This window comes from Prinia subflava, chromosome 18 (assembly GCF_021018805.1).
Source record: "Prinia subflava isolate CZ2003 ecotype Zambia chromosome 18, Cam_Psub_1.2, whole genome shotgun sequence".
NCBI classification, from domain to species: domain Eukaryota; kingdom Metazoa; phylum Chordata; class Aves; order Passeriformes; family Cisticolidae; genus Prinia; species Prinia subflava.
Window position 1 is genome coordinate 3,057,979 of NC_086264.1, and position 242,058 is coordinate 3,300,036.

General features: G+C 44.0%; 6 protein-coding genes and 1 long non-coding RNA gene across 17 annotated transcripts; 2 read left to right on the forward strand and 5 right to left on the reverse strand.

Annotated features, from left to right (window-relative positions):
- Positions 1 to 795: 795 nt before the first annotated feature.
- LOC134559961 (cytochrome c oxidase assembly protein COX18, mitochondrial) lies at positions 796 to 4,978 on the reverse strand. 3 transcript variants are annotated; one of them, XM_063415334.1, is made up of 6 exons: positions 4,562 to 4,978; positions 3,454 to 3,554; positions 3,085 to 3,248; positions 2,193 to 2,305; positions 1,762 to 1,872; positions 796 to 1,084 (listed from the first exon to the last, which is right to left on the reverse strand). In XM_063415334.1, exons 1-6 carry the CDS (start codon positions 4,961 to 4,963, stop codon positions 902 to 904), a joined length of 1,074 nt encoding a protein of 357 aa, XP_063271404.1. In that variant the 5' UTR covers positions 4,964 to 4,978; the 3' UTR covers positions 796 to 901. The 3 variants fall into 3 exon arrangements, with proteins under 3 accessions (XP_063271404.1, XP_063271406.1, XP_063271405.1); XM_063415336.1 differs by having other exon boundaries at positions 3,454 to 3,558; positions 4,734 to 4,868; XM_063415335.1 differs by having other exon boundaries at positions 3,454 to 3,558; positions 4,562 to 4,702.
- A 1,664-nt stretch (positions 4,979 to 6,642) lies between these two features.
- ANKRD17 (ankyrin repeat domain 17) lies at positions 6,643 to 76,894 on the reverse strand. 5 transcript variants are annotated; one of them, XM_063415330.1, is made up of 34 exons: positions 76,248 to 76,894; positions 42,010 to 42,163; positions 41,285 to 41,441; positions 39,982 to 40,129; positions 38,904 to 39,051; positions 37,584 to 37,817; positions 36,631 to 36,725; positions 33,142 to 33,379; positions 32,773 to 32,964; positions 32,257 to 32,366; positions 31,462 to 31,549; positions 30,800 to 30,927; positions 30,225 to 30,368; positions 29,563 to 29,665; positions 27,248 to 28,003; positions 21,887 to 22,032; positions 20,649 to 20,760; positions 20,358 to 20,503; positions 19,193 to 19,335; positions 18,550 to 18,763; positions 18,027 to 18,202; positions 17,620 to 17,782; positions 16,774 to 16,869; positions 16,460 to 16,576; positions 15,795 to 15,966; positions 15,116 to 15,563; positions 14,874 to 15,029; positions 14,512 to 14,661; positions 12,374 to 14,022; positions 11,175 to 11,372; positions 10,334 to 10,582; positions 8,425 to 8,600; positions 8,152 to 8,316; positions 6,643 to 7,260 (listed from the first exon to the last, which is right to left on the reverse strand). In XM_063415330.1, exons 1-34 carry the CDS (start codon positions 76,617 to 76,619, stop codon positions 7,201 to 7,203), a joined length of 7,803 nt encoding a protein of 2,600 aa, XP_063271400.1. In that variant the 5' UTR covers positions 76,620 to 76,894; the 3' UTR covers positions 6,643 to 7,200. The 5 variants fall into 5 exon arrangements, with proteins under 5 accessions (XP_063271400.1, XP_063271399.1, XP_063271401.1 ...); XM_063415329.1 differs by having other exon boundaries at positions 21,887 to 22,035; XM_063415331.1 differs by lacking the exon at positions 76,248 to 76,894 and adding an exon at positions 60,305 to 60,401 and having other exon boundaries at positions 21,887 to 22,035.
- Positions 76,895 to 93,427: 16,533 nt separating this feature from the next.
- On the forward strand, positions 93,428 to 103,828 carry ALB (albumin). The gene is made up of 15 exons (XM_063415337.1): positions 93,428 to 93,563; positions 94,269 to 94,329; positions 95,148 to 95,280; positions 96,175 to 96,389; positions 96,977 to 97,109; positions 97,275 to 97,372; positions 98,148 to 98,277; positions 99,135 to 99,349; positions 99,475 to 99,607; positions 100,405 to 100,502; positions 100,659 to 100,797; positions 101,451 to 101,674; positions 102,190 to 102,322; positions 103,384 to 103,440; positions 103,666 to 103,828. Exons 1-14 carry the CDS (start codon positions 93,479 to 93,481, stop codon positions 103,432 to 103,434), a joined length of 1,848 nt encoding a protein of 615 aa, XP_063271407.1. The 5' UTR covers positions 93,428 to 93,478; the 3' UTR covers positions 103,435 to 103,440; positions 103,666 to 103,828.
- Positions 103,829 to 111,014: 7,186 nt separating this feature from the next.
- G3BP2 (G3BP stress granule assembly factor 2) lies at positions 111,015 to 132,066 on the reverse strand. 2 transcript variants are annotated; one of them, XM_063415035.1, is made up of 12 exons: positions 131,907 to 132,066; positions 125,104 to 125,222; positions 122,851 to 122,932; positions 121,651 to 121,824; positions 120,693 to 120,783; positions 119,682 to 119,784; positions 117,944 to 118,124; positions 116,892 to 116,990; positions 112,976 to 113,078; positions 112,602 to 112,730; positions 112,299 to 112,417; positions 111,015 to 111,538 (listed from the first exon to the last, which is right to left on the reverse strand). In XM_063415035.1, exons 2-12 carry the CDS (start codon positions 125,196 to 125,198, stop codon positions 111,269 to 111,271), a joined length of 1,446 nt encoding a protein of 481 aa, XP_063271105.1. In that variant the 5' UTR covers positions 125,199 to 125,222; positions 131,907 to 132,066; the 3' UTR covers positions 111,015 to 111,268. The 2 variants fall into 2 exon arrangements, with proteins under 2 accessions (XP_063271105.1, XP_063271106.1); XM_063415036.1 differs by lacking the exon at positions 116,892 to 116,990.
- A 2,478-nt stretch (positions 132,067 to 134,544) lies between these two features.
- Positions 134,545 to 159,658, forward strand: USO1 (USO1 vesicle transport factor). 4 transcript variants are annotated; one of them, XM_063415039.1, is made up of 25 exons: positions 134,545 to 134,708; positions 134,971 to 135,057; positions 135,178 to 135,242; positions 139,442 to 139,521; positions 142,693 to 142,793; positions 143,721 to 143,823; positions 143,982 to 144,037; positions 144,284 to 144,404; positions 145,681 to 145,859; positions 146,300 to 146,440; positions 147,241 to 147,329; positions 147,860 to 148,014; positions 148,261 to 148,472; positions 149,410 to 149,430; positions 151,055 to 151,165; positions 151,803 to 151,921; positions 152,126 to 152,307; positions 153,162 to 153,283; positions 154,212 to 154,350; positions 155,091 to 155,254; positions 155,797 to 155,886; positions 156,653 to 156,739; positions 158,057 to 158,155; positions 158,620 to 158,835; positions 159,216 to 159,658. In XM_063415039.1, the coding sequence occupies exons 1-25, from the start codon at positions 134,643 to 134,645 to the stop codon at positions 159,291 to 159,293; spliced, it is 2,883 nt and encodes a 960-aa protein (XP_063271109.1). In that variant the 5' UTR covers positions 134,545 to 134,642; the 3' UTR covers positions 159,294 to 159,658. The 4 variants fall into 4 exon arrangements, with proteins under 4 accessions (XP_063271109.1, XP_063271110.1, XP_063271111.1 ...); XM_063415040.1 differs by having other exon boundaries at positions 148,267 to 148,472; XM_063415041.1 differs by lacking the exon at positions 149,410 to 149,430.
- Positions 144,045 to 147,883, reverse strand: LOC134559824 (uncharacterized). The gene is made up of 3 exons (XR_010082593.1): positions 147,754 to 147,883; positions 144,728 to 144,859; positions 144,045 to 144,275 (listed from the first exon to the last, which is right to left on the reverse strand). It is a non-coding gene; the product is annotated as an uncharacterized LOC134559824 (long non-coding RNA).
- A 61,896-nt stretch (positions 159,659 to 221,554) lies between the features above and the next one.
- AREG (amphiregulin) lies at positions 221,555 to 229,413 on the reverse strand. Its single transcript, XM_063415267.1, has 6 exons — positions 229,136 to 229,413; positions 228,663 to 228,839; positions 225,905 to 226,085; positions 225,296 to 225,454; positions 223,688 to 223,790; positions 221,555 to 222,765 (listed from the first exon to the last, which is right to left on the reverse strand). The coding sequence occupies exons 1-5, from the start codon at positions 229,269 to 229,271 to the stop codon at positions 223,703 to 223,705; spliced, it is 741 nt and encodes a 246-aa protein (XP_063271337.1). The 5' UTR covers positions 229,272 to 229,413; the 3' UTR covers positions 221,555 to 222,765; positions 223,688 to 223,702.
- Positions 229,414 to 242,058: the final 12,645 nt, after the last annotated feature.

Below are 242,058 nucleotides of genomic sequence, written 5' to 3' on the forward strand. Positions count from 1 at the left end.
GTCTTCCTCCAACACCTTCAGATGAGGCAAAATGACAGTATTAATCCAGAGAAGTCTGTAAGACCTAAACATTTAAAAATCTAGAACAATATCCTACCTGTAATGCACAACTGAAAGGGCTTTATCACATACCTTCTGATCTCCTTACCTACGGATTTTGAATTGTTAAGACACCATTAGATGAGATGCTTTTGGCTGATTTACCTTCAGTTTCACACCTATTTTGGGTTGGGTTTTTTTGGTATAAGAATATTCTGGCAGCATCCAGATATAACTCTATCACTGATGTTCTGAGACTCCTACCAGTGAAAACAGTGAAAGACATCAGTGAAACATCCCCACAGGTGAAGTGCAGCATTATTAGTATAATGACATCTGAACTTTTTCTTCTAAACTGCTGATTTTAGTCAGAAAGTGTATCTCAGCCCTATCTGTAAAGTCCCACTAGGCTATCACAACAATTCAAATAAATGATTCCAAGTCTGCATTAAAAATTCTGCTTCTGTGAATTTTTTCTTAGTTCACGTCACAGTTGTAACCTGGAATCTTTCAAAAAGTTAAGGTAAATAATTAATTCCTGATAATTTTAACATAAATCCCCAAACCTCTTTACCTTCAGGACTTCCAGTAAAAAAGAGGCATTGTATTGGAGTCACAGTTTTATTTCACTCTCACATGCCCTATTTCTTATGATAATTCAGGAGACAAACCTGGATTTTTGGACTATTGCAACTGCAAAACGACCACCCTTGAAACAAAGCTTCCCAGTAAAGACACATTTTTGCTGACCAATCCTTCTTTACAGCCAGCCAGTATTTTATTTAGAAAATAAATATACAGCGTATAAGTACATCTCACTAAAACAGCACCACTTCATTCCTGAAACAGCTCTTCCTGGAGTTCAGTGGTGCTGTCTCTTAAAGCTGTATTTGGTAGCCAAGGCAGCCATCATGTCCCTGTAAGGAGTATCCGAGTCGGATTTGGTCCTTGGAATGCAGCACAGCCGGCGGAAGGTGGGAGAGCGCAGCAGGAGGTTGTGGGAGAGTCCCACGAGGCTTGAGGACAGCCAGTACAGTGCCATGGACTGCAACAAGATAAGCACAGGTCAGCTCCCTGGAGGGCAAGGAAAACACATTTTAGACAACTCCTCCCGAACCACAGCTGTGGGTTACTCCCAGGTATTGATAAAAATGACTCACCTAAAACACTGCTCCTCTCACTTGCAATAATGGCTTTCATATGAAATGTAACTGTCTCTGAACTCTTCTGGGGTGAAGTGCCATCTACACTGAGACTCGACAGTTCTTAAATTAATTAATATTCGACTTGCTTCGACTTCTGTATTTGAAACTATAATTGAGTCAAACAACCAGACACTATGTTTTTGCTAAGAATACTCTGCAGTAGAAAACCTGGTAAAAATGAGAAGTGTTTGAAGAAAGATGTAGAAATTTTCCTAGTTTAAGAACTACACTGGTTTCCAGTTAACAAACATCTGCCTATGTGACTTTACATAAAGCTTTCCTCTCCTTTTGCAGACTGCATGAAGGACATTAACCCCTTTCAACTTTGTAAAGTCTTCCTCCTTGAACAAAATTATTCCAAAGGCAACAAGATTTAAACGTACACATAGACAGAACACCTGATTTTTTTAACCACGCAGCAGTAGAAATATGAATCACATGAGGCCTTCAGGCAGCCCGTTAAGCCCCAGAACAGACCAGCCACAGGTGACACCCCGGAGGTCACCTCGGTGCTTACAGAGGGCACTGCGGCAGCGATAGGGATCATCACCACAGACGTCACGCGGAAGAAGTTCGTAACAAGCTTCTGGAAACGGGAAACTGGCATTTTCTTTTGGGAAGCAAAAATCTGAAAGAGGAGAAACGCAGTTATAAACACGCTCTTTTCAAAACGGCCATATTGAGGATTAACACCCAGAAATCTCATTAGAACAGCATTCTAAAAGAAACTGTAGTCAAGACTAAATATTACTGACGCTCAAGCAGATGTGACACATGTTACATCCAACCTGGAGGTCTCTGAACAGAAGACACCTACATTAGAATACACAGAGCAAACAGACTGTATTTCACTTATGCCCAGTGCCATTTAAAGCAGTGATAATCTGCAGCCACCTTTATGTGTTAGCCCTTTGCAGTCACCGCTGCTGGTTTATTCCACCAACATACCTCCACCACCAGTAAATTCACCAGCCCCAGGGAAACTGGCAAAATCCACGTGGAATCAGGTGCTGTGAGGTCTGTAAACCACAGTGCTCCTCCTGAGGAAAACTGTTCTTGTACTACAGGAAAAATTTGAGGAAAACACAGAATTCAGTATAATTTGCTGTCTCAAGAGAGCCAGAACCATACCACGTGTTCAATCATAGACCCAAGTTTCTAACTATGTTTTATCCATGTGGTAAGTATGATTAAAACAGAAATCCTTGGTTTAATGCTCTGCTACAATGTAAGTACGAAAAGTGAGAGATATAAGCTGAGACCCAGCTTAGACCATGACAGCCACAGACAGGTAAGTCTGCAACAAAAAAATACTTCCACCTCAAATATTTTACAAGTCAATGAGGAAAATAAGAATGCAGTAACCTACAGTGTTTATTTCCTGATTTTGAAAAAATTATGTTTTTCTTTAAGTGTATAACTAACTACATTTTTTCTTAAAAGAACAAACTATAAACTCTTGTCTAAAAAACAAGTATATAATTTTTTTTAATTTAAAAGACTCTCACACATTCACCTTGTCTACAGTATTTCACATGGAAGAAAAAAAAATAAAGATTAAAAGTGCTGTGGCATGTGTAATATTACTTGCTAAAAGAGAACTACCAGACTACATTAAATTTAAAACTCATTTCAAATTATATTAGTTATCTACTATTTAGAATTAGTTAATTAATTAGATCAAGTTCAAACTATATGCAGTTTAAAACCTTAGTAGCTAACTGTTTTATATCAGCTTGTACATCAAGCTCAGAACATTGCATTCTTTATCACAGGTGTCTGTGACAGCAGTAGGTAAATGAAAAGCGGCAGTGAGAGAAGATGTGTCCAGATGCAGCACCTGCTGAGCCCAGGGCACCCACGCTGCAGTTGCGCAGAGCCAGGGACACGCACACCCACATGGGGATCTGCACCCACAGCAGCAGGGTGGCCTTGAAGGGGTGGCAGTTGTCCCGCACGTACAGCTCTGTAACAATCCTCCGCATATTCTTTGTGAAGTGGAACCTGTCAGAGAGAAAAACAAAAGTTCAGAGCTTTGAAATGGGTAACATCTGAAAGGGAATAAATAAATAAATCATAGGTGGGGAAAGAAAATCTAAGCTCTGGGCAATGGCAGAATCTTGCTGCAAAAGTGTTATTTGTGGGATCATCCTTCCTGCCACGCCTCATTCCGGAATGGATTCAGGAGGTGTGTACAATCCCCTCATACCTGGCCACCTTTTCAGACCAGCCCAGCTGCTTTCCACGCACTGAAACTTCATAGCGAAGGTGCTTGGCAAGTTCCTTAATCTCAGGCTGCAGGTTTTCCAGCTAGCTAAAGAAAAGGAGAGCTGTTTGGGCACAGTGGCAGGTAACAACTGCTTCCTCTCCTGACCTCTGTTATTAATTATCCCTGGTAATTCAATACCTGAACAAGTATTAAGCTTATTAATTATCACTGTAAAATTTAATATCTGTACAAGAATTAAACATCCACATTGCCACAAAATAATTTAATATCTCTATGGGTATTACATAAATTAATTACACTTCCATGAGTTAATACCAGCACAGGCATCAAACATTAACTGCCACTGTAATTTAACACCTGTACAGGTAGGAAATGCCTGTGAGGGACATCTTGTCAATGCTTTGTTCAACATCAGTGAGCCCCTTTCATCTTTAAACAAAATAACTGTGAAGGTAACAGTGACAAGACTAACTGTGACAAGTAAATACAGCAACAATCGAAGATACTCTCTTACTACTGCATGAAATGAAGACAGAATTTCACTCTTTTTAGATTTTATACTTTTTAAGAAGAAAATTATTTCTATCACAGCTGAAATCAGGGCAATTCTTAAGTATCTTTTTGCCTGCATTCAGGAGTAATCAGCTACTTCACTTAAAAAGACACAACTTTACATCACTTCAATGATAAAAAGAAATAAATGACAATATTAAAAACTATTAATAGACAATGTATATTATAGAATGTATTATTTACAATATACTGTATGTAATATATACAGTGTTAAACATCACAGAAATATATAAATAATAATATATATAGAAATAAAGAGTAATAAAATAAAAGCCACGAGGACACAACTTGGCAGTGAAGTCACTACGTACAGCATGAGACACTCCATTACGCGCGAGCGCAACAGACGCTCACTTTTGCAAGCAAAAAAAGCACAAAATGTAATGAAATTCCTTCACAAAACCCCACACACCCCCAATCCCGCTGCAATAAAAGAATCGTGATGCTTATTCCGCGGTCCCCTCAGTCCCTCCCTCAGTCCTTCTCTCCCTCTCCCGCCCCTCAGCGCTCCCACCTTAGCCAGCAGCCGGCCCTGCTGCGCGGCTAGCGGCAGGGTGACGGCGGTGCGCAGCACGGCGGCCCCACCAGCGATGGCGGCCCAGCAGGGCAGCCCGGTGGCCTCCTGCAGCGCGGCCAGCCCGCCCTCGGCCCAGTGCACGGGCGCGGACCGCGCCGCCCACTCGTACCAGCCCTCGAGGCCGCCGCCGCTGCCCGGCCCCGCTCCCGCCGCCGCCGCCAGGGCCGCCGGGGCCCGCGCGCCCGCCCGCGCGAGCCGCCACATGCCGCCGGCTCCGTCCCCTGCGGCGCATGCGCGGCCCGCGCGCCGCCGCAGCGCACCGCCCCGCGGCCGCCATGGCGGCTGAGGGCACGGGAAGGGCAAGGGGGGCAGGAGAGCACCGCATTCCGTTACCTGCATTGTATTGTAACCGGACCGGTGCGGGCCTGGAGTGGAGCTTGGAACAGCCACAGCGCCCTCCTGCCGTGGGCAGGGACACCTCCCCCACGTCACAGAACGTGCTGAGTTGGAAAGGAATCGCAAGGATCAGGGATCCCCAAGGATCTCACCACAGGCCTTCACCCTGCGTGAAGGTTCAAGGTCTTATCCAAACTGGCTTTGAGCCCTGCCAGGGTTGGGCCAGCGTCTCACCCCTCTTCCAGTAAATATTTCTTCCCAATAGCTAGCCTCATTTTCCCCTTTTTCCATTTGTACCCGTTACTTCTTGTCCTATCACTACAGCCTCTGACAAGGAGTCCCTCTCGGGCTTGCTTGCAGACCATTTCAGATACTGGAAGGCTGCTATGAGGAACCCCCACAACCACCTCTTCCGCAGGCTGAACGGCCCCAACTCTCTCAGCTTGAAAATTATATTCAAGACTAATTAATCACTAACAAGCACTTCATCATTCCACATTAGCAGTTGTTCTCCTGCCCAGCCAGGTTCTGAACTGTCTCCTTACCCCTTCTGTGGCACAGAGAGGTCAAAATACCCCTTAGACCATATACACTATGCATCGTGTTCTCTTCCCCTCCACATTTGTCCTAACCCTGGTTCTGTTCCCTTTTCCCAAATAAGCAGCACCTGCCTGCTCCCAAAAGAGTACGTTCCTTGGTCTATTGGACGAATAAAAAGCATTACATTGTGGGGGAAAAAAAAAGGATCTAGGCATAAAAATGGTCCATTTCCCCCACCCAGGATCTCCTGTGCCCAGCCCAATGCCACACCATCAGGCCTGCTACTGCCCCAGGCATGGATTAAACTGTCAGGTCAACAAAATACTCTGGAATTCATGGCTGTAATAAACACTGAGCACTATTTCTCAGTGGGATTAATAATTAATAACCTTGAAAAGCACTAAAGCCTGCAGCAAATTATTGTAGCAGTGGGGAAGGGCACTCACCCACACCACGGTAAGGTGTGATATGGAGTTTCAAACCTTTTCCTGAGTAGTTTCTCACTTTGGGATCCATTTTGCTACCACCAGATCTTCACAGGATGTATTTCAGGAGACCAGACAGCTGGAAAAAGGAACTTGCTTTTATTCAGAGCAGCACCTAAGGGCAGGTATATGGCCTTGGGTATGCAAAAGATTTGTGGACACCTCAACTATCACAATAGTTAAAAGGCAGTAGCTTCTGTGGCCAGCTGAGGTGTTTTCTTGGTTTTCAAAGGAGAAACTATAATAAAACCAAATAATACTTCTTAAATCTGAGTTGCAGATCTCCTTTAAATGCTCTGTAAGGGAACTGCACAGGGATCCTGACTATATCTGTGTCACTGCTTACCCAGCCCCGGCCTCACAGGACCTACCCTCCTTCATCTCCTGCTACTGCTGTCCACAGGTGACAGCTCCTAAAAATGTATACAGGAATTCCCACTTGGGGAATTAAACCTTGGCCAAATAAACCTTCATGGGCCTTATTCTGAAACAGACCTGCCTTTGGAGCCTTCAGCAGGGAAGCTCTCCTCAAATGTCAAATAGAGAATGTATGTATTCTCAAAGAAATTCAACACACATTTGGAAAACGCCCTCTGATAATGCCTGAGGTGTTTCTTTTTATAACTTACTTAAATTACACAAGTAGAAAAGTTATGCTTATTAATAGTTTAATGTATGAAGGAAACATCCAGATTTCTGAATATGAAGGTACATATCTCACATTAATTTAAGTCTACATAAAGTAGAGCCTCTATAACTGACATATTGAAATTTACTTTCTGCTTAGCCATTTGTTATGTAAACAATTGTACATTTATTTGCCATTCTAAAACTTCAGGATCAAGTTTACATAATTTTGCTAAATTTCTGTGTTTGCTCAGAAGCAGTTTACAGTACTAAAACCAACCAGCCAAAGAACAGCTTCAACAGAAAGTTATGTCAAAAAAAAAAAAAAAGAAAAAAGAAGAAAAAAAAAAGAAAAAGAAGAGGAAGAAAGGAAAGAAGAAAGTCTAACTAAGTTGAAACATATGATGGTGGGGAATGGGCGGTCACAATGTTCACAGAAAAAGGTCAGTTAGTAAGTTCTTCTGCAAAAAGCCTACACACTTCAGTCAAGCACATCAGTAGAATGATCTGGGAGCACATAAACTGTTTCTGCCAATTGTGGTTTCCTCTGCAAAAAAAGGAATCTCAAGGCCAGCACGTTGATCCCACTCAGCCCAGTTGGTTCATATGCACACTGTTCATGTGAGGTGTCCAAGTTCCAGTCCACACCTGCAAGAGAAACTTGTGTTAACACCATGCTTTGGGCTGCTCCTAGCAGGGCACAGCTCACAGGGCTGTGCCCTGCAGGGCTCACAGGTTTTCCTGTCCAGGACAATTAATAGGGCTCTGGGTGTGCAGCAAATGATTTGCAAGCCCAGTTCCCGAATCTCTTCACTCCCAGAGCAAGGGACTTTTGACCTTAAGTTCAGACAAACAAGAATTTGATTTCTGCCACCTCACTTAACACCCCTTCAGTTCTGGGGAATCCCAAGTCTAATCAAGTGAAGCTTTCTTTGGGGAACAAAGTTTCCTCATTAAACCAGAAATCACCTTGCAGAGATGAGAAGCCATGTCAGAACAATACCTGAACTGTGGCCAAACCCCCACTCCCTCACACCTATGGTCTACCAGAGCTGGGAGCTGCTTCCCACAGCTTGGATCATTCCCAAGCAAATTAAGCACAGAAACATCTTTATTTAGTAACAGTATAACAGGAATCACTGTCTAATTAAACATAATCACAGGATATAATCTAACCAGAGCTACTGATGTTCCATTATAGTATTAGTTCCTGAGTATGAACAAGAGGTTTAGGGGAATTAATCCCTCTGCCTAAATTATATTTAGTGGACAAGCCAGGCAAGATCAGACCAGCAAACAGCTGCTTTATGCCCTTCCTCCGTGTGCTCCTAACACAGACACAACATCCTAAACAACAGAGCATAGAAGCAGTCTGTTGCTGTATTCCCTGCTTGGGAAGGGAAAGCTTAACTAACAGCACATAAATTGGCTTTTTAAAGTTTTGCCCCAAGATTTCTTTTCCCAAATGCACAAGTGCACAGTTAGGAATCGTGATACATTTCAAGTAAAATACAGAGTGCAAAAAACCGGAACAATTACCGTCTGAGGCCCATTGTTTTCTGTGGAATTTGAAACCATCTTTATCAGCGAGTTCCAAGATGGGTCAGCAGCATGAGGCCCGTTAAAGATGGGACCTCCAGTACCATCTGTGATGGGTGCTACAGGAGGAATTATGGCATTCCCATACACAGAAAAAGGCATTCCCTAAGGGGAAGGAAAAGCAACAGTCAGAATGCTTTCACAAATGCTCCTACACAGACAGAGGGACAGAAGGGGATTCATTCTGCATGTCAGGGCCAAGGAGATCATTACCCCAACTTTTGGGAAGTCCATGTATCCCGCAGGGACAGGCTGATGGAATGTACCAGAAGGCGTTACAATTCCTGTGCTGTCTCTCTCCATAGCTTGGTGCGAGAACACGCCTGGATCAGACATGGGCCTGTGGATCATGTGGCTCCCCATTCCGCTGTGACACCAGTCCACTTTATCTGACAGCACAGAGACACAGCGTTATCCACAACATCCCTCACCACCCGCTTTCCAGCCTCCAAGTTCACCAACCTGCAGCTCTCAGGCTTCCAACTGCACCAGAGCTCAGGAGCATACGGAATGGAAAATACCAGGAATGGCACCTGCAGCCCCCCTAGGCCAAGAACCCTGTGCCACTGCCAGGAGTTTGGGACAGTTACCTGCAACCAGAGTGTTGCCTCTGCAATTTTCCTCCTTTTCAACAGCAAAGCTGGAATTTGGGCTAACTCTTCCTCCTCCAAAAACCTCATATCCTCCAATAATCTCAATTCCTTGTGCCTTTGGTGCTGTGGAAAGGGTATGTACACTATGAAGACTATTTGCCCTACTTCACTACCATTCTTCCATGAATTGTTTAATATTCTAAGGGACACTGTGCAAACCAAAACCAGAAAATGACCAACTGCAGACATGTGCTCATGTCCTAATTCTGTGAATTCATCAGAGGCAGCTTGGTATTGGTGCTAGAGTTCAAACTCCAGAGATCCAAAAACCCAATCCTCAAAATAAAACACAAGAAAATTGTATTTGGAGAGAGTGTAGAGAAATATTTCTGAGGCATCCTAATACTCAAGTACAGAAGAGCCAATCCCATTGTGAAAAGAAAATCAAAATGCTTAAGTAATTGACCAAAGCAGAAAGAAAGCAGCATCCAAAAAACCAAGACAGGCACAAAGGACAACTTTTACAGTCACACAATGCAAATAGTGAATTTCTAAAGCTTTATCTGGGAAAAGACCACTAGTGAAGTAAAAAAAGGGGGTGTATTTGGGGAAAAATTCCAGCACAGTCAATCAACTAAAACCTTCAGCTTTCTGGACTCAGTCAAGGAGCAGAACAGATTGCTCCGACAGGTGGCGCAGTTCCAATCCTTGCAGGTTTTCCAGAGCAGACTGGATAAAGCCCTGAGCAATACAGGCAGAACTCGTAGCAAACCTCATTTTGTGCAGGAAGCGGACAGGGCATCCAGAGGTCCAGTCCAACAGTTTCAATATTCATATCCCTCCTCCCAAGCAAAAAATCCTAGAGAAACTAAAAATCAACTCCCCACAAAAAACCCAACCAATATGAAAAAAGTTTATCAGTCTCCCAGAAATTGCGTCCAACACTCCTGACAAGAAAAGCTGTAACATCACTAACTGAAATTATTAATAAATTCTGAAATACTAAATTTTATGTGACTTCAGGAGAGCCAAGAGCCTTGTTCTAGTAGAAGGCAAATGGTTGAAAAGAGCAAAGGAAACCCAAATGTGTAATATTATCATTTTATAAAAGCACCATACTCAGCACAAAAAGTTCTACCTTAGCTACAAATTAAATATTAACTCCTACTGTACAAGCAACCTCTTTATCAACAAAAACCACCAAACAGCTATCTTGTGCCACCTAATTTCCCTTCTTCCTAAATTCAATGATCCTCACTGTGTTCATCCATAGAAATCCTGTTTCAATTTTTCCTGCTCTTACTTGGAGTACCAAATCGTCACATCCAGGACGTTTCAGAACCCCTGAGGGTTTCAGAAACCTTGTTAAAACAATTAAGTGGACAGGAAGGCTAAGAGAAGTCCTAGCTCCAAATCCTTTCGAAAGAACATTTCTGTGTTTTCAGGCACTCCTGCATACTCCTGAGCTGAAGACAAGTTTGGCAAACACACCACTGCGATCAATTCGTGCATCTATGAACAACACATACCTTGACTGCCACCTATACCTTCGAAGGACCAGATCCCACTGTGACCCACTGGGGCAGCCAAGTTGCTCCCAATTACAGAAGGAGTAGACGTTCCAGTTTGTCTAATACGTGCAGACCGTTCAGTCCCAATAGGAACAGGAACTTTTCTGTCCTGAGAAACGTTATTGGGTTTTTCTGATCCCAAGGACACTGCTGAAGGGGTGGGAGAAGGTGCTCGTACTCCAGAGGACACAGACTGAGCAGGAGATTCTGCAAGGAGAGCAACAGGAACATTTAGTGATGGCAGCCAGATCCCACAAACCCATCCTTCAATGTCCAACAACTGACAACAGGGAGCTGGTTAATGCCAGATTCATCCACCCCAGAATAATTTTATTTCCAGATCAGAGATATTCACCACTGATTTATCCCTTATATAAAATGCTTATCACGCCTTGGCAGCTCAGCCACTGGAGGACACACACCACAAAATCTTAACTAAGCATCACTGTCTATCAGCAACAGAGGATTTGAGGATTATATCCTAAACCAGAGCTGAAATAAGTCCACATAAACCCATGTTTTTGTTGGGTTTGTTTTTCCTTCTTCTTTTTGATTTGTTCCCTGAGGGTTTTTTTGTCATTGTTTTTGCCAAAAAAAAAGACAAACACATTCCCTAAAAAAAGCCAGCAATCAACAGTTTATTTGTTTTCTGTCCAAAAAACTCCTAACTGCAGGGGCCAAAGGTAGAGGAAATAGAACCTGCCCTCGGGATTTTCTCCTGGAATTCCTTACGCAGTTCTGCGAGACAATTTTATTTATACAACAGCTTCTCAACAGCTTCCTGCTGATCAGAACTCACCATTTGATGCTGATGAACATGGAGGCAATAAACTAAGAGGGGAAAAATGCTGTCTGTTAAAATTAGCAGCTGCAGGCGCTCCACCCAGCGGTGTCCCAGGCGCGTAGATCTGCCCTCCTGACAGGTTTGAGGCAAAGGTCCCCAGGTGTGTAGAAGAAGGTGTTACAGAAGCATAGGGAGAGTCCATACTGACAATACCTACAAGGGAAAATGGGAACAAGTGACTCCCAGAACTCCATCAAGAGGTCGCCCATACCATGGAAATAAAAAGGAAAAAAGGAAAAAACTTTTATCCAGTCCATCTTTGGAGGTGTGTGTTACAATTTTTCAAAGGAAACTGGAATACTAAGCTTCACACTCTGCAAGTCTATTCAGTATGTGGCAGTTGTGCCGTATACCTAAATCAAGAATGGTTCTTACTTCATTAACATCAAATGTCACCAATTAGTCACGGTAATCAAAAAACAAGAATTACTGCTCCCTTCATGTCCTCTTCAACGAAGAACGGGAAAAACAAAATCTTAGTGATCTAAGACTTAGGCATTTGTCTATCTTAGGGGCATACAGGGCCATAGTGAAAATGCTGACTAGTGTATCAAGATGAAAAAATTCAACACCATCATATTCACAAAACAGGAAAAAAAGGTGCTGTTGTGGCTCTCAATCCATTAACACCTGAGTGGTCCTACAAAAACAGAGAGAGATGGTCCAAACCTTTTATGTACCTTCCGGAAGGTACGTAACAGGTTCTGTGAAAACCCCTTGGCCTCTGTTTTGGGCAGAAAGCTCAACATCTCACTAAAAGATTCAGGCATTCAAGGAAATGACATTTTTTGGATCAAATTTAGTAATTAAGAGAACATACCTCTTGTAATTTACAGGTTCATATCAAAACACCACTTTTTTTTTAACCATCCTAACCCTTGGAAGATGCTGCATATTTTTCTGCAGCCTCAGGCCAAGGTAGCACAAATGAGAACAGTCACTACCTGGTAGGGAAGGGAGATGGAAACAAGAGTGTTTTATTATCTCAACTACTGGAGAGGAACAGACTGTAATGGCAAAAATCCTATTTTATCAAACCCATCAGCTGGCAAACAGTTACTAAATTTGACAGGGCACTTAAAATGAACTCAACTTGGCTTAAAAAACACAAGAATAAACTGTTATTATGGTATGGACACAAGCCAGAGACTTACCTGAGGGACTTGGAGCTGGCCTCTGTAACGGTGGCCTAAAACCTGGGGCTTTGGAAGTATCAGACTGATGTAATGGATCTGAATTTGGCAAAAATGAGGACTTTGCTGATAGCATGGATTCTGGTGTTGTCTGAGAGGAAACGACAGACCCACCCCAGAACGCATGAGCAGACGTGGGGCTGTTCTCAAACAACGTACTGAAGGGCCCAAAAGGCAGAGTAGCACTGAAGTTGTTCCCCATGGGCTTGTTCGCCGGGTGGGCTGAATTCTGAGAAGCACTTTGTGTACTTAAGGTAGAAGGAAGCTGCACTGATGAAGGAACGCTGTGGGGCCTTTTAATGTGGTTAACGTTGAGGACTGCAACAGAGGAGTTTTGCACAGGAGCTGGATTCTTGGGGACGCTGCCGGTTCCATGGACCGGTGGTCTGATGGCTGGGCTTTCCATCTTGGCTGTGGGCTGAGCAGACCCCATCGATGTCTGGGACACGGGGTAGGTCATCAGAGCATTGCTCGAACCTACCGCGGGAGCAGATGAGCTTGTCACTGCTAAATTTGGAGGCACAACCATGCGAGGATCTGGTGCAGGAACCTGAGGTTGCTGGAGAGGGGGCCTGGCCTCTGGCAGAGGAGCTCCTGGGGGTTGCTGATGAGCAGGATGCACAGAGGAGCTGCTGGTCCCAGGATTGGGCTGCCTGCTGCTGGTTGAGCTGCCTGCATCCGCCGTGGGCGGGCTCCCTGCTTCCGGCTCAGACGGAGGTGCACCTTTATTGGGAGAGGCTGCCGCGCAGTCGGGAGGACTGCTCCTGGAGACGCCTGCCGGCTGCACAGGAGGAGAAGGAGATGAGGGGGAAGATGCAGGGTAGTGTTCTTTGGCAGTAGGAGTTGGATACGTGGTGTTCGTGGGCGCTGTGCTCGTGTTGCTCGCCGTGGTTGTCACGGTGGTGGTGGTGGCATTGGACGTCTTCACCACTGTGACAAACAGCTGCCTCCTGACCGAAGGAGAGCTCGGGTTGCCGCTCGCGGAAGATCCAGGCACAGTAGAAGCCACTGAAGTTGTTGTTGCTGTGGGACTCGTCGTCAAAGAACTTGCTGAATTCACCTGAGAGCCGCTGCTGTTCTGGCTGCTATGGCGAGGCACCATGTGAGGTTTCGGCGAGTTTGTAGCTCTCGCAGGGCTCAGCGGCCTCACGGGAAACGGACCCCACGTGGACTGAGCTGGTGGGAAGGTACCTCCGAAGTGCGTCATGGGCAGCCGAGGCGGACGGATCTGCTGGAAAGTCTGAGCAGCGAGGAGCGCGTGTGCAAACTGCGGAGGAGGATAGGCCAACGGAAGAGAAACTTGGAAACCAGGCCGCACGTTGTTCACGGGGTTCTTAATGCTTTTGTGAGTGGATGCTGAGGAGATTGCAGGCACGGTGAGCGCGGAGGCGGTCTGAGATGTCGACGAAGCAGCTACGGTGGTCACTTTGATGCCCACGAGAGAACTGTTAGCAGCTGTAGTGGTGGCAGGTGTTGAGGACCCTATTTTGGAATTTACAGTTGAACTTTTCAAACGGTTCTTTGGAATAAGTTCATCGATTTCCTTATCTGGATCCTTAATCAGAGCATTGATCAGCTGTGTGGCCTGTCTGGTTGATTCTGTGCCACCCCTACACAAAAGGAAGGACAGGGAAAGTGCATCTAAAGCATTTACACATGTTATAGCCAAAGATTTTCCACACTTGATCCAGCCTATCTTCTATCGCCCTAAAACAAACAGGAAAATAACACTCTATCCAAAAACTGAGCTTGGCACAGTCCTGCAGCAGACAATTACTCAAGAAGTTCAAGTCGAATACTCCAAATCCCAAAAAACTTCCATGGATAAAATATTTCCTTCCCTAAATATTCCTTCATATTTCACCATGTATTAATAAGCCCAAACGCAGAATCCCAACATTTGTGTTTCACCTCATCTCACAAGCTGTCTTTTGTACCTGCTGGTGGTTGTACTCTGTTTCCTCACCCCATTCATCTCCTCTGCTTTCAAGGTATCTTCCAAGCAACAACCAGACCAAGCCTTTAATTTTCCTATGCAGACAAACATTCTACAAGGAGAAAATAGCCACAGGACAGAGCCAATGCAGGATCCTGCTCACCTTATTGTGATTATTCGGTCTCCAGTTTTATCCTTCTGTTTGTCAATGTCTATATGTGCTCCCGTGCACTCCCTGATCGCGTTGATGTTACATCCTCCTCTGCCAATAACTCTGGAAATCACAGTTGATGGGACAGAAACCTTCTTGGACCTACATAAAAACGAAACAATTTTAAGTAGGAAGCACTTCCATGGCAAGAAGCTGTGGGTAGGCTGGTTAAAAGAACACTGTACTTTTTGATTCAACCTATGCAGCAACAACTTTGTGAGATCTCAAACCCACTAAGAAGGTTATTCAGTAACTCCAAGGAAGGCTACACAAAGGCGAGCATCAAAGGGAATTAGGGGAATTATTCTGTTTACCTTCTCACAACTTCCTTCCAACCTTCTTCCCTTTTCTGACCACGTTTAGGACTAGCAATGGTTAGCTTTCCATTTGGAGAAGAAAGGGGAGAAGGAGCAGATTTTGTGCAAGTAGACAAGGAATTACTCGTCACTTCATTAATGACTTCAGACAACCTGCAAAAGGAATTAAACACTGTCATTACGATGGGGGAAAACAAAAGGATGACTTGCACTTCGCATACACGGTCACAGGAACTTACTTGATGGATGACTTGCCAGGGACTGCCTTCCTCTCATCCTTTGGACAAGTGACAAGCACTGATGGCTGCTTTTTGTTGCTCTGTGTGTTAGTGACAGCTGTAGAAGAATGATTGTCACTTTTGTGGCTGCTGTTGCTATTGCTGCTCTCATCGCTACAGCTGGAGATCCTCATATTGTCACTGTCACCACTCTCACTAGTGCTGCTGCTCTTGGATTCCCCATTCACCTTCTCAGGTTGGCTATAGGAAATTGGAAGCTGATCATCAAATATAATCTGAACATTATCAGGGGTTACTTTGTTTTTCCTGTTTTTCCTCTTGGAGCTTGTTGTGGTGATAGTGTTATTCCTCTTCCCATGAGAACCTGCTAATGTTGTCCAGGTTGCAGATATACCTATGGTGGTAGTGGTGGTAGCACTGGGAGGCTCCATTGGGACCTCAGGATCATCTGATAGAAGAGCAAAAAAAACCAGGAGTAATTTAGCTGGTTTGAGGAAACCTGAGTATTTCGCTTTCCAAATCACACCTGTCCTATCAAACAACTTTAGTACCAACTTTTTTACAAAGCTCCAAGAAACACACAAACCCCGGCACTAAGGGACATCTGACAATCTATTACAGATGTCACACCAACGCATATTGAATTTCATTCTTTTCTGGGAGTAATTGCAGTAATCACCTTCAGCTTTTAACTTCTCTTTCTCCTGAGCAGCTTGAAGTTCAAAATTCTCTTTATTTTTTGCTTCTATTTCTTCTAGTTTTCGCCTTTGTTCTTCTTTTTTCTTCCTCCTTTTCTCTTTTCTCTTCTCTCTTTTGGCAGCCAGAGCCAGTCTCCTGCTTTCTTCCCTTAGCTACGAGTCAAGCACATGGAAAAACATTACAAGATGTGCCATGCATTTAAAGAAATCCAAAGGCTTTTTATTTCCTTGGACTTTTCTGTTTTATTTCTACTGCAGTACAATGATTTTTAGTAATTTTTTTTTTAATATTTAAGGACACAGAATAGGGTTTAGACCTAAGATCCACATGAGTATGACTAGAAAATGCCCCACTCATTTTTTTGATAATTCATATTCAGGAATCCTTCTTTTGGTACCGTAGTGGAAAATCCTTCTTTCAGTACAGAGGAAATAGTTATATCGGCATTTCCTGATCCAATGTCTCTGAATAAAAGCAAAATTCAAAGATTACCTGAAGAACAAGATGCTCAGCTCTAGCCACTCCAATTGACTACACACACTCCTATAGACCAATAACTACTTTTACTGACTTGATCATCTTGAAAGAATGCAAAATTGAAATTTTAGGAGAAAAAAATTCCCAGCTGCAACTCTTTCCACTTGCCTTCTCCAAGTCCAGTTCCTCTAGCAGAATGCTTGCATTTTTGTTGGCTTCTGCAGCCTGTCTATCTTTGGCTTGAACAATTGACTCCATACACAGGTGGCACTTCTTCAGCATTTCCTGAAATGACAAAGTACATCGAGTACAAAGTGCCACGTGTTCTCATTTCCTGCTGTTTTTCCGCAAAAATTCCAATGGGACTCGTGCTCTGGCTGAAAGCTGGTGGCCAATGAGCTAAAGAGAATTCATAACACTGTCTCTGAAGCTGAGACAAAACACTGTTCCTTCTCAAGTATTTCCTTCCCTCCTAATCTTACCTTATCAGTAATAGTTGCTATGTATCTCATGCACTCTGAGTCGGACGGGAACTGGTTTACCTCTTTCACCAGGTAACGCACCACCTTCACATGACCCTGCAAAACAAATTTCAAGGACAACACTTTCTATCAGACCAGCTGCCTCTGGCTTACTGAGAAACACTTCAGTCCCAGCACTCCTTGCAAAATATTTATTTGTAATTCCTCAGCACATGAAGCTCTCAACATTTTTTTTCAGATCTTTCTCACCTTCTGAACTAGTGAGGCACATTTCTGACACCAGAGAAGGCAAGGAATTATCTCTCCTCAGGTTGCCCTTACTCCAGAAGTACTTGCACAAACTTGTGCCCTTGTGGGGACAGTTTTCAGACGCTCATCTCTGACAGCTTTAAAAGCTACAGACTTCTACAGTTGTCTGCAATGTTCCCAGTACTGCAATAGCTCAACCACACTCCCTTACTAACAGAAATCATCTGTAGACTAAAGTCAGACTAAAGTCAGGCTAAACTGCATTTTTTTGATCAAAATCCTCATTCTCTTCTGCATAGGGAGCCAATCCTATTTTTCCCCAATTCTATCCACAGACACACACTGCAATTTTCACTCCTCATATACACCAGAACCAGCCTCACTACATTGCCTGTAAAGCAAACTGTAATTAGAACTGAACACAGGTATTACACAGGTGACACACATATCTGTTTCTGAAGATTCAATGCCAAGTATTTAAATTAACTGACATATTATAAAATATGTAGCTCCTGTCAGTATGTTCTACTTCTAACACCTTCGCAGGGATGAGCAAGACAATCCTAACTAAGAGCCAAGCTGAGTTTCACATTCTACCTTTCGGAAGGCTGCCATGAGAGGAGTTATTTTCCTGTTATCAGCTGCATCCACATCAGCTCCAGCCTGGACCAGCAGTTGGACAACATCAAGATGCCCCCCATTTGCTGCCAGCCACAGCGGGGTATTCCCCTTCTTATTCCGCACATCGATGTGAGCTCCCCTACAAAACCAAACACATTCCATCAAAACCCTGCATTTAGGCAAAAGGAGGCACTCTGACCCCAAGAACTTCATATGAGTACTTGGGAAAAATTAAATTATGTACTAAAAGTCAACAGACACACAGAACCTTTCCCATTTCCTACTCCTTTACTGGATATTTGGAAATATTATTGTGTATTGGGAAAATGAAGCCTAAATACAGTCATATTTTTCTTTAAGCTGCTCACTTCCAAACACCGTACCTGCTAATGAGGAGCTCACAGAACTTGTAGTGCCCTTTGTCTGCCGCAATGGTTAAAGCTGTATCTCTGGATGAAGGTACTGGGGGAGCGTTGACATCTGCACCTTTGTCCAGCAGGACCCTGCCCACTTCTGCATATCCCCCAGAAGCTGCTTCCATTAACGGTGTGAGACCAGTCTGGGACAAGCAAGCAGGAGAAGGAAGCCATTAATGAGGGGGTGAGTGGCTTGCCTGAGACAGTTTTTATTTAACTTACAAACATAATGGATTACTATCCTTATGCTTGTAAGTGCCTGAAGATGAATCAACACCTTTTTGAAGAAAGACATTTTTTGATGAACTTTGCAACCACCAAAATCTTAGCCCTTAAATGCAGCCATTTTTTTCTATACAATATCTGGTTCAGTTCAGTTAACTGGACTAGAGAAGATGACTTGCAGAAAGGCAAGAAAATCAGGTAACAACAGACACAATGACTTACAAACACCTCTCTCTGGAGCCCCCTCCAGCTGTTTGCTCTTTACCTTGGCTCTATGCTCCACATTAGCTTTTCTATCAAGCAGCAGGCTGACCACCTCTGTTCTTCCTTGGAAACAGGCCAGAGTCAGAGCTGTATTCCTGTTGGTCTCGATCTGGGCATTTATATCAGAGCCCATGTCCAGTAACAGCTTGACAGCAGCAGTGTGCCCATTCATGGCTGCCAGCATCAAGGGAGAAATACCCAATTTGCTACCAGTTCTGAAAGAGAAGAAAGAACCAAAACTCTTTTAAAGGTCATTTCAGAAATGTGATTATAATAAACTAATGAAGGCAGGAAAGACTGAAAAATCAGCTGCATACCAAGACCTACTGAAGCTACAAAAGCTTCTCTACAGCAGCATCGTTTAGAACAACTGTTTCTACTAAGAGACACCATGCATGTTACTTTCTGACTGCTTCAAATTGAAGGGCATCTCTTATGAGGTGTGGTAACAACTTATAACCTGTGCTTGGCCATTTCCTTGTACCTCAGTGGCTCAGACCTGAGCTGTTTTCTACCTCCCAATGGGTGCAAAACCATGGCATAAATGCACATGCACAGGGAAAACTATGCAGGGAAAACACACACACTTTCCTCACATAACTCACAACCAAGCACATGAGATAAGGGCTGTAAAGGGAACTTGCCTGGAATTGATTTCTGCCCCAGCATTCAGCAGAATCTTGATAATGTTCACGTAGCCACCTGAGGCGGCGAGGCTCAAAGGTGTGTAATCAGACACATTCCTGTGCTCCTTGTTTGCCCCTCGAGCTAGCAGCAACTCCACCACCTGCAGTGTTTCAACAAATAACATCTGGTTTTCTCCAAAACTTGTGAATCTATCCAAGACAAATGCTTTAGACCTAAATATTCTGTTGGAAGATGTCAGTGGTAAGAAAGCCACTTTAATCAGTTCCTTCGCTATACCCCTTGCCTTCATGACCAGATGAGGCCATACCTGTGTTCCCAAAGCCACTGCAAAACTTCTTTGAAAAAAAATCGATTATGACTGCTCTTGAGTATACCAAATTCAACAGCAGTGTAAGAAAAAGCAGATCTCCTCATGATTTTTTCAGCCATCTTTAAAGCCTGCCAGACCCAGACATTCAGTTTCAGTATGGTGTACAAAGTACTCCTGCTTTTTGTTCTCTCCTGCAGGAGACTTGACAAGAAACGCAACTGTCTAGCAACTTAAAATCCCAGTGTACACTGAGGTGAAAATCCATGGTGTTACTTCCAGTGCAATATTAAATCTGCTTCACTTTCAGGTTTTAAGCATTAAAAAAGTTTAGGTTAGACCTGCACAATTCTCAGTCAGAATGTTTTCCCATGAAATCACAGAACAAATATACTGTCAAACCCAAAAATTTGGGCAGGAGGGTGTTCTGACATTATCTCTGCTGGCCAAAGCCCAGCTTTTTCCTTCCCAACCCCACCCATCCCTCAAAGACCTACAATAAGGCTCATATATGGAACCCATTTGTCCATTTGTGTATACCTCCTGATTCTCAGCAAGAACACTCATGACATTCATTTTCATATCTACATCTAATTATGCTGGTAAAAGTCCCACAATGGGGCACTAATGACTGCATTCACAAGGACCACTTGCACAGCACCAGTCCAGTTATTAAGAGAGAAAAAGCAATCTGTATGAGACACGTTGTGATGTCTAAATTGGAAAATGTGAAGTTCTTTACATCTTTTTTAAACACACATTCCACGTGACTATTTTTTCTGGAAGATTCTTGTACTGTACTGACACAATATGTCATTCACATACTGCTTCTGAAGATTTAAGGTTTACTTCACCTCTTGCCTCCCTCCTGAACAAGCCAAAGACAAGGGAGTGTCCTTGGTTCTCTCAGACTGGGCTTCAATATCAGCTCCATTATCCAGTAAGATTTCCACAACACCCACGTGGCCAGCTGTAGCAGCCAAAATAAGAGGAGTAAACCCTGAAATAGAAAATATGACATGACTTAAAGCACCAGAAAAGCAAGCCTAAAGGTTTCACATGAAATCTAGGCTTATTGGGGATTTATTTAGTGGGACACACTGCCAAAGCAGACAAGGTTCACACTGCCATGGTGAGATACCCACCTTTCTTGTCCCTGTGTTCAATGTTAGCTCCTCTCTCCAGCAGAGTTTGTACCAGTTCTTCATGGCCACCAGCACAAGCCAGTGTCAAGGCTGTGTCATGGTTACTTTCAGTCTAAACCAAACAGACATACACACAAGATAAATACTTGCTTTTTCAAGTACAGCCCCTGTTATAGTGCACATTAGCCAAAGTGTAACTATACCCATACCAAAACAAAAAGCTTCTATAAGCTAAGGGCATGTTTATGGATGTCCCCCCTGGCAGCTACCGTCTGTGTGCAAGTTCATGACAGGATTTCACCTCTCAAGGCAGCTCTGCTGGGAGATTTAAGAAGAAATCCTGACAAGAACTGTGATTCTTCAAGAACTGAGCTCTCATCTGTGCTCTGCTAACCAGATTAACTTCTTTACCACTGCTTGACTGTGACCTTTAGATGGTATACTGAACGTATGAATTCTGTCTTTAACTCTTAGCACTCTGGTTCAGCCAAAGGCTTCATCACAGCAGAATCCAAGCCAAGTGACACAAGCAAGTAGCAAGGGCTGATTTTTCAGAGGTTTCTCTCCTTTTCTCCACAATCATCTCATGTCTTTCCTCTACCCCGTGCTGCCCCAATCTTAGTCATGGTATGTAGATCCCAGAGCTATGCATAGATATATGCCAGTTAGTATGTTTATACTTTTAGCTGATGGCCAGCTAGCTAGAAGTCAGCATAAAGTTGCCCTTTTAACAATTGTTTTCAATATAAAAAAACCTTTCCCTTAGTGGAAATGAGAGCTTGAATTATCTTCTCTTGCTAAAAAAATCCCACAGCATTTATTTATTTATTGTATGAAAGTTTCAAGACCTTCATACATCAGTGATCTCTGGCCAACAACTTGGAAGCACAACCGAAAACTCAGGGTGCAATGCTTTAAGGTTTATTTTTGTCTTAAGATATGAGGCCAGAAAACATTTAATTTCTGTCACTAGACAACTCTACTGTTCCTCATAATCACACTGACAACAAAGGAATAAGAAATACAAGTGTTTACTCATTCAGAGACCTTTTTTTGTTCGGCAAGTGCACAGAGGAAAGTGGGTTGCGACTCTCGGGCGTGTTGTTCTGGCTTTCTAAAGGCAGCAAATTCAGTCCCCAGACCCCAATCCATTATACAACAGAGCTGTTTGCCACCACTGCATTATTCAGGATGCAGGAAGAAACAGCTTTGTGCCTCTGTGAGAGTGGCAGGCTCACCTGGGCATCGATGTCTATAGCAGGGTAGATGGGCAGCATGGCTGAAGGAGAAATGATGGGACTCGGAGTGGGCGTCTGAGGTTGGGACACTGAGGTTGCAATGCTGTGGGTAGGAGTGTTTGACATTGCAGATGCTCTTCCACTCACTGCTGTTGGACAGAAGAACCACACTTAGTCAAAGCAAAACACTTTCCAAGTGTAATTTGACAGTAAAGGGACAGTGGCATGAACTCCCAGAGACAGATGGAACTCCTTAAAAACCTGTTGTTTTCCACAGATATACGTATTCCAGACATGGAGCCCAACCTTTGAATCTTTAACTCTTAGAATTTGAACTATGAAAAAGATTTACTGTATTCAATCAAAGAAGGAGTACCAGATTGACATGTTTTTTAAAAGCCCACCACAAGTTTTGGGAGGTTGTTTTTTGGGGTTTTTTGTTTTGTTTTTTAAACCTAAAGATCTTTGCTACAACAAATCAGCTATTATTTGGACCTAGAGTTCCATACCTCTGGAAGCAGGGCTGCAGAACAAGTCCAACCAAGGGATATCTATGCAATTTTTCTTAGAACAATTTAAATGTTTTCATGTGGAAATCTGTCCAGCCTTCACCCCCCGCCCCATAAATGCAACAAAAAAGCAACAGGGCAGGATGCTCACATGGCAGAATTTGCTGAAACCAGAGAAGTGGAACAGCAGGTTGCAGAGAGTTTGGTCAAAGTGTTAGGTAAGAAAAGGTAACCACTTAAAGTGAACAGTGTATGGACATGACACAGATAGCACCAACTGCCACACTCCCTGAACTTCATTCTATACATGGGTTGTTTAGAAGTACAGAGCAAACTTGAGTCTAAAGCAGCCTTTGGGTAAAAAAACATTTTCCTACTTTTCCTCAGAAGAACTCAATGTTTTTTTTTCCCTGTCACTTCTCCAGTGTTTCTCCAGCTGTTTCTCAGGTGTAACAGCAAAGGAGAAAGTGAAGCACCACACATTTCTGTCCAGTTGACAGAAGCACTTTAAACTGCAAAATTAAACAGTTTCCCAGTTGATGCCATAAAACCTGTATCCTAACAAGCCCAGCTGTGTGCTCCCACCTCTGCAAAGCAGCTATATTTCACACCCATAACTAATTTAATTTCTGGATCTCCTACACAAAATCCCAGCAAAGAAGCTAAAAAATGGTACCAGGAGAAGAACCCGCAGCTTCTAAAACAGAAAATGTCATTAACCTTATATTTAAAAGTCAGACTTCCAAATTCAAACTCCCTTGATCTATACCTTTGAGTGCCTTTTGAAAATTTATCTCACAAATTACACTAGGTGTGGATTAAAATTAACATACTGAGAATATGCCAAAATGTTTTGACATAAGGTCAAAAAAATCACCTATGTTTTAAACAGTTTCTGACAATTTCTTGCTCAGGTCCCAAAATGGGGACTGGGAAGCATCCTCTCTATTACAGGAGGCATTAGTACATTTTCAGTTAAGTTAATTAAGTTAGTTAATTAAGTTAGTTAAGAAAGTCTCAGTTCAGGTGAAGTGTACTTTTTACATTTGCAGTGAGGGGAGAAAAAACCAAACAAATAAAACCCCAATCACCCCTCTCCCCAAATACTAAAAAACCAAACAAACCCAAACAAGAAAAACGTGTGCTTCAGCAATAATTCACAAATTTAGTTCATATACCTACAGCACAATTCACTAAGACACAATATTCATTTTTATGAGTAATTACTTTGATTGTATTTCAACATCACCTGTCTGGAGTTCAAATTTGTAATAAACATGTCAAGGGTGATGAACAGAATTTTTACAGCGCCCGAACTAAAATATTCCAAGTTTTCAATAACCCAAAAGGTTTTCACAGCAGTCTTGAGCACTGAGAAGAGTAACCAACTAGGTTGATTCTACACACTAAACATACTGACAGTCAAGTATTTATCTTTGCACTCTGCTCCTTGTCCGACTCTAATGGACTAGTGGCAAAGTGAACTAAAGTCTGTACTTCACCATGGAAACATCATTATTTCATGCCTAGGACACCAAGTCTTCAAAGTTAGGTCACCCCTGGAATATTTTAGTATATACATGACTTGCTACAGGACCACCTATATCTAAATCAAGAGTCTCAGTTGGAAGACATCGCCAAGCACCATTTGAGTACTTCAGTTCAGGTCTCGGACATTTGCTGGGGTATCAGACAATCAGTTTTGTGCTTACTGATATCTTGAACAGCACTGCTCATTACCTTGATTTTCTTCTGGCTATACCTCAACTCTCTCTGAGCTTAAATGAAGAGAAGACACCCTCAGAGCAGCTACCTCCTCCCCATGCCTGCCCACTGGCCTCACCAGCACTACATGCCCTTGGCTTTCACCCTTGCAATCCCACTTCTCTTCACGTGGGTGTCACATGTCTCACAAGTGCCATCCTGCTGTGGGCACAGCATTGGTCTTATGCACGGATTTCTTGTGCCCTGTAATGTCAACAGCAGACAGATAAAAACTGTTCCACATTACAGTACTTTACAAGAAGTGTATGAGACATCTCAGCTTTTTCCAACTAGTTTCAAGCCAACTCTACAGGCTTGTTCCACATCAGTTCTTTCTCTGCCCCAAATTTCTCTGTAGTATCCTCAGTTATTACAAGCCATGTTCCTGCCACACAGGATTAAATCACTATACAGCACCTGAGATGCAGAACATGCCTCGGACTGTAACAGCCCAAGTTATGTTGTGAATTCCAACACAAACACAGGGTTGCTGCTGTGCAAGAAGGGCTCCATGGATAAGCCTGAGAACAGTTCCACACCTGCAGTCTCAGTGGTTATTAGTTAAGAGTGTGCAAGGCCGCCTTAAGGCAGGTCAGTCCCCCATGAAACCAGCTCCTGCTCAGGTCCCCAGTGGGACACAACCTGATTTTCCTGGATGCTGGCACTCTACGTTATTTTTTTCAGTATTGAGGCTCTGTGAAAAGCTTACAGCCAAGGCAGACTCCTTCTCACATATTAATTCAGACAGCTGCATTTCGAACTGACTCAACCCACTAGGTAGCTTCCAGGAATGCATGTTATCAAGTGCTTCAAGATTCTTGAAGTTCTTTGAGAAGCTCTGTGACTGGACATAATCCTTGGAATAGTTTCTACTTTATGAAAAGCTTGCTATAAAAATCAAGATGGTTTTTCTCTTGAGATCTTTAACACACCACTTACTAGATGCAATGTTTTCATACAAGATTGACATAGCTAACCCTAAGAAATACTTGTTTTTATGAGCCTCACTTGCCCAACATCTAAAGCTCAATAGCAAGCCTTTCACATGTCCTCAATTCCAGCAGGACCATAAAGGAGCACAAAGGTAAAAAAATGAAGTATTATTACAATGAATATTTATTCATTGTCATCAAATAATTAAGTACAGGGATGCACTTTAAATCAAGTTTGCACATTCAAGGTGAAGCTTTGTTTCTGTAACTGGTGTTGTAAACACAGCTCTGCAATGGAACTAAACTCAAGGCATCTCAGAAACATGAATTTAAATCCATAAGAATCCTCTAGAAGCCTCTCTTAAAGCAGTACATGGAGTTACTTATCAAATATTTAGCTGCTACTTAAATGTTCTGTGTTACACTGAGCCCATTTCAGCTCCACATTAAACTGTGATTTGTGGACTCATTACAGGCTGGCACTGAAGTTCTATACTCAGGCCTGTGTCTGTTCTTGCTTAAAACCCTATAATCAGGCATTTGACCATAAATGAATTCAGACTTCCTTCTCAACAGCATGTGTGCACTCACGTACTAACAACTGGGGCTGAGCAGAACCAAAACACTCACTTAAATTCACACTGGAAATAGCTGACTGCCCAAAAAGGCACGCATAGGCATTTGAGTATGTGGAAGGTGACCTGAAATGGCACCTTCTCAAGATGTGACATGCAGCTAAGCACATGTCCCAAATATCCTAACTCCAGGTTTAACTTATATTTAAACACAACTCAAGTGCATTGCACAGATTCTTTATAAGTTACCAAGAACTACAATCATCCCAGCATTTAAATTCATGTTGTCCTGTGCCCCAGCAGTTCCACAAGAGGAATCTTTACTGTTAGTGCATGATATGTGTTGTTTTATCTACTTGTTCATGCATACATTTGTATTTTTATCCACTTCCAATCTTTACGTCTATACTTCAATTCTAATACAAGATTTCCAGCAAAAAAATTTCATCATCTTTAACGAAGCTTTGCCCGGACACAAGGTCACTCATCAGGCGTCTCATTTCAAGAGTGGTGTTCCAAATACTTGACCAAATCACCACCTGGTAGTTTTAATCTTTTACCATTCCTTCCACTGACTCGCTACTACTACTGTACTCCAACTCATGCAGTGCATGCAGGACCACTCCAGGCTAACACCTTCTTGGAGACCTGCCTTCCCTCTGGCACACATCTCTCATCCTAACAGCTTCACGAAGCTGTTCAGATAGACAGCATTTCTACAAATGACAGTGCATCAGCTTAACCAAGAACATCTTGGTACTTTTTCATCAAGTGACATTTTTTAAAGACTATATCCTACCAGTTCATCTGTGTTCAGCCAAGGAGTATTTCAATGTGACTGTTTTAGCATGGAAAATGAGTGAGGTGTAAACTAAAACAGTGGCAACTCACACTTAAAACCTGCTTCATTCTTCTATTTTACTGCTTAAGGCCTCAGAGCATTCATGTCACTGGGTAAAGAATTCTCCGAAGCGATGACAAGAATTTGGTAAGGCTAAACATGTTTTCTGCTGGCAGCCATTTTCATGAGTAGATGTTTCAAAGTCATAGGATTACTGCCTTTTTTTCCCCAAACAGAAGTAAAAGCTCCAAATAAGTAGACTACAGGAGGCCAACTGGAGCAGCTCTTATTCCGAAGATAAACTCACAGCTCCCTCACACTTTACAGGCTAGTTATGGTGCTGCAGTTGCTCAGCCTACTGCAAGTCAGCTCTCAGCTAGTCCAAAGTACTACCCAGTATCATCATGGTGCTATTCTTGAGCTAAGATCAGGCCAAAACAGAACTACCACATGAACTATAATACATCCCTCCCCAAACTATGATGAGTTAAAAGCGTCACTCCACCATACCAACCTGACCAACAGGCACTGGTTAGCTCACCCTGCGAATTGAAAAGTTAAAAGCTAGTTTTCCCAACTCCTCAAGACAGGGATCAGAGGGTGAGTGGTGCTTGCTGTAGAGCTCGTGGGAATACACAAACACACACACACACACACACACATACATATATAAAAAGAAGTGGACATACCCTCAACTGGTGAAGCAAATATTATACCTGCTCATAACAATGTAAACCCACCTGCCATGATGTCATCCAGCGTGTCATTGAGCGTCTGAGCAGGGCTGGCTACCATTAACCCTTGCTGTGTTTCTGTCAGTATTCCTTGCCCCAGCCCTGCTAGTTGTGCTTGGCCCAGCACTGGCTGTCCAACTATAACACCTTGCAGTTCTGTAAGATTTGCGATGGACCCTGGAGGTAAGGAACCTGCTGCCAGAGGCAAAGCTTGTGGCATGGCCAGAGGCTGAATTGGTGCAAAACCCGTCTGCGCAGCAGCTTGCTGAGGATCATCTTTAAGCAAGATGGGGTCCACTTGCTGCAATCGTGCATAGTCTCCCTCTGAGAGTTGTTCTCCTACCCCAACAGGAGTCAGTAGTCCCAGATGCTGGCAAGACTGTTGCTGCTGCTGCTGCTGGAGCTGAATTCTTTGCGCTTTTACTTCTAGATATTGCTTTTTTAGCTGCTGCTGAGTTTTCAGCTGTAACTCTCGCTCCACTTTCTGCAGTTCCTCCAAAATCTTTTGTTTCTTCTGAATTTGTTCCTCTCTCGTTTTGTTCAGCTCCTCAATCTTCTCTTTGGTGAGCTGGTCAGCGTGTGCCAATTCCAGGGACTGCAGCTGAGCGTTCTTCTCTATGGCTTCTTTTATCCTCTGCTCCAGCTCTGTCAACTTGCCCTGAGCCTCTTCTACAATGCTCTCTGGAGACTGATTGGTGATGTAACCCTGTACATCCTGGTTGTTTGTTGGCAAATGACTGCTGGACTTTTGTTTAGAAGCAGCTGTGTGAAAAAGAAACCCCCTCAGAACCAATGGAAGTGCATACGAATGGCATCCTCATTACAGAGCTACTGCTGGGCTGCTGCATGGCCGGCTACGCACCAGGGCACAGCACCCACGGAAGGTCAGCGTGTCCCGAAGGCCCTCCAAGAACACCTGCCAATTTGTACCCAGCAGTCGGATTGCAATTTAACAGGACACACTACTGCACATGCATCCCACATATTCCTGTGCTATGGTGACAGGTCTACTCCAGCAATCGTTATGCTTTTGCCAAAGGAAGTGATTATCTCGAGCCACTGGTTACCGAGTGCTGCTACAAGAAAACTGGGAACAAAAAGCAAGGATATGCTGTCTCTTTACTCGGCGTTTTGCATCTGGAATGGTGTTGGGACATAAACATATGCTTACAGCCCTGAAAGTGCAGCCCAAGGGATACAAAAACATCTTTAGCACTGGGACTAGGCCACTGCTTTTGGAACAGACTTTTAAGTACATTTTAAGTAGTGCTGGTACATTTTAAGAAGTGCTACGCTTTCTAGAACTAGGCATCCTTTTGCTCCAGGTATCCAGCTTTGCTCAGGTGACAAAGAGTGCCAGAACCCAGGATAGTCATTTAGATTTAGCAGGATCTAACAGGGTGTCTTTGGCCACTACGTTTTATCCATAGTAGACATGATTTTGCCTGTGTCAAAACTCAGCTCTCTGCCCAGGCAAGGCAAGTATTTCAGCCTTCCTGTAAGAACAAGCGATGGACTAATCCAACTGGTCTTTTACGCAGAAGTCCCCAGTAACACAGCTGACATGCTCTGCCATACCAGGTGGAGAAGCAACAATCGGTTAATTTTGAAGGGCGAAAGGCAAATCAAAACTCAGGATCTGGGGCAGTGGAGGTGCCCAGTTTCTTCCAGCCATCCTCGCTGTATCTCCAGAACAATACAAGTGTACACACAGGATTAATTTTAGGACATGCACGCCTGTATTTGCTACTTCTGATGCTTGATAAAAATTGTTTTTTGAAGAGAATTCTGAAGTACAGAAAGCATTAGGCATCAAAATGGCAAGAGCAAAATAGATGCAAATTTAGTCCTAGGAGAACCTGAGCCACATCAGACTAAAGATTTTACTGCACAAGAAATTCCGCCTTCAATCCAATTAGTCAAACCCACTCCCAGACTATTACCCTAGGGAAACACCACAAGTTATCAAATCAACTATGATGTGGAGATTAACATGGGTTCTGCAACTTCCATTTTCCAGTATCTATAGACTTCTGGGTAACATTTTGCATTAGTTCAGTGTGTCAGACTAGAGATTTTAACACATTTACTTAGGCAGATTTCTTGACGTTTTATGATTACAGTTTTAGATGACTGATACTTGTTGGATAAGCAAATCCTTAAAAAAATAAAAATTTAAAAAAAAATTTAAAAAAAATATTGCCGTTTCCTTGACTGAATCCATAAACACTCTTCATAGGAACTACTCTGCTGCAAGTGCCAGCCTCTATCTTCTACCTAGGAAGGATATTTAGAAAATAAGCTCCAGAACTACGACTGACCTTTATTTCTGATGGGAAGGGTTGTGGCGACATTAGCAGGGGGTTTGTCAGGCTCCTGGGGTGGGACGACCATGGGCAGCGCCTGCACTGGTACTCGAGGAGCCTAAAACGTCGGATACTAACAGATTACTTTTCTCATACTCTGTGCTAGTTATAATTCAACAGAAGGTAAACAAAATCTGTTAGAAAAGTAGACTTTAATGGTGACTAAGAACATTTAAATATGGTTTTTAATATGCTGAGTTTAGCAATTAACACCTGGAGATCATGTGATCGCCACATACTTAGCATTTTTAACCTAAAGATTACTTGTTGAACTATACTCGGCATGGTACAGTGCTGTACTGTAGTACAGCAAATACAAGCCACAATGGACTATAAATTCAATTCTAAAGAGTCTCATTTAAGCAGACCTTTGCACTTGCTGGTTTCTTCCGCCCTTGTTTTTTTTTTCCCAGTAATAATTAGAAAAAAGTAAGAATGATGAAAGCACTACATCACAATGTTCAAAAGTCTTCCCCATTTCCATTACAACTCTAAGTAATTTTCAGTGTGCTCACCTACACTTTATGATATGCCATGACTGACTCTTCTCTCACCTTTAAACTCTCAAGTTAGAAAGTGCAGAAAAGCCCTGCAGATCACGAACCCTGAAATCTTACCCTGTTTAGATCATGGGATGGTGGGGTCAGCTGAGTGGCATCAGGCGGAGGAGCAGAAAGCAAGTTGTTTGGGTAATCTAGAAGGTAACAAACCACGCTGGTGTGACCACCCTTGGCTGCCTCGATTAGCATAGTCGAGCCATCCTGCAGAGGAAAGATCAGAGTTAGAAAAGAGCATCATCAAAACAACACTGCAGCATTTTGGGAGACACAACACTGTACCTATGTGACTGCTTTGTGCTTTAGTAAATACTCAAGCTCCTCAAGTTCAAAATCATACTTAAAGACTTGATGAAGTATTTAAAAAAAAAACAACAAAAAAACAAAAAAACAAGTACTTTAAAATTCCTTCCTCTTCCACAAAGAGCACTTTACAACTGGAGGGCAGCCTTTTTACTCATATTGATCAAGAGACCTGCACTAACTTCAGCAATACATACATGAGCAGAACATCTGCTTGTGGAAACTTCCATTTAAATCATCACAGGCTGGGTGAGTTGTAGAGAATACAAGAGGAGAAAATTCAGTTGGGTATCCTTAGTTTTAGAGGAAAAGGAGGCAGCTGAGGAACAAACCTTGAGCCTGTGTGTGGGATCAGCACCATGAGCGAGCAGTAACTCCACCACTGCCAAGTGACCTCCAGCACAGGCCAGTGACAACACTGTGTGATCGTTGTTCGCTGTGGTCCTGTTCACATTTGCTCCTGCAAAAACAGAGGGGGAAACATCAACTAAAACAGACTTCAACAGGTTCACTTCTATCAAATAGAACAGAATTGACTACTTTGCAATCTACACAGGGAAAATTCCATCCCGCCAGATGTCCTACTCCATGCAAGGTAGGGATAAGAAAAATTCCTGAGAATCAGCCAGAGAGAGAGACAATGGAAGTTCCAGGTTTGTATCGAGACATCAAGCAAGGTATAGCCAAAGTTTGGAAAACAACAGGCACTTCTAGTTCAACTCCAAGAGACAGTGCTTCAAAGCCGTACCGGGGGCATGGAGACCCTACTACTGCTGCTTTTACAAGGAATTAAAGATGAAATATACTATTTTTACAGTTCCACTAATCTCAGCAGAAACCACAGCTAATCATTACAAGCCTAGCTGGCAAATCAATTGCCTACTTGAGTTAGGACTTTTAAAATACATCCAAGGAAGTTAAGATTAGTTCTGACATGTTCTTAACTTGAAGTATTTCTAACGCCAGGAAAACCCAAACCATTCCACACTCTTACCTTTGCTAATCAAGAACTGAACAGTGCAAACATGACCTGCCCTGGCAGCTTTCATGAGAGGAGTTCTTCCACCTTCTGATTCATGCTCCTAGAGTAGATAAAGAAAGGCTTCAAAATCCAAAGTAGCATGTGAAAGGAGGCAAGCCAGCCTTCTGGCTTTTTCAATGGAAAGGTACTAGACATGGAACATCCTTCTTTAGTGTTTTACAAACTTGGACATAAATATTTAGCTAACATTCGAATCGAGGGTATCTTGAAGGCAGATGAACCATTCACCACCTGTCACAGGTGTGACTCCTGGACAAAAAGCATTCAAGGCACATGCAGAGGATATTAGTTAAACAGGACACCTTCTGACATGCTTAACATCACTTTTTGAAAACACGCTGGTGTACAAGCCTACTGAAAAGTAAAAATTAGTTTACTTTCATTATCTTAATTCCATTACAGTACACCAAGCTACAGTACACCAGACTATCAACTATCTGATGCATAAGGAATAGAAAATATTTGCAGGTACAAGGACTAACCCAGAATCAGCTGAATAATTCGGAGTTAAATACCATGTCAAAAGAATGAAATCCCCTATTTTCCTGCCCAGGCAACCTTGAATGGCTTGGAAATGCTTTAGACGTCAATCACCAGAGGACTGTAACTGACCTCAGCACTTTAGGGCAATTTAACAGCCCAAAATACATTAAAGGACATGTAAGTTTTCAGCAATGAACACAGAAACAAATGGATGTTGGTAATTTTATATCCTACTAAGATTTTCAAAGAAGGCAAATGACTTACCAGATCTGCACCTGCCTGAAGTAAGACATCTGCTACATCGGTGTGGCCGTTTTCACAGGCGTACGTCAGTGCCGTGTCACCTGTTGCTGTTGTTGCGTGCACGTTAGCCCCTGAAACAGAAAGGACAAAACCTTGTAAGCTTTATGATACAGAAAATATACAAGCCTCCACAATCTTTACAGGATCAAACAGCAAGTTTAACTTCCCCCTTTCACTCCAGCATCTACTGAACTGATAACTTGATCATACTCTAGAAGAATAAAAACATAAACTGCTTTTATTCCTCTAGAGTACGAACAAGTACTCTAAAATAAACTGCAAGTTAGTTCCAAACGAGTTTACATCAACTCAATCTTCAAAAGCTAAATTAGAGTCCAACCAGTAAATTACTTTGGGCTCCAAAGACCTTCAGAGTCAACCTTAAGAAGCTGCTAAAGAAAATGTAATGAATATCGAAAAAAGTGGTTTTCTCTTCAATTAAGCCTTTACAAAAGTATTAACAAAATGACTCCATACCTGCAGCTAATAAATATTTAACCAGCTCCAAATGCCCCTCTTGAGCAGCTTCCATCAAAGGTGTGGAACAGCCGAGTTCTATGTCAGCTCCTGCTTTAATGAGAAAATCGGCCACCTCCAAAAACCCTCCACAGCAAGCCAGAGTTAGTGCGGTTTCTTGCGTCTCCTCTGTCTGAGCATTGATGTTTGCTCCTTCAAACAACACAAAGCACCAGTTACAGAAGGCAGGATCAGCAGACAAACCACTTCCATATGCACAAGGCATCTTATTACCAAAGAAAACGAAAATCACAGCAACTTAGAGCTTTTTCCCCTACATATGCAGCTGCCTACTGATTTCCAGCCCGCAGAAGGCACTGCAGCAGTTACCTTGCCCAAGTAACAGTGCCACCATCTCCTCGTGGCCTTCTCGAGCTGCCTCCATCAGTGGTGTGTATCCTTCATCATTGACCTCTTCCAGGTTAGCCCCACGTTCAATTAACAAAGCCGCCAGCTCGACGTGCCCGCCACAGGCTGCCAGAGTCAATGGAGACTCAAAGGAGTCCGCAGGCATGTTCACCTGAGCTCCACTGTCCAGAAGTAATCTTGCCACTTCCACATGACCATCCTGGAAATGCAAAAAAACAAGATCAAAAGGTTGACCAAATGGAAAAATTGCTTTTCTCCACAGCTTTGTCACAGACTCAAATAGCAATGAGGAAGTAAAATGAGTCCAAAAATACAATGAAGCTTCCTGGACAGTTTCTCTGAATATTTTCCCTAAGTATTTGGATAAAGCATAAGATCTCCTATTGAACAGGCACCTGTAGAAATGCTGAACATGTTTTACTGAATACGTGCCATGAACCTCGTATCAGACCTCTTTGTCAGTGGTGTAAGCAACAAGCTGGACAACTTTGTATCAGACTCAAGTTCAGCTGTTTGCGATCGACTTACTTGGGGTGGGGGGGACCTCCAAAATAAAGCCCAGAAAGTCAAGAGGGAGCTCACCACTATTTTAGAAGCTTGTCTCCTCCACAAGAACAATAGTGAGATCCTTTTGCTTCCTCCCTTTCCTAAGAAGCAGCCATGCACACTGACCTGGATTGCCTCATGGCTCCTGCAAAACTATTTCACTGCTCAGTTTAACAGCAAAGTCAAGACTTACTTTCTCCTTCCAAGAGAAAGGCCAAAATGAGATGACTTGTCAGGGGTTCCTTACACATCCTAGGAGCCACCTACCTGAGCAACAGCTTTCCCTTGGCAGTGTTTTCCAGATATCGTGATTGTGCTCTCAAACCCGTTCTACCAAAAAGTAGCTCCTAAGCTTGCTTTCTTCCTTTAAAAATACTTGAGCATATGATCTCCATATTTTCAGTATGCCATAATTCAGGAACTATTTGAAGTGGCTTTTCAGCTCCATGTTTACACTGGAGGCCTGACAGTGACACATCCAACTGCCATTCCATTCTGCTTTGTTCAGATGAAGCAGAGACTGGCTTGGTCGCTGCACTCCAACAACAGCATAAACTCTCCAAGCTGGTTTTCTCTATGAGGAGATCACCTTCATTTAAACTTGGAGGAACCATAATCTGACAAACAAAAACACTGGAGGGCTGCAGCTAATAAACAGCCACTCACCAGGAACACAAGGCTTTCCCAAGATTGTCACTGAATTAGCCAAGTACACCTTGATCTCAGATTAATTCCTAAGAGGCGGCAAGTCACAGCCCCAGCCGTCCTCGCCAAGCTGGAAACCACAGCTTCAAAAAGCTCTTCTCCAGACAAAACACCAAACTGCATCTGACATTTTTCCGCTTCATTTTCTCAAGTGTTTCATACCTTATTCTGATATCCAGGGAGCAAAACAGTTTCCTCTCGGAAAAATATCTAGGACATTAACTAGGACATATTCACCTTTTACATGAAATGACAGTACTATTTTAGGGAAAAACTCCAAGACTCCATAAAGAATCTTTCCTCAGGGAAATGCAGAGACAGTGTCTCATCCATCAGGCTCTGGCAACACAGCTAACTGCTCACCCCTGATCCACGATGAGGATGGCACGACAAAGCACCAAGGTTTTCTTCAAAGCTTCCTATGTGGGCCAAGCAGCCTGGAGGAGAACTGCTGGTGCTTCACCACACAAGGGAATTGGATCCATGTTTTAATAAACCTTGCAGTGGGATGGGGCTGTTAAGCTCTCCTACAACAGCCAGGAAAAGCTTTCCAACTGGCAATATATTAGAAAAAGTCACCTGAACAACCTTGACAAGAGCACCAGCTTCATTTTAAATACGGAGCTCTGTGAGCATTAGTCCTTCAGTGAGAGGAAACACCAACCTGCTTTTTGCTCCCACAAGGCAAGTGCCATTGTCCAACACCTCATTCGCATTAAATCAATATTAACTGGTGTAAAAAAGACTCTCGGGCCGAAGTCTTCCTGCCTTAAATCTGCACTGGCTATATAATAGATAGAGAGTTCTGCTAGCACATATTCAAGCTCAATGCTGTTCCAGAGAAGGAAGTTTTCTTCTGCCACTAAAGAGCAGTAACTGTTTCAGCACAACGAACATGCTGAGAGGGAAGTCATTGCTCTGCTTCATTTCACACTGCAAGGTTTTTAAATACTGGTAGAGAAAGTCGCTCCTTCTCTTGTCAGCAGAGCTGAAGGTATGAGACTCTCAGCTATCTGCCAGCTCTGAGCACCAGAGTGGAACTGCCTCTCTAGGAACAGCTTCCTGCAGAAATAAGGGAGAAGAATTTTTTCCAATTGCTCAGTATTTTTTAACAAAAATTAGGTCTTAACATCTCTGTGGGTCTGATTGAATTTCGTTAATCTATTAGAGGAGTTAAAAGGGCAAAAGAGAATGGTAAGGAAAGGAAGGCTTGATCCATTGCTCCACCACAAAAATATCCTGATGAGAAGGCAACTGCAACATCAAACCAGGTAATTTTACATCAAATCCCTGGAACGGGCTGCAAGGCCATCGCCAAGGATAATTATGTGGCTGCCGTAGTAAGATTTCAGGGTGAGATTAAAGGACAGCTCCAGTTCCGTTTATCTACGTGACTTTCTTTGCAACAACTTTCAAGAAGTATAATGGTTTCTGTTAATCATTCCCCTATCTGAAACCATTAACTTCCTTGAATAGACATAACTAGCTGATTTTAGAATGATTACAGTTGTTTCAGGGAAGGGCAGACTAAACAGGGATTTACTGCCCTTTTCTACAGCCAGAAGTACACAATGTGACATTACAGAGGACTAATGCCATGAGAATCCCAACACACGAAAGAATGTATTTGGAGAGAAGGATAAAAAGGAAATTTAAGAAATGAATTCTCTGTCAGTTTAACAATAAAGTTCCATATTCAGATGAACACAACCACCTCAGATGGATAAAGCAGCAACATCAAAGCACTCTCACTAGTAAGAATTAATGATTTCCCCTTTCATTTCCTAGTTGCTTCCCAAACAGCTTCCAATCTTGTGTTTTCAAGGAGTATGTGGTTATATGAACTATACTGAAACATGTTTACACACATGACCACCTGCTTACAAACTACTTTAACATAATTGAGGTGTGTTAAATGCCTCCAAAAGCCAGGTTATGACCATATTCACTGCCTATGTTTAGCACATTAGAAATGTTAAAAGCATTTCAACAACTACTGAGAATCTTTCCACTAGAAGTTATTTAATTTCTAAATTCCTATATTAAGTATTTTCCCATCACTAACTTCAAGTAGACAAGAGAAACAAAACATCACAGTTAGATTCTGTACCAGCAGGAGACTAGAAGGAATCACTTTCTCCACCTTTGGGTAGAAAAGAGAGCACAGAGACCTCACTTCTCAAGCCTTACATCTCTTACCATGCACGCCTCCATGAGAGCAGTGTGCATCTCATCTGTCTTGTGCTCCTGGTCTGCACCAGCTTCCAGCAGAAACCTCACCATTTCCAGATGGCCTGTGTGGAGAAAACAGTTAACAGAGAGAAACTCCTTAAGAAAGTACACTTCAACACTCATGGAAAGGATCTAAAGTACATAAGGAAGGTCATGGATGTCCATGTTACAACATAAAAAATCCACTCCAGAAAGGTGTGTTTGTATCTTTGCCATCTACGTGAACAGCATCTTACCACTGTAGTTGGTAAAAAATATAAATGAAAGACTAAGTTCAACTTACACAAGTACCTGTACTACCAACATCAACTACTCCATGATGGCAAGGGCCTAGTAAAACATGTCCTGTGTGACTATAACAGCAGCTACTGTGCTGTGGGAACCTATCTTGCCTCTTAATTAAACATCTACATCCCTTTCTGGGGTGCTGCAAGTTTGCTGCCTAATGCTTTAAGGGAGGAAAGAAAGGCCTGTTGTCCTCAGCACTGGCACCTAAAAGGTAAGGTCCTAAACTTTCCATGATTTGCAAGTGCCAAGTCCTTTAAAATGAAATATTTTCTGTATTCAAGCAGAGGTACCTGGCATAATACAGCTGTAATACAGAAAGTTTAGCTTACTTATCCTGTAATATAATACATTACTTCCTTGTCTCTTGATTTGTTTAAGAGAGCATCTTCTAAATAATCGTAACTCAGACCCAAGGTTTAGATCTTGATTCTCAGACTCTGCACACAGATATAATTTTAATATGCGGCACATGTGTGCTGTGTGGTATCACAGCCAGGACAAGAGCACCACGGTGTCTATTGACACCCTTTTAATTCCCCTGGTCGTGGGCAGCAAGGCTGAACGAATCCATGTTCAAAGCAACTCTTTGCCCCCTTTTTTTTTTTGACACTTTCCCACACTTGTTTCTGTACCTTTGTAGCAAGCCAGCGTCAGCGCGCTCTCCTTGAACTCATTGGAATGCGTGTTGATGCCCGCTCCGTTTTCCAGCAGCACCCTGGCCACTTCCACATGGCCAGCACTCCCGGCTTCCATCAGCGGCGTGTGACCGTTCTCATTGTGGTCCTCAATGCTCGCGCCCGACTCCAGCAGCACCTTCACAACATCCACATAGCCCCCAGCACAGGCGTACGTCAGGGCTGTGTTGCCTAAAGCCAGAGAGAACAAGGGTTAGAAACAGAACGTGATGGCGTTTCTTCACCCACAACTTGACCTGATGCTCCATTCCATCCCTTTTACCTCGACACCTGACGGAACAAGGTTTTTCAGGCTACAGATGAAGAACTACAGGGAGGGGGAAATAAGTAATGGCATCAAGAAGCTCGGTGCTGACAGACTGAGGATCTCCATGTGCCTGTACTGATGCACCCCTCTTTCCATTTCCACACAAAGTCCCATCCGTTTTCTGCTTAATCAGCAGGGGCACATGATGCTGTAAGGATGAAAGCTCAAAACCAGGAACTGATGAACTGCTGCTTCTAAATAAAGTCTTGAACACCGGCAAGGGGCTGGTTCTTTAGTGAATGTCCATAGTCTTTACGAGGACAGGAAAACAACTTCAGTGGAAAAAAATACAAAAACATGGATCTGCACACAACACTCGAAGAATCTGCCTTTGCAAAGGACACCTTGAAAAAAGTTAAATGCAAGGCCACATTGACACCAAGAAAACCACTGAAAACAATACTAAAAAAAAAATAAGGTGTTTTCTGGGATCCCCCTCTCCCCCTCACTCAGGGTCAGCTCTCCATTCCTCAGTTACTGCTGACTGCAAACCGGCTCTCCATCTCCATTTCCAGGCTAAAAAAACTTAGATTTCCCAATGTGGCAACTTCAACTCAAATGGCTGGCAAATTACCATGGGATGAGGGGGTGAGGGGCCTATCTTCTCACATTTCCTGTTTTCCCCTTGAGTTTCCCAACCTGCTATCAAATAACTTTTCCATGTACACGCAAACTTACCAAACTGTGTTTAAAATGTGACAACAAATCCTATGGACTCAAACCTCTTCCAGTTACTAACTGACTTTATCCACCTTTGTATGTCTCCATAATATTTTATTTGCATCCAACTATATTTCAGAGTTTCACTTAAAAAGGAGACTTTAAATGGCAAAAGCACAAGAAAGCATTCCGCCTTGCTGGGCTGAGAGCCATTGCTCCCAAACTTCCATGCCAAGTTCCCTGCACACTGCAAATCCCAGCTCTCTAGCCGTTCTCAACACCCTTTATACCTGTGGATGACTGTGCGTTCACATCAGCACCGTGAGCTAGCAGCAGCTTGACAATTTTGACATGCCCACCATTGGCAGCAGCCATTAGAGGTGTGATGTCTCCTTTGATTCCCCGGTCCTCCACATTGGCATGCATTGCCAGGAGAACCTGCAAAGAGACAATGATCAACAACAATGGAGTCACAAACTGTGCCTCTGCACTGCAAACCCCCACCTCCACCACAGCGCTGCATGAGCAACCCTTGCAGAAAATAGGCACCAAGAATGCATTAGCAACATTCAGTGTATGTGCGAGACTCATTTGGCAGTGAACTGCCATTTCTCACTTCCTTAACACTCCCTTCCAGGTGCACAAAATGGTAATATATTGATGTGGGAAATATGGTTATTTAATTCATGTTTTATAAATAATTATAGATTGGGAACTGTGATATATATTGTATGAATTTCTGTAAAGCACCTCCCTGATCTTCCGGGTTCCAAAAATGGAAGGTGAGAACGACTTGCCCCTGCCTACGTGCAGCTCAACTCATTGGGACTCGCAACAGGTCAAACGCTACGTGCCAGCAAAGACGTGCCAGCGAGGACTTACACCGGTCATCACACACCTCTACGACAGTTACTCAAAGCAAGGACTAACTCTGGACATTAGCATTTGAATGTGCCCGGGGACCCTTTCGGGAATTAATGTAAATAAAGTTAATGGTCGATGATTAGAGAAACAATGGGAGGAAAGTTGCCGAGGGGGAAACTAAGTGTATTTAAGTTGGGTCTTTAGGTGGGCAAGTTTGTGAACCCAGCTAGAGACAAGGCTGCCAGGTCCTGTGTCTCTGGGGTCACCCTTGGCTCTACTTTTCCCGGGAGAACTTCGGTCAAGTAAGTTTGCTGTTCGTGGGGTTCGTATTGTTTTGTTTTTATTGTTTGAAATTGTTATAATTTGATTCTAAATTTTGTGATTTGGATGTTAATAAACCAAACTATTGAATTTGGCAATAAATTTGTCCTGGCGTTTATAACATTGATTTAACTTTTCTTTTTTTCAACACACGCACACAGTACAAGCAGCCAGGAAACCAACCTGTGCAAGCTCATAATATCCTGCCGAGCAGGCCAAACAAAGGAGGCTTTCCCCTTCTTCTGTGTGCTCGTTCACACTCCGGCCTTCAATGAGCAACTTCCGCACAGCATTCACATCTCCTTCAGAACAAGCCTCGGCCAAGCTGCGGCTAACAAGGGAGAAAGCATTGAAAGTGGAAATGGACTATGCTTCAACTCCAGTGTGCCATGAGGACGCAGTCAGCAAAGAAGGAAACACGAGCTAAAAACGTGCCAACTGCTAATTAAAGAAGTGCCAGTTTTACACTTGAGGTTTCCCAGCTAACTTGGCTGAAAATTAAGTTGTGTCCATATCCACTCCTGCTATTAATTTTTAACAGAAGTTTACATGAGAAATACATGTAGGATATCCCAGCACCAGAGGACAGGAAAATCACCTGTCAATCTTGAGAAAACTTTATTTGTTCAGCACTGTAATTGTTAATTAGACTAAAACAAATCACCCACATCAGTCTTCTCCTGTAAGAAACTTAACCACTTCCCTTCTCTCCTGTGCTGAAAATACCAGGATCTTGTAACCAGACACAACTTTAATACATGGAGAATCAGTTCTGAAATACGTCTCTTCACTACTTGTTGACATCTTTCTTCGGAGTTATTCCATATAGAAGGAACAAACTTCTGACTAGCACAGTAGCACTTGACTGTCCCTACTAACACTGTTTACACTGCACTGAAGCCTAATGATAGCCTGGAAGGAAACCTCCTCCTTCTTTCCTTTGTGAATACCCCAGTAAGACAAAATTGCACGTATAAGGCCATGAAATCCAGTACAAAGGCAGCAAGTCCCTGGCTGAGGCTCTATCCAGGGCTTTGTGCGACACTGACCACTACGGAGCTGCAGCCCCTCAAGGCCGTGTCCCTTCCTCGATTAAAAAGGCACTCTGAAATTCCCTAAAAGATTTCTTTTGATCCGAAATCTTGTTTCATGCTATCTCTGAATGACCCATTTTGGGATTTGCAACTGTTTGGAACAGTTCTAAGGCCCATACTATTGAAGAGCTTTGAAATGTTTCTACAGTTGCTCACGATAAACTCCTTGGAGTGTCATTCCGTAATTCTAAGTAGCATTAAGTTACTTCACTCTCTACTGCAAGACCTGCCAGTTCACAAATATTTAAGCAGGAGAAGCAAAGGTGATAACTTGGCACCAATTCCACCTGAGTAAGAGTTTCATCATCCCATATGCACAAGTGAGAGAACAGGAAAAACTGCTTCTAGAAGTAGCAAAGGGCTGGAAAACTCCAGGACAAAAGCTGGCTTACTTGTCCGTCTGCCCTGCATTCGCTGTGCTCTCCGCTCTCATCCGGGTCAGTGCAGCAGCAGCCTCATCCAACGCGCAGCTGACCGAGGAGGTCAGCCTGCGGAGCACCTCGGGATCTGCGAACGCTTTCCCATCTGCTGTCGACAGCTTCCCTATTCCTGCCATTCCAATTCACAACCAGCGGGGATGCGTGCCAGGAAAGGAGAGAACAGATGAGTTGAAATTGAGCCTATGAGATCTGTCTGCAGAAACATTCCAAGCACAACCAACTACAGTTCCCAAAACAATGGGTTTAACTGTTTACAACTCATTAAAAGCTGCACATGACTGAAAACCTCCAATCCACAAAAGGAATCAGTTTTCCGCTACTGAAACTACTTAATATAAGCAACTATTAAAACTTTCATACAGCAACTACTACAAAATAAAATCTATTTAGCAACTTGGGGTTTGACATAAGGGCAGGTGTCAATTTTGACTCAGGCTTTTAGAATGTCAACATTGGAGAAATCTGATTTGAAGCATATTCACATGCAATTCTGATTTTCCAAACCTTGGAATACTCTAAAAAACTTTTTTCTCTTCTGTGATACCCTTGCCAAATCCACCCCGCCGTACATTTTGCAGTTGTATCGTGCTCCTATGGATTAGCCTTACGCAAGCGATTCCAGTATGGACTCTTGTAAGGGCTTTGGGGTTAAACCTGTACGGGACACGAGGACTTACCCGCAGCTTCAAGTAAAGCTTCTAATCTTGCCTGGGTTTCAGGATCTACTGTTCTCAGGTCAGCACCATCAGCAGTACTTGACAGCAGCAATTTAGAAGCTGTTTCCAACATAGGGTTTTCGAGATCATCCTGATCCAAGATAAATGATTCCACCTGAAAAGTAACAGACCTCGTTTAAGATGATGTAAATGACCAATATAGACTTAAAATACAAAAACCCTACAGCTGCAGTTATTATTTCAGCATTTTACTTTTAAGTACTTTGTTGGCTTCAGGTATCTCACTTCAGGTCTGATGTCTCCTAATCCAACATCCAAAGGAAACAACCAAAAGGACAAACAACACCTTCCACATAATATCAACACCACTACAAAATGACTTCACAGCATCTTTCTCAAGAAAACATTTTCTTAAACTCCATCTATAGAATATGCAACTGTATATCTGCCTTTTTTAGAAAACAGATACTGAGTTGTCCAAATTCTTCCGTAGACCCTACTTTCCTGTGCTGTTCATTTGTTTTTGCTGTGAAATATGTAGAAATTAATAACAAGATGACTGTTTTAGAGAAGAAAGCCCTAAAACTCATGTGTGTTATCCTGCCTGCTAGAGGACAACTGGGGCAAGCAGTTTAGAGAAGATACTTCTCTGAGAGTTCCATGAACTCTCTGCACAGCCTGTGAATTATCACCAAAACAATCATAAAATTATAAAGACCAAGCTAAACATCCCACTACAAAGCTGAACAGCTTCCAAAATTCCCAGTTTCAAAATCCAAAACCCAATCCCAATCCAAAATCAGAATCAATTTAAATGCCAGTCTGCCCTACAGAGAAATCATGTGTGCCAGCCACCCTTACAACAATTAAAAACTGCAGTCACCTCTGGATAAAAGCAGCCACTGTTTGTATGTCTCCACATGGAATATATCTCATTGAGATAGAAAATTATTTTATTCTTAAGCTTCATTTGTATCTCCAAAGTTTCAAAGCAGTCCCATGAGCATCACAAGTTCAGATTCCTGCAGATAAATTCCCCAAGAATCCATCTATGTGGGCAGATAAAACAGAAGAGCAAGCAGTTCATCCAAGGACTCCTGGAAGGTCCCTCTCCAGACTCCCATCTATTCTCTTGTCATAAGTGGGGAGCTCATACAACTTTTGCCTTCTGCTGTCTGTCTTCCACTCAACACTTTTAGGACACACTCAGCTTCAGCCCAAATGCCTTCTTTGCTAAGGAAGGCAGGCTGCGAACTACTTCCCAATTTTCTTCATTTTATCCCTTCAACACCACCATTGAAAAACAAAGCCTCTGGTCAGCTCTTGGCAATACACTAACACACATCTCAAGGGCACCTCTAAAGCATCCCTCTGGTTTTTTTGCAGCCTCTCTGCCCTCCTCCTCCAAATCTGGGAACATCAGATGAAAGGGAGGACTTCCAATTTCAGATCAAAGTGGCTCTGGTGCCAAGAGCGGACAGTCCAGCAGCACTGCCTGTCGCTCCTCAGCAGTGTTTTTTTCAAATGATACTCACACAGGCTGCTCTCTCCAGTATGGCAAACTGGTGAAGGCAACTCCTAGTTTCCTCCCCAGTTCTAAGGAACCCTGCCTTGCCAGCAGCCTTTGCCCATCACTGCTCTCTGCACCTACAACACTATTTTAGGCCTGTTTTGGTTCATCTGAGGACTTGCCATTTGTCTTCTTCCAGAGGACAGCCTGCTGCAGCAAGACAGAGGAACTGCTGCGCTGTTCAGGAGCCAAGTGACAGATTTCACCCCTGGAAAGGCAAACTCCGGAGCTGTCAGAAGGATTCTTGGCTCACCCAACTTATGCAAAATCCCAAGTGCTCAGACTAACTGAAAATATCTCCTCCAAGTGAAATAATGAACAGCTGGTCGTGGTTCTTCCTAACACTATGAAATATTTGCTAAGAAAAAAGTCAAAATAGGAAAACTACTCTCCCCCACACATATCCTCTCCCCAAAATTAGGTCTTTCATGCAATTTAAGTTTCAAATGGAAAAATCCTCTCATCTTCCTTCCAGCTAAGAATAAGTGCATGGTGTAATTAAATAAAAACCCAAGGAGAACAGGGAGAAGCAGAAATCCACCAACAAACAATACAGCACCAAGACACCCATGAGAGACCAGGAGAAAACATTCTCACAATAAAGTCTGGAGAATGTTTATATTATGTCCTGTCACTGAAAACATTTCAGAACAATACCAAGAAATTAACTTTTTGGAAAAACATTTTACACTATTTTTTAATATTAAATACAGAGTAAAAATCTTTCCTACTGTAAGGTAGAAGAGATCCACCTTCAGCCTGCAGCTTGCAGAACTTCTCATCTCCTCCACAGTTTCAAAATTGTTATTTAGCTTCAGAGTTTCATTAGAGTTAGTCTCATCTTTTCAGTTTTTCTACAGGACACCAAGTACCATACAAGGATAGTGACAAAGACATAGTGTATCAAAGTACGGAATAAACCCCTATTTTGGTAGAAGGGAAAACTCTACTTCTGTTTCTCAAGAAAATCCTGCCTTCTCCACAGAAGCTACAAATGAAGACAAAGCATTTCCATGAACCAGGTCAAGTAAACAGACATATCTGTTAAAGGGCTTCGGATGTATTTTCTTTCCCTTGACTAAAAAAAAGTGTGCAATAACATACAAATGCTTCACCTTACCTACCAGAACAGTTCATCTGTATGCCCCGTCAGCATTTCTCCAATCCAACATTATTCTGACAGAACCCAATTGTTCAGACAGACCCAAACATAAGTCCTTTTACAAGATTTCTCCTACTCTCTCATCCTGCAATGATAATCTCATGTTCTGTCCTTGCCTAGGTTTACTTTGCTCAAAACATTTTTTAGTATATTGGACGCTTCTACTATCGAAAAGATGCCAGGAGAACAAAATTCCTAAGTTCTGGCTGCTCTCAAACAGGACTCATGTCTGTACACTCTGAAGACTGTCCTGTAAGATGCCATTAAGTTTGTTTTGACTGACAAACACCAAACACTGCACATGCCTTTGAACAAATGCCAGGTTAGGACAGCCAGACGAAGCACATCTGAGTCGCCCTAACTGGTGTGGCTCTTCCCACCACATAATGCTGAATCAGAGACAGAATTCAGCTCTTGATGCTAACTCTGACTTCATCCATCTCTCTCCATCAAGCCATCCACACATAAAACTGCCATCAGCACAGATCCCACTGTGAACCCAAGCCTCCACATCATCTCATGATGTAAACTAAGGTCAAAGAATCAACTTCATCTCAGTTTCCCTCACAGTAAGAAGACACAACAAAACCCCAAGTAATTACACACACATAAAAAAAACCCCAAACAAACAAAAAAAACCAACTCTCATGCATTAAGGACTTGAAGAAAAGCTTTGCATTATCTACTGATTTAAAATTTACTGCTTTTAAGGCAAAACACGGATTAGCATCTTCATAATTTTACACCAGGCCAGGGAGAGAGGGAGAAGGGAAAATATATCCCACCTACAAACAACTGTCTCTTCACATCATCGTCTCCTAGGACAGAGAAATGCAGTATGCAATACCAAGGAGCTCCTCTTAGAACCACACCATCAACTACAGTATCAAGCTAGTCAAATCTCTTAAGTACCAAAATGAGTACACAATGCCTAAATTAACATCACAAGCTTAAAATGACAGCAACTCTAATGTTACTCCCAGCAGAAGAACCTGCCACCAGTTCCATTACCTGAGAGCTTTAAAATGGGCTGAACTCTATCGGAACAAAATCAACTCTTGAACACTCACTTTATGAACAAGGCAGAAAAGACTTGGTTTCCAGCACCCACCACCCTCACTGCCAATGCCACAAGCTCATTATTTATCCAGTGCATGGCTCTGCTCATTTACAGAGCATCTATAGCATTTGGTTATCGCCGAGTTACAGTTTTTCTAAATGACATCTCTGCTACAAGGACAACCCAGAAGCATTAAGAAACAGATGTAAAAAGTAATTTTCTCCTTCCCATCTTGGGCTCCCTGTCTGATTCCAAGAGCCCATTTTGCTCATCCCATCCCCTGGTCCTTCTCCTTCAGGCCATCCTGCATGCACCCAGTGTTGATGTGCTCCTGCCTTCCAACACTTAGCCAGAGCAAGCACTCTGTCTAAACTATAACAACTAAAACCAGGTCTGTAAGATGCCATGTGGAGGCAATGAGTCACCCAAATGGTACACTTGGGAACTCAGTGTCAGGACCCAGCCCAAACACTTGCTCAGAAGAAGTGTTGCCTGAATGGTACTTTTGGGCAAACATCTCCCAGGAAGCAATGCGAGTTCCGAGCTGCATTTTAGCCATTTATAGGACAGCAGACAGCATGACATCTCTGTCTCTCGATGACATGCTCAAAGCATTAGTGCAGAGTTCTTTAAAGCAGTACCCAAGGAAGCGGTGCACTGCAATGAAGTGTCTGGCAGCCAGGCTGCACACAACAGCTCTACATGGCTGTGAAACAGCAAGTTGGGCTCATTAACCTAACAAGATTTATTATATAAGCTTCAGTGTTTTTAAGCACCATAACGTAAAACGACAGCATCTGAAACCGGATTTGGATGAACCACACTAGCTTGGACAAGTATTAAAAGCCAAAAAGTCCCACCCTTTCATGAAAAAATATTTTCACTGCAGGATTTTTGCTTATTTTTGGGGCTGGCCCCTATTTTCCTGTCTTAAAATCCAACACAACTTTGTGTCTCAGCTTTTCTCAGATGAGTCTCATGACTTTTGCCTTATATTAGGCATGGAACACAATTTAGAATTTGCTATATTTTTAACTTGGCATTTAGGTCTTTGGTGTTTGACACCCAGAGTGTGCCAAACAGATCCTACAAGGACCAGAGCAAAGCCCTTCCAAAGAACCTTAAGGACAAGGAACAGCCAGTGGCCATCACCAGGTAGTAAACTGCACCCCCTAAAACAAACCTTACCAGACACTCCTTTTGGATCAGTTTTTTGTGAGGCACTTACTGCCAATTAGCAAGCACATTAACAGTTGATTTTTCCCAGCTCCAAAATTTTTGGAGAGCAGCAAAAGGTTTTTAAAGACAACATTAAATTTAGTAAAAATTTTCAACTCTGTTTGGTGTTGCAAAGCCACCTTCAGATCAAAACAGCAACTATGACCAGGTCAGTTAATAACCTTTAGTCCTACTTTGCTGACTTCAGCCCCACTTCCCTGCTTGAAGAGCAAGGAAGTTTCAGATTCTTTCCTTACTCAGCTAAAAATGACTCCCTTACAGTGAGCAGTTTTAATCCTTATTTACATGAGGAACTCCTCATGCCTGACCTACAGCCACACTGCTTTCCCTGGTGCTCCAGCAACTCCCATCCAAGATAATCACAGCTTTCTTTCCAGAACTATTTTAGCTCTCATACCTCCAAGACACACCAAAACCAATTCATCTATCTATCCATCCATCCATCCATCCATCCATCCATCCATCCATCCATCCATCCATCCATCCATCCATCCATCCATCCATCCATCCATCCATCCATCCATCCATGTCTGTCTATCCATCCATCCCTGAGCATTTCTTGACAGCACATTTTCCACTGTTCTCTTCAGGAATACACTTGAAGACTGTTTCACACAGAAATAGCAATGTTTATACTATTACCTTGCAAGTGGAACACACAAGAGGAAATAAACCCCCTTTCCCATTGCAAGAACAAAGTCCAGCTCTGACTAATAACTAGCTAAGTTCACTTTGCAAGACACTGCTAGGGCTTTTTCATGCCTTATATCTAACCATTTGATGCCCATCAAGAGATTCGTGAGGCAGGAGTGAATCAAAACAAAGCAAGGATCATTTGAAATATTGCAAACTGGGCCAAGTATTTCAAGCACCAATTTTTCACTTTTGGATCCAAACCACAACATTTAAATAGGCAACCCAAAATCTCTGCAGATTACAAGGTATAATACCCTACACTACAGCAAGAAGCTCATGTTTGCTCTCCCTCGCCCTGCAACCTTTTATCCTTCAGAATATCACCTATGATGCTTTCAAAATACATGAGCCCATCTCAGTTTCAGGACAGCTTACTGGATAAAACAGTCTGATTTGAAACATTAAGACAGAGAAATTAACTTACACATCTTCAAATACAACAGTGAGAATGGATTTTGACTTTTACCAACTAATTATTGAGGCAAAGTATAAGGTTCTGCCTTTCCACCTACATGTTTTCAGGTGAAACTACCACTCAGTGACACAGGTTTCAAGGCACTTTAAGATGTAGATCCTCATAGCATCAATAATGCATGACAGAAAAAAATCCATTCGAGGCTTTACTGAAGCCAAGGCTCTGGCAGTGCCTGGCATTTCTATAGGTCAAACCCTCACCACCACCCCATTTGGATGATATACCCCTGAAGTACATGTGAAGGTTTCCTGGCTTCTTATACAAGACACCATTTTCTTTAGATAAAGATCAGCTCCCTGGTCACTGCAAGGGAAAGCAGACATAGAAGCCATAGAAGCCAAGTGCAGCAAATGATCAAGTGCCTACTTCATCCCAGCTTTGCAAATTTTGTGTGTTTTCTTCAAATCTATTTTCTAAGAGAAACAAGCTGTGTGATTCTCACTTGCCCTACTCTGCTACTACAGCAGCACTGTCACCACAGACACCGTCTGACAGCACCACCTCTTCCCTGCACAGTGAGGATTGCTCCCACTTATCTGGGATACACAATGAGATCTGTTGTCTTCTCAACATGCACTGACCCTCCCCAAACCAAAATGCCTTGTTCACCACAAATCTGAGGTCTGGCAGCTGGAACACCTCAACAGTATCTTCTTTCATTTTATTCCTTTAACTGTACACTCCATTTCTCTCACTGCTGCTACAAAAATTAAAAGCGGGGAGAGGAGGATGGAGGTGAGAGGAGTAGCATGCTGCTGAAATGGCATAACACAGTCCCCACGACTGGCACCAACCGAGTCTCTGCTGCAGGGACACCTGCATTAAGACTGCAGTGTGCTTCTGATGACGAGACAGGTGCTGAGGTATTCACAGGAAAATTCCCTCCTCTCCTCCGCACGCTGCATTCCCAGCAGCATACACAGCAATAAAAACAGAGGGGCAGGCACACTGAAAGCTGTTGCTATGAGAAGGTTGTGAAACTACAAGGAATAATATTCTTTTCTCACTTCAAATCCTCATTCCAAACACCTGGCATACTTCCACATGAAGCAAATTCGTGCATTAACTGGTATTCAGCTGCAGCCGTTCATGCAAGAAAAATTTCATGCCAGTGTAAAAATAGCAACACCTTGTCTCACTATCATTTTAACTTCCCTGCCCGAATTTCACGTTTATGTGGAGGGGAAAGAATACACATTTTAGTCTCTGACATGAATAACAAAATATAATCACAATAAAAAACCGACTGAAACACATACTCACGCCTGTGAAAGCTGAGCTTCAGACAATGCTATTACATCAACAATATAAAGCTGCCACATTTTCATTCCAAGCCCTTAACACAAGTTTGCACTTTCACTCTCCTCTGAACCCTCCCTCAACCCGAACTTCTGATAGAAACCCCTTCTTTTGGAGAAGCTTTGAAAGAAGTGACCACAGAAGCACAGCTTTGCCGGTGTTATGAATAACTCACATATATCACCAGAGATATGGTGGTCTACACCAGAGCCACAGACAAACAGCAGCATCTGTAACAAAGGTTCTTCCCACGCTGTTGCAGAACCAAAATGGAAACCAACCCCTGCAAAATACCCAACAACTGAGGGATACCAAAGGGACAGCTTAAGCCTATGCATGCAGGCAGGTTTTGCCACCCTTAGCAAGTGACCTGTCAAGTATTTCTCACTGTTTTATCTATTTAGCAGAGACAAAGTAAAGGCATCACATAACCATGAAGAATGAGACGATGCCACTGGGCTTCCTAGAGTCAACCTCTTCCCTTATTGACAAAATCCCCAAATATCACACCTAAACAAGTGAAGCCCCCTAAGACTCTCCCTCAAGTACCTGCGGTAAGCATCACCTAAGCTACTTAACACATTACTTATAGGGCCACTCAAACCAGAGCCGCCTCACCACAGCCTGAAAAGCTTACACGGGTTACATTCCCCCCAGACTGTTCCACGGGCTCAGTAACAAGAGCTACAGAAATAGCATTTTGGAGTTTTCCTGAAGATCAGCTCAAGGACTCTAAACTTTCTTGGATAAGCACTTTCTTGGATCCTGAGGACCATCACGACAGACTCAAAAAGATCCTTAAACATGACATGGCCAACTTTGGTGGATTCAGTAGTGAAAGCTAAGGAATGCAAAGAACACAAGCAGTACAGAACAATGTCGTTCTGCAGTAGTTGGTAATATGAAGCTGTTTAGACTTAGTCAATTCAGTAATTAAAAACTGGGAAGTACATTAAGCATGACTCTGCTCCAAACAGAAGATTTCAGCCATCTTCCTGAAACACACTTCACTTGCAGCAACACCAGCATCTCCACACAATGTGTGTACTGCTGAGAAACGACTCTGGAGCCCTGCTGTGCACTGTTACATCCTATTCCTCACTGCCCTACTTCAAGGGACTAATTATTGTCTTAAGCCTTGTTTAAGGAAGGTGAGCTCCCAAGAAAGAGAAAATCCTTCTCTAACAGTTAATCGTGTTCCTTTTCCACCAGACTCACCTTTTGCCTTGACTGCCCAAGGATAGATCTGACTAATTCTCAATACAAGACACTTCAAAGCATGCAGTGAAGCACCTTGCTACACTGACAGATCCACGGTGACTGACTTGGATCCTTGATGCATCTTCCTTTAAGCTTTTCCTTTAAGGAAAAGCTGAAGACATAAAAGAAACCCCAAACCCCTAGGCTGTTAAAAACACAAATGCATTGTTTCAGTGCTATCTCTACAAGAGTCAAGGTTGAAATCCCAATGATAATTTATTATTATGTGGGGGCTTTTCTACGTTTGCCTGCAGAGTCTTCAAGGGCAAGTATCTTGAGCTTTCCTCTCACAGCTCAGCAAACAGTCATTTCCATGTAACACTCAGACTTTGCTGCAACAGACCATGACCCTTCACTAATCCTTTGAAAAGGGAGTTTAGAGTAGCTTTGCACAACTAAAGTTGGAACAGTGTCTCACAAATACTTTTGCTGGAATATTTTTCCCCTATTCCATTTGCCCAGCCTCATGCTCTGTGTCCAAGTTTCAGCTCAGAACTGTGCACACCCATCCATTTCCAGCTGAAACAAGTTGTTTTTCTAAGGATTGTAGCTCAGCACAGCTGAACAATGGAAACACGACATCCGAACTTTTAAGTGGACAAAGCCAGCAGCAATGAAGCTCTGGGCAGACTGAGCTGTGGGGCCTTGCCTTCACCCAGGTTTCCTAACAGCAGAGCATGTGTCCATGCAGGAGCAGCTCTCTCCCATCTGAGCACATGATCCTTTCTTGCAGTGCAGCCAGCCCTCGGATCAAAGCAGCTCCTCTGGAGCCCATGCCAAGCAAGCTGCTGAACTTAGCAACCATGCAGACCCAGAAGAAAAAGAGAAGAGGCATTTATAGCTCATCATGTCAGTCATAGGCAAGACCACCCTCCTACCCCTCAATCGGAATCATCTATATCCATCCAAAATAAATTTCTGGAAAAGAAGCCTCTGCATGGTGCATTGTTTTCCCTGACAGAGAATGTTCCATTTTTAAGGTTAAGAAGAGACAAACCACGGACTTTTCCAGTCTTCAACAATAAATGCTCTAATTTTTTACACTGAATGTGCCAGAAAGGATTTCTCAGCCAGCACAGACTTTCATCAAGCAGCCTAGTCAGCCTGGCTGCATTCCTCCTGCATCCGCAAGTGACTACAGCAGTAGTACAGCAGCTACAATTCCCATAAGAAGCTTACTCTGGTTCCTAGCTGTAGTCAGATGACTTATTTCTGTCTGTTTCCCAATTCTGATCCAAAGTCAAACTCATTGTCAAAACAGAGGACAGCTCACATGCTCATTTACACCACAAAGCTTCTAAACAGAAGACAGACCTCCATTCCATGGGGGAATCTGACATGCAGACAAGCTATCATGTCAATAGTATTTCACTTCAACACTATAGTATCAGAAGGCAAGTAAGTAATCCATGTTTGTCCATGTATTTTCATCCCCACACATAGATATTGAGATAAACAGACCGGTCAGATCACAGGACAAGAGAAACAATGGGAGCAGAAATAACACATCCGTTATCCGAATCAGATAAAGTTATTCTGATTCCTAATGCCCTCTCTTATGGACTCAAACATCGCATCTTCTCATCTCTAAAAAACTCCTTGCCTTCCCCAAACCTTCCAAGGTAATAGATCTGTTTTCTCCTGGGACGAGGCCTTCCTGATAGTGCTTGGAGAAACCCACTACCAGAACCCACTGGCACCCACCCATGCAGGACCAGCCGTCCTTGGCTCTGCAGCGATGACAAATGCCAAGCATTCCTGTTGTGGGAAAAAGAGCCCATAACATCATGGTTCCATGAAGACATGACGAACCTTTGTGAATCCAACACACTTTAAAGATGCTGCATCACACCAGTTTACTACTCAAACTGGATCTGGGGTGCACACAAACCTGATGCTTCAGAGAATTCCCCTTCCCAACCTCAAAACCATTCAGTTACCAGCAAAACTAAGAAAAAACAACTTCCCTGCCTCATGGACAAGTAGATTTTACTTCTGTAATAGCACTTCCAACATTTTCTCATGCCCAAAAACCACCTGGAGAGCTTTCTTTAGAGCAGCTGGGGCTGTCACCCAACACCATGGTGTCTCTGCTTTAACACCCTCATGAGATGTACAACATCACATGAACATCAACCACGAAGCAAAGACACACCCTTTTTTTTTTAGCCACTGAAAGGATGATATACCAACCCCAGGGCAACAAAATGGCATTCTGTAGTGCACAGTGGGATGATGAAGTGTGGGAAATGAACTGTGGTAAAAAATACTGTCACACAACATACACCCAAGCCTTCTCTGTCCTCTCCACGGCAGCAGACTGTCTCCTTGCCTGTGCTCAGGAAAACAAAGATCTACTGGGGAGGAAAAGACATGTCAGTGGCAGACATCCATCTCTCCCAGCATGGCAAGGAAGAAAAGCTGTTCTCCTCCCACTCCAGTCTGCTTGCTTTGCCCACTATGTATAACCCACACTCCCCGTAGAACTGTATTTCCCTCCCACAAGGCAACATGGGGGATCAAAAGTCTTCAAAAAAAACCCTTAAAGCACACCTAAACAGCAGAGCAAGGAGCAGTTTCTTCCTCCTTTTTCCTGTGGAAAGGAAATCCTCTCAGACTCTCAATTCTGATCACTTTTGCACACACTCTGCCACATGCATTTCAGGCAGCAGGTCCACAGTCACCCGTAGCAAACATAAATTTATTCAATCATTCACTGTGGCCACTGAGCATAAAACACAGTGAGCAAGTGGCCTGAACTGCACAGCTCAGTTGGGTTTCAAACAGAAATAGTTTTAAGCTGCCCACATGTTTTCTTACACGAATTTGGCAGGCAATCTTTCCCTTTGGTAAGTGGTTTTGGTCAGCTGCTCTTCACAACAGCGAGCGAGTGCTCTGCTCTGAAGGATGAGGCAGCAGAAGGGAAGGAGGACATGTGGAGGAGAGACAGGATGAACATACAAACAGCTACTCTGTTCCAGTCCAGCTCAGAATTCCCTTTGGCATGAATGGAAGATTAGCATGTGCATGGGCTTCTTAACAGCAACACAGCACCTACTGGTGAGCAGATACATAAAAAATCACAACAAAACAAACAAAAACCAAAAACACATCAAAAAAACCCCACCAAGCCATCCCCCCTTCCCACCATCACCCCCCAAAAAAACCCCCCCACTAGAACACAGGAATAGGAGAACCAATTTTTTCACCAAGCAATGCCACATGCAGCTTGGCTTAGTCAGAGCTCTCCCATCCCATCATCAAAGCAATTAAGAGCACCAGTTCAATTAAAGGACATCCTACAAGAGGACTCTATCCCTCTCTTCACAGTCCTAATGCAAAACACAATTCCAACGTCTGAAAAAGCCAAAGAAATGTGGTTTCTTTGCCGCACAACTCATCTTTCTTGACACCAGGTGGTAGCTCCTTGTCTCAAGTCATGCTATGCTAAGTGACTGATGGACAGGACATATGGACACTAATGTACATTAGAAACAAGAAATACAATACAACATGGCAGAAATTAGAATACTACTGGAAGGACAGAATTTTCTAATACTTGTCTAATAATAAAAAAAGATGTTGCAGACATGTGCATTTTGATTCCAGCCTCCCCAAAGTTTAAGTGAAACTGTGAAACCTTTCAGTATATGAAGATTTAGCTACCATTACCCTCACTTTTACTTCCCAAGCCAGGAAACAGCAAAGACACCAGTAAAAAGCTGCTACTGCCTGAAATTCACCATCATAGCAGAACCTGGAGACTCAAGATTGGCTCCTTAAAAGAGTATGTTCTAATTGAGTATCAGGGAAACAGGTTCATCCCAAGAAATCAAAGCCTACATAAGATTCAGTTTATAGCAAACTATAGAAATCCTTTTTTCTTCCTGTGTAGAGAACTTTTATCAGAACTTGCTTTTATCCTGCCTCCAGAAGTTCTGCAGCCCACATCCATTTAACCTAGCAGGATCAGGGAGGGGATAGTAGAAACCAGAGGTCCTTAGAGGATATCTACATTTCTTCATGTAATTATCTTGCTGAAATAATTATTGATATTAAAAATTGCTGATATCCCTCATCATGCAGCATAACCAAGTCCATGTATTAAGTAGAGACATTAATAATGTTAACCAAAAATAGTATTGGAAGATATAACTAGTTAGGTCAAGAGCTTTGAAATTACTTTGAGTTTTCTAGTTTAATTCATTTGTATTTATTCCTGTCCTATGAAGTTAAATGATGACATATCTGTGCCGCTGTCCCAAACCAGCAACCATGCTTACACACAGAAAAACTGAGCCCAGCAAAGGAGTGAAATGAACCAGCTGAATCCTAATGCAGACTTCCTTTCCTTTTTTGGCATTTACAATGCAAGTTTTTTTTTCAATGAAGGAACCAGTATGACCTAGCTCACTAATCTTCTCTTACGATGAGAAGTGAAAGGATAGAGTTACAACAGGAGACAGTTGAATTCAGTATCTGATTAGAATTCCTATTGTTACTGCCTGGGGAACTAAGCACAAAAGGAATTATTTCTAATAATTTCAACTCATTTGGTTAAAATTCTGACAAGCTTGACAGTCCCTGAATTCTTCCTTCAATACAAACTTCTGTTAGGCATATCTAATAAATGAGTTGCAAATTTTTTTGCTCTATTTGGCACACCCATCTGAAAGCTGCAGCATATTGAAAGGATTTGAACAGTTTGTAACATAAGGTAAATGAACAGACTTGTGAAGGTAGTTAAAGTAAGACACAAGTATGACTAAATCCAAATATATCTATTTTTCCCATCTTATCAAAAAGATATTCTATTTTAAAAAAGTAAATCAATGTTTAAGGGCAAAGACAGTAAGTTTAAGTGGAGTCTTTGCATTTCAGTGTTTGCGTCCCATGTTAGATATAAACACCATGTGCCAATTTCCTTCCAGTGACCACCACAATTTTCATTTCTACTCTCCTTAATGCTTCCGATCACATCTGTTCCATGAAGATATTTAATCTTATTTATGAATTATTTGTATTTATCATGGCCATTAAGTGACAGGGAAACACTATTTATACCAGCCAGTTCCCTGAATTTCCTTCTTGCAGGATTCTGATGCCAAGGCAGTGCAACAGGTTGTCTGGAGTGTGGGTTTCAGCTTTAGAGCATGTGACTTCCTATCAGTCAACACAGCCACCAAATTCCAGCAAGGCAAAGATCTGAAAAGATTTCAAGCACATGCAGAAAAAAGTAATATATTCATCTTCTGGGGCTGGGACTAGATGTGGCCCAGACTTAGTAACAGTGCCTCAACAAAAGGGTACTACAGCATGGCTCCAAATTACTTGAAAATAATGCATAGAGAGGCTATCCTGACAACCTGTGAACAACTACAACAACTCAGCTGGATTTCAAGCTGGACTTCAGTGGGGAGCAAGACTTCCATGGAGCCCTGTGAGTCTCTATGATTGAAATCACTAGGAAATACTGGCACACATAGTAGCCAACATCAACTTCATATGGGCACACTCTTTTTAAAGACAGGAAAACAGGTAAAAAGTAAACCAGACAAGATTACTAAGACAAACTGTGAGAAAGAAATCAGGGAAAGGATTAGCCTGTTTAAGAGCTGGAACGTGGGAAAGTTGCTAATGCCCAAACACTGCAACATAATGCCGATTTTAATCTTCAGACCAAGAGACTACAATGTTTTTAAATATTAAAAGACTTGGCCTGTTAAAGAAAAGAAAAATTGCATTGCAGAGGCCTCCCTGGTCTCTGAATGTGAACTGTAGATATGACTCTGCTACTCAATGTTTGCTCTCCCTTCCACCAGTGTTTCACGGAGCACCTGTGTGCTCACACAGGGCAGTCTCTGCTCTGTGTAAATCTTGTGGTCACCACCTAAACGATGCTCGACTGTCCTCACTGTGGTTCAGCCAGACAATCGAGGACGTAACACCTGATCCTTTCATATTACCTCACCTCTTACCTACACCATCGGTAGCTACATAAAAAGCAGAATCTTGGGCATTGTTAAATTATCCCCATGACTCCAGTACGAAATCAAATTAAAAAACCTTCTGCAGTCAGGAAATACTCTCAATACCACAATAACAAACGGAGTTTTTCTCCCAGTGATTTTGAGCTTCAGTTCAAAGTAGATGGAAGACATCTATCTTAAGCTAGAAAGCTGAAGGACATAAAAGCACTTAGTAAGGACATAAAGTTAGTGCCATGTGTGGGCCTGCACTACACCCTGGTCTGTCTCCCTAAAGCCAAGCACAAATGAGCTTTCAAAGAACCTGAAGGTCAGGCCACATGGCTGCTCCTCTTGAAAAGTCTCATATCAACACAGTGAACATAAATCTACCCCTCCACGGTCATAAGCTTCCCAAGTGGATTTCTGAGCTATAAGCCCGAGTTCAGCGCACAACACAGACCACATCCTCATCTTTGAGGACTGAACCCCTATTCTCCCACTCAACAGAGTGCTTATCTTGCCTAATTCAAGCATCAAAAACACAACTACAGGTTTACACCATACTAAGGTCTCATGTAATGCAATTACTCTCTCACTGGCACACATGAGCCAAAACCTAACAGCCTAAACCAACAAAAAAAGCCTTATGTCAGTAAAGTCACACACACATCAACAAACATACGTGGTCAAGATACAGGAGCAAAAGAACCAAGTGAACAGAAGCTAACTGCAGGTCAACCACGCAGTGCTGAAATTTCATTCACCTGCATTCTCACACAAAACCTGCCATATTCAAGTGACAGAGCCAAAACAACACTCATGTTCAGCTGAAAGTAGCAAAACCAGCTCCAATTCTGCACCAAGTGCACCTTCTTTGAAGGTGGCCTAAGCACAGCGCAGCCAGGACGCTGTGTGAAATCCTCTGGGCTGACAGCCATGTCTGCCTCCAGCTGCATTAAATTTGCTGAAGACTTATTTTTGTTTTATCATTGAAAAGTGATTTTGGCCCCAGAAGCACCCCTTGCAGTAAGGATTTCTAACACCATCTGAACCTTGGTCTCTTTGGGAACCAGATGTAACTAGTAGACTACAGAAAACACCTTTTTTTCTAGTTTTAAATTATAACCAGCTTAGAGAGAAAACTTTCTTGAAGATTTTATGAAGAGGCAAGGTCTGATGAGCACTCCAAATTTAACCAAATATTAAGCAGTACCAATCATTTTCAAAACAATAAAGACTGACAGATCCTGCTGCCCAAGCAAGAGCAGTTCTCTCCATCTCCACACTGCTGTCTTTGAATGTGCACCAGAAACTGCTCCATGGGAGAAAAAAAAAAAACAAACCCTGAAATGGGAAAATAAGACACTGTAAATAGACTGTTTGAAGTCACAACAGAAACAAGTTTGGAGGGAACTACAGATTGTACCTCTGGACATATCCGGGAATGCAAGACCATTACATGGCTTCTAGTGATGTGCTAAGAAATCATAAATAGATTGCACTGCTACCAGAGTACCTGAGAGATTCATGAACTGACTCAGCCATACTTCACACACATCTAAAGCCTAACAAGCCATGCTTGATTCCTGAGGATGTTTTTTTACCTGTTTTTTACCTGTTTTTTTATCCAGCTGGTGTTGAGAACAGGAAGTGAATGTGTGACAAAATTAACACAAGAAAAGCCACTGCATCCCACTAAGAAGCAAGATGTAATTCTTCAGTTCCCACAACAAGTCCGAGTTCTGTTATACTGACAAAATTAACTTCCCAACTGCCCTTCCAAACTGGACTATTGATAAGCACCACGTACCTTATTAATTTGACATAATATGAACCTGCATATGGCAACTGTGGTTAAAATAAAGAACAAAAAAAAGAAAAAGCTTTCAGTATGCAATGAGGCAAGTGAAGTACTGAAATATTTATTTGATGGCACAAAGCCCAGTTCACTACTGCTCTTTCTATTTCCCCACACAAACCCAGCCACACACAGATATTGGTGAAAATGTCTTGCTCATATGCCTGTGCCAGTTTATTCAGCACAAAGTGAACAGCTAAGTTAATATTCTGGGTGTGGTTATGTTAAACAGTTCCGAAGTCCACACAGAAGTTAATACCAAGTATTCCTATTGATCAAAAATTTTATGGCAACTTAAGTGTGGCTACCATGGGAAAAAGCCTACAAGACAAACACTGGTGGAAGAACCGTTTTGTCAGAATTCTGACAGCAACTAATAAGGCTGCAGCTTCTTGTTACAATAAAGAATGCATGCAAATATTTTGACAAGTCATCTGGCAACAAAATCATGTTTTTTCTTGCAAAACCTGAAAAACCACAGGAACAAGAAAAAGGTATTTCATAAAATGGTTTGGAAGCTCATCTCTTTCCAGTCCCCTGCCATGTGCAGGGACACCTTCCACTATCCCAGGTTGCTCCAGGCCCCCTTCAACTTGGCCTTGGACACTTTCAGGGATGGGGCAGCCACTGCTTCTCAGGCAACCTGTGTCAGGGAACATTTCCTTGAACTATTACAGTCAATATAACCTGTAATAGAGACCTGTTTCACTGTATGATTTCTTGGCTGGCCTCTTCATTTTGCTGAAAGGTTACTTCCAGCTTAACCTCAAAGGAAGGGATAATGTCATTCATTTCATAATAAATTACTGCTGCAGAGAGAGATCTGCTTCTGTAGAGGAAGCAAGAACAAGCTACATTTAGACAACTGGAAATGCAGTAAGAGACATTACATACTGCATCAAACGTGGCTCTCTACTCTGCTGAGACCCCACCTCAATCCTGCCTCCAGCTTTTTCGTCCCCAGCACAGGAAGGACATGGAGCTGCTGAAGAGAGTCCAGAGGAGGCCACCAAGGTGATCAGAGGGATGGAGCCCCTTTGCTATGAAGAAAGGCTGAGAGAATTAGAATTGTTCACCTTGGAAGCAAAAATGCTTCAGGGTGACCCAACTGTGGCCTTCTAGCACCTGAAGGGAACTTGCAGGAAAAATAAGGTGACACCACTTACAAAGTGTGTAGTGACAGGACAAGGAAAAATGGGTTCAAATTAATTTAGAGTAGATTTAGATATTAGGAAGAAATCCTTCCCTGTGAGAGTGGTGAGGCCCTGGCACAGATTGCCTATAGAAGCTGTGGCTGCCCCATCCCTGGAAGTGTCCAAGGCGAGGCTGGAAGAGGCTTGGAGCAACCTGGGATAGTGGAAGGTGTCTCTGACCATAGCACAGGGCTGGAATAAGGTGATCTTCAGGGTCCCTTCCAACCCAAGCCATTCTGTGATTCCATGATTCTATGAAAAGGAAACACTGGCAACAAAGATTAAAGGAGAGAGAGTTATGGCAGGCAGTGGCTGAAATTCCCGGTAATGTGTCCGCAATGTCACCCGCAGGGGTGCGTGTCCCCCACCCCTCCCGCCGCGGGCGCAGCACCGGTGCCTGGCCCCGTTCGCCCGGGCCCCAACGAGCGCCGCAGCCTCAACGGCCGGGGCCGGGGGTCCCGCCCCGAGGCCCCCCGCGATCCCCTGGGCCCCTTTGTTCGTGCCCCGGCCGTACCTCCAGGATGTCCTCCAGCACGTACGCCTCCATCGCAGCCGCCCGCGCCCCGCCTCACCGCGCCGCCGCCATGCCCCGCCGCCCCCTCCCTCACGGCCGGGCCCCCCCGCCGGCGGCACGGGAACAGGAAATGGACCGTTCCACCCCGTGCGCGCCCGGCGCCTACCACCCGCGTGCGGAGGGGGGCTGCGCGCCGCGCCGCTCCCCAACGCCCATCCCGCGCCCCTCCGCCAGCACCTCAGGGCTACAAAAATAGAATAATTAAACGAAAAAAGCCCGAGCAGAACCAGCTCATTTTGACATGTCCCACAGATAATTTCACCTCCTTCCCCGCCATGAATTCGCAGAAACCCCAGGTTTAGATTAGGCAGACCCGTGCCATGCCATGTTTGTTTCTGTGCTATGACCTGTCTTCCCATTACACCAAAACCTCCTGAACCTCTTTCAAATGCTGCTCCATCAACTGTCGTGTTTCCAAATGGACTCATCCCTTCCTCCTCCACCCAGCTCCTGGGTGGCAGGAATTCCAGAAACAGGCTAGGACACCAATAGAAAAAGGTACTGACCGCATGGAGCAAGGTCTCCACAATGTAGCTTTGAGAAATAATCATCATCTACCCACCAAGATGAGTTACCACTTCTCACCTACACGTTTCTCTGCCTAACCCAAAACATCAAATGGACCAAAAGATTATATCTTATATATATATATTCCATAACCCTAGGTGACAGTGATACCAATTCTGTACACAGCAGGTCAAAATCAGCGAGTAATCATATCTGCAGCTCTCAAAAGAACTCATTTTCCAGTTCAAAACATGCAGCATAATAAATCTTGTCAACCCTACAAAAATCTCCTCTCTCATGATGTCATTTTAGCAGAGCACAAAGGAGTCTAAAGGCCAAAGGAATTAAATTCACGTTTTTACTTGAAGAAACACTCATAGTAAGAAGCACTTAGTTAATCAATGCTATATTTTCCTCCAAAATACTAATTGTTAAAAACACTTAACAGCAAGAATATTCTTACCTCGATTTAGAAAGCTGGCCAGACTGGCTAGTAACATCACAAAGAGAAATTCCAGATGATCATTATGAATTTTAGGCATACCTACATTCTTCCATTTAAAAATGTTATTTAACCACCAAAGATGGGAATTACATCCTACTCACCTATTACCAAGCCCCTCATTTTACAAAAATTCGACATCTGCCCAGGCTGTCCATACTATTTTTCCACTTAAGGGAACACTCCAGATTTTACACTGTTTTACAAGAATTAATTCAAGGAAGAACCACAGAACAATATTCCATGCTCCTCTGGAGTCATGCTTTTAGCGTGGCATCCCCAGCAGCCCATTGCAACTGTTCCCACGTACATGAAAGCCAGCAGTAATGCACAAACACTAGTCCAAGTATAATGCTGTCCCTGACAGTTTGAAGGATTTCTTTGTATATATATTAAAAAAAGGAAAAAACCAGCCACCACTTCCCACATAACACTCATGTCTCAAAAGACAAGTTATTCAGTCTTCTGAGCCTCAGAAAGAATTAACAGATACCTTTTATCTCACACACACACACACAAAAGCAGCAGATTAAAACACACAACTTAGCACTGAGCTAGAGATACTTCACACATGACACCACTGAAAACATTTTCAAATGCAAAGACAGCATTAAACAGGAACAAAAGCAGCTGTCGGCTCCACACAGGGCAAATTGAACAGCATCATCTCCTCCAGCTCTACAAAACAAACACCAGATTTTCAGAAGTAGGAACACAATCACCTTCAGAGCTGAACCATTTCCTATTCTGCTTGGGAAACGACAGAGCCCTGTCTGCAATAGTATCACATCAATTACAAAACCCTAACCCAAAGAATAATTCAGAGCTTCCCGTACACCACGAGAGGCACGAGGACTCAGGTTCTACGTGTGAGCCATGAGGGCAGTGAAAAGCCTTCCTGGCACTGAAAACAAGTCACCCTCAACATTTATTGCAGACAGCAAACAAAACATTCCAAATTTCACACTCAACCTCAATACCCAATCCTGCCTCCTCTCCCCTGGCCCACCTGAATCTGCAGCTCTCTGGTGCTGGCTTAGAAAGAATCACTCGTTTGCAAAATGAGATCTCATACGTTCTTTCACATTTCAAAAATATTTACAGTATGGAATACCAAATTCTAAAAAGCCCATCTCCAACTCTTTATGTTTTACTGAAAATCTCATAATGGTGTAAAGGCTTTAACACATGCTTCCATTGCGTTCCTGAAAAATATAGAAATAAAAAAAACAAATAACTTTCTATTGAAAAACAAAACAAAACAAAAATTTAGACCCTTGTGATTAATTTCTTTTGTATTTCTACAGTGTGATTTTGGGTTTTACACATAGGTCAGGAAATACATCTTCAATTCTCCACAGGTAAACACAAACCCATTTGTTCCTCACTTTCAAGTCTAGTGCCCTCATTTATTACCATCCACTCCTAAAAATCAGCCTTTTCTTCTGATCAAGAGGTACACTAAAACCACACAGCTGTCTGAGCTGTGTCTATCCATCATACCCCTTACACCCTGCGAGCCTAAAACACACAAAACCCTTCTGTTCCCCAAACAAAAGGTGGGAGAGAACATGTGAAGTGCAGCTTGAGGATACAGTCTTAAAAACAGGGAACAAAGTCCTGTTTCAAGCCACATGAAGTCAAGAGGAATCCTGGGAGTGTTCTGAGAAAAGCAAAGCTATGCATGGGTACAAATCAAGGCTGGTTTACTCTGCACTGTGTTCCCCACATAGCACTGGTAACTATGAGGAAATGAACAAGGGGAAAATAAAAACCTCTGTAAGACCAGAGTTGTTTGTGCAGAGCAGAGCTGTACACACTCAAGAGCTTGCAGACAGTTTTCAGGAAGATCTTTCATTCCAACCTTCCAGTCCCACGCAAGCCACCACGAATTTTGAACTGGCGTCATGTCATCCTGAAGCACAAGCATTTCAACCATTGATCCGAGACAGATTCTGGCACCCAGAAATGTGAGCATTGAACAATTGATCAGACAATTCCCACTCTTATATCACAAAAGCACATTGTTATCTATTTACAGCTGATCAAGCAGTACTGGTCACCAACTGTCCCAAAGCACATAAACACACTCTTTTTTGTGTATTATCAGCGCCACAGAGCACAGTGTCAAGGTTGGGCTGTTTAAACCCCATCCCATGGAGCTACTATCACCTTATTCAGCAAAATTATGAGGTGCATTAATTACTCAAACCCCCTAACCGTTCTGAGGAGAAAAAAGGAGAGTTGAAGACAGGCCCTCAATACAGAACCAATTATCAGTTGTATCCTTTAGCAGGCATTCCCAAGTATTTCCCTTTCAAGAAGCAGGTACGCAGTCAGACAGAATCCAGAAGTTCCTGAGACAGTTAAGACCAAAAACCATAGTGGCTTTCCAGCTGAAATATTGTGACATTCTGATTATTTGCTAGAGTGCCAAGAGACCAAACCCCACCACTGCCACACGGAATACCTTGAAAACTGAGGTACCTATGACAATGAAAAATCCAAACAGCTTACATTTACACACAAGATGAGCATTCCACATTAATTAGAAATACCTTTGAAATCAGAAAACTCAGTTAATTCACCAAGGGAAAAATTCCATCATTACAACCTTCAAATGATCAAATTTGCTCTTCTAGCATGAAACAAAAACCATGAGAAGATACAGGAGCAGTTGTTGATAGACAAGAAAAATACTTGGTGCAAAGAATATCCACATAGATTTTTCAAAGGCTGCTTCCAACTTGTGTTGGGCCCAATTCTTCCATTTTTAGAGTGATGATACATCCACCTACGTTCATTTTGCTGGACTGAACCCAGTTCTTCATTATCTGCTCCTAGAATAAAAACAATTTTTTCAAACCCCTTTACAACTAAACCAGAACAGAATGTTTCCCCAAACAGATACCGCTAAGGGTACTCACTGCTCCAGATAAATACATTAGGATTTATCAACCTTCATTAGGAACTACAGCCTATAACTTGCAGCTCTCCATCATATCAGTATAACCACCAAGACAGTAAAAACGTTCTTCTCTGCTACTTCTTGTATCCTCTTTTCTAAATACAAAAATCCTGTTATACCCCAGAAGTATCATCTCTGCTTTGTAGCAGTTTGCATCAGTCACCACTTGATGCAGTCTTTAAGGTCCTTTAGTTCTATGACAATACAAAATAAAATGAGTTTTAAACCTACTATTTCAGGCTCTCCCTCCAGAGAGATTCATCCAACTCCTACTTCTAGATGCTCAGTGGTTACATAAAAACAAGTCAGTTTGAACCCAAACCTCAGGCACCGCCTGAAGTCATGACCCCCATCTGTTTTTTCTATTTTCACATTGTATATTGGCTTCTTTTACTTCACTTCTTGCAGCAATCAGAGCTCTGCAGTTTTCAGCCTAAATTTGCAATATCCTTCAGGCAGGTGCTTAATGAATTTCAAATAAAAGAAACCTACATTCTTCCATTCATTTTCATTATTGGGGTGGGGGTGTACAGGGATGATGGGTTCTAAAGTGATAAATACTGAAGACATACTTTTATTCTGTTTTTTTATTCCCTTAGCCTTATAATTCAATGTCTCTCTCTGACCATTTTGGACTTTCCTGCCAAAAGCTGCAGGGGAGCTTTCACATGAGTTTTAAAGTCACAAGATGATCCTTGCTGCCCATTCTCATTATCACACCCTCATTGATTCAGCTCTGTTATCTCCCACAGACAAGGAAACTTTGATAACAAAGACTCATATTTTTCTTCTCTAACAACCATGTAACAACTTTTTTTCACCATCCAAGATGATTTCCCACTCAAACCCTAATTTTTCTGCCAAGACAGATCTTTCATTTCTCTCCAGTCTATTCTTCCCTTGGCCTAGGGCAACAGCAAGGCATTCCAGACCCTTCTGACACATTCAGTGTTTTCTGTTCAGTTAGTGTTACTCATTTTGATAAAGAGACAAAGCTGGAAAGGATGGAATTTTATTCCTTATGGTATCTTGAGATCTAGGTTTTTCACAACTCTGGGGAAACTAGAATCTGGAAAAGGTGTCTGACTTAAATACCTTTGAAAGCACCACAATTAACATGTCCCGAGGTTTTTTATGTCCATTTAGAAGACTGCATAACACTAAAAATGTTTCAAGACTGCGTGTTGAGAGACTAGGACACTTACGACCTGTCTGATGGAGTAACTTCCCCAATTCCCTTCATAAAACCCTCCTTCAATCCATTCTCCCTAAACAGAAGCACTACACTGCGGAAGCTGACTTGGCAGCTTGCATGAACCATCAGGATGTGGTGGGATCATGGAATATAAGGATTCCATGCCCAGAGAAGCCTTCTCAAAGAGATGGAGACCTCCTCCCAGTAATTGCCGGGGAACTAGGAATTTCAGCATTCCAGCAGCATTATCATCTCATACATGATTTCTAAAACAAGGGTCAATAAAAAAAGCTGATTAATTCCACAACTGAATTAAGAGTTAGCACCATCACACCAGGAAGTTAAGAGAAATATAAAGATTCACCAACAGATCATACAAACTCAGCCAAAAAGCACTCAGTTTATAGCACTTTTCCCAGAAACCTGAAGACAGGGAATGTCAAAAGCAAGTTCGATCTGGAAGGAGACTGCAACACTCCAGTCAACAGTTGTGAGTTAATCATCTTCACTTTATCAGCAGCCTCTTACTGTTACACCATCCCTCTTGAGGCAGAAGCTAGAGGCACAATATAAAAGCATTTTTTCTCAATTAAGTCTTTATTTATCTCTGCCTAAATGCATCTGACACCTGAGCAGAGTTTTATAGCCCAGCAAGCAACCTGCAGCCTGGCACAGAGAAAGACAAACCCTGCTCATCAGCCAGGAGCCTTCCACCCTGGTCAGTGCTTACATCAGCCCTATTCTTTTGGATTTCAACTCCCTGAGGCAAACCTAAGCATGGAAAAAGGAGGAAAGAAAGTATCTTTACTCATCCACAGCAGTGCCCTGAAGATGAACTGAACTACAACATCACTAAAAAACAACCATGTGAAGATAGCTCCTCTGATTTTGCTATGGAGGAACTGCCCAATGCAAATCCAAATGTACCTGACAAAAGGTGAAAGAGGGAGACAAAATTACATGAGCATTTTGAAAGGTTTTTCTGGCAGAAGTCTAAGATTACTGGTGGGCATTTTTGTCTAAGGGGAGCTTTCTATAAGAGATCTTCCTTTAGGTTGTCCATATCCGGTCAGTTTTCACTGTGAAAAACAATGCTCCAAGGCCCTAGGGCAAGGACTTTGAAACACACTAAGGAACCCTGGTTTTGGGAAAAACACAAGTGAAATGACGGACATGTTCAGAAAGCACAACTTGGGACATGGAAGATCCTTCTTCAAATGAATGAACTTCTATTCCTTTCTCATTCCACCGGTGAAATACTGGTGACAGAAAAGCTGTGTGTAACAAAGCAGCACATACAGTCCAACAACGTTCATACTAACACCTCTCAAATCCTAACGCTGGTAATAATCCAAGATATCTCCACATTAGAACATGATAATTCAAGTGCAAGTTCTTAAAAGTTTTTAAGTGCAGACACATTCCCTGCCAAGAATTAGGAAACCTTAAACCAGGAAAAGCCACTATTTAGGACAATCTCCTATTCCTTTTTAAGTGGCCTCATCCAGCATTTACTTCTACATATAAATTCTAATTGAGTGAGTATTATATAAAGTATTTTCACGTCAAATTCTAATCCAGGACCTGCTGGATCAGGATGTCCCTGTCTTCCTTTTCCTGCCTGTGAACCAGACGGTTGTTTCAAAGCTATATATTCAAGCTGTTCGTAATGAATTCAGACTTGGTTAATACCAGATTTTGAAACCTATTCCAAAAGCAGGAACCATAACAATGTACTTGATGTTTCTTTCTTTTACAAAACTCTCAATAATCACCGTTACTCAACTGGCATCTTCAAATTCACAGACTAAAATGGCTGGAAAATCTACTCTATTCATTGACAGCAATATCAAGCCTGGAATTTAACAGAACAAACTGTTGGACAAGGCTGAAGAAGGAAAAACACATAAACTGAATAGAAAATGAGATACTAATGGGACCTCTATTTTCATTTAATACAGTTGTTCATTTCCTTTTTCATCCAAGGTTACCTGGAAGATCAAGACAGACTGGGGACCACACAGCACAACTCCCAGCATTTACTGCCAGTATAGGTGGACCAGCTGCCAGATGGAAACACTTCTAGCTGAACACTGGAGTTCAATACCTCCTGTTCCCATCTCTTCTTTGCTGGGCCTTCAGAAATAAAATCACAGGTTCAGTTTATCTCAGATTACAAGACGATACAACATTTAACTCACAAACACTTGCCCTCAATTCAAGATGTGCTCGCAGAAAGAGCCTGATTTTAGCCCAAGACTAACCCTAAAGACATCCAAGAGTCCAAATGAAAAAAAAACTTAAACCCTCCTCAACAGCATGGCTAAAGCCCTGCAGGGGTTTAACTAAACCCCTAGCAGGCAAGCTGAGGTGCCCTGACAACCCAACACCCCTCCCACAGAAGAATTTCTTACCCTCCACCACATTTAAATTACATCACACACACAGAGCCTGACAGAATTATTTTACTATGACCAAGTCTAATAAATGCTGTGGAAGTTGACAAAAAGTTTTTTAGAAAACTAAGTATGTTCTGGACTGGGTGGACAATACTTTTGTTGTGAAATCAATTGCTTGAGTTATTTCTATTAACAAGTATTCCAATGGTTTTTTGAAAGGCTGTGTATTCTGTAACAGACAATTCTGAATTACAATGAAAGCCACCATTGAAGACATCTGCCTTTCTTGAAAACATTTTGGCAATTTTTAATATTTTTTTTAACAAAGTTCATTGACAGTTCTACTGGTAACCTTCAAGTTTAATTCGCTCAAGGAAGTGTCTACTGGGTGTCACTACTTCATACACTTCTTCAAAACCAGCAAATCATTATTATTGTAAGATTTTTCTAGGCCTAACCAAGGTTTTGGCCATCCTCTGATATAACTAAACAGTGCTGGGACACAACTGCTCCAAAGCACAGGAGGAATTAGCATCCATATCAACTTTCATAACAAACACGGCCCCTGGCACAGCTGTTCCACCAGTGCTCAGCTACAGAAGGCAGAGAGAGAGAGATTCCCTGCCCTTGGCAGAGGTGAGCTTTTAATCAACCCATCACACTGTGCCATTCTCTAACCTAAGTATTTTTGCAGAACCCAGCTGTGGTGCAGGTACTAGCATGTTTCTAAAACCCACCTCAACTTAAAGACATTAGTTAATTTTTTCAACTTGAAGACACGTGCATTTAGAGAGTGATTTTACACAGAACCGTGCACATTTCCCCCTTCATGCAAGCTACAGAAAAGTCCTTTTCTGAAGTTTGGCACAGAAAGTTGGTCACTATATTTGTCTCTGAGGAGTTCCTTGATCAAGCTGATTCTCCACAAAAATACCAGCATGCTGTTATGCCAACTTTCACTTCTGTTAGTGAGGGAGACGGACAGAAGGCATGTGTTCATCCATGGAGCAGACTGTAACATTCAAAGTACTTTTTTTCTTTAAGCTAGCTTGGGTTTTTGTGTTATGGTTACGATCACAATTGTGACATTTTTAGTCAGTCTCCAAAGTGACTCCTTTGCTACACTGCACTAAATGACGCAAAAGTGATGGTGATAAACCAAAAGGCTGCAGTACTTTACTAAAATCCTGCGTAATTCCTCTCTTTCTCCCTATCCTTTATATGCTACTTTCAAGAACTTGAACAAATACTAGAGACAAAAGTCAGTGCTGATTTTATCTGAAGCAGGTTTAAGTTTTTAAGCTACACGCAAAAAATCCCAAAAGAATGCTGTGTGATTTATCTGTTCCAGTCACTTCCAAACAGAATGATCCAGAGGAAGTGTCAAGACAACTAGTTTGCCCTTAAACACAAAAATTCTCGCTGCTCTGTACCATTCGTAACGACTGAAGTCCTCAGAAACAATGCAAATGTTTTCTATGACAAGGATTTAAATGAATTATCCCACCGAAAGAGGCGGTGCTCATCCTCCCCCCTGCCTGAGTTCCTGCTCTTCGCTGTGTCAGCACAAGCTCTTGTGTCTGACAAACTGGATCCAGGAACTGATCAACTGGAAATGTGTTTTTTCTCTTACTGAGGTTTTTTTTTCAACTACATCATTTCCCAAGTGGCTGGGAGGAGCACTGAATCCCTGTTTTTTTTTTTCCTTCCTCCAAGCCCAACTCCCCCAACTTCAGTGGAATTAGTACCCACGCTGATGCAGGGGCTGAACAGCACTGAGCACTTGAGGAAAAAACTAAGTCACACCATGACTTGAAAATTTCAACTTCATTAAAGCATTGTTCCCCATTCTGTGGAGGAGAACAATTTGCATCTGCAGAAGAGTATCAAGAGGAAAATTCCACTGGCAAAGCATTTCAGGACAAGACTGAACAAAAGGCAAGAACACCTGAAGTTGGAAATGGGAAGGCTCCAGGACAGGAAAACACGTGAGTCACCTGCCAGACACAGATGCACAAGGGAGCTCCAGCTTCTCCTTCAAGTGTTTAGGTTTTTTGTGTGTGGGAAGAACTGGGAGGTGCAGCTGGGAGGATAAGAGCGGCCTTCCTCCTCTCATCCCTGCCTGAGAGGGGGGATTTCAGATACTCCCCTTCTGCTGGGATTGTAGTTCCCAGAACTGTTCCTGCACAGCTGGACAGATGTACAGACTCAGAAAGAACCATCCCTTGTACATAAACGCAAGGGAAAGCAAACCTGAGACTAAATATGAGGCAGCTTGCTTAGCAGAAGATTGAACTTGTATTACTGTGCGTAAGATTTCTTCACTTTTTTCAACTAAAAAAATCAGGAATCTAGACACTTTTTCATTGTTTCAAGTTGAACTTGAGGAGAATGGAAGCCAAAACCCCAAACTAATATTCTAAATAGCAATATTTCATTGTATTTCTTAATGTTCCAACACCTTTCTAGCTCTGAGCAGCTGCTTATTTGGACACATTATCCACTCTTGATGATTAATACTACATAAGATATGGGGCGGGGCAGGGAAAAACATAAAATCAAGGTTTACTTCAGCTCATTTCCTAGAATATACCATTATGCTCTAGGAATTTGAGGATGCAGGTAAAATACAGAAGAGGAATGACTCCTGTGCATCAAACACCTGTAATTTGAATTTGTCAAAAACTGCTTTGGGTAATGCCAACAAAATCATCCTAATGACAACATCCAACCTAAATGAAAATACTGCAAGCACAAACAAGGAAGTATTAAAAACATGCTTGGCTTTGTGGCTGATTTTTAGCCTGGTGTAGGACTATTATCCCATGTGAAAATCAGGTGACACAACAGTTAAGTAATACCTCCATGTGGCTTTAGCTCTTTGCACAGTCATGAGCTTAGGAAGGTGTATGGGGGATAACCTGTCTGAAAAACACCTGGAATACTGAGATAACCTCTCCCAGTACTGATTAACACAAAGCACTGCTAAGTGGAAAAAGAGAGGAAATGCTGCCCTTCATTGGTCAATAATGGATTTTTTTTCTCCAGAATTCCTGTGGACAGTGCACAATGACTGGGTGGAAGTCACCAGAATTCTCACACTAACACCAAGACATACTGACATTCACTGGTAACTTCACCTTTAAGAAGACTTTTCCCCTAAGTACACGTTAACTAAATGACCTTACCCAAATAATTTGCCAGCATTAGTTCTTCCTCACCAATGGTTTTCTTACTCGACAGATCAAAAGTTATGGACATGACAAAAGAAGTCCCACAGAGATGCAAAAGCCTACAGACACAGCATATCTTCAGGATGTCATTTCAGTTGAGTCACCTACAAAGCCACACCATCAAGAAACCAGAAGCACAGCATTTCAGAAAACAAACCACACAAGGTCTACTGAGGCAACCATGGATTCTGCTCAGATGGCCTGAAGACACTAATAGCAAATTTAGGCAATTTTTATTTAACACCAGATTAAGAGGGCTTGTTCCCTTGACCTCCAAAAAAAGGCTTCTTACTTATCTTGGATCTCCAGCATTGATTTTTAAATTCCTAAATCCAATTGCAAATCAGCTATATCCTAAATAAGCACCAACAGTTTTGGTTTAAAACACAGATAGAGGGGAAAAAATAAACACATATAATCCCATTTGCCTTCAACCTTGACAGATGAGGAAATTCTCTCAGCTAAATCTCTTCTAGAGAAACCATTCTTTTTACAGAACTGAATTACTGGCTTAAAATGTAAGGTGTTTGGCTCCAGCCTGCACATGGGAATCATGTTTATAAAAACATTTCCTGAAAAAATATCTGAGGAAGTAAACAAATTCACATGGTGCTGCCAATATTGAACTCCACCTTCTGTGGTGGTCACTTTATGCTGGGGGGTTTCTTTTGCAAACCAGGTATTCACTGATTACTTGAAATAAATAAAGCATACAAAAGTATAGTAATATTTAAGAATTAAAAAGAATCCCAAAATATTAGGTCTAACCAAAGCCATTTTCCTGGAACCTAATCCAGGAACAGTAAGGAAGGGACGTTAAACAGTTTTGGCTAATGCTTCCTGGGGTCAACTACAGCAGATTTCACTAGTGTGAAACCTGGCTGTGGGATTCCCCCACCAACAGCCCTGGGATCAGCCCTGAGATTTCAGGGATTTTTGGGAACCATTTCTCTCTTATTTCCTCTTTTGAATGGAAGAAACGAAGTGGTACAGGCAAAACACAGCTGAAACAGACACACACACAAAAAAAAGACAATGCAGCAGAAGCTGAGACTGAACTGCACCTTGGGATGTCACACACTCACAAGGACAGGGCCAGTTAGTTGCATGTTCAGTCCTGTCTGTGAGGACCCACGGGCAGGAAAGTAATGGCCATGCAGGGAACGTGTCACACAGTGGTCAAGCCAGACATGGTGGCCCTGCAGAATCCATAGGCCTTATTCCAGGATTATGATGAAGACTGTTAGGGTTAAAAAAAGGAAACAGATTTCTAAAACAAAACCTGTGTTTCAAATCAGCTCAATTGAATATTTAAGCTCTTCAAGTATTTCCCAGTTTAAATATTACAGCCATGTGCCTGTGATGCTCTTGAAACCACACCAGGACGCCTAAGTTTTCAGATTAACTTTGCCTTAAATCTGAATCCAAGGAATTCAGAGCAGTTTCTGTGTGAAGAAATTTTAGAGGACTGGTGGTGTTTTGTTGTTCTACTTACTTCATCTTACTAGCTCAGTTCAATTACTATTTCAATTGCAGCTGAAAAAACAAAAATGAACTTTTACTTACAGGAGGCCCAAGTGAACCAAGAATACTTAAAAAACAGCCAAAAGACCTCAAAAAGCATCCTTTGCATAGGGCAGCGCTTTCAGGTATAGTTAACTGAGGATTATATTCTGGAAGGCTAATTGGCACAGAATCCAGTAACAGAAAAGGTAAAAAATACCTACACAAATCCAAGACGGATCTACACCGTGGATCATCACAAGATTCATGGACAAAACATAATTTACAAACTCTTAAAATGGATATAAAGGGCAATTATAAATTTCACTGCCAGCAGCAAACATCATCCAAGTTCAAAGACTTGAAATAAACTTGCAAACAATTTTTATTACACAACTAAACCTTTCAGTATTAAATAAGAGAAGCCCTAATGCACTCTGGACACCAGGTTTCTAAGCAGCAACTTGCTACGAGGACCTGCTCATTTTTTACACTATTTCACTATGAACTGAAATGTTGAACAAAATTTGTAGGTACAAGAACACTTTGAAGGAACCTGCAAGCTGACCTCACCTCCTATGTAACTCCTACTGTCATTCTTCTCACACCTTAAGATTCCTCATCCTGTATATAGAAAAGTCGCCATTTTTTAACAACTGTATTTTAGGGAAAAGGCAATTTACCTTTTACAAACAATACCAGACCGCACTACCTAAAATCTTGGGAGTTTTGCAGTAACTTAAAAAAATCAGTCTTGGAGGTTGCCATGAACAGTGTCGCAGGAGCTCATTACGTTGTTGGTATAAAATTTTTATTAAACTTCTCCCAAATCTCTCCACAGTGCCTGTGTTTCTACTCTGAGATCTGATGGCATTTAGACATAGAGATGAAAACAGCAGATTATAATTCTTTATTCCATTCCATCAGCTCAGCAACAGCTAAGCCAAACAGTGTCTTTCTGCTCCTGGGGTTTCTGTGACTCAGGATGCACCAGATTTCCCTTTAGAACTCATTGGACTTGTTGCTACTGTACTCCTGATTTTTAGAAGCAGTCTCATTAGCAGTCAAATCTAGAAGCACTTTGCTTCAGAGATTAGAGAAGTCTTAATGTATTAACCATGGGAAGGGCAAAAAATAGCCTAAGACTAACTGTCTTAAGTTTACAGAGATAATGAAGGGAATGGTTGGGAGGGAACACCAGCTTCTGTAGCATTCCCACAGTAGTTTGCATTTACAGCAAAACCAGCACTTACATTTCTTTGTGTTTTTCACTTTATGTGCCCTCCAGACTGCCCATGGTCAGAAGACCATAATCCAACTGCAGAACTGGGCACAACTCAAGAAAATGGGAAATAAAAAAAAAATTAACCCCCAAACAACTAAAAAGCCCTTCATTTCTACAGTGGGATTTTTTTTTTAACTTCTAAAAGCCAAACCTAACCATCAGATTCCTTTTAGACAAGGAAACCTCCCTTTCACTGAGAACACTCAAAACACATTTCCTCCCCAGGAGCTGCTGGGAACAACGTTCAAGTTGGATGCTCTGCTCCAATAATCAGGCCATCCTCATGTTCACTTGCAAAAACAGTAACTTCAGCCGTGCATATTCTCCACAAGCTGCATCGTTTTATCCTGAAGTCACTAGGAGAAAGACTAGAACAGATTTTTGCAAGCAACCTGCATGATCAAGAACAATTATCAATTAAATATGCGGCATATATTTTGTTGTGAATCCTGAATTTCATCATTTCAGTACTATTCACTTGCTTACTTAGCCCTGCTTAATATTTAATCCCAGACCACCCAGCCTGGGAAAGCCTTCACTTTGTATAAGATGAAACTACCAGGGAAGCTTCTAGATGCCCAAACTGCCTTCACAAACTGCCTGTATCAGCATCTATGGCACGTGTTGCTCTGTCAAGAAAAAAAAGTGAAGTATTTTGCTGCCTTATGATATTTAATGATCACCGGCATTTTTTCCTCTCTGCAGGTCTCAAAGAATGTGAAATAGGTGCCTATGCCTCTGAAGGCAGAGCAGGCAGGCAAAGGCTCACCTCATCCACTACCTGTACTCCTCAGGTGTCTCTGCCTTTCTCATCCTGCTGCACACATGATTCCACATGAAAGATCCCAGAATAAGGAGCCATTGGGAAGAAGGGCTGTGGATAAAACCTGCCTGTGAGCTCAGCAGTAGGTCTCGCTTGACACAAATTCTGTTGAATGTTTCCATCAAACACAACTGATCCCAGGGCTTATCAACCGATAGATACATTGAAGTCTCTCCAAGGCTCCATCGTTCACCACATACCAGGGCAACAAATCCCAAAGCCTTTGCTCATAAGAGTTCTCCAAGCACCTGTAGGACTGCTGGACAACATAGCTCAGCAGCAACCCAGTTATCCTACAAGTCCTACACCATAAAAGCATCTACCTACAAAATAATACTGACTTTCCTAAAGTAAACAACCACAGAAACAAGCTTACCACCTTGTTCGAGACATGTTCACTGCGTGCAATTTATCTCAAACACCTGGATAAAATGCTTTTTATTTCAGCTTCAGCAGGAATAAAATGCAGAGCGCTGCTTAATCGTGGAAAAACCTATCACCATCCTAGCCCAGCCCTTCCTTGAACCTATCAGACTCTTCCTTCCTGCCCAATTTCTAACAGAACTGTAGATATACCACTTGAAAGCCAAACCACTTAGAAATCAAGTCCAAAGAAGAGCTAAAAAACTTCAAGTAGACTTTTTTGCAGACACTACTCAAAAAAAAAAACCACAAAGCAGAAGTGAATGTTCAGCTGGGGAGGTTATAGAATTAAAACCATTCAGCAAAGCAACCCTATGTGACTACATATGCAAATAAGGGGCTCTCAGCATTACCAGCCTTTTCCAAAGATACCTACTTGAAAATCCTAACACCAGACAAAATCGAGTAATTAATGCTTTCCTGGGCTTGTTTCTGCATTGCACGGAATCAGGGTGGCTTTCAGGTTCGGAGAAAACATCACTCAACAGTTAACACCCTGGGCTCTCTAGAAGCCTTCTCCCGGCTGCACCTTCACCTGCTTTACCTGCTCATTCTCTCCAAGACGACCTATTCCCACCACTGGGCGCGCCAACACCTTTCCAGCCACGCAGCCAGGGCTCCGGCCTATCTCCGGAGCCTCATCCCGGGCTTGCCAGGAGCATTCCCACCGGCTCCCACACCCATCGCGATATAGCATATGGCACATAGCACAGCGGCAGAGAGCACCTGCAGCAGCTCTGGGCTTTTCCCTTCGGGATAAAGCCACACCACGGAAGAAGGCGGCCGTTGGCTGCGACTCCAGGGAGCCTCCGACCCCTGGGGAAAACCGGGGGGCCCTGGCCCCGCATCCCGGCGAGCAGAGGGGACCGGCGGCTGCTCCCCGAGGCGGGGGTGAATTGAGGCCGGGATTGGCCGTGCCCCGCCACGAGGTGCTGCCCCTTCCCGGCTCTGCCGCAGGGCCCGAGGGCGGGGGGGAGCCGGGAGCGAGCTGGAATTATGAAACCGGATCAGCAGGGAAACCCCCGGGGCCTCCCCCGCGCCGTACCTCGGAGACCTCCTCTTCTTCCTCCTCCTCCTCCTCCTCGTCGTCTTCCTCCTCCTCCTCCTCTTCCTCGTCGTCGCTGCCGTTGTTGCTGCTCTCGCTGCCGCCGCCGCCGCTTTCGCTGCTGCTGGCCGGCCGGGCCGCCCGCCCGCCGCGCTTCGCCTTGCCCGGCACCGCCTTCTTCTTCAGCAGGAGGTCGCACACCCGCACCAGCCCGGCCGCCCCAGGCCCGCACGGCGATGGGGGCGCGGCGGGGCCGCTCGGCCCCTCCGGGGGACCGGGCCCTGCTGTGGCGCTGCCGGCCTCGCCGCCGCCGCCCTCACCGCCTCCCTCCTCCGCCGTCACCGCTACCGCCGCGCCGACCGCCTTCTCCATGGCCAGAGAGGAAGGAAAAGGAGGAGAAGAAGGAGGAGGAGGAGGAAAAAGAGGAGGAGGCGCCCGCGGCCGCCGCTGCCTCGGTCACCTCTAGCGCCGGCGCCGCCGCGCCAAGTCTCGCGATACTTCCTGTGGCCGCCGCTCGCGCCGCTCTCTCCCCTCGCGCGGCGCGCGCTCTCGCTCTCCCCTCACGCCGCCCGCTCCCCCTCCCCTCGCGTCCCTTCCCCGTTCCCGGCAACGAGATCGCGGCGGCGGCGGCGGCGAGACACCCTTCCCCCGCCTCTTTCCCTTCCTTCCGCCCGCGCCGCCGCCTCGGTCACCGCCCCGGCGCCGGAACCGCCGCTTGCGTCATCACCCTCAGCCTTCAGCCCGCTCCGCCTCGGTAAGGGCAACGGGCAGGTCGGCCTGGCCTCCGCCGGGAACGTCCTCCCCGAGCCCACCGTGGGCACAGAGGGGCCCGGCGGGCTCCCGCGGAATGTGGGGGCAGCGCTGCCCCCAGAGCGTGAGCGAGCGCGCCTAGGGCGGGAAACCCCCGTGAGGGAAGGCCCGTGTTGAAACCCCACAGCACTCAGAATTCCAATTAAGTGACAGTGTCTCATACAGTGCGGACAATACGCATTAAAAAGCAATCTCCAAATGCCTTTTATAATAAAAATTGGTGGGGCGTCGCTAAAAGGGTCAGAAAATAAATTGGTAGATTATAACTGAAAGTGGTGGTCACTGAAACCGCAGAGCACAGAATTCCAGTTAAAAGCGATGTCCAAGGAACAACTGGACATGGCCGTCAGTGCTCTGGTCAAGTTGACAAGGTGATCTGTCAAAGTCCGTGGTCTTTGTTATAGATGACCGGGGATAATTCATGGTTTTTTTATTATATGTTGTTGACAATATAGGTATAAGATACAGCTAACTTATAAGCAAGAGTTTTGCCCTGAAACGAGCAAGCCCAGGCTTGTAAAAGTTGCTTTTCACTTCTAAGCAAGGGTTTTGCCCTGGAAAAGTAACTTGTAAAGTTACTTTTCAGAAAGGACAAAGGTGTAGCTGGGTGGAGGGATGACACTAATCACCGCCATTAAGGAAGGAGCCACCTCTTTGTCTGGCGACAAGGACTGCTGAGGGTTCAGTCATTGGATGCTTATACGAACCTCAGACACCACATCGGAGGAAGACACATCGCCCAGACAACGTATCGAAGGAATATATAAGGGGACTTGAAGCGGGCGGGACTTTGTGAACGGAGGGGGGTCACACTGAGACTGTGACAGGTGTTCACCCATTGCTGATCCCGGGTCTATCAGCATTGTCCTTTTTGATTGCTGGTATGTTTAAAATTTTATTCTATATTTTCTTAAATTAATAAAAATTATTTTATTAATTTGAAAATTGGCTGGCGTTTATAACAAACAGTAACCTCCAAATCCCCATTTTACAATTTTCTTACAATTTCACTAAAAATGGCAAACATTAATGCCCATGTCAATTCGACCATATTTCTTTAATGAAACCCTTTGAATATGTCATGGAATATCATGCCCTGATTCAGCCCTCAGGCCCCCTACCCCAGATTTTCATCCCCAAAGTGTACTTGGGATATTATTACTGTTGCCTCCATTAGGGCAGACCAAGTCCTGCAGTAACCAAAGTTAAATGTACATTAAATATAAGTATAAATCTAAGTTAAATATGTTAAATATTTAAATTCTGAGTTCTTTATTGGAGAAATGGTTTTTTCCCATTTTACTTTTTAGACCAATTGAAAACAAAAATGATTTTAACCACAGAAACACAAGTGTAAAGATCAGTAATGGCTCTATGCACTGGTACACTATGGATGTTTTGGAACTGGTGTTTCAAACAAACAATGCCTGTTCCAGTTACATTTTACAGAAATGAAGAGAGATTGTTGTTATTTGACTTCTTAGGTGTTGTTTCTCTTATTTGATGTTGGAGAGCACCGGTCAGGTCTGCAGCTCCTGACATCAAACGTAACTTTTTAAATAAGTCCTCAACTGGCACTCATCAGGGAGTCTGCACAGTTCCCCCCAAATCTTCATGTTGCTGAAATCCCACTAAAATATCCTGATACATGCCTCTGTATGTTCTTAATAAAAGGACTGCCTTGGCTGTAAAAGCTCCACTGTTAAATTACATTATTTTCAAGTCAGCTGGAAATAACTGACACAGACTCTTAACCTTCTAATTCAGAAGATTAACCTCTAATCTTCAGATACAAGGTCTAAACTGAACAGTACCTTTATAAATATGTCTGCAGATGATAGTTTGATGTGAACCAGGAGGAATAATACAGGGGGCTGTATACTCTAGCCACCTACCTCCTGGTGTGACTGCGCAGAAATCTCAAACCACACCAGCATGAAATGTTTGATGGCAGATCAGGGACAATAATACTTTTGTACTCTTGTAAATTTTTTTATTAAAATTAATGCAAATGCATTGATTTTGACTGGTTTCTATCAGATTAAACATTTGTTATTTGTTCCAATTATATATAACATGTATGTTACTTAACAGTTATGTTTGTTGTCATCACAAGAGGCAGAAAAGGGAACTGTAAGTGAATATAGGGAATCTCAGCCCTATAACCTGTGATTTGTGGTATGTGACAAGGATGTCACTTTTCCAATGGATAAGCCTGGAAAAGTGACCTGATGGTCATCATTTGATCCAAGAAGTGACAATCTTTAAACAAAACACATCTGAGATTGCTCTGGGTGTACAAGCAGCCAGACAGGTCATCCAAATGCACCACATTCACCCACCTGGGTCTGGGAAGGGCGGTTGCAGAGCTGGATTTTATCGTTTGAGATGTCAGCTGCCCTCTCTCTGTCCCTTCCCAGGATGGTGTATGGGAATGGTCTGGAACAGTTCTGCTGTAGAGCTTGGGCTGTGGTTACTCTCACTGCATTGTATCACACATCTGCCTCTGATACTGGGTGCACTTGCACCGTATTCCGAGTTCAGGTTGTTAGACTTGGAAAGAGTCCAGTTTTTTGCTAATGAAAGCAGCCATAGTATTTTATCTCTCTGTGTTGTACTCCCAAGCCCGGGATCAGATGGAGCAGCTACCAGCACCACTTGTGTTGGCACAGGCAGAGTGGCCTGTCGGAGACTGTTTGTTCCGTTTCTTTTATGGTGGTGACCTCTGTTCTGATCAAAGAGTGGCGCCTCCTCATTCTGCACTGCAGAGAAAGTCCTTTTCCTCCATTTCATTGCACTCAGTTTATCCCTGCTCTCCCTGCCACCCTAGCTTTTGTTCTAGAGCCCTTCCAGGGGAAGAAGGGCAATGGACCTGGGGAAGGGCCTAGAGCATAAATCATGAGCAGTGGCTGAGTGGAGGGGTCAGCCTGGAGAAAAGGAGGCTCAGGAAACATTCTCGCTCTCTAGAGCTCCCTCTAGACAGGAGGGTGCAGCCAAGTAGAGGTCGGGCTCTGCTCCCAATTAACAAGCAATAGAACAAGAAGAAACAAGCCTCAAGTTGCGCTAGGGGAGGTTCAGGTTGGAAATGAGAAAGAATTTCTTCACAGAAAGGGTTGTCAAGCTTTGGGACTGCTCAGGGATGTGGTGGAGTTGCCACCGCTGGAGGCAACTCTCTGTTCAAGAGACAGCTGGACAGAACACTCAGTGCTCTGGTCTGGTTGACAAGTTGCAGATTGGTTACAGGTTGGATTCGATGGTCTTGGAGGTCTTTTCCAGCTGAAATGACTCTGAGATCCTGTGAGTTCAACAGCAATCAGAGCACTTGAGTTCTTTAGAGAAACTCAGTTTTAGAACCATGGAGCTTAAAAGATTTGATTTTGTTGTGGGCAAAAGCTGCTAACACAAGTCTGCTCCTAATCTTGGGATGGTTTGAATGTCTTAGGAAGGTGTGACACTTCTCCAGCACTTTATACTTTAGAAACCCAAACTAAAACATTCTTGTAAATACTATGATAATCATCAAGACATAATGAAGGTGTAAACAATCAAGGTTCTTTTTTTAATTAGGGTTTTTTTTTTGTGTTCCAGTTTCCACAAGGGTGTATGACCCATAGCTGAATTTCTTGTTCACTGGGCTCTTAGGGAATGGATTGCATATCACTGAAAAGTCAGTGTAGGCTCTAATTAGGGAAGTAATACATAAAAAACACATTTCCTTCCCTTGGTGACTCTGTGAAGTTGGTTAACTTTGGACACTTGGGTTTATTGCTAAAATAAAGCTGCAGGAAATCATGGAATCACAGAATCACAGAATGGTTTGGGTTGGAAGGAATGTTGAAGATCACCCAGTTCCAGCCCCCTGCCATGGGCAAAGATACCTTTCACTAGCCCAGGTTCCTCCAAGCCCTCTCCAACCTGGCCTTGGACACTTCCAGGCATGGGGCAGCCACAGTTTCTCTGGGCAATCTGTGCCAGGGCTTCACCATCCTCTTAAATCTTGAGAAAAATTATAATCCTTTGTTATCTCTTTCATCTGTGACTTCTGCCTCTGTATTTATTCACTTTCCTCCAGGTTATTGATCATGGCACTGAGCACTCCATAGGAGTAGTGGGGAAGCTTGGGGTCTGGATTCAGTGAATACTTTCAGGAACTGTCTCCTGTGTGCCAGATTCCTTAAAAAGTTCTACAAGACAAACAATGTGTTGAAACCTCTGCTATGGTATAATTATCCTCATGGATCTGCTTTCAGTTTCATTTATAGCTGCTGGAAGCAGTGTCACTGTCAAGGTCAGGAAGCAGGGAGTGAGGGAGCATGAGTTTTGTTTGCAATTAACACAGGGACTGAAAAAAGCTTCTAACTTCTTGAATTTTTAACCCGAACTCAGGAGTGCTACAAATTCCACAAGGCTACCAAGCTGATCATCCGAATAAACTTTAAAATTAATCCAAACCCCAAATTCTCACTGGTGAATGCTTTGGTTGTCTTTGATATGTACAGTTTTGCCATTGTTGCAGCTTTTATATGTGCTGGAATGTTTTTATTTGTGTCATTCAGGGAACTGTGAGCCCCAGATTGTATTTGTGTTTCAACACACATACCAAAGGGACTGGCTCATGGGACCTCCTTGGTGCACAGCATGGAAGATCCATCTGAAATGGGAGGCAAGATAAACTAAAATTAGACCACCACAACTTATTTTAAACAGAAGTAATAGAATTGAAGTTGTTCAGCAAGTATGTAATGACTGCTGTCCAAGGCAAAGGGAGAAAGAAGGGAAAGAACACAAATGGTTGTACATTCAGAGAAGTGCAGTTTTCTGTGATACACTTTCTGTGATACATTTTTAGCCTTGTCTAAACCACTCAGTTTTAATCCCAGGAAACTGCACATGGAAAAGAATGATTTAAAACATATTTTATGTAGCCATAGCATTTGCTTTAACTTACATTTTTAAACTATCTCTATTTCTTCAATACAGCAAGTTTCCTGTGGGTATCTCAAGTGGTGTGGCCTTGTGATCAAAGAAAATAAAGACAATCCAGACAGATCAAGAATTTAAGAGGAGCAGCACTAGCCCAGGAGAAGTGCAGAGTTACAGCAGAAGGTAAATTTACATAACTGTTAACACTCAAACCCTTCCAGTCTGAAAACCCCTATGGTATCAACATCTGCCTGTCTGGTGCAGTAAGTCAGGAAATTTTGCCCTTGGCTGTCATTATCCATGGTCAATGTCATTAAAAATACACATACATATCCCACTCAAGTGTCTTGCAAATCATTTGTGTTCCATCTCAGATACTGATGTTGCATTTTCTATCAGTTGTTCTTAAAACATCATGCCAGCTTTGACCACTTCCTCACATGGAGAACTGTGAGAGGAAAAACAAGTCCAGAAGGCAAAACCTTTTAACAATTGATTCAACGAAGAAATCTGCAAATGCTCAGTTAAAAAAAACAAAACATTTGTTCTGTATTTAGTACTTTGAGAGTCTTAGTTAAGAAATTGCTTAAGCACTTGAAATTCTAAAATGCATTAGTACTCTGTGAGCCTTACATTTTAACATGGATAAATGATTCCAAAGGTGTGTTTAGGTGCTCCTAATTTGCTTGATAAGCTTTCAAAATTATTATCATTTGTGAGTACAAAACTGAAAAACACTATGGCAAATAGAGGCAAATGGCATCTAGACAAGATTTTGGATTCCTTCTCATTCTCTTCAAGTGTGGTCAAGGGTAAAAAAAAAGACAAGGCAAATCATAAGATAAAGTGATTTTTTTGGCATGTATTTCATGTATAATGGATCTGTAATCCAAAATTGTAAATGAGACCTCTCAAGCCAAAGCCTATATTTGAATATTAAAGTTTACATATCAAATTAATGTTTTGCTGGTGGTTGGGCTTTTTTGTTTTTGTTTTTAATTACTGACATTTAAGGCAGCATCAGCTGTGGGCTGCACAGGAATCAGCTAGAAGGTTAAACATTTCTTACACTTTGTGTTTCGCCTGGGTTCAGCCAATCCATAATGATAGTTTCTATAGTAACCACTTTTTAAGTAAACAATTGATTAGTTCTGAAATAAGTCCTTGAAAAGACTTCTCCTGGAGCAGCTTGGATGATCTAAATGCAAGCAGCCTTCTGCTGGCATGCAGAACAACAAGGCTCAGGCTGTTTTTTCTATTCTCATATAGAGTGTGCCTTGAAAATATTTATCCTCCCAGGATAGTTTTATCTCTGGATAAGGAAGGGAGTGGGAATCTCTATATAAAAGTCGGTAAGACCTTGGATTCAGTGAAGGCAGTGTAATAAATGCCTTTGATATCTCAGAAAGGCACTTAAAGTGGAAGAAGAACATTTTTACAGAGTTCAAATTAGAACTAGAAAAACTGTCTACAGGTTTTTAATGGTCTAAAATTCCCTAACCCCAAGATCCCATGAAGCTTCTGTTTTCAAACAGAACCTGCTCTCACTTGTTCACTGTGTGCAAATTCATTTATTTGCTACATATTTTGGGTTCCTGCTCTGTTTTGGGGTCCCTTGGAACAGGTTTTTTTTAAAAACAGAGAGCTCAATTTCAGTTTCTGTTATTTCAGTTGGACTCAGTAGGTGGAGCTAAAAGCCAGCAACACACCTGCAGCTGAAACTAGTCTGAATTTAATTCTTTCCAATGCTTTTAAAATGAATTTTTACTAAAGAATTTGATTCTTAAATGTGTATGTCCTGAATTTTTTTTAATTCAACAGTAAATATGAAGCGATTTTTTTGTGTGTAATTTATTTCCAGCAGGCTAAACAAGCATTTCTGTCCATGTGTGGCAGTTACAATGCCATTGACTTTATTGCTAGCTAGTTACAAAGTTAGGAGCTGCCTTGAATAGCTTTGTGTTCCTGAATTAGTGACCTTTTCAATAAGGAGAAAAAGTGATGGTGGGGTGAGTTTTCTTTTTGTCACTTGTCGTTTTCTTCTTTATGACACTGAGTTCATTTATATTTTTTAAATGAGAAAATATCTCAAATGTCAAACTTATAACTGTCTGGTGAGTGAGCCTATGCGTGTCTTGAAAGGTAAATCTGGATCTTTTATTCTCATTCATGAATTTTGATGCACAGCCTCAGCTCAGTTTTCTCAAGTGTGTAATTTTCAATTATAGACAATATATTAATTTCCAATACTTAACATTGTATTCCAGAACTCAGTTTAAATACAAATTCTCAAGCTTACCTGCAGACATCACTACAGTAGTGATGTTCACCCACATTCTTAAATGTTTCTTAATTTCAGTGAGTTTTAAACTTGGATTCAGCAAAGCACTTTACATGTAACATTAATGTCCCTAATTCCAAATCCCGCGCATCACTTTGTTAGATAGGTGACTGTTACGAGCCAGAAAAGCTCTCCAGAATTTTTGGAGTGCTTTTCAGCATTACCTCATATCTTAAGAAACTTTTCACATTCTATATTTCTGATGTTTTTCTTTAATTGAAAAAGACTTGCGTAAGGACAATGCAAACATTCTTCAAGGAAAGTGCCTTCATAAGCATTACACAAATAATTTGCAATAAGAGCACCAAATAAATCACACATCATCACTCATCAACAAGCCGAGTTTTCTCTCCATTATTAATCCAACCCCTGTGAGGGCTGATGTCTTTTTTAGGCACATCATTGTGGCAATTTGCTACAATTGTCACTTTCTTTGCCCACAGGAACATTAAATTTTTCTCAGTTTTAAGGTCCACGGCCTCTGTGCAAATAGTTTTGTTAACAGTAGGTGGCAGATTTCTCCCACCTGAGAGCTTGGAAAATGCTTCATCGGGCTAGTTCTTATGGAATGCTGATACCTGTTTATTCAGGACATACCGTAGCTTTCCCCATCAAAGCTCTCTTTTAGGAAAAGACAAGGCTTGAACATCAGTTTTAGAGTAATCTCGGTATTACCTGAGCTAAACCTTCTTTATTGCAGGTACATTTCTTTCCTCTTCCACTAACCAATCTAAAAACATTTCTGTGATTTGTGTGACATAACTTCCTTAAAATATTGTAGGGAGGGTTGAAAGTCTGCATGGAAAGATCCAAAATACAATCTCCCTTTTATTTATTGAGCTCGCTTTCCAGCAAAGTCAGGCAAGTTTTGTTACTGACTTCAACGTGACCAGAATTAGGCCAATGCTGAATATATTTCAAAATCCTGCATAGAGGACCTGGTAACCTTAGTGAGTTGCCAAAAAGCTCCTTAAGCAATATCAGTGCCCAAGAGACACGAGTCTGTGTCTCTGCTTTGTCTGGCTTTAAATCAGTCCTTTCTCAGCCTAAAGTAAATTGTATACTAAATGCAGGAAGGGAAAACTTGATTTTCCTTTCAGAAGTGAAGCAGGTAGGTTGCCTAGCTGATAGAAAGGATCAAATAAAATAATCTCGCTTTTCTTTGAAAACTAACTAACTAAATAATACACAGAAGTTCCTTCGGTTCCTTCCCTTCTAGGAACAGAAGTTCCTAGTCTCAGTTTCAAGTCCTCCACACAATAATTTTTAATTCCAATGTTATGTTGTTCTGGATTGAATTTTATGACCAGCTTGAGTGTGAAGTTTTCTTCTTGTGGGTGGACAGGTGAAATAACCTAAGCCCATGTCAGTGGAGTTTCTGTTTTGTGATAGTGTGTCAGAGTCTAGAACATTCCTCTGGCTGCCCTGGAGGGTTTGGAGACCGGACAGGGGGGCCTGGGACCTGTACAAGGGGCTCAGCCAGCCTCACACAGAGCCCAGGAGGACACTGCCTCTGATCCCTGGCCATGGGAGTGAATGCCCGCATTGTATGAAGAATCACAAGCTGAGAAAATTCAAAATAAGTAGTAGTTAGTTTATCATAGAATGTAAATGTAGAATCTAGGATTTTTAGTATATGGGTTTGAAGAGGCAAGATGGAGGAGTTGGGGAGTGGTCCTGTCCTCCTTGTTCTTGTTCTCATCCCCCATTTTCTGCTGAGTTGTATCACAAGGATTGGTTTAGAGTAGAAAAGACATGTTAACATAGGTAGTAAATATTGGTAGGATTTTGTAAATAAAAAGTACATTGTGGACAGTGGTTGGACCAGGGAAATGGTACAAAAGGTCTGGGACCCTCTGATCCGGTCATTCTGCCGCGTGTCCTGCTCTGCTGGGGTTGCCCTGCAGAGCTGGGAAAGAACTGAGAGATAATGAAAGAATAAAGAACCTTGGAAACACAGACTGGCAGACTCAGTTTGTCTTCTCTGGCTCTGGTGCAGGACCTTTCGGGCAAAAAAAGCTCGAAAACCCTATATACCTCGGGGAACAGCAACCTCGAGGAGAATCTCAGGGTAAAGCAACCCTGAGAACAGTGGGATTGTGGGAATGGCATGGAACACTACAGCCATGAGTCTCTGATGGCACGCATCCCAGGGTCCTGGGGGAACTGGCTCATGTGGTCTCCAAGCCACGCGCCATCATCTTGGAACAGTCACAGGCACCAGAAGTCCCCAGTGACTGGGAAAAGGGAAACTTTTTATAAGAGGGGTAGAAAGGAAGACCAATGGAACTACAGACTAAGGTGAGCCTTACGTCTGTGCCAGGGAAGACCTCGGAGCAGATCTTAATGGAAGCAATGTTGGGACACATGCAAGACAGAGAAGTGATCCAGGACACCCATCACAGCTTCACTAAGGGCACAATGTGCCTGGCCAGACTGATCCCTTTATGATCATCAAATCTAACCAATAACCCAGCACTGGCGAGTGCACCAATAAAGCATGTAAATTAACTGAACCTAAAATGTTTCACTGGAAACATCAGAGTACTGATAAACTTCCATAAAATCCACAGTTATATTTCCATATTGGCTCTGACAAACGTGCAGGGAGGGCAGCCTCTGTACTTGAGTGATTTCTGTCAAGTGATGCAAGAACATTGTATTCTGAGATGTCAAAGGATCCACTCCAAAATTCCTACTTGCTGACAGCAAAGAGGCTGCAGTGCCCAACAGTGCAGCAGGACCTCAGAAACCATGAGACTTGTGTTCATGTCAGGCTCTCAGCATTTTCAGGCTTCCTGGGCTCACCACAAAGAGCGTCCTCAGTCTTGACTTAGCACTAGGCTGTCCTCTCTGCCAGTTGGAACTGGGATAAATTGGGTTCAACACATAATTTGCCCAGCTTCCAATTTCCCAGTCCAGGGAGCCAGGAATCTGTCTAAAATCTTCACTGATTTTAAGGGAAGCCTTAAGCCTCTTTGTGCAGGGAACAGCTCCAGTGCCTAGACACCCACTCTGTGTTTCTAGCACTCAGAGTCAAGGAGGAAAGTCAGAAACCCAAGTTCACACTCAACTGAAGGTGCCAGATAAGGGCACTGCTACATTAATTGTTATAACTGAATTTCCTGAGTTATTGCTGAGACCTGCAGATAGGCTGTGGACATGCCTGACTGGCAATACTGAAGCACTGTTGGTACAAGCAGAAAAGGCCTTTGGGCAGAAAGCAAATGTCAAGGACTGTCAGCATGGGGTTGGAGGGCACCACAGAGGAATGGCCTTGCGAGTGTAGCCTCTGTTTAATTGATCCAAAAGACAACACCAAAAGCTTCATGTGCAAAGAGTTTGTTAATATTTCTTTGCATGACTTAAGAAGGATTCTCAGTTTAGTGTTCAAATTTAAAAAAAACCAAACCAAACATCACAGCTATTCGGGCTTTGCATAGCCACAGATCTGCCTGTTAGATCTCTAGTTCCTCTGATATATGGACCAATCTTTTGATGACTTATTTAAGAGAACCACAAGAACCATACAGATCTTTGCTAAGGTAAATCGCAGTTTCTGGTCTCTGGTGAAATTTTTCTGATTCTGGGAATATACTGAGGAACCTTTCTTCTAAAATCATGTCTTCCTGAAAGCCCTCAAATTCAGAAAGATTGAATTTCAAACCCCAATTATTCATTCCTTCGTAAATCAGAGTTTTTAAGCACTACTCTAGACAAATAAATCAAGCAACATTTCTTCAGGTTTGTATTTTTAGTCACTTCCTTAACTCTGGGAATCCCAGGTTTCCAGTATTACATGTCATAGTGTAACAAATCCAGGTAAAGGAGAACATGGGAAGGAAAACAGCAACTTGAAGAAAGACAAGGTTTTGTTGCTGCAGCTGAAAATCCAGTTCTCTTCTAAGAGATCATTACATCCTGGTAATATCATTGGGAATCTGATTCACATTGAAGGAAGTACTGAACCTGGAACTACAAGCCAGAGCTCACCTAATAAATGTGGTCTGGTTGAATGCTGCTTGAAAAACAATTGATTTTTACAACAGAAAATACAGGTACTTGGATTGACTAACTGAGCTTTGCTTCACACGCTAAGGTAGAAATGTGGAAATATTTCACTGTGCCTTTGGATTTCACTTGTGGGCACAAGATGCTTCACGTTTCATTCGTGGCGCCTCAGAATTTGTAACTGCAGCATAATATACAGAAGTGGATTATCTTTTCACATCAGCAAGCAAATGTCATTGCCAAATTTTGAAATGTCTTGTCCCGCCTGCTCTAGTAACAAGGACCTGAAAATGGCTCTGCAATCTTTTCTTCTCCTGCTGAGGCACCACCTGAGGCCCTGACTCTCAGCTAAAGAAATTCCAAAGACAGTAGGGGATATTTGAGGTGCAAAATGCTATTCTTGCTTCAGGACTTCATTTAAAATTACTACATTTTCATTTTTCAAAGTTGTGAGGGCTTCACCTTAAGAAATTGTTCACTCAGGAATAGAGGAAAGGCTGAGAAAATAATCAGTCCCTTTATCTCCTTAACACTTGAACATTTACAAGCTGTTTTAAACAGAAGAACTAGGATCTTCCCAAGAAATAAACCAACAAAAAACCCCCAAGGCCCTAACAGAAAAAACAGCACAAGAGAACAATTATAGCAGTAACACAGATTCTGTTTCTATGGAGATGGACATGAAAGAGAAAATATTTATCAGCTTGGCAGTTTTTAGGCCAGACTGGGAAAACCATAAGTTTACAATGAAACTAAATGAAACACAAGGCAAGTGTCAGCACTGCCAGGTGATGCAGTAATATTGGGGGAGGCAGCTGCAGAACAGCAGAAATTTTCCACAAGTCCTACAGCACTCCAGATATACAGGATTTTTTTCAACTCCTAAAGTGTTTCCAGTTGAGAGCAAACTCAGTGGCTCCCAGAATCATTAGTTCATTTTACACATGCTTTGTTTCTGATTTTAGCAAATACACGTGCTTACACTTACAAAAAATGTTTGTAGCCATATTTTTTATAAAAATTATGGATCAATGGCCTAAAGAAATTCTAAATAAAAAGACGCACCAAACATTTCCTGCTGTTCCTCAAAAGTTTTCAATATTTCTTTGATTTTAGCTAAAGCTAAAGTACATCAAACTTAGGGAAGGAATATTAACAATCTCTTGCCAAACAAAAGATTTCAGCTTTGGCTCTTGACTGTACCACATTAAATGGCTCTTCTCTCCTGCCAAAGGCCATCAGGTAGCATAGCAGAGCAGCACAGAAATTGGAAACCGAGTGCCAAAATGTTTCTAGGGCACAAGTGAATGCACTGGATTCCAAAGGCCTCTGGGACTTATGTAAGAGGAAGAAGAAAGATCTCTACTGACAGTCCTATCATGAGCCAAACATCAATCACATCACCGCAATGATTTCAGGCCCAGAGACAATTATCAAAGGCATTAGAAGAAACACTAAAGAAAAAATCTTCCTGAATAGAGCAATGCTGCACCTCGGGTATTTCTTTCCCACATCTATTTTGTATTTAGATACAAAACGTAGATACACCCATACCAAGATGTAAAACTGATTTTTTTGAGGGACCGTAGAAATGGCTAATAGATTAAACCAATACTCAGCTATTTGGTGAATTACCTACTTGAACTGGCAGAGAACAAAGTCATATGGACACGGAAAATAGTGACAAGTTCTGAGAAGTCTCAGAATTGATAGCCTTAAAAAGCACTGAACGCTGTATATTTGGAATATTCAAGCAATTGAATGCTTAATAGGCAAAGCAAAGCTGTTCTTGTACCTGCTGCCAAAAAATGATGTTGGCAAATGGTAATTAATAAGGAAAACAGCTATATCACTACATTGTGGACTTGTGAGGCAAAGGGGTAGGGACAGCAGAAAGCCCTAAGGATCAAATGTACAGGATCAGCACGAATAGTCATTCTTGTAGATTCAAAAACCCTTATTTGAATGATCAAGAACTCACTAACACTGCAGGTGAGTGGCTGATGGCTGAAGATGAACAGTTGAGTATCAGAACTCATTGATGATATGCCCAGGAGATACACCTGACATGCAATGCTGTTAGCTATACCTGAGCAGGTATCTGCCTGTTCTGCTGCAGTGATCAAACCCCTTCTGTCTTTATGTTTGCTTGTTTTATATCGGTGAGTCCATCTCTGTTCAAACAAAAGCCACATATGTGAGATGTTTGACTTGTTCTGAACAGGAGCCAAATATCAGTCAGAAGAATGGCAAACATCATGCACCAGAGCAGGAGAAAAAAGTAATGCCTGATACCTGTCCATGTGTCCAGACCTACAGACATCTAGAGCTACAGACATTTATTTAGAAATATACTGATCATTACAGTTATTAAAAACAGCTACTCACTGTGGCTACTAGCAAAGGAATGTCTGTCTCTAGGTTTGGTGTGTCTCATGGTCCAGTTCCACAAATGGAACTGTATGTCTTCAAAAAAGGAAGAAACAACAGTAAATAAAATTGAGGGCCACAAAAGTAAAGGGTTTCTTGATGTTCTTTGGGTTTTGAGATATTACTTTGAAAAGTACCTACTTCCGAAAAGGGCTCTGACAGTTGTTCTTATGATACATCACCTTTGTTTCTCAAGAGCCTCATGCCATATTAGTACATCTCAGTCCACTTTATTTCTACTTTTCCACTTTGTACAGGCTGGTACGATGAAATATTTAAAATCCTTTTTATTTGCAGCCTTTTTATTTCCAGGTCAATTAATCTTAGAATTATTGACCTTTGGTTCCCCATTCCTGGAATAAAACTCGTTATCACCTGTAACTTTAGACATAAATGAGTGTGAAAATGGATCATCCTAAAATGCCATTGATAAATTCCTTTTTCTAAGGACAACTTGAGGACAACTTTGTTGGAGTAAATTCAATGCAGTATGAAAGCACTAAGCAACAGGAAACTCAGTAAAATATTTAATATAGTTAAACAAACATGAGCATTGGAGTTCAGCTCTCAGCAGTTATATGAACCATTGGCATGAAGTACAGGACAGACAACAGAAGATATCTAGAAATAAACATGGACCCTGTATTCCAAATTTACATATTAACTCCAGGGGACCGGTGTTCTTGCTAACACTGCACAATGCTGAAAGGGAAAATTCCAGAGAGGTTTCAAGATTCAACATGGTACTCGTGCTGAATTTCAGCTTTGCCCTCCCAGCCCTTAGCTGTAGTTTTCTGGAGACTTCTTTGCCTGAGAGCATCTCAAGAGCTGTTCTAAGAAATCATTCACCAATATCACAGTTTTTTACCACCTTATAGTTATTCAAAAAATACCTAAATGTGTGTTTCTGTCCCACTGAATGCTCTCTTTAAGATTTGAAAGGAGATGGGTCTTCTCTGACAGAGGGATATGGTCAGTAAAATAATTACAGACTGAATTAACAAGCTCTTTCCTCAGGTTTTGTTAGGCTAAAGCAGCACAGATCTGAAAGGTACAGATTGTTCATCAATTCCTATCACCCTCCAGAAATGCGGGATTTTGCTACAACCACCTGAAAACAGTCTCTATGTCTAGCATTATGACATTTCTAACACTACTCTTCTGCCAACCCGGCTTTCCTGCAGCATTCCTCATGTAAGAGTTATCCAAATAAGCTTTTAATTCCCAAAACAGAGCCTTGTTCATTTAAATCACTAACAGAATGCTTTTACCTACAAAAATGTCAGGAGCAGACAAAAATTTTTTGCAACAGCAGCAGCCTGTAGAAATTTCATTGTATCAAACTATTCTGTGAACTCATGTCAGTTTATATGGTTATTCCTGGAGTAAAGAACAGCCTTTCTGGAATGCAGGATGCATTGTCTTAGTATTTTCCTGAATGAAAACTGCCTGCAAATATTTTGAGTTTAAACATGTCATTTGCTTTATTTCAAATGTCTTTAAAAGCTCCCACTCAGAAACAAAAGGAAGTATTATGCATGTACTTAGTTAAATTTCAGAAAACTGATCATTGAATAGTTCTTACTATTCCCATTAGAAATAATATGGAGTTACGGCAAAACTGCCCACCTGAGGAAGAAAAACAGAGTAGAAAAGGGAACCTTAAAGACTAAGGAAGTGTTTGGAGACTACATGTTTGGCTCTACCATGTGGATGCTCACAAAGCAAAGAGCTTCAAGGCAGCACACAACCTCCAGTTGTGTGGGTTTATATCCACACATTGGAGACATAAATTCATTAAAATAAATCCTAGTATCTCCCACTGGGAAGCAACATCACTTTGTACCCAGCAAGGATCCAACCTTGTACTTGTTCAGGATTTTTTGAAGCATCTCACTGGGTGTCCTAGAAAAGTAATTTCAATTTTATTCCATGTCGCAGGGCTCTGTGCAAACTGCACATTTCTTCCTGTGTCTGATCTCCTAAGTTACTGACCAATCAATGAGAAATTTTTCAGAGAGGAGAGCAATGTTTAATTAAGAGATTACTCTTGGGAGGATGTCAGTACAAATGAGAAATTGCAAAAATTCTGAAATGACAGCTCTTGCACATGTTTACCCATGTGTTTGGCTGTCTTCTGGATACTGGTGAAGAGCAGTACCCACAGAAAACCAGAGCAGGACCTATCAAATTCAAGTGCTCAAATTAGCCACAGATACCTAGATTAGCAATCTCTTCTTAATAAAGTGATTTAAAATTAAAATTCTCTAATTTCAAGTGGACCGAATCCTCTCTGGGTGAGTTGTTGCTATACGACACCAACATGCTTTGCTTTTGAACAAATACTAGCGAAAAAAAAAAGTCTATAGGATTAGCCCTGATGACTTTTTTGTCTGATGCCTTGAACTTCTTGTTTGTCATTTGATAAGGAAATTTACGCAAAACTTTATCTTTTTTGGGTGCTGGGAGGTTCAACCTCTTCAGGACGGAAAGGCCCAGAGTAACAACACAGAATAAATAACTAGTATCAAAATAATTTTTGGCAAGGGCAGCTGAAGTTTTGTAATCTTCTTCAGGCCAAATGGAAATCTACAAATGCCAGCTCGAGGGTTAATATTTTACAAGCATGGGTAGTGAAGGGTATATAAGCAAATGCTCTTCCTTCAATCTTCCTAGCATTTTTGAGCAATTTTTGCTCACATCATAATCTGAAACCATGAAGTGGTTAACATTAATTTCACTTGTTTTTCTCCTAAGTTCTGCCAGATCCAGGAATCTGCAAAGAACTGCACGGGATGCAGGTAAGAAAGGACTATTCAGTTCTCTTGGAATTCTTTGTTCTAACAATTTAATGTCTTTAATACAGTTTCATAAACAATTCTTGGGAGGCTGATCCATATTTACCAGACAAATATGACTGACTTGATAAGAAACTAAATTAAGAGACAGTGAGGAAGTTGGGTAGGACACTCAGGACAACTAAACTAGTCGAGTAAGCGTGGTACCATCCCTCTGCAACATCTGTGTGGTGCATGAATGACTCAGGATCTGTTCCTTTCCAGCATGGAAAAAGCAGGTGCACTGTGCTTTTGGAAGTTCTGTCCTTTGACAAGTTAAGAACTTAGGGTTCAGAAGAAGAACGTTTGCTCTAATCAAACTTCAGCTGCATTGCTTTATTTGCAGTGCTTGTTGGTGATGGTTACACAAAGGACACGTTTGCTAACCCTAAATAGTAAGTCCCAACCGTCATTTTGAATATCTGAATTAAGTAGGTGCTTACAGAGGTAAATATTCTGTTAGAGTCATAAAAATCATATGCTTGGGTTCCCCCAGAAAGACAAGCAAACCCCTAAGAGTTCAAGTTCTTATGCTCTTAAGTATAAAAATCACATGAATGCTGAACACTTGTGAAAATCTGGCCCTTGGTGCCCAGAATGTATTTTCGGGATCCAGCACAGACAGTGTGACAGTGAGCATCACCGTTCCCCCTTTGTTTTTCTTTCTAGACCACAAGAGTCCAATTGCCCATCGCTTCGAAGACTTGAAGGAAGAGACATTTAAGGCAGTGTAAGTGAATGTTCAGCTTCCATCTTCTGATTGGTTTTTGTGTCTCTCTTGCTATTGTACCAGAAAGGCAAAGTAAGATACACTGTCTGAGCTCTCAAGGAGTGTGTATGTCTCACTGAAACACTGAGTTCACCCCTTATGCAAAACCTAGAAATATTTTAAAACCTGCAAATGTCACAATGACTTTCTTGCTCTCTGGGAAAAGAACTCCTTGCAAACCTTGTGAAAAAGCCTCTGTTCCTTCTCTGAAAATAAAATAAGCATGAGGAATACAGGTTTGATATCCTTAGAATGAAGAGAAATTACGCTGCATTGAGATACTGCCAATGCAAACAAACCAACAACCAACCTCAAAAAACAAATCTATGACAGGTTTTCTGAGACAATTCAGTGATTTTTATTTGAAACCGGTTTTGGGGAAGACAGAGGGCCCTGATAGATACATAAGTACTGAGAGAAGGCAGCCTGAAGATCATAATTTGTAACAGTGGCCAAATCCAGCTTAGGTCATGGCCTTTATGAGTTTGCTGGTAAAAGCGACAGAAAACTCCAATCACATTCTTTTCTGGTTTGTTTCTAGTTTATTATTCAAGACTTCTTTTATTGGGAAGGTAAAAAGGTTATTGGGAAGGTTAAAAACATGTTCAGAGAGGAGGTGAGAACAAGACAATTGTGAGATCTGGCATTGTGCTCTGCATGGTATTCTGGTTAACCTTTGTGCATGCCATTTGAACAACTAAGTTTAATTCAGAGGCACCTTTGAAAATATTGACTAATGTTTCTCATTTTCATATGCCAAATTGTGCTTTGTGTTTCAGTGCCATGATAACATTTGCCCAGTACCTCCAGAGATGTTCCTACGACGGACTGTCTAAGATGGTGAAGGATGTTGTTGATTTGGCACATAAGTGTGTGGCCAACGAGGATGCTCCCGAGTGCACAAAATCACTGGTAGGCAGTGAATCCTTCAATACTGTATTTCTCCTTGCTCTGTGCAGCTGCCAGGATGACCCTCCTTGAGGACTTATACCCAAACCTTTCAGGTGTGGCTGCTGTCATGGGCCAATGCTCAGATTTCAATGCTTAAAGAAAGAACTTGGTTTTGTCAGGTTCTAAAACTCTGCCTTTAAGAAGTGCCTAAATGATCCATGGAGCCATATGTTGGAGACCAAATACCACGCTTTGGCACATAAAGCTTAGCATTGCCTGAAAGTAAATGTTAGCATTTTGTACAAAACCCCAGTTGTGAAGTACAGACCTACTTCTAGGTATTAAAAGTATTAGGTACTAAAGTACCTAGGTATTAAAGTACCTAGGGCCTAGGTACTTCTAGGCCCAAGTGTGTGGATTTTCACACTGGGGTGACTTGAAAAGGTGTGTGTGCTAATTTAAAGCACTTAGTTTATGAGGGTTTAGAAAAATTCCTCTAAAATCAGGTAACAAAAGAAGTTTGCAGGTATTTAGGATCCCTGGACATCTAACAGTTTCAGCTACATATTAGTTCTCCCTAAAGGTTTCCATCAAATCCTGCTTCAATTAATTTGAAAATTCAGTTTAGTCAGATTGTAAGTAATCTGAGATCACTGTCTTGCTCAGAGTATTTTAAATTACAATTAACTTTTTTCAGTCAAGCATTGGAACCATTTCAATATCGGACTACATAAGATAAAACTTTATAAAATTAGGTGAAAACCAGTAGATTATTTTGATTTGTGGTCTAAATCTTATTCAGTAAAAATGAATTTACTATTCAGCCTGGCTTTTCTTTTGCTGATAAACAGACAATACAATCCACTGTCTATATATATAAAAACTAATTCTGACCCTCTGCATGTACCTTTACAGCCCTCTGTTTTCCTGGATGAAATCTGCCAAGTTGAAAAGCTCCGTGACTCGTATGGTGACATGGCTGACTGCTGTGGTAAAGCCGATCCTGAAAGAAATCAGTGCTTCCTGTCCTTCAAAGTTCACCAACCAGACTTCATTGCACCATACCAGAGACCAGCTGCTGATGTGATATGCAATGAGTACAAGGACCAACGGGTGCAACTCCTGGGAAAGTAAGGAAAATGGCCACTTCTGCTTTCTTATCCCAATCACATTTTCCCATTTCACACAAGACCAGTTTTTTGCATTCGAAACAGGGGAAAAGGATCACGTTTTATAAATCCTGGATGACCTTTCTTCCCCAAACCTGCTGAAAATTCACAGTGTTTCCAATACTGATTTAATAACTAACTTGCTCCAGCTTCCCACTACTCTTGGTAATTGCAAGAATGAAGAGAGATAACAGTGAAAATAATAAAAATTGGCAATAAAATCTTGCTGAAAGGACTGTAGATGATTTTTCACACTGAAATCAGAATTTTCAAATATTTCTAAACACGTTTTAAAAACGCAGATGTACATCAAACCAGATGTCTGACAACATCAAGAGTTCACCCTTCACTTAGTTACTGAGTCCTGCTGCCTTGGGAAGAGAGTGAGAGTTAGCACAGCATTTCCCATTGGCAGGCATTATGTCTCAAAAGTAGTTTACTAAACTAGATTTCAAAACTAGGAAAAAAGTTAGAGAAGCTGCAAGAGGTTTAAGGCCATTTGCTGTTGTCACTGGAACATGGAACTTAGGCTTTCCTTTTCCTTCTAGTTTCGTCTATACTGTTGCAAGAAGAAACCCCTTCCTGCATGCCCCAGCGATCCTGGGTCTGGCTGCTGAGTATGAAAATGCACTTAAAACCTGTTGCCCAGAGAGCGATGTTGGTGCTTGCTTGGATGCAAAGGTACGCCAAATTTGTTGATGTGGATAAACACTAAGCAACTGAGTGAGAAACAGGCAGAATTTTCCTGTTCATGCAAATCTTTGCATGAAGAACTTGCAGAGACAGGCCAGGATTAATGGTATCCATTGGATGTTTAATGTGAAAATGCATGTTCTGTTACCACAGGCAGCTGTCATCAAGGAAAGAGCCAAGCATATCGGCGCGAAGCAGCAGCACGGATGTCGAATCCTTGAAAAGTATGGTGAGAGGACTTTCCAAGCAAGGCAAGTTCCAATCACTTTTTTTGATAAAATGCAAGCTTGTCAGCCTGTGAGTGAGACCTAGGAAAAGCTCAGCTGTGAGAGTTGCAGAGCAGTTAAACCATCTCTGAAACCAGTCCAGAAGATGGAGGATTATCTGTTGGGAGTGTCACGTAGAACTGGAGATTACAGTTTTGCCATATCCACACTTTTGCCAGAGCTGTACCCTGTGCCAGTTCTTACAGCTTTCAGTGATGGGCACATCACTAATCAGCAAAGTAAGGTGCTAGTTTGAACCTTAAGCTAACCAAAAAGTTAGACTTGGCAGAATCACAGTTGTTAAAACATGTTTGTAAGATATACAAATTTTTTTACAATTAATAAGTGGATCACCCGTCCAGGCACAGAGAGGTGCTTTCATTCTGTGGCCAGTCTGATACACTGACATTGACTAGGATTATTTTACAGACATAGTCAGCTTTCATTTAAAGGTATAATCAGGACTAGATCCATCTGTGCCAAGTAATCTGAAGCGCCTTCCAGTTGCTCAAGAGTGATGGGGAATACAAGGGTGTGATTCTTACAATTCAGGCAGAACAGAAGAACCACAGATTTGTTCCTTTCTGGCTTTACTGGTGCAGATGTTGATACCCGTTTTTTTTAGCCACCAGAAATTAGATGAGAACAATGAGTACTTACTTGCAACAATCCTGACCTACCTCATCATGTGTTAGTGACTTGCAGGGTTTCTGTTCCCTTACAATGCTTTAAAACAAGTGTCCTTTTCTCTTTTCCGCAGTAAACTTACTCGTATGAGCCAGAAATATCCCAAGGCTCCATTTGCAGAACTTGTTAAGATGGTCCATGACGTGAAGGATGTCTACAAAGAGTGCTGTGAAGGGGACATGATAGAATGTGTGGATGACTGGGTGAGCTCATTATTTTACAACAATGTTTACATATTTGAAAAATGTTTCCAAAGATAGCAATTTGTGCAGCTATGCATTCACAGTCGAGGGCACTGCTAGAAGGTTCCTCAAGCACTGAAACGCTCAGGACAGTTGACTCTTAATGAATGTAGGTTTCAGCCCAGCTCCAGATCTAGCCCTGTCTGATGATGAGGACAAGAAGCCATTACTTGCAGTCTATCCAATGTGTTTGGCCAAAATCAAAACATTTATCAGGGAAGTTGTTTGATGGTATTTATTCACTTCAACTTGACCATAAATAAAGGAAGAGAAAGCAGAGGCAAAAAGGCTGCAATTTTTTTCTCCTGTCTTGTCAAGCATACTGCCATTAATCCAGATTTCCTGTAGTACCAATGAATGCTAGAGAACAGATTAACAAACCTCTGCAATAGTGAGATGATTTGAATATTGCCTGGCTGACTGAAACTTGGACACACTTGTTGAATCAGCTTGTTCCAGTGCTCTGGGGTTATATCATGTTTTGTCCTCTATCAGAGCTGGGCTTCTTGCCAGGACTGACAAGACTCATCAGGTACCCTTGTGACAGAGCACTCAGTGACGTGCCCTGGCTTTCCAGAGTTTGTGTTCTCAGAGTGTCTAGGATCAGGAAGGGAACCACTCACCCTGCACATCATGTTCAGGGTATGCTCATGCCCCAGTTATTTCTTTTTGTGTAAAGATGGCATTTTTTAAAGAAAGTGCTAAGTAAATAGGTGACCTGAGTGAAAAGGGAAGAGTCTGAAGCAGAGAGAGATAAATTAATCTGTCTTTAAATTATTATTTCATAGCTTGTCTGATACTACATATTAATTTTACAGTCAGAGCTTATGGCCTCCTTGTGCTCTAAACAAGATGTTTTCTCAAGTAAAATCAAGCCCTGCTGCATGCTGCCAGCTGTGGAACAGACTAAGTGCATTGTGGAGGCAGAATTTGATGACAAACCTGACAATCTTCCTTCACTAGTTGAAAAATACATTGAAGATAAGGAAGTGTGTAAAAGCTATGAGCCAAACCATGATGCATTCCTGTCAGAGTAAGTAGTGCCAACAGCATTTCAAGCTCATTGTCCACCTGAGGAAACATCTTTGTTATTACTGCACTGTGCTTGATGAAAGCAGCACGTTATTCAGGAGCTCTGTCTGCTCCTGTGCCTTTCAGGTTTGTTTATGAATATTCACGAAGACACCCCGAGTTCTCCACAGAGCTGATTATGAGGATTACTAAGGGATACGAAACACTCCTGAATAAGTGCTGCAAGACAGACAACCCTGCTGAGTGCTACGGAAACGCTGTACGTGCAAAGCTTTGTTTGCAGATGATTAGAATGCTTGGTTGGTACCTGTCATAGGAGAATTGTGTTGAGAAGCTCCTACAGAAGAGCAGACAGAAAGCTTTTGGAGAGATTAATTCCAGGGGAAGTTAGTGTCCTGGTGGGAGATGAAGCAGTCCCTGGCCCATGGCAAGGATACAGGGTTATCTCAGATCACAGCCATTTCATTTGTCACATTACAGTATTTCAGACTAGTCTCACTCAACTGTCTGATGCCTCTGTATCTCAAATGTGATTCTGCTTGTACTGAGGCTGACAGTTAATAGTTCAATTATTCTCTGAGCTCCATGGTCTACACAGAGTATGGCTGCTCATGGACTGTGGTGGGAATGTGCATGACTAGCACATAGAGACACCTCAACTTAGGTCTGATCTGCAACTCAGTCACACAGAAGACACAGCTTAAGTTGAGTTCCTGAAAGCTTTGGCCAAGAGATGTTCCCCTCATGGTTGATAATAATTTGAAATATTTACTTGATTTAAACAATAAACACTCGCTGTTTAGAAAATAAGTCCAACAGGTAATTAAATTAAATTTTAAAAATGTGACTGCCTTTTTCAAGGAAATTTCTGTTAGAACTTAAGATCCACTCAGGAGTCAAATCCTCCCTATACCATCCTGGCTATACAGAAGTGATCAACCTTGCAAAATGAGTATTTTGTAGTTAAGGTTTAGAAGAGGTCAGAAGTTACATTTGTACAACTGTTACCATCAAGTCCTGCTCTAATATTACTAATAAATTTATACTTGTGTGCAGCAAGAGGAAGTGAACAAGGCTATCAAGGAAACTGAGGAAGTAGTGAAGACAAACTGTGAGCTGTTCAATACCCATGGCGAGGCAGACTTCCTTAAAGGGTGAGCAATTCCTGATAAATACTCTGGAGGGTGAATTACATGGGCTGTTTTGGGCAGACTGATTTGGTCTTCACTTCTATTTTCTCTTCAGTGGGCTAGATGTGCTCATATTTGAAGAATGCTCTACTAACAGTCATTTTGATTTGACTTTGTCAGAATTCTGATCCGCTACACTAAGAAAATGCCTCAGGTATCAACTGACACCTTGCTTGAAATGGGGAAGAAAATGACAGCCGTTGGCAGCAAGTGCTGCAATCTTCCTGAGCAGAAACGCATGTCTTGTTCTGAGCACTATGTGAGTACATGGATTTATTCTTTTCCCTTCTTCTCTTGAAGATTTTTCCTGTTTGCAAAAATACTGACTCCTGGTGAGATAGCAAACACAGTGATTTTTCATAAATACCACGCTAAGCACCTACCTAACAGAATTCCAAGTTTGTTCATTTTTTAATGGATGTGAGAGCCTAAATTGCTATCTGATGGTAGCTTGTGAGAATTTTAGTTAAACTTTGCTTTCCCTCAGAAAGCAAAAGTAAGTTCATAGAACCATAGAATTGGGAATCACAGAACCATAGAATGGCCTGGGTTGGAAGGAACCTTAAAGATCATCCAGTTCCAACATCCTGCCAAAAGCAGGGACACCTTCCTCTGGACCAGGCTGCCCAGAGCTCCATGATTGAGACTGTTGGCAGATTGCATTTGGAAAAGGTAATAGTGTCCCAAACCCCTCAAATCTACTGATTGCAGCCCAATGCCCAGACTGTTTCCAGATGAAGAAATGCCTTACTCCAGGAATACCTACATATCTTAAATTTCAAACACATGCCATTTCCCAGCTGGTATTACATTCAATAGCTTCCACTTCTAGCTATGCTATTGTGCTACAAACATCACCTAGTAGCTGTGTTTTTGGGAAGGTGTAACTTATCTTTGCCCTTTTCCTTTCAGCTGAGCATGATCATTGAAGAAATGTGCAGGAGACAGCAGACCACCCCTATAAATGACCAGGTTACACAGTGCTGCAATGAACTCTACTCTCACAGGAGACCATGTTTCACTGCCATGGGCGTAGATACCAAATATGTGCCTCCACCGTTTGACCCCATGATGTTCAATTTTGATGAGAAAATGTGCACTGCTCCTGAAGCTGAGCGTGAAGCAGGGCAGCTGAAGTAAGTTCCAAGAAACACCTTGTAGGGAAGCTTTTGAAGTGTAGAACTTAGGGTGTAGCTTCCTTCTGCACTCTCTTGAGTGCAGTTTTGTCATCTGACAAAAGTGGCTTCACTAGTGACAGAGAAAATCCAATGGAACTGTGTGTTTGCACTGACCTGGTCAGCATATAACATTACATAGTTTGGAAGAGTCAAAATAGAATTTTTCACTTAAAATCACTCTCTTAACTGACCAGTTTGATGTAGGTCCACTGCCAGTGCAAATCTTGAGGTGTACTTAATTAAGACAACATACAGATCATTTCCCTATGTTTTTCCCCACCTGTAACTAAGTTATCACAAAACAAACAGATGGTTATGTTAGACGGGGCATTTGGAGTCACAAACAGGCACAGACTCATCTAGGCATGACAAAAAACCCCTCATGAATGAGCTGTGCCTGGGGGGAATGGGTGTCTTGTAAAATGGGGAATCTGACTACAGCAAGCAAGATTGTCTTGTGGCTTTGTTTTCAGACTGCTCATCAACCTCATCAAACGCAAGCCCCAGATGACGGAAGAACAAATAAAGACAATTGCTGAGGGTTTCAGCGCCATGATGGACAAGTGCTGCAAGCAGTCAGATGTTGACTCATGCCTTGGGGAAGAGGTACTTTATATCTCCTTTTTAAAAAACAAAACAAAACAACCACACATACATGCACCCCCCCCCCCCCCCCAAAAAAAACCAAACCAAAACCACCAAAACAACCAACCAAAAAACCCAAAAACCCCGCAAACAACAAACAGCATTCAAACCACATATACAGGAACCTGCAAACTGTGATAGTTGGGCAAACTGCTGTGGTCACTTGTCCATGTGCCCTTAAAATAATTGGGCAGAGCTTAATGTGTATCTTGGCTGCACAGACTATAGTCACTGAATAATTTCACATGGAAAGGTCAAACCACCTGCTCAACGCACATCTAAATCCCAGATTAGATTAAGTTTTCTCAGGCCTGTCAGAAGAGCTAAATATCTGCAAGCCACAGCTGAAAAACACCCATGTGTAAAATTTAACTTTAGAATACATAAACTTCCTTTTGCGCTACAGATCCTTACAAAATTCTGGGATTACCAGTGAAAAGTGCATTAGGATCAATTCTCAGAACTGCCTAACAAATACAGATATATTGGGAGTTCAGCTGATTATGTCACAGAAAAAGTTTATCTGGAGCTATATTGCACTGCCAGGAAGTATAAATGACAGTTTGCAGTAGCAACTTCATTATAATGTAGGGCACAGAACTATTATTAATATCTTAAACTGCTTATAAATTGAATTATTTTTTATTTACATCCAAAGTATTACATACTTATATTACAAGTATTATATTATATATTATACTTATATTATAAGTATTATAATATAAGTATTATTATATATTATAAGTATATATTATACTTATATTATAAGTATTACATACTTATATATGTATTGGGAGGACTCAGGAAAGAATTATGTTGTCTCTAATTAGTTCCAGAAGTTTTTCTACTTTAGCAAAATTGGAAGATACACAACATCCAGGGGCACATGAGTTCTAGGGTCAGGAAGTACCATTAGAATTATTCTTTGCACCATAAGTCAGACACAATTTTAAGTTTCTAACAATTCCTTCTCAAGCACAATCTACTTTTCTCCTATCTCACAACTGTGTTCCTTTTCCTAGGGTGCTGCCCTAATAGTCCAGAGCAGAGCCACATTAGGAATTGGTGCTTAACCAAAGGTAGGTAACAGCAGTAATGCACAAATACCTTTGTCTGTCAATCTCTCTGCCCTTTCCTGTCCACCCTTCCATCCACTTAACTTCTTTATCCCCAAAAAGCATCCAGCTTCCCTTTAACCACCACCTGTGTTTTAACACCTGCCACTGCACAGGGCTCAAAAATTTGAAGTACTTAGCAGTATGCAGACATTTTACAAAATACTCCCTTTTGTCTCTCCAATCTAGGTTGCCAGAGGGAAAAACATGAAGAAAAAACTTTCTGTGTAACTTCTCCCACCCCTTATCCTTTCTCCTTTGGTACTGAATGGATATTTCATGAATCTTCTGTGTTTTGTCACGTTATGCGCTTTTCAATTCTGTCACTTAAAAATAATAAAGACTTCATAAAACTGCACCTGTCCTTGTCTGCTGGTGACTACTATAAGGCAAAGCTCTGCAGTGCTGCCTACACCAAATGGCTGTTCTACGTAGAACATATCAGCAGAGAGTCTATATTTCAGATTTTTTCCTGTTTATAGCTCTTAGAAGGTTTTTATGAAAAAATATAAAAGGTGGTAAGACATTTAGCTAGACTTTAATACCCTGATTCAACTGCACGTTGCTTTTTAGGCTTTACTTCAGCCATTATAATTACATATTAAGAGAAGTTCCAACGGTACTGTTCAATCTAAAAATGATTAGCAAGGAGCTCTTCTAAAAAAAAGTATTTTTACACTAGCCATAAATCAAACATCTCTTCATTTGCAAAGAGTTGCAAATAGCCCTCCTTTAAAACACTTTTCACGTCTTAACTCGTTTCTTAAAAAGAGTTTTAAATTTTTTCCTGAAAAGCTCACCACCTAAATCATGCCCTTCACTGCAGAAAACTCCCCGGAGAGACGTTTCCTGGTCCTATGCCAATAAAACCGTGTGATTTGCTAGGACAGATTTCATTTCACCGGCCCGGGGAGGCTCGGGCCGTGGACTCCCCCCGCCCCAACTCCGCCAAGGCTCTCGCCTCCCGGTCCCGGCGAGGCTCCCTGCCCCGCCACCCCGCACCTGCCCCGCCACCCCTCACCTGCCCCGCCTTATCGCTGCCGCTCCCTCAGCGCGGAACTGGAAAAACGGGGCTTTTTGTGCCGCTGCTGCTTTTGTGGCCCCGCGCAGGCCCCGGCCCCGCCTCGCTGCCAGTCCCGCCCCGGAGGCCCCCAACACCTGTGCGGCCATCCCGGCTTCACTGTCCGGGCTCTGTACCAGCGTGCGAGCCCGGTGCTGGCGTGGGCCTCGCTCCCGCCGCTCTCCCTCCCGACGCCCTGAACGCGGCGGCGGCTGCCCGTGCGGGGAGCCCGGTGTTTAATGTGCGGGGGCCGCCGCTTTCCCGCACAGCGCCTCGACCAGGCGCGCTCGCTGGCTTCGGCCGAGCTCGGCTCGGCTCCCTGAAGGCCGAGGCGCTGCGCGGGAAAGTGGCGGCCCGCTCACGTTAAACACCGGGCTCCCCTCACGGCTGCGAGCCCCCACCCTTTCCTCTGGGCTCCCCGGCTGCCGGACGAAGGGATCGCCGGGGCCTTGGGCTGTCAGCTTTCCCGAGGAGGGTCCGGCAGCGAGGAGGCAGCCGAGCTGCATTTCACACGAGCCCAGTTTGTGGTCCGAAGCTGAAGCGAATCGAGCCTACTCAGCCGAATCTTACGAGCCGGCCAAACCGAACCGAGTTCAGCCGAACCGAACTGAGCTCAGCCGAACCCAGCATCCTGCTCTCATGACCATTAATTAGCCCGAATGCAGTAACAGCCTAATGAGCTCCTGTCCGACCCCACGCTCCCGTTCATGTCCGTGCGATGGCCGGGCCGCCCGTGGGATGCAGCAGCAGGGAACACCGAGCGCTGCGTGTTTAACAGGAGGCGGCCCCGCTTTCCTGCGCAGCGCCTCAGCCCGGCCCGCGCTGCCCTTAGCGAGCCGAACCGAGCGGAGCTGAACTGAGCCGAACGCACCGAGCGGCTCTGCAGAACCGAGCCGAGTTCGGCCGAACAGGAGAACCTTACGAACTCAAGCAAATCGAACCGAGCTCAGCCGAACGCAGTCTCCTGCTCTCGTGACCATAAATGAGCGCGTGTGAGGGGCTTTTAGATCAAAGCATTTTCCCTGTTTATCTTCCTGCCTCTGTTTTCCTCCTGCCTTCCCTGTGCTGTTTCAGCCCGATGAACTTCACACCTCCAAACTGCTTTGACTCCTCTTTACCCTCCAGTAAATCTGCTTTTCCCTGCTTCTCCCATGTCCCTCTCTTTACTGTATTCCTTAACTTTAACAAACCATCCCTGACCCGTAAGCTTTATTTTCAGGTAGATTCGGCTCGGTTCGGTGCCGCGCCTACAGCGCATCCTGCCAAAGCCAAGCCGGGACTGTGGAAGGGGCCCCTACAGCAGCCCTACCCTACAGCAGCTCTGCCGAACTGCAGCCGCTGCTGCGGGCCTCGCAGTGGCGCTTTCTGAGTTAAAGCGGTGCTGAAGTCGGTCTGGCAGTCGCTGCAGTTCAAAAGCCGGACACAGCAGGGCCTGCAGCCCGCTGCTGAGGGAAGGCCGCTGCCACATCCCTCGCTACCCGTGGTACCTCCGTGAAGAGGCCGAACACGCCGGCAGAGTGAAACAGCTCCACCCACCCCCAGCCCTGTGTCCCTGTAGGGCCCTACCCACTCCCTTGTCACCCCAAGAACATCCTTGTCACCCCACAGTGGCACCCAGGTTTGGTCTCTGATCATTCTCGGTGAGAAACGATCCCACCTCTTTCCTGTTCCCAAAGGGTCGCTGCTGTCAGAGAGGCCCGGGTTGGAGATGGGGTAGTCGAGTCGCATTTCATACGAGAGCATTCCTGTCTGAAACTGCCCTCCGTGGGCCTGCAGCCCAGGAGCAACACATGGGTCTCACAGACTGCAGCCCCCTGGGATGAAGAGGCTAATTTCTGCAGCATGTTTTATTACAGAGGAACACAAACCTTGGTCGACACTCTTGTACATCCAGAGTCTTTTTCTTTATTCTTTCTTGTAAGCAGTTTGATGGAGTCAGAGGCCTGCTACAGCATGGAGGGAGCTGGGCCAGCTTTGCACAGACCACCCTTCCTCTGCCTGCTGCACAGCAATGCCTGTGTGCAGACTGCAGGAGCTGAGCAGCAGAGGCTGACATGCCAGGGAAAAGCCAAGTGCTCCTTCTCAGGGAAACAGCTTTTGCTGCCCCTGCGATGTTCTAGGAGAGGCTTTGGCAGAGCTGCTGTGCTCTGCACCTGCCCTGACAGGCTCGTGTTTCTTCTCTTTGCTGAGGAGGGGGCCTGAGCCACTGAGGGTCTTGGTCCTGATCATGCAAACGATGACCCACACAGACAACCCTTCGTGTGTGCTCCAGGCAGAGCACATGCACTCCTTACTGGCTTCTGGCAGGGCACAGTGGCCAAGAGGTCATATAACAGCCAAATCTTAGTCCTTGGTCCCTTCAGATAAATGTGGTGACCACATGTTTCCCAGAGCAGCCGTTGTGCACTTTGGGACTTGCTGGCAGTGAGAATTGCAGGGCCCAATGGGCTTCTGTGGGCAGGGAAACTTCCAGGTCCTTGGTGCCCCGTTGTACCACTTCTGGTTTAACTACTGAATATCACCTCTCAGGGCACTCAGGGACTCCGAAGTTAGGAACAGGCATGTGATGAAGCCTGCAGTGCAACAAGGCAGCCAACAGGAACATCGTGTCAGCATCCGCAGAAGCTGCTCTCAGCTTTGATTCCTACACACAGACACTGCACTTCCCACTGTTCCCACCCTTCCGAGGGAACACCAAGTGCTGCAGCACCATTACCAAGATGTCTCCTTTCAGCTCACACCCAGGGAACACAAGGCAGAGCACAAGCCAAAGGGACAATGATTTCCTAAGCTGCTTTTCTTCCCCTTACAAGAAGCCAAGCTTGAACCAGACACCAATGGTTTTCCCAAGGATTATCAGGCAGCCTGCTATCTTCTTCAACCGTGTCCAATACATCATGGTTCCAAGCTGTATTTCTCCACATGACATGCAAAACCCCAGCAATCACTGTACTGCAAAGGCTTCTGTGGTTTTACAGGACTTCGTAAAGGTACCAGATCGCGGGCACTGCCAGGGGAACCGGTGAGGCCTCTGCAGCACGGAGCACGTCGCTGCTTCGTGACATCCCTCAGCTGTCCTGGCATTTCTTGGACCTCCACTACAAGGCATCATGTCACCTCCGAAGCTGATAGAAGGTGCTCTTGAACAATTAGAAATATGCAAGACTTCATGGCACAAGTAAAATCATGCTCTGGCTGACCCTATGGAGTTTCAGATACAGTTATCTCCTGCTGTTCCCCTCAGCCCCAGATAACATGAACCAGCACAATTTACCTCACAACTCAAGGCACCAAGGTCCTAACGCTGCAGGCCCCCTGATGGCAGAGGGAGATCTTTGTCAATCAGCAGATCTTGAAGCTGTGGAGGTGCTCCCCTGAGGAGTTTTTGACGACTCTGGCTTTAGGCCTTCTAGAGGATCCAGTTTTTTCATTCCAGTATTCCAACTCACACAACCGTATTACTTTTCAGTCACTTCCTAACTGCCTTTTAAATAAGGAAATATTACAGCTAAGACATGACCTCAACATGATACAGCCAACAGCAGCTAACAGGAACTTCAGCGATTCCATGATTCAGCCACACCTTATCTATGAGCAGAGCAAGAAAAACCCTTGTGCCAACTTTTTCGGTTAACTGCCAACAAACACAAGTAGAAAAATGGGAAATCAGGGCCAATCACTTCTGCACTATCAAGACTCAATGGCACTAAAATGAAGAGCAAGCAACTCCAGTCATTTTTTTAAGGACAGCTCAGCTCGCATTCCTCCCAGCACCACTGCATTAACCATCTAAGCTGTATCCTGCAACCAGATACTGCAGCGTGGCAGGGTGTGAAGGAATCCCAGCTGGGACATGTCTGAGAGGAGCTCACATCCTCCCTGGGCCACACACACCCCAAGGTGAGAGAAGCCACAGAAGTCAAACACTTCAAAGCACATGATGCTGTGCTGCTGCAGCTTGCTACTGTCCCTGGCCAGGTCAGCAACGATGTTCTTACAATCTTTTCTGTGAGCGAGGGGTGCCAGGGCTCTACAGCCACCTGCATGCAAGAGAATTAGGGACATGGATAAATGCTGCAGACATCAGTAGTTTATTGGTATGTTTAGTCAAAACACATTCAGAATGGAAACTTAAAAGTAAAAATACTTTCCACCTGCAACAATTAAACTAGAATCTACTAGCATATAATGCTTGACAAGTTACAGCAATAAAGATGGTAATCCACTGTCTCGAATACCTACTAAAGTCAAGATGGTCAGCCAAGTTTGTTGAAGTAGAACCATAATGACAAAATACTCCCACCATTCACAAATCAGCGACTAACAGTAATGGTCAGTGAATCCTTTCCTTTGCTCTAAGAGGTACATTTACTATTAAGAGGGTCAAGAACACGTAAGAGTCCACAGTACAGCAGGTGAGCTATCACCATGTAAACGTCTCTGGATGATGTTCCAAGGGTTCGTGTCACTTAAACAAGAAGCAAGCCAAAAAGCAGAATGGCTCAGGAGCTCTTTTTACTACTCCATTTTTGTGGTCAATTATTTCCAGTGCCATTTGCCATACAAAAGAATTACGTGGCAGCAAAACACCACAGCACTACAGAAGGAAAAAAAAAACCAAACCCAGGCTACACAAACCACACTGGTGGCAAATTGCTAATTGATGACAGCAATTTGTCCAAGGTCTTCAAGCCTAAGGAATGGAGTTGTGTGGCAAGCAGTTCAAGTACTACAGATTTCCAGGTAACAGCTGAAATTGCAAGACCTTCAATAAAAAAAACTGAAATATGAAAATGCCAGTTGGTAGAAATGTGTCCCAGAAAAAAAAATGTATGAAAATAGTGCAAGACTTACCATGGAACACAGAAGACCTCAAGTCTGGGAGAGAACAGACAGATGCCACTTCCCCTTGCCTAACGTATCAGAAAAGATGTGCAAAATCTTCCACGTTACTGGAAACCAACAAATGATTGCATAATCCAGAGACAGACTGCCAGGATGCCCTCCCTGCTTGTGCTTGAAATTGCCCTTCTTTAATTTGAAGTCTTCCATGTTCAGAAGCAGCTGTAGGTGGTCACACTTTTGCACGGATGCACGCACAAACACCCCCTTTGCTCCTGAGCCAGCATTCGTTGCAAAGCCCGGCCCCAGGCCTGCCCGTACTGCCTGCTGCAGCAGCGGTTTATGGGAATGTGCTCCGGGACATCATCCAGAAACACACCTCTCCACGGAAAACCCACCAGTCAAACTGCAGAAGAGGATGCCTCCTTTCTATCCGTCGGGCCAGAGCCACATCAGTGTCAAATTCAGCTGAGAGTTATGTGCAAAATGAGTACAAGTTTTTAAAAAAGTGCAACTGGAAAATGCAAGAACGTAAGAGCTGCTGTTTAGTTCTCTGAAAATTGCAGTATCCCCATTTGATAAGCTCACGTTCACAAAGGATGCTTAGGTGTACCCATTAAGAGCTGGCCAGAAACGTACATCATTCTGGACTGACTCCTGAAATTCAGGTCCAAGAGAGATTAGAACTCCACTTTCTTTAACTCTGACACTAATTAAAGAAGAGAGACAACCTGGAGACTACTTGGATGCCTTCATCCTCCCTTCCCCCCCACTGCAAAAAAAACAGGCGAACTTGTTAATTGAAGAGCAAGGTGGATGATCATTTTAGCAACATTTACTCATTGAAAGATACTGCAATTTTTTAAATACAATTTTCCGATTATTTCCTTTAAATGCTTTGCAGCTGCTTGGCTTTGCAGCACAGTACTTCATACACTATACTGTACAAAATCACCAGCAAGACTGGAATGATGTATTCATAGAAGGCACCATCATGCTTATTACATTACCAGAGAACTCAAATACAGTCAAGACAAGTTTCACTGTACAATGCTTCTTGAAGGGGGAAGGGAAGGAGGAGTGTGTTGAGCAGCCATCCCTGCACTGAAGAGGGGCAGATAGAAAAATCTGACATGAGCTATCACACTTGTTGCGTACTCCGGCCTATGACTTGGAAACTCTGGGTTCTGGTTACAGCTAACTGGATTCCTTCTGGAACAAAGGTGTAGTCTTATTAAGGTTTGTGTGTGTACAGAGGTTGGTCACAGCAAGCAGAGCAGATGCCCGCATCGTTCCCCAAGCTATTCTGTTTGAGTAAGAGGATGAGGTTTTCCCTCCAATGCCTCCTGTAGCTGTCAGTATAAATGAGTTCAGAGGACCCATTAGTGCATTTTGATGAGTGCGTAAACACGAGTTTGTTTGGAGCTGAGTGTTCTAAGAAGGAAAAAAAAAAAGCAAGCTTCTCCAATTGCACAAATTGCACTATTTGTGTTTCCAACAGTAGTAGGCAGAAACGGTAACACTTACACAAAATGTGCAGCAGAGGGTTTTTGACTGAAAGGACCTGAATTCTACTGGGCATGTCCTTCAGTTCCACTTCTCTTGTAGATAGTTAACTGGTCTTTTACTTTGTTTCTTTTTCTTTTTTCTTTATTTTTAGTCCTCAATTCTCCAAGCATACATTTATAAATTAAGAGTGTGACTCCTGTTGTGAAACTGGGGAAAAAATGTCCACCTCAATTTAAACTGGAAACCAAAGGATGTTTTCACATCAAAGAAATGATCAGAAGGGCTGTGTCACATTCCAAAGCTAAAAAAAAAAAATTAACAAGAATGCAAACACGATGGATAATGTACCACTGCCAAGACTGTCTGCCCACAGTGGAGATTTCAGCGACGCTGTCCAGTGAAACGGCCTTCCATCTGCCCGGATCCTCGTCCAGAGCCAAGTTTTTGTGCCATGCCACCTCGTGGAGGAGGTCCTCTTCCGTCACGGTCCCGCATCATGCCACCACCCACTATTCCACGGGGCCCCCCGGGGCCTCTCTCATTGCGGCGAATATCCCTGCGCTCGTCGCCGCCGCGCGTCTCTCGCTCACGAGCAGCTCTGGTCTTCTTCTCTTCCACGTTCAGGCGCACCTCACCACGGAACATTATGGGCTTATGGGGAGAAGTGGTCAAGGCACACGTTAGTCACAAGGGCACAAAGTCCGCTCCGTACAAGGCACATAAAAACTCTGCACTGGCTGTGGGCCCCAGCCTTCCTTCATGTACATGCCTAAGACAAATGTGACCTGTTAAAGGTCCCCTGCAGCATGCAACCTCAGCCCTGCAGAACACCATTTTTACATTCACTTGGGCATGCAAGAAATTCAAGTGTTTGTCTCAAGCAAAAGCAGCATTGTCTTTAGCTTCTTCAATGCCAGCTTTAATCTCTTCACTTCAGGATTTAAATTTCTGAAGAATTGCTCTACTAGGTCTCACTCCCACATCATGGAAATGAAAACTGCTGCTTTCTCCCCTCCAGTTCCTCAAAGCAAAACTGCAAAAACCCCTGCTCCCTCCTCTCGATCCCAGGGTGCGGAATTAAGAGATCCATGTGATGGATCTTTGAAAGGTTACCTGTTCCACTTCCAGCTAAAGGATCTCTGAAAGTAAGTTCTGAGCTCTGTGTGGAGTATTTGTGAAGAGGTAAAAACCCCAAATTCCACATTATGCAGTTTGAGGAACGCTGGCACAACTTTTGAAGCTACTCAGTACTCCTGACAGAATGGGTATGCCAAAACTGTTTTTCTTCCAGCTGTTGTTTGAATGCCAGAGCCAATGGCAATGCAAACTAGAATGGCCCACAATACTTGTGGTTTAGGGCTTTTGGTTCATCCCTGTAAGGGGATACTCAGTACCCAAAGCCAATACTTACTTTTGCAACTAAAATTCGCTGGACCGGCTCAGAATCATCAAATACCACGAAACCAAAATTAGGCAGTTTTCCTCCCACTCCCTTAGTATTTATGCGAAGTTCTACCACGTTTCCAAAGCCTGGAGAAACACAAGGGAAGAGACACTTTATCGAAACCCACAGTGCCAGCTCTACCCTCTGCTCATTCCCGACATCTGTAGTGTGGCACTATGTAAAAGCTTACCCCTGTAGTCCAAACCAATGTTACATGACTTTTTTACACAGTTCTCCATCTAAGTCCCTGCAGCTGGAATCACTACTTACTCATGAAGAACTCCTTCAGTTCACTCTCATCAATATCATGTGGTAAGTTCCCAACAAAAAGCTGGTGGCTGTCTGGATAGCGAATTATCCGACGATTATCCGACTCATTCTGCTCCATGTCTCCCCTTCCTACCACAAACACAAAGAGGAAGGTAGAACCACTGAGGTTAAATGACGTGTGTAAATCTAGATGAACACATCTAGGGGAAGTAGCAAGCATATCCACTCCAGCCGGCTTGGACTCCAAATCATATTCCCTCATTTCTAGTTGAAGGCAGCAGGCAGAGGCAAGCATGACACAGGCACAGAGAAGGCCTCAGCAGACACCTCTCACTAACCCATCCCAAGCAGACACACAAGATCATCCATGTTACCTGGCCGAGGTCCTCGTGGTGGAAAACCTGGTCTTTCCCTGGGACGCTGCTCACGAACACGAGGAGGTTGAGACTGAGCTTCAGGTTTAGTTTCCACTCTTGGCTAAAAGAGGAGAACATGCATTATTTAACACTGGCTCAGTAAAAAAAACCCCAAACCCCCAAACTCACCAAAACAAAAACCCCCCACAAGACAAGACATGGGTAAGTGGCATGCACAAAACAAACTCCAGAAGATAGACATCGATGTCAATGTGTTTGGGAGTGGTTTTTTCACCTGTCTAAATTCCTCTGTACCAATCCAGGACTGCAGTGTTCATTTATCACTGTTAAAAGGTGCAAAGCAAACATCTCTCAATCAGAGTATCTCCCCAAAACATGGCTGAAGTGAATTTTCCATGTTTGACCAGGCATTGAGACCCCAACGTTCTGTTATTCACAAATCTCTCAGCCTGACTTAAATTGTAGAGGGCATAAAGCTTCCTCAAGCCAAGCTCAAACTTCATGGATTAAGAGACAGTCCAAAATGAACACAAAGAGATGGGCAAATCACATGTTCTGTCCAAGTCTCCAAGCAATTATTTTCCCTGAGTGCAGAACAACTATGCAAAAACTAACAAAAAGAAAGAGGAGAACAAAAGCCCTCGGAAGCGTAGTAAGTATTTCCTGAAATGGGTTTCTACAGACTACCTCTTAGCATATGCTTCAACTTTTCTGATGTCAAGACCATGATCCTCAAAGTACAACCTTTGTATTCAGGTACTAGAACACCCATCCAATTTCTGGCAAGCAAAAAATTTTGCATTATGAGAAACAGAACAATAAAAATGTTTCTATGCAGACTGCTGGTCACTGAAGCAATTCCCAATATTTTTTAAATTGCATTTTCTGTACAACAGTTAAGCAGCTGCTGGTGTGCTGGGTTCTTATCTTAGAAAAGCAAAATCATCCTTAGGAGCACAAGAATACACAAGTAGCCTGCAAGTAAGATTGAACACAAGGTAAACAGCTATAGGCCCAGACTGCTGTAGAGAAGTAGTTTATATTAAACATCTCCCTTTTTTTCCTTTAAGGACTCGTGACAACTAGCGGTTCCAGACAGAGTATTTCCCAGGGAAAAAAGACTGGATTTTACATGCAACATGCAAGTGTTACACACCAAACAAATGTCTTAGCCCTCCCATCACTTGTGCTCTACGGAGCTAGGCATTAGTCTGTCCCTACAACACTTCTAGGATCACTTTTTCAGTTCCAAGAACAAACTCACAGAATCAGCCTTCCTGTTAAATCTTATTCCATTGTATTTCATGAGTCACTGGAGTTCCTCTGCCATCTTTCACTCACACATCTTGAGCACATCATAAATTACACCTCAAAAGAAAAACCTGACACCTTCAGACCCCCATTTCTTGGATACTCATGGCTATCAGGCTTAAACTCTCTCCTTCTGTCAGCCCTAGCCAAGACCTGCTAAGTCACTGATGCCCTGCTGTTAAATCCCAAGTTCCAGTGACCTTGTACCTGCTTGCTTTGTGTTTCGCTGAACTTGTCACTTGGCACGCAAACAGCAGATCTCTCTGGTTGTTTTCTAAGGAGTACCATTCTTTTTTATAGAAAAAGGCTGCCTCATGGCCTCAAGAGGGAAGCCCTTGTACAGGAGGACAAAACACTATCACAACTGGCAGCACCACAAGACTCCAGATCAGAGCTGCCATTTACAGCCCAAGCAAGAGCTCACTGCAACTCACATCTGCCAGCATGTCCCAGCAAGCACAGAGTGGATGGAAGGACACTGAGTAAGGAGTTCAAGAGACTCAAATTACCACAGGAGCCAAGTAAGCCACAAATCTCATCCTGGCAGAGCTTTGACAACCATTAAGGAAAAGGTGGCATTGTCTCAGGAGCTCACATGGGGAGGGAAAGGGACTCACCCCAAAAGACAGGAATCAGGCCCTGCCTACTCCTGCCCCTGTGCCACCCCATGACAAACAATGCAGTAATAAAAATGGGAGATAAAAATATCTGAAAATGCTGTAAGGAAAAGTCCCAGTTTATCAATGTAGACAGGTTGATTTCTAATCATCTACTATTAGAAAAAGAGCATGAAAAGCTGACCTGTTTGACTCCACAGCTGAAAGGAAACAGCCCTGAACTGGTTTATATCCACAACAGTAGGCATGCAGCCCTTTGAGGAGCTAACACTACAGGGACTGTATTTTAACTTGATAGAAGAGATGGGAGGGAATCTGGAGTGATGCAGAGAAAGGAATGAGCAGGGCAGTTTTTTGTAAGATCACTGAAACCAGCTAGAACAACAGCATCCCAAAGGACCCAGCCACCCATCCACCAGGGCATCTTCTGTCCTCATTTCCATGATGGTGTCTGGCGCTAATGGATCCATGAGAACAGGGAAAAGCTACTACTGACTTGCAGCTCCTTGTTCAGGTGCCTTTTCTACCAGATTTCTACACGCTGTGTCTAAAATATGTTCAAGAAAAGGAGCTCAGAACTGACTAATTCTGGCTACAGAAGAACTGTGAGTTGAAACTCCTGCCATGTCAGTATTGTTCAGGAACTTCAACACACCGTTACTTAAAACAAAGTCAAAGCAAAAGAAATTAAAAGGCACAAAGCATGACAAGCAACAGAGAAAACACAGGAGTTTAAGAGGACATCTATAAGCTATCTCCTGCTCTCTTGGGCAGATCATTTGAAATTATTTTTGCAGCCACATTACAACCATCCACCCTCTCTGTGGCAAATAAATTAAAACCAATTTTGGTTTTGCATAAGGAAATATCTATCCTGTAGTAGAAAACTCACAGCTTTTACAGGTTAAATACCACCTAAGTGTTCAAAGCCCTGTTTAGGCTGATGAAGACAGACAGACTTCCTAACTCATTACATAGCCTTTATTTGATGTCCATGATAATCCCAGCAGACCAGAAGCAACACCATTCATAAGGTGCTGGGGTTTGTTTGGTTAGTTTTCTTTCATTTTGTCTTTTTCTTTCCTGTTTGTTTTTTAACATGCATTTGGCTGAAGGCTAGTACTAGATTGGGATCTCCCTGTTACTACAAAATTGAGAAGAAACCAGTGCAAGAACAACAGCTGCATCAACCCAGCTATTCTACTGAAAATTGCAGCCTTTCAAAAAGGTTGGACAGGAGCAACTCAAGATGCAGCGCTCTGGCACACCCTATCAATGCACAGGGGTAAATGGCACATTTTCTGGTTTGAGCACTCTTATACAGATGGAGGAAGCTGAATTGAGAGTCTCAGAATGTCTCACACCACCTTGGTATAAGCAGGACATGAGCTGTCATCAGGTCAAACTTGCCCTTCTCTTTTCCCTCCTCACACAGTCAACCTAGGAATGGGAAGATAGCATTGTCCTGGCAAGGAAATGTAAATCCTTCCATTCCTCACACAGTCATAAGTTGGTACAGGGTTCTGTGACAAGCTAATTGTCCATGGATAATGAAAACAAGCATAGTAAGCATAGTCCTGTGGATGTTAGCCTTACAAGGCAATCTTGCACCTCAGAAATGGTGCACTCTCTTTTTACGGCTGGGCCACTTCCACTAATGTCCTTTTCAAACACACTTCAGGAGAGTAACATTTTGTGGAGAATTGGTGTTTCCCCTTTAAACCAAACCATATGCCATTAAGTCAGGTAAAAAAAAAAACCAAGGAGTGATTTCCTGTTTCAACAAGAACAGATTTTAACATTACCATCACCCAAAGTTACATCTGTTACGTTTGTGCCTTTACTTGCAACAAGGTGAGTGCATTAACATTTAAGACACAATTAATTTGTGCAATTTAAGTCAAACAAGTTGATCTGTTAATTTAAAAAACTGAAGCAGTTTGCAGAAGTAATGAGACAATCCAAGGTGTTCACAGATGGGTTACCTGTGAGACTGGTGCTTTAACATGGGGTGGAATTCCAGAGGAAGAAACAGTACCACTAGGAGGCAGGTTTTTACTGGTCACTGAAGCCCAAGAGAAAGCCTGCAGGAAATGCAACAAACCTAGGCTACTAATCATGGCAAACCACTGACATTCCTACAGGGAAACTCGTCTGCTAAAAATACACTTTGGGTTCATATCTGACTATTAAATAATGGTTGTGCAAGTATTACAATGGAGGCTTTGCAGTTCTGTCTGTCTGTGGATTCCAATGGCATGGAACAAGCATGTACCGTGCCCACTACTGCTACTCAAGTGAGCCCAGGGCCCTCAGCATTCCCAGATCACTGCTTTCCATGATGTAACCAAACCTAGGACTGAGAACCCTGTAGTGTTAAGTGTCTTTTGCACAAAGAAAGGAAGCGGATGCCTGATGTTACAATCAAAAATGGAGAAGAGAAAAAGGATTGGAAAAAAATACAGGAGACACACTGGAGCTAGAAAATGACTTTGCTCCAGCTCTCCCTGGCTGCTCCCAGCACTTTGCAAGCCCGCAGGTGTAACCACACCAGAGGACACATGGTGTGCACTCTGGCTTTTAAGATTAGGCATTCTGCCTCTAAGGAGACAGTCAATGCGCCCAGATTTATTTTGAACCTATGCTGCAGCAATTTTGCAGGCGTCAGTCTGTTCCATTTCTTTTCAAGAAAAGAGCAGCAGTTTCCATTGTATGAGATTTTTGGTGGTGTCAGCTACAGGTGTTTTCTTAACATGTTATCTGCACATTCGAAAATGTCTACACATGCCTATACCCACACACACACTTTACCAGAAGAGCTTAAAATCTACAATAGGTAATGAGCAGCACTTAAAAATAACTTTTTTTCCTTTTTCAGTGAAACTTTGCATTTTTACAAGTTCAAAGGTCGAGCCTAGTTGTTCATACAGCATGACACTAAAGAGAGGTACCAGTTCAGCCACCCAAAAAGGCAAAGTTTAAAGGCCAATCCAGTTTCCACCTGCACTTAGAAGCACAGGTATAACTTGTAACTAACCTTTGGTGGTTCTTGCGGTAGCGAAACAGGTTCTACAGGAGGTGGAGATGGAGATTTCTCTTCTAGCTCCTCAAGGGTCTTTTCTTCTACGTCAGCTTTCAGTTCCTCAGCTTTTGTTTCAGATTCCAATTCTGGCTCAGGTTCATGAGAAGATTCTTCCAGTGCCTCCTCTATTCCATTGCTACAATAGTCAAATGCATTTTATGAGCTTATCCATTGCTTTGCATTTTATCACATTTTGTAAGCTGTGCTATGGCAACAGCTCTGCTATGAAAAAGATTGTTGTGTCTCCATTTGCTACAACATGGTTTGTACGTATACAAAGCAGTGAGAAATCAAGCTGTACTCCCGTACGGGGTACAAAACCAGATTTTAATTCTGCTGAAGCAAATACATGTTCTACAGTTCTCTGCAGAGAATCACACCGCCTTTTAACCCTGAAGAAGAGGTGCTCAACTTAAGAACTCAAGTGCTCAAGTACAAACACAGAGAGGACCAACAGATGATTAAGCCACACAAATAAACAAAGCCAATTCTGGAATGAAACCTATTGTTTCTTTACCAAAATTCTACACAGCTTTTGTACCAAAGCAGCTGTGAGTCCCATTTACAGAAAAGCACGTCCAACTTTTTCTCTGCTCTGTGTGGTTGAAAGGTAGGGGATCTGAATATCTTCTCTCTTCAGCCACCCCAAAATCCTACCTTACCTCCAGTCACCTCTGTCCATACAGCTCCTGCCACAGGTCACCACATGCTCAAGTGACTCTATGATGAGCAATGCCTTTACAGCCTCTTTCCAAATGACACAGTAACCCCAAAACAAGACCTGACTTCATGCTTTTAGGCATCCAAAACTTTCTGCATTCTCTTGAGCAAGTCACTGCCAGAATTCCAGCAGATTACACTTTTCCATCTGATTTCTCATGAAAAGCATTAAGTGACTTATTATTAGTTTAGTATTCTCACTGATGTGCTCAGCAGGTATTGGCTAGTGATGTCATACATGGTTTTTTTAACAAGGGAACCAGTAAGTCGGTTCTGGCCCTCATTATTTTTTGAAACCCCTATATTTCAAAAAATGCACAGGATTTGGTGTTGTTTGTTTCTTTGTGTTTGTGCATTTTATTTGGTTGCTTTTTGTATTCTTACAGAATCATAAATCTTTTTTATTTATTCTTGCTTACACTTGCAGACACTCAGGTCAAAGACCTAGTCTTTCAATACAGCCGTACAGCAGCTTCTCAAAAACTACGTCTTTCTCTCAGTTCCAAGTGATATCCAGATTTGAGTAACATATCAAGATGTCGCTGCTCAGTGCAGGAGGTTGGACTAGACGACCTTTAAAAGTTCTCTTCTAACTCAAACTATTCTGTGACAAACCACGCTTTTGTTAATCCACCTGTGATATTAAGTCACATCCTATCAAACATACTGTTCGAAGTCTGAATTACAAAGATTCCATTAAATGTGTACATACATGTGGTTGCTCCCTTTTCATCATCACTTTTGAGACCAGAAGTGAAAATAACTAGCAAACATAAAAAATACCCCATTTCTCTCTTCAATAAAGAAGCAATGTCTTAAAATAATGTAATGATAACTTAACACAGACCCCTATCAAGCTAAGTGAATTCTCCTAAACTATCTGTTAAATCACATCCAGAAACTAAAGCCAAAGCAATTCTGTCTGTTGTTTTTACTAAAAAAGCAACTTCATATAATAAAAAGGACTTCTTACGCTACAGGATGGTTTTCATAATAAGTACTGCTTGCATTCTCTTGCACAGGTTCAGGTGATGGTTGTCTTTCCTCCTGCTCTTCTTCTACCTCTTCCTCAGACTCTGACACAAAAAAGAAACTTGTTATCTCTTATAGATCTCCACAGGTGTACACAAGCCACAGTTAAAATAAAAGCATGTTAACTTAGTAGCAATCAAAATAAAGCTTCACCAACAAAACATGGTAAAATTAGCTGCAAAAAAAGATGGAAGAGCCTGCCTCTTAGTCAAGACGCTTGGCTGTTTATGATTTTCGCAAAAGAGACATATTACTGCTAGGAAGTTCTGGGAGGAGGTTTTGAGGATCTTTTAAAGCAGCAGGTGCTTTTCATATAGTGGCAATGAAAGAGAAAGATTGCACCATCACCTCATAAATCTCAGTGCCTCAGACTAAGAACGTGAACCTCAAATACAAGGATGATTGCCTAAAATGCTCTGTTCCACAGAATCGAGATGAACAAATTTCAGAAGCCACCCAGTGAACACACATACATACATTCTGGCTACACTCTGATTTGCCTCATTGAACAGAGGGGAAAAAACCCAACTCAGGTCCAATTCAGCCCTCAAGTAGCAATGAATTACTGAGTATGATGATGATGTGAAAGTGAACTATGCATCATATTTGAAAACCAGTTAGACCTTTTCTTCAAATCGTGCACAAATTTGACTGATCACAGAACACAAGCATGCCTGCTGCAGCTAGGCAGAAGTCCTGTTGCAGTCTGTCAAGCCTCACCCTCTGTGAGCCAGTTCAGCTCTTCAAGGAACACGGCACTAATACAGAACCTTCATTTTCCAGAATGTTTTGAACCAGCAGAGCTTCAGTAACAAACAGCTCTGTGCCCCACAAGAAGGCAACCCAGTTTGCATCCCAACGAGATGCATTTCCACGAGACACTTCTGGCAGGTCTGCACACAGGAGAGAGGAACAAGAATGACACAAACCCTCTGCATGCAGTCCTTCTCACCTTCATCAAGTTCTCCTTCTGAATCCCCAAATACTTCATCTTCATATCTGAAGATATCATTATGGACATAGAACTTGTTTGGAACAGATCCCTGTAAAAGAGAGCATGCAGTGTTTAGCATATATGGAGTATCAGGAGGCAATAAAAGGATGGACTACAAAGTTTCAGTGTATACACTGACATTTTGCAATAGGACTATGTCACTAAGGATATTTTCTGAGTTATTTTCCTCTTTGCTAAACAAACAATTGAATAGTAGCTCCTGCCCAACTGAAAAAGGAAGTTCCAAGCAGAATAAAATCCCCTAATTTTGCTAAGCCACCACAACAATAAGTTTTAACGAAGCATACAGGCCCTCAGTTTCATTGAGGATTTTTAATTTTCCCTATTACAAAAACTTCACAATAAAAACCCAAACTTTCATGGGGTGGCCATAAGCTTATAGAACTGTGCAGGGAAACAATGAAGAAATTCAACACAAACCTAAGCCATTAATCCCCAACCACCCAATAGTTTGTGATGCCGTTGGGGGGAAAGAACAGCTTTGCTCACACCAAGAGTTAAATTTGAGCAGTAACTCTAATGGCAAATGTGAGCATACTCACATTTGCCATTAGACTTGAAACTACACAACTGCAGCAGAGATTTGATCTACAGAGCTGAATCCTACTTTTTAAAAAAATCATTTGTGCCAATTGCAGCTCTCAAATGCAAGCTTCAATATTCTTTTTATTACTGCTCCAACACTTCATGTCCAAGGAAATAAAACAGCTCAGGATGAGTCCAATACACTCGTTTCTCTACACTCATATACTGTGACACATTTACTGATACCCTCCAGACCAAGTTTTAAAGCCAGATCCTATTTTTTGTCCCAATATGACAAATTGTAGCTACAGGTGAGGTCATTTTTTTCCCATCATTATTTGAATTTTGACACGATCTTGCATATACTTACTTCTGGAGCAAGCACAAAAGTCTGCATGAACTTCCTCATTGGCTGCCCATTGTTTGACAGCTCTCCCATGACCTGCACGACCACCCCATCGCTCAGAGTGGCATGAGCATCCACATGACGGATCTTGGTATGGCACTCACTGAACTGCAGTGACATCACCTTCTTGTGTATCTCCTGCAAAGAGACACACACATTTTAGCTGCAGTGACTTCTGTACAGAGCTTTACACTTTTTAACCTTCCTGAGTCTCAGCTAACCCCAAGAGCACTCCCCTGAGGCTCAAAAGATAAATACAGGAACCAAGATGTGTCTTTCACTGAGAACAGTCTTCCTGAGTCCACTTAACTTTTAATCAAAAGTTTTCCAATGGGATTCAAGTATTTCTCAGAGTAGTCAAACAGCATACAACTTGCTAAGTTTTCCAGTTGTTTTAAAATCTCTGACCTATTTAAGGCTTTAATGTTTTTAAGGGCCTGTGAAAGGGACAGGATTTAGCTTGTGTTACAAAGAAAACCTCCAAAAATATCCAACAACAACAAAAAAAACCAGCCCCAGAACAAAACAAAACAAACCCCAAACCAACCCTTTATACATCATCAAAGTACCAAACATCACAGGACTGGGGAACATCTGCACTGCCAAGATTTTTGTGCTGCAAATGAGATCCTGCTGGTGAAGGGAGAAGAAACCAAGTCAAAAAAGTCACACTGCTCAAAGATGTGGCTGCCACAGAGATGTCCTAGGTGACAGACAATTCTCATAATGTGGTACAACCAAAGCAATCTTCAATTCACTTTGTTAATTTCCTCAGATAGTTATGTTCCACTTTAACAAAACTCCATTCACACAAGAATTCCATGAAACTCATAAAGATCAATCCTTTCCTGAGGAATTACTTCTAACTGAAACAAGATACATTTATAGCCCAAATCTATCAGGTCCTCTCAATTTTGTTTCCCATCCTAAAGGTATTTTCTGCAGCCCACATACAAAGCTGAAGAATCAAACACAACTACCAATGAAAGCAGAAATAAACAAACAAAAACTCTCAAGCCAACATTCCCATCTGTCTCCAAACAGGAAGCAGTATCACAATCCATTACTCACCAGGTAAGAAAGTCAAAGTCACAGGCAAAGAAAAAAAAATCTTAATTTATTCTGAACATTTACAAGGATTAGAGGACAAATTTTAATACTCACAGCTTGACCATACACTGCTTCTTGTGGTTTCCCACTGGCATCCAGTCCTCCATGAACATAAGAAGAATTCCTACCATAAAACCTGCAAGCAAAGAGATGTAAATGTCACAGAAGTGAAAAATAGAACCAAATCAAAAAAGTATTTTAGCCAACAGCTGTAGAGCTCAATGTTTCACAAATTTCACCAGATTCAAGAGGTTCCAAGAATACAGGAACAAACAAACTTAACATTCAGCAGTGCAGTTTGCCCAAGGTGGCACAGCAAACTCCTAAATCAACCTCAACCTTTCACTTGCTTCCTTTAAGGAAGGTGGTCATTTTGGCTGGCAGGTTCGTCACCCTCAGAGTCCCCTGCCTCTAACAGAGGCATCAGCCCAGGCAGGTACAGCCCTTCTGCACTCCTCTGAACCGTGTTCTCATCACAGCCTTGGCCAGCACTGAGCTCATGGTTTCGATATTTAAATACGTACACTCGCTGCCAATATTTTTCTTACATTTCAGAGATCCTTTGGCACTTTCATTCCATTTCCACATTTTGAGCCTAAAATAGTCTGATTTGATTTGGATTGTTACTGTCAGCTTATAAAGCATGTGATAAATGCTTTACTTTGTATTCCCAGTACATTTACATTAATAGAAAAAACATCATAGCTTTTATTTAGGAGCATGTTTTGACTTGAGGGTGATTGCCATGAGCTCCAGATGCTAACACATACCTTTATTATCCACCCTTGTACAGTATACATGAAATAAAATTCTCATGAAGTACTTTTATGAACTCAGTGCCACAGAGAGTGGCAAGAATACTGAATATTCCTCTCTACTTGAACAAGCCAGTGCAGAGGGTCAGTGTGAAGAATTAAACCCTGGAACTTCCACATTTGCCATTTCTTGGTTTATTCTACTAAACCTAGAAACTCCTTTTAGTTCTACATTTGTGAAAATACAAGCCCAACACTTTTAGTCCCTTAGTCCCATAGTCTGGACTACGCCCAGAAAAAAGCATGGGGGATATTAGATTGTTTTCTTTGGTACCAGACAGATAATCATAATTTTGAGCATGGTCCAGCACTTCCTAACAGCAAGGAAATACAGAAACTTAGCTGAAGCAGTGCACAAGCAGATAGGAAAACATCTTTTCTCTAAAACATTTCTCTCTAAATTCCAAAGCAATCTCTCTGAACATCAGCAGTTTTTACTAAGGGCCTTCACAGGGGACCTAGAGTTTTAACGTGCTTTTAAGGAACTGCTCAAAGTCTCTGCGTGGTAGAGTCCCCAATTAAATGGAATTAAAGACTTTTGGTTAAGGGACCAGAAAAGCCTTACAAACCCAACTGAAATGCAACAGGCATTCAGCAACACTGAGAAACTGCTGTTTAGAGGGTAAAGTGATCTCTGCAGCTTCCAAGGCAAGCTTTGGATAATGACTAGCGACAGGATCCTCTGTGCTCTTCTCCAGCTTTTAGTAGGATGAAACAGTAACACTTGCTGTCCTAACTCCCTCACTGCTGCAAATAGCACAGCAAGCACCAGGAAACCCGCATCTTTCTGTGGCAGAGAGCAAGCTGCTGTTCAGACTAACAGCAAGATAAAGAAGGAGGATAAGATGCCCTCCCTGGAGAACATCACTTAGAAGAAAGGTGCAGCCAAAGAACACAAAGGCAAATGGCCTCTGTATCTGAGCCTGACCAGAAGAAAGGGGCAGTGGTGGCTAGAAAACATTTCATTTCATTGACTGCAAGTGGCTAGAAAACATTTCATACGAGCAGCTCCAGAACTGGGTAACATTAAACCAAACCAGATCAAAATCTCTTGGACTCTTCTCTGCAGAGATAGTTAAGAGAAATTCCACAGGTGCTGTTGTTAGTGACACTTGTGCCACCTTTCAAGAGGACAGAGAGTGTTTCTGAGCGCAGAGTAACACGTGCACCAGGGGGGTTTGCTCATGAGTATCTATCCAGTCTCCCCAACCTCAGCAGGTATTTCTGGAATCTGTCCACATTACCATTTTACTGCCTTAGAAGCAGTACACTTTTCCACAGAAGAAATATCTTGATAACATGCCATGCATGCAGATAATCTGACTTGGTTCTAAAGCCTAGGGAGTTTGCAGTAAGACGAAACAGCTTTTCCAACAGCCCAGAAGTTAGCCAGGTCCATTTTCTCCCATACTCCGAAACGAATGTCTGATTTATAACAAACAGGACACACTTTCATTCAAAAACATTATCACTTGGTGAGTGCAAGTGTTACCTGTGCAAGAAGTCAGGAGCTTTGTTCAGCAGAGTGTAGTACTGTCTCACAAACTCCCGCCCTACGAGCAGGGGACTTGGCTTCTCCATCACCATTTCTTTGGTACTCAGTGTCAAATGCTGTAATTGAAAATATTCATGTTAGTTTGAAGGCACCCCTACGTATCACAACTTCTCCATAAAAGGATTAACATTGTGATACTAGAATTGAAACAATTATGCACACAGGGCCTTAATTCACTAGAAAATACCCAGCCAATTCAGGACACCCTCTCCCACATCTTTTGAATAAATAAGAAAATTTCAGTTGATTCATGCATTACTTTGATGAAAAGGGAACAGTGGATACAAAGCCCCTTACAGAACAGGTGCTTTGAAACACATAAAAAACCACCCGTAAACGAATGAACATAAACTCTGCTAAAAATCTCTTGTACCATTTATTTCTCCCTTTGGCTGATGAATACTTAAAAAACTCAGTTTAGCAGCCCTGCAAGCAAACAGGTAAATACTATCTTAAGATAGCTGGTACCTCTGCTTCACATGGTTACTGTCACATCTGGAAAATGAAGATGGGAGCTCCAGTATGAAGTAACCATATGGGCTGGATTCACACTCCATGAAGACAGGGAAGGGAAACCTTAGTGCCTCAGAGATGACCAAAGTCTTAGGTAGCAGGTGTCCAACCTAACTGCATTCTACTTTTTTCACAGAATCATCTAAGTTGGAAAGGACAGGGGTCACCTGCTTCAAGCTGCTATGCTCCTACCAATCCATACATGATCCTGCAGATCATCCATGTCATAAAATAATACTCAGTACTCTAAAATACTTTTTGATAGCTTGCCAGCACCCAACATGTTGGTTTTGCCAGCTCACTTAAGACTACCACTGTCGGCAATCATGAAATTCCCTCCAGTTCTCACAGATATACTTCATCTACTTTCTTTCTCAAAAAATGAATGTCTATGCAAGGGAACAGGTGAAGAAGACCAAGTCAAAATTCCAGGTTTCCAACTTGGGAGTCAATCCTAGAGTAAGATTTTCGGTTTTTTACCAAAATAAACTTGACCCATCAATCTAAACCAAGGGCCAAACAAAAGCCTGTTTGCAATTACAGCCAGACAGCACATAAAGCATATGAAGTGAAACTGGGAGATTAACCTCAGCTTAAGAAGGGCCTCTAATAAAGGTAGAACACACACAGGAACAATGCCACAAATATGTGAGATCCTGCACTGTAATGGAACTCCGAAGAAAAAAGCCCACATACTTGGCTCAAATAGTTTACACTTCACAGACAACCAAAATTATCTCAAGCCAGCAATCCAAGCCACAAGACAATATCAAGAAATCCTCCCAGATGCACTTAGTCAGGAATCACACCTGAAACAAGAGTCTCAAAAACGTGCAGGTAAGGCAGAAGGCCAAGCCTGACACACAGGTCTTGAACCCGGAGATAAGAAATCAGCAAACTTACGACAGGGTTATCCAAAACCCTATTGTAATATAGGGTTTTTAAGTAAATCCTTTGATATAACTCAGCAAGACTCTGGAACACAGTACTAGTTTTGCCTCACAGGAAGCCCCAGAGGAAGTAATTATGCTAATGAGACACAAAACTAAATGTCAAAATACTGAGGGACATCAAAATTTGAGCCCTGTGCATGCTCAAAGCAGGAGCAAAGGAAAGAAAACAAAATATGAGCAATTTGAGGATCTTCCCAACACAACTCATACTACAGCAATGGCATGCACTAGGCAATTTTACTTAGAAACCAGCCTTAAAAGAAGGATATCTCCATTTCTACAGGTGAGGTTATCCTCTTTTTCTTGTTCCCCTGCCTCACAAGCAGATGATGAACACAAAATTGGTGACAAGATCTTCACCATGAACACTTGAGAATACACAAAGATGAAGCCTCACCAGGATTTTTTAAAGAACCTGTTAAAAAGCAGGTGACAGCCACCACATGTTCTTATTAATATAGCAATAAACAAAGTATACTTGCTAACAAATTGCTGGCATACCTCAATGAACACTGAAAATGTTTCTAGGTACAAAGCATAATAATCTGTGACAAATCATTACACTACAGGAGATACGTATCACACTACATCTTTTCTTCATTGGAAACGGTCCTATTTCCTCACCGTGCACCTCTTCCATATTTCAAGTGACAGCATCATTGATTTATGTGACACCATCACATAATTTGAGAGGATGTCTCAGTACAATTCTTCACCTGTCTCAGTATTATTTCCTTTCACTATTTCTTCAAAGATCTCAATAGGGATAGCAGAGCCTTCATGAACTATTCAGGTCTCCCAGGTCATTAAAAGGCAGTAAATTAAATCAGAGGTACTCCTTGCTAGCAACATGGGTGCCATGAAACCAGGTTTTCAAAAGATTGTCTCTCAATTAGCACCTCCCTAAAGTCAAGGACCCAAGCCTTAGCTGGCCCAAGGGGTTTTGGAGGTAAAGACACCAGTGAAATTTAAGCAAAAAGTCAGGGCATGAGCATCAACAATTTAAACAGCCAAATTTACAAAGAACAGTATATCCATGGCTTACCAGGCAACACAGGAAGCCCCATCAATGTCAATACTCTATAAAAGCTCTATTTCCAGTTTCCATCAGTACACACTCAAGAATAACAAACTAAGAAAGAAGACTCTGAGTGCTCTTCTCAGCTGTGTGTAATGAGACACACTCTTAGATCAGCCTGAGCAGCCATCGAGAAATGAGAAGGCTTGAGGCACTCATGTTCACACTAGCCAGAAACAAAATACTGCTGTTAGCCTGAGATCCCAGCACTGAGGTGGCAATCACCAGAAATCAAGTACTCTCATGTGCTGGCTTCTTTATGGTGCAACTGTACTGTTAAAACAATCCCTTCAGCATGCACAATGGCCAAAAACCATAGGCCACATGGACAGGGTAACAGAAACATCAATGCAGCTGCTGCTCATCCACAGGCACTCCTATCCATATCTAGCTGACATAACAACTCATCGACAAAACCTAATTTCCACCTTATCCATTGCTTCCAGTTCTGCTAAGGATAAGGTACAACCCACATGGAGACAATTGTGCTGAAGTACATGAGAATCAACTACAATCATTTCTCATATCCACACTCAAGTAAGAGCATGCAAAATCATTCAACCTGTAATCATCTTTATACACAAAACTTTATTAAGCTGTGTTTGTCCCTTCTTTAGCTGAATGAAAAAAAACCAATAAGAAACCAAACCCCAAATCATCATCCATCAGTTTGCACAAGAGGGCAGCAGCAATTTATTCCTGAACAAGTAGTGAAGACTGTTATGTGTTGAGTAGTGAAATGTTCCCTGGCATGCATTTTGCTCAATAAGCAGCTCTGACATTAGCAAAGCCTTTTCCGCCCTATAATATACAGAAGCATACTCATATACTATTAGTATTATTATTATTATTTCCCTTGCCCCGTAGAAAGCAGAAATATGACTCGTCATCTGTGGCAAAGCACTATTACCCGAGGCCATGACTGAGCTACAGAATGGTGCCTACATGCTCAAATTTAGGTATCCAGAGAATAAACTTTGGCACAAAGTCTTCGGTTGTACCCCAAGAGGTATTCCAAAGCCACGTTTATCCTATTTCAAGACAAACTAACAATAGTGAAGTTGCCTGGACATTTCATCAATTCTACTTGCAGGGGAAAGAAAAAAAGAAACCAAAACCAACAAAATAAATACACACAAAAATCCCCCAGAAAAAACAGAAAAAAAAAGCTGAACCAAATTTGAACTGAATTCTGACACTAGCTGAAGAAAGTGTCACCTGAACTTGAACACAACCTCCACGAAGAGAAACTTCTAAGCTTTGCAAGGGAGCTGTGGGCCTCACCAGTTGTTTTAATAAAAAACTACAAGCAAATAAAATTTTGTTTTATTGACACGCAAATTTCATCCTCTGAACAAGTCATCCATAGAACAATTTGTCCATAACTACAGACACACAGACATCAAGCTATCATTTTATATAAATCTGCAACGGTATGGCCTGTTTGTACATCCACAAGTTTGCAACTCTTGTCCAAGTTGCTAATCAGATTTGAACACCACTTAAAATGAAAATAGATTTGAGAAAAATGTTCTTTCAAATGAGGAAGATGTTCCCCACACAGTGCACTAAGCTAAGCCACAAGGGACACAGTGCCACTTCGCACACCACTGGAGATGAAAGAAAACAGAAGGGAAGGGGAGAGCAGCTTTCACAATCTTGGACTCATTTCTCCTGAGCCCAGATTATCACTTTTAAACTGTGTTTCTAACTGTAGAGAAGCAAAAAATAATGCCTTACAGGGCACGCTTGCTCCTGCAATCCATAAGCATGACTCTGAGATGCCATCACTGCCACACATGGTGTGAGCAGTCACACATCAAATAAAGCTAAAATCCAAACTGATAGCCCAGCAGGCCCAAGGCAGGGCATTCAGCACACAGCCCTGCAGAGGTTGGTGGGTATCCCATGGAAAGTCAATGTAGCACAAACTGCAAAGAAAAAAATCCCAGACAACACTCCAGTATTGACAGTACAATTTCTCTGTCATGCTCTGCAAGGTCAGCACTCTGAACATCCTCCATCTGCCTCAAGGACCAGCAACTGTGTGTAATCTACCAGAATCCCTTTACTTTATGATCTCCTTTACCTATGTGCTACCTTCTGAACCAGCTGAGCCCAAAGGCATAGCAAGCAGTTCTTTCAAATCAAGCTCTCCTGAGAGGATAGTTTAATTTTGGTTTGTGGTTGGATTTTTGGGGAGGAGTTTAACAGCACCCTGCATCTTAGGCACACAGCTGCCATAGGGGAACATCCTCTGGACAATTAAGCTGTGCAGTCCAAAAGTCCACCCAAAGAGGAATAAGAACAATGATCTGCTCTGGGGGAGGCATTCCACCTCCGTGTCATTACCCAAGACCAGGTTCAAGGCCTAGCTACATCTATTAGTCTGACATATTCATCTTTTCATGTTATTTGAGTTGCAATACAGTTCTTTATTTATTAAATGCTCTCAAAGGCAGTGACATACAGCACCATAAGTACCGCAACAGAAGACTCAAATCCAACACTGTGCTTAAAGGTACAGTGGTTCCTCACTCTATTTTCAGTGCTGTGAAATTATCTTAAGTGTGACAATAGATGCTTATTTTGAATCCTCAGTTCCATAAAGGAAAACATTCATATGGACATCAGCAGCTACGTGGATGATGGACATTTGGTTTTCTCTTCAGTTTAAGCTGGCTTTCACAGAAAAGATTTTACACTCCTAATGAAAAAATCATTATGATCAGCTACAGATCATAATTTCACACAGCAAGGCCACATCTGCCAAGCAGACTATTCTAAGAAAACTTCTAATGGCAAACCAAGATGATGTTTCTGACATCCAAGCAACCAGGGTTCACAAGAAGAAGGAATCCTTAAGAATGACAGGCTTTCCTAGGGGAGGTACGGCCCTGTACCCACATCCAGAATCACAATGGTCACAAGAATGCCTCCTGAACGATAAATTAACACCAGAAGTAAAGCAACACCAGTTTGTCAGCAACCACTTCTCAGCTCAGAATCCAGGCTGACAAATCCTATACTCACTTGCAGTGCTACACTAACAGAGCCACATTACACTCAGAAACTTGGGTATGGTCTGATATAACTTCCCCTACTTCTCAACCATTCAAAAGTACCTTGGGCATCTTTACACTTTTTCCTGCAGGAAAGCAGATCTTTTGCACACTGAACTGAAGAACATATAGAGGGCTTGGGAGTTGCCAAACCAGCTCAGAAGGCTACAATATCTACATGACTGACTATGACTTTCTGGTTGAAATTAAACAATAATCTCATATTGTCTCATTCTCTCCTGTGATAGTCCTTTTATGCAGTGGTAACTGGCATCAAGCTCAAGATCCAGGCTCACCCAGCTACCCAAGAGATTTAAAACACATCTTGTACAGATACTCCTGGGCATCCACACTGGAACTGCAATAACCTCCGAGGTGAAGGGAGGCAGAAGCTTGCGACCCAATGAGCTCAACTCAGGTGACAAACGACAGCAGCCTCAGAAAAGATCTGCTCAAGGCATTCAGCTCTGCAGAATAAAAGGTGCTCACAGCAACTTCTACGATATCACTCTGCGTGCAAACAGAGCAGTCCAGGTTATGATGAGGAAAGGGGAAGCGCAGAAAGGTGAGGTCCGCAGAGTCAGGGCAGCCCTTACAGCCAGGTTGCCACGGCTGTACTAACTTGTAGGAGAGCAGACGGGCCCGCTGAGCCGAGGATGGGGAGCTAAGGGAGCTTCAGCAGCACGACCGAGGCCGGCGCAGCAGCACCCTGCCCATGCCGAAGCCCGCTCCGGAGGCCCGTGCACAGGGATCGATCCATGAAGTGAGAGGGGAAGCGGCGACCGCAGGGCCCAACACCACAGCCAGCACCGAGTAATGCGGGGCTTGGGGGCGCATTTCCCCGGCCTCCCCGCCCCGCCCGGGGCGAGGCGGAAGAGCCGCCAAGGTGACGGCGAACAAAAGCCGCCCCCCCCCCACTCCGAGCCGAGCCGGGAGCCAGCGGCCAGGGCGGGCAGCGAAGGGCAAAGCCAGGACCCAGGGCGCTGCCCCGCTCAGCGCCGTTCCCGCCCCTGCCCTCAGCCCCGCGGGCGCCGTTCCCGCCGCTGCCCTCAGCGACCGTTGAGCAGCCGCCCCCCGCACACAAACAGAGCCCGCACCGGGGCCTACCCTGCCTCCTGCCCCCCTCCCGCTCACCTAAGGGACAAAAGTCTCAGTGCGCGGGGCCGGGGCGCCTTTTCGCCCACGCCGCCAGGAGCTGCGCGGAGCCGGGCGCGGCGAGTGTGTGCCTCGGGCGGCGCGTCCCGCGGCGCGGGCAGCACAAGGCGAACGGGGCGCGGCGGCGGTGTCACAGCCGGGCGGGCGGGGGAGGGCGGGCAACCGCGGCTCCCGTGCGTGCCTGCGTGCGCGCGCGCGCCTGCGCAGAACGGAGGAAAGGTGGGCAGCAAGGGGAAGTGCGGGGCGTGCCTGGGCGCTCTCCGCCAATCACCACCGGGCTGGCTCGGTGACGTCAGGCGCGAGTGGTTATTTAGCACCAGTGGGGCCGCGGGGGCGGTACGGAGGGGGTACAGTGCCGGCGGCGGGAGCGGTGTGGGAGGTAGAGCGGGCTGCGCTCTTCGCTCCTGTCTCAACTATTCCCATCCTTCTCTAGGTATGCCTGAGTGTCCGGCCCTTACTATAGCGTCAGGGCACTGGTGTCCATCGTGGCGCGGGCCGGGCGAGGTTGTTTCCTGACCCCCTTGGTACTGCCCAACGGAGGTGTTTCGCTTCGACGGAGGTCTCTAGCCTCTAGAGCCACGCTGTGGTCCGTGTTGGGATACAACAGGGGTTCTGGGAATACACAAGACAGAGAGTCAAACAGAGTTGACTAGCATAGCTAGTTTGATAACCAAGATGCCATGGCAGGAACAAACAGAACCGTGAAAATTACAGGAGATGGGATTACACCTGCTTAAGGGAAGAGAGAAGATTTAATCAACTTCTGCAAGCAAAGAATTGTTGTAAAATGAATGAATTTTCTGTGTGATTTTTAACCTGATTATTGTAGTAGAAATGATTAACCTGTTTGAAATAGTATATAAGCTTTTGGGAAACCTGAGTAAAATCGAATTCTGATCACCGAATCAGTCTTCCCGTCTCTCATCAATCACCAATAATGGGTCCACGGAGAGCTGTGTCCCTGTCCTTGGCTAAGTTAGAAGTTTATGGCTTCTCACTGAAATAGAAACATTTTTGGGTTATGCTGAAGTAAAAAACTATGCATGATTGCAGGTCAAATACCAGCTAACTCCTTTACAGTGTGGCAGAATTTGCCCCTTGGAGTATATTTTGTCTCTAAGAGGACAGCTGGCGTATGTCAGACATCTCTTTTGGAAGCAGCTCACTTTCTTTCTTGGGGTTGTGTATGTGAGGATGGAAATATTGAAATAAAATCTGGTTTGTGGAAGAACTTGGTGTTGGTTGTTCCTGTTTTCTTACTAAGGACTAGGATCTCTTTATGCCAACTTCAACATGTCAGGTGAGTTCTGGTTTGTATTTGCACTGGCCCAGAATGGGCCTTGAATCATCACTATTGGGAAGGGGGGAATCCTTTCCTAACCTTTAAATATCTAAACACTTTTGGTTTAGAAGAAGGGTTTTTTCTTTTTTCAGACATGTGGGCAATGAGGTGTAAGAGGATCTGGCCATTTACAAACTAGGGGCGTTGTGAATGAGCTCCAGCTCAGTTATGTAGCACCAGCATCCTGTTGGGTAGGCTGAGGGGAGAAGCAGAGTCAGGGATGCACAGCTCTGGTATGCATGACTGTGCTCAGCAAAGCTGGGGGTATGTGGTGTCTACATGCTAGAGTTGCCCTCCTGTGCATCAGGAAACTGCTGACATGGCTATGGTTGCTATACCCACCTCATTATTTGGTGGCCAAACCTCACAGAAGGGTTATTTTTTGCCTAACAAGGTAAAAACCTCTGGGCCACGTGCTGAGTGGTAAATTTCATTCTTTAGTTGAAAAGGAAAATGAAATCCCCAAAGCTCTTGATTTAAATTGTGATGTGAGAGGGATTGTCTCCCTGGAATTAAATTAACTAGATGTTGGAACCGATAATCTTGGCACTTTCTGTGCCCATTTGCTGTGGTTACAATTATAATTGCTTTAATTGGATATATAGAATAAGCCAAACACTTCCAAACCCTACCAGTAGCCATCAGGAAGGCAGCATCAGGCTGGGAGCTGGTGTGTTGGTGCAGTGACTGAAGAGTTTGAAGTTCTGGTTCTTGGCTGTTGCTCCTCAGCAGGAATCCAAAATATGTTGCAGTAGCATCCAGTGGTGGCATTCAGCATCTGAAAGTATTTTAAATACTTTGTGGTGCTTCCCTCTTGGACTTGAACCATCGGTCTTATCTAGGTAAGCTGAGACACTGAGGTGTCTTAGTTCTAAAAGTATTCGGATATTTTCTACTTGTAGTTAAGAGTAGCTATTACCTTGCTGTTTTTCATTAGAAGTGAATGCAATTTCTGAATTCCAAGCCTGAGTGTTTGCCTAGGGATTGTTGCAGATGCAGAGACCCCGAGACGTTAGGGGTAAGTGTGTTACAGGGGTGTGCTTTTTAACTTCTCAGGCAGGTTAATGCCCTTCAGCCCCTGCGTATCTGCTGTTCACCGTGGCAAACGCGCAGCAAAACTCTCTGCGAGCTGCCCCGCCGCGCAGCCCTGCTCGGGGGCGGTCCTCCTCATGAGGAAGGCAGGCCGCGCTCTGGGACCGAGCGCTGTCGGGCAGAGCGCTCCAGGCTGGCCGCAGCTCGGGCGCACTCCCGGGCCGGGTCGGCCCCGGCGCCCCGCCCGCGCCGCGGCCGTGCCACGTGGCAGCGCAGGCGCGGCGGCCGCTTCCGCGGGGGGAGCGGGAACGCCGGGCCGGGCCGAGCCGAGCCGAGCCGCCATGAACTTCTTGCGGGGCGTCATGGGCGGCCCCAGCGCCGGCCCGCAGCCCTCGGGAGCGGACACGGTGAGCGGGGGACGCGGGCGGGATGGGGCAGGGCCGGGGGATCGGGACAGCCCCGGCTGGGGCTGCCCTGTCGCCACCGGCTGCGCCGCTGCCTCTGACAGGCCCGGGTGGTGCCCGGTCCTGCTCGGAGCCGCGAGCTGCTGACTAGAACGGGGAAGGAGCAGCTCTCCCGTGCGGTTCCTGGCCTTAGGCTGTGTGTCGGGAGTCTCCCCTGCTGGCCCCCCGTGCTGGCTTATCCCATGGATTGTACGTACCCTTCCAGATCCAGAAGCTGTGTGACCGAGTAGCCTCGTCCACGTTACTGGATGACCGGAGGGATGCTGTACGTGCTCTCAAGTCGTTATCCAAGGTAAGTAGCCAACCTCCTGAGTAGCGGCGTGAATTTCAAGTACCTGTGTCAGGTACTGTTAAAAAGGCTTTGTTTGGTGTTTGGGGTCGATTATTGTCCATTTGTCTCTTCTCTGAACAGAAATACCGGTTGGAGGTCGGCATACAAGCCATGGAGCACCTCATCCACGTCCTCCAGACAGACCGGTAAGCGTCCTGCAGCTGCTTTGGGCTGCTGACCTGACCCTTTTCTGCTGCTGACAATAGATGCAGACCTGGTGCCCTGTACTGACATAGCTGGGAGGGCAGCTGAGTTTCTGGGAACTCCTCTGCCACCCGGACTTTTTATGCTGGTAAATGTCCTCAGAGCCTATTTGGAGGTAAAAAGAACAGAATTCCAGGAATCAGAATGAGGGACAGAAGGACAAGCTCTAGAATGAAGATACTACCAAAGTATGTCTTAAGGCTTCTCAGGGCTATCTTTCCACTACTGTAGAGAGTCCAAACGGATCATGTTAACTAAGTACACTGTTTGGAATAACCCAGATCAGGCTGTTATTGGACAAAAGGTGAGCTAGACAGAATTAAGAGGAAAATCATGAAGTCAGCAGGTGTGTGTTTTTGCTCATGTGTGTTAAAAAACAAGTTGGATTCAGTAAACAGGAGAGCAGGACTCTGAAGCTGTTGCTAAGACATACAGCACGAGTCTGAGTGCTCTGTGTGGACTAGAATGTAGTGTTTGGAATGTCTTTGTTATCCATCCTTGGAATCACCACTGTACCTGATAGTGCCTACATGTTGTGCTGTGGAACCTGTTTACAGTCCTTGTCCAAATACTGCACATACTTGGTAATTAGGTGGGCAAGTGTATGGGGATAGTCATTCAATCTGGATTTGAATGTCAAGCTGGTAAATTTATATGAGACAGTCATAAGGCTGTGGAATACCTAGATGTGCGTACACTGGAAGGAGGAGCATGTCCTTTGATTCCAGTACTGAAGAGAATTAGGAAAGCCACAGTATCTGGAAGGAGGCTTCCTGCTCCAGTTATGGATATAGGACATGAAACTCTTCAGTGTTCAGCTGAAGGCTGCTGATTGAGGCCTTTCTTGCCTGGCCAGTTACGCTAGCTGGGAAGAAGGTGTGACGCTGTTGTCTAGGCAAGTCCATGTTATTCCTATTCTCTGGGCCTGGGTAGTTAAAATTGAATGTCTGACCTGGTGCAAACAGTGAAAGGGAAGGTTATAGGAGTAACTGTCACAGATGTGAAGGGGAAGCTCTTTAAAAAACCAGGTTAAGGAACCTACTTTCATCCACTTATCTGCTCTGAGCACAGATTTGAACTTTGAGAAGGGAGGCGGGGCTCTCCTGATCCAGTTGAGAAGGCAACCTGAACCCTGTAGGGCAGGGAAATGAGGCTTTTCAGTGCTTTTTGGGCTCCAGCTGATCCTTTGGATTTTGTGTGTGCTGGGGTTCTGTGCATATGTCTTGTGTGACTCAAGGTGCAGTTGAAAAAAATAGCTACATGGAGTTTTTTTGGGTTTTCAGCTGAAGAAATGCTGGTTTTGACAAGATGTTGCTAAGGTCATTTGCTATTGCATGTTTGGTGGGCCAGCATGTCATCTGGGCCAAGTGTTGGGTGCAGTGATTTTTTGGAGAGAGAGTTGCAGTCTCTGTGTGTGATCAGTGCAGGTGTTACATCTTGGAGTTCGTGTTACTGTTTGGTATCAGTAATGACAGAAGTGAGGTTTCTGGACTCTTTCAGTGCAAATCAAAACCAGCTGAACTGATTAGGTGGTTGATAAAGGAATCAGAGGCTCAGCTGTCCCCAAAGCTTAGTGTGTGGGTATATTGATCTGGGACACTGCAAAGGCTGCATGCACAGGTCTGATCTTTGGACCTCTCCATGTCCACTTGAAGTGCCCTGAAGCTTTCTGCAGAAGTGGAAAATGCTCTTTTCCACCTGTTTAATTTTTTTTGGAATTGCAGCTGCTTAAGAAGAGAGGTCAATGACTGACTGAAGTTGTCTTCTCACATGTCACTGTATTCATGTAAATCATGCATGCTGCTGGCTTGTGGCCCATTGGCTGTGTTTCTGTGAAGTTTAAGATGACAGCAGGTTTAATTTGATTAGAAAAATGTAAGTGTTGCCTATGTCCAGTTCTCAGTTCCTTGGATCCTGGGATCTTCCTTTGAATTAGTTACAGCCTTTACCCTGCAACAGCAACATACCACTTCTGAAGTGAAAGACATAATTTCACTTGTTAAACATATTACTTATAGGTTGCCTGAAGCTCTGTCTCCTTTGCAAGTGCTTAAAACTTATTCTATAGAAAACTGATTTCTTCAAGTTTTCCAATTCTGTCAACTGGGCATCCTGGAGCCTGAGTCAGCTTTTACATGTTCCAGGCTTACATACACTAGAATTCTTATACCACGTGCTTATTTTGTAATATGAAGTAGTGATCTAATAGATGATTTCTACTGGCTTGTTGAGATGTTGCTACATCCCACCAGGGATTATTTGGAAGAAAAAAGTCATTTGAATGTAGAACAGGGCAATACCACTCAACTGTTGGTGTGAGAGAAGGCACTGGAGTGAGAAGTCAACTTAATCCTTAACTGCTTTGTTTCTACATACATTAGAAGGTTTTTGAATTTCAGTGTGACAATTGAAAGAGTCAAAAGAATGTGGAGCTTAATATGTGGTCCTAAGAGATGGCCTGTATTTTTTTGCTAAGGCACAAACCTCAGTTATCCATGCAGGACAATCAATGCACAGGTGCCTTCGCTCCCACATGATTCTGCTCTACTGTTGTTTGTAAACTTGAGGGGCCCTACATCTTGTTTGAATGCTGTGGAAAGTCACCACTAGCGTAGGCAGGTTGGCCAAGGTGGCTTGTTGCCTTGCACAAAGGGCTGCCTCTTATCAATGCCTGAGAAGTCTTGTTTCTTGACTGGTTTTTACTATAGAGTAAAAGCTGGACAGCTTCAGCATGAACAGAATAATCAATGAGATGTGGGATGTGCTGAACAGCAGATGGTGGCAAGGCAGTGAACAGCAGAGATGGGATGCTACTGTCCTCATTTTGTAGTCTCATATCTTTCAACCAGAGAAACAAGGCCTGCTTTAATGTACACAAGTCGTGCACATTAAATGTGCTTATTCTTTTGGAGCTGCTGTAATTTCCCTAATGAGGGATGTTAAAAAACCCATCAAGCTGCAGCCTTACTTTTCAAGTTTCTCAGAAAGAATTTCTATGTGCTTTTAGATGTGGATCTATTTCATTTCTATGAAAAGGAAAGCATAGACTCTGTGCTAGTGTGTTGAAGAACTAAAATGACAGTAAAGGGAAAGCATAAGTAGGCTGGAGGTGTGATCATACCTGCTAGATGAGATTGTATCCATGGACTAAAAGGTTAGGTGGTTGTTCAGGCCTCTGCTCTGAACCAGCCTAGCAGCCTCATGAAATGCAAATTTATCTTTGGTATGGAGGCCTTACTTGGAATGCCTTGAAGATCAGTGAGAGTAAATACTTAGAAGCTGGAATAAGAGATTTTTTTTTTTGTCATCTTCTTTTCAAATGCTTGATAGTCATGAATATGCTCTTCTGTGTGTTCTTCTGTACTTAGATACACCTTCTTCTGTGGTTTTAGGTTTTAGTTTCCCTTTTTTTTTTGCCAACTGCTTTCAATCTCTTTTGGTTTACGAGCAACAAAGCAAGTAGCAGAAATGGTTGTATTCTGCCCCGTAAACTCTTGTGCTGAATCTTGGTTGTAGCATACGGTTTACAGATGATTCAGCCTTGGTAATGCAGAAGAGACAGGTCTTTCCTGAGAAGAGTCTGGGTGTGAACAGGTGAACTAATACCCTGCAGCTTCCTGAGTATGCTGCAGTTCAAAACTCTGTAATAATTAGGTTTAGTGGGTTTGGTGACATGGAGTCCGCCTGTTTGTGAGAATCCACAGCTGCTGCTGCCTTCCCCTGGAGTCCGAGGTTTGGCTCTGGTTCTGTCTGACAGTGTAGCAGGGAGGGTCTCAACTGGAAATGCTGAAGCTTGTCTGCAGCTTCATTGGGTGATCTTCTGGCAAGGCCGAAGCATTCCTAGGGATTTCTGCTGGTTTAGGAGCAAGTTGGAGAGAATGACTCAGAAAATTAAAGACATACCTGCAGTGAAGAGTCCTGTTGTCATCTGGATTCACCAGACTACCTGAGGGAATGGAACTGGGAAAAGGAGCTTGACTCTGTTCAGGGAGCAGATAGCTCATGGTTATGTGGCACTGCAACAAGTCTGTGCTTCTTACTTGGCCTAAGTTCTGCAAAGGGAACTACCTGGGCAGAAGAGCAATGTTGCAAGAGTAGTTGGAAATAAGTCATTAAAGAAAAGTGATTCTTTCATTTGCAGTTCAGATTCTGAAATAATTGGCTATGCTTTGGACACACTCTACAATGTTATATCGAATGACCTAGAAGAGGAGGAACAAGGTAAGCACTTGGTAGTAATAGTTGTATTAACTGTGGCATTGCTTTCCTTGGTGCTTTGTTCAAGTTATCAGCTGTAATACTGTGATTTACTAATGCTTACCTAGACCTGCTTTGTTATTGTGTATAGCTCTTAGGATAATGGTAAAGATCTTGTGTGCAGCTTGCATGAAAGTAACACTGGATCTCTTGCTTAGTAATTTAAAAGACTGTTCTCTGAACAGGAGCCAGGTTGGAATGGGATTAACTTTTTTCTAGTTTTTAAGTCAAGAATCAAGTCCTTCTTTGCTGTTGGGAAAGGATAGTTCTGGCTGTTACTATCAAATGAGACATTACTATCTCATGATTTAACAAGGATGTTGAGATGTAAAATCTCAAGTACCTGTGATAAGGTGCCACGTATAAGTGTGAAAACCTTTTTCAACTGCTGTGGCAGTGGAGAGAGATTTAGGAAGATTCTGCTTGTACAGATGGGCTGCAAAAATCCATGCCACTCCTACCTGTTTCATTTTTGAAGGCCATTAAACCAATCTCAAAGGCCAATGAATGTTATTCTAAACCATGTTCAAATTGTGCTTGGCTTACTTGGCTTTCTTTTCCATTTTCCTCCAGTTACCCATCTTGATTAAAAAGGCTTAGAACAAGATCAGAGTTTCATAGTGCTGATGAATTCATGTTTGTGGTAGAGGCCTTGATTAGGGACTAGACAAAAGTGTTGGCAAGTTTTTCCAAAGAGCAAAGAATTGTCCAGCTGGAGTTGTGTGTGAGATGACCAGGGCTGTAAGGGTTATTGGGTGCTTCAGTTTGACTCCTTCCATAAGAACTTCCCACAGGAGTCCAGCTGCTGTAGGAAGCTGGGATGACTGCTTTAGAAACCTACGTTTGTGCTGTAATTGGTTGTGCTGTGTGGAAAACTGTTCAACTGGTAAACCTGTCTTTCTTTTTATTTTATCTGCACTGACAGATGACTCTGAAGGTAAAAGAACCTTTACTTATATAAATATGGCACTTTATTTTAGCCTGGTGGCTACTCCTGCTGGTAACTCTTGCTGCCATTTAAAAAGGACACTGTAAAAACTTGCACTGGAGTTCAGGGGAAGGTGTTTTGCCTTCTGCTCTATCGTTACTCTTTGGAGTTCAAGCGCGTTTCCAATTTGACTTCTCCTGTGACTTGGCATGTTGAATGCCAGCAGATCCCCAGAGACTGCAGTAATGGTAAATTCTTGATAAGGATGTCAAGGTGTGCAGCCTCAAACTTGTAGGATTTTAAGGGACTGAAGTTTGTGAACAGAGTTTCTGTTTGCAAGAAGCCCTGAAGCTGGCCACCAGTGCATGAGCCGCATGTGAGCATCCTTCATTCACAGTGTCTCTTTTAAGCTATGCATGTTAAGATACAGTATTTACTTCTACCCTAGGTTACCACTAATGCTTTGCATGTTCTCTTTTTGAAACTGATTTTATTTTTTAAAACTAAGTTCTAATCTGCAGTGCTGCTTGGTAGTGAACTGATAAGCGCTGATTTTACTAGATAGAAGCTGTCTTGATTTGAGATAGCCCTGGGAATGTGTAGATTTAAGGAACAATTATGGGTAGAAGGCAGGTTGCAGGATCTCTGGTCTAAGTGGAAAAGACAGTTTCCCTTTGCCTGTTTGGTTTTTTTATTAAATGTAGTAGAAGAAATAATTGAGAAGAAAAAATGTCATTTGGCCCTTTCATAGCTGAATACTGAGCTAGAGTAAGAAAAACCAACTGCAGCCTGAGAGAGGCTGTGCCAGTTGTGTATGCTGCTCAGGTTTTGCCTTAGCACCTGGAGCTTGTGCAAGGGCAGCAGTTGGCATCAAGAGTTCAAACACTTGCTATTTGCAGCTGAGGGTGGGACAAGGACAAGATGTTCAGTCATAGCTCATGGAAAAGTCAAAGTGAAGTATTTTGACTTGATTTTGAAAGTAAAATGCTTAGGTTTTCTGGGCTCTCACTCCTTGACCTGCAGTCAACCAACAGGATGTGCAATCCATTTGTGATTGATTCCCACTTGAGTTGCCCCTTATTCTACAGCAGCAAGTGCAGAAGCTAACTTGTGTGGAGTTTTTTGGTTTTGTTTTTGTAAATAAATATATGTCAGCTCAGGAATGGCCTAGACTTGATAAGGCCTTCAACTTCAGAGAGGTCACAATAGGTCTTATGTCCTGCTAGGTGCTGTGTGCCTGGGCTAGAGCTATTTTTGCACATAAACTGTCTTCCCTTTTAATATTTTTTGTAATATATCATAATTTCTCCAGCTAGATATTCAGAGCAGAGTGTTTTTTAGAGGAGAAAATCCTTTTGGAAAAGGCTTTTGGATTTGGTCAGCAATTCACTTCTTTACTGTTTATTTTCTGTTTATTAAAACAAACACTTTGCCTTTGAATTAGAATTGCTCTTGCTCAGTTTTGCAGTTGACATTCCTTAATTATGTCAACCAGGAGTACCTACAAGCTGCTGCTTTGTGGAACAGTTATGTAAATTATCACTCAGCCTAGAAAAATAGCAGTGGTGCAGAGATGTTGCCTGCATGGGGTTTGGTCATTTTGTGGGATAGTTTGCACTTGTTTTTTGTTCATGCAACACTGATGCATGAAATAATTATGTAAGACAGTTAATGTGCTAGCCCAATTCTGTGTAACTGTAGAGTGAAGAATGGAATAGCACTCAATTCTGGCACATTGAAATCAATTCAGATTCCAAGACTGAGGGGTTTTGATGCTTATCTGTATGATTCTTCATTTCCCTTCCTGATGCTTAGGTCTTTTTCTATTGCTAAACCCAATAGAATAATTAAGATATTTGGGGCAATTTGCTTTAGATGATTTATATTCCTTACACTTCAAGGCTCTTGGTGTGAAATGTACTTTGCTTTTGCCCATCAATGTAGGGTACTCAGGAGGGGCTGCTCTCTTGGATTAGTGGAGCTATATGGGGATGTAACTGCTGAGATTCAAAAGTTACATTTAGAATAATGTAGGGTTTTTGCTTTGTGCAAAGCTTGTTTTGGTGTTTGTTTTGAAAACAATTAACATTTATAACAGTGACTCAAAATCTTAGGGTCACCCATGGCCTTATTTTAGTAAGAATAAAAATCACAGCTGCTGAAGCTGTTCCAGTTGTGTTGTAATATTTTGGTTTTTGCTGTTACAGAAGAAAATTCAGCAAAACAAGTTGATGATTTGGGAAGTCAGTTCACAGAAATTTTCATTAAACAGCCAGAAAATGTCACTCTGCTGTTGACTCTGGTGGAGGTGAGTAACTGTGTAATGTTTAGGCTACTGAGAGATGAGTGGTGCTTTACCTAGTGGAGGGAGCCATGGTTTTGTCCTAGTGAAGTTGGTGTCAGGGATGAGGTGTGCCAGGATCCAGTGAAGGTGGGGCTGGAGGTGACTCAGGACTGACCTGGGTGAACACCACTGGTGCAGCTTTTAAAGCAGGAGAACATGAAAGAGAATCACAGAACCATTTAGGTTGGAAAATGCCTCCAGGATCATAGAGTCCAGCTGTTAACCCAGCACCACCATGTTCACTGCTAACTTGAGCACTTTGTGTCCCAAAGTGCCACATCCACGTTTCCTGAACACTTCTAGAGATGACTCTACTGCTGCCCTGGGCAGTCTTTTGAATGCCCAACCATCTTTTCATTGAAGAAATTTCCCTGAATAGCTGATCTGAACTTCCCCTGGTGCACCTTGTGGCCATTTTCTCTCATTCTGTTACTTGAAAAAGGGGTTTAGTTACTTAATTAGAAACAATAAAAATTATTGCTCCCCAAACAGCAGTGGTTGTCCCTTGTGCAAGGATTATTTTTCAGGTGATCATTAAATCATCAGGAGACAGTTATGTCTGAGATGCAGTTCAAGTGGAAAGGATGACTGCTTTTCAGCAGCATATTTAACTCATTTACCAATGGTTTTGTCTTCATGGACTGCCTTTTTACTTCGAGCTGTTAAAATTTTTGTTCCCAAACTAAAAATTATTGTGCTTGAGAAAGAGAACAATACAACACTCTCCTTTTTTCCTTTCCTTTGTAATCCAACTTTAGTAAAAAACATGATATTCTGCTTTTCCCATACAGAACCTATGTCATGCTTTGAGCAGTATGAAGGAACTGTCAGTGTATCTGAGTCAAATACTGAAGAATTTGTTACTTAGCATGCTCCTCTCCATCCTTTCAGGAATTTGATTTCCATGTTCGTTGGCCTGGAGTGAAGCTGCTGACATCTCTCTTGAAGCAGCAAGGACCTCAAGTGCAGCAGATCATACTGGTCAGCCCCATGGGTGAGTACTTGAATCTATTGCTGATACACTTAGAGCTTGATGCTCAGCAGACATGGCAGAGGCCTAGAGGCATCTTGAGCAAGATGTTTTAAAGACCTGCAGCATGAAAAAGCTGCACCTTTAAGTGTTTTGGGGTTTTATTAAACTGTTTCTTGCAGGTGTTTCCCGCCTCATGGATTTGCTAGCAGACTCCAGGGAGGTTATCCGCAATGATGTGAGTACAGAGGTTCTGCGTGGCCCCTCGGCATCCTCTGTATCAGTGTAGTGAGGCCCAAGGAACCAGCCTGCTGTCCCATGGGGAGGGCAGATGTGCTGAGTTGCAGGGCATGAGGGTGTGCCTGGGATCTTGGCTGAGGATTATGCTGCTGATTCGGCATCCTCCCAAGGGCTGTGACTTGTGAAAAACAGTGGAGTTCTCTTAAAGCCCAGGTTTGACTTCTTTTCTCTTCCACCTGTCAAGGGAGTCCTGTTGTTACAGCAATTGACCAAAAGTAATGCAGCCATACAGAAGATTGTTGCCTTTGAAAATGCCTTTGAAAGACTTCTGGATATCATAACAGAGGAAGGAAACAGTGATGGAGGTACAGTGGAGTCTAAGACTTAGCTTTGTGCTTCTGCAGCTATGAGCTGATGTTTCCAGGCTTGCCCTAGTGGGTGTTTGGAGCTTGGTCAGTGAGTAAAACGATCAGAATTTGTAGACTGGTTGTAAGAAAATAAGCAAAACCAGATTGACCAGGTAGCTGTGTTTCAGTGTCTTTTGAAAAATTGGTGTACTTAGTTAAAACACCAGATCAGTCCTCTGAGCATGTGTGCAGGAGTTAGTGTGTTCTTGCTTGACCTAGGCCTCTGTGTGTATCTGCTTGGAATGGCAGTGTCAGATGTGTGTGCTGCTTTTGTCACTCACCGAGTTAAGCATCTGCATTCTTCTCACAAGATCCTTGGATGCTTGGAGTGGCTGGAAGTGACAGCTTGCTGAGTTCTTTCAGCTGCATCAGCAACTCCAGTTTTCTGGTCAGCTTTTTCACAAGTCAGTCACCTGTTCGAGCAGAAATGCATTTTAAAAAGGAGCAAAAAACAATGCAGTACTTGAGGGCTTGTTTTTTTTCTAGCAATATGTGATGCATTTACTACAGTCTATTTCAGTAGCATGACAGGTTGCTGTTCCATGATCTTTCTGTGGGTTGCAGGAGCAGTTATTGCTTCTCTCCCAGCTATATTATTCCAGGTATGTTGGCATGGAAATATTAAGCAAACCTTTGATTTAAAGCTGCTGGTTTTAGGCAGTTAATATTTTTAGGAGACTTGTTGTGTAAATTCTTATGTGCTAAGACTTCTCTACTTTTCCCCCCTACTACTTATCTGTTCCTCTGATAGGAAGAGCTGTTATCTGAGTGTAATTGGAAAACTAAAAAGTAGCTTTGAAATAAGTTGAAGATGGTAGCCAGTAATTGTAGAGAATGAATATGTGAGCCAGGAAGGGCTGCTGCTTCAGAATCATGATGCAGTTCAGGAGGAACTTCATTTGAGTGCACTTGATAGGGATGGTGTAGTCTGATTCTGGAACAGGTGAACTTTGAGACACAAAGTGATGGTGAGGTTTTTTGGCAGTTTTTCCCATTTACCCGCTTAACTTACATGAGCTACACATGCTTTGGAAATTTGCTTTGGACTTGTGGAAGATAAACAGCTGTGGTTTCACAAGGTTCCTAGTTATTGATCCAAGCCTAATGTGTGTTAAGAATGAAGAGCTCAGAAATGTGTGCCCTACTCCATCTAGAACATCTTGAGTTTATGGACAAGCTAATTTGTTTCCATGTGGCATATTTTGATTCACTGTGTGATACTTTGTCTCATCAGGCATAGTGGTAGAAGACTGTCTCCTCCTGTTGCAAAACTTGTTGAAGAACAATAATTCCAATCAGAATTTCTTCAAGGAAGGTTCATACATTCAGCGTATGAAGCCTTGGTTTGAAGTTGGAGATGACAACTGTGGGTGGTCTGCACAGAAAGTAACTAATCTTCACCTGATGCTGCAGGTACTGTACTATTACAACTATTAATTGCTGATGCCAGCTCTCTATCAACTCTCGTGCAGGGAAAAGTGTCTTGTCACAACTGTGAAATCCAGTTCTTCAGCTCCGAATTAGCTACCAGTGCTCATGAGCTGTGCTGCTTTCAGCACAAACCCTGTCAGAGATCAATCTGTGATGGCTGGCATATCACATAGCTTGTCACCTGAGATGTAATAGAGATTTAAACTAAAATCATAATTAGGGATGTTCTGTGTGAAGAATCCCCCGGTATAAAACTGAAAATCAAGCAGCCATACATAGCAATGAGATAAACATTCTGTTCATTGTCTCCAGGCTCTCTTTTAAGAAGCAATTCTGTTTTATTGTGAAACCGCAAATGAGTTTGGTGTTGCGTTCAGAATGTCCCAGGCTCTGTTCACATGGCAGTGTTCCCTTCTCTGTAGCTTGTGCGGGTCCTGGTGTCCCCCACAAACCCTCCTGGTGCCACCAGCAGCTGTCAGAAGGCCATGTTCCACTGTGGGCTCTTGCAGCAACTCTGCACTATCCTCATGGCAACCGGGGTTCCTGCTGATATCCTCACGGAAGTAAGAGGGGCGATGGATGGAGGGGTGGGAGCGACCAGACGGGTGATGAGGGCAGTCCACAGGGATAACCAGCTGCTGCAGAGACTAACTGAATACTTGCTAAGCAACTATTTCAGATGCCAGAGATGTCAGCCTCCTGTGTGGGCAGCATAAACAGAAGAGTCATTTGCACTGGTAAATTTCTGGTCTTCTGCAACCAGAAAGGATTTGGATTTGCCTATTTTTTTTTCCATTTGATTTCAGCATATCCCAGAGCAGCTGAATTTATTAATGACTCTTACTGGTTTAGGGGTGGGTTTATTTCTGTTTTTATTTTTTGGGAGCATCTACAGATATTCTAATTTTATAGCTTCCAGTGGTGAGGGATTTTGGATTCTAGAAAACCGTGCCAGCAATGTAGGATCAGAGATTTTTCCCTTGATAAAACCATGTGCTTGGATTGAGTGTGGACTCCTCTATTCCAGTTCTTAATTTCTTAAAATGTTTCACCTTTTCACTTTTTAGAAATGTCCAATTTAGCTGTTATTTTGCTGTCACAGAAAAACTGATCTGGCATACCAAATGAAGCTGAAGGTGACTGAGCTTTGTGTCCTTTAACCTTTGCTCAGCATCTTTCACAGCTGTTAAATGCCTTGATTTCATGCACACTGGTTTTACTTAAGTCTCTGAGCTGAGACTATGTATGTGCTTTTTAGTACTGAACTGTCAGGGTAGACTGGAATAGCTTTGTAAGATCTAGATGGTAGACCATGGCTTATATTTAAACATGGATTTAACTGTCTTCTCTGCTCTTTCCCTAGACCATTAATACTGTATCAGAGGTCATCCGAGGATGCCAGATAAATCAAGACTACTTTGCCTCTGTAAATGCACCTTCTAATCCACCAAGGTAGAGGAAGAAAAGTGTTTTTTCTCTGCTAGGTGATAAGATATTGGTATGGGCAATCCAAAGGATTTTTTTTGAATTCCACACTTGGAATTATGATCTGGAATAACAGCTTCAAGTTCATGTAGGGTGTATTAGATACAGCATTGAGGCGTCAAGTGTGTTTTCAGAGAGATGAGGCCTAGAACTGGTATTATGTGGCACCTGAAAAACAAATGAGCAATGACCAAGAAATTCCTCAGTCGAGATGAGCTGCTGTTGCTGTCAGTCAGAGGACTATCCAAAAAGGATTTAGAGGCAAGGGAGATGGGTAATCAATCTCTTTTTCTGTGTATAAAAAACTGAAAAACTTTTAACACCTTGGGTTTTAAGACCCTTGTTTAAAATAGTAATAGATGCAGTGGTAGGCCACAGTGTCTTTCCTTACCTGTGGAATACATCCATATTATGTACCCGCAGCTGATTTCATGCACAATTTAGTTCTCAACTTTCCCTTGTGTTTAGTTCTCTGCTTTTTCTTGCTCTCCCAACAGGCCTGCAATTGTAGTGCTGCTCATGTCCATGGTGAATGAGAGGCAGCCATTCGTGCTACGCTGTGCTGTTCTCTACTGTTTCCAGTGCTTTCTGTACAAAAACCAAAAAGGACAAGGAGAAATTGTCTCAACGCTCCTGCCATCCACTATTGACGGTAGGCCAGGGCACTGTCTCTGCAGTGAATTCTGAATTAGTACCTGTTCAGTGCACCATCCGATGTCTTGTGAAAAATTATGTACCTGCTGTTTAGTGACTGCTCTGGGCAGGGTGATTTGGCTTAGATTTATCTAAAATCTCATTAGTTCTTTTTTTTTCTGTGTTTTAACTGTGTTGTCTTAAATATTTTGCAAGTTACGTGGCTTGTTTTAATCTCTCTCATACCTCTTGGCTGCTCTGGTAGCTACAGGTAACTCTGTCTCGGCGGGTCAGCTGCTCTGCGGAGGCCTCTTCTCCACGGACTCTCTGTCCAACTGGTGTGCAGCTGTGGCCCTGGCCCACGCCCTGCAGGAGAACGCCACACTCAAGGAGCAACTGCTGCGCGTCCAGCTGGCCACCAGCATCGGCAACCCGCCCGTGTCGCTGCTGCAGCAGTGCACCAACATCCTCTCGCAGGTAGGGCACCACCTGCCCCGCTACCGCTCCAGGGCCATCGGGGGGACACGGCTCCGGGCGTCCGGGGCCATCGGGGGGACACGGCTCCGGGCGTCCGGGGCCATCGGGGGGACACGGCTCCGGGCGTCCGGGGCCATCGGGGGACACGGCTCCGGGCATCCAGGGCCTACGTTCCTCCTCGGCAGCGGTGTTGTGGGGATGTACATGAGTGTTGGCTTGATGAGGAGGAGGATTCTCTTCTGCAGGCTGTTTTTTAAGTTTTGTTTAAAGCTCCTTTGATAGCAGCAAATCCTGCTTTTCCATCAGATTGCTGCCTGATGCTGTCTGTTCTCAGTTGGCCCCAAAGCATCCAGGCCTTAAACTTGGTTTAAGTAACAAGGCCAACTGGCAGAATCCCCATTCATGTTGGGTTTTTTCACTGAGCAGTGCCTGTTTGCGTATTTACCCTGAACCTGCTAACTGGAAATGTCATGAAAAAAACCAGGCTGTCATGTATTGAGGGTTGGCTGTGCTATGCAAAGAGAACTTTTTTGAGCTTGTTTGACATGTTAATACCTGGCTTGGCAAATGTCAGGTGAGTGAATTTCACCTCCTGGCCTATGCCTCCTTGTGACGTTAACCTGTTTTAGAACCATTTAGGGAAAAAGCCTGTGTAGTAGTAGGAAGTTGATTAACTCTGGTGGTGATTAGATTTTGCTGCAAGTGAAAATAATGGCTGGGATTTTGAATTTGTTCCTATGACTTTTCTCCTGGTTTAGCTAGAAATCCCAGTATTCATTTTTATCCTATTCCTGGCATTTCTGTGTAAGGTAAATTTTAGTCAGTAAAAATGCTCGTGATTCTTCAGCTCTACATGGTAAAAGGGATTCAGATATGGGGGGATATTTCTGAAATGTTCCGCTTGAAGGTTCTCAAGTAATATGTGTGTAACTTGCAGGGTGATAAGATCGACAGACGGGTATGTATCATTTGGCACAGCTTGTGCATTTTCCTGCCAAAAGCAGGCCTTTCCCTCTTGTCTGGGGTCTGCTGGGGAGGATTTCTTTAACTGCTTTTTGATGTGTTTCCACTTACAGCTTTGTGTTGCAGTGGTTTGGGTTTTCCCTGGTATAACAAACTCTTGGTGCCTCCAGGGGAATCTCTGAGGGTGTTCCCCAAAACTATGGGATATGTATCTTGTGCAGCACGGGTGCTTTCTTTCTTGGGGGGCAGACTAATGGACCATCTGTTCACATAATACATGGGATTTCTTATAAGGAAAACTAAAACTGTTAGAAATATTGTTTTCTGAATGGCCTGTAGCAAATAGCTGGTACCATCAGAAGTGGGGATATGCTGCTAGTGTCCTGACTGCTAGAGGTAAAATGGTTCAGCCTGTCTGCCTAGTTGTGAATAGCAGGGATCTTGTTACGAGCAGATGACTCCTGAAGTGTTGTTTTCCAGGCTGTTACTTAAAACACAGCTGAGTTAGTTATTGGTGGCACAAAAACAAGTATTTCTGCTGTGGAATTGTTTTACCCTGTTGATCACAGCTCAGGGTTGTTACCAGCTCTGAACTGTGGAACAGAAGCCACGGGGAGCTGTCATTTGTCAGAATAGGTGTTATTATCATGATATGTCTGAAAACAGCTATTTTTTAGAGAGGACATTTTGGGCTGTGTGAAAATCCTTATGCAGAACACCAATGCAGAATATCAATTTGACCTCTGAAGAGCAAGCAGTGCTTGAGAATAAATGTAGTTTGCAGCTGCTTCCAGCATATGGGTGTGCTGAAATGTTGGGCTGCACAAGCAGAAGCAACTCTGTTTCTCAGGAGGGAAGGACTACTGGTACCAAGGCTGGAGAAGGTTGGGGTATGGCCACGTGCTGTAGGGCCACTGCTAGTTAGAGGGGTTATTCCCAGTGTGCATAGGCTGGCAAATCCTGCTGGGACAATCAGAGCCGGTGTTTGTAAATGGGGGAGGGAACACTTTCTGTGGTTGCTATCTGAATGTTGACTGTTGGAAGAGATGGATGCCTGTCTTAGCTCAGCTACACCCTATTACCTGCAGCAGAGGCACAGCTGATAAGAGTCAGTTTGGAGATGAAAACTTATTTTGTCTGTCTAACAAAAATACTGCAGTTAGTATTTGCCTTGCTGGCTTAATGTGCATATTGTCCAAACCAAAGGCCACTACAGGATTATTCTTTTACTCAGAAAATAATACTAGGAACACTTGGCAGTTTTAAGTCAGCAGGGTAGGTCTTCGTGATGCATCTTTTCCAGGGAATCCTTATATGACTAAATGTACACCTTGTTCCTTCTTTTAAAGGGGTTTTGTGTATGTTCCTTTATGTCACCCTTGTATTAAAAATGCAGAACTAACATGTTATGATTTTACATTGGTGCTGATTGGCATTGAGTAATATTTCACATCTGTGTTGCTTGCTGGTTTGTTCTGAAAACAGTGTTTGGAAAGACATAACTTGTAGTTTGTAAAACAATAAGGTGGAAGTAGGTGAGTTCTGATCCAATACAGCTTGGGCTTGTGTTTTAGTCCTCTCTGTGGAAAGTTAATGATGGGTTTGTTTACTCTTTACAGGGCAGCAAAGTACAGACCAGGGTTGGACTACTGATGTTGCTTTGTACTTGGCTGAGCAACTGCTCCATTGCTGTCACCCACTTCCTTCACAATCCAGCCAATGTGCCTTTTGTATCCTTGACCTGCTTGCAGAGTGGAACCCCTTGCCTTAGACATGACCTGGGTTGTTCATGTTCCAGTTAAATGTTTGTCTAGATCAGTTTACAGGGGTTCTGCAAAACAGAAAATGCACTGGGCCAAGAGACAAAATCAGCCTTTTGTTGTCAGTGCTCTGTGTACACTGACTTTTGTGTAAGTTGCACATACCAAAGTGCTGTGGAAAACTGTCTCAGTCTGCCAGCCAAGTGAGTTTTTAGTCCAACAAGCTTGTTGGTGTTTTTAATGTGAATTAAACTCAAGAGGCAAGAGGAATGTTTTGTACTTCTGTTAATTTCTGTGCTTGCTTTTCAGGAAAAAAAATAGTCAAGTACATGATCACATAAAGCTAAACTGGGACCTTTATCTATACTGCAGGTGTGCTTTGGAACAAGTAAATCTCTCAGGTTAGACAGCTACTGAGAAATTTATGGGAAACCACAGATCACTCAAGTCCTTCAAAATGGGAGTTACCTTTGCAAGGGTTTTGTCAGCTCTTTTCCTAACAAAGCTTGAGTGTAAATAAATGGGATTTATGGGAATGTGTACAGGAAGAAGTGTTAAATGTGTTGTGATAACAAAATATCTCCAGTATCCTTATCAAGAGTTCTAGCTTACAGGGCAGATAGCTGAAAACCTTGGAGAAGAGGAGCAGCTTGTCCAAGGCCTGTGTGCACTTTTGCTTGGCATTTCCATCTACTACAATGACAATTCCCTTGAGAATTACAGGAAGTAAGTATGGTGGAGAAATAGCAGGACTGTAGGGAAAGGTTCTGTGAAAGGTAGATGGTGACTCAAGAAGCTTCTAAGTGGGACAGCAGTAGGATTAAGACTTGAGACAGATAAGAGTTGTATCTGCAGAACCCACCTCAAGGGAATGATGGGTTCACTTCTTGTCCAGTTGTTGCACTGTCACTGTTTGTCTCTTCCTTGCAGAGAGAAACTGAAGCAGCTGATTGAGAAGAGGATTGGCAGGGAGAACTTCATTGAGAAGCTTGGCTTCATTAGCAAACATGAACTTTATTCCAGAGCTGCTCAGAAACCACAGCCCAGTTTCTCTAGCCCAGACCACATGATGTTTGACCATGAATTTACAAAGCTGGTAAAGGAATTGGAAGGTGAGATTTTACACTCATTTCTCTAGTTTTTGTCATAAGTTGATGGATGAGCTATCAAACATGTTGTGTTACTCTTGAAAGTAGTGTGATGAAACTAAAGGTTATGGTAATAGCTGTAAGTAATCATATACCAAATTCGCAGTTTAAATGTTAAGTAAAAATACTCTAACTGGATTACCTGATATTCATAAGTGAAATGATGATCAATAGGTTCTGTGAGTTACCACCCTGGCCAAGAGGTGTTTACTTGTGCTCACACAGAAACTCAAGTATTGAGCATGTGCAATGGTCATAGAAACTTCATTTGTTGAAGTACATAATCCAGATATTTGCTGTTTCTAATTGATAAATTAAAAAAGGTGAATGCTGAAATTCTTGGCTTGTTAGGAAATAGACACTTGCTTTAGTCTGTGCTTCATGGATTGTCATCAATCTAACATCTGACTGGTGTCCTGTTTATTAATATTGCTCTAAACTGAAATCAGTCTAGAGAAAGAAAAAAACCTTAAAGCAGCAAGGGTAAAGATGGATTTGCCCAAGCAGTTTTGTCTGCATGTTGCCCTTGAAGTCCTAAGTCTTTCACTTATTTGGAAAATTATTTGAGCTGCAGCTGTAGTGCAAGTAGAACACAGCTTTTTTGATAGGAAGTACTCAAATCACCCATTTACTTGTCTGAAACAGAGAAAATAGTAAATGTGCAAACTGCAATAAAGTCACCATTTCTGTTAAACTTTGTGACAATCCCTTTTTTAACGTGCTGGTTGAGTTTGTAATGCAATGAGCTCAAACTGTGAGACTTTTTTGAAGACAAAGATGTGAACTGGGCTCTAGTTGACAGAAAATGTTTTTGACAGGTGTCATAAGTAAAGCAATTTACAAGTCCAGTGAGGAAGATAAAAAGGAAGAGGAGGTCAAGAAGACATTGGAACAGCATGACAACATTGTGACTCACTACAAAAAAGTCATTAGAGAGCAGGTAAGAAGGAGCTGGACCATACATGTGCCTCTAAAAGCTGTCATTTTTGTCTTTTGGAGGTAGTGCGGTGCACTTCGAGACCCCTTGTTCTAAAGCAAGTAACAAGGAATCTAGCAATGCAGAAATGCTTCTAACAACACTCATGCCAAGGTTCAACTGAAATGTCAGTGTTTGGAACACTGGTTAAGTTTTCTTTGGGCTGCATGCTCTTAACTGTGTTGGAGTGTTTAATTTCAAATGAGGAACCAGAGAACTTGCAACCCTTCAGAGATAGAATTCTTAGTCTGTTGCTCTCAGTTTGATGACAGATGAAATGGGGCTGAATGAAGAAATAGTTTATTGGTGAAGTTTGGCTATACCTGCTGGGACTGGACTTGCAAAACCTTTTTCCAGGGGTAGTTAACTAGTGTGGTTGCTGCAGCTTAGATGGAGAAGTAGAGGAACAAAGCAAATTAATTTAAACTGCTAGTGGGAAACTGAAGCAGGTGTTTGGTGTTCTGGGATCAAAACATGGGGTACATGAGGCATTAGGAACGCTTTGGAACTACCAGAGGCTTTATTGAGCATGTGGTGCTTGTAATTACCATGATTCCTTTAAAGACACCTGAAGTAGCAGACTAAACAAATGCAGGCTCTAATGTGCTAGATAAAAATTACAATCAGCAAATTTCCTACCTTTCCCTTTCTCCTCCTGTTGCTGGTGTGATTGGTTGCTGCTGTCTTCCCCAGGTGTTTTTTATAGGCATAGTTTTGCAGGGGCTTTCCTGCTCATCTGTCCTGGGTAGGACCGAGTGGTGGAGCTCAGGTTTTGCTGCTTTCCTTCACCTTCCTGACAGAATTGTATTCAAGAGTTTCTAGTATAACTATATATGTATATATATCTATGACTATTGTATATATAGTATGGTGCCTTTTTTTTCTTTCACAGGACCAGGAGCTTGAAGAACTAAAACAACGAGTCAACACTTTAACATCTCAAAATGAACAGCTCCAGGCTACAGTCACACAGCAAGTGTCTCAGATCCAACAGCATAAGGACCAATATAATCTCCTGAAAGTACAGCTTGGTAGGCTTCATAAGTGACAATATAAAATCATCTTCCTTGTGCAAAGCTGTTGTGATTTCTGGCAAGCTGCAGAAGATACAGCCTTGTAGGTGTAAGAGCTCACACTTGCTGTGGGAACTGCTGGCTTCCAGGGAGCTGCTGGGAGAGGCTGCCTCTGCCTTGGGTCAAGTCAATCCAAACCAGTTGCTGCCTGTCTAGGGTCAGAACATGACCAGATGGGCCCTGGAGTGCGCTCAAGTTTGGGTCTGGAATGGAAGTGTGAACTAGGGGAAGATGGTATGGCAGATGTGCAAGATGAAGCCTGTTACTGTCACTAGAGAAATCACTAATTTAGTGTGTAAATCAGGGCAGTATGTTCTCCTTATCCCAAGGTCAAAAGGCCTGATAATGTGTACATGACGATTAAAAATACCCAAACTGCCTTCATGATTACTTATGATTAAAAACATGTAAGGAATCAATTACCTTCAGAACTTCTCCATACCATTATTTTGGATAAATAGAATGTCTGAAGCAGCAGGCAGCATATATACCTGCAGGAATGGCAAATGAGAACCCTTCACTGTTGATTCTATCTTATATGTAGAGAATTCTTAAGTACTTTGTTTTGCTCCTTTAGTTAGAACAAGAAGGGCTTGTGGGGCAGGAGCAGGATGGGTAACAAGTACTTTGATTAGTGTGCTGGAAACTAAGTTACAGAACTGCTTGTTTGACCTTGGTTGTAAACTCTTGCTGTTTAGGAAAGGACATGCAGCATCATAATTCCCATGGTGACACATTTCAGATGAATGGCATTCAGACAGAAGAAGTGAGCAAATTGAAAGAGGAATTGGAAGAGTGGAAGAACAAGCATGATCTGCTGCTAGGGCAGTTAAAGGAAAAGGAATCTGTGATAGAAAAATTGGTAAGTGCTGTCTCAGCAGACCTTGATCCAGCTGCCAATTCCTGGTTTCGACTGTAACTTGCCTCAAGCTGTGCATGTCCTCATTGTGGTGACAGCCGAGCCATTCTGACTGAGTGCATGCTGCAAGTAGGGAATCTGGTGGGAGATGGCTTGCACAGAGCCTTGTCTGCCTCACAGTGTTGCCAAGAGGAATCAGTGCAGCTGTAGAATCAGTGTTTTTTAGCCTGTTTTCAAAGTGTGGGAAAAAAAAAGGTAGAGATCTGCTAGGAGCTCAGTGCACGGTTGCAGTGCAGGGTGCTGTGTGCTGTGTTTATCTGGTGCACGTCTCCTGCGTTTGCACTGGTGAAGGGTCCTTCCTTCCACGCCCACCTCAGAGGACACGACCAGCTGCTCTCATCAGAGCTTTCATGTGCGTTGCTTAGCCTGTTTGCAGCTTCTCTGCTGGGCATTTGATAGTGCAAGAACAGCTAGGGGTTTTTTGACGACATGACTACATTTAGAATTCTAGTACTAAAGCTGATTTTTTCCTGTTTTTCTTACAGAATTCTTCCCAGTTAGAAATGGGAACTACAGAGCAGTCTTCACAGACCAGCAAATTTGGTGGCTTGGAGCATAATAATGAGCTACAGAAGGTGAACTTGGGGTATTTCAGCACGGCTGGGGTGAACAGGGGTAACTTGGGATGGGGAAGGGAGTTTTACTCTTCAGGGAGGAGTGTTGATTCCTGGATGTGTTGCTGTTTTTCATCAGGTATCTTTGCGATGATGGTTCTATCTTGGAGCATCAAGATTATATGTCTAAAAATGAATCAGTTGTTTTCACTAAGCAGGGTTGAGGCAGTAGAAGACACTTGAACTGACTTGCAAAATGTGTTTTTCCAGTGCAAAATGTATATTTAAATGTTGATTATGAAAGTTTTCAGGTATTAAATGTATAGCACAGAATAAATACCTGGAGAGTCAGTTCTTTAAGGTAGCTGTTGTTCAAAAAATACCTGGCAGAGTTCCTCTGTTTGGAGAACTAATGATAGAACTAATGATGTCTGGATTAATAAGTCATCATGGGTTTCTGCACCAAGAAGGGCAATGCACAGAGGACACCAATGGGAGTGCAGGTGCTATGAAACACCTTTATAAAAGTGACTGAGGCTCAGACAGTAGCCTTGGTTGGGCATTCCACAGAAAAGGATTTGTGAGAGCAGGGTGGACTGTGGTGTATGTTGCTGTCTAGCCTTGTCATTTAAGGAAAGAGCTGTTGTGGTCTCATTGAGAGGCAGCTTTCCTGTTACATTTGCTAGTATGAAGCAGTTAGTCTGGGAGCATTTAACCTTGGGAAAATTTCATGTGAATATGTTGTTTTATCAAATTAACTGAAAAGTTTTGTCTCTGTTTCCTGAAGGAGTTAGAAATGCTCAAGAGTCAGATACAACTACAGTCTGCAGAAATCTCTAAGCTTCAGATGGAGAATCAAAAGCTACAAGTAATGGTACTAGTGAACAAGTTGTTTCTTTTATCTGTGGGAACTAAATCTTCAAGACTTGCCTTCCTGCTGCTGTCTATAGCTACTTTACTAAACCAAGCTCGTTTCAAGTGTGCGCATCAGCAAGTGATTCCAACAAGGTTTCAAATTAAGTAATGAGTTACCCAGACAAATCCTTCATGAGCACGGAGGGCATTTTTAGTCAAGTTAGTTCTCTCTGATGGCACTTTGTATTTTTAAACTGTTATAAGCTATTGCCTGTTCCAAGCTTGTGCCCTAATTAAATAGCCTTGTGAGACGCAACTGTGATATCATATATGTGAGAGATCATTATTCTTAAAGCAGCTGAGGATGCTAATTTGAAAGTTGATGTATAGTTGAAGGGCAAATGATAGGGGCATCTGTCTGTGCAGGCCTTCAAATGCTGCAGAGGTTTTTTTGGCTGTGTACTGAACGAATGAGGCAGTAAAGCCTTGTGGCTATTGTGGCTGAATAAATGTGACTGTCTTCAAAACTAATAAACAGCTTTAGAAAGAGAATGTTGGGCTACAGAACCTGAACAATTTGTCTGAAAATGTTCCAGACACTTCCACAGCAGAGCTAACAAATCATGCTGCAGGAACAGGGGCCCCACAACCAGTTGACAAATGAGTGTTCAATGTCCACGTGGTCTGAGAGGCAGACTCAGCTGCTCGGAGGGAAGATGCCATTGCACAGGTGCTGGCCATGTGTGCTTGTGATGATGCCTTTTGAGGCACAGGTGTGTCCTGGTGTCTCTCCAGCTGTCAGGCCACCTCAAGGCCATCCTAGATCCTACCTACTACCTCCCTTACTTGGAACACTGGCTTAAGTGTGCTCCAACTGAAGAGGCATTGGTCTCAAATTTGTGCCAGGCAGCTGCCACATTTTAGAAATAATTTTGTGTAGGGCTGACTGAGATGAAAGTGTTGCTAATTTTAGTAGTCTTATGCAAAGAACTGCATCTTTAGCCTAATAAAAAGACTTCTGTGGCACTTTATAAGTATCAGAGCAAAGGTGGATTGCCTGTAATAGAGTCTGTCTAGGAAAAAAACTACAAGTTTTTCAAATGCACCTGCTATGAAATAAAGGATTCACTTTGTGTTCTTGGGGTATGTGTGTGCTAGTCTCAGACCTGAGGAAGCACAGATCTGTTTCCTGATGCCTTGCAGTATGGGGTGTATGTAATCACCATACCTTGGCTATGCTGTAAAAAGAGGATGTGCTTTAAAAAAAATGACTGTGTAATGTCACAGCTTGCTGTCTTGGTATGTGCAGCCCTGAGAGGGAATTCCTTGTCCACAGAATGCAACTGCAGATCCCATGTCAGGAGACAGTGGTGCAACAGCAGCAACAAGCTCAGAATTGGAGGGACGACTGGAGCAAGAAATAAAAGAGCTGAAGGTGGGTAATGGGTGAGCACCAAACCAAGCCATTGGATACTCAGCCTTCAATTAAGAGGCTTCTACAGTAGCCAGGGCTGGTGGAAGTGGTTTGTTTCCTCAGCATCCTTAGTGTTTCAGGCTCTGGAAGGGAAGCTGAATGTCGCCTTCATTTTTCATTAAAAAATGAAAACTTGTCTGCCTTTAAGGGGTTGGTAAGGACAGTCCAGGGTGTAGCTTTACTCTGATACAGACAGTCCAGTTTGACTGGGAAGAAGGTAACCACTGTTAATATTGTTCTGGTTTTTATACAAGTTGTAATAGTTTGTGTAAGGATGTGGAAGTGTGTGTGGGAACAAGGCTACAGGAACAAACAGTGGGCTGGAGCTGCTAAAGGTTGTGTATAGAATGTGTTGGAAGGATACAGGGCTTCAGTTTTACCTGTACTTATATTGTAATTTGATGTGGGATTTTCCCTACTGCCAGAGTGAAGTCAAAGCCCTTTCTGAGGAGAAGGAATCACTAAAGCAGCACCTGGACTCATCCAGTAGCACAGTTGCTATATTGCAAGATGAGAAAAGTAAACTGCAGCGAGAAGTTGCAGAATCCAAGAAAGAACAGGATGATCTCTTGGTGCTTTTGGCTGACCAGGATCAGAAAATATCTGCACTGAAGATCAAATTGAAGGATCTCGGTGTACCGGTAAGCAAAGGAATGGACCAGTGAGTTCTTGGGTCTGAGACAGGTGTGGGCATGGTAATGTGTGATGCAAAAAGTCTGGTGAGGCCCCTTTCTGCAAGTCGAGGGAAGTTAAATCTATCAGTTACTTTTTCAACTTCTTCTGGCAGCCATCTATGAAAGATGACCACTGGCCGTTGTCCCCAGTGATCAGCTGTCTTCAGCAGAGCAGTAAAGAACTATGGACATTACAAGATGAGAGTTGCATTTAATAAGCATGGATTGATGGGGCGTAGTTGTTTTAGTTTATCTTTAAGCTTATTTGCACTCAGCATTTGTCTTGCCTTCAAAAGGTTGGATCAGAATGAGGGATGTTATGGTTCACAACAGATCTTATATTTCAGGTTGAAGATGAAGATGATACTGAATCTGGAGATCAGGGGGATGAAGATGAGGATGGGGATGAAGAAGAACAAGACTAGAATGCTGTTGTGTGTTACCATGAAAACTAGGTTGCATTGTTTTGGGGGAAAATCTATTATTGGTGTACAAAGGAAAACATCTGCTTGTGGGAAGCAGATGGGGAAATGACAACCATGGGCCTAGTTATAAGTTACTCAAGTGTTGGAAAATCCTTTGTACTAGGTAAAGCAAACAAAAATCAGTTTCAGTTCTACATGAATATCCCAGGTTGTACTTGTTTAGAAGTTGCTTCAGACACTGTTTAAAGCAGGGAATGACAATGTTACTGCCTTGGTTCATTGTCATTGACAGTTCTTTGCATTTGTCTATGGTTTTAACTTCCTTGAGCTCTTAATGTAATTAAATACAAAATTATTTGGTGTAACATCTGTCACATGGACTCATTCCCCCTGCCTTCAGTATGGAGCTTCAGTGTAGTTTGTGGCTTCCTCTCAAGAGCAGTGGGAGGCAGAAGGGTTGGGGATGGCCTCTGCCAGCCTGGAGTCTGATTCTGGGAGTGCCAGGGCTCCTGCACACAGGCATGTGCCTGGACACTGTCCTGGCTGCACTTGGAACCTGTTGGGGAACCACAGTGCTGTGCTAATACCATGGAAGAGTTTTCATTGAAAGCTGTGCAAGAAATGTCGCCTTGGAGTGAAGAATTGCTGTGGAAAACAAAGACCAGTACACTCTAAGATCTAAAGTGCTACTGAGTCAGCATAAATCTAAGTTAAAATCTTATTGACTACTTCAGTAAGAAAATGAAAACTACTCTGATTTATATAACTTATTGGCTCTTTATGAGTAAATAAAAGATGACATTTTAAAAAAAAGAGAATGGTAAATATATCAAATTCTTGGTTTTTTTTTTTTTGGTAATAAAGAGAATGTCTCCTTTGTCCTCATTTAATTCTCTTGTCCTAATTTGAGAACATTTTAATACACATAAGAGTATCTACAGTCAGTCTACTGTAGTGGATTGAGGTAATAGTACCCCAGATGAGTAGAGAGGGATGGGAGTTCTGTTTTTTGGTTTTTGGAACACTACAGTCTTCAGTGACTGTTTATTTTTAAGAATGGTCCAAGAAAGTTAAATGAAATCATTCCTTAATCAACAGCTGCTTTGAAGAAAACCAGGACTCACAGACCTATATAATAGTTAGAGACTGTGGGTTGCAATGAAGGATCTCCAAAGCAAAACTTAACTTGGCTGTTCTTAGGCAACAGTAAGAGCTGGTGTGCAGTACCCAGGGCTGCAGCTGCCACTCTTGGGAAATCCATTTTACCACTCCTGGCAGTGGTGCCATCTTCAGTATGCTTGGCTGGCTGTTCATTGCTGGCAGCAGTGTTCCCCCTCGGGGGAACAAAGCTGATGCTTTACCTATCCCAGCCTGAACAAGGCAGCCTAATGTCCTCATGTCTGCTGGAGCCCATTGCCCATCACTGGCAGCTGGCCCAGGAAGCAGGGCTGTTCTTAGGAAGTGTTGGATCCTTCAGCAGAGACTCAAGGGGACAAAGGGAGGAACAGCGGTGGCAGGAGGCTTTGTGACTTTGTTGGGTAGAGGAAACAAGGAAAGCTGATCTGCCCTGTAGAGTTAGACTGGTAGGGACATTTCCTCCCTTGCTCTTTCCATGAATGAGATGCGTGAGCAAAAGGCGTATGAGTGCTGCTCTGGCCTTACCCTGAAGGAGACCTGTTAATCTGGCAGCCAGACCTGGACAGTGGTGCTCCTCCCAAAACATGGCATGCTGCAGCATATTTTTTGTTGCCATTCTCTGCAGTGTTATGCTTAGGAAATTCTTCCTTTTGAATGCAGCTTTGAAATGTTTAAAATTGCAAGAAATGAAGGAAGAGAACAAGGTGGGGGTAGGGAGGTTAGGAGACAGACAAACTGGTTACAAACAGGTTGTAAAAAAGCCTGTCCAAAGTGCCTTTCCCAATTAGAAAACCTGTTTTGTGGATTATTTTGCACCATCCTAGTGGTCTGTCTTCCTGCTGGTAGCAGATAGGTCTGGTGGTAACTGTATTACTGTCAAATGGAGGTATTCACTTGTGTGCATTCTTAGCTGTGTCATGGAAATCAGATTTCTTCTTAGTTCTTTGGAATCTTTTCCCACTGTAGCTGTAATATCACAAACACAGGGTGGTTTTCCTCTCACTGCACAGTGTTCAGATACCTTGCACAGGGTCTGTGTCAAAGCAAGCAGCTGCTGCCAGCAAGAAGGGAAATCCATCACAGATTTCTCCTTTGCTTTTTGCATGTGCTGGCATTGATACAGAGAAACAGAAAGAGGTGCTGAGCTGCAGAGAGCAGCAAGAGAGAAGAGCAGGAGCAAGTAATTCTGATAAGGATGTGCTAATAGCAGGGCTGGGGCCTTACACACCATGTCAGACCAGGCAGTGCGGGTCCCTTCACGTACACCCTTTTCATGATGGGTTTCCAGGCATGCTGCACAGTCTGAACATGGGAAGGCTTTGTCATTTCTTTAAGACAGGTGCTACACTATTTTCTGGACCAGTTGTTTGCAAAATACAGATTTCAGGGAAGCAAAAGCAGCCTGACCTGTGGTACCTTAACCTGTGTTACCAGCCTCTGCCAGCTGCTGATCTCCTGCAAGCTCAAAAACTACCAAATGCCCTTTGTTTGTGTGAAGCTTTTCCTAGAATTTATTTTCAACAAAGGGCTCAGCAGTGCGTACAAGCCTAAGATATTTCTTTTTGTGAATACTTTACTAGAAAGATTGTCTCCCTGTCTTCAAACTATGGGAATGAGAAGTTTGAATGGGGAAAGACTGGAGACTAATTGAAGGGGAAACTGGTTGCCAAGCAATCAGTCCTTGACCTGTGTGGCACTTGAGTGAGGCACGTGTGGGGATCTGTGGAACACAGCTACTCACTACAGCCCTTGGAACTACAGTCAGAGCCATGAATGGCTGGTGGTTGAGGGGGATTTAATGCTGGCAAACACCTCTTGGGCTAGGTGAGGATCCCCCGTACCACCTTCAGTGTCATTTGCCATTGTTCCATTGCAGGGTTCCTGCCTTAGCCCCTAGGAGACCTGGAGGAGAATCAGGACCTTTTCTCCTGTTCCTCATGAGTGCACAAGTCTTCAGCAAGCAGCACCTCCTTTAAATGGAATGCTGATTGGATTACTCCAGCTTTGTGCATTTATGAGCAGATGAACAGCAGTAAAAGGACAACTGCCATCAAACGAGCAGAGCCCCTGTGGGAGGCCAGGTTTGCACTTCTAAAGCCAAACTCTGCTGTGGAAAGGGAAATGCAATAGATTGCTTATTTGCTTACTGCCCCTCTCAGCTGCTCCTGAAGGTGTGACTCTGTCATGCCACTTGGCCATTTGTACCTCACACCTACACAGCACTGCTGTGCATGGAACAGCCTCAAAGCCTTTGCAGAAATGGCTGTGGGGAAGCGGTTGCTACAGCTCGAGTCCCCATGCTCACTTGGAATGCTGATCCGGCTGAAATTACTTTTGAAAACCCACAGGCCCTCTCTGTAGAGGCAGCTGGTGAATCTGTCACTAGATAGGTAGTTGTGGTACTCCCAAGCCGCACTGTGCTAATTTTACAGCTTCATTGTACAGGCTCTGGGTTTTACTGTACATATCCAGCAACTTTTCTCCATGAAGCAGGTGCTAGAACATGAAATTTATTTGAAATTACATTTCAGAAACAAGAACTGGGTCTGAACAAGCTTGTGATCATGTCCTATCACTTCTATATGAAACCAATAACCTTAAGACACTGTTCTTGATAAAGGACACCCTACTGGGAGCAAATGGTGGTGCAATGGCTTTGCAATGGCATCAGCTGAGGCTGATGTGAAGGTCAGGCCAAGGCCAAAAATACCATTGGTGCAGTGTTGTGCCTTGAGGCTGAAAGTGTCACTGCTGGGCAAGGAGGGGACAGTCAGGGGTCATTAACGCTGCTGGCAGGCAGCACGTGTTGTACCAGAAGCAGTGTAACAGACCCCAGGGCAGACAGCCCGCCTGATTGCAGAGAAATACTCGTGCCAATCAAGAAGGGATGTGGTTCTTCAGGCTGGTGCCTCTACACAGGGGAAGGTCCTTGAGAAAAAACGTGCTCCGGGGCTAGTGTTACAGAGTGGCCTCAGACCGACCCTGGGACAGCAAGTGACGGATGAGCTCAGCACCAAGAAAAATGAATTAGCCCTGATCACTGGTGAGACCTGAGACACAGCACAGCTAGGACCCTCCAGCCATGTCAGCAGGTGCAGCCCCAGCAGCCAGATACTATCTCTGTGCTGAGATGCGACACCCAGGCTACGTGACAGACAGGGCAGAGACGTGCTTCCCAGCTCCCAAGTCTGGCACTGAGCACACAGCTCACAACATCCAGCCCACATCATAGGAATGAACCATTTCTGACTCCTCTCTTGCTGCACCTCCATTTAGACAAGGGCAGAACAGCCTGGCTTGTATGCAAGTCCCTGGCTGTGTCTCAAAATGTCACCATGAAAATGAGCAGAGCAGCATGGATATGTGCCTGTGTCTACCCTCCCCTCATCTAAGGGATGCATGAGGGCATCTAAGACAGCACAAGAGGAGTACACCCCACAGAGTGAAAAGGCTCTCATCTGAGTTTCACCACCAAAGAGGGATTTCAAGAGCTTCTCTGACAGCTCCTGAGTTGTCAGGTGCAGCAGGGCTATAGGCAAGGCAGGAAATTCTAAACACCCTTTTACCAGGGAGCAATGTGATAAGCCCTAGGAAGGCAAGTTATGCATCCATAGCAGGAAAACAGCTTGCTCTTGGTCTTCTTTGGTCTACACTGGAGCCATACTGGGGCCAAAGACAGAGCTGGTGCTTATGCCCTTCTCAATCATGCTGACCCCAGATTTCCAACAAAATAGGATCCAACCCACCGAAGCACACAAGTCTAAGGAGAAGCTTTGTCAGCACTTGCACAGCTCTAAGTTTGTTCCTTGAACTACCTGCTCCTCCTCTGCAGACATATTTATTGCCTGTACTTAACGTACTTCTATGGGTGTCACCTGAAGGACTCAGTCATTCCGTATCATAAGTCCAAGTTTCAGCCTGCCCTGTCTGTTCCTTCCTTCTCTCTTAGAACAAAGTGTCTACAGAGGTGCTGGTTGCAGCTTAAGACACAAAGCAGGTGCACAGTGGGGCCAGGATGCTGCATGCTCAACACCTCTCACTCTACAGGTTCCTTCTTTGGGGAGTGTTTACATCTGTAAATCCATCACACATCTGGACGTGGTACTGGGTAAAGAGCTTATCCCCCAGAAAGATATATGGTTCAAAGGCAAAGGACAAATGGAGCTTCCACATTAATCAGGGGAGTCTTGATATGCACATGGACTTAAGATTTAAGCTTATTGATACAAGCCCTCCTGGCCCTCAACTGGGGACAGATTCTCACCGCTGAACAACTATAATGACATTCAAGCTAGACTAAGATCAGGCCAGGAGGTTTGCCTCAGGCTGGATTCTTCTGCCAGTGGCTCGGGGCCACGTGTGCAGCTGGGAAGGACAAAGCTGCCAAGGTGATTATTTAGCCCTTGTTTATCCCCTGGCATGGTTCTGCATCCATTACGGCCTGCCACAGAGGTCCTGGGAACGTTTTGCTACCAGGGGTCCTAGCGCTTGCCAAGCTCGAGTTTGGCCACTAGATGTCCCGGTTTACTCACGGATGGACCAAACCCGGCCGGCTGCAGACTGGAATGAAACCCTTGCGGATGCGGAGGTTACGCTAGTGGAATGGTTTCCAAGCTAGCTAGATGGCTGCTTTTGGTTTTAAACAGAGCTATCAACAAACAGCTATAATATAACTTACTCTCCTGCTATCTAATTCTGGTAATCCTCGTCCTAAAATAGTTCTAGCAGCTGGCTCAGTGTCAGGACGTAAGTTTTTTAAAACAAGGGAAAAAATATTTTCCGAGGTGGCGAAAGCAAAGACCTATTAGGATGCCTGGTGATGAGCAAACAAAGGGCTTGTGTGGCCTGCCACAGCCACAGATGGGTACAGGAATAAGAGCAGCTTCCAAGGGTCTGACTTATTGGATTCTACTTGTGGTAGGAGACAGTTTTGGCCCAAAGCCGCAAGCGAAGACAGCAGGCATGGCACGCCAAGATGACAGCAGCAAGATGCTCTCCATGGAGGTTAGTTCTCCCCTCTTCCCTCCTACTGAGGTGCCCCAGAGGGGGCACAAGGGCAGAGGCTGGTGCAGGAAAAGTAGGGACAGAGCAGGCTCTAACGCAATACCTTTAAGGGCAACTGCTCCCTTCTCACTAGAAATGAATAACGTTGTGTCAGCCTGCCAGATGTACAGGCATATGCCAAAGGTAAAGTGGAAACATGCCAGGCTCACTCATCGCTGCAGGAAATCCGTCTGGATAAGAACAAACTTTCTCTGTTGTTTTTTTTAAATCTCTTAGACACCTACACTCACCGTGTCTTCAGCTGTCTGCAGCTGATGTTACCTTACACGCTATGTGCTTCCTTGGGAACGACGGGGGCAATTGTTGTTGGGCAATTGATACAAGGCTTCTACTCTGAGCACACTCAACTGCAAGGTACCCCAGTGCTCCCTCTTCTTGCTGGCAGCACCCAGCAAGATATTCCCCTTCCTGTGAGAGGGAAAAAAGCAGCCACGGGGGCTGCCAGTTGCCCTCATTTATTGTGTGCTCTGCAAGTCCGCAGCAGTGTCTGGACTTAGTGCAGCTCTGTCAGGTGCCCTTTACCCAGGCTGAGTACTGGTTGCGCACTTTGAGGTTGGTTGCATCATCCCTACAGTTCCTGACCTGGCCACCTAAAGTCGAGCACCCCTGCTTTGCACACAGCATGTGAGGGCCTGAGCTGGGTCTGGCACTTGGGGTGAAGTGCTCTGATGTCAGTACTGTGAGACTTGAGACAACTTCCCGACAAAGTTTCATGTACACTTGAGTCAGTCTGCCCTTTGCTCTAGAAATCTCCTGCTTTGACCTCAACATAGAGCAGAACAGAACAAGTGAGAAATTTCCCCCCCATTTCTGCTTTTACCCTTGCAATGCAGCTTTTACAATGGGCTGGCTATGAGGAAATTTTCTTCAACTTTCAACTCCTGTTTGAATGTTCCTGGTGGTGCTCCCAGCTCCTCATCAGAGGAGCAGAGTTCTGATTTAGCAGTAAAGTGACTGTCATATTCCTTCTTTCCTGTCGCTTGGGAATGCAACAGGACATTAGCCAAAATTTTACTTCTCAGGTACATGTTGTTCAACCTGTCTACAAATATCTGTTACTTGCAGATTGTTTTTTGTCAGTATTTCCCTGAAGAATGTTCCAAATAAAGTGTCAGGATAACATGATGGATGATGTAGCACATCTGTCCATCTCTGAGAAGGTAACAGAATTGACAGCAGCTTTTTCCCAAAGCCCCTCCTAATGTGCAGTCCCCTCTGCCAGGAGTGGAAAGCAGCACAGCTTTCCTTGGAGGATGCTGGTAAAGATGTGCTTCCAGGTGCCTGCTGTGCCTGACATTCAGCAATGTGTGTGAGTTGGCTGGAGCCCTGCAGCTGCCTCAGCTGTCTGGTCACATCTGTAACCTGGACCTGCAAGAGGAGACCATACTCAGGTTCTCCCTGCATCTTTGTGGTTTTCTGGGCAGATTTCCAGAGGTGCATGTATATGTCTTGCATCTATCTAGGCCCCCAAAGAATCCCCCAAGTCCTAGACTCCTTGGGAAAGAAAGAAAGCAATGGAAATCCCCATTTCAGATGGCTTCTCTCTCAAAATGTGTCAGACTAAGAGAGCAACGGGCACCGAAAACTCTAGAGGAATGCACAGCTCTGCATGGCCCATTGGCAGATGAACAGAGATAACTTGGAAGCTGTGCTTCCGTGTTGCTCCCTTTCTTTCTATTTGGTTTCCCCTTCTATACTCTCAAGGCAATTTTTGGCAAAACAAAACTGAGCAAACCCTCTGGCTTCACAGCAGGCAGAAGGCAGCACAGACTCAGCTGCCAGGATAGATTCTGCCAGTTGCAGATGGGAGGCCTCACTCCCCTGGTCATAAAATTAGAAATGAGTTAAACGTGCAGCAGGTGTTAATGGGAGGCATGAACCAGCTGGCAAACCACAGGCCTTGGAAAAGGTACAAACCAAACGCAGACAGGAAATCCCCCACCCAGGCAGGACCTGGAAGTTGTCTACACCTGAAGGAAAAGTAACTGGATTATTTACTTTAGATCAGTTATTTGCAAATGACTGAATGTGAATGACGTTCATTCTTAGTTCTACAGTGACATTATCAAATGAGTGAAAAACCCTTGCTATTTCCTGCAACCCGTTTCCTCTGAAGAGTAGGTTCTCTACGTGCTGACGACCTGCTCCTGACCTCCTTGAGTCACTTCATTATGACACAAGTGTTAAAGGAGCACTGCTGCCAGCCAGTCTCTCTCTATACAGCTGGGTCACAGTCTGGCACAGGGCAGTCAGGGCTGGCTGAGGGATGTGGAAAGGGAATTAAGTCCATGAGCTGCAAGGAAGGCTAAATTTATTGGTAGAACCAGACTGGGATGCCTCAAGGATTGCTGCGTACATAAAACGTGCTTGCTCCCACCTTTACTATTCCTCCACAGCTATCCAAAAGATGGAAACATTACAGGGCAACACCTAGAGGTGGGTATTTTACAGATAAGGCAAATATGGACAATACTCACAAGGTGGAAGCTGGCTGGGACAACTGGCCCATATTTTCTCCCTGGCATGCCATTTCACCAGGCCTGAATCTGCTTGAGCAGCACGCCTTTTCTGAATCCCCACTCATCTCTTTGTGTAGGCAATTTTAAATTTCCCTATTCCTACCCCTCCCCTGCCCCAGAACGCCCTTGTTGGTCCACACTGGCTCCACTGAACTCTATATGTATTTATCTTGCAGAAACAATCCATCACTTACATTTTGTGGTTTATTGACCTTCTCCCATCTGGCATGTGGCTCCATCACAATTTGTTGTGTTACGTGACTTCTGTGTCCTCACGGAGACACTGCCATGGCTCCCAGCTCCACATCAGCACAAACAACCTCGGTTAGGCCCTCCAGCACAATGGGGAAGGACCGTGTCTCCCCACTGGCCATAACTCCTTTGGATTCACAGATATGCTTTTGGTGGGAAATGGGAACACATTTTAAGTGTCTGCTGGCAAAGGCTGACTGTGCTGAGTGAATTCTGGAGTTCTTTGACTATTGCTACAGATGGGACATTACACTGGTCAGAGAGACACTCAGCATACACACTTCCACATTGCATTTTTTCAGCACAGAAACCACTCACTGTGAATAGAGGGGAAAGGATAACCCAGGGCCTCTGAGGGAGATTCTGGCACAAGCTGTGCTCCTAAAAGAGGTATGAGCTTGTTATCTAATTCTTAGTGTACAAAGGGAGCATATTTACATTGCAAAGTGTTCCTCAGTTAGTAAGTATTTTTAAAGCTTTCCAAATATACTTCAAAGCAGGAGCACCTCCTTTTGGTAGGAAAGAGCTGGCTATGAGTGGAAGCTCTGAATGTCACCATCTAATAATTTCCTTCCTGCCATCAGGACTCTGCCCACAGGTGGGCTTCACTTTCCTTTGTTTCCTACCAGAAAATCCTCATGAAATACAAGAAGGCTCAGGGGAGGGTGCTCAGAGTGGGCTGCTCATCACCTCTCTCCCAGTCAGTATTACCCATTTGAGAAGCAGGACTACTACAAGTGGCCAAAGGCTTGGCTCCTTCGCAGCCTGAGAAAGCCGTGCTGCTTCTTGGGGCAGAGCTGCAACTATATGCAAGGAAAGTCAGGCATTAGGGGAGGACACCCAGGGGCTCCTCGTCTGCTGTGCCCGCACTCTCCACATTCCCCAGGACCAAGCTCAGATTGCAGGGCACATCCTGGTTTAACTGGACACACAGTGTAATTCAGAAACGTGTGTCATTTGGAAATATGATTGACCCTTTGTAGCTAATGCACCATGAAGCTGAACTTAAGAAAAGCAACAATGCATTGCGAATATTTGGGCAATTTCCTCTTGGTCCATAATTGCATGGTTTTTGACCTAAATCCCAGTATTCCTTCCAGTCCTTCACAAGACGTCAGGTTACTTAAACTATTTTTAGATGCTTTGATCCTTTTTGCAATCAAGGTGGATCAACCAGACATGACAGAATTCCTGGTGCTGCCATCTTGAGGCATACCTCATGTGACCTACTCCTCATAGGTGCTGTGGACACATGTTATCAGCTCCATCTATTGCAGACATCGCAGAGGTCCCTCCCTAGCACAGAGGATGCTTGGGAAATGCAGGATACCAGGCATGTTACATTGTGTCATTGGCTCTTGAGGAGGAGGTGAGGGAAGTCCACCTCGACAGTACTTTTCCACTTGCTTTCCCACCCATGAGCTGGTAACCAGGCTTATGGGGCAGAGATCAGATGTAGCTTGGAATCCCTCAGTAGTTCAGTGGTGCTAATGCTGAGTTATTTTCAGGTATGAGACCTCAGGAGAGGTCTCAGGTGTTCCTTCCTTCCAGAAAGTACCTCCAATTATCTAGGAAATTATTTGTATTAATAGTCACTTGAGCTTCTTTTCAATCAGCAGTATTTTGTAGTTTTTCCATGGTTGGGTAGGAGCAAAACTCCAGAGCTGTCAATTTCCCACAGAACAGTAATCCTAAAGAACATGAATTTCCTGTCTCAACAATGCAATTGCTTTGTTGCCATAACATTAGTGTGTTTCAGTTTGACAATAGTGACAATGCTTTTTTTTGTCAAAAGGCTCCAATGACGTATTGCATATAAGATATGAGATGGTAATAAACATAACTGTGAAAGCAAATTTCAACACAAAGAAATGAAAATTACAGGTATCCTTTGGAGTTAGGATAAGGAAAGGGGAACTGTCCCTCTGTAAAGGAAACTTGAAGGGAAGAAAGAGGGAGAATGCCCTGCACAAGAATGTGGCTGAAAAGTCAAAAGGCTGGTTGATGAGCAGATGCACCCAGCCTGGACATCACTGGTGCTCAGGGCTGAGGATGTTGAGGATATCTGGAGGCCTGGGGCAACCTATAAGCCTTTTGGACTGTGACCTAGTGGAACAAGCCAATCAGATATTGATCCATTACAAAAGAAACCTGGAAAAGGCTCCTCTTCTTTTAATTTGTATCATCACTGCAACAGCAAAACTTAACTTGGAACTTCCTACACTGACCTTCAGCTCCTGAAATCTTAGCCTTTCAAAGTTAGCATTTCCATTTGACCTCCATTCTGTGGTTCTGTTATAAAGAACTTACAGTTACATATACAGGGAAATTGCACCATCATCTCCTTCCTAAGAAATTATGTGACATATAAGCAAAAGAACCTCTAAGCAAAGCATCTGAGACAAACTTCACTAAGAGGCCTATTCCTCAAAAGTTCTATTTCTCATGAATATTTTCTCCTCTCATTTCCTGTAAGCTACTTGTTACGTTAATTGTTTAAGTCAAATCATCATGTGGCAATTGCTAAGATATGGAAGCTGACTGTAACTGCCCCAGCAACAAGTGAAACTCTATGGATGAGAAGGACAAGTAAGTGAAAATGGAAGTCGCTGATATGGCAAAGTGCAAACTGGTAAAACAATAAGAAGTCCTTTCCAACTGGCAGTGGCTTACTTGGTTCAACTGGCCTTTAAATATGGATGAGAGACCTGCTCTAGGAAGAGTTTTTTAAAGACCAGAGGGCACAGGTTTGGGCTGATGTGGCTGCCCATGACTCAGGGCCTCTGAGGTCATTCCTGCTACTGGCATGAAAAGAAAGAACAGGTAGAAAGATCACATCGGACCAAGGCAGCTTCTCACTTCAAATGAGTGGGATGTCACCCACCAGACTGGAGGAAGGCAGTGGCATCCCAGTTGCCTCTGCCTGTCTGGAAGCAAGTTCAGGAGAGACACCATCAGTAAAGTCCCTTATCTCTCTCTTGTCCCCAGGAGATTAGAGACTTCTTTTGTCATTCTTGCTCCCAGTGATTTCCCTTCTCCCTTTTCCATGAAACAGCATTTTGTCCCTAGCATCAACTCATCCTCTGCAGCCTGCACAGGCAGCATCAAAGGAACCTATGGCAAGCTGTAGCCTGTCCCTAGGAATGCCATACACAACCAGAGGGAGCAGAGGGAGCAGAGGGAAGCACACAGGACTGACCTGGCTGCTGGAGGCAGGGAACTGTAGAAGATAAAATGCACCTGTTTTATTGAAAGCGTGTTTACATCAAGGATCAGATCCTGCCTTACTCTGCTGAAACCATAAAGTGGAGTGGCTCTTCTGGAGCAGCTCCCAAATGGGCTTGTCCAAACAGCAGCCAGGGAACATCAAAAGGTGATCACCCACAGATAAGCACCCCAACTGTCTGATCCTGAGCTACCTCCAGGCACGGCTCAGCATCTTGTCTGCCCACAATGAGCTCTCTCTACAGCCTGCTCTTGTACCAGAACCTCTTTCCATGGTGACTGCTCCATACACATGGCAGAGAGCTAACTGACTGCCAATCAACAAGTTCTGATCTCCAAAGAAAAGAAAACCCTCAGTGTGAGGCCCTTTGAGCAGAGAAAGGAATGGGAAGATAGGATTGGGTCAGTGCTCGAGCAAGAGCGTCCTCACTTCAGTGACCCAGCCACAGTGGGAAGCGTGTTTGCATCAACCATTGCTCAGTAATTATAGCAACAGATGACTCAAGATCAAAGTGCTTTTGCGAATAACGTGGCAAAGTAAATTGATGGTAATCTGAGCTTTTTTATCTTTGTATCTGTCTTTAATGCTGACTTTCTGTCCGGCTTTAACCTGCCCTGGGATAACATCTCAGCTCCCAGTGCTGTGGCACTGCCCCAGGCAGAGCCCTGTGCAGCGCCCAGCTCAATCCAGGCTCCTGCCTCCTGCCTGGAAGGGATGGGAGCAGGCAAGGTGGCCCTGGGGACAGTGGCCGCTGGGCTTTGGGGCCTGATCCCCACAGTGGTTCTCAGTGCAGAAGGGCATGTTTGCTGTCACAGTGAGTCAACAGAGCCAGATACCTGGGTGCTTTGTGCTGACATGCCGAGGTGCTCCTGGTGCTGCTTCCAGAGGCTGCCCCTCCCATTATGAGCACCCCAGCAGGCAGCTGCTCCTTCATTGGATGCAGCCCAAGGGCTCTAGAGACAGCTTCTGATTCAACTGCTCCTGGTTTTGCCCACCCATAAAGATAGATCCTAAAGAGGGTTGGACAGGAAGGCCTCTTTATTCAGGGTGACAGGACACATGGAAACCACGGCTGACTAGCACACAGAAAGGGTCCCATTTGCCAACCCCTCCGAGTATATCCCACAATCACCCTTCACCTAGGCTGCATCTGTCTCCTCATCTGCCTTCTATCACATATGTTCCTATCAGCTTCTATCATTTGTTTATCCTGAATTTTGAAAAGAGTTAATTACTTTGCTAAGATGCTAAGCTTCAGTTGTTGGCACACCAAGTGTTCTCTTAGTGTCACGGATCGGTGAGTGCTCCATTGATTCCACACATGGGTCTCTTGTGTGGTTGCACACTGGCTCCAGACATCTTTCCTGCATGGTTCCTGGCTAAAGGTGTTGGAGTCACAAGTGGCAGAGTGTGGAGAGAACGCCAGGGTGGCTATGGGTTAGGTGAAGAGAACAAATCCTGACTTACATAGTGTTCCTTAGGTGTTTCTGAGACAGTCTTGATCTTTCTGGGTGATCTCTGTTGCTTTAATTTGCTGTTTAGATTCCATAGGCAGTGCCTCCTGCACAGTTATCACGTGGCAAGGAGGCCCACGTTGGCTAAAGTTTTGAGCTGCCTCCTAGGACTAGCCACCAAGGCCATCTAAACATGGGATTTCCCAAATCACATCAATCATCTGGGTTTTTCCTGGCTTATGCTGAGATGCTGTGCTGCTCCTACCTGGTTATTTCCCAATAGAGCAGAGAGGCTTAATTATTGGGTTGTAAAGTTCCCAAGGGTCTTATGAACACTGAATTGGAAAAGTGAGGTATCATAACATACTAAAACATGATAAATTGTTATCCAAACATTTGTTCTAATCCAGGGGAAGCCTGCTACCAGCTACCCCATGTGCATTGTTTTGGTTGCTGTCATTGAAGTCTACAATATGAACAGGCAATTCATTATCATTTTGAGTAGTGCTTTGAATGTTATCATTTGAGCTTCTTAAAAGGTTAATCTTCTGTCCCTGGGATACCGATGAGGAACAATTAGAGTATCCTGTGGTGAAACACTAGATTATTAATAATGAAACTTGTGCTGCCCTGGAGTTTTAATTGACTCAAGTGTTTAAACACATGCCTGACTTAAAACATGTGGGCATTTTCATTCCTGCCTCAGGAGCTACCAATGGTTTTCACGCAATGCCAGGAAACGTTAACTGTTAAAACCATGTTTGATCATTTATTAACCTTAGTTCCTCACATGTCCTACCCAAAATACCTCAACAGGAAGGGCTGAGCATTTAATGTGACCTTGAGAAAAAGCAGGGCTTTGATGACATTTTTCTTTCCCTTAGGACTTGAAGAAATGTCTGGATTCTGTCAGGGCAGTAGGTATCCAGAAATTTCTGGGTTTCTCCGAGCCATCTTCAGCTGGGGTCTGTAATATCAGGAACTATTTTTGCCAAAATTTTCAAGACAGGAGTTAAGCTTTGACATTTTCACATGAAATTAAACTATTAGGATATTTGACAGTGCCCATGGTGGTAACAAGCTGTATGGGATGTTCCAGTTGAGGTGCCACACTCCAGCAGGTTATGTGGTAGGGACAAAGTGGGTCTACTGGGCCATGACTGCACCTGGCTCACGTTACAAAGCCAACAGAGCTGAGGCTTTTGCTCACATGCAGAAGGCAAAGGGACGTTTGATGATTATTTAAAGGAAGTCAGAGTTTGACATCAATCTGTTCCCTCATCCTGCCCTTGCAATTCTCCTTTCCTGTTGCACGCTATCGGATGGAGACAGAGAGGTTTCAGGACCAGGCCTGGTGTGCTGCCTGTGTGTACCACCAGGATACAGCTGGATCTCAGTTCCTGCACGGAGATTCCCAACCACTCCCTCACTACTGGCTGGATTTCCTGGGCCATGTGCTGGAGCAGATGCAACCTTCTTGCATAAGAAGGTGCAGTCCTGGCTGGATTTTGATCTTCATGGGAGCAGGCCCACAAGGAACAAAGGCACAGGTTGCTGCCAATGGCTCTTAGCAAAGAGCACTTCATGCAAGTCTCATCTGTGTCCCTGTTCAATGTCATGATCTAGGAATGCAGCTACTGCTCAGGCAGTTGCCAGCTGGCCACAGCAACTGCAGGTGTGTATTTTATATTTGTTTATATATGTAGATAGAGTCCAAAGTCTCAAATGATTAAGTCATGCAATGCAAGGCATGTGACAGAGTGGTTAATAGTGAGGGGTAGACAAGGATGATAGGAGGAAAGCATTTCAAAGTGGCAGCTGTGAGGTAAATCATATTGGAATTGGGTAACCTAGTTTTTTAGGGGAGAGGTTGGAAAGGAAGGGCGTGGCACTGGGAGAGCTCTTTTTGTTTCCCTCTGGGAAGGGCACTGATCGTCAGACTTGGGCCCTGATTTTTATTTTACATCTGCTACTGTAGAGCTGATATGTGCTCACCAACCTCAGTGGAGAGGCAACTGACTGACACCAAGAGAAGCCTGAAGTTATTTGGGTTTGCTACTGATTTTGGGATGTCCACAGCACAAGCAGTGGCTCTCCCTCTCTCTCCTTCTCTCCCTCTCCCTCTCCTCCTCCTGGCCTCTCCCTGGCATGTGAGAAAGAGCAGAAGGGTGAATGAAATGGGCTTGTGGATGGGCCTATCTGCTGGACTCATGCTGGATGACACGGGAAGTCTTAACCTGAGTGGAAAATGCCCACTTGAATAGCAACTTGATCTGAACCTGTAATTACCTCTGCCATCACATGTCTGCTTTGCAGCTGTGTGCACAAACAAATTACTTGTCCATGCACTGCTGGTTCTTCGCATTAAACACTCCTTGGTTCTTGGTTTTTCAGAAAAGAACATAACACCTGGTCCAATCCTCACAGAGAGGAGTGGGGATCTCTGTAAGGACTTCCAGGAGAGTTGTACCCTGACACACAACCAGCCTTGTGGCAGACATCAAATGCTGTTGTTCCCTAGCAGTCTGCTGATGTTATCACTGTTTCTTTGAGGAGTGAGAAACAACAAGATTCTACAATGACAAACCACAACCTCTCTTGTGGTACATAAAGATAGGTAAAAAAACACCACCACCAAAAAACAACAAAAATGAAACCTTCCCAAATAACTGCAAAGAAAAGAGACTAAGCACCTCACTTTAGCTCATAATCTGCCAAACAAAAGGGACGAGGGACCATCATGAAAGACAGAGGTAAAGCAGCCAGAATATCAGATCTGGAGAGGACAACAGGATCCTTACAGGGGAATCATTACTCTTACACTAAAAACTCTAAATAAGAACCACATTTACTGAGCTTTCAGGCTCACAATCCCAGGGGACAAGGACAAGCTTATTTTACATTAATTGATATGTTACTTTGCAGGTTCTTGGTAGTGGTTGCTGTTATCCAGAGACTAAATGCTGTTTATGGCACTGCCTCATGCAAAGCACCACAACAGCCAGAAACTGTTCCACCTTCACCAACTATTGGCTTGGTAGAAATTAAGGATTTTCATTTTTTGCTATGCATCTTTTTTAATTTTTGAAGTATAAGGCTAATACAAAATCAGAATGAAGAACTGGAATGGAATCTCTGATAAGCATGAATGCCAAATTTTACAGGCTTTTGTGGCCTGTATAGTTTTGTTTCATTTCGGGTTTTATTTAGAAGGGATTTCCAAACTCTTAAGCTCAAATCTTCTGAAGTTCTGAGTCCATAATAAATCAGCAAGGTGATGTGAAACATGTTAAGGATCAAACTTGTGTCCAAACTCAGTCCAACAGTGTCGGAGTCCAGGACATCCCTCTGGCCGCCCCGGAAGGTTTGGAGACCGGACAGGGGGGTCTGGGATCTGTACAAGGGGTCAACCAGCCTCACACAGAGCCCAGGAGGACACTGCCTCTGATCCCTGGCCATGGGAGGGATGTCCACATTGTATGAAGAATCACAAGCTGAGAGAATTCAAAATAAGTAGTAGTTAGTTTATCACAGAGTGTAAATGTAGAACCTAGGGTTTTTAGTATATGGGTTTGAAGAGGCAAGATGGAGGAATTGGGGAGTGGTCCTGTCCTCCTTGTTCTTGTTCTCATCCCCTATTTTCTGCTGAGTTGTATTACAAGGATTGGTTCAGATTAGAAATTACATGTTAACATGGATAGTAAGTATTGGTAAAATTCTGTAAATAAAAGTACATTGTGAACGGTGATTGGGTCAAGGGGACCGTACACAAGGTCTGGGACTCTCTGATCCACCCCAGTCCGCTGTGTGTCCTGCTCTGCTGGAGATGCCTTGCAGAGCTGAGAAAGAACTAAGATATTGTACCCTTCCAGGGAGGCCTGGCAGAGCTGAGAAAGAACTGAGAGATAATGAAGAATAAACAACCTTGGAAACAAGCACTGGCGGACTCAGCTTGTCTTCTCTGGCTCCAGCATGAAACACTTAGGGCTAGAGAAGATGAAAAACCTCATTACCTCGGGGAACAGCAACGCCAAGGAGAATCTCAGGGAACAGCAACCCTGAGACAACACAGAGTAAGAGGTGTACAGCCACTCAGCATGGATGCACACTAACATCCTGATGTGATCCTTCAGCCAGGGCGGCTGGGGCAGGAAAACTAAGTGGGTTTAAACTGGAGCATGATAAATGAATTAACTGGATTATGTAAGGTGTTAGTTTGCCATGCCAGCCACTGCCTGGACTGGATGCACTGAATTACTTTCCAGTCCTGTATTCCTACACAAAAATACTTATTAAGTCCTCTAAATAAAAGTGCTCCCTGATCTCCCTGGATGTTGCATGGATGTGTCACAGAGGGGGAAAAAATCAGGCTGTCTGTATGCAAAGTTTACTCATTAGATATTTACACTAACGTCGCAATTTACAGGACTGCTGTATGTAGATGCTGACCTGCATTTTGAGGTTGGATTGAAGACATTCACTCCGACGAGCCTGATTAGTTTGGCCATTTCCTTGCTAGATACCTCTGGCAGGTCTGCCCTAGAAAAGAAGCCACTCCAGATCTAGAAAGATGCCAGGAGGGTTGAGCAATATGCCCTTAGACTGCTGTGTCCTGTCATCAGGAGGCCATATGATTTCATGCAATTACCAAGGCCTAATACTCTCGTGGCTCTTTGGACTGACAGTCCATTGCCTTTTCCAGCGCTGTTAGACAGAGGGGAAAAGGGTTTTTTTTAACTGATGCTGTTTGTTTTTCCACTGTGAACTCCCCCAACTCCCTGGTGTCAAAACACCTGGTAGGGCTGCCATGTTGGTACTGCTTGTTTGTCTTGTTACTCCGATGCTGTGGCGGATGGGAATTTGGCTGGCCTTGGGGAAGCAAGCCACATCAAACACCTGCACTCAGAGTTGCACAGGGATTGTGCTGCCAGTTTATTCCCTGCTGGGATTCAAGTAGGTTGGAGCTTTGGAGGAAGATCATCTTCCAAGATGATGTCACTGCACCAAGAAGAATGATGGGAAGGATCTCCATAAATGACACAGGGTTAGTGTGGGGAGCACAGTGATTCTGGATAACACCACCGATGCAGGAGACAGCCCCCCTGGTACTGGCCATACATGGGGTTGTAGAAGTCAGCTGTAAACTTGAGGGAAGAAATACCATGACCTTACAGGAGGGAAGTGCTGCATCCACACCTGCATCACCAGGTTTGGCTGCCCTCTTTTCAGAAGGCCCACAGACTCAGTCAGGTCAGCTGCAGTCCCTACTACTGTACAGCCTCACACAGAGAAGCACCTGCAAATCCAGTTCAGTCCCTGGAAAAACGTGAGCGGAGCAGTGGTACAGACCATACTTAAGGGTGGAGGCTCTTCTCCCCAAACCAGCTGCAATTGTTTGTTGTGTAATGGTACCAATGAAGTTTTGTAACTCCCTCACACACTGGGAGGATTCATTTGATCAAAAGAGCAATTTCACTTTCTGGCATCTACCATCCATCAGAAATTCCAGGCCAGAGCTTTAAAGAGCAACTAATGACTTAGGATTATGACTACTAAATATTTCAACTGAGGCACCTGGGCAGGCATGCAGAGTTCTCCTCTCCAAATCTCTTCCTCAGAGAAGACATCAAAACTGTGGGTCGCCCCAAAAGCCCTACCCAGGCCGTGAGGTGGAGTTAACAGTTGTTCAAGATGAGTCACAAAAGGTCCCTCTGAACCAAAATGTCAGCTTGAATCCCCAGATGAAGATTCCTGCCCAGGATCCCTTCAGGGACCACATGTACAATTCCCTCAGCTATGGGACCACATACAAGCTTTAGGTGCAGCGGTGCCACAGGCATGAGGGGCACAGCCTAGGAACACTTGAGGGCTGTGGCAGAGGCTATAAGTCCTGGCAGTGCTGACAGGCATATGGCAACACCAAAACACAACCATTCTCAGCTTCATGCTAGGTTTTGAAGCTCACACAACCAGCTGGCAACATGTAAGTGGGACATGAATACAGGGCAGGGTTGAACACTGAGGGTCTGATGGAAGCTGGTTCTGTTTTGGACATAGTTTGGACAAGACTGGGCTTTCTTTGTGGGATCCTGCAGGAAGTCCCGGCAGGGCACACCTAGCTATGCCGCTCCTTTCCATCCAGTGAGCCTGACCCTGTTTGGGAAGTGTGAATCCAGTGGAGCTTGACAACTTTCTTACAGCTAAAGTTCTTTAGTTAAGCTCTGAAAAAAGCATACTACCTCCCCTGAACCCATCTTGAACTCTGCCCTACACCAATCCCTAGCAAAATGGTACCTGCATCTATTCCACCAAGGCATGCAATCAAACAGTGACTCATTTTCACAATCCTTATTCATGCATTTATTGTCCAGATAACTCTCCATTAAGCTAATGAGTCATTCTTTTACACCCACCAAATGCATAGTTTCAATGCTGCTGATTTCTGCTATTCATAAATTGGAAGAAGACGAAGAAAGACAAGAGCCTTGATCCAGAAAATTTGCCTCTATTGGCAAGCTCAAGGAATTCAAGGTTTTCCATGTGTGTCACTAGGAACAAGCAAGGCTCCAGTACCTTCTCCTGACAAGCACTGGAGAGCTAATGCTGTTTGGTGAAGTACCTCACACCAGTCTGCTTCTATACCCGGAGAATGTGGCCAGGGCTTTGCAAGCTGTGGGTGCCCAGGACTCCCTAGCCATGTTTGAAGCACCTTTGCTGAGATGAGTAGGCAGCTTTATTCCAGGCATCACTAAATTTTAAGTGGGGCAGAAGATAAAATATTTGGCATGGCATTAACTATATGGATGCACAATCCATGCAAACTTTTCCAACGCATCAAACTAAGAAATTCCAGGTGTTGCTAGTTTGGCAATATTTTGAGTCATTTATTTTTTACATGCCTGGTGTGGTCCATAACATAAAGCTGAGCTAAATGCTCTCTGGACTTCTTCCTGAAGTGATTTACAGCTGAGATGAGCTGCCTGACCCTTATGAATAAAACAGGTGACCAGAAAAGTTCCACTGGCTTTGACTCTGATTTGTGCTGCCGACACAGGCTGGGAGTGTGACAGCAGCCCTTGGTTTCACACTGCCAGACCTTCCCCTCTGCCAGAGCAGTGGTGCCCTCAGACAAAGCACTGACAACTGCTTATGGCACCAGTCAATCAGTTCAGCTTCTTGAGGCTTATCAGACTGTTTGCATAAACACTGGGATCAGAGTAAGAATGAAGGAAGCATGGGCTGAGCTTTAGAAAGGTTTTATCCTACCGTTTTTTAAATCTGCTGTACTCTGTCCCCTCCATGCCTGTTTAAAGGACTTGCTTCCCAGGAACTCATGATCCCAGGTTTCCTCTGGATTGGTGTCTAGAGCTGGAGCCTGCAGGGTCCCTGAAGGAAGCTTGCAGTGCTCTTGCAGTTCCATCCAACATAGCTGGTCAGCTCTGGTCAGCTCATCTTTGAATCCAAGGAGACTTCCTTGGGAGCAGGGAGTAAACCAATCTATAGGCACTTATGAGGAGGCAGGTCCCATGGCTCCCCTCTGCCTCTGGAACTCCAGACTCCTCACTGGAGCTTTTGCAAATATTCCATGTTTCTTTTTCTAAACAACTAGGCACATATTTGAATGCTGTCCTCTTCTTGCTAGACACTGCTGCTAGTTCCCTGAACTTGCAGAGGATCCCAGGACTATCATCTCTGCTAAGAAGAAAAGTTCTCCTATCTGTTCAAAAGGGGAAGGATGTAATATTGACCAATACTGAGAAATGTATTCTTCTTGTTTCAGAGGCAGTTATTGGAATGTGCTTGGTATTCAAATGATAACTTACACCTGTAGCAACTTGCTGAGTGATGCCTTGAATCACACTGAGATAAAGGGATGTGTTTGAAGTTTTTGAAGGCAGTACCTCACTATCATTCCCTTTCAGTGCTGTCACTCAGAGCTCTGCAGTCTTGCCTGTGTCAGCAGGTAGTCAGACTAAAGTTCCCATTCATCTAAATCTAAAACTCACCTGGGCGTACTCAATCACTGATTAAAAACAGGCACTGGATAAAACAAAGAAAACAATATTTTCCTGAATATGTTCTCTTAATACAAAGAGAATGGTGTGTTTTCCCCCAGTGAATGCGAGCTGCAGACCAAGACCCTGTGAGTCCAGAGCAGGCCATGTCATATGGATTTTGGGTTGTTTGCTTCTCTTGTTTTGAGGCTCTCTCCCATAGAAACAGGGTTTAATTGCTTCTGCCATCAAGCCTGACAGGGGAGTACTAACACACCCACTGGCTGTGAGCAGGCCTGTGACTGCACATCAAAGCTGATCCCACCTCACAGCAGCAGCCACAAGCACATTCCAGAGCAGCAAGAGCCCTGCGAAAGCTAGACAGAGAACCCTGTGGCCTCCAAACCTCCCCACCCACTGCCGACTTCCATTAATTAATTAACTCTGCAGCTTTGTTCCCTTATCATAATCCTCCCAGTAACAGCATGATAAATTGTACTTGCAACAGATGCCTAAATGAGATGATCCCAGGTCTTTGCAACTTGAATCAAGGGTGGGAAACTTGCAGCTTTGTGGTGATCTCCAATTCATTCATTATACAATCGGATCTTAATTGCTTTAAGAATGTGATTCTAGTAAACCTGGCCTCTAGTACCACTCCTATTAGAGACTTCTGTTGCTAAATCTCTGCTGCTAAACACAGTCAGTTCATCCCTTGAAGCCTTTTGATTTCAATGGGCTCTGAAATATTGAACTATCTGTAGAAATTAACACCATGTTCACTCATCTCTTATTTACCCACTGAATGGACAGGCACCAAACCAAATTTAGCTGTTCCCAGCAGCAGCAGCTTTCAATAGCTCCTGCAGGAGCCCCATGCTATGAACAGGTAATACAGAGAAATATCTTGGGTTGCTTTTGAAGGTGATTCCTCCTTAAAAGAAAATACTGCATGGAGCAATCTCATCCCAAAGTCCTGCTATCCAAACGCAGTATGTCTATATATACAGTGCAAGAGATTGATGCCGCTCATGAAAACTTCAGATCCAAGGGACCCTGACTGAGATCCTCCCCTCCAGCAGTGTGTCAGCTGGGAAACCTTAAAGTCACAGTCAGGTGTCCTCAGAGCCAGCTCTGGGGACTCAGTAGGTGGCAGTCTTCACCTTAGCTTTGCAGAGATCTGTCACCCTGAAAAAGGTGCAGGGGGATCGCTGGGCACAAAGGACACAGACCTCCTGGACAACAAGAGGTGGGCTGGCTGCAGTTGACAGCCCAGGAGGTACTGCCTCTCTGACTCCAATGTCCTCCAAAGAATACGCACAACCAATGCAATTAAAAAGACAAAATGAAAGGGTTTGGCAATTCAAAGAAGAGGTTTGGATCAGCAGAATCACTGCTCAGTCATATGGTAAGCAAGAAGAGAGAGCAGTGTAATCTAGTCTTTCCCTATTTTTTAGGGGGTTGATTTGGTACAGGGATGAAAATGGAACCCATGAGAATTGTGTTTTGGGACAGACACAGTTTGGGCAGAAGACAGAACCCAGCAGAGCTTTATGTGGGATACAAGTCACAAGCCCACAAAGAGGGGAACACTTTTACCATGCAAGTCAACATTCACTCTTCGAGGAAGGTGGAAGGAGAATCTAGGGGAGTGGGATCTGACCACAAATGAGGTGAGAAAGGCTGCTGACCATGAAGGATATTGCTGATTTCAGCCTGCCTCCTCCTAGAGCCAAGAACAGGGACCAGCCCCAAGGGAAGAGTTTGGTGAGGACCAGCATCCTCTCCCTGAGTAGAACAGAGCTGACTGATAGAGGCAGAATCCTCTTCACATGGTACATCTGGAATGCCTAGCTGATCCTAGCCTCAGCCTTTGCATCCCTGCTAACCCAAGGTGTTCCTAGGCATTGTAGTTTTGAACTATGATACTGGACTGCTTTCCCAAAGCTCTTACTGTTTTAGGCACCGTCAAGCTGAAAATGAGAGGAGAAGCCACTGCTAATATGAGAAAGCATCCTGGTTTCCTCAGTGGATACTGACAACACCTGCCTTATTACTTGGCATTATGCCTGCCTGCCTTTTTTTCTCCCCCTGAGTGAGCTTGAATGGAATTGCAAACATATTTTCCCCTCTTACCCAGAGGCAGATGTATACTCATACTCCTGCCATTCTCTAACAGCATCTTACATAATTTACCATTGGTTTTGGAGAGATGCCAAAACAAGTCTGAAGGAATGTGTACAAGATCTACCAGAGCAGGGTTTCCCCATGTTTCTGACTATAATCCCCTTATTCAGAGCTAAGCCAGTAAGCTCAGACCTCCTAAACGGAAAATCTTTGCCAACTCCATCCACTGCCTTTAAAAACAAACAAGGAAACCCACAAGTTCATGCCCAGTTATTACCACAGAAGAGAAAACAAGAGACACAAAGCAAAAGAATTTGCCACATGCAGCTCTATTAAATGCTAAGTCCATGAGTGAGGAGACACTTGTCTTTGTTCCATGTAGTGAAACATGTCCTAATCTTTAAAACACCTTCACTCCAAAATTGCAGCTAGTTGCTTAGTCACAGGGCATTTGCTATTTAAGCAAGGGCCTTTGTTCAGGCCCTAAAATGGTGATACTACTAGACTATAAATTCAAGCAGTGGGCAAGGTTTAGGGAAGATACTTCCGTAAAGAGCTGCCTGAAAGTTAACAGGAGTGGTAGGACTTGTCTGGGATCCTTGTATTGGCACCACAGGCTGAAAAACTCAAAGCTGCAACTCAGAATAGGCTCCTCACAGTGAGTGTCAGGTATGGAAATTGTTGGATGTCCATTACATGCTTTGGCGGTCAGCTTTGGGGGAGGTGATGACGAAGGACAGAGTTCCCTCCATCCTTGCAGTGGTCCGGCCCTGACTCTCCTAAAGTGGAGCAGTCGGTGACACCAATAATGACAGAATGTGGCCAAGGCTGATAACACATGTATAGCAGCTAAATATCTACCTGGAAAAGACTACTATCACCACAGGGCCTAAAGCAGGTAACTGGAGAAAGGCAGGCCAGGGAGGGCCATGCTTACAGCATGGCTTTTGAAAGATGTTTCTCCTAACCCAAGGGGAACAGGCAAAAAGCAGGGGATATATTCAGGGAGGCTCCTGCAAGCACCACCTCCTACAGCATGATGTGGCAGACAGCCCTTCATGAACCCCTGAATGCCTAACCTGCTCCGGTGCTTGAAAGACTCTCCTGGCTAGTCCTTCATCCTTAAATCTCTATAGACATTCCAAAACAGCCCAGGGTCCTTGGGTAGCACAGACCAAGTTATGTGTACACAGCTAAATGTGCTTCTGCTGTCTGGCTATGGAACAGGAATGCTCAGGCTTGCAAAACACCATGAGAACGCATGAATGAAGTCTGCAGACCTCTTCCTTGTTGCCATTTTACTCTGGAATAATAGTTTACTCTATCCAAGCTCTTCCTGATCCATATCCACAGATCAGCATTAGCCTCAGCACTGCAGCCTGGCATGCAGACAACAGGGCAATTTTCTCCTCAGCACCTCTCTCTGACAGATTTGAGGATGTTGTGACTTTCGATGCAAGACAGCAAATCAGAGGCTGGTCCTGGCTTTGAAGCTGGTACTGCCTTTCAAGCGTGAGCATCTGGCCAGCTGTTAAGCCGCAAAAGTGCAGTGCCATTTTCCAGCACAAGTATGGCTGTTCTGTGGTTTCTACTGTTTACATGCTTGAGAACCCTGGCTTTTATTTCCTGATTACCAGCCAACCTCCCACCAGTCGTTCAGGTCTCATGTTTGGCCAAGAGCGTCCTGGGAATCTCCAATGGCATCTTGCTGGTCCCAGCCATGTGGCTGGCTTGGGCTCCTGCCTGTGCATGTTTAATTTGTGTCCCATGTACAGGCTGCCCCTCACCCATGAGGCTTGGTGCAAACAAAAGAGTGACCCACCTCTGAGTGCCAGCCAGGGGAAGGCTTGTGCTCAGACACCCTGTCCTGATACTAATCACCTGCCTTTGATCCAGCTGCCTTTCAACTGCACCTACCATCTTCTCCCTGTCTTCCTCCAGGCTCCCAAGGAGGCCCTGCACAACTGCCAGGGAACATGAGAGGAAGCGCCACATCCAAGCAGATCACAAATCTCAAGCCTTGGCCAGGATTTTCGACAGGTAATTGAGGGGGTTTGTGTTTTGCACCAGCAAAGTCAGTACCAGTTTATGTGCTAAGTCCATGGCTGCATCGCTGCCTAGTCTGGACATGCAAATAGTCCTTGGTGAGAGCAAGCACAGCCTCTGGAGAGACAACACAAACCTGCAACCCCAACTTCATTCCTGTCAGCCCCAGAAAACTGAGGTTTACTTTGCTAGCCAAAAACAAGTAAGAATTTAGTCACTAGAAACCAATGCTAATTTCTTGACTTCAGTGATCTATTAGAGATGGGTAAAGCTGCACTCACAGCCCCTGCAGATCTTTCTGCCTTCTTCTAAGTGTATTTTCTGTACCAATATGAGAAATGTTAGTGTTTGACAGTTATTTTCATTTTACTCAAAATAAGAATTTAATGAGGTTTCCATGGTAGGTTATCTTCATGGTCTGGGGATGAATTTTATTTTGATTTTTAGTTAGGTTTTAAATAGTTGCCTTTGTCCCCTTGATCCTTGTATCAGGCTGTATTTCAAACTTACTAGTATTTGGGAGACAATATTCCTAACCAGAATCCAAATTTCATCCCAGAGGCTGCTTTTTTTTTTCACTTTTGAAATACAGAGCTGAAGACCAGACCCTTGTCTGGGTTTGGATCCAGGTATCCAATAGAGGACCAAAGTACACAGGGCCCCACTGCTCCATTTAACTCCCCAAACTAATCCAAAGGAGTGCATCCCTGGGCAGACTGTTTCTAGGAACAGTATCAGTATATGAGCCTTGTAACTCATTAATGCTAATAGCAGTTGCATAACACACAGCTGAAATGTGGTTGTACGGTGAGTTAAGAACATATCCCAGCTACATAAGGTGCAATTGCCAGGCAAAGTTTCTAATGGGCAGCTTTCCTTACCATCATAGCTGAATTTATCTTTGATTATAAATGCTCTGGAGAGGCCAAATTTCCAGATGTCAGAAAGAAATGCTGACAATTCTAGCATAATTTTCTGCTTAAATGCTGCATGAGTGGCCGTGGTCTGGAAGGAGATGTGAGCTCACTTTATCATTGCCCTCTCTGCAAAACCTCAGGAGATGTATAGAAGGGCTTTAGTCAGTCATCTAACTGCATCTAACTGAAAGGGAGCTCAAGCATCAAGGATGGCCTCAAACCCTCAGGGAGCCCTGAAGCACCAAGATACAATGGAAATCTCAGCCTTTACAAAAATTGCTATGGCCTGGTGTGCTGCACACAGTTGCAGAATTGACTTCTTTCATATTCTGCAGCTTTGGTCAGTTCCCATGACTCAGAGTAGCTGTCTCATCCACAGCTGGCTTGCTGTGAGAATATTAACGATGCCTTCTTAAGGCTCTATTTCTTTTCTTCTGCCACAGCCTCATTTAAATGCCCTTGACTGTCTTTAGATAAACAAGCTTTGCACCATATTTAAAATCCAAGGCTGCCTCTATCCTAGGGCCATCAGATAACTGCCACTGGAGCTCCGTATGCACAAGAGGGACTTAGCCCTTAGTTTCTATGGCAAACAGCTTTCTACCGCCTGCTTCCTGCCAGCAAAAGTGTGGTGGGTAATTCCCTCAGGAGACACTTCCCTGTGTCCTGACCCTTGAGCTGAACCTGCCAACTTAACATGACGCAGCAACAACACATAACACAGACTTGGCTGCTCAAGAATGTTCCCAGCCTTCCCCCTGTCTGGGGGGCTCTGATGCCGTTGTGGTGCCCAGAGGAATGTGGGGTTTATCCTGCCCTCCACTCTGGCCAGACCTGCCCTGACTGTGGCCCTTGGCAGGGGATTCCCCCACATGTGTCCCCCTGAGATCAAGGCTCATCAGGAGGTGGCTCCCTGGCTCGCCAAGCCTTCCTGTTCTTACTCTGATCCTCCTTTTGCTCTGGAGGCCAGGGTTTTGCCCAGAGCCACAGAAAATAGTGTTTAGCTGTGTTGAAGGTTGCTCCCTCCCAGTTTCTGTGCCTGCTGAAGCATCACTTCCATTTGGGAATGTATCCTGATTCTAGCTGAGTGAAATGAATGACGAGGCTGAATTATGAAGACATGGGGCTGTGAGAGGATGAAGAATGCTGCTACAATTTTGAAACAACGGAAAATATGAAATAAATCTTAACTTCCTGCTGGCACGTATAGGCAGTATGAATAAACATTACAGCTATATGAATAGCACACAGCTCCAAGGAGCTGGATCACCCTCTGAAACAGTAGGCAGAGGAGTCTGCTACTCTGCAATAGAGGGATCATGCTTGGCTAAATTATGCAATTCATTTAAATTCACACTGTACAGTAACATATTTTTTGAAAACTATATTGTTTTGCCCTCCAAAGTCATTCCCAGAAGTTATTCCTGTGAGGAGCACACACCCAAGCCAGTCAGAATTTCTGGAATGACATTCCAGTTGCTCAACACCTGGTTATGCAGATAGGAGAGAAAACAGAGCGACGCCTTAGCCAGTATAATAGATAAGGGTGTGAGAATCCAACTTGCTGGCTAGCACATGAAAGTGTGAATGACCTCGCCCCACGTCCAGGATTACTCAAGCCAGAGATGTCAGTATCAATACACACATCTTCCTTCACAGTCACAGGACTCTCCTCAATGTTTGCTGCTGTCCTCAGATCTTAACCCCAGAACGGAGGGAAAGCACCATGCCTGTTGAACAACCAGCTTGCAAAGTTCTCTGCTTCTGCAAACCAAATGCAGAGAAGGATTAAGGAAATTCTCTTTATTATTCCATCTAGTGGAAGACCTTCCAAGTCTCCAGATAAATTCACATGTAATTAGAGGGGGGTTAAAGTAGCGGGTTCTCAGTTTTCTTCAAAATGAGATTTGTGGCTTCACTGTTTCCAGTGGTCATAGGAGCTGAGCACATCCATTCTGTCCCATGGAATGACTAGGATAGCTTCCCTGTACTAAATAGAAAGCAGCTCCTCTGGATCAAAATCACTGAGTGTATCCAACTTCTTTTTTTATTAAACACCTAACAGCTTGAAGTAAATACCATTTCCATCTGAGTCCTCAGTATCCATCAGGACTAGGCCAAGAATTCTCAATTTGCCTCCCTAACCAGAAGAAAATATGTGTATCAATACACATATTTTCTTGGGTTTTATCTCAATGTCAATTATTGACTATTAACAGCCTTCCACAAGACTGAAGTTGTCACGCCAAGCACTCCCAAGTCGGAATGAACCTTCCTTCTGCCTCCTTGCACATGTGCCTCATGGAAGATCTTGAAGTACAGGCTACATCTGGCCATGCCCAGAATTTTCCTTCATCAATTTTCTTTAATTGAAGCCAATGGCCAGACTGTTAACCTGTTCAGCAGGTAAACTTCAGTGAAATCCACAAAGCGGTTCATTTGACTTTATGTACAAATCTGTATTGGGGGTACAAGTCATACTAGATAAAAAAGAGAGAAGGAGGTGAGAACAAAAAATTTCTGTGACAGATGTGAACCACTGACCAGCTAAGGAAATGCTCTTGACCAGCACTAGAAAGCCCCGCTGAGGTTTTGTAGTGTTCATCAGCCAGCTCTCTACCCAGAAAGTATAGCATGGGATAAGTGACCAAGAGTGTTCATTTTATCAAACCTATGCCACTGAGAACAGATACATTAACAATTCTTTTGATTTAAAATAGAATAAAAGATATGAAGTCAATAAAAGGTTTGGGATTACCTCAAAGCACTTCTGTGCCTGTTAGCTGAATGAGTGAGCTTCCCTTCAGTACTGCTTTGGTTCTATATGCTTTCTGGGAATGGCACCAGTTTCAAGGCCATTCAATATCTGCCTGCATGACCAATGTGTTTTCCCTCCTGCTCACGTGCACTGCTAACGTACTTTCCCCAGGAGATCAAATGTTTGTCATACCAAAATAGCAAGTTAATGAATGAAAGTTCAAGCAAGGCTATAAATAGAAAGGGCACCAGCTTTTCACAGTGCACATATAAGTTACTTCACACCCACTTCCTTTTGTCTGCCATTAACTCTGAGATTTGGAGCAGAATAACCTTTCTGCACTTTGGAAGAATGAACAGCTGAACAATTAAGAGACCAGTCTGTTATGAGGAAGTCACTGAAGTGCTGTGTAGAAAAAATGGACAGACTATTAGATAGATAGATGATAGCTAGATAGCTAGAAAGATACATAGATCGATAGATAGAGCTGTGCCCCACAGCCAGAGCTGCCAAATAGTAAATTTTAGCAAGACTTACAGGGAAATCTGTGATGGCTAAATGAACTGATCTGAGTGAAATTTCATTATGCCTGTCCTTCTTTAGCCATCCCTCTTGTGCATGATGTGTAGCAGAACCAGAGCTCAGGCTCAGAAAGCCAAAGCTCAGGAAAGGTACAGTGGCCCCTGCTGATGAAAACCAGCTTCTAGGGCTGTGGGTTGCAAGAGAGGGAGAAAAATATGTGATGAGGTGTAAAAGAAGACAGAAAAGCTAAAAAAAAAAGAAATAACTTTTTTTAAAGGACAAAACCCACTTGCTCTTCCTACCACAGGCAGAACACACTGGCACTATTCTAGTGTTGCTTTTCCATGTAAATAAATGGCTTCTCATATTGTCACAAGGTGTGTTTAGGACAACTGTGGATACAAGGGAGGGGGTTACAAAAGCAGAAGGTGTGGGGAGATGCTCCAAGAGGTTGTGTCAGCTCACGTCTCAAAGTTCACAAACCCTCACACTCCACTACATTTTCCTGTGCTCACCCTGGACCTGGCTAGAAGTTGTCTTCTGTTGTGGAAAGTTGTTAATAGTCAATAATTGACATTGAGATAAAACACAAATAGACTTGGGAGAAAGTAGCTGAGTCACGCAACGTTAGATCAGGTGGCAATTTACTATTTTTAGTTTTAGTTGGATACCACACACAATCTCACTAAAATGAAACACCTGCCCCAAATGTCCGCTCATAAAAATGTAACAAGTTCATAGGTCAGGTTTATTATGGTTTCAGTGTGCAAAATGAGAAGTGCATGAAGGGAGCCTTTTCTCTGTTTATGGAGGTTTTTTGGAGTTTGGCATGTGGGACACTTGGCCTGTTGGGAGTTTCATGCTGTTTCTAGGTACAAATGCAACATTGAGTGATAGAAAAAAGTATCATAACATGTTCCAATGTGTCTCGTTGTCTGCTGAGAACTCCAGATCATTTCTGCACAGCTGTCAGAACTGAGCTCCCAGCTGATCCTTATAATTTTGCTCCTTGCAATGGAGGTGGCTGTACTTCCTTTTTCCACTATAAAAATGTTTAGGAAATGAGATGGAAATGCTGACAGACCAACCTCCTGCCTTTTATTCTGAGCAACTGAACGTGCCAGATATTTGCTCTCTCATCTCCTTTACCTTACCGTGCACTGTGCTGAGGTTGGCTGTAGGGGTGACTGTAGCTCTTCTGTAATCCCCTGGTGCATTGGCACTTGTAATTCCTGGGAATACATTTACCTAGTCGGATGCATTGCCAATCTGTTTTCTCTTTTGTCCATTCCAAAACACCCTTAAAGAGAAGGGACCTGCATGAGAAAGGAACTCTAGTTGTGTTTAGAAAAGTGCTGCAATACGAAGCTGCTTATGCCATGAATTGCACGTCTGTACACAATGTGAGCAAGGAAATAATCTGTCTGGGAAGATGCTGCTTCACATGAAAGCATCTGCCTGCAGCTAGATTCCATCAAAGAGCAGATCTGTGGATTGATTTTCCCAGTATGACATGTTCCATCTGCAGAGCACTCAAAAGTTCTTTTATTAGCTCTGCTGTTATTCATGATTGAAGCAACAAGATGGAACAGCTCACAAAAAGGCACTCAGCTCCCAAACTCTGCCTCAGAAGCACAGGAAGTGCCAGGATGGGGTGGCAGTAGAAGCAGAGCCACGATGCAGGGGCAAGGGAGTACTACAGGAAATGCTATGAGCACAGAAAATGGGAGTTATGATGTCCAGCACTGGCAACTGCATTTCCTAATCTGTGTTTTTATGGAAGCCCACCTCATCCTTTGGGAACAAAGCCCGAGATTCGCCCTGTGCCACCACAGCTCACCTGAGCATGGCACCAGGAGCACTGCAGCTGCTGGGACTGAAAGCTGGCACGTGTGTTTGCCCTTTCTGTCTCTCCACTTGGGCTCTCCACATGCACAGGCTTGTTTTAATGCATTTTTATTTTATTTGCAATGATGTCAGAGGCAACCTTTTGATGACTTATGACCCACAGAAGGCTAGGTACCACTGGCTTATGAAATAAAGGAAATGAAATGAAGGAAGAAGAAAGTCAGGAAGGAAGTTGGAATAACATTAATTAAACAAACTCAGCAACCAAAAGGAAAGAAGTGGCACATAATGTCACAGTGAGCTACCACAGATCTTTCAGGAGGAGCCAGTGAATAAGAGAGGCTTTCGGAGTACCTAAGAGATTTGGACACAGCAGAATATGTTCCCTAGAGCTGAACCTGAATAGCCACATCAAACATTTTTGGGCCATAGCACACAACACATCAATTTGCTGGGGACTGGGCTCTGCCACAGGATATTTGAACACTGCACAAGAGGTTTCAATGAACCCTTAGAAGAACCACACAGATTTGCATATTCTTCTTCAGAAATGGATTTTATTAGATGGCCTGAACAATGTATTTGGCGCAATTGTGCTTTTATGTCCTCAGCCTACCAGAAAGCCCTATTAGAGCATCATGTTGTTGAAATACAGTCCCTTACATGTCAGAGGAAAGCTCTTTCTGGGCCATTCCCTGTGCTTTTAATTGACGGGAGAGAAATATGTTGCTCCCCAAAAGCATTTCCTACTGATTCACTTCTCTTTATCATCTGATTTACAGGTCTGATCTTGACTTTTCACCACACCCAGATCTCCCATTGACTTCAAGGAACAGGGCTCTGTGGGGGCAGTGTGAAAGTCACCCAATAAAGGTTTTCAAGAGGAAGCTGCTGAATTAATTAACACCAGAATTTACATAGGTCTAAATGATGCCAACAGATTCTCTGTGGCAATGACAAGCTGCGTCAACGGCAGTGGCCCACTGCCCTGAAAAGGGACAGTGCAGCAGGGCCCACATATTTGCAGTGACAATCCCTCCCAGTCCTGGGCAGGGTACAGCACATCCACTGTGTGCTCTGCCTGCATCTCCTCCACTCCTAGGAGTGAAGGAGCTCTCATAAACATTATCTGTGGCTCATGAGGGACTGCAAAGTGTACAAACTCACTGCCCCTCTCCACAATGACACCAGAACCCATCACCTCTAAAAGAAGCTGGAACACTTTACAATGATTTCATTTTCTTCATGAAGAATTTGCCACAGACTCTTAGATAATCCTCACCTCAAATTAGAGACTTCTTGTGTGAGATGCTCTATAATCACAGGAAGCACGAGCTCCCTTTAGAGAGCAACAAAATGCAGCACTTACAAAGGGCTATGATGCAGTGCAGATAACCACAGGCAATGCTGCAGCAAGGGAAATGTTGATCTAGCCCCCCTCTCCAGGCCCTGGCCTTGGAGAGGCAATAGGACACATTGAAGCTTTGTCAGCTGTGCCCTGAGTACATAGTACAACCACAGCAGACTGGTCTTGTGCCTAGATAAACCTAATACTGCAGTGACTTATTGTAAACACTGCATCTGTAACATTTGGATGGGAAGAAATCTTTTCCTTCTGCTGGGGAGAAAGAGAAATGACCCCTTTGAACAGAATAATTTGTATAAATTACCCTGCTCTTTACCCACAGCTCATCTGCCAAGTTCTCTTGTTTGGGAGGAGCCTGCATGTGTTTTGATGTGCAAAGTAGTATAAAGAATTACCATTATTAAAGGGCTTACAAATTGGGCAGGCAAGCCCCGGGTGAGAGCTCACTCTGACTGTACAAAGGAAAGTTTGAGCTGAGTGAGGAAACTAGGGTTTGACTGAGAGGACAGGGAGAAGAGTTTTGCCCTGCAAGACTGCAGGTCTGTCTATCTGTCTGCAGAGAAACCAGCCTCAGGCCCTTTATTTTGTTTTGAGTTTCTCACTCTGCCCATTTGTAGAGGGTGCTGAGCATATGTGACAACAGAATACATCCCACCACGTGCTCCTCAATATCTCTGCTACAGAGAGGAACTGGAAACAAACTCCTCATCCTGTGCATCTGGGGAGCAGTAAGGAACAGTAGGACAGGACAGCTGTCTGAATGACTAGCGAAGCTTCATCTGTCATTCCCAAATGGTGACATCTCCCTGGAATGGAGATGAAGCCACAGCTTTATTTGCTTTATTTGCAAGGAGCCCTGGACAGACGCATGCTTACCGTGGGTGTTGGGCTGAAGGATATCACAATGACAGGAATGATTCTTGTTTAAAGTACATCAATGTTGCAGCTTAGAGAAATGCTGCAGCCCTTAGGAGAAAAATCCATTGTTGTGTCAGAGAAGACAGAGGTAGTGAACATAGATTGCGGTGTCTGCTTACCTGCTTGAAGCCTACTGCTCCTCCCCACATCTCAGGCTGACATTGTCACCAGTTTCAAGAGTGGGTGGAAAACACAGGCTTCAGACACAAAAGAGAAGTGTCATGAAACAAAACTGGAAAGAGGAATCAACAACTGGTGTTTCCCATAAGGCTGAGGAGGGGCTTAGTCCAGCTACTCCAAGAAAACATTCTGTAGTGTCACTGGCTATGGTGACAGTGCTCTTAGAGCAATCATTCCCTTTTACAGCTGCAACTCCAGCAATTACATGAGACTACCACTTTTCATTTTAAAGAAAGAAAGAAAAAGTAAATACCTTGATAGCCACAGGGTTTCAGAAAGACATTGAACTGCTTGATCTGTGAATTCTGAAGGATGATTAGCAAATAAATGCAGTGTAAAATATTTAGTCTAAGATACCATGTTATATCAAGTCTATACCAAGCCTAACAGTTTTTTGAGGGCTCTACTTGTGGTTTCTGAGTATAAGGGTTTAGTTACACTGTGCTGTAAGACAGCTGTGCTTGTTGTCCTAGAAATTTCCTATCAAATACATTTCATTTACAAGCAAAGAAATGCAAATATAGCTTGTGATTTGAGACTCCTTACTCTTGGCCCAAGCTGTGCTCTGGCACATAGTCTAGACAGGACAATTTGGGATGGCAGCTTTTACTCAAGGCCTCTGGAGGAGCCTGAGGTACACTTGAGCTTTTAATTCCCATTCCCATTCAAGCTCTTGTGTTCAGCCCCTACATTAGCTCAAACCAAATAGGCTTCATTTAGTTTTTAACCTAGTACATCACTGTATCTTGGATTTCAAGTACTGCAGATCACCAGAAAGGCATGTGACCATGTCATTGGAATGTGCTTGGTTCTGGATCCATAAACTAATAAACATTTGACCATTGTCTCTGCACTGAAGAGGTCATTACCAGAAATGATCTATGGTACACAAGACACCCATGTCCAGCCCAGGGGAGAGCTGCTATCTGCTGTGTGGCAACACGACTTCCTGTGCAGAAAAGGGTTCTCACAGACCCACCAAACCCAATAAGGATCTTTGTCAAGTTACTAATTTATCTCTGTTTCCAGCACCAATACAGAGTGGTTTATATTTTGTGAAATACTAAATAAACACTGAAAGACATTTTGGTTTTATCCAGTGACATTAACTCTTCTCCATCCCTTGCTCCCCATCCCTGTCCCATGGGTTTGCAGAGATGGGCCTAGCTTTAGGAAGTGGTAAGAGAGGGAGGAAAGGGCACAGGGAGATTGCTTGCTCCAGGACAAAACTCTAACTCCTCCAGACAGAAGAAGGAAGTAGCATGCCGAAACCAAGAAAAGCTTGTAAGACCCTCAAGTGTCTTGTCTGAGGCAGTGCTGGAAACCAATGCCATTCTTTACCACAGCAGAAAGAGAAATGGGGATGAGGGAAGAGCTTTCTGCCACAAATCAGAAGCAGGCTTTGTGAAGGACCAGCTGCAATGCCTGTTCTGCCTGAATAGCTCCATGTACCAGAGAAGCCTCATCAGTGAGAGGAGCAGACTCGATGCCGTTTCCCTCAGCTGCTGGAGGACAAGTCTACAATCAGCACATTCGCAAGAGTTTTGTGCTGTGGCCACAAGGGCAACTATGGGTGCTGCAGCCTTGCACCACTTAGCATGGTTCAGTCACTATACTACTGCAGCAAGAAGGCCCCACTGTCAGGAGGGAAAACAAAGACAGAGGAACAGGTGGGAAGCAGGGGAAGCTTCTCCGGGGAAGCAGGTACTTCAGTACAGAAGACAAGCAAGAAAAGCAGGGGATGCAGTACCAAGCTGGCTGCGCTGGGGCGCTGCTTCCCAGCACAAATCTAAAAGGTCCTGGCGGAACGCAGTGATCCCTCAGCAAGAGTCAAGGGAAAAGGAAGAAAGGCAGCTGAAGGGTGCAACCTTCCTCTCAAGGTCTGGTGGCTCTCAGGTGAGCATGAGCCTCCTTAGTCAAAAAGATAGGAGGGAATTAGAGAGTGCTTTTACTTTGCATTTGTTGGACAAAACAAGCAAACCCTGAAATAATTCATCTCTCCACAAAATGTGAGGTGTGCAATCACAAGAAACTGCTTTGTTTTCACTGGAAAGCCAGTAGAGACTTCTGCACAAACAAGCATACCTGAAGTAATGCCAGATCTCCTTTTCTCTTTTCTATGTCATAGCCAAGATTATTATGGATATCTAGGAAGTGTCATTGATAACCTGGGTATTGTGCATCCAGCACTAAAAGTTTGATGTCTAATTTTTTCTACATATTGAATGCAAAACCAATATGTTGATCTGACAGGTGGTTTTAGTTGGTATATCAATATATTTTGTTTATGCTCTGCCAGACTTCCCAAATGATCACAGAGTTGTGTGGATCATGAGATACAATATAGAGAATATGAAGATTGCTGGACAGATCAGAGGTTTCTGACAAAGGTCACTTTGAAACATCTTGGAGCACCAGGCACTTACTCTACCTCCTTCACCATCCTAAGCTACATCAAAGGGAATGAGAGATGTTGCTAGTAGAAGTCTAAAGGAGGATGAGAGACTAAAGTTCAAGGTTTTGTCTCCCCTCATGCCTAAGCAAAGATCCCAAATCTTTGTTTGATCATTTCCTGGGTGCACTGTTCAAGGGCCTCTCCCTCCCTGTCAGGATGAAATACCTGCTCTTGCTGCCCCAACCGCCCACAGGTGCTGAGAGTTGCAACATGCTTCAGAAGTCAGCACTGAAAGCCTCATCCCCCTGATGCTATCACTGCACCAACAGAAGAGCTGGAGGTCATGCAGAGGAAGGGCACTACGACCTAGGAGGTCAGCAGCTGTATGACACTGAGAGGTGGCTCGGGGAGAAATGAAACACTGGAGACCCAAAACCAGCAGAACAGGACTTTGAAGTAGTGTTTTATCTCAGGCAGGTGTCCATATCAATGGGCTTTAAACTGTGTCTTTTCTCTCCCCTCAGACTCTTCTTCTAGAAGTGCCCTTCCCCTTTAGGTGTTTAGGTCTATCTTACCTCTCTGCCTCCACAGTCCAACAGAGCTGCCAGGAGCAGGACAACCAGCACGGTCCCTGCTCACTACAAGATACAAGCAACCTGATCCTTTCACAAATGTGGCATTCTCAGGGGAGTATCTTCTGATCAACTGTTCCTCTCCACTAATATTGAGCTGAGCTGAGGGTAAGACTTCAGATACATGTGGCCTTGGTTTGAGGGAACATGGCACATTTGTTCTTACAAGTTACCCTGGGGAGTGACCCTGAACCTCTCTCAAATCTCACAAAACAGATGACACTAAAGCAGAAGCACTTCAACAGGAGAGAAGGAGATGTAGAAGTGGCTCCCACTGGCTTGACAGCCTGCAGATAAACAGATTCTCAGCAGGAACAAGAAGCAGTTCAAGCCTCGGTCTGTACCTCACCAAGGGCATTTTCTTGCAGGCTGACTGGCAATCCTTGCAGCCATGACCCGTTTCCTAGAACATGTTGTTCCCGCTTGGCTGTACCAACACACTTGATAGTGCATTGGAGACCAGTTACTACAGTACAAAAAAGTGATATTAACTGAGATTAACCCAGAGGAAGATCTGCTACAGCTGCTATGATCCAGGCACACAGACTAGATTTAAGAACCAGTGGTTTGGGAGAAGCCTTTTCTAGGCCAAGTTGATCCTGACACATCCTTTGACTAGTGTCCAGGCTTTTTCAGTTCAGTCCCCCCGGGACAATTCACAGCACTGCTATACAAAGGTGTGACTACTTGAAGAATGGCTTAGAGGTCTGACAAAAGCACCCTCAACCACAGTGCTCACTCCCAAGCAGACTGCCAAGTATACCCTAGATTCACTCCAGAGCTGGCTGGTTCACAATTCTGTCCAAATAGTGCCCTTAAAAAGCAAGGAGGAACTTTAATTTATTTGGGTACCTTTTGGAAATAGCATATCTGTATGGCCCTCATTTGGCTGTCTTGTGTGAGCGTATTATGACACAGACTCATTACACACACAGACAATACTGTATTTTTGCCTTCTTTCCTACACAGGACAGGGCCTGCTCCAAGGATGAATCAGAGGAGAACATTATTGTCTGTAGCATCCCAGCTTCAACATCTGTTGAAATTGGACAAAAGTGTGTAAGTGGAGCAGGAAACTGTAGGAAGAGGAAGGATTAGGGCAGCCAATTGCTGCCCTGAGGATTTGGCTGCTCTCCTGCCCTGCTGTGCAAAGGAACAAACCAGAATTGTTCGGGGTTCTTCACTAAGAATGTGTGCACACATCCCTTTCTGAATGTTCATCTGCACAGCCTTGCACTGATCCTGCAGAAATGCAGGAAACTCAGACACCAAAAAGAAGGAAAGGGTTTGTTTTTAAGCTTAGTGTGCTACCAGCCTCAGTTTAGTCTGCACTACATGGAGCAGAGTCTCAGAGTTTTTCAACAAGACTTGCCAAATACACAGGTATCACAGGGGTGGAGGGCTCAGAAAAACTCAAGAACCATCTCACTGGTTTAGTCTGCAGAGTACCACTGGAAGAGCGGATTGCAGCAAGGTCTCAAGGTACACTCACATGGAAAATGAGAAAACTTACACCAAAGGCTGACTCCCAGCAGCCTTCCTCCAGTACAGATGTGTGTTTCTCACTAGAGAATGAGAAGGAGAATCACTGGAGTATCATAGGCCCATAGACAGCCAGATCCACCTACAATTCAGGTTGCTACAATAGCTGGGGAAGGGAGTGTTTTGTTTAACTGTAGCCAGGGTTACAGTCACCTATAACTGCACACGTTTCCGTTTTGGAGCACTGGTGGGGTAACACAAGTTTCCTTGATGCCACAAGCCTGTTAAAATGCAATACAGTTATTTAGTGCATTGGTGACATAGTGCTCTCTGGCATGGCAGGCCCTATGTGGGCTAGTCTGCAAAGTGAAGTCACCAGAGGTTTATAGGAGGAAGGATTCCTGCTGTGCTCACCTACTTAGGAAGCTCACTGGGTAAGAGGTGCTTGGCTCTCCAGTTGCCTAAGCACAAGGAGACCTACATTCCCCACACATGTAAAAGCCCCACAGAGCTGAGGGCAAACCACCCAGTGCCTACAGCACTAAGCTGAGTTTCTGTTTTAAATAAGGAGTTGAATTTATTTTAGTTTGGGATCTTCAGCTGGAATTACCTGAAGCCTTAAAAAACCACAAAAAGATGACCAGCCTCGTTTGTGGCTTCTTCCTTGACTCTGTCCATGTTGAGGCTTGCTGTGGAGTTATGGTGAGGTGAACTGCCAAAGCAGAGGGGTGAAGGATAGGGTAAGTAGAATATAACAACTTTATTACAGCGATGATCCATCCAGGCAATGAAATTACTGCAAGTCGTTAGTTCTTTTCAGTATCTTTAAAGGATAATTCCTTGAGCAGGTGCAAGAGAGTGGGCGTAGACTTTGTCCCACTGATAGTCAGTAGGAATGCCCAGTTTCTTTTGAAGCATCTCCTGTGTGGAAATGCTTCTCTGCTCCCCTCCTGGGAGTGTGTAAATTCTCAACAATTCGAGCTGCTGTTTAGCTGCAGAGGTGACTGATTTACACAAAACCGGATAGCGAGAACTTCCTGAGATGACCCTGTTTTGTGAGGAGATTCTAATCTCATGACAAGTTAGTCTAGCCAGATAATGACAGTAATTAGCCAGGAGGCAAGAAGGTGGATCTAGATATTCTGCTTCATGAGTAAGAAGGATGTTTTATGGCAGTGGAATTAGGAGGAGAATGGAAACTGCTAATATGCTCCAAAATGGAGTTGGAACAGAGGACTGCACTTGGGACACCCCCACCTTCTCTCCTCCCAGAGTGGAGAGGCTCAGTAAGGGATAGGTCTTTTTCCAGAATAAGACAGTGCTAAGTCCATGCTGGCATTTGACATCAGCAGCATCACCTTTATCATTCCTCCTGCACAACACAGTTTGTCTGAAACATGGAATGTAGGACAAAGAGGACTAGTGCCAGCAAATGAACGAATGCCAGTGTTTCAGATATTCAAATACAATTTGTAGTGGATAAATGAACAAATAGAAAAGGCAATCTCTCAGTAAACACCATACTCATTCTAGGATATGATAAGCTGAAATATATCCCTGCAGTTTCCTATGCTGCTTGGTAGGCACTTGCCTGCTGCAGCAAGGGCAGACCTGTCTTATCTCTGGTAATTTCCAGTCAAATATTTACAAAGTGCTTACATATGGGGTAGATAAAAACCCACAGGAATTGAGAGAATAGAGTACTTAATTCACAGGTGAATGCATTTTTTCCCTGGAAAAAAAAGGGTCTCTATAAAGCAAAGATGAGATGTTCCTTGCAAACAGGTAGCTCTGGTGGTATCAAGTGATGTGCTTGTGTTTTTCTGGGGTGCTGCCAGACACCCTGAAATGATAGAGTGGAGAGGAATGTGAGATTTCCCCCTTTCATCATAATAGTTACTTTGAAGCCTAATTACAGCTATTTAAACGGCAGCCTATTAACCATGTTACTGCTGATGATTGCACTGAAATGCACAGCCTGACAGGGAGGTGGCTGGGCAGCTCAGACATCCCACTGGAGTTTGGGAAAGGCACGAAGCAGCAGCAGGCATCCTGGACCTGGCAGCCTCTGGCACGCCTGCTCCAGAGCACTGTGAAGGACAGCGGCACTTGGGACACACTGCAGTGGGACCCACTGCGAGGTGATACTTGAGGTGCCACAAAGGCCAGTGCCTGGCAGTGACCCAGAGGGTTTGGTCACATCACCCCAGAAACTGCATTTCAGGATTGTGTCAAAGGATGGCTGCAAGAGAAAATAAAACCAAGAGGCAGCACATCAATTGTGGTTCCTCCTGAAAGCCTTCTGAAAGCACTAAGAGCCCCTGCTGATCCCCAGCTGCTGCAGGACACTCTGCAGGGTCCCTTCTGTGGCTGTGATGATCACAAAGCCTAGTCACATTTGGTGTTGCTTTTCTCTTGAAAGACTTGCCCCCTCCATTATGCTTTGTGTGCCTGTCTCTGTGCCCTCCAAAAACCAGGCAGCTCAGCTTAGACCTTGAGTGTCCAAGAACTTTCTCCTTACCCAGGAGAACTGCAACTGGTGACTCAACTCTAAAATAAAGGCCTAGCACAATGGTGTCCCTTCAACAGTGGAGAAGCAGAGAGCTAAGAACACTGACTCGCTTACAATCTCATCTTCCATTATGAGTTACACCAACTGATTTCTTCATCGCTCCTCGTGCTGCTTCTCACAGATGGGCCATCCAGCATCAGATACTCACCTGGTGTAACTGGAATAGCTATGTCTACTGGAAGTCTGAGGGGGATATTAATGAGCTGCAGATCTGACACTAATGAAGGTCCTGTGCCTCTGGTCATACTCTAAGGTCAGTGAAACCAGCAGGATGCTACTTTAACTCATTTTATTATAAACCGCAGCAGTTCAGCTGCTCTGTGACCGACTGAGGCACCCCTGCAGCGGAGGCAGGATCCTCTGCGGGCCGGAGCTGGGAGCTCCGGCAGGAACAACAGCTGTCCCAATACACAATGTTCCCACTTGTGAATCAAAGCCCTTACTAAGGTCCTGTCATGTCCAGACATGTTTCGTTCTTATTCTTGCAGACATAATATGAAGGCAAGGATCCATCCTTTTTCAAGTGCATCTTCCTTTTCCCCTTTTTGCAATGGGAGAGGAAAACAAACTGAAACATGCACTTGCTGGAAGACTGGAAACAGGAAGTTCTCTTTGATTTGCACATTCTCTGTCCCTAATGAAAAGGAGGAAATATAAATTGCAGTCTTTTATTTCAAATTTGGCATAAAAATTTGTCTTCAAGGCAATGTCAAATAATAGTCTTCACAGTCCTTGGAATTAGGCTGATGAGAAGGCAAAGGCAAAGGCAAAGGCAAAAGCTCACTTCTGGGAGCATTCATTTAGTTACAGGTCCCTATTCAAATCTCATCTTTGAGAAGCTCACAAAAATAGCAGCATCAAGATAATAAATAACTATTTTACATAACTTTTACTTGTAAAAATTATTTTAAGTCATTTTTACCTATAACATGCTTCTTCCCTCCTTCTGCCTCACATCATGGGGACCACATTAGTGTTGGTGAAAAGCACTTTATTGAAATATTATTATGGAAAGAAAATAAACTTTTTTAGAAAATTATCGTTTGCCTCTCTTTTGCTTTCCTCCCCTTATGTAATTTGGCCTTGTTTTTAATCTTTTCTGGTCTTCTGCTATTTCCCTCTAGGAACACATCTGGTTATACGGGGAATTGAGACAAAGACACTCAGCAATAAAGAAAAAGCATAAAGTGAGTTTATTTTTTTATTTGAAAGAACAAAATCACCTTGAACTATTCAGTGGAACTGTCATAGTCTTCTAACAAACCAATCTGGCCCTATGGCAGTTGTGTGCTCAAAAGTTTTCTTGAAAAAAGCGTTTTTGTTAGAGGTGTTATTCACTACAGTTCTTCTGGTAAAAACTACTTATTTATCTGACACATCTACAGACACAGAGATAAAGGATTCTACAGAGGAATTATAGTTTCCACATCTAGTGGGAAGAAGAGAGACTACACGGACCTGACTGAGAAATGAGAGACTACAAGCTTGCAAGCAGTGACCGTATAGATCCCTCTTCATCCGCAATGGGATCATAAGAAAAATTTTACTTCACTCCTGCCTTGAGAGCAGTGTGCAGAAGCAGCACCTGAGCATAACTGACTCTGTTGCTCTCACAGGAGGATGTGGTGCCTTTGTCACTATGTGAGCAGTGCCCTCTCCAGAGTGGACTGCTCCTGCCACGTGAAGTTAAATCCCTGCCTTATCCCCTGCAGATACACACGTGATATTTGTTCAGTAACAAAGACTAACAAACTTCACATAGAAACTTCATGAAATTACTCCAAATACGTGTTGCTGGCATTCAAAAGCAAGTACTTCATGCTACTTCTGCTCAGTTTCCACTTCATGGCTGTCACAGTGTTGGCATATCTATTTGGGAATTTATAGTGCTACAGAAAGTTAAAAGGTCTAGAGACCTGATTGCTTGGCTGTCATGGTAACAGCCAGTGACAATTGCAGAGACGAGAAACTGCCCCACAATGTGATCTGAACCTCCTCCTTGGAGATGCAAAATATTGGAAGCCTTGAGCCACAGAAACAAGTCTTTTATCATACATGAAGTGCTGCATTCTGGCTACTCCACTCACATTCAAAGGCATCTCACTTCAGCTGGCCTGTCCGTGCTAAGGTCCAGCCATGGGAAGGGCTGGTTACACGCAGTCTTGCTCGCCTGCGAAGGCAGGACATGGCTGGCACCATCCTGCAGCTCAGCCACTCCGGCTCTCAGCCTCAGCCATAACAGCCAGGGCAAGGAGCAGCTCTGCAGCACCGCTCAGCGAATACCTGCTCCTTCCAAACTGACAAAGAGAAATATTGGATTTGATCTGGAGGGATGGGCCCTATACAAGTTCTGTCTGACTACAAACAGCACTCATGATCAGCAGCTTCTAAAGACAAAATTGCGTTTGTGTGGCTGCACTATCCTAAGAACCAGACTTGAAGTCTTTCCCAATCTTCCTCCTCTAATACCTCAGAGCACAACTCCTGTAACTCTCCTCTCCTCTCATCAATTTTCATCTGATCTGGTTTCTCAAAATTTGACAAAGATGTAGGCAAAAACATGCTTTGGAAGGTAAACACAAACATCACTGTCCAGCAAGCTGAAATGGAAAGATTCCCAGGATTTCAGTAAAACATTGTAATAATCGCCATATATATATTGTAATAATCACAGGAATGTTTAGGCCCAGTGAAAGAGCATTTCCTGAGGTTAATTCCAAATAAGCTGTTATTTGAGCAGAGGAATTAATGAGTTCTAGCTTACCAAGTACCTCTGTCCTTTGTCCCTTAATCTCCCTACCACACAAACCTCTGTCCCTATGTCAAATGTAGATGAAATTAGTCAATGCCTTCAAAAGTTATTAAGAGGAGACTGATAAATGATGAGACAGATAATACACTCATGCAGGCTCACCTCCTCCAGAATCCAGGCTCAAAATGACCCACACGGCTTCAGCCCAGCCTAGCAATTGCCACTCCTCACAGTAAATAACAACAACAATATAAACATAACTTGTAATAATTTGTATGTAAATATGACACTGGTGTTTCCGTGCACAAGTATAATTCATGTTGTTAAGGCTGTAATAATTCAATGATTGATTTTAATATTCCTTGTAGTGATACAAGATTTAAGTCTGCAGGGAGACCTTCCAGCACCTTCCAGTACCTAAAAGGGCTCCAAGAGAGGAGCAAAGGGACTTTGGATAAGAGCATGGAGTGAAAGGGCATGAGAGAGTGTTGCTGTCTATGGCAGGGAGTAGGAACAGGATGGTCTTCAAGGTCCCTTCTAACCGAAACCATTCTGTGATTTTATGAAGATTGCTAAGCCTAGTAAAGATTACAAAGAGGAAGCAGTGACCCAAAGTTTAGAATTAAACAACAGAAGAGTTCCTGTGTCTGGCCATCTGCAAATAACACAATGAAACTCTTGTCACAAGCAGCACATGGGTCTTCCCCTTTTACCTGGACACTGTATGATGAGTGAAATGAGGTGGAGTCACCCATACATTTATCAATGAAATTTCAACTAAAAAACTAAAAGAAACCTATCCAAAATGAGATCTTTTTCTGAACAACTCTTGTGCCTGAAACATCTAGATCATCAGCTCTAGGATATGAGTATGTGGTTAAAGGGTAACTATAATGATCTGGCTTGGCAGACTCACAAAAGGCCTCAATATATCTGAAAATATACCTCAGTATATCAGAATTTATCTGCTTCTATGCCACGGTTGCACCTCCTGGATGTGAAACCACTCTTTCGCATGTCTGGTCTACCAGTAGTTGTTCAGAGGGCTTGTTTCACAGGATCTGTTGGTAAAGGCCTGTGTCTTCACACCCTTCCCTTTTAACATGAATCTAGGCACTCTCATTTAGGAAGTGCTATGGAAATTATTATCATGATGGGAGAATTGTGACTTCCAGGAGGGAATACATAGGAGCAGATGTCCATCAGTCTGGCCACTCCTCTAATCATCACACAAGCAAATTTCTAATTCCAGAGTTCTCAATCAAGTTTTTATATGCTGAATTGTCCGTGTATTGAGTGGGTGAATTAAAAGCACATTCCTAGCCCCAGATACCTGAGCTAAGGAAAATGTCCCCGTTTGCATACAACCTATATGAAGACTCTGGGGTTTTGTTCTACTTGACTGTAGCCAAAGGCTGGTATCACTAATCACCTCCCTGCTGCTCATGTTAGCAGAAACTTCTGCCCAGGTACAAGTACAGGCAAATACTGGGCTGTGCACAGTGCAGCTGGCCTTGGCCTTTCCTGTTCTAAGTCCCTGTCACATGCTGCAGTCAGGACTGAGCCAAAGCCCTTCGACTAAAACGGGGTTTCTTGAAGCTCCCCAAGGCTTGCCTTTGGTGTGCTCCACCTGCCAAGAAGAATGCAAACAAAATTTGATTCCCAGTACCAAGTAATGCTGCCCTAACACAGATCGGCCTGTGTGCATTCAGAATTACAGTAAGTGGGGCTATTTGTCCTCCTCCAAGCCTCCTTTGCTGCTTGGGTATTGTATTTCCCTTTTCCTGTCACCCATGCAAGTGTTCACTCTGGTGGCTTAAGTAAAGACACGTCAGAGTAAAGGGCATGAACAATTCTACATGAACAGCTCACTGTGCCCAGGTGGGAAGAGCCCTGAGTGCTCAAGAAGAGGAAGGGAAAGAAATATTAAGGCCAATCAAAAGAAAGATCACATAGTAAGGAATGCTGATGTGGGCCACTCTCCCCTGTGCAAGCACTTAGGTGTGTTTACAGAGGGCGAGACCCCCTTCCTAGGGCAAGAGAACAAAAAGGGTAGCTCTTAGGATACAAACCAGCACCAGGCAGCACAGGGAATCTACTCCTGTTTCTCAGCCTCTGTGAGTAAATGCATCCTTGCTGTACACCGAGTGTGTTACTCCAGCACCAATACCTCTCTGCACTCTCATCCTTTTCCTCTTCCAGGAAAGAGCTTACAAGACAAAGATGATTAATTTCATTTTGCAGGCACAGAAACTGAGACAACGAGAAAGCTGAAAGGAGTAATAAAATCCATGCCAGCCAGTGGGCCTGCCAGTCGTGCTTTCACGCCTCCAGAAGGTTTTTTGTGCATGGAAAATCACAAGCACGAACAAGAAGCACTCCTCCCAAGTCCCAGGAGAGAGGATGCTTGGATTTCTCACTCCCAGATGGTGGAGCAGCCCAAAAACACCCAGCCACAGAGACCCAGCAGTCTTTAGAAGAAGCCTAAGGAAGTTAATCGAGTCAACTCTATCTGTGATCTTTATCTGAGTCGCTCTGATCTCCCCACACAGCCCTGTCTGTGGGGATGCCGTGCACCTCTGCCATACCCTCTGGGAATGAGCCCCTAGCTGCCAGACAGCAGAGGGCAGGCAGCAGGAAAGGGGGCAGATGTGTCTCTGACACAGCTGGCCTCACTCCCTGGCCCCAGTCAAACACCGAACCACCCTGGACTTGCAGCCATTATGAAACAAAACACCAGAGTCACCAGGTCAGATTCCAAGGCAAGAAGGCTGGTACGTTCATCTTTCTGTTTCGCTTATTCTCCATTGTTCAAAAATTCTTAGTGGTTATGAGTGTAAAATCCTTAAGTTTTAGCAGCTGTTCTTGCAAATGCAGTTTCTGCAAACTCACAAGTCATTCTTACAACAAAATCACAAACTGATGAGTTTGGAAAAAGAAAAGAGGTTTTTTCCTTTTCTGAACTTTTACCCAACAGAGCAAACTAAGCCACTGGATTTCCCTGTTGGACTTTGCTTTGATTGAATAACATAGCAAATCCTCATTCCCCTCTTTGAACTCCATCATCCCTAATACGCCTCAGAGAGCAACATTTCTGACTGTGCCCTGCCAATCCCTCTACAAAGTAGAGCATGGGAACATGTGATTTTGGAGACCTTATGGCTGCTGTGGTCAGGTGCCTTGGGTCAGAGAGGGTAACAAGGAGGCAAGCAATGCACATAAAGCAATGTACTGCTGTGGGAAAACCTGGCTTAATATTGACTTGACTTGCACTGAAGTGTGTCAGGTTGGGGTAAGTGAGACACAGCAGTCTGAGTCTAGAGAGGCAGTGCAGCTGAGAGAGAATGAGTTGCCTCCAAAAGCAGCATCTGAAGGAGATAAGTGGATCTGTGTAAATGGGCCTTCAAGAGATGATCATAGTAAAAATATGAGATAGCACCTGACAGCTAGAAATACAAACACAGAGGAAAGCACTTACTTAGTGATGCAAGAGCTGATGGAAAAATCAAAATGGAAAAATGCGGTTTCTTCAGGCTGAAGTGAGAGAGGAGCAGCTCTTGTCTTTCCTGTGCTAACAGTGCTGAGCTGTGCCTTACAGCTTGTCCCAGCCGAGGATCCACAGAGCAGCTCAGCCAGCATGCTAAACCAGATTTTCCACCACACCTTTGGGCTGCAGTACACTGTCATTATATCATGCATGCCTGAAATATCTCAGTAAAGACAGAATAAAGGAACCAAGGGACCTGTTCCTGACTTTGTTCACTGGAGCTAGCAACAGCTCTGTATGGATCCTGGGTGCTGTTCTGGAGGGGTGAGGCTAGTCAGTCACCACACACCTCACTGCTCATTCTCTATAAACAAGGCCCAGCATCTGGGTAGAAGAGCAGAACCATGACAGGGCAAGAAAGTCTTCATGTTGTTACAGCATACACAGGGCCTTTCCATCCCTGGATTTAGCCTGTGACACAGACAAGTTGTGTCTGCAGACACATCTGGGAGAGTGCACATAAGCATCCCGAGATATGGAGGTGCTACTGCATGCAATTCCCTTGCAGACATATTTCAGATTAGGAGAGAAAAATAGCCCAAAACCTGAACAACTGCAGAGTCCTTGGCCAATGCAGAATCTACTGGGCTTGGGGAAGTAAAACAGCAACAAAACTCGCATGTTACTTGTGAGCAACTTCAGCAAAGTGTACCTGCACAGCTCAGGTAGGTCCCAGGAAGGCCAAATTCCTGTACACAGACTTGCATTAAAACAGGATTCCACAGCCTGCCTGCTCCATCGCCCACATTCTGAATGGCCTCTCACTGCACAACGCTTTTCAATAACTTAGGAAAAGTTTTGGGTTCTTCCCATTCATGTGGAAAGGAGCTGGGGGTTTCACAGCTCATTCATTGCCTAGCCCCAGCCACAATTATTAACTCATCTTATTCTTCCAAGACCCACACAACCTCTCCAGTGGAAAAGCATGAGTCTTTCTATAGAATGGGCCCTGTCATTAATATCAGGACATCATGTCTTACACTTTCCTCATTCCTTTCTTCTGAGTAAGACCTTCCTTTGCAAATAGACAAGGGAGAGAGAGAAGAAAAGGAAGTCAAACAACTCCTTCACTGCCTCACAATATGCTAATGTTCCCAGAATATTTGTTTGGGGTTTGTTTGAGCCCAATCAAATGGTTTTGCTTGACCAGGACCAAGGCCTTATTTCAACCTGTAGCTGGGCTGACAGAGCCTTTGATCTCCTTCTTGCAGGACATTCAGACCATTCATAGCTGTCTGGTTGCAGCAGTGTAAAAAAACACCCTGGCTGCATAGTTCAGCCCTTAGAACAGAGGAAGGTCAGGCAGCACCTCAGCAACGTTGACACATCCAGGTTAGTCCAGCATAAACTGAATGTTTTGACATATACAGGTGGAGCTTGCTTGTGCACAAAACACTTTCTCCTTCCATTTCCTAAGCTCAAGCCATCAGAAAAGCCCAACACCTGGGCTGCATGAGAGCAGCCTTGCACTGGCAGGCAGAGGCATCATTCCTAACTCTGCCCATCTCAGCAGTCTCCACCTCTCCACTACCTTACTCCTTGTTTGTGGGCTGGCCTTACAGTGCTTGTTACTGCTCCACCTCAGATGTACTTGTCAGGTGGCTTCACCAAGACCATACCAACTTTACTTCTTCTTTCTCTGCTTTACAGTGGCACCCAGCCCTGGCTCAGAATCTTGACATAATTCTTCCACACCCACACTCATGGCAGGTCCTCACTGTCTCCTGCTGAAACCAAGAGCCCATTGAAAATTTCTGTCCTCCCAGCCAAGCTTGGTCCTCTCCCTCACCACACTCCTTGAGTACATCTCAGAAACCCCAGGGATTTGCACATAGACAAAATCATAGGGGAAATAAAGAACAAACAAATATCAAGATGCAGTAGGCTCCAAAGTGCCCAGGTAAACCCAAACATGACTATCTATCTGTACTTCCTTGCCTCCCCAAAAGAGAACAAGAACCTCTCAAAATGTTGACAATATTTGTTAGTAAGAGCACCAGCCTCTTCTGCAGCCATGATGTATACTTGTTTCCCAATGGGTGTCTGTTAAGCACTTACGCTGGAGGTGAGCAGAGCTGCCAGATCTTGGTGTCTCTTAAGTGGTGAGACATCAGTGAGTTCACAGGAGGTGATGGGACCAGATCCACAGCTGCAGAGCAGCATTTTCAGAAGTCTTCAGCATGGGCCCAACTCTGCCCTGTGGAGATCAGTGGGGAAACACCACAATTAGGTGGTGTGCTCCTGGCTTTGGAAAACCAGCTGTAGATTTCAGTAGGACTTCTGCTGTCATGTGTGAAACTTGGACCAAACAATGTGGTTACACTGCATCTGTATTTTGCCTTAAAGGATCCCAAACTATTTATAGTCACTTGCGTTGTACTTTGAGGCGTGTTTGGGTGGGTAAGCAGCAAGGACAAAGCCATGCACCTAAGTCACCTTACTGTAAACAAAGATATTTTCAATAATGTGAAGAGCAAAGAGAACAAGCAGGCAGGTACCTGCATACGCATACTTGGTGCCCTGTCCCCACCAGGCAGCCTGGAGAAATCTCACCTCACACTAGTTATTCTCTTGTGACCTTAGACAAATGAAAGGACTCCCAAACACAGAACTCCAGGTCAAACAAAATGTCATCTTTTATTCAGAACAAATAACTCTCTTTCTGTGAGTTTTTTTTCCTCTAATTTTTTTTTCATTTAACAGGAAATGAAAAATAACAACATTTAAAACCTGATAATTTTAAAAATAATTACAAGATTTTTGTATTGAAAAGACTGAAATTAGACCTTACTGCAGCATTTCTTTCTCCCTGGGCTAACTTCACAGATCTGCTAGACAGCCATTGTGACTAGATGAAAGAAAAGTAGCATGCTCCCCAAATACCTCTCATCTGTAATCACAGTCAGACCAGCAGCCACTGGTACTTTACTAAAGCCAGGTACTTTACCAATAACCTTCACGGCTGATTCTAGGGCAGAATTTCCCCTGCAGTCTCCCCATGTGAGATTATATGTTAATCAAAGAAAAACAACACAAATATTATGCTGTTTTTCTTTACCTCTAAAACAAACACAGAAGCCTTCAGATCACACCCATTGTTTCACATACCTGAACCTTCTCATGTGAACTTCACTGTCTCCCACAGCTGTGTATGGTGACAGCAGGGAGGTCACTTGGGGTCCTTGCTGCCTACCCTGAGCAGCACAGCACACTGGCTGTGCTCCCTACAGTGCTTGTGGCTGCCACATCTGACTATACTTTGTGCTATGTCCCAAAATTAGAAAAGAAGAGAAAACCCAAATGGTACCTCTGATATTGTACAGCAAAGGAAAAACCAAACAAGAAGACCCCAAGCTCTTCCCTCTGCACCGCAGACTTTCCAGAGTGGTACTCAACCACCTCTGAGATCCCTCTACCTTCAACATGCTGCAAAGGCCGCTCTGAAAGGTGCCCTGGATCTCAGACAATGCAAAGAGATTTTTTGTTGTTGTTTACACTAAAGGACTATGAAAAACCAGAAGAGGAAAAGTGACTTCTACGTTAACTGAAGCAAAGTGAAAGAGTCGGAGCAGCTAGTGCACAGTAGGTGCCACTGATTCCCAGGCTTTCCACAGTTTGTTCCACCTCTTCTGCTAGAAAATAGTGTCCGTGCAGAATTTGAGACCTCTGGATATTTGCCTAGGATTTCTAGATATCCTACAGGTGAGTCAGGGCACTAGTTCTTCAGAAATCACAGCCATGTCTGCAACACATACAAACCATCAGCCAAACTATCAGTTTCTAAGTCACTGTGGCAGACAATATCTATTTGATTTATGTGGCTCTCATTTGAGTGCTGTAGTCCCTTGGAACCATAGTACTTTATTGGATTTCAGAGTGCAGAGGCCAAAAGAGAAGCCCAGGAATGGGACAGCACTGGTACAGAGCACTGGACCAAAGGGCATACACCATTCGGCGTCTACCATCGTGTGTCTCAGGGTCATCTTTAGAAGGAAGCTAAACTTTGGTCTTTGCAGTCAGTGCCTTTTTCTGGAGTTCTCCTCTCAGTGGGTCTTTGATTTTAAGGCCATGCATATTCCAAGCCAATCTGTACTAAAAATAGGATTCCTTACTAAGACTGGCATTAATCACTTTGTGCTCCATTCTCCTCTCATGCTACGTGTCCACGCCTCCGGCTGGAGGAGTGTGCTGCAGTAATCATCCACAACTATGTGCTTCTGTGAGCAGGTTTTGAACCTTTGCCATCCTTTGGAAGCTCCCACCGTTTTTTTCTTTCATGTGCTAATACAGTTCAGTGGCTTATCTCCTTTTGAATCCTTGGGGCACACCTCTTTGAGACTGCACACTGACAACCCAACCATGTGGAAAAAACACACAGAAGACAGAGCCATCCCCTCCCTCCCCCTTGCACATCAAGCCAAAATGCAGCTCTCAGCTGAAAGGGATGCTGTTCTTACTTGCATCCAGGAGGAAACAATTTGATCTACTGGGAAGCTACTGCATCCTTTGGCTTGGACACCCCTCCAAGTGCTCATCAGTTACTACCAAGGAAGCTTTCAGGCTTTCCTAGTGGGAGGGACACTTTTCCAGCTCAGTTTCACCAGATGCTAAGCAGACGCAGGGTATCACTCCTCCTCAGTATGTCTGGAAAGGGTGTGGGAGGTGGGATATATCTCTGGCCAGATGTAGTTTCTTATTCAACTTCCCTAGATGGGGGTTTGAGGGCTTTTTTCAGCTTTCTTTTGCATTTTGCACATCACTTCCAAGTGCAAGAACATGTTTCCTCCTGCCATCCATGTCAGAGGTGCAGCCAGTGCCAGAGCTGACTGTCATTTGCTTTCTCTGATAAGGGGTTAAATATGTACAGGTAAACCTGGGCGTATGTTCATAACACAGGTGACAGTGATACTTTAAAGGAGGCACCTTTCTTTGTTCCCTTAATGATTCATTCATTGGGAGTGTGGGAATTAACCTATATAAATTTTCGCTACTAAGTAGATACACCTAGATCCTGAAATAGTGGATGGGTGAGAACCAGTTGCAGAGCCTCTATACATTGTTCTGGTGGCACAGAAAGAGACAAAGCCACAGCAGTAGGCTAGGAATAGATGATTGCATGGCATTTCTCAGAGCAAATTCTCTTCACCTCCTGTTTTCCAGTCATTCAACAAAAATCCTACAGGGCTGCAGGAGACACCCCTGAGAAAGGCCAGAGCTGACTGAGGCCTTCACCTGGGCTCTCTCTTCTGGTGGCTAAACCCTGACAGCTGGACCTTTCTAACTAAGATGGCCCAGACTAGCAGGCAACCACACTTTGGTTGCACCAGCACTGGGAAGAAGGTGTGGGATTGTGTCAGGAAGACAATATGAACAGGGAGATCAGCTTTCCAAGCCTGGCTCAGTGCCTCCTTAGTACACGGCAGCTCACACCTCATCAGCTGGGAGGTGGAGAAGAAACAGTTCTGTATTGAAGGCATGTCATTAATGGAGAATTTGGCTCTCACCTGGTCAAAGGAGGATAGAAACCGTTCTGGGAGGCTGTGCAGAACGGGATAAAATCTCCAGACTAACTGCTGTACTAGTAGTATTTTCTGATTCTGTTGTTGAGCCTTAAGGCTCAATAGTTGATCAGCCTAATATTGCTTAGAGAGGACAGACTAGTTCTAGTTTATGCACTGAAAGTTGTAAATTCCATAAGCACCAGAGGACCCATGCAGACTGACAGAAGCATGAGGCAATGGTCATTGCCCTGCTGGCTGGTTTCCTACAGCTTTGAAAGGAGGTCACAAAATGTGCCTGCTGCAGTGTGGTGAGGTCTTGGTTGTTCAACCTTTTCAAGAAAGGTTCCATAGGGAGAAGTAACACCTCAGACACTGCAAGACCTGCCTACACCTTGCTGGAACCTCCAGCAAAATGTCCCTCACCACAGCAGCTAAGAGCACACAACATTGGATAAAAAGCTGGGATTATCTTAGAGAACACTATCCTGAAGGAGACAGTAAAGAAGTCCTGGAGAGGCATCATCATCCTACTGCAGTTGGGCCAGGACATCAGAGCAGTGCTGTTACAGTAACAGGACTCTCAGTGGCCACAAATTAATCACAGCAGTTAGAAATGTGCAAACAGACCTGAGGCTCACAGGATATCCTGCAATTGTCAGGTCTTTGTGCCAGAGGTGAATTCCCCACTTAGCTGTGGTGATTCTCTGAGATAGCCCAGCACATTTCATAGATCTGACAGGGGTGCTGAGAAAAGGATGATTAGAAGTGTGAAGTATCACCAATGCCAGGGAAGGGTAAGCAGAAGGTCAGTATTCTTGAGGAAAGGCAGCTTATAAGGGCACATGTATTGGGGGGAACAGCTATTCACACACACAGTGCCCAGAGAGACACAGCAATGAAGAACAAGAGGTACCAGAAGGCTACACTCTAAGCAGGATGAAACCTTCCCAGCTGAGCAGTACAGAAAAAAACATCTCTAGTGGAACTTTCGTGCCCAGTACCCCAGTGCTCAGTGCCCCCATGGCATCAGCCAGGCCTCTGTGGTACAGTGAGCCATGTGAGCACAGCGCTGTGTCTGTGGGCTGTGAGCGAGTGCACTCTGGGAGGCCAGGCAGACACGCCACACCAGGTCATGCAGAAGGTGTGTGGGCACAGCAACTCAATGCAAAGTATTCTCTTGTGTGGCATATCCTGTTTCTCCCCAAGACATGTACAAGCCGCACTCAGCCGTGCTCGTGGGTGATACCATCTGTTTAATCACTGTTCTCTGTGCTACAAAGTCATCCCAGATGCTTTGCATTGGAGAAAGCTTTTCCAGCAGTCATTACCGAGGTAGGGGGGTAAAGAAGGAATTGTCAGGCTTTTTTTTGCATAGGTTGTGGCTTTAGTTAACAGCCTCCCCTCAAGCCCTGCTTCCTGCTCCCCTCTCCTCTGGTAACTGTGAGTCTCTCTACACTTCACTTTAGGAGCTACTGTAGAGGAATGTTTCATAAACAGGCCTGAGGGTTTGTCTGCTGCCTGTCCTACTTCCTTCAGAGCACACAAGATCAGCTAGGCTGGAATGTCAGCCCATAGCCTGCTCACTCCCATGCTGCCTGGATGATGGAAACTTTGCTGCCGCTGTCTTCTCACTCATGGTCTCTGCCTCCATGTAGCTTAGGCCATGGTACAGTTGACGGACAGACCTCCCACATCATGACACTGACTCAAAATTAGAAGGAAATAAAGTTAAGTCTTGCTGTTTTCTAAAGTCCTTATAGTAATATTTAGGTCGTACACTGAACTCCATCCCTTCTATCCCTACTGGTCCTAGGGGCCATACATGCCCTTGCTCCAAAGGATTACATGAAACTTCAGGTTCCCAGGCGATGCCTCCACGCCAGAAGCCAGTTCTTTGTGTAATTAAGCATCTCCAGGGACTGGCCCCTGAAGGGAGTGCCTCACAGTACCAGGCAAATATACTCAGACCTGATATGCTTCCGGTACAAATAAAAAACCCCAGAACTTGAAGCTGCCACAAAGCTTCACACCAAAACACTCTTCATATAAAAATCCAAAAGCTACAACTGTTTCCTCCACGAAGCACCATGGCTGATAGAAAAGTTCACAGTAAAATCATGAGCACCGATAACCAATAACCCTGCACAAAACAGTTGATCCAAGACAGCCCATCTGAAAGGCTGGAGTGCTTTCCATAAAATTATCTGCAGCATCAGCTGTTAATCATCACAGACCAATTGATCTAATCTTCTATTAAACAAGGGCCTGGTTCATTCTTGTTTTGATAGATGTTAGTCTGTGATAGTCCTACAGTTAAGACAGTACGGCTTGATAGCACTTTTGTGCTGTTTCACTTATCACTTCACGCTGTCCCCAACTTCAGAGCCCAGAGAAAGGTTAACCTCCTCTGCTTTTGCCAGGTAACAGCTGTTCTACTTTCAAGATGGTTAGATCACCCAGGTTTTGGTGAGGTAAGTGGATGTCCTTGCAGGAGCTCTTATGGGAGGAGCTTTGGAAAACCAGTTAAGACAGGTCCCACCAGCCCCGGGAGCATTCCTGCTCCCATGCTGATGCAACTGGATCCAATCTCCTGGCAGACCAGCTGGCTACTTTCCAAAGAGCTCCCTTCAGACTGGCTTGCACACTGAGCCCAGGGGATGGCTGTGATGAAATTTGAGCGAGGGGACAAAAGGCTTTCGGCCTTCATTAAAGGTGGGAACTCTTGATGAGGATAATGTTGTTATTAATTTGCTCCTCCCAAGAAAACACAAGCTGCCTTGTTCTGCTGTGAGTTTACCATTCTGTGGAGCATCTTCCCAGCACCAGTAAGACTGTGGATGTTGAATCATAGTGTTGAACCATAATGCAATCACTTGGGATGTCTGAGTGGGATTCATTTAGAGACTCTTGTGCAACATTGGTGTGAGACGGAAAAGCACGGAGTTATTTCAGTGGCAACACTCACGCTACTCCCACTCAGGATTCAGCGGATAACAGCGTTATGTCACATGCTCTGCACCAGAGCAGGGACTGAAACACATCCTGAAAATGAAACAGCCTAACAGCAAGATTGTTTAGGTACACTCAGACCCAGGTAAAACCAGAAACAAGGTTTTAGCAGACAGAAATATAGCAATGAAAGCCACACATTCAAACAATACTCTCGATGCACTGGCAAAGCCTCAGTTACCTATGGATGCCTTCTGAATGAAAAATGTCCTTTTGGCACAAACCAAGATAATCTCACCAAAAGAATTATTAAATGCTTTAATCCTGTCTTCAAGCAGAATTTTTCAGACCCTAGCAAAAAGATGGGATCTTCTGAACATGCTGCTTTCCTTGACTTCCCACTAAATCCATGACAAAACTCAGGCTGATGTTCCTAGGACCCAGGTGAGATAGGACTGATGATGACCAAGCACCCCACTATCACTGTTCAACCCCTGTACCAACTTTTCCTGTGATAATTTTGCTAACAGACACACATTGTTGATCTTGCACTGCTTGCTCATTAGCATTGCACTAAGTGATTCCTTATGGAAATTGTGTCAGCCCACAGAAAAACCAGTTTAATTCCAGTCTGCATTGCTGGGATGGACACAGAACAGAGAAGAAGTGCTAATGTACTTTTTTCATATTTTTTAATAGTAAACCAAGGACCAAACATAAAAGCAGTTATTGCCTATCTTCCACTATAAGCAGAAATCCCTTCACATCTGCAGAAAGACCTCCCCACATACAAAATTCCACTGGCTATCTTTTTGCAGGTACTGTCAGCAAGCTTGCATTTACAACAGCAGCTTCTGTGCACCTAATTAGAGGATTGAAAAACTGATGAGCATTTTTGTCTGTGGACCTTATGTATTCTTTCAAATCTTAACTTTATCTTTTAAAGGCATGGCTGCATATCTTTTCTATATGATGTCTCACAACCTTACAAGACTGTGAATGTGACTGAGAAAAATAAGTGTGCAGCCATGCTAAGGGGAACCCTTTCCTTCTTACTGCTGCTAACGCAAGCTTCCCAAAGGTCTGTGAATGGTTTCTGGTATTATCCCTGCCACAGCACACATCACTGTATCAGTTTTCTCTCTAGTCTCTCCCCCAGTGCAGAAAGGGAATAGATGCTTCTGGCTGAACCTGCAAAAGACCCTGGAACTGGTATGCACTGGCCCTATGATGTGCAACTAGACAGCACAGGGGTCGTTCCTTAATATGCCTCAATATGCCTTAGCATTCCCTTGCTATGCCTATGGTATGAGAGAAATGGTTCAAATCCTGTCCTTACTCTGGTCCATTTTGCTCGACCCTGCTACCCTCTCCTTCCAACTCACTCCGCTTTCCAGCTGAAATCCCAACTGCTGCTGTCTTTTTCAGGCAACATGCTATAGTGCTTCCCTAGAACATCTCACAGGATTGACACACATCACTACTGTGGATATATTTGAAAAGCTTTCAACATAAATGAGGGGGACCAAGACCTGACAGAATGTTTGTTGCCTTAAGCCCTGGTTTGGTTTTGCTCTGCTCTGCTCTGCCCAGGAGGTGTACGCCTTTCATCCTCAACAGTAATCATCCCCAGGCATAAGGCAGGGAAGTGCCTTTTAACTGCCAGGAGCCAGATACAGTCTGAAGGCAATGCAGACAAGTATTAATGGGAGCCACACTAGCTCTGTACATACCCAAATTACACTTGGAAGTTTCATTTGAAACTGTTCACCTGCATTTGCTGTGTGCACTTTTAAAAATTTCTGAACATATATGACACTACTTAGAAACGTGAGGGCAAACAATGCAAGAAAAGGGCAGTCTTGTGAGTAAAACCTGGGACAGCAACCAGGCTCATCCCTTGTTCAATCACCAACAATTCACATTACCATCCCAGCAGGGATGCAAGAAGAGGAAGGGAGACCTGACAAGACATTAGGCTGTCTGAGATTTTGCTGAGATGCTATGACCCTGCACTGACAGGAGCTGTGGACACTCTAATATAGACATTTTAATGTATATTCCTCACTTTAAACTTCTAAAAGTAATTTCTGTTTCCACTTTTTTGTTTTTAATTGGTTACCTGCAGTGCTGAAAAGATTTCCTTTCCTAAGCAAAAAGAATATAACTAATGGTTATATATACTAACAACATCAGCAGCACTTTTTTATCCTCTGGAAGACTAGCAGGTTTCTAGCACCACCCACAAACCAATCCAGCCTCTGCCTGCCGTCTGATGCCAAAATACAAATTCATTGCAGCAGTGTAAGGAAAAAATGTACCCAAAAGAAGAAACTATTTTCCAAGGTCTGGAACAAAGCATCAAAAGGCAGGAATCTAAAGGCAGTTAGAAGTGATGACAGATGACTGATTTAGGGTGCATAATGTTGGAATGAGGGTATGACATCTAGGCTAGGACATATTGGAAATGCTGGATTACATCAGACTCCCAGACTATCTAGCTTTGCCTTTTGTCCCAAGATGCAAAGAGAAGACTGCATTATTTCAGTCAAAAAATGCTGAGCTGAGAATTGACTATTTTTCTGAACCATTTACAAAAAGATAGATCTTAATGACACAAAAAGCCTATAAATGAAAACTTGTTCTTTCTCAAAAAAGATGCATTGAATGTCCTTACCAGGAAAATGCATTCTGAAAGCATTTATCTACTTTGGACTTAGAAAGTATAGGCTGTGGGCCTATACAGAAAGTAAAGTAGGACTGCTTTCCTCTGACACTCACAGGCGAAGCTGTCTCAGCTGAGAGACTCCCAAGTCATAGACAAAGCCAGACCTGCAGCAAACGAGGATTACTGGCTCATGAAAGGTGTAACCAGCAGAGGAACGATAGGTATGCACATCTTTATTCACAAAATGAGAAGGAAGCTAGGTTTGCTTATTAAGGACTGTCTGACCCTTCTATCCACTGATCTGTCTCATGTGAGCAGAATCTAACAGTGACAGCAAAATGCAGCCCTTGCTCCTTGCAAATGCTCACTCACTGCATTCAGCAGTCACCAAGGACATGCTGCCATGACTTCCTATCCAAGAGAATGCCTCAAGAGCCAGGTGAGTGCAGGATTGTTCTCTGAAGTGGAACATACTCTTAGCACATCAAGAAACCCCCTCCAAAACCCCCTTGCCAAAAGACAGGCAAGCATCTTTCCCAGTTCACAGCCTTGCTTTCAGGCATGCTTGCTCAGGGAGTTTACTAAAGAATCAGTAGTGCTAGGTAAGTATATTGCTATGAAAAACACTCAAAGTCTTTTAAGGACTCAAACCTTCATATCAGTATTGGAAATGGCATCAAACCTTGAATGCGAGTGAAGCAAACCACTGCAGAGCTATCTGGGATTGCTGACAGTACAAGCACCCTTATAGATATCCATGTGCATCTGGATTTACGAAGGAAAACTTCTTAAATTCAAAGTAACATCTGCAACTGCTCTAAGGGAAAAGGGGCAAACTGGGAGCTGGGCAGGAGGAGGGAAGCCAAGTCCAGAAGCAGACAGGAAGCTCCCCCGTCATAGACAACTGCAAACACTCAAAAGCTCCTTTAAGTGGACAACAGATAACACTATGATGAGCTATCGTTCTTTCAACAATAGTCACAAAGAACAAAACGTTCAGGAAGGACGAAGGAATTGTGCAAGAAGGCATGACCATCACATTATCCCTGGATACTGATCTGGATATCAAAAATACCTTGCCAAATCAGCCCTGTGTGCAGAAAATTATGCAAGCAGGTGAGGCTCCTCCCTTAGGTCTTAAGTGAAGCAGCTACAAGTCAGAAGGACACAGATGCACTCAAAGTAGCATTGTCAATGGAAGGTCAAGAAAAATCTGAAGGCATAACTTGTTAATAAGATGTACAACCAGAAATCCAGGCATGCTCAGTGAAACCAAGATAACTCCATGGTGAGAGAAGAAGGTCAAAAGCCAGATGATGTACATCCTGAAGAGCAGACCTGGCTGTGCAGGATCAACAATAAAAATTATCTTTGCCCTTGCCTTGCAGCAAATCAGATTTTCTTGTCACACAAGCACAGCATCCTTGGACAGCAAGAGACTTCCAGACACACAGTTCCACCCATTTATTGTGGGTTCTTTTAAGCAACCAGCCCACTGGACACTGATGGTCTAGATGGTGCTTGTGCATCACACTTCTATTCAGAACCTTGGAGCAGGCTGTAATTAGCCAGGGCCATAGTGGAAAAAACACATTACTACTTGCTAGAACTTGTAATTGATTAAAGCATAATGAAGGGAATTTTTACTTTCTTATATACAGCAGTTCTGGATCTGTAATTACGTATGCCATTCATGGGCAGGGAGATTTACCCTCAGTTTATGCACTAAATTTCCCAAACACAGAAAACAGTTCCCAGTGCTCAGCAAGCCACCATAGGGAACACCAGCAGTTCCCTGCCCTGCATGAGACAGCATCGTCTCTTAAGCACAGCAAAGCTCTGCTAGCAAGAGCTAAAGCAGTGACTGTATGTGACTGACCAAGAGCAAAGCACAAAGAAGAGCTCTGCAGTAGAGTTGCTGGCCGCACAACCTCTCAGAAAACCTGGCTGTAACCTAAATCCTTAGAAAGGAGTAAGCCTTCTATGAAGTCTGCCCTCCACTGTTGCCTCTACAGTTTCCAACTCCTTATTTTTGGAAAATACTTTCCAGCCCACTCAGTAATCAGGGTAATAAAAGTACACAACAGATGGAATCTACGACTTAAACTGGTAGCTTCACCCCTGTCAGGCTTGGAAGCTGGGAAGGAGAACAGCTCTGTTTCCTACGCTGGTGTAGATTTAGCTTAACAAGTAAAAAACTTTTTACTTCCCCCCAAAATGCACTAGACTAAGAGACTAGAGAGAGAAGAGTTTCTGGAAAAGAGTCTAATGGCTTTTAAAGGGCAGTTATAATCCATCCTCAGTCTCACTAGGCCATGGCTTGGTTACCACTGAGATCAAGCTTGTTTACTCCAAAGCAAAAAAATCTTGGCAGGACTGACAGAAACAGCTTTTCTTGCCAAAGCTGTAATAGCAAATGTCTGTGGAAAAGCCACTTGGAGAAATGGTGTTTACTTTGGTAATGAAGCAAGTTCCCTGGAATGAAGTCTTGCAATCTTCCCAAGAGATGTTGCAATACCTTACCTGTACCTCAGCTACATACCATACAGGCTGCTCTCAGAGCCTGGGAACTCCCTGGCCAACTCAGGAGGTCAAGGCATCTCATCAACTCCAGGCAGGACTAAGCTCTAGTCCTACACTGGATACACAACCAGCATCCTAATTAAAACTGATGGCTAGGGGTTTTTTTTCCCAGCTCTGCTTCAATCAAAGCCCCAGCCATCAATACCTCTTGAAGATGCTTATGAAAAAGGGGCCTCAAAACAATCTTCTCCATCCCCTTCTTTTTAACCATATATTTAAACAACAACACTCTCCTCCTTATAACTTTTTTTTCAGGCAACTCTGAACTTAGACCCCAACTCACTGCTAGAAGGGGACATTAGCACATAGTTGGACTAATAAATACCAAGGAAGAAAAGAAATTCCAAGCAGACAGTGGAGGCCAAGGCTCTCTCTCTGCTTAGGGAGTAACTGGCCTGAGGCTATGCTGCTATTCCTCATTTATTTAAGATCAGGTTTCAAGCTGCTGTCCAAATTCTCTCTGACTGCACAGAGATGAAAGGCTCTTGCCATTCAATATTCCAACTCTTGACTCAAGTGCAAATGGCTACAACATTGGCTCAAACCTCAGTTTGAAGTTTCTCTGCCAATGAGATGGCTGACTTAGCCTCTTCCTAATTCAGCAACTAGAAGATCCCTTCTAGCTGAATGGAAAGGATTTCTTACCCAAACAGGTACTTGCATTTCTACATTTTGTTTACAAACAGCCTGCACTCTTGTAAGTGCACCAAGCCTATGACATATGGCTACAGTTCTTCACAGCATTAGTTCATGCTCCCAAGTGTTGAAATTCTTGCTTTGAGAAGAAACCAAGCTCTAATTTCAAGTGTTTACATATACTCCTGAGAGCAAGAAAAAAAAATCTTACCATGATTAGGTTATGTAAAAAGTTTAATTATAAAATAAATAAGTTTGTTATGGAAACATTAAATATTAAATACAGTAATAAATATTTACACATTTACAGATACAACTTAACAAGTAATGGTGTTTCTCTGCTACCAGAAGAATTCTGCTCTGTTTATACAGAACACAATCACTTTTCCAAGCAGAAACTGAACTCAAATAATACTCCGTGCTCAAGACTGTATGGACAGTTAAGAAACCTAGGCCACCTGGGTCAGAAAAAATTGAGGTAAGATGAGTTCTTCACACTTGAAGAAAGAGCACAAGAGACCACTGCTTGCAAAGCATCAGTCCTGAATTAAATTCTTCAAAGGAACAGGTTCTTAGTCAAGTTCAACTGATGGGATCTGATGTGAAGCATTTTATATTTAAGCACTGCTTAAAGCAACAAGTATCCATTTAACAGAAGTAGTTTTGTGTTTGCAAGAGATGGGTCTAGCCTTATCCATTGGTTTGAGCATGGATCTTTTCCTTTAGATGCAAGGCTTCAGATCTTGCATTTATTGTCTCAGCATCCTGAGGAGACTAATTTTAACTTGGGCTAGCACACACGCAAATGGATAGCTCCACCCACACCATGAGTCCTACAGAACTCGGAGGGAGTACTTCCACACACACAGTAACAGAACCCAAGTGTGGCTGACAAAGATCTGTCACCAACACCCTGCAAGTCACAACTACAGATGAAGCTGTTGGAAGCCAATATGGACAGGGAGCAGTGACAACAGAATTAGGTTTTTCATCCACTGAGGTCTAGGGACACAAGCCATCCCAACCTCTTCCCTTTTTCACTTAGGTGAAAGCAGCAACAGGTTCTTCCCCTTAGAGTTAGAGCTGCCAAAGGGGACTTGCTAAGATAACAAAGTCCATCCACATAACAGCCAAGACTGGAGCTCTCGCACAGAGACAGAAGGCTCAGTAGCAGTAATCTCTAGCAGGTCTTGACAACAGGTCGTGTCCCCCAACGAGCCAGCTCCTTCCACATTGTTGTGCCAAGATGCAGTGATAACTGGTCTCAGCAAGTGATTCAGCAGCAAGTGGCCTGTTGACATCTCCTTGCAGCAGCCTCTCGATGAATCACAGCTTAGTGGCAACAGCTCCAGCCCACAGTGTCCAGGTGGATGTGTCAGGTAGCCAGAGGTACCCCGCAGCTTGGCAATGGCCACTTCAGAATTTTTCTGTAACGGGCAGACCAGGCATGTTAATCACCATCCGAGACACAGGCTCCCTGTGCTAGCACCATGGCAAATCAACGAGCAAGGCAGGTAGGTTAAGGATGTGTGCACACCTGAGGACAGATACACTTCAGCTTCAAGTAAGCTTTGAGCAAAACGCTCCAATTGTCACTGGACAAAGCTAGAAAATATCTATAGCTGACATGTGTCAAAGCAAAACTTTGTAGTTCTGCCAGAATTTTTCAGGATTATCTTTTATGGCTTCCTCCTCAGGCTGTAGTGTAACTCCTTTTCAATAACAATCCTTGAGTCTGCTGTTATATAGACTTGGCCTCAGAAGAGACCAACTTGCCTGCTCAGTAAAATCCACTAGATCACTCCCAGAAGCAATCTACATATGCCAAGGAGCTTTGGGCCTCAGTAGCTGTGACAGTATGAAACTTGACTGAGAGGCTATCTGTGGTGCTCACAGAATTCGCAGCTTTCTGTTGGTCCACAGCTTCTGAGCACCAGAAACTTCCTGAAACTCTCCTTGCAGGAAAGATAGACAATGCTCAGTACTTTTCTTCTAAGAGGTGATGCTGTGGCACCACCTTCCATGACTGAAGTCTACCACTGTTTCCTGCACTACATCTGCCTCTGTCCAGATATTTAGAACTTTTTCTTCATAGTTCCACTTATCTCAGTACAGCTTCCCATCCTCACTCAGTCTTTAACACAGCCAGAAATTTAACAGAGCTGTTGAACAATTTGTACAACTCAAGGTGGTTTTGGAAAACCAGAACACCAAGCCAGCTGCTCCCATGTAACCTATGTGTTTCAAGACAGTTGGAGCATTAAAAGCAAACACTAGCTTTGCAAAACAAGCATGCAATTCCCATACAGCCTGGAAGGACTGAAAGGCATTTGAAGTCAGCATTCATACCTGCTTTCTCCCCATTTATACACCAACATGCCCATTTCTGTTTTCTTGTCGGAGTTTTTTCCTTTCTTCTTTCTCTTCATACTGAGGACACTTTTTCCTGACCCTGTGGAATTATGGCATGTTAGAGACAATTTTGAACCCTGATGCACATCCTGTTGTCACCAGCCTCCATACCCTCTGCAGCATTTAGATTTATGTTCTTTGAATCCTCAAGCAATGGCACCAGGGAGTTTCAAGCAAGACAGTTTTTAAGCATTCAGCATCAAAAAGTATCTGCTGATAAAATCAAGGAACCCCTGAACTAGATGTCAACCATTGTGCCACACAGAGGCAGAGCTTCTTGACTTAAACCAGTTTAGGGAGCAAGATGAAGAGAGGTTATTGCTGGGACTGAGCAAAGCACCAGGAGATTTTCTGCGTGACAGATTTCCTAGTGGCTTTAGCTTATGGCCACAGAGACCACACTGTCTTCCTCCTCTCTACAGCAGAGCCCTGCAGGCTTCAAATCTGGTCCCTGTCCCTCGAATGCATAACAAGGAAGCCCCTTACTGACTTTCCCCCAATTTCTCCAGTGTTTTCTAGTGACTACTCCAAGCAGCTTCTCTGGATGAGGGTATGGATTAGCATGCTCTCACCCGGTAAGAGTTCAGAACATGAAGTAAATGCACTTCAGAAACTACCAATAATCATTCGCTCTTAGATCATTACAGAACTGGTTTTCTCTCCTAGCAGCAAGGAATGAGGCAGTGTTCAGAGAACATGTGTTCATACCAGCATTCAAGTTCAGAGTAAAATATGAAGCAATACTGAAATGACAAAAGTGTACCTTGTTTCCTGAATTTCAGGAAAAGGTACAGCACGTACCCAATTCAGATGATGTGCTTCATCAAGATCTAAAATTAGACTGAACCTTGGAGTTTCTACAATATCTCAAGCCCTGCAGTGCTAGAGCTGCAGTGACAGAACTGCAGGACTGTTCCAGTATTCAGTTTGTTATATGGTTTGAAACACGTACCCAGAAAAGCTCTTTGAATTTATTCTCATTAGGACTCCAGATTCTGACAACCTACCACACTGAACTGCAGCAGCTGGTTCAGGCAAAATAGCATTCCCTTCATATTAACAGCAAGCAGAATTTGGGACCACCAGCATTTGTTTCCCATTTGCTTACTGTGTAAGTATTTAAGCTTAGCAACATCCACTAACAAATGGACTCTCACATCACCATGTCCTACCCTCCACCTGCGTATGCAGCTCTTGGGTAACAGCCATGCAGGAGGCTAGCACATTGCTCCTTGCAGGTTTCTCCACAAGGATTAGGGAAGGCACTGCTGCATCAGCATTAATGCTCCTCTTGGGCTTCCTGCAGATATTCTGCAGCACTCTAACTACCCTGGCTGTAGCAAGAGCAGAAAGGCTCTTGGCTTACAATATATGGGTAACAGATCTTGCTTCTACCCTCCAGAAATATCCAAGATGCGATAAGAACTCATCCTTTCCAGATGCTTTTCACAAAGGTAATTGAGATGAGCCATGCACATTCTGGGGTTATTGCACAGGCCCCGCTCACACTTAAGGAAGACAGACACCAAAGAGGATAATACTTACTGCACTATCACAATGATAAGCACAGTAATGAAGCTGACGCTTGAGAGCAGGACAGCTACCACTACCAACACAGTCTTTGAGTAGTCTGCCACATCATTCTTCCTTTGAGTCTTCATGAACTGTTCACCACAGCGCTCACCAAAAAAATCCTGATGACACCTGCAAGTAAATATTAACACAAGTTCTTATCAGCTCTTGTGCTGTCTGGAGCCAAGGACACCCACACATACTCAGACCTGACTTAGACATCTTCTGAGTTTCCCATGAATCTCCAGATGCTCACTTCAGAGCATGTTCATGAAATGCAGTCACTGCTCTAGCACAAGGTTTGTCAGCATTTCAACAAGTCGAGATTAGTTTGGGTGTGATGTTCCAGAAAGACACGCCTTTTCATTCTTTTGGTTTGAGTTTATGACCAACTGATGAGTTCAGTGGCTTGCTATGTGTCTCAGATTCCATCATCACTTAATTTACATGGCAGAAAAATTCTCAGTCAAAATACAGCAGGAGATGGATCTATACCAAGTTGACACTGATTTTTCCTCTGAGCCCTCATATGCCACTGGCTCACAGTAATGACACTTAACACACAAGGTACAAGTAACTTACTTGCAGGTCACCATCTGGAGATGTTCTAAGTATATGCATTCTCCATGGATGCAAAAGTTTTTGTATTCCATTTCACAGGGAGTCCCTTTCTTCTTTTTCCCTTTGTTTTTCTTCCTTCTTGATTTGCCAGCATTCTTTTCTCCCCCCCTCTTTGCTGGCTTGGGTTTAACCACAGGTTCAACTGAAAAAAAGGACATGATGCCTTGGTATAAAACTGCTAGAAAGTACAATTCTGAGAAAATTGAATTAAAGAATTTGGTGAGAGCAAGGAGGACCATCACCGCAGGAGAATCTGTGATCAGGAAGCACAGGATGCAAGTGAGAATGCTGCTGGGCATCTCACACCCAGCACAAAGGCAGCAAGCTCAGCAGCTCATTAAAGCACAACTCTGCTACCCTTAAGTCCTGTGCCATGCAGACCAGAGGCAGTAGGAGCAGATGAGCCAAGACCCACCAAAGGTGAAGAGCAGCAGGGATGCAGGACTGCAGCATTTCACAGCAAAAGATACTTGAGCGCAACAGCACAGCATCAAGCAAAGGCCTGTAAAGAACAGGGAGTTCATGCCAAACCAAAGCCATCCTCTAGTTCTATATGGACTCAGATACAAGGCTAATAGCTCCATGTCTCTAAAGTCTCCATTTGCATCAGTGATGAAAGGCACCGTAACTCGCTAGATAGTCCTGGGCACTTGCCGAGGCAAAGCAGCTTGCTATCCCGGTTTCTCCTAAACAACCTGCAGTGCTGTCTTCAGAAGTACAGAGCTCCTTTCCAGTTCTCCTTTATGAGAGATGCTGAGCGCACGGAAGGAGTCAAGGCAAGAGTCCGCGACAGTCAGACTATTTATTCTGCCGCTTACTGCTGCCCCTCATTATCTCAATTAAGACAAACCTCTAGAAGAGTGTGGCTTAAAATCCTGGTGACTTAGTAGCCCTTGGATTTAAGCAAGAGAAATCATGTTCCTTTCACTGAGGGGAACAAACCAGCCGCTGACTAAGGGTCAGAAGCTCCAGAGCTGCCCCATGCAGCAATCAAAGTTCAATAGTGCTAGTTTGGACTAACTTGGCACAGAAAGTCTTTGCAAGAACCCGCCCCCTGCACTGCTATCCCTAACACCGGCACTCGCAGTGCAACACTGCGGCTCAGGAGTAACAGTTACCCGGGGGATTTAAATAGGTCCTAAGAAACAGCAGAGATATTTACAACAAGCTTCAATTTTGCTCTTGTGCTCTGAAGACCTAATGAAAATAATTTTTGGGTGATTATTATATTACCCACAGCTCTATGCATACAGGCAATCACCACAACAGGGCACAACTGGATCTAGCTACTTCCTAACCCTGTATTTCTGGTGCCGAGAGCCCGTACAAAGAAACAAGGTGTAGCTCACTGTTGTCTAGACAGCTGATCATTTTCACTTCTAGAGCAACAAGCCTGGCTTGAAGTTACTTAAAAGCAAAAATGCCTTCAGCAACCAGAAGTCTGATTAAAATGGTATGAGCTATATTAATATGTAAACGAGGCACACAGTTCCTGCAGCAAGGTTTCCCTTGCCTGGAAGTGTGTGCTCACTCCTGACAGTCAAAGGCCCCTGTTCTGTCCCGTCTGACTTGATCTTTAGGTTCGTGCTTTCATAACTGAGGCCGCTTCCCTTCCTCCCTCTCCCAGGCTCAGCTTGTCAGCTTGATCTCTGTGTCCCTGTCTGCAGGTTGCATGGCCAGGAAAGACATCCACAGCTGAATCATAACAGCTTCAAGGTTTATCCACAGATAAACCTCATGCCAAGCAGAAGAGCTGGTCTACAAACCAACCACCTTAGGTAACAAGTCTGGTTTCTGTGCAGTTAAGACAACACTTCAGCCACCAAGCCAGTAGTTTTACAGGCTAAACTGCTCAATAACACCAACAGGCGCGTTGCCCCCAAAGATCTTCATGAAGAACTTAAGCAAAAGTCCATTAATTCCCTCAAGTGACCACATAGAGCGTCGTCCCATGTAATTTAAGAGGTCCTTTAGTCACATTCAAGTCTCAGGGTGCTTCTGCAGGAAAATCAGTAGTCAGATCCACCCTGGAGGCAACAGGACCAGCCTACTCACACCAACTGAGGTTCAAATCACTTGTAGATATCTGGCTTGTACTTCAACTACACTTAGCCCAGAACCAACAAAATACTCCCATTCCCACAGTAAGGCAGACTGCTCAGATCTTCTCACAGCTCAGCAAGTGGGCAAATTACAATAAATACACAAAACAGCTATTGACAGTTAAGCATTGCCCTAAAGATGCCTAACAAAGTTTCCTGTGGCCACTTAAGGAATTTAAGTGTCTGCTTTCCCAAGAAAATTTCAGTTGACTCCAACCCAAATAAACCACCATCAGAAGCTACCCAGAAAATTCTTGGAGCGAGACAGACAACTTGATGTAAAACAAACCTTTAGGACCAAACAGCACCTATAAACTCCACCGATGCTTCTAAACCAAACAGGTGGTCGTCACCTGACCACAGCCCTCCTGTGAGGTTTATCAGGAGATAAAGCTATACACTGCAAGCCACCAGCTAGCATGTAGCTTCCACACACCCTGGGCACATTCACGCTAGGTTTCCAACCCTGACAGCAATTTCTAAAGCAGCAGCTTCAAGCACAAGCACGTTTTTGCGCCATTCTCCACAAGCTAAGCATAGGAGCACTTACAAGAAAGAAAAGGCGTAAGTTAGGACTCGCAAGTTGCGAGATCCCAGCCCTAGCGCCGCCGACTCACCTCGGATCAGGTCGTCCACGATGTACTGGTGGACTGGCGGCGCCTCCTCGTACTCCTCCTCATCCTCCTCGTAGTCAGAACTCGGCACGGGCTCGCCTTCTCGGCTCCCGGGCTCCCGCTCCTCGTGCCGCTGTGGCTCCGTGGCGTTGAGCGAAGACCCAGCAGCCGCACGGTTCGCTTTGAGGGAGGGGAAACGGCGCCGTGAGCAGCGGGCAGAGGGGTCGCGGCCGAGCGCGGCGCCGCGGGGTCCCTCGCTCGCCTCAGCACTTTCCCGCCAACGGCCGCCGCGCGCGGGCTCCCCTCGAGCGCGAGCGCCCCTCGAGCGCGAGCGCCCCTCAGGCGCGAGCCCCCCTCAGGCGCGAGCCCCCCTCAGGCGCGAGCGCCCCTCAGGCGCGAGCCCCCCTCAGGCGCGAGCGCGGACTCCTCCCGAGTCCCGATCTTTCCCGTCCCGTCCCGCCCCGCCCCGCACGCACCTGCCAGCACGGCCAGCGCGGCCATAAGCACCATGGCCCGCATCGTCCGTCCCGGGGCGGGTGGTGACAAACACTGAGAGAACCGGGGAAGGAGTCGCTGGAGCACAACAGCTGCCGGCGGCGCACAGCGCTCCATGAGGAGCCACCTGCCGCCGCCGCCCACTTTATTGGCGGCTGGAGATGGGGGCGCGGACCTGGAGCGGCGTCAGCGGGGCGGAGCGGAGCGGGGTGGGATCGTAGAATCCCAGATTCAGAATGACGGAGTCCGAGAATGGTAGAAACACAGAATCTCAGTATGTTTTTTTGTTGCAAGGGACACTGAATACCACCTCATTCCACCCTCTGGCGTGGGCAAGGACACCTTCTACTAGACCAGGTTGCTCCGAGCCCCGTCCAGTCTGGCCTTGAACACCTCTACGGATCGGGCACCCACAGCTTACCTGGGCAGCCTGGATTCCGCGCGGGTCACGGCGTCGGGGCCGCGCCAGGTTATTGCGGGTACACCTGTCTGTCGGCTGGCTCCGTGCTCCTTGCTCTCCCCGCAGCTCCCGGAGGAATATTTTCCAGCGATAAAGCCGGCCATCAACCCCTCCTCGCCTCGGTGGTTGCGTCTCCCTGAGCGGCGCATGAGTAACGGCTGAGTACGCGGTGGCACCCACCAGGCAGGGACAAATGTGCTCCTCGGGGGCACTGCGGCTCACTGCTGCCCCGGCGGAACTCCCCGGAGGGCACCTCCCCACGGCCACCTCTCCGAGCTGTTATGTGAAGCGCGAAGCAGACCTGCTGAAGAATCTCAGAATTACCAAGGTTGGAAGTGACCTGTAGGATCACCAAGTCCAACCATCAACCCAGCACTGCCACTGTAACCCCTAAGCCACTAAACCACATCACCCAGGGCCAGATCCAGATGCTTCGTGAACACCTCCAGGGTTGGTGAGTCTACCACCTCCCTGGGCAATCTATTGCAGTGCCTGAGCACCCAAACAGTGAAAACATTTTTCTAGTATCTGAGTCTCCCTTGTCTCATCTTAAGGCCATTTCCTCTAGTACTCTCACTGTAGGCACAGCACAAGCAACTGGATGGTCTACATCATCACTACAACCTCCTTTCAGGCAGTTGTAGAGGAAACTGCTGCTTTGAGGGGAGAAAAACTAGGACAGCAGGTTGTAACATGCTGGTCCTAGCATGGGAACCCAGAGAAGCCCAGGGAGTCAAGGCTGAAGGTACTGGTACCCCTCTGCTCCAGTCCCATGGCACAACGGGATGGGAGCGCAGCAGGTGGCAATGCTGCATTGGGAAAGGAGGATCTGGATCTTTTAACTGAGAGAGGACGGAATGTTACTCACAGCTCCGGAGCTGATGGAGCCTTTGCTCGAGGTGGCAGGGATCCAAGTCTCTCAGACGTTGAACTTTCTCCCTTCTTCCACAGGCATACACAATATGTGGCTCCTGGTGCCTTAGAAAGGTCATGCCAATCCCGAGAGGCAATGCCTGAGGTCTGGAAAAGAAGATGCTGAATCAGTCACTCAGATGTTAAGCTGATACAGACAGCTCCAGCAAAACCTTCAACAGCCCTTTTGTGCATGGTGCAGTTGAAACTGTCTGAAACAGTTGGCATGAGCTGACAGCTTTACTTCTGGGATTTTTGTTGTGTTTCCCCTTTGTTGTCTGTCCTCAGAGGTACAACAGAGAAAAGGCAAATCCTGCTTATCACTGCAACCCCACATCAGAGAGCTCTGCAGGCCATCAACAAGCAGCTCCTGGGATATCTGGGGGACAGTCAGGGGCTTCACAGGGCTCTTCCTTTCCCCCTCGGTCTGGAATTGCCTTCCTGCAAGACCATAAGTCTCAGTGCCTGGAGTTCACAGAGATCATTTGCATGTGAGCAAAGTTTCTCCAAAGGCAGAAACTTTGGGGTTTGGGGTCTCTTCTGCTGAAACATGGAGTTGGTGATTTGAGAATGGTCAAAGCAAGGTTTGTCAGCCAGGAATCCTCCCCCTCTTCCTCCTTCCTGCTGTGCTTAAGGCTGTCTTCCTCAGCCAGGCATCACAGCTTCCCCCACAAACTTTCTTTTCTTCAGCTGTTAAAACAAAATATTTCTCCCTTTTTTTAAAATCAGAGATGGTGAACTTCCAGAGGATATCCTCAGGGGTGGTACAAGGAGGAGAAGCCTTGAGAGGGGCTGCAAGGCTCACCCCCTTAGGCTGCCCCACTGCAGCGGAGCCTGTGGTGAGTTGCTGGAGCTGCAGGGGCAGGGCTCACCTTTGCGAAGATGCTGGTTCCCTGTGAATGCAGAGTGCCACCTACTGAGCCACCACTCGCTCCCGGTAGCACCCAGAGTTTTCTGGCAGGACATCCAGGCTGGAGCTGCTGCTCAGAGAGTCCTTGCTCTGTCTGTTCCATGAGGTTGGTCCCAGGGAATAGGGAGCTGCCCCAAAGGCTGGCGAGCCCAAATTGGGTGCAGCTTACAGATGAGCAGTGAACCTGTGCAGGGGGCTGCATGCTCAGGACAGCTCTTGGCACATGTCCTGAACCAGACCTGGTTTTCTATAGGCTAGCAGTGAAGTGAGATGAGATGAGATGAGATGAGATGAGATGAGATGAGATGAGATGAGATGAGATGAGATGAGATGAGATGAGATGAGATGAGATGAGATGAGATGAGATGAGATGAGATGAGATGAGATGAGATGAGATGAGATGAGATGAGATGAGATGAGATGAGATGGTCTCAGGAGCCTGGCTAGTCCTCCCTCGGCCTCGACCATCATTTTGAAAACCTTCAGCATAGACTGGGATCAGACAGCACCTGGCAGCACCCAGTGCAGGTGACATTGGTGACATCTCTTTGCCCCTCTGATCCCTGTCCTTGTTCGTGGAATAGGGGGTGGCCAGGAAACAGCCATCACTTCCCAGCTGTGCCATGACGATCCGGGCCATGGGCATGGACTTGTGGAGGAGCAGTGCCACCCATGCTGACAGCTGCCAGGCCTTGGTGGAGTGCACTTGGACATCATTTCTTCCAGGAGCCTCTGAGTGCCTACTGGGATCTTACTCACTCTCTTTACTTTTGATAAAACCCCAGAGAAATGCTTGAAGGGAAAGGAATTATCTGAATTACCATCCCATTAATTTTATTCACCTACATCAAATGTTTATTTTCCAAGGGCAGGCACAGCTGACCTGGTGTTTGAACATGAGTTATCCTTTCTCATCCATCCAGCTGAGAACAGGTGGAAAAGGGTAATGACTCAAACCAGAGTGGTGTCTGTCTGGGCAGCTCACCAGACTTTCACTTCAACTTGTGAGCTGCAGACACCACTATCTGCTGCTATCAGCAGCTCCCTCAGGCTGGGAGGGAGCTTTGAAGTGAGGCATGTGTGACTCCAGTTCCTGCTGATGTAAATCAAGATTGCTGTAATAAAGAGCATGCAAGTGCATAGCCAGGGTGTTGGGGAGGAAGGAAGGGAAAGGCCTGGATATTGCCTTTGTGGATATTGGTAGTTTGTTGGCCTCTGAGACGTGCAGGTATTGAGGTGGCTTTGCCACCCTGCTGAGCAAGCCCTCAGCAAAGAATCATTTTCCTAAGATGGTGACATTCTGCCTGTGCTCCGCTCCTTTCCTGGAGACTTAACTGATGCAAGGATCGCATAAGCAAAACTTGTCCAGAAAGGGAATAATTTATGCACTCCTCCCCCAGGAAAGTCTGCCCAGTGCTCTGTGTTTTCCATCACTCCACATTTGAGCATGTCTAAAGAGAAAAAACAAAAATAATCTGCTGGCCCTATGATGACAAGATTTTGTGGAATTTTCCATCACTTATATCAATACAAATGAAAAAACAGTCCCCCCTGAAAATCTAAGGGGTACCTTAGTTTTACAACATCAACTCCGGGGACCCAGAGCATCCCTGCTTAATCTGATAAAACATGCAGCAGTGCTAAGAGTGTGATGCTACCAAATCACAGAAGTGGGGTTTTACACTTGCTTTCCACAAGCTTTCCTGATTGGTAGGCAATGGGGAACACAGCCTGATCATTTGCAAAATGCCCTGTGCTATGTTGTGGCTCAAGTTGCTGCCTCTCACTGGCACTCGGCAGAGTTCAGCAGAACATGCCCAGCTTGGTTTTGATTCAGGAATGGGGTAATGTGCTACAAGCCTGCCCAGGACAGCCATCCTGCCACCTGCTAGGAAGTTTTTTGGGAAGTTGCCTGCTGTTAGCACACTGTCCTGGCTTTCAGCTGCTCTGTTTTTCACACAGCATGCACTGAACAGCCCTCCTTTGACCAAACACATCCTCCAGCACTCACCCACTCGTTTTTGTGCAATGGCTCAACCAGCAAATGCTCGGGGGCACATACTGACCTCAGCAGTAATTTTAAGGGCTTTGAAGCCAGGACGTGTGTGGAGCAATACTGGATTCACACTAGAATGGGGAGCTGTCCCTCAGCTAACAATCTTCTCTAAAATACCAAATCCTGCCATGCTGCACTGAAAATTGCTGCCCTTTCTTCTATTTCCCTGAGGCAATTTGCAGGAACTTCTTCCAGGACTCTCTGAAGAGGGTAGGCTCATGGCTATCCCCACATGCACCCCAAGCCAGGCTCCCCAATGGTACCCCAGTGCAAATCCACCCTGCTGACATCACTGGACAGAAGGGGGAAGATGCCTTAGATAGGAATCTCTAAGGAAACAAAGGCTCAACTGCTGTAGCCAGTGCCTGACAGTCATTTACCTGGCAACATTAGTGTAGCCCTTTACCTTCAGAATGATAGTGCTTCACCTGCAGTGCACATTATTTTACATATTCAGCTTACCACACCACTGTTAGATGAGCAAAGTAACCCGATCATCTCTGTAACGTCTCCAGTATTGCAGCCCAGAACCGTGCCTGGCAGAGGAGAGCACCCACCTCATCACCTCCTCAAGGTGTATGGAGCCACTGGATCATTCTGCAAGGGCTCAAAAAGTCCTCACTCTAAAGAGAAGAGAAAACAATGTTAAAATGTGAAGCATGCTAAAACTTCACAAAGCAGAAGCTGTGTGACTACTGTTCATAGAGTTTGGAGATCTCCCAGCTCAATCCCAGGACTTGGAGACTGGGTGCAGTTATGTGGACAGGGTGGAAAAATGGCTGCTGGAAAAATGATGCCTCTACTTGGAAAAATGGAGGTGTTTTTGCCCTAGTGTCTTAAAGACTGAGCTGAAAAAGAGCCAGAACGGAAATCTTCAAATTAAGAAGAGCCTCCCCAAACCAAAATGCCACTTTATGGTGGTATAGATGGAGTGGCAACAATCTGGGCTTAACTTTAAGGGTCCTGGCCATGGAAGTCTGGCTGACCTAAAGCGTATTGGTGCTGATGGAAGCTGCAGTAGGGATTCTGACTGAATTTGTTACATCCCTTTCCTCACCTTGGGGGCTGGGGTATGAAGTCACCTGGGAGATGTCTATCACAGCTCATTTGACATCACAGACCCTTGCAAGCAAATGATACAGTACTGCCTGTTTTGGGGGAATGCAGCGTCATGTGGACTCGGAGCATGTGACGGAGACTGTGATGTTTCCCTCCTATATTGCACATTATTTCCAATTATGTTCAGAACAGCAGAGAAATAAAGGACATGTGAGGATTGTTTGGGAACTTTCTCCTGGAAATGCAGCTTAAGTCTTAGCTTTTTTGATCTGAGATCTTCCTAGCGCCTTCCCATCAGTGAATCAGGTGGTGAATTTTCTTTACCTATTTGAAGTCATTTGGTATGTGGAGAAAGAATGAATCACAGGAGAAGCCTACAGCAATTAGCAACCTCTTTCCTCTCACCTTTGCCATAGCTAAGTTTTTTCCCTAGCATAAAGCCCAGGCAAGGCTTCCTACGCACAACAATGATTACGTAGGTCACTCTGGATTTTGACTTTTTCACAGGCCATGAGCAAGCAAAGAAGCTCAGGAGAACACTCCATTTCACAGGCATGTTAGTTATGCTCCCTTGGAAATGCCATTGTTTGCTGGTGGTGCTTGCCTTTGACTACCGGTGCTGTGCCCTCGTGACTCCAGCTGCCTTGAACTGCACCAGGGTGCCAGCAGAGGGGCATGAAATCTGGCAGACTGGAACGGTGCTACTGGAATCAGTCAGTCTTGGCAGCTGGAGCATTCATGTCAGCATGCTGAAGCCGGGGTCAGTGAGAGCTTTTTCCATCCGTCAGCAGAACCTGAGCAGGTAGAGCACCTGGTGTCCCCCCTTCCCCGTGTGTCACCTGGTGCCCCCGTGCCTGTGTATCACGTGTGTCCTGGCAGCGTGGGACCAGCGTGTTCCCAGGACAGCGTTGCTGAGACGCTGCATGAGTAAGGGCTTATTTGCATAAAGACTGCACACTCATGCTGTGAAGGAGGTTTCCTAGGCACAGGCTCATTTCCTCCTATAGGTAGGTTTGCCTTCATGTAGGAAAAACTCTATTCTTGAAGGCCTTGGACAGGACCCAATTTGCACGCACGATGCATGCCACGATGCTATCCTGGCATGTTTGGGTCCGCCCAAGCCTGACTACAGAGAGGCACATTATGCCCCTCTGGAGCAAAGCCCAGTCTCAGCTTTGAGGTGTACTCAGATATCCCACTCTCAGAGCTGTGCTTTGCTGACAAGAGGTCTCATCACTCCTAAAATGTCTCTCAATATCACCATTTTAACAGTGCCTGCATGGCTCCTCTCCTTGTAGGCTTCACCCAGGACATTTCGGCAGGACCAGAGGTCTGCTTCAGCAGGGAGGGAGAAACCTGGAAGTAGCAAGTGCAGGGCTGAAAGCTCAAGTTTCCTGGCACTAACATGTTTCTGTGTAAAAAGAGGAAGAAAATTCAATGGTGTTTGAGTACAGTTAAATTACTTTAAGATTTAAAGACATTTTATCTTAACATGCATGAATTAGACCACTAAGCATTGCAGCCAGATAGCCATTTTTTCCCTCCCATTAGCAGAGTGGAGGCAAATAAAATAAAAAACACTTAAAAGGAGCTGAGCTGAAAAACAATGCATAAGACTGTATGAAAATTCAGAGCTGGTTCTACAATGACAATACAAAAATCACATTTCAAGAATCCTGACCCCTGTGAATGCCAAATTCTTCATTTTGCAGGAGTTAGGCACTACACATGAAGCCACACAGGAAGTAAACACTTAGTTTTGGAAGAAACTGAGAGGAGGAGAGCTGAGGCTGCTCGGGGCCCTCTTGGCCTGCAACAAGTGGCCTTGTGCTCAACTTTAAAATGCCTCCACAAAAGGGATTTTCATGCTGGCTCTGTCCCAGCCCCACTCCTGAACACAGGGTCCTTATCCTCCCAGTGTGTGCCCCAGGGACAGAGCCACCATGCCTGTGCGCATAGCCCTGGGGGTAGTTGCTCTCATTCCTGCAGCCCTTCCCCAGAGCCCAGTCCTGGCTCTCTGAGGTTTTTCAGCCCAACTGGATTGTGCCTATCGGCTGTGGCTGTCGGGTGCCACATACCCACCTCACTGTTGCTGTGCTCTGCAGCACTGCCAGACTGGCTGGCCCCCACCCAGTCATCCCAGACCTTTGGTGCAGCAAGTGGGGCATAAAGGCAGCCTCTCCTCAATCCCTAAACTCTGCTGCTGAAAATGGTGACTCCACACTGTACCAGGGACAGAAACCTGCAGAGGAGACAGACAGGTAAATCATCACTTCAGCAGCAGAGAGGGGAGGCCACGGAGCAGCTTTCTCTGACACAGGTCTGAACCCCATGCCAGGAGAGACACAAACTGCATTTCCTTGCCACCCACGACTGCCAGATCACCGCCATGGCAGTCAGAGATCCTGACCGTCCATCGGTGGGCTCAATGCATCAGGGCTGAGGTCACTGTCAAAAACCTGGGAAGGCACGGTGACTCTTGCATTCTCAGACCATGAACCTGAGCAGCTCGTTTGGAAGGTGATGAATTTGCAGGAAGGGCGGCTGTGGAGTGAATAAAATCTGTCACAGAGCTTAGCATAGCTTACAGCCTCTGCCAAAGGCAGGCTGAACTCAGGGTTCCTACAGAAGTGAGGCATGAGGCTGATGAATGCTCTTGGTGGCTGCACAGCTCTGACAGCTGATGTTCATTCACCTTTTGATTTCCAAAGGAAAACTTTGCCATAAATATCAAGAAACTGAGTCTCGCGTTAGTGATTAATCACTCCAAGGACAGGTGAGAACCCTCCAGAGGAATTCTGCATTTAAGGTCGGGACTGACCAAGGACATGCATCTGCCCCTTTGGAAAGTCGGGTTTTCCAGCTTCCATTTCTAATCCCAAACAGGGCATTATGCCATAAGTATTATTATTTTATCCATATTGGGGGTGGTGGTGCTCCAAATTTTGCATTAAGAAATTGCTGAGAGCCATAACTTCCACCTTTTTTTGGATGCACACAAAAATATCAGTATTCCTAAGCTCAGAATGTTCTCTGTCTTTTTTAGGATGAGCATAAGACACTGCTTTTCTACGGGAAATTTCCCAGCTAACTCCCCATGGCCTGCCATCAACCAGGCAGGGAGGTTGTGCTCGCACCCTCCTCCGTCCCGCTGCCCGAGCCCCACGCCTGCCAGCACGGGGTGACCCTCCTGCCAACCCTGGGGATCTGGGAGTGTAATCTTCCAGATGGCCGCTAGATGGGAACGAAAGCAGCGCTGGGAACGTCACGGGACGCTGAACCTGTCAGAAATACCAGCTGATAGACAGATTTTTTTAATCGTCTGTTTGATAGGAAGTCACTGGAACAAAACAACCTGTATGAGTTGAAAAAAAACCAACAAGCTTTGACCAGTGATGAAGCAGCTGAAATGAAATACCCCAGCTCAGTTATCACAGCAGAAAGGAAATCTAAATGAATAGGTGAATGTGCTGGGAGAAGAAACAATCCTGAATCTGATTACCAATCTGATTTCTGATATTTGCCCTTCTCCCTTTAAAGGATCCTCTCCTCCTGTTAAGCTGGGTGAGCTGATCCCGAGTGAGCTCCACGTGTTTGTGAGATCACAGGTGCTCTGATTTTGTGAGGTACTGAGTCCTGCTTCCTTCAGAGTTCACTTCTGCATCTTTTTTTGCTGTCAAAACCCTCACTATACTTTCTTCGTCTCACTGAAACTGTATTCTCTGATTTTACATCCCCTTATTACAACTTCTCATTCAGGTTTCCCTCATCCCCCTCTCAGCAGTGACCTGAAGGCTTATTCCCCTGATGTTGTGTATATCCAGATGGATATCCACTCCCATCAGACAGTTTTCTCTCCTAAAATTAAGCTGTGTTTCCCTAATTGTACCGCACAAATGACAGCAGCTCTGGGAGAGGCAGCTGAACTGACTTCCCTTCTTCTTCACATGACTTTTCCAACTTCCTCAGCTTCCCATTATATTGAAGGGCATCAATAACCAGACCAGAAAGAGCCACTGTCACAGGACCATTGGGAACAAATGTCCATGGACAAACGGTGGTTCAAAATTGTAGCTGGTGCCTGTTCACGGTTGTATCTCATCTCCTAACTTCCAACCGGATTTTTCTATCAAGAGGCTGAAGCCCTCTGGTGACTGGGTCGGAAGGATCAGACTGGAATCCATCAGGGTAGGGTACAGAGATTTCTCAATATTTTTTGATCAGTTTTCTTAATCTCCAAGTTTGCTGGGAAATCTTTTAATCATACAAAATGGGATTATATCATGGGAGTGTTGGGGTAATTTATGTTCGGCACTAGCTTTATTAAAATGATGATGTCTATTTGTGCAAGACTAAAGTTCTACATTTACTGATGAAACACCTTCCATCTATCCTTCCTTATGGCCTTCCTTTCTTTCCTTCTTTCATCTGTTCGTTGGTCCATCCACCCATCCTTTCCTCAACACAGACACAAAAGATGACTGCTACTGACCCAGGTCAGATATGCAGTGAGTACATGACCTGTGAGTCTTTCCAGCCCCTTAAGCTCCTCTCTCCTGGCTGAACCCCATCCCTGCCCTTCTCATGAGCAGCCCCGGGATGAGGTGGCAGATGTGCTGTGCAATCCGAGGCCTGCCTCAGCAGGGACAAGGACCAGTTGTCCAAATATCCTCCACCTCTGTGATGTAACCAGGACAGTCACCGAAGCTTCCTGAGCTCTGCGGCTGACGCACTCCGAGGAAACCCGCTGAGGGGAACACGTGAATCCCAAAGCGCTGAGATTGCCCAAGATGGGGAGGCACACGAAGGCAGCAGGCCTATGGAGACAGGAGGGTCAGCTCTGGAGCTGACTGCACTGCCACAGCAGCTGCCCTGTGGGCTGCAGCTGCAAAGTGTACTACAGGGGGGTTGCTTTTAAACACCCCACCAACCAGAGACACTGTGCAGTTCCAGCTTTGGCACCTAGGCATGGCACAGACACTGAAAATGTTTGTCCCTCAAGAAGTGATGAGGTGAGTGACTTAAGTTGCTGTGAGGTCTCAGAATCTGATCTCTTTGCAGTTCTGAGGTTGGTGGCTGCTTTTAGAAAGGTTTTTCTTCTAGTGCCCTCTTAAAACAAGTCAGCCATGCAGTGACCAGAGGAAGCAACACCAGCGATGTCTGCACAAAGCCAGAGCATTTTGGAGGGTTTACAGTGAGCCTTCACATGAGCACAATCCTTTCACAGGACACCAGGAAAGAGTTGTTGTTGTTACTTTCTAGGTCAGACAGCCCCAGGCCTGCAAACAAGCATCAGCTGGCCTTTGCCTGAATCCCAAGAGGCTGGAATGAGTTTTGGATAAAATAGACAGACCTGTGGGCAAGAATCCCAGGGCAGGGTTACCAAGAGGGCAAATCTGGGATGAGACAGGTTTGAAAAGGACAGGGAGATGTCAAACTGAACACCCCTGCAGCTACGGGAGCTGTGGCTGCTCAGTCCTCCAGAGAGCTGCCAGCACAAGTGTCCCAGCCAGAAACCCTTCACAGTGGCCCTGAGGACAGGTTGATGGCCACCTGCCACCTACCTGTATGAAAACCAGGTCACCACGTAGGTCTCTCCTGCAGCAGCATCTAGTCCCTGTCCCTCCTCCACCCCAGCCCCCACCTCTTCTGCTGTGAAGCATTTTGTCAGAGGCAGGGAGAAACTGCCCTGGCAGGAGCCTGTAACACTCATGCAGCAGACAAAGCCATTGTGTCAGAAAGGCTTTGGCAGGGCCGCCTGGGAGACACACCACAGATGCTCTCACTGCAGGAAAGAGGCAGGCAAAGGTGACTCTGACAGTGGGTGGTGCAGGTGAGGAAGAGCTGCACCAGAAGGACAGAGGTGGTGCCAGCAGAAACCATGGAAAGAATGAGGGAGGTTCATTCTCAGAGACAAATTATTTGGGGTGTGTCTCCAGGACCCGGCTGTGTGGTTGCTGGACTGGCAAACTACATCCAGCCAGGACAAGCTGTTGAGGTGGCAGGCTGGTATGTGGCCCTAAGCTCTGCAGTTTCTCAATCATGTGCAGGAGTGAGAAAAACACAGGTGCTAGAAGTTCTGCTGTGGGCTGGGAGTCAGATGAGCAACAGGATAGGTGGAGAAAGCCCAAGCCAGATAAGGACAGTCAGCTAAAAGTTAAGACAGATAAAAAACTCCAAACAAATCCTTCACAGGCCTGAAAGAAGACTATTCCTGTTAGATATGTCTGACCCAAAGTGTTAAGGCATGATAAACCCCAGGCTGATGCTGTTATGGCAGTTGTAACCTTCTGCAAGAGCAGCAAGGGGCACGTGGGTTTGAGTGCTATAGCAGAAAGATGCATCTGCAGCTCCAGGGCCTGCTCAGGACCCCTTTTGGGGTTCTCCTGCCAAGTGGAGCAGAGGAGCAAAAAGGTCAGTGTTTGGGAGCTAGGCTTCTGGGCTGAGTCTCTCCAGGAGACCAGGAAAAGTTTCTGGAGGATAAAACAGGATGGGACAGAGTAGTTTCCAAACACTCAGGGAAGCCTGAGGGGAAAAAAGATGTGTCACCACACATCCTAAATGGGTCACAGCAAGAATGGAAGGAAGCTCCAAGAATTGATTTTTGACGTATCTTCCCACTGGGAAAGGCTGTGTAACAACGAGGCTGTGGGTGGAATTGCCATTAGCTGCAACCAGTTACCCAGCAGAACAGGTTCCTGTGTCACAACTGGATTACAGGAGAAGGAGAGAGGAAGTGAAAAGCTGAAGAGCATCTAATAAGGGCCCTATGACACAGAATTAACCCAGTTAACTGGGAATGATCAACAATCCTCTTCTAGTTCAGTGTTGAAGGGAGACATGAGGGTCCATGCAGAGAAGGGAAAATTTTGCACCAACCAAACTCATCTCAGCCACCAACTGACCTGGACTGGAGGCTGGGCAAAGACAGCTGTGTAGCACTGCCAACAATGAGCACTTAGGTCACTTCAGAAGGTGGCAGAAGGTAGCCACAGGCTACCTGCACAGACCCAGCATGGCGAGCATAATCCCTATAGGATAACCCACTGTTGCACAAGCTGAGGGATCACGCGTTTCACACCCACGAACACCCAACAATACAGCCCAATGCAGCATCCCTGGATGTCTGGCAATGACAAGGAATGACATAAAGGTTGGGCTTTTTCTCACATCTTCTGAAAGTTTGAGAAGGGATAGGATTAGCAGGGATGATTCAAGTGCTGCAAGAATCCTTTCTGTTCACAGGGAGCCAACACCTGGGGTTTAGCTAAACTCAGCAGGCTATTTTATCATTATTTTAGACCAACAAGATATTTATGGCCAAACTCAAAAATTTTCCTTGGCCTGCTCCAAGCTGTACAGTGGATGCTGTGGCAGAAACTCTGTGGGGAGGACTCGTGCTGGTTCCAAGGCAGGTGTCCTGCTGTAGCTACACTCACACCCTGAGCTGCCACGTGTGTGTTCAGCTGCAGAGACTTATCAGCGTGTGCTGCTGCCTCCCTGCTGA

Coding starts and splice junctions, on each gene's coding strand:
- LOC134559961 (XM_063415334.1), bottom strand. CDS start 4,963: ATGCAGGTAACGGAATGCGGTGCTCTCCTGCCCCCCTTGCCCTTCCCG. Junction 3,555..4,561: donor AGGGCCGGCTGCTGGCTAAG/GTGGGAGCGCTG, acceptor TTCTTTAGCTAG/CTGGAAAACCTGCAGCCTGA. Junction 1,085..1,761: donor TCGCTGCCGCAGTGCCCTCT/GTAAGCACCGAG, acceptor ATCTTGTTGCAG/TCCATGGCACTGTACTGGCT.
- ANKRD17 (XM_063415329.1), bottom strand. CDS start 76,619: ATGGAGAAGGCGGTCGGCGCGGCGGTAGCGGTGACGGCGGAGGAGGGA. Junction 33,380..36,630: donor CTCTCATGGAGGCGTGCATG/GTAAGAGATGTA, acceptor TTGCATTTCCAG/GATGGTCATGTGGAAGTGGC. Junction 15,967..16,459: donor AGGAACTGGACTTGGAGAAG/GCAAGTGGAAAG, acceptor CTTGACTCGTAG/CTAAGGGAAGAAAGCAGGAG.
- ALB (XM_063415337.1), top strand. CDS start 93,479: ATGAAGTGGTTAACATTAATTTCACTTGTTTTTCTCCTAAGTTCTGCC. Junction 94,330..95,147: donor GAAGAGACATTTAAGGCAGT/GTAAGTGAATGT, acceptor TTTGTGTTTCAG/TGCCATGATAACATTTGCCC. Junction 96,390..96,976: donor CGGGTGCAACTCCTGGGAAA/GTAAGGAAAATG, acceptor TTTTCCTTCTAG/TTTCGTCTATACTGTTGCAA.
- G3BP2 (XM_063415035.1), bottom strand. CDS start 125,198: ATGGTGATGGAGAAGCCAAGTCCCCTGCTCGTAGGGCGGGAGTTTGTG. Junction 116,991..117,943: donor TACCGCAAGAACCACCAAAG/GTTAGTTACAAG, acceptor CATTTCCTGCAG/GCTTTCTCTTGGGCTTCAGT. Junction 111,539..112,298: donor AGCGAATTTTAGTTGCAAAA/GTAAGTATTGGC, acceptor TCTCCCCATAAG/CCCATAATGTTCCGTGGTGA.
- USO1 (XM_063415039.1), top strand. CDS start 134,643: ATGAACTTCTTGCGGGGCGTCATGGGCGGCCCCAGCGCCGGCCCGCAG. Junction 135,058..135,177: donor CTCTCAAGTCGTTATCCAAG/GTAAGTAGCCAA, acceptor TTCTCTGAACAG/AAATACCGGTTGGAGGTCGG. Junction 139,522..142,692: donor CCTAGAAGAGGAGGAACAAG/GTAAGCACTTGG, acceptor TTGCTGTTACAG/AAGAAAATTCAGCAAAACAA.
- AREG (XM_063415267.1), bottom strand. CDS start 229,271: ATGGAGCGCTGTGCGCCGCCGGCAGCTGTTGTGCTCCAGCGACTCCTT. Junction 226,086..228,662: donor CGTGGACGACCTGATCCGAG/GTGAGTCGGCGG, acceptor CCTTTTTTTCAG/TTGAACCTGTGGTTAAACCC. Junction 223,791..225,295: donor CTTATCATTGTGATAGTGCA/GTAAGTATTATC, acceptor ATAATTCCACAG/GGTCAGGAAAAAGTGTCCTC.